Source organism: Plecotus auritus (genome assembly GCF_963455305.1).
Source record: "Plecotus auritus genome assembly, chromosome: 5".
Classification (NCBI taxonomy): Eukaryota; Metazoa; Chordata; class Mammalia; order Chiroptera; family Vespertilionidae; genus Plecotus; species Plecotus auritus.
Window position 1 is genome coordinate 7,518,552 of NC_137776.1, and position 244,358 is coordinate 7,762,909.

Here is a 244,358-nt window from a genome sequence, read left to right on the forward strand (position 1 = left end):
ACTGAGCTACCAGCCACACACTTCTTGATTACACATAGTTAACAAAGTCCAAGAAAAAACCCCACCGAAACACGTGTCACTGTGTACCACCACCCATCTTTTTAACCAGGGCTATTTATGTAACAAAAAAATTAATCACCTGCTGTCCTTCCTGTCTTCAAAGATTCCAGGAGGAAGAAAGAAGGTAAACAGTACGGGACGGGGAAGGATGGTGAGAGAGGAGAAAACACAGCAGCAGAAACTGGCACCAGATCATTCATTCATCCATTCACCAGGTACTACTAACCTACCAGCAGGTTAGCCAGAGGCCTGCATGCTAACACTGGGGGCGCCCGGGAGCTCAGTTGGTTAGAGAGTCCTCTCGACACACCAAGGTTTGGGGTTCAATCTCCGGTCAGGGCACACACAAGAATCAACCGATGATGCCCAGCTGGCATGGCTCAGGGGTTGCGGGTTGACCTATGAACCAGGAGGTCAGGGTTCAATTCCCGGTCAGGGCACATGCTCAGGTTGCAGGCTTGATCCCAAGTAGGGAGCATACAGGAAGCAGCCCATCATTGAAGTTTCCATCTCTCCCTCTTCCTTTCTCTCTGAAGTCAATAAAAATATATATTTTTAAAAAGAATCAACCAGTGAACGCATGAGTAAGTGGAACAACAAATCAATGTTTCTTTCTCTCTCTCTCTCAAATCATTTTTTTTTAATTTTTACATTAAAAAGCAGGAGTGCTGCCCTAACCAGTTTGGTTCAGTGGGTAGAGCGTCTGCCCACCTCCTGAAGGGTCCCAGGTTTGATTCCAGTCAAGGGCACGTACTTTGGTTGCAGGCTGGATCCGGGGACCTCATTGGGAGCACGTGCAGAGGCAACCAATGGATGTCTCTCTCTCACATCGATGCTTCTCTCTCTGTGTCTCTCCCTCCCCTTCCACTCTCTCTAAAAATTAATGGGAAAATATCCTCCAGTGAGGATTAACAAAAGAAAGAAAAAGTAGCGGTACAAACATTTTCCCCTTGAAGGGAAGAGCAAATAAATGGCTCAGCTCCAACCTTTCTAAGTTACCCACTCATCAGGGGGCTGAAAACGGATTAAAGCCAGACGTGAGAGGCTCAGCGAACACGCTCACCCCCTCCATGAAAAGAAAAGTGAACGTGCTCCCTAAATCCACCTGCAACAGACACGTCTAGTGATTAGGCGGTTCTGTGACCACGCTCCCTTCAGACGGTAATTGCAGCGACTTCTCACGGAGTTCTAAGACAGAAAACAGAGCTCTCTGTGGAGGCATGTGGGGGTGAGGGTGTGGGAAAGCCTTCGTTATCGCAGCGCTATAACCAGTTGCAAGTGTTTGCAAACCAGAAGGAAGGGCCACGGCCTTCTGCACATGTATCCCGACTGCCTCACCTGCAGGGGATCCGTGAGGCAACACCCTTGGGGCCTGAACACAACCGGCTCCCTCTTCTAGACCAACTCAGAAGTGGGTGATAGCGAGATGACATGATGCTAGGTCCACGTAGTTACCCAGGCGGCAGACCAGTATTCCGTCACCCGGTGTTCACACAGTGCCTCTGCTGTACCCTAAATATAACCGGAGGAATGACACGTGATTCTGCACGTGCTCGGGAGGTTAGAGCGTTGTCGTCATCCCGACACGCCAAGGTTGCAGGTTCGATCCCTGGTCAGGGCACATACAAGAATCAACCAACGAATGCATAAATAAGAGGAACAACAAATTTCTCTCTCTCTCTAAAAATCAGTCAATAGCCCTAACCGGTTTGGCTCAGTGGGTAGAGAGTCGGCCTGCGGACTGAAGGGTCCCGGGTTCGATTCCGGTCAAGGGCATGTACCTTGGTTGCGGGCGCATCCCCAGTAGGAGGTGTGCAGGAGGCAGCTGATCGATGTTTCTCTCTCATCGATGTTTCTAACTCTCTGTCCCTCTCCCTTCCTCTCTGTAAAATATCAATAAAATATATTAAAAATAAAAATCAGTCAATAAATTAAAAAAAAACACACACACACACACACAGGGCAGGCAAATGAAAAACAAGAGCTCTGTCCCCACTAAGAGCCAGCAAGCTAGTTAACCACTGGCCTTGGTTTTCCCCTCGGACAAATGGGGATTCCGGTGTTCGCCTCCTGTCTCCCCCAGGTCATAGGTGATATTGCTCAGGAAATGGGGAAGGTTTCCAGACAGCGGAGGTCCTGAGGCATTGTCAGTGTTTTCTGAAGTGACATCCTACGTGAGTCCCTTTACAAGTCTTCTTTATCAACAAGTGTCTTCAGTCTTGACTCTTTCTCTCGTGAAGGTCAGAAGAGAAAAAGGAAGCTACCCTTTCAGATGAAGGCTGACATATGCTGCCTGCCCTCCCTTCTGCCCCTCACTAACCAGTTCAAGATGCCCATCTTCTTCCAAGATCAAAAGGAACTCCAGGCCGGGAAGGAGTTTAGAATAACTCAGAGGGCTCTGGACCAGCAAGAGGGGGAGGCTGATTTTCTTCATAGTTACAGTGACGTGAATACTGGAAACCACATACACAAAACCCCCTCTCTCTCTCTCCCTTTTTCTCCCTCTCCCCGCCTCCCCAAACGTATAACTCACACAGAAATTACCACACTTAGCTTCAGAACTTTCCAGAATAATGAGAAACATCAGATGAATAGATACTCTTGATATTTACTTTTAACTTTATCATTTCCATCTGTATAATTAAGTGTATCTTTAAAAATATATTTGTTTAAATTGACTCCCCATAAACTTAAAGCCACTTCCATCCCCATGACAATCTAGAGTCGCAACTCAAAAAAAACTAAAAGTATTTTTAGCACACAATGGGAAATCTGGAGACTACGTTCCACCCTCAGACAGAAGAGGAAAAGGCCCCCTCCCCCAGCGTGGCTCGCTGAGAGCGGTGAAGGTGCGTTTTCATTGTCCGGAGTCCACATCTGGAGTTCACAAATCCCGTCTAAAAGGCAACTGATTTAAAACATGAGCACGTGGCTTCCTTCTCTGCAGTGATGCCTAGAGGGATCGAAAAAACCTGAATACAAACAAACTATTGTTTTAAAGAGGATTTTTTTTAAAAAAGTAAAAGCAGACCCTGAAAGCTAACTAAGCTTCTACTTTCTCCTGAGAAAACAATAAAAGCAAGAATTCCCCTCTCAACCCAATCAGCACTAGATCGAGTGCAGCTCAGGTAACACGCAGGCTATCAGAGCGCGTACCTCGGTCTCTGAGCCCGTGGTCCCGTGTGGGCTGGGTTACAGCAGCGGCTGACAGACGTTTTCTGCAAACGGCCAGGAGTAAGTATTTTCAGCTTTGAGGGACATGCAGGAGGGCAGCCACCGACATTATGTACGTAAGTGATGGACACTGTGTACTGATACGCTTTTATTTATCCACACTGAAACTGGAATTTCATATAATTTTCATCAGTCCCAAAGGATTATTCTTCTGATCTCTTTCAACCACTTAAAAATGTAAAAACTGCTTTTAGGCCATAGAAACCCCCTCCACTGGTTGTGAGGCTTCTGTCTCAGCAGGGGGTCCCTGAAGGCTGGACCTGGCGCCCCTCCCCCCCCCAACCTCCCCGAGGCCTGAGTCCTTCCAGCCTCCTGGATACAGCTCTAGTCATTTCTCTTCCACTTACCTACAACCTCCACTCTGGCTCCTCCAATCCCGGAACTCAAAGAAATAGAATCAGGGTGGCTCAAGAGCAGTGCTCAACATTATTAAAAATTATTTTAGCCGAAACCGGTTTGGCTCAATGGATAGAGCGTCAGCCTGCAGACTGAAAGGTCCCAGGTTCGATTCCGGTCAAGGGCATGTACCTTTGTTGCGGGCACGTCCCCAGTAGGGGGTGTGCAGGAGGCAGCTGATCGATGTTTCTCTCTCATCGATGTTTCTAACTCTTTATCCCTCTCCCTTCCTCTCTGTAAAAAATCAATAAAAATGTATTTTAAAAAAAAAATTTATTTTAGCCCAGCCAGTGTATCTCAGTGGTTGAGCATCAACCTATGAACCAGGAGGTCACAGGTTCAATTCCTGGCCAAGGGCATAGGCCCAGGCTGCAGGCTCGATCCCCTGTGGGGTGTGCAGGAGGCAGCCGATCAATGATTCTCTCTCATCACTGATGTTTCTGTCTCTCCCTCTCCCTACCTCTCTCTGAAATCAGTAAAAACATATTTTTAAAAGTAAATTATTTTACCCTGGTTGACAGGAGGCAACCAATCCACATTTCTTTCTCACGTAGATGTTTCTCTCTCTCTCTCCCTCTCCTTCTTCTCTCTCTAGAAATCAATAAAAACGTATCTTTTTTAAAAAGAAAAAAAAAGTAAATTATTTTAAAGAACAGTCTAGTAGGGAATACCAATTCAGCTTAAGGTTCAAGAGCATCTGTACATGCACCTCAGGACGTGATACGGTCAACCTCCCTCCCACTCCCAGCTCCTTCTCCCTTTTTTAAAAAATTTGTCTGTTTCTCTCCTCCTGTTTTTCTTTCTTTATTCCACTCAGGTTTTTCCTGTCCCTGTGACCCTTTTTCTTTTGCCCTACACCTTAACTGGGTATAACCTCAGCCTGAAATACATTCTAGAATTCAAGTACACATACGTATCCAGTCATGTTTAACTTGCCTCCTCTTTCAATAGCACGCTATAATTTTAAGAAAAAAAAAAAGACTCCAAATTTAAATGGCTTTTTACAAAGGATCTTTCCTCTGACTTTTTTAATCACTTTTTTTTTCCAGAGAAATTTATGATTTTCTACATTCGTTCACAGACTCACTCAAGGCTTGAAATGTTATACCAATGTTTTTCAGAAATTCTGCCCTGATGATTTTGTTGTGAAAATTGCTCTAGCAACTATCTTGCTCTTAAGACACTTCCTCAAAAAAACGTGGTTTTATACTTCTGCGAAGAGGAAGTGGCCTTCTTACAACTCATTTTCAGTTCTTTCTGACAACCTAAATCAAGAATGACTGCAAACTCCTCAGAATTTTTTCCACACACATTTTTTCTTCAGTCAAATTAACTGAGTCAATTGGTTTGTTAAAATCGAAATGAAAGAGAAATGCACCTCTTCAAACTGTAGGAAGCAAAATGCTATACTTATTTTTTTTTAATGCTACAATTCAAACCAAAGTACAGAGATTTCACACAAAAATAAAACAAACAGGGACGCCTCTTACCAATGTTGTCTAAGTTAGAGAGAAAGAAGGCCAGACAAATGGGCATAAATTGAAAACCAAAAAATAATAATCAAAAACCATATCCTCAAAGAGCTGAAATTGACCCTAGATAACTAGCCTCTTTTTTTTAAATATATTTTATTGAGTTTTTACAGAGAGGAAGGGAGAGGGATAGAGAGTTAGAAACATCGATGAGAGAGAAACATCGATCAGCTGCCTCCTGCACACCCCCTACTGGGGATGTGCCCGCAACCAAGGCACATGCCCTTGACCGGAATCGAACCCGGGACCTTTCAGTCCACGGCGCTCTATCTCCTGAGCCAAACCGGTCAGGGCAATAACTAGCCTCTTTAATTTGACAAGTGAGGAACCAACTAGAGATTCAAGGACTATTGAACACGTGCCTGCCATGGGCCACTTGCTGTACAAAGACTTCTTCCCACGTGATTGTCACAACTTCCCCATAAAGCAATTATTATGATACCCATTTTACAGTCGAGGCAAGTTGCGTCTCGGGAAGACTGACATAGCCAGTGAGAGCACAGATGTGACTATAGTCCAGATCTCCAAACATCACTCAGTATTCTCGTAAACATGCCACTCCCATGTAATACTTTGGGAAATTGCTCAGTAAGATGCCACAATATTTTAAAATATTAAATGTACAGTGATAGAGTAACCGGGAACCTTGATATAAGACTGCTTGCTAGTCCTAGCTGGTTTGGCTCAGTGGATGGAAATGGGCCTGCGAACTGAAGGGTCCTGGGTTCGATTCTGGTCAAGGGCACATGCCTGGGTTGTGTCTTGATCCCCGGGGGGGGGGGGGGGGGGGAGGGGCGTGCAGGAGGCAGCCGATCAATGATTCTCTCTCATCATTGATGTTTCTATCTCTTTCTCTCCCTCTCCCTTTCTCTCTGAAATCAATAAAAATACATATATTAAAAAAGATTTAAAAAAAAAAAAAAAAAGACGGCTTGCTAATAAGCAGAGCTCCTCAAAACAAGATTACGTCTCCTTGGCTGCTAAGAAGAGGAGCATCAGCAACTAAACGTCACACTTGCCTCAGGGACCCCGAGGAATATTTACACTGTGTCGCCAAAGTACCTAAAATCCCGTCGCTTGGTTCTGCATTAGCCGTGACAATATCATGGACTCCCGTAGCAGCTGGCCACTTCCCAAGCTTACAGTCTACTCTGAGTCCGGATTCCGTTAAAAAGGACATGGAAGGGTCTCACACTTGTAGGAATAAAGGGCGGTGTTTCAGCATGCCTAACCCAGCACTGAAATCTGAGGGTGCAGCCACCAACACCCCCTTCCTGTCAGGTACAAAGAGAGGCGTGGCAGCCGGGCCCTTAAAACTGAGACCTTCTACCTGCTCGCTGTCTTTAGAAACGACCCCGTGTAAATAGAAACACGGTTAAGAAGTTAACATAACGGTGATGTCTGGCAACTCTAACATGCGAACTCCCCCGGAGACAGCTTACAGTGAAACGGGGTACAAGGGGAGCCAATCTAGGTTTTCCTAGCGGCAGACAAGATGCCATTTTCAGGCAAGATGCTCCAATATCGGACTTGAGTTATGAGAGTCCCTTAAACTACATCAACAGATGGGTGAACCTCACGACTAACTCAGAAACATTCTTTAGGCAACAAAACTAGCAGAATTGTGTGCTTTGCCGACCAAAAGGATCCTAATGTTTCCGGAAAGAGGACCTGGCCCTGAGCGGGCCGAGGCCAGCGGGGCAGAGTGTGGGTTCCTGACGTTGTGTAGGGAAGATTTCACAGCACGAGTCCAGGTGGGCGTTTATTAAAGCTGGGGAGAGTGAAACCGGGGGAAGTGGGGGGGGGGGGGGAGGGCCTGAGATGGGGGGCGTTAGAAGGGCCACAGAGAAAGCAGGAAGAGGTAAAGAGGAAGAGAAATCCCTTCCAGAAACAGTGAGTCACTGGTGTTTAGGTGCCCTGGGCAAATGCTAAGGTTTTGTGGTTTTGTTTTTTTGTTTATAAGATAAGAACTCTTTTCAAACATAATCACTATTCCATATTCATCAACCATCCAATCAGCATTCACATTCCTCCAATTCGCTCATAGAAGTATCTTTCAAGTTTGTTTGAATCAGAATCCAAATCTACTCACTGCAATTAGTTTATGTCATCTCATTTAATCTATATTTTCTCCTCCATCTTTTTTTTTCTTGTAATTGACTTTTTTAAAAAATGAGATCATTTTTTCTGTAGATTCCCGATAGTCTGGATTTTTTTAAGTAATTTTTTATTTAGAAAGACTTAGCACTAGCCAGTTTGGCTCAGTGGCTAGAATGTCGGCCTGTGAACTGAAAGGTCTCAGGTTTGATTCCAGTTAAGGGCATGTACCTTGGTTGCAGGCTTGATCCCTGGCCCTGGTGTGGGCATGTGTGGGAGGCAACCAATCGATGTGTCTCTCTCACATCAATGTTTCTTTTCTTTTTTTTAATATAATTTTTATTGATTTCAGAGAGAAAGGGAGAGGGAGAGAGATACATCAATGATGACAGAGAATCATTGATGGGCTGCCTCCTGCACACCCCCTACTGGGGATGGAGCCAGAACCTGGGCATGTGCCCTGACCAGGAATTGAACCACGACCTCCTGGTTCATAGGTCAACGTTCAACCATTGAGCCACACCGGCCAGGCTCTGAAGACTGTCTTAATAACTACCCATCTCTGGACTCCTGTAGTCCCTATCAGTACCCAAATGCTGTCTAACCTGCACCCTGTTTGCAAGCTGTTTCGTATGTCACGTGTATTCAGTAAAGATGTGATGGGTCCTTCCAGGCATGGACACTCAATAGATCTCTAACAAGACCATGGGCTCGAGGAGGGAAGGGCCTCCTGTGATAATAGCTGAGGGGCCAGAAGCGCCACAGGTAAGAATGCACACCTTGGAGTCGAACTTGCCCACAGGTGAATCCCAGAGACCTGTGACCCTGAGTGGATTACTGCATCTCTCAATTCTCATTGTCCTGTAAATGGAATGACAGCCACTCTCCCACAGAGATGCTGTGTGAGTATTGTCTTGTCTCCTCATTCGTCATCCTCTGTGTGGTTTCTGACTATTTTAGTTGTCCCTGTTCTTACCTGTCCTTATCCGTTTTTGGAAAGAGGGGGAGCAGAGGACTCCAGCAGGGTCGTTGCCATGGAGATGGAGTTCGTTCAACACTCCTTGAATGCCTGAATAGCTAGGAGATCCACCTTGCCATGGGTGTGAGTATCCCTTCCCATAATGTTTAGGATTAACACCTCCCTTTCCCTAGTGTCACCCCAATATTTCCTCTGTGAAGAAATGCAACTTGCTCAGAACTAACTACAGTGCTAACCCATCCCCACCACCAAAAGCTCAATTTCCAAAGTGGGGGAATATAACCAGAAAAGAAGACAGGATGTGATCTTCTATCTTTTGATGGGGCAGAAGTTTTCCTCTGAATTTTCCCTAATTGGAAATGCAGTACAGACGGTCCTCGGGTTACATCAGACTCCACGTACGTCATTTCGTGGTTACGTCGCCATCTCCCATTTATTTATAATAAAAATAAAAAAAAGTTTCGTCATTTCGACGTCTGTACATAGGTGCTTTATGTTTTAGTTATTTATTTACCACAAGTAAAGGTCAGGGATTGTTCTCTTTCTTTTAAATTTTTTCACTGTGTCACTTCATTACTGCTGTGTGTGTGCTCCACGTGAGTGACGTGGGTGCTCAGGTAGGTGGGTTCCGACTTACGGCGAAAATCACGTTACGTCGCCATAGGAACGGATCTCCGACGGAACCGGGGACCTGCTGTGTTCCAGTATACAGATGAAAGCTCTGTTTACAGACGTGTCTCCCTTTTTTTTGGTCTGAGCACCTCATGAGTAAAAAGCATTTGAACATGTACAGACACACATACACACGAATATATTTACTTGTCACTTAACAAATATTGAGCATTTCCTATGTGCCTCTTACTGTTCTGAGTGCTGAAGATACAGAGGGACTGAACCAAGGCTAACAACAACAATAATAAAGACCTTCACCCGGTGATTTGTATTTCTCCTACCCATGAGTTTTTATTTTTCTCTTAAAAGGATTAAAAATATGGTGTAAGGGATATGTACTATGGAGAAAAATTAAAGAAAAGGGAACAGAGACTGTAGCGTGGGCCTTTTAAATAGAGTGGCCAGGAAAGCACTCACTGAGAAGGTCACATTCGAGTGAAGATCTGAGAGGGGAGAGTGGACCACGCGTGTGTCTGGGGAAGCTTCACAGGCAGCAGGAACAGAGGGGAGGTACACCTGGCTGGCTCAGTGAGGAGGCCGTGTGCTGCGCCAAGGAGCCGGGGGAGAGTGGAGGTGAGCGGAGGAGCTCTACGACCGGTTTTTCTCAGTGTGAGATGGGAGGGTTTGGGATCAAGAAGCAGCATGAGTCCTGGTCGGTGTGGCTCAGCTGGTTGGGCATCCATCCCGTGCACTAAAAGGCTGCAGGTTCGGTTCCCAGTCAGGGCGCATGCCAGGCCTGTGGGCTCGATCCCCCGTAGAGGGGTGCAGCATGGATATCTTGCTTTCACATCCATGTTTCTCTCTCCCTCTCCCTCTCTCTCTAAAAATAAAAATATTTTTTTAAGTGGTATGACCTGAGATCCATCACTCTAAGTAGAGTGGAGGGGCCAACACTGGATGGGAAGGACTAGTCAAAAGGCCATTGCAATATCCCAAGTAGCAATTCAGCCAGGTGGTAAAAAGTGGGGAGTAGAGCTAAGAGAAGTTTACAGTACTGGTACCCTATATAATAAAAGGCTAATATGCAAATTGTCCCCTCTACCAGGAGTTCGACCAGCAGGCAGGCCAGCCGACCGCCCATGTCCCCTCCCCCTGGCCAGGCTGGCCAGACCCCAACCATGCACGAATTCATGCACCAGGCCTCTAATATATATATATATATATATATATATACACACACACACACACACACACACACACACACACACTGAGTGGCCAGATTATTATGCCTTCAGAGATCATAATAATCTGGCCACTCAGTGTGTGTGTGTATGTGTGTGTGTGTGTGCATATATATATATATATATATATATATATATATATATAATTTTTTATTTTAACTTAAAATAAAAAAGTTAAAGGGGTTTTTAAAAGAAATCTGAATCCTACATTTTCTTTCCCAAACTCGGTAAGCCATCTTTCTCACCCCTGGGACGGAAGCGACCCTCTCTTTTAGAGACCGCTGTTTAACAATGATTGGTTGGTTGATTGGTCCCAGCTGACCTGAATCTCTGCCTGGCTTTTTGTCTTGACACTTCTGCGCTCACTTCCTCTTTCTCTTCGTCTTGCCGGTCTCAGATACAGAACAGGTTTCCTCCACAGGCTGAGCCCGAATGCCCACGCAGAGGCTGTTGACTGCATGTAGGAATTCCCTCCTTGAGAACGTTTGTGGTCTCTGTGTCGACTGCACCCAACCTCGGGGGCCCACAGTGGGAAACAGACTTGCTAGACCCGGATGTGATTGCGGAGTTCAATAGAACATGAGCCTGAGGAGGACCCAGGCCATTTGCTAAAGGAGCACCGCTAAGGGGGGTTGAAGGGGGCTAAGGGGGGCTAAGGGGGAGCTAAGGGGGGCTCCAGCGCACCACGGAGCAGAACAGACAAGCACGGGATCTGCACGGTGTGCTCTCCTTGCTCCAAAACAGGCTCAGGGGATTGTAAAAGGGCCACACGGAGAAAAACCAGAGGGGCTCTGTGTGCCTGACATGCAGTTCGTGGAGATCCTAGAAGATGAAACCTTGGGGAAAGTACCCTTGACCCCTAGGCAGACCAACCAGATGTGTTTCTGGTCAACTCTAAAGCTACCACCACCGCGCTGGGTAGGAAACCAAGAGTTGGTGGAAGGCAGATACTTTTTGAAACCAGATTCCATGGGTCAAGAAGGATTAACACGGAGATACCTGGGGCGCTCGCTTAGAATGTCAGAGCTTGAAAGAATTTAGAGACATTTTACAGACAAAGAAACTAAGGCCAGGACTTTCCCAAAGCCAAGCATACGACTATTAGAGAAAGAACCATGAGTAGACTCCAAGTCTTCTGATTCCCAATCCAGTGCTATCTATATATATAAAAGAGTAACATGCAAATGGAACGAACGGCAGAACGACCAGAGTGACCGCTCGACCAGTCTCTATGAGGCGCACTGACCACCTTTCGGTCCCTCCCCACAGCTGGCAGGCTCCGATCGCCTGATGGTGAATGGGGAACCGGGGGTGGGTGGCAGTGGGGGGCAGGGCCAGCTTCTGGCAGCCAGGGAAGATGGCCCTGATCACAGGCCAGGCCTAGTGACTGTACCCGTGCATGAATTTTGTGCACCAGGCCTCTAGTTTTAAAATAAACAACACCAATGTCACACTGAAACCTTTAGAGGCCTCAGCTGCTCCCACCAACCTCTCTAATTATACTAGGAGCTCTGAAGGGCAAAATGATCTCCTGGTATTAAGATATCTTAGAAAGTTACACTGGGATTCTTATGACCCACAAGAGAGAGAAGTACAAAAACCAAGACTCATGAAAACCAAGAAATTCAAGAAAGCACTGGCTTAGTAAAGCCTGAAACAGCCCAAAGATGGACTACATACTTCTCATTCACTTGGTCCAATTAAGAGAGTACTAGACAAATTTTCTCTTTTCAAAGGGGGGGACAAATAAAAGGATCCTTAAAAATTATGCATATGATCATTTAAAAACTAGTCATGAATTATTCATTTCAAACTCTGGGGCTACCAACTTTTTTACAAGCAAAAACACTGATAAGAGAATGTACCTGCTCTCCCAACCTCTGGTGACAGACAGAAGGCAAATACGATGTTGGTTAAAAAGTAGTAAGGGAATAATCAACCAAACTTGACTTTGGGTGGTGGGCGCACAATGCAATATACAGATCATGTATCAGAGATATGTACACCTGAAACCTACATAGCCTTATTAACCAATGTCACCCCAATAAATTTAATTTAAAAATAATAATAAAATTAAAACATTAGGTTATTTATATTATATTATTACTAGAGGCCCGTTACATGAAGATTCGTGCAATAGGCCTTCCTTCCCCTGGCTGCCAGCACCGTTTTCCTCCAGCACCTGGGACCCAGGCCTTCGTTTTGGCCGCCACCTTCTGTCTTCACTCCAACTGGAGCCTTCACTCCAGCCAGAGCCTTCAGTGTTTGCCCTGGCCGGAGCCTTCAGTCTTCTCTGCTCCGGCCGGAGACTTCAGTCTTCTCTGCTCCGGCCAGAGCGCCGCTCCTGTAGCTCCCTCCGCCCCGTGCCCTCCCCCTCATAGCAGGTGTCCTGTCCCGCCCGGCCGCTCCGCGCCTGCATATGCAAATCAACCCACCATCTGTGTTGGGTTAATTTGCATACTCACTCCTGACTGGCTGATGGGCATCACGGAGGTACAGTCAATTTGCATATTTCTCTTTTATTAGTGTAGATTATATAATTTTTGTTACTAGTATATAAAACTAATCTGTAACATAAAAAATCTTGGATTGCCTATAAAATTAAGGGATATGATTACTCAGGGCAGGAATCGTTTCCCGAATCACGGACACTGGTTCAAACCCTCTTCTGGAACCTGAGGTTAACTGGCTGTTACCTGGAGAGGCAAATTAGAGCGCATCTGCAAACACGCCCTCTGTAACCACATCCGTGCGGAGCACTCCCGCACACACCACGGGGAGAGCCGGCCCCTCTGCTGCTCCGGCCGGGTCAGAGGGAGAGGGCGGGGCCAGGCACCCAAGGCATCCCGTCCCACCTCTTCATTTCACACCGAGCACCCTGTGGCCAGAGGGTCCTGTGATGTGCGAAGGGTTGGCTGATGCACGACATCTGCCAGTCTGCCTGTGCCCATGGCAAGCACCAGTTACCAGTCATCACACTCCCCCTTCTCAGCTGCAAGGCCCCCGACACCACGCTCCTGCAGGCCCCCCGCCAGCTGCTCAGAACCGAGTGCCAGACGGGAGCCACCCTCCCACTCTGGGCTTGCCCGTGGTCCTAACACAACCTCTGCGATCCCTGCTCCGTGGAAACCTGACGCAGCAGAGAGTGGCCAGCCTGCCCGTCACACTAGCTCGCTGCTACGGTCAGGCCTGCAGAGCCCTGCGTGGTGCGGCCACCTGTCCAGGGTTGCCTGGGACGGCCTGGCTCACACCTGCTCCCCAGCTCACACCCCTCATCCTTCTCCAAAGTTGCCCCCGTTTGGATAAACATGATATGGCCAACCAAATTCTGTGTAACGCCTAATCACCTACAAAACACCTATATGTTTCCTTGTTTGTTTCTGGAGTAGCGGACGTGTCAGGAAAAAGAAACACTGCGCCAGTCACCAGCAGTTTTCTCATCCAAAGGGACTTTCAGGTAATACTGACACACGTGGACTTGGAAAGGGCGGGGGGCGGGGGGGGGGAGGGGCCACCGCTCCTGCCAAGCTCTCCTACAGGCTGAGCTTCGATGGGAGGAGCTTTGGGGGAGACAAATGGGAGCCATCGCTGACACGAGTTGGAAACCAGAGGATGATCTTGACTGCATGTCAATTGTTTCATGTTATACCTCAGCCCGTACAAATTCGCATTACGTTGTTGAAAACGAAATCTCTGTAAAGAATGCTTCAGTCCTGTTTCTGGCACAAACAACTGGGCCTTTCTGGGTTTATATTTACTCTCTGTTTAGAGGAAAAGAGGAAGTTAAAAACTTTTTTTTTAAGTTTCAATCAATCCAGGGCTAGACCTTGTGCGCTGCTGCAGCCAACTGTTTATTTCAGAGAAGCATAAATCCCGTTTATGTGGGAAAACCACTGGTCTAGACAGCACAGATACTGGCTCTGTGTTCAAGAGAAAAATACTGATGCTGTCGTGCAGAAAGGGAGAGCTGTACCTGGCAACCGACACTGGAGACTAGAAGGAAATATATCACAACGTCAAGAGGCGTTCTGTCTGAGTATAGAGACGTCAGAGGGTTTGAACGGTTTGTCTAGCTTTCTGATTTTCTATAATGATCCTAGTTTATATGCTAATCACCAAGGGGGGGAAAAATCACCAAGTTACCCACCAACACCCCACTCCCCGGGGGTTGAGGGGGGAAAGGCTAACAGGTAAGCCAGGCCCAGGTCAGGCAGGAAGAGAGGCTCAGAGCAGCTCCTGGCCTTGCAGGCCTGGGGCCGGCCCAGGGCTCTGAGGAGTGCAGGCTGCAGCTCACCCCGTGGCTCCCGGGAGTGAGACAGACACCCGGGGTCCAGTGGCCGCACTGCCCTGTCAGCTATTAAAAGTATAGCCTTGTGGTCAGAGCCCCACCTATGCCATCAAGGCTGCCAGGATCGGTGGACACCACACTGGGTGTGTGCCCTGGGACACGTCAATTCGCCTCTCTAGTCCTGTTTTCTCATCTGCAAAATAGGAATCACAGTACAGCGGCTGTGGGTATTAAGAGGGATGACTCAGAGCGAGGGCCGGCGTACAGTAAGATCAAGATAAATGTAAGCCATTATTAGGTCTCTGCCACGAAACACCAGCCCTCAAGTGCACTCCCCAAACCATGTGACTGGGTCCCCAAACAACTGTCAGAGAATAAAGCCTTTCTCTCCCCTCTTCTCCGCTGAAGGCAGGCCTGGGGAGAGCGAGGGGGGTGGGGCAGCCCAAGGAGGTGGCCAACAGGCCCCAGGGCCCCACCCCAGGGGCCAGAAACCCTGCCTTCCGAGTGACAGGGATTCTCAATTCCTGCCACCGCCAGGGCTGCCAGCCACTGCCTTTGACAAGGAGATGAGTAACTCAAGTGTGAGGCCGGACTTGGCAAGGGGACAGACACCAAGCCAGAAGCCTCCGGGCAGGAGCGCCAAGCAGGCCACCTGCTGACACGGTTTGCCTGCAGGCAGCCGGCACGTGGAGGTGGCATCCCGCTGTCACTGGCAAGTTCGGGTGAGAACAGTCGTGAGCATTTCCCAGGTGAACATTTCCGAGGCCCGACGAACTTCCCATCTGACTTCAAAACTTTAAAACCGTTTTAGGGGCCCAAGCTGAAGAGATGGCCTCACGCTTAAAACCACAGCAGTGCTGCCGACCAGCGTGGCTCAGTGATTGAACCTCGACCTATGAACCGGGAGGTCACGATTCGATTCCCTTTCAGGGCACTTGCCCGGGTGGCGGCTCGATCCCCCGTGTGGGACGTGCAGGAGGCAGCCCATCAGTGATTCTCTCTCATCATTGGTGTTTCTATGTCTCTCTCCCTCTCCCTTTCTCTCAGGAATCAATACATATATGTGTGTGTTTTTAAATCACTGCAGTGCCTTAACTATGTGGCATAAAGGGCAGCCCCCAAAAGTTCAACAGCAAATCACGTTGCAGAGCTAGATGGCTCTCTTGAGCCAAAAATGCATTACATTCGTAGGTTAACAGAATTCTCTTTCCCAAACTTAAAATGACCTCGTTTTTTTCATCAAAGGTATAAGTAAACCGCCTGACGTCCACTTGGGAGACAATAATGACATGGCTGTATTCATTACAGAGGTGCGGGTGGCTCCATGCTCCTTACCGGGACCGCCCGCCCTGGCTTGCTTTAGCCCCAGAAGCCCCACGTCCTACGAAAGCCCTCAGTCCCTGCAGGCAGGATGGCGATCCCCCTGTCGCTGGGACATGATGAGTGTTGTGTGCAAAGGAAAGCAGAGCAGACAGTGACAAATGCAGAACGGCCAAATGCCAAGTTTGTTTGCAGCAACAGCTTCCAGTTCCTTCAGGTGTAAAAAAAAAACACACACACACACAAAAAAAATGAAAACCACACGTGCTCCCCCTCCCCCCTTTCTTTTCACTCTTCCAAAACAGAGCTAGGAAGGGAGACCTCCTGGGGTACCCCTGGATGAGGTGCAGGCCTGACTGCCGAAGCCGTGACTGCACAGCCCAGAGAGTTCCGGACCCAGCTTGGGCCAGACAGGAAATGTCAGCTTCTATCACTGCCACTTCAGGCACGTTCAAAACAAACCCAGACCACGTGTGATCTGGGCCATCCAGCGCAAGAATGTGTCCTCAGCTCCAAATCCAAGAGCCTTGGCCAAAATCAAGATTCACCACACACACACACACACACACACACACACACACACACACACACACACCCCACAGGGGCATTAAACAGATGAGGGACGAGTTAGAAAAGTCTGTGTTACAGATCGCAGAATGGAGAGCGAGGCCCTCACTCTTCTACACACGGTCCAGCAGGGACTCCAAGCGGGCTCCCCACACACAATGGTGGAGCCCAGCGCCGTGGGAGGAGTTTAAACCAAGGGCGTTTCAGCCTCTGGTGAGGTTAGGAACCCGCTTCTGAGAATCTCGAGTTTCAAACCGAAAGGTAAGGCTATATAAGGCAAGGAAGGTCACACACTTCCTGGACCCAAAGCCACACGAAACCATGGCTGCCCACCACCCCACCCCACCCCACCCCACCCCACCCTGAACACCTCCTCGGCCAGCCTTCCTCTGGCTTTGCCCAGAAATGGGCCGGCAAGTTATAGGTGCCCTCAAGTCGCAGAACTCCTGGTCCGTTTCCGCATCAGGCATCAGTGGAACCACAGGAAGGCTGTTCAGCCCTTTCTTTCTCTCCATAGTAACACCACTTCGTTGGGGGAAGGGAGGTATGTATTCAGAAACATTTTAAAAGGGAAACATTTTTGAATGTCCCCGTCTGATTAAGTCCTGACGAACAAGTAACTTTCTTTCTTGTAAGACCAAGTCACACACTTTTCACTAGTGTTGATATCGACTTAGAAGACGATGCTTCTGGTAACCCTTTCAACACATCCAATGACAAGACAGGGGTGTCTTAACCTCCGCAGAAAGCTCAGAGCCTGGGAGGCGAGCGACAGATGTACTTCCCTTCTTCAAACTGTTTCTTCATTTTAAACATGAATGATTTGGGCTAAGATGCTCTCTCTCTCTTTTTTTTTTTTTTTTTTTAATAATTTTTATTGATTTCCGAGAGGAAGGGAGAGAGAGAGAGAGAAACATCATTGATGAGAATCATTGATCGGCTGCCTCCTGCACATCCCCTACTGGGAATGGAGCCAGCAACCCGGGCATGAGGCCCTGACCAGGAATCGAACCAGCCACCTCTTGGTTCCTAGGTCCATGCTCAACCGCTGAGCCACACCGTCCAGAAGAAGACGGTCTTTGGGGTCCCTTACTACTCTAAAATTCTATGTAAAGTTTTGTGAATGTCATAATAACAATAATGAGTATTAGAAGCATTTTTGGTACTTTAAAGATTTAGGAGTAACAGACAAGTACAGTGAGTAGCATGTACTGGCAAAGATGACAAGACCATGTCAGGCTACAACTGGAAGATTTAAAACAAGCAAATGTCAAACAGTTGTCCAAGTTTGTAACCAAAAGGTGGGGGGAATCCTAATATCAACTTACACACACTTTTAACTGCCCTGGGACCCACGGGGACAAGTCGATTCATCACAATGACCAGCTGCTCCTCCTGCTAAATTTAACGTGCATTTTGATTCAGTGATCTCTTCCCTCCAAGGGGTGGGGGGTGAATCCTTAGGGGAAGCAAACCAAAGCTCTGACTCTGAAAGGGAGGCAGGAGAGCAAATCATTGCGGTGACATTGCATTTAAGTCTCAGGATGTTCTTAGGGCCGGACACCAGCTGGGGAGGAGGCACCAGGTGCAACCCACGCGGGAAGGAGGAGATGTTTAAAGCCGAGCACGGGGACTGTCCTACCGGGTGTCAGGACTGCCAGGCCCCAAAAACAATGTTCCTGCACCACCCGCGAACAGACAGCAGGAGGGGGGAGCGGGCTGTGACTTTCTTGCGTGGAAGGGGCTGCAAGGAGTTCGGTCGCGCAACTTCGGTTGGGGCCGAAGAGTGTCCATGCGCTGAGAGCAGCCGGGCCCGCCGAGGCGAGACGCTTCCCTTCCACAGACGGACCCACAGCGAGGACTGCCCACGACTCCGCAAACAGCCCCGCCTCTGCACGCCAGGCTCCGCGCTGCCCTGCGAGGCTCAGCCAGGAAAGCAGCGAGGCCGATGGACCCAGGCAGGGCAGGCGGCCCGCCCCCTGTGCGCGGGGCCCTGGCTGGACTCCACTCGCCCTCGGAGAGATGGGTCAGAGCCCATGGGCCGCGTCCAGGTCCCCACCGCGCACCGCGCACCCAGCCGCGGGGCTGCTCAAGGGGAAGTCAGGCTGTCATGTCAAACGGCTGGAGACAGCTGACACCCGGGAGCGCGGCTGAGGCTGGGGCTGGGTTTAGGGCAGGGTCCCGGCTGCGATCCTTCTCCCTCTCCATCCCCCGTCCTCCTCCCCGCGGCGCGGACCCGCCAGCCCTCGGCGCCCCGGCCGGCGGAGCCCTCGCTGCGCAGCAGGCGACGACCGGAGCCGCGCCGCGAGCCTCCCATCCCCCTGCCCAGCGGGTCCGGGGACCACACACCCGCGCACCCCAGCACTCCAGCTCCCGGGTGCGCCGGGCGCCCCCAGCCCCTTCCCCGAGCCGAGGCGCAGTTCCGACGGCCCAGGCGCCGGAGCCGCGGCTGGAGCAGGGCGGCCGCACACCCCTCCCCGCGCCGGAGTAAACAGCTCGCGGGCGCCTCCGCCCCGCGCCGCCGCGCCCCCTCCCGCCGGGCCCGCGCCCCGCGCCCCGCGCCCCTTCCCCCGGGCCCCTACCTGGTCGCTGAGTTTGAGCACTGCCATCTTCCCTCCGCGCGCCGCAGGTCCCGGCCCGCGGATGGCACGCCGGGGCCGGGGAAGCGGAAGGGATCGCCGGGGGCAGGGAAAAATCCGGCTCCCGAATTTGACAGCCCTCCCCCGGCTCCTCCTCCGCCGCCGCCTCCGCCGCCGAGAGGCCGACACTGGCGAGTGGGGCCCGCGGCGGAGCCCGCCCGCCCGCCTTCGCACAGGAAGTACCGGCCGCCGCCGGCCCGGCCGCCACTGACATCACCGCGGCCTCCCGCCCGCCGCCGGGCCGACGCTGCCTCCTGCCGCCCGCACCGCGCCTCGCACCCGCGGTCCGCCGACCCGCACCGCGCCCGCACCCGCGCCCGCATCCGCACCGGCGCCGCGGGGTAGACTGCCGCCTGCTCCCCGCACCTGCTCACTGCGCCCGGGCCCCAGAGCCGGGAGAGGCGCCCCCGAGGCTGCTCCTGATCCACCCAGGGTCACATCCCAAGGGGGCGAGAGAGGCTGCCTGCTTTACCTGGGAGATGGGGCCCCAGCCTCTCCCCTCCGCCTCCCCCCTAATCTGAAACCGAGCTGCCCAGCGCTCCGCGGGGGGGAGGGGGTCCCCGGGTCAGAGCCGTCGCTCCGATGCTCTTTGTTTCCCGCGGGGAGGCCCTGGACACACTGTCATTCCTTAGCAGGTGTCTGCCAGACCCCCTTGAGGAGTGGGGGACAGGGGCTCGGCCCTTCCACCTCGGTCTCCATCTACCTCCCCGCTAGACGCACGCCCTCCAGCGTCAGTTGCCTCTGGGTTTAGTTTGAGGGAAGGAGGGGGTGGCCCAGATGTCCTGCAGAAGCAAGGAGGACCTGAATGACCGCATGGATGGGGCTTTTGAGGGGTTCTACCTGTTCCGACTCACCCGTTCGTACAAAATCCAGTTACCATGCTCTTCAACCGGCAGACGGCTCAGCTGTCAAACTCTAGGGCTACAGATGCAATGGTACATTACAGCCATAGAAGGTGTTGGCGCTGCTGGGATTTGGAGCAAACGTTTACTTTCACCAACTGTCTCCTCCGTGCCTACCTCGTACCAGATCCTGGGGTGACGGGGGAGCATAAGCAGACAGGAGCACCAGTCCTAGGAGGTGGCCCACATAACCCACATAGTCACCGCTCACGACAGCAATCCCACACGGAGACCAGAAATCACAGGTGAGAAATGCTTCTGAAGGAATCTGTGACCAGGGAACCAGACCAGGCTGGGGGTGAGGGAAGGCTGCCCTGAGAGAGGTGAGATCCTGGAGGAGGAGTTGAGTAACAAGGGGGTCGGATACTGCTCCCAGGCAGCCCTATGTGCCCCGGAAGGCCTTAGAGCAATGCAGGCCGGTGGCATTGAGCAGCAACCCAGAGCTAGAGTTCCTGGGTCAAGGCCAAACTTCTACCTTCATTCACAAACCAAATGTGGACTCTTTCTCCCTACTTCGTCCCCAGATATTCCACATTGAAAGGAATTGGGATTCGGATCCTGCAGACCAGGGAGCGAAGAAAGCACACTCCTGCCCTCCACTCCCCGCGCCTCAGGCATGCACAAAAGATTGCCTCTCCAAGGCTTTTTCAAGCACAAAACAGCGTGCTCTTGTGGCATTGAGTAGGTAGTTCTTGGTTGCTGCTGCTGATAGGTCTCCTTATTACTATCTTCCTGCGTGGCTCTGTAAGTGAATTGAGTAGGACACTGACTTCTCTACGTAACCATAACCACCCTTCAGAAGACTGATAACAAGTGATTTCATTTGGCGCCTGTGTTCCAGGCCCACTTGGGTTCATCGTGAACATGCCTATTACAGACATGACTGCGGCCTGAAAGGTGGGGGGAGCCATTCTCAACCCTATCAGGCCCATCATCCCCTTTTGTAACTAGTGTTTTAAATACTCCCCTGACTATTGTGAAATGCAATTCATAAATAATATTACCTACCTATGCAAATTTCCAAAAAAAATCAATATACTGTCCTAATTGTATAATAAAGGAAAAATAAAGGAAAGTGATTTATAATTAACTAGAGGCCCAATGCATGAAGATTCATGCAAGAATGGGCCTTCCTTCCCCTGGCTGCCAGCGCCTTTCCGCTCTGGCCGGGAGCTGCCTTTCCACCTTCCCACGCTGCCCAGAGGCCGGAGCAGCTGGGGTGGTGCGAAACGCCTGCGTTGTCCCCACGTCCCGCCCCACCCCCAGCTGCTAAGCGCTTGTGTATGCAAATTAACCAGCCATCTTTGTTGGGTTAATTTGCATACTCACTCCTGATTGGCTGTTGGGTGTCACGAAGGTACGGTCAATTAGCATGTTACTCTTTTATTAAGGAGATATGTATTTCCGTAAGTAACTGCTATCACACAACCCTATTAGAAGACCAAATAAAAGTCAGATGCTTGCACCTGTACATGGAACCACTGTGAATGAGAGAACTACAAATGCAGACCAATATCAACGTGCTGTATTAGCGCCTCAAATATCAGCATCGGTGTCCAAGGTGGCATGACCTGTGAAAGGCGGAAAGGCTCTTGGTCAAGTTCCAAACAAAACAAAGGGCGAAGGATTGGGCTAAATGTATTGATGTGGATGCATTTACCAGGAAGGCTGGATGTAACGGGTTAGCTCAAGCACTGAAAGTGGCTCCGGAGGCTTCCTTAGTCAGTTAAATGGAACTCTGCCTCAGTGGTTGTCTATATTCAATGAGATGACAGAACATCCCTGGTATGAGGTAGAGAAAGAAACCCGAAATGCTATGGAGAGGGGACTGTTGGAGTTATGTTATCGCAATGTATATCCATGCAGTCTATATACCCAGCCCCAATCCCCAAGTCCCTAGAGGCCCAGATGATGGTCTCTACACGTGGGCATTGGAAAATCATTCATTAGTAAGGGGAGCAACAGAAAAGCTCCATAGTGGCCGGATATGGGGGAGATGCTTTCATAGAGATGGCTCCCTGATTTCCATGATAATTGGGTCCTGGGATGGCAGTGACCAAGGGGCAGCATTTAACTGGCAGGGACAAGGAGGACACGTTGGATGGGCAGCACAAAATAGTACTCCAAGGTCTTGACCTGCAGGGATATTCGGTAACATCCTAAGTGGCCCTGGGCAGACTTGTGAAATATCCCTGGATCTTTAAAACTGTAGTTGGCTGTCTGAAACCTGACTGGGGCCATCAAAATGAAAAGTCATTCTTCACAGACACAGCCCCTTTTTTAAAGGACAGGTTGGGCCCAGCCAGCGTGGCTCAGTGGTAGAGCGTTGACCTATGAACCAGGAGGTTACGGTTCAATTCCCGGCCAGGGCACATGTCCGGGTTGCGGGCTCAATCCCCAGTGGGGAGAGTGCAGGAGGCAACCGATCAATGATTCTCTCTCATCATTGATGTTTGTCTCTCTCTCCCTCTCCCTTCCTTTCTAAATCAATAAAAGTATATTTAAAAAACAAAAAACAAAAACAAGACAGACTGGTCCCCCTGAGGAAAAACCTTGCAGCATCACCATAAACATACACTACCAATCTACATCCAAGCCTTTCCCAAAGGAAGCAAATGATGTCATTACTAGGGTGAGCATGCCCTGGGAAAAAGGAAGTACCTGCCCAGATGTTTCAGGGATGACTAGACACTACTCCACAATTAATGGGCCAAAGCTCTTATCCCCCCAACTGCTGGGAATGTTGCCTGCTGACAGCTTGACATTGAATCATCCCCCAGGGATTGCCCTCAGTCAAAAGTCACTGCCTCCTCTAAGGGTACAGCCCGTCCCTGGGCGCTATTCCTATCCAACCAGTGCAAGGGTGCGATGGCAAGCACCCCTGGTCTCAGGACAGGACACCTCTAACGGGCATCTTAGCTCCAGGGCGCCCCCTAGGATGAGCCGAGTCCTTGCTGCAACTGCATCGCAGACCACCCCTGCCCAGCCTGCCTGCCCCCTGACTTCCCACAGGTGGTGGTCCTAGAGCCACACTCCAATAACCTGGCCCCAGTCTCCATCTCAGAGCCTGTTCCCATGGAGCCCAACACAACATAGTCATGTCCTTCGACTTCACGCTGGTAGTTAGAGAGTTTGTAAATAAATCAGAAGCACCTTCCTGGCCAAGGTGAAAACCTCTGCAGGGCTGTGCAAACTGATGGCTGGATGAGGTAAACGTTGAATGGGTCACCTCACTGCCTCAGCTCAGCATGGGAACTCTGCTATTTTGAAGCCGTTGTGGCCTCTGACTGAACGGTCAAGCAACAGGAGGCCCAAGGGTGTCGGGGCTACGGGTGACCCTCACAAACCAGGACACCAAGGGCCAGCAGTCTAGGCTGAGGAGACTAGAAAACGTGGACAATGTAATTTTATTTTTTTTTTAGAAATTTTAGTTTATTTTTTAAATATATTTTTATTGATTTCAGAGAGAGAAGGAGAAGGAGAGATAGAAACATCAATGATGAGAGAGAATCATTGACCAGCTGCCTCCTACATGCCCCCTACTGGGTATCGAGCCCGCAACCTGGGCATGTGCCCTTGACCAGAATCGAACCCGGGACCCTTCAGTCCGCAGGCCGAAGCTCTATCCACTGAGCCAAACCAGCTAGGGCGGACAATGTAATTTTTATAAAGTCTCGTCTCTGAGCACTATTTCTTTCTGCACACACCATGCCTCCTGAATTCTAGACAGCCATGGAGTTCCAGTCGGTACCAATCCAGGGGGAGAAGATGAGCTATTTCCACCCATTAAAGAATCCATGCTAACCAAGTCCACACGTATAAAGCCTTACAACAGTGCCTGGTACCAGTCAGTGCAAGATGACTATTGCATCCATTGTATTAAATGGGAAAAGATGACATCTTAACATTGAAGAAATAGGGTAGTTTTTTCCAAATAAATATCATAAAGTTCATTGTTTGTGTTGGTTGGTTGAAGGTTATGTTCTTTCGAACAGGGAATGCCTTTCTCGGCTCCTGACCTTTTATGTCCTTGACCTTCTAACATATATAATCAGTAGTATTCAGTTAAGTACTTCATTGTTTGTTTGCTTTTATTTGCCCATTGTATTTAATTGTTTTATGAGTATCCGTCTCCTATAATTTCTTATATTTTGTTTGTGTCGTTTTCCTCATTATAGTAGAAACTTCTAGTGGGCATTAGCCATGTCTTATACTTCTTTGGTATCCCTATAATGCTGGCTATTCAGTACAAATTCAATAAATAAAGCAAAGCTGTCTGATGTTTAAAAGCATGCACGTGGAGGGACTATCAGCTGGGAACGTAGTAATTCTACTCAATATAACTATGACCTTTTTTTTAAGTACTTACTCAAAATTCCACTTGCCTACCTACAGTGTAAAATTCAGCAACACACACACACACAAAAATTCAAAAGTAGGAAGAGCTAAGTTATTACAACGACTTAGAAATAAAGTATTTAAAGTTTTCCCGTGAGGGATTGCTAAAATGAATATTGCATTTCCTCCATTGTTTATTGTGGTTTTTAAACTTCTATCCCATTCATTTTCAACTTCTTTAGACAGCTGTCTTGGAAAAGCAAATCAGAAACATTAGAAGGTGAGAAGGGAGGATTCATCTTAGAAGACAAAGGGGTGGGGGACGAAGGAGAGAAGAGAAGCCACTGTGGGAGTTCAGAACAAGTGCACCCCAAGATTTGCCTCTGGTGTGTGGATTTTTTTTTTTAATATATTTTATTGATTTTTTACAAAGAGGAAGGGAGAGGGATAGAGAGTTAGAAACATCGATGAGAGAGAAACATCGATCAGCTGCCTCCTGCACTCCTCCCACTGAGGATGTGCCCACAACCAAGGTACGTGCCCTTGACCGGAATCGAACCTGGGACCTTTCAGTCCGCAGGCCGACGCTCTATCCACTGAGCCAAACCGGTTTCGGCTGGTGTGTGGATTATTTTGAGCTACAGGCAACCAAGACCCTGGGGGCTAAAGAGGAACTTCTGCCCACCCCCCTGAACTACCTAGAAGAATTTAAAATAGGGGTCTTGCCTGTAATAAGAGTTATCACCAGAAATAATTCATTTGGCCTATCTATAGGGCAGGGCAAACTCCTGATTACTGAACACCTGCTCTTCTTATCACTTGCAGCTCTTAGCTCACTCTAACTTTCTGTCCCTGAAGCTCTCATGCATGTGGGGTTTCCAGTGGCTCGTATGTGATTCAATTTGGTTATTTTCTTTTGTTAATTTGTCTCATGTAGATTTTTTAAATATATCTTTTTTTATTGATTTTTTGTTGTATACGTACATTTTTTTAAATTTCTTGATTGATTTTAGAGAGAGGGGAAGGGAGAGAAAGAGAGAGAAGCATCCATTGGTTGTTCTACTTGTTTGTGCATTCGTTGGATGGGTCTTGTATGTACCCTGACCAGGGATCAAACCCACAACCTCCGGATGACGCACTCAACACCTGAGCCACCTCGCCAGGGCTTGTCTCACGTAGATTCCATTATGAGACCAGCTGAAAGAGCCTTCCTCTCCCACACCACTAAGAAATGCCCAAGAGGGGAAGTTGGTGAAAGCAGCAAGCTCTATTAAAAGAGAAAAAAACCTGATGGGCCATTGAAATGTACAACGGTGGTCTTTCAACTGAACTGGAGCGCTGAAGCATCCGAGGCACCCTTCTCAACCTTCCTCCAGAAAAATTATCACACAACTTCATATTTGTAACCATTACTCCTTCACAGCAAACTTCTCAAAAGAGGTGGCTCTTCGATTTTCTTCTCTCCACTTCCCCATCTCCTCAACCCTCCCCCACTCCCCTGAGCCACTCTCCTGAAAACACGGCAGCTTTGACCAGCTCCACGTGGGCACATCCTGACAATCCTTTTTGCCTTTGGTCTAAAAGGCTTACCTGCCCCGGCCGGTGTGGCTCGGTGGTTGAGCATCGGCCCATGAACCAAGAGGTCACTGGTCCTATTCCTGGTCAGAGCACATGCCCAGGTTGCAAGCTCGGTCCCCAGAAGGGGGCCTGCAGGAGGCAGCAGATTGATGTTTCTCTCTCATCGATGTTTCTATCTATCTCTCTCTCCCTCTCCCTTTCTCACTTTCTAAAATCAATAAACACTTATTTTTTTTAATATAAATAAATAAATAAAATGCATATCTGTGTCTTGGGCCAACCATATTTCTCCTGATCGCCAGACTGCCTACTCTCTCTTGATGTCTCAAAATCATCTCTGTGAAAATTGACCAACAGAAAGCATATTTAAAATGGAGTCAGGAGGCTAGAAGAGAAAACTCTCAAACACGATACACACTACCGACCCCAACAGGAAGAGACACACCTTGCACCTCCCGCAGGCAGGCCGTGACACTACCCCACTGCCTCGGCAGGAGGAAGGAAAGATCCCTCCTAACAGCTCAGCCAATGGGAGCCTGCCACAACTCAGCCCGTGAGAAGTCACCATACTTCAACGGTTCAGTTTCCTCCAGTGGATGCTTCCTTTACAACAGCCCCTCCCAAGGCCATAAAAGAATGTTCTTTGTTTCTCGGAACTGGCAAGTGGTTTGTGATTAGACCACATGAACCAAATTGCAATTTTTTATTGTTTCCAAATAAACTCATTTGCCAGAGAAAGAGCTGGCTGTCTGTGTGTAAAAGGTGACCACCTCACACTTAGCATGTGAAAAAAAGGGATTAATGCTCTTCCCCTAACTGACACCTCCTGTGCTCCCCATCTCAGCAGATGACCCAATTTGGTAGAAGAACAAACCTGAGGCTCTTTCAAGTCTGATCAGCTCTGTGTTTTGTTGTTGTTGTTGTTGTTTTTAAATATATTTTATTTATTTTATTTTTAAAATATATTTTATTGATTTTCACAGAGAGGAAGGGAGAGGGATAGAGAGTTAGAAACATCGATGAGAGAGAAACATTGACCAGCTGCCTCCTGCACACCTCCTACTGGGGATGTGCCCGCAACCAAGGTACATGCCCTTGACCGGAATCGAACCGGGACCTCTCGGTCCGCAGGCTGACGCTCTATCCACTGAGCCAAACCGGTCAGGGCTGATCAACTCTGTCTTCATCGTATCTCTTCAATCTATGCATGCCACTCCTGATGTCCAGGACCTCACTCCAGCCCAGGCTGCCTGCCTTGTTGGCACAGCCCCCCGCCCGGTTTCCCGGGGCCACTCTCCACCCCCTGGCAGTACAATCTTTCTGAACTTCAAGCCTGTTCAGGTCACTCTCCTTTGGTGGCTGTCCATCGCCTTCCGTCTACTGACAAACATCTGAATTTGCTCGGTTTTCACGGTCCTCCACTTTCCCCACCCATCGTTCTCCTTGCAGGGAAGCCAGACTGCTCACCTCTGACCGCACATCCTGGTGTGTGTGAGGCAGGGGTCCTCACACTTTTTAAACAGGGGGCCAGTTCACTGTCCCTCAGACCATTGGAGGGCCGGACTATAGTTTAAAAAAAAACTATGAACAAATTCCTATGCGCACTGCGGGCCCGGGACGAGTCGGCTGCTAAGCAGGACAGGCAGCGGCACCTGGCAGGCCGGATCAATGTCCTCGGCGGGCGGCATGTGGCCCGTGGGCCGTAGTTTGAGGACCCCTGGGAGTGATTGCCGCTGGTGTGGAGCCGTACACAACCCGGGAGACCAATGCCTCGTTATCACGCTTTCCACACCGCGCCCGAAGCAGCTTCCCCCGTGCCTCACCTGCCTCTCTCTGAGCCTGTGACCATTGCTCTTTTCTGTCTGTTATTTCATCTTCTAGGTAATCCTGCTTGTCCTTCGGATCTCAGTGTCGGTGGAACTCAGCCCATGAAGCTCTCCCGGACTCACACCACCTCCCGAGTGTGGATGAGGACTTTCCTCTGAGGCTTCTGTTCGGTGCCCTCTGCTTAACCCCTCTTACTGCACGTCACCCTCGATCCTGTAATTGCCGTTTACTTTCCTGACCCCTCTTCCAGGACGGGAACTGTGTTTTATTCACCTTTCTGTCTCCAGGTCATTGTATAGTGTCTGACGCAAGGTAGATACAGAACAGGTACTTCTGAAGGAATGCAACTTGGAGTTTAACCTGGACAAACCTCCGTTTATTCCTGGTCAAATAAGGCTGAGGTTGTCTGTCCTCAATGCCACAGAGAGTGATATGGCAGGGGTGGGGTGGGCTGGAGGTGCAAGAGGGTATGGGCCTATGGGGGAATAGTAAATGGTGATGGACGTTTGTAAGTCAAATTAAAATGTAAAAGAAGATATAAAAGCCCTAACCGGTTTGGCTCAGTGGATAGAGCGTCGGCCTGCGGACTCAAAGGTCCCAGGTTTGATTCCGGTCAAGGGCATGTACCTTGGTTGCGGGCACATTCCCAGTAGGGGGTGTGCAGGAGGCAGCTGATTGATGTTTCTCTCTCATCGATGTTTCTAACTCTCTATCCCTCTCCCTTCCTCTCTGTAAAAAATCAATAAAAAATATATTTTAAAAAAAGATATAAAAAACGTGTGTGAAAATGCTTTGGAAAGTGGAAAGAAAGAATGAGAGAGAGAACAGTTGGCATGGCGCTATCGGGAAGAGAAAGTGGCGAGGGAAGGCGTGAGAGACTTGCCACGCTATGGTGTGCAAGCCCCACGCCTGTGCCACTGAAGTGAGCAGGCTCTGTGTCTGGTCTTGAACTAGAACGAGCAGCCAGAATGCTTCAAATGAAGGGCAAGAGGGAAATGCAGAGTGTAGTATTGAAGCCATGATGTAAGTCCACTAACTGGTCCAACAGTCTGTGAGTTACACATGACTATTTCTTCTTTTAAGACAAAATTGTTCAAAATGGTGTAGCAAGGGCTCAGGTAGTCACAGGCTAAACACACTTCTTCCTGGAGTGTCAGTTTCACTTGGTGACTCAGGGAGGTAAGTGGTTTCACTTGGTAAGTAACTGGAAGCAGTATTTGCATGTTCACACACGCAAATGGGTATCTTATCGTCTTATCTGGGACTATAGCACGCGCACACATCTTTTAAGTAAGCCTGAGACGTCAAACATTTTGTGTTTGCGATAGAAAACCCACAGTCTGCCTGTACTCCCCTACCGACCTCTCACTCGCCCACACCCTAGGAGTAAGTCATCACCCACTTTGCTCTTGGGGCGCCCAAGAGAAGTTTAATAAGCACCGCTTGTGGAAGTTTGATAGGCTTCCGTGCTGCTGAAATGGAAGGACAGAAGGACCTTCAGCAAACGTGGCTGGTACCCTTACATCAGGGGCCAAGTTTATCACTGAGCATTGACTTGGAGATCGGTTGTCTGCTCCCAGCTTGCCCGTTGCATGGGGAAGCAATTTCGTAAATATTGGTCCCTAGTCCCAGAAGGAGAATGAAAAAAAAAAAAAAATGTAATGCAGAGGAATCAGGACTAACTTACTCCCCACAGAAAGAATTCTAACTCCATATCCCCTTGATGTTTGGCAAGTGGCATCATGGTCTTTGCACATAAAGGTCAGCCCACTGTGTCTATAGGAAGGGGAGAAAGGAGCCAACGTACTGAGCCTCTACTGTGTGCCAGGCACTGTGCTAGGTGCTGTACGTGCCACCCTCCTCCTCGCCACTCCAGAAACAGTAATCCTGCCCTCCTTGGTACGAAATCTACATTTTACACAAGCTTTTACTCCTGGACATAGCACTTTAAATATTGATGATTTGTTTGCCTGTTACCCTACTGTGAACTCCTTGAGGGCAGGGCCCATTTCAAATTCATCTTTAGATCCCAAGTAATTCAGTACCTGGTCACATAAGATGCCCTCAGTTAAATTTTTATTAACTGAACTAAAAAGTACCTCTTCTCATGTATAGGACATTGTTAAGAAGTCATTGACTTCCTACTCCAAAAAAATGTCTTCTTCTAAATCATCTTGCATCATCCACCAAAGAATTATGGAACACAGCAATTATGTCATGTTTTTGCTTTGTTTTTAGGTCCTGGAACAGTTTCAAGTCTCCCTCCTGACCCCCAATCAAAAAAGGATAAGATTAGTCTATAACATACACCATACACACTTTTTAATTGTCTTTGCAAAGCACTCTTTTCCATAAAATGTTGTCATCTATGAAATACATCTTTAAAACGAATCACTAAGTGTAAATGTCCCCCATTTCAGTGGCCTTAACAAGTGGCAAAGAACAGGACCAAAACAAAAAAACAAACAACAGAACAAGACCAGAGTCACTGGATTCAATGTGCATTCTCAGTTTCCAAGTAGGCAACCTCAAGATCGCTTTTCTTTCCTCCCCAAATCCAATGTAATCAAAACACAGAAATTTCTTCTTCTCATCACTGCACTTTAGAGTGCATACAAAGTAGGTACTGTACACACACACACCACACACACACACACACACACACACACAACACACACACACACACACACACACACAACACACACACATACACACACACACACACAACACACACGCAAGAGGAAGGACAATCAACGTCCTGGTTTAGATCCTGCTCATATTTACAAATTCAAACGTTTTGAGCCTAATCCAACTCCTCTCAAGTTCACATTCACTTAACTTCTGATATATTGGGACTTCCTGTTTTTGTAGAAAGCAATTTCAGAAACGGTTCAGTAAGCTTTTTTTGGACAGTGTCTCGCTCCTGCAACGCAAGATTTGGAGCACTTAATGGCAAATGAATGAGGAGCATACGCAGGACATTTCTTAAGAGCTGCAATGTTTTCAAAGTCTCAGGGGAAATGCTTGACCAAGTCTACCTGTGGTTTCGCTGGATACTTGGAAATCGGTTCATGACATTCAGAGACACAAAGACACAGCTGGGTTTCCCGTCCGGTCTGCAGAACACGGCTAGCCAGCAGCGATGGGGGAGCCCTTAGGAAAGGACCCTCAGCTCTTTGTAGAAACAGGAAGGAATTAAGATTTCGTGTCTGGTCCTTGGGGAGTCGGATGCATCATTAATCAGAAAACCCAGAACAAAGCCAAAGGACCTAGAGACTTGCGTGCATGTTTTACATTGACTGTTTCTCTGCTGTGTAATTGCCAGCACATGTCCATGGTGAAAAATATGGTGGCAAACAGCAAATCCACTGAAGAGCTCTCTGGCCAGTCTTTGGTGAAAACCTACAATAGCTCCTATTGTCAGTACATACCCCACATTGAAGATAAAATGTTTGTTTCCATTAGATCTATATGTGTGTCTGCATGTGAACACAATATAAAATAGAGTTCTTACAATGGGTAACACCTTTAAACACAGTAGAAAATTAATAAATTACTTAGGATGTACAACAGTGCGAATATGCTTAATGCCACTGAACTGTACACTTTAACAATGGTAACAGTTTTTGACTATAGAGATAGAATCATAATTTTTTTAATATATTTTATTGATTTTTTACAGAGAGGAAGGGAGAGGGATAGAGAGTTAGAAACATCGATGAGAGAGAAACATCAATCAGCTGCCTCCTGCACACCTCCTACTGGGGATGTGCCCGCAACCAAGGTACATGCCCTTGACCGGAATCAAACCTGGGACCTTTCAGTCCGCAGGCTGACACTCTATCCACTGAGCCAAACCAGTTAGGGCAGAGATAGAATCATAATTAACAAAAGAAGAAACCTTGAATAGCCAATACACACATAAAAAAGATGCTTGATATCAGTAGTCATCAGAAAAATACAATTTAAAGTCCTAATAAGTTACTTACTCTTCACACTCATCAGATGCCCAAATACTCTTAAGAGTCTAACAATGCCAAATGTGGCTAAGAATGTGAGGCATCGGGAACTGGCCTGCTTACACCTGGGATTATGCACACCAGGTAATGTGTGGGAAAGTCACCTAGCAATCCCACTCCCACATGTGAATAAAAAATGCTCATTGCAAGGAATTATTACCATTTGTAGGCACCTGGATGGAATTAGAGAACATTATGCTAAGTGAAATAAGCCAGTCAATGAAAGAAAAATACCACATGATCTCACTCATTTGGGGATAATGAAAAACAGTATAAACTGATGAACAAAAAGATAGATACAGAGGCAGTAAAGCATCAAACAGACTGTCAAATTACAGCGGGAAGGTTAGGGAGAGGTGGGGGAAATAAGAGATCAACTGAAGGACTTATATGCATGCATATAAGAGTAACCAACGGATGCAAAACATTGGGGGGTGAGGGCATGTATGGGAGTGGGGTGGGGGGGGCAATGGTAAGATATGTACACATATAATACCTTAATAAAAAAATTTTTAAAAAAATGCTCATTGCAGTACTGTTTATAGTAGTAAAAAAAAAAAAAAAAGGATACAACCTAGATCCTCATTAACAAGAGAATAAACACAATTAAATACTGAACAACAGTGACAATGAATAAACTAGTCTCAGGTAGCAACATGGATAAACTCCCAAAACATAACATTAGGCCAACAGAGCCATAAAAATATATAACAGTATAATATATTTTATATGAAGTTTGAGATATTCAAAGGACTACTCCATAATATTAAAAATCTAAATATACTCATTGGAATGACAACTATAAAATGGAAGGCGATGACTGTGTTTGGGGAAGGAGAGGTAGAGATGGGAGCGTGCAGGGTACTCTGAGGCTTAAATTGTATCTCTAAATTTCACTTCTTACGCTGGGTGGCTGGCATACAGATCATTATTTATATTTCTGCAATGCTTTTTTCTTGCATGCTTGAAATGTTTCATCAATGGAAAAGAAGAACCTGCTAACAGGAGATCTTTGATAGTTAATTTTATGCCAAGCACTGGGCTAAGCAATCAGACATGTAACTCCAGGCTAATAGAATGAATGCCCAGTGACAGGCACTCAATAAACAGTCGGTTCATCCATGAAATGAATAACTCTAAGATAAGACACAGTCAATTCCTAATTGTGGAAACTAGAGTAACAGACATGAAACAAACAGGGAAACGCCGGTGGCTCTCAGCAGTCGCTGAGAGAGGGATTTGGGACAAGGAATAGGTTTGGGGAAGCAGACATTGAGCTCAGCTGAGTAGCAGGTGCCCCGGGACATCCACGTTGAGAAATATGGAGATGGAGTTGGAAAATAGGAGGCTATTCACCTTGGAGGTTTGTCAGCAGGTGGTGGGTAATGAAAGCCATGGCAGCAAGTGAGGTAATGAGGGGACAGGAAAAGGATGAAAAGCAAGGAGGCCCTGAGGAGGACCGTCAGTGAAGCATGGAGAACCAGCTGGAAAAGAGACTCACTCCCATGGTCAACTCCTTGAAAAATAATTCGAAGGTGAAGCTCATCCTACATGCTGCCAAAGCACAGAAACAGTATTTTCAGCTTTGTTTTCATCGTCAATTTTAAACAAGTGCTAAAACAGAACAGCAAAGTGAACTCATTTACCCATCACCTGGGGTCAACAGCTCTCCACCCAGGGATAACTGTTCTTGTGTATAGCCCCATCCACTACATCACCCCTTATTGTTCTGAAGCAATCCCAGATAGCCCATTATTCCATCCACAAGCGCTTCAGCATGGCTCCCGAAAAGGTAACGACTCTCTTTTCTAAGCACAACCACAATACTATTGCCTTTTAAAAAATCAACAGGAATTCTTTAGTATCATCAAATATTCAGCCGTTGTTAAAATTTCACAAGGATCATAAATGTATTTTACAATTTGTTTGTTTGATTAAGGTCTACATATTGCTATTGGGTGATAATGTCATTCATAACCGCAAGTCCCTCCTTCCCCCACCCCATCATCTCTTCTTCTTCTTTTTTTAATACAGTTTATTGATTTCAGAGAGGGAGAGAGCAAGAGAGATAGAAACATCAATGATGAGAGAGAGCCGAAACCGGTTTGGTTCAGTGGATAGAGCGTCGGCCTGCGGACTGAAGGATCCCGGGTTCGATTCCGGTCAAGGGCATGTACCTTGGTTGCGGGCACATCCCCAGTAGGGGGTGTGCAGGAGGCGGCTGATCGATGTTTCTCTCTCATCGATGTTTCTAACTCTCTATCCCTCTCCCTTCCTCTCTGTAAAAAATCAATAAAACATATTAAAAAAAAATGATGAGAGAGAATCATTGATTGGCTGCCTCCTGCACGCCCCCCATTGGGGATCGAGCCCGCAACCTGGGCATATGCCCTGACCTGGAATCGAACCGGTGACCTCTTGGTTCCTGGGTCGACGCTCAACTGCTGAGCTACACCTGGCTGGGCTAGGTGATAAATTATGAATGTTTTTCCTTGGGGCTCTGCGGGATTTCCACGGTGGGACTCACCGCGCCGTTTTGCTGTGTTTGCACGCTGGACGGCAGAGTTCTCGGGATTGGTCCCTTTCTCTGTTGCATTTCTCTGAACCGCCTCAGAGTTTGCTAATAACATCATGTGTGCTCGCCAGGAAGCAGATGTCAACATGAAGCTAAAGGTGACCGACCGAGATTCGCTGGGAGTGCGGCCTGTGAAAAATAAAGGGGAGAAGAACCTGGACGTCAGCCTGGTGGCTATGGAAAAGGAGGGGACGGGAAGATGGGGAGAAGCACGCAGCACAGTCCGTGGCACATGTCCCGGGGCCACCGCACACACTGCTCACGGAGGAGTCCTGTGTTGGCAGGAGTGGGGGGGCCTCGTCCCCGGCTGTGCTCAGGGGCAGGCTGCTGGGAAGAGACTGGTCTGGGTCCGATGCTGGGGGTGCAGCTCCAGAGCCAGCTGGGCCGTGAGCTCCTTCTTGAAGGGAGGGCCAGGCCGAGAGGGCCTGCATGGCCGCCACACCACCTCTGTGGGATTCCTACTTTTAAAAGTCACTGCCTTTCAACAATAAAGATTTAAAATAAAATGAAAAAGTCATTTCCTGCCCTAACCGGTGTGGCTCAGTGGATAGAGCGTCGGCCTGAGGACTGAAGGGTCCCAGGTTCAATTCTGGTCAAGGGCATGTACCTTGGTTGCGGGCACATCCCCAGTAGGAGGTGTGCAGGAGGCAGCTGATCGATGTTTCTCTCTCATCGATGTTTCTAGCTCTCTATCCCTCTCTCTTCCTCTCTGTAAAAAATCAATAAAATAAAAACAAATATATATATATATATATATATATATATATATATATATATATATATTTTTTAAGTCATTTCCTGACCTGGCAGAAGTGGCTTAGTTGGTTGAGCATCGTCCTGGGCATGGAAAGGTTGCTGGTTTGATTCCTGGTCAGGGCTCATGCCTGGGTTGAGGGCTGAACCCCCAGTAGGAGGAGTATAAGAGGTAGCTGATGAATGTTTCCCTCTCACATCGATGTTTCTCTCTCCCTTCCCCTTCTTCGCTCTCTAAAAATAAATAAATAAGTCATTTCTTCTGTGTGGGATTGAATTTTCATTAGAACCAAATTATCCCTAGTAGAGTGGAAAATAATTCTGTATGTAGAGTTTTTTTAAGTGTTTTTTAATGTTTTTTAGCTAAAAATAGGTCTGCTTTGTTTTCTACCAAATTTCAGAGCTAGGAAAGAAAGCACAAATTGACCTATATAACATTTTATAATTTCTATATCTCTAAAAGAACAGTAAACAGAATTCAAAGCAAGTAACTAAGCTGGGGAAATAAATATGACAGGCAAGTTAACAGTCTTTTAGCTGGAAAGAAATCATACAACTTGATTTAAAAAAAAAAAAAAAGACATTTGGACCCCAACAAATAGGTAAAAGATATAATTAGACAAGTCCCCAAAAAGAAAGTCCAAAACAAATAGATTGGAATATTTTCAGCCTCACCAGTAATTAAAAATAAGTAATGTTAAATAAGATTATTTTTAACCTAAGAAAGTTACAGAGGTTTAAACATTTATATTACTCAATACTTGTAAAAGTATGATGAAGTAAGTTATTCTTATACATTTCTGGAGATGTGTAAATTGGTGATAATTATGGAGCTCTTATTTTCCCTTAAGAATACATGCTAAGGAAATAATTTAAAATAGAAAAAGGCCTTTAGGCACAAAAATGTTATTTCAGTCAGGACTCTTGATTAGGAGAAACTCTGCTCAAGCGGCTTAAGCCAAAAAGGGTAAATTACATGTTCACATAAATAAACCATCAAACCCTAGAAGGCAGGGTTTAGAGCAGGGCTGGGCAGATTGGATTCAAGAACTCACAGCCTCTCTCTCTCTCTCTCTCACACATACACACACACACACTCACACACCATACCCCTCAGCATATGATGTGTGTTGGCCTTGTTCTTGTAGCTCTGGGAGAAAACAAAACAAAAACAATGGTATATAAATAAATTCTTTTTTAATATATATATATATATATATATTTTTTTTTTTATTGATTTCAGAGAGAGAAAGGGAGAAGGAGAGAGAGAAACATCAATGATGAGAGGGAATCATGGATCGGCTGCTTCCTGCACGCCCCACACTGGGGATCGAGCCCACAACCCAGGCATGTGCCCTGACCGGGAATGGAACCATGACCTCCTGGTTCATAGGTTGATACTCAACCACTGAGCCATGCCGGCCGGGCTACACATGAATTCTTAAGTGTTGAAGGACTGTGTATCCCAACAATAGCCAGTGTTTAGAAGGAGCTCAGGGAACTGTCTCTCCACATGGTGACATGGTGGAGAGCGAGGCAGCAATTGTCTTTGGGGTCACATCCTTACAGCTGTGCTCCCAAGGGAATGGACCCTGCTCTCCTCCGCCTGGGTCCTAAGCCCATCACAGAGCCAACCCATGGCCAGCCTCTCCCTGTCCCATCTCTCAGCAAACCGCTACCTGCAGTCTTATTTCAGGTCCTCATAGTCCCGCACCCGGACAGCCTGTATTGGCTCCTAACAGGCCTCACAAATGCCATGATAACCCCCACCCACCCCCACAGGCCACCCCCCTCATTAATCCACCCTGCACACTGTCATCCGTGTTGCCAGCATTCTTTTCTAAAACACAAATCTGAGGGGGTCCCTCTTGCATCAGCTTTTCGCATTGCTTCCTTTCGAGATGAAGTCCGCATCCTTGGGCTCGGCCCACGAGCTTGAGGCTGGTTCACCATTCCCTCTCCCTCCGCTCTGCCGCAGTCAGCAGACACGGCCTGTCCGAGACTCTGTCCTTGCACTTGCTGCTCTCCACGCCTCAGCTGGGCAACCCGATCCTGGCAAGTCCCGCCAGGCTCCTCATTGGGGTTCCACCAAGGCCTTTGCTTCTGCCTGGGGGCGTCTCTAACCTCCAAAAGTAGATGCCCAGGGAGCCTGCTCTGAGGGAGTCACACAGGACGCCTCCGACAGGCAGGTGGCTCTAAGGGCACGCGGCCTACTCAGCAAACCAAAGTCTAAGCCTGTACGCGCTCAAGGTTACAAAACCAACACCACAGTCCATCTCAGTCAACGAGGCTCTAAATCAGCCGTGAGCAAACTACGGCCCGCGGGCCAGATCCGGCTGTTCTATCCAGTTCTCTTGCTCTCCCCTCCGCTCCTTTACTTTGAATTTATATTAGTTCACACAAACACTCCATCCATGCTTTTGTTCCGGCCCTCCGATCCAGTTTAAGAACCCATTGTGGCCCTCAAGTCAAAAAGTTTGCCCACCCCTGCTAAATGATGGCCAATCAAATAATTTCCCTGCTTTGCTTCTGCATCTCCTCTATAAATCTCTCTCCCAGCTCCTGCTGGCAAAGGGCTCCTAACCACTTCCGGTTTGGCACTGCCAGATTCCAATCAGTCTTCGCGCAAATAAATTCACCATGTTTAACGTGCCTCAGTTTATCTTTTCACACGGCTCAGCTCTCATGCAGGCACCCACCAGCCAAAAGCCCAGGACCACGGGAGTCTCTGAGGCCGCCCGGACCAGGAGATCAGAGGGAACGAGCTTTCAGGAACATTCCCTAAGGCTCCTAGAAGGTCCCCCAGGATCAGCAGCCACCAGCCACCACCCACACCAGGGCCACAGCCGGGCTGTGGTTGCCTCGCCCCTGTTTCACTTCCCCTGGCAGGGCACCCACAAAGAATCTGCCTGAACTCCAATCTCTGCCTCGGGATCTGCTTGGGGAAAACGCAGGCTAAGACCCCCAGCTGTGTTCAGGCTGACAATTTCCTGGAAGGTCATAATCTGACCAAAGCAGGTCGGGAGACCCAAAGTCTGAGGAAGGATGAGCGGCTGTTCAGGGAGCAAATAGCCTGTTCCAATACCCCCTCCCACCCCCAGGTCTTCACTATTGTCCAATATCTAATTCTGTTAGGGGCAAAAATAGAATATTGGGGACTAGCTATGGTTACAGGAAATATTAATCATGCTCTGTTAACCGTGATTGCCTTGTTCTGGTTAAAGAAAGGACATTCTAACCTGGTGGGGAGTTGTACACCCCCCAGCCCACTCCCCCTACCCCTCATCCCCCCACACCCCCCACACCCTGGGACCTGGGAGTCAACCTTGGAATGTGGTCCATTCTCATACAAGAACTGCCTATTATCATGGAAAGATTAACAAACAATGGAGTCCCACCCCAACCTGCATAGCCTGCTTCCCCATGTAATCTTAGTCCTACCCTATATAAGCAGCTGGCTATGGGGGGGGGGGGGGGTGTGCAGAGCAGATTTTTATGGATGACCTGCTGCTCTCCCATACTCCCCGCAGGATTGGAATAAACTCCCATATAATTCAACCTTGTCTCTGCTGAATTGGCTCAGGTAGTGACAGGCAGCCCAGAGCCCTTGGTTGTCTGGTTACATATTCTAACTCAACTAGAATTCTAACTTAACTAGAACCGGCTTCTCAGGAAGCTGGACCTCAGTGCAGTTTGGCAGACAGAGTAACACTCAGTTCAGTGTGGACAAGGACGGGGCCACCTGCTAACCTGGCAAGCTCAGGGGACGCCTGGGTGGCAGCCTTACAAGCTCAGAGACCTAGGTAACCGCATAGGAGGGTCACTTCCTAACTCAAAGAGGTCATGGCAGGTGGTCATGTCCTAGGCCAGTATCTTTCCTGACAAAGGTCAATCTTTATGTTAACTGTCTATTGTCTTTTTGCATCTAAGGTTACATATATTTGGAATGCCAAGGTAATTTTTTTTTTTTTTACTGTTAAGTACCCTATACCCACCTAAGTAAAAGAGGTATGTGGCTTTTCCTTTTCCTTTTTATCCCGTCCCAGAGATTTCCCCGTTTTGCTTTCTCCCACCAATGGATTTCATGTAACCACTTCCTCCTTTGACTGTAATGTATAAAATAAGGTGCAAGCCCAGCCGGTGTGGCTCACTGGTTGAGGTTCAACCCATAAACCAAGAGGTTGAGGTTCAATTCCTGGTCAGGGAACACGCAGGAGGCAGCCTGTCGATGATTCTTTCTCATCACTGATGTTTCTCTCCCTTCCTCTCTGAGATCAATAAAAACCTATTCTTTAAAATAAAATAAAATAAAATAAAATAAAAATAAGGTGCAGAACTGCCATTCCTGGGAGCATCTTCCCAATCCATTGAGATTTTGCTTCCTGGTAATTGTCAACAGTTTGGCTGAAATTCATAAAAATTCCCTCAGGTTTGGACATTTCTTATGTTGACATCAGCAACTAAACTAATACAGATGAAATCATTACTGTCGTTTCTCTCCATTAGTGTGGGAATTGTTAACACTCAGGAAATCACTGCAGCCACCCTGGTGTTGACAAGTTGAATACTAGCCCTGGGACAACTCTTCGTTCTGTCTCCTGTTCTCTGTATAAAGCAGAGACCATGCAACGTGGGAAGTAAGAGCCAGGCTGTGGGGTCTGCCATCGGCCTGCGTCCCTGCTGGGTGACCTTGAGTAAGCCACTAACTTCTCACAGTCTCAACTTTTTCACGTATAGAATGGAGAGCACTCGATTCTATAGGTGTCTTTTTTGTTTTAAATATATTTTTATTGATTTCAGAGAGGAAGGGAGAGGGGGAGAGAGAGACAGAAACATCAATGATGAGAGAGAACCATTGATTAGCTGCTTCCAGCACTGCTCCCCCTCCCCCCGCAAGGGGAGCCCGCAACCTGGGCATGTGCCCTGATGGAGAATCCAACCATGACCTCCTGGGTTCATAGGTGGGCACCCAACCACTGAGCCACGCAGACCGGGCAGTTTCTTAGGGTTAAGTGAGAGAAGGTGGAGAGAGTGCATAAGCATGGGCCCAACGCATAGCACGTTCTCTCCAGACCGAAGCGACTAGTATGGGATAGTGACCTCTTTCTCCTGCACAAAGGCACCAGGTGCAGTCCACTCTCCAACAGGAGTGGATGCTTTGCTGTAGCCCGGCCCTGTTGAAGACGCGGGCTTTAGGATTTGACTGCCCATAGCCATTAAAATACAACCGACCACATGAGAACATCTGGTTTCAATTAAAATGATCGTCCCTACTTTCTTCGAATCAGTGTAGGGTGTGTTATTTTTCCTCCTCTCTAAAACGAGTGAGAGCTTTGTGCTAAATTTACCATCGCTAAGTGGGTTGAAAACGGTCTTTGTTAAAAAGCCAGTCGGCCCAGGACGGCCTGGAGGAGAGCGGTCTACCTTGGCAGGTTGCCTTCACGTTAAGTGCGTATTTCACAGTCAACTCACCGTGGTAGAGCAACTGGACATTTCTCCTGGCCCTTCCGGCCCCAATGATCTAATGCCGAGCCACGCTTCTATGGAAAATATCGCCGTTTACCATTGATGAGTGGGCCGAGCACTGTCTTTAAAATGAGCCGCCTCGTCCTAACTGGTTTGGCTCAGTGGATAGAGCATTGGCCTGCGGACTCAAGGGTCCCAGGTTCGATTCCGGTCAAGGGCATGTACCTTGGTTGCAGGCACATCCCCAGTAGGAGGGGTGCAGGAGGCAGCTGATCGATGTTTCTCTCTCATCGATGTTTCTGGCTCTCTATCCCTCTCCCTTCCTTTCTGTAAAAAATCAATAAAATATTAAAAAAAATAAAAATAGCCGAAACCAGTTTGGCTCAGTGGATAGAGCGTCGGCCTGTGGACTGAAGGGTCCCGGGTTCGATTCCGGTCAAGGGCATGTACCTTGGTTGCGGCACATCCCCAGTGGGAGGTGTGCAGGAGGCAGCTGATCGATGTTTCTCTCTCATCGATGTTTCTAGCTCTCTATCCCTCTCCCTTCCTCTCTGTAAAATATCAATAAAAATATATTTAAAAAATAAAAATAAAAATAAAAATAAAATAAAATGAGCCGCCTCTCCCTATCAACGCTCACTGAGTCCTATTTGTTGCTATCAGACGTGCTGTTACAGTAAACACGCTGCAGCTACATCTTTGCACCTTGTCTAATTATTGCCTTAATAATTCTTAGAAATAGGACGCCTAGGCTATATGGTATACATACTTCTTAAGTGAACATATATTGCCCTCCAGAAAATTCTTCCCGCCTATACTTTCAGCAACAGGGTACAGAAGTATCTTTCCTCCTACTTTCATCAACATGTACATCTTGACCAGTTTGGTAGGTGCAAATGTCATCTTACTGTTTTACTAGAGGACCAGTGCACGGATTCGTGCACCAGTGGGGTCCCTTGGCCTGGCCTGCGCCCTCTCGCAATCTGGGACCCCACCGGTGCACAATCGAGGCCAGGGAAGGACCGAGGGAGACTGGCCAGCTGGGGAGGGACCTCTGGAGGGCTCCAGGGCGTGTCCAGCCCATCTCACCCAGTCCCAATCGGATGGACCCCAGCAGCAAGCTAACCTACCTGTTGAAGCATCTGCCCCCTGGTGGTCAGTGTGCATCATAGCTACCAGTCAATGATTGAATGTTTGCTTAGGCTTTTATATATAAAGATTTGCATTTCTTTAGTTACTCATTAGTTAAGTATCTTTATGTTTGCTTATGAACCACATAGATCCATTAGTCTATTTGAATATTTTGCTCATTTTTCTATAGACTGCTGGCATTGTTATTGACTTATATGCATCCTTTTGTTGTTGTTGTTAATCCTACCCCACTAATGGGATTTATGCTCATTCTAAATCAATGAAGGCCCAAATAATGGGATTCTACTTTATTTCAGAATTGGAGAGTCCTACAATAGGAAGGGAACTTCAGCCCAGCTGGTGTGGCTTAGTAGTTGAGCACTGACTTATGAACCAGGAGGTCATGGTTCGATTCCTGGTCAGGGCACATACCCAGATTGAGGGCTTAATCCCCAGTGTGGGGTGTGCAGGAGGCAGCCAATCAATGATTCTCTCTCATCATTGATGTTTCTATCTCTCTTTCCCTCTCCCTTCCTTTCTGAAATCAATACAAAAATATTTTTAAAAAAAGAACTATTTAATTCAACAGCCAGATCCCCTCCAGCAGCTCCACCACAGAGCCTGGAACTTCACAGTAAACATACAGTGAGAAGAAAGGAAGAACGAAAGAAATAAGGAAAGGAAGGAAGGAAGGAAGGAAGGAAGGAAGGAAGGAAGGAAGGAAGGAAGGAAGGAAGGGAGGAAGGGAGGAAGGAAGGAAGGAAGGAAAGAAGGACCATACAGTGACAGGGGAGCCGCGCCTGAAGGCAGCTCTGACCGAAAGGCTTCCTTGTGCTGATATAAAACCCACTGCCCCGCGGCTGGCTCCCAGGCGTCCTAGCACTGCCCTGGGGACGAAGCAGAACGTCTCCTCTTCCACTTGGCAGCACCCTGGTATTTGGAGACAGCTATGAGGACCTCTCCCATCCTGCCCCAGCCCCACCTTCTCCACACCAAACCTCCAAATTCCTCATCTGGTGGCCATTGTTCCTGTTCCCTTGGGTGTTTGTTTTTTTCCATGTTCAAGAATGTTTATTCATTGTCTGCAACAGCAAAAAAGTGGAAGCAACACAAATTTCTCTCAATAGAGAACTAGTTAAATAACAGAATATTCATAAATAAAACTCAATTGCTGTGTTGTCTTTTCCTAATATCCAGTTTTCCACACTCCTCAAAGGGTGAGCCCACAGATTCAGATTCTTCCCCGGACCAGACCTTCTAAAGGTAAGCGTGAGGCTATGGCCCAGTGCGAGCGCGTAAGGAGCGGTGGAGGCTGGACGTAAGCCCTGACTTACGGCTTTTACATTAAAAACTTCCAACCTACAAGCAATGGCGAACTAACATTGGGGTGTGTGAGCCAGATTTGCCCTCTGAGCCACCAGTTATCTGACTGAGGGAAAGCTAACTGTCACCTCCCTGATACTAAAGGGACATTCTATTATACTAGTTATTATATGTCTGTGTCTATAAAATCTGCATAATATTTATGTTATATATTATATATGGTCTATATAATACATATTTATAAATAATATATTTATATTATAATACATTCATACATATGTATTATATAATATGTTATATAAATGTTGAATTTTACTTATGATCCTAGAAAAACAATGAAGGTTAAGAAACCTACCTCCTGACAGACAGATGGCCAAGACATATGAAAAGATGCTCAAGGTCACTAATCATCAGATAAATTCAAATTACAATTACACTGAGATATCACCTCACGCCTGTCAGGATGGCTATCATCAATAATCAGCAAACAACAAGTGTTGGAGAGGATGCAGAAAAAAGGGAACCCTCGTGCACTGCTGGTGGGAATGCAGACTGGTGCAGCCACTATGGAAAACAGTATGGAGTTTCCTCAAAAAATTAAATGTGGACTGCCTTTTGACCCAGCAATTCCACTTCTAGGAATATAACCAAAGAAACTCAAAACACTAATTCTAAAGAATATATGCACCCCTATGTTCATCGCAGCATTATTTACAATAGCCAAGATCTGGCAACAGCCCAAGTGCCCATCAGTAGATGAGTGGATAAAAAAGCTGTGGTACATCTACACAATGGAATACTACTTTGCCGTAAAGAAGAAGAAAATCTTACCTTTTACAATAGCATGGATGAACCTGGAGAATAGTATGCTAAGTGAAATAAGCCAGTCAGAGAAAGACAAATATCATATGACCTCACTTACATGTGGAATTTAATGAACAATGTAAGTTAACAAAATAGAAACAGAAGCATAGATACAGAGAACAGACGGACAGTTGTCAGGGGGGAGAGGGGGCTGGGTGAAAAAGGTAAGGGGATTAAGCAAAAATATATATATATATACACATATATACACACAGACAAGTGTGGTGATAGCCAGAGAGAAAGAGGGGTGAGGGGAGGGGGAGGTGGGCAAAGGGGGAAATGGCGATGGAACAAGATTTTGCTTGGTCCCGTGGGCGCACAATGCACTGTGTGGATGATGTTTTATTGAGTTGTACACTTGAAACCCGTGTGGTTTTGTTAACCAATGTCACCCAGTGAGTCAATTGTTTTAAAAAAGAAAGACAGAAACCTTCCCTCTTGGTGTTCTGGAGAATGTTTACTGCAAAGAACCACCTTTCCCCTATGACTTCGATGACTCACAGGGGTCCCCCCGTTTACAAGCAGGGCCCGGAAAGCCGTTGTAAGGACGTTGGATTCTGTCACAGTGTGAGCAGTAGGGCTGGGACCCGGCCCGACACAATCTACATTGTGTTTGGAAGGATCGCTTTGGCTGTGGAGCAGAGAACCGACTGCCTGTCCGGAGGGGCCGGAGGAGGCATGGTTTCCTGTGTGTGCCTTTCTTGTCTCTCTTTTACAACTCGGGAAAGAACCTTTGGAGAGTTTTTAAAAATTTCAGCACCGGTGAAATGGATGGGATTAGTCAAGTGTCCAGTCAAAGATGCATGAGCTTTAGAATAGTTGCTTCAAAAGTTATTGTAAAGTTCACTCACCCATGAAATGTGAAACGCGTAGGTTGAAAATGACTTCCAGCTGCTCGTGAAGATATATATACACCAGGAGACGAACGGAGTTCTGCGCATGTCGGAGCCCCGGAGGCCAGCAGCTGGGTTCGTCTTCACCACGCTGCCTAAGAAAGTAGGAGTCAATGACCTTTCCCAAGAAAACTGTGTGGAAGCTACAAGGCTATCACGACAGAGGTAAAGAAGCAAGGGTACCGACAGTGATGAGAATGTCTGCCTTTCAGGAATACGTGGTGTGCTCTCAGCAGTAAAAATTACACTTGCAAATGTATTACATTGGAACGCCACCGTATGATACATACTGCGGGCGATTACACAAAATCCACCACTTCCTGCCTCATTGGTTCCGAGAAGCACTATACCCCGTCTCAGTTGGACCAAGATTGGTCTAAAGTAATCATAATCATCCTTCGCACTTTTCCGCCCTCTACCCAAACGGAGGTGGCCATGTGACCCACTCTGGCCAGTGAGGCCTCAGGAGGCATCTGCTTGAGAAAAGCTCAGCTTTCCTGAATGAAAGGGTTGCACACAGCTGGGCTCCCCTTCCCACCTCTGCTTTCTGCTTTGTACTTGGGCGCGCTGGTACTCCATGTACTACAGCTACGTACTCCATGTACTACAGCTATGTTCTCCATGTTCTCCATGTACTCCATGTACTCCATGCACTACAGCTATGTTCTCCATGTACTCCATGTACGCCATGTACTCCAACTATGTACTCCATGTACTACAGCTATGTTCTCCATGTACTCCATGTACTCCATGTACTCCATGCACTACAGCTATGTTCTCCATGTACTCCATGTACTCCATGTACTCCAACTATGTACTCCATGTACTCCATGTACTACAACTACGTACTCCATGTACTCCATGTACTACAACTATGTACTCCATGCACTACAGCTATGTTCTCCATGTACTCCATGTACTCCAACTATGTACTCCATGTACTCCATGTACTACAACTACGTACTCCATGTACTCCATGTACTACAACTATGTACTCCATGTACTACAGCTATGTTCTCCATGTACTCCATGTACTCCATGTACTCCAACTATGTACTCCATGTACTCCATGTACTACAACTATGTACTCCATGTACTCCATGTACTACAACTATGTACTCCATGTACTACAGCTATGTTCTCCATGTACTCCATGTACTCCATGTACTCCATGTACTACAGCTATGTTCTCCATGTACTACAACTACGTACTCCATGTACTACAGCTATGTTCTCCATGTACTCCATGTACTACAACTATGTACTCCATGTACTACAACTATGTACTCCATGTACTACAGCTATGTTCTCCATGTTCTCCATGTACTCCATGTACTCCAACTATGTACTCCATGTACTCCATGTACTACAACTACGTACTCCATGTACTCCATGTACTACAACTATGTACTCCATGTACTACAGCTATGTTCTCCATGTTCTCCATGTACTCCATGTACTCCAACTATGTACTCCATGTACTACAGCTATGTTCTCCATGTACTACAACTACGTACTCCATGTACTACAGCTATGTTCTCCATGTACTACAACTACGTACTCCATGTACTACAGCTATGTTCTCCATGTACTCCATGTACTACAACTATGTACTCCATGTACTACAGCTATGTTCTCCATGTTCTCCATGTACTCCATGTACTCCAACTATGTACTCCATGTACTCCATGTACTACAACTACGTACTCCATGTACTCCATGTACTACAACTATGTACTCCATGTACTACAGCTATGTTCTCCATGTACTACAACTACGTACTCCATGTACTACAGCTATGTTCTCCATGTACTACAACTACGTACTCCATGTACTACAGCTATGTTCTCCATGTACTCCATGTACTCCAACTATGTACTCCATGTACTACAGCTATGTTCTCCATGTACTCCATGTACTCCAACTATGTACTCCATGTACTCCATGTACTACAACTACGTACTCCATGTACTCCATGTACTACAACTATGTACTCCATGTACTACAGCTATGTTCTCCATGTACTCCAACTATGTACTCCATGTACTCCAACTATGTACTCCATGTACTCCAACTATGTACTCCATGTACTCCATGTACTACAACTATGTACTCCATGCACTACAGCTATGTTCTCCATGTTCTCCATGTACTCCATGTACTCCAACTATGTACTCCATGTACTACAGCTATGTTCTCCATGTACTCCATGTACTCCAACAATGGAAAGGCTGGGCTTACCAGGAGGCTGGCCATCCTCGTTAGCCACCAAACCAACATCATCAGACTCCTACCTCCAGACTTTTTAAGTTAAGAAATTGAAACTCATATGTTTAAGTCTCTGCAAACTGAGTTTTCTATTACTTGCAGTCAAACACATTTTTTAAGAATATATATTTTTCTTGATTTCAGAGAGGAAAGGAGAGGGAGAGGGAGAGAGAGAGAAAAACATCAGTGATGAGAGAGAATCATTGATCCTGCATGCCTCCTACTGGGGATAAAGCCGGCAACATAGACATGTGCTCTGACCAGTAATCGAACAGGTGACCTGGTTCGTAGGTCGATGCTCAACCACTGAGCCATACGGGCCAGGTGTCAAATACTTTTTTTTTTAAATAAATCTTTATTGTTCAGATTATTACAGGTGTTCCTCTATTTTTCCTCCTAGCTCCCTCCACCTGATTCCCCACCCCACCCCATGCCCTTACCCCCCGCCACTGTCTTCATCCATAGGTGTAAGATTTTTGTCCAGTCTCTTCCCACACCCCTCACACCCCCTCCCCCCTGAGAATTGTCAGTCCACTCCCTTTCTATGTCCCTGATTCTATTATATTCACCAGTCCATTCTGTTCTTCAGATTTTTTATTCACTTGATTTTTAGATTCACTTGTTGGTAGGTATATATTTGATGTCATTTTGTTGTTCATAATTTTTATCTTTACCTTTTTCTTCTTCTTCCTCTTCTTAAAGAACACCCTTCAGCATTTCATGTAATCCTGGTTTGGTGGTGATGAACTCCTTTAGCTTTTTCTTGTCTGTGAAGCTCTTTATCTGACCTTCAACTCTGAATGATAGCTTTGCTGGGTAGAGTAATCTTGGTTGTAGGTTCTTGCTGTTCATCACTTTGAATATTTCTTGCCACTCCCTTCTGGCCTGCATAGTTTCTGTTGAGAAATCAGCTGACAGTCGTATGGGTGCTCCCTTGTAGGTAACTAACTTTTTCTCTTGCTGCTTTCAAGATTCTCTCTTTGTCTTTTGCCCTTGGCATTTTAATTATGATGTGTCTTGGTGTGGTCCTCTTTGGATTCCTCTAGTATGGGGTTCTGTGTGCTTCTTGAACTTGTAAGTCTATTTCTTTCACCAGGTAGGGAAAGTTTTCTGTCATTATTTCTTCTAATAGGTTTTCAATATTTTGCTCTTTCTCTTCTTCTGGCACCCCAAAAATTCGGATGTTGGTACGCTTAAAGTTGTCCCAGAGGCTCCTTACACTATCTTCATATTTTTGGATTTTTCCTTTTTGTTTTTCTGGTTGGGTGTTTTTTGTTTCCTCATATTTCAGATCTTTGGTTTGATTATTGGGGTACGTTGATCTACAGCTGAGTTTCTGTATATTCTTTATTTCAGACAGTGTATGCTTAATTTCTGACTGGTCCTTTTCCATTTTTTTGGCATTCTCATTAAGGTCCTTGAAGGTCTCACTAAGCTCCTCGGAGGTCTCATCAAGTTTCTCGGTGGTTTTTAGAAGATTCTTGAGTAACCTTATAAATGTGGTTCTGAACTCTATGTCGTCCATTAATTTGCTTTCCTCCATTTCTCTCATTCGTGACATGTTTCTTTGTCTCCGCATTTTGTTGCTTCCTTATGTTGATGGAGTGGCTTTGTGTGGTAGGTGACCTATAGGGGCCAGTAGCTGAGCCTCCCCAATCACCTGAGGTGGACGCCTTTGGTACACCCCTTTGTGGGCTGAGTGCAAAGTCTTGGTGTAGTTAAGCCTTGATTGCTGTTGGTACACTGGGAGGAATTGACCTCCAGGCCAATTGGCTGTGAGGACCCGCTGTGTCTATAATGGAAGAACTGCTGCGCTGGAGACACGCTATGGGGCAGGACTTGTTTCAGTGAGGCTTTGGTGCTCACTGAGTCTGCCTCTTGAATGTATCACTTATGGATGTGAGGATTTGAAATCTGGTGTCTCACACTGACCACTAGGTACACTGGCTTCTGGATCTCCAATGGGGTGCAGGTCAGCTACTGTCTGAAGCCACCCAGCAGGAGCTACAGCAAGAACTACAGTTTTCTCCTCTTTGCTTGGAATTTGGAGGTTTTGGAGCTGTCTGACCAGGGCTGCAAGTTTGCTAGGTTAAGCTGCGATAGGGTAGGCCATTCATATGCTAAAGCCGCTGCTTGGAGCTTGGGTGGGTTCGCAGATTGTGCAGGGCGGGGTCTCAGGGCGTCACTAGGCTAGGGCGTGGCTAACAGCGATGGCTGCCAGTAAGCCGGCTCTGCGGCTCTGCGTCTCCGACCGTGTCCCCGCGTCCTGCGCCCCAGCACAATAAACAATTGTTCCTGCGCGCAGCCCTGCAAGCAAGCCTCCCTCACTTTCCGACCCCACGGCAGACAGTCCAGCTTCTCCCCGTAGGAGTTTGGGTCCCCCGCGTCTCCCCAGAAACGAGTTCGGAGTAATCGGGAGCTTATCTCCCTTCGGGCTGAAAACAGCAGCGCTCCCAGTCACCCGTCGCCAGCCCGATTGGCGCGTCTCCGTACCTCAGATTTTCAGCACTTGTGCACCCCTCAATGCTGTTTGCTCTTTCCTTCTAGTTGTAGAACTTCCACTCAGCCAGCTTTCCCGTGGTTCTGGGTGATAGACGTTCTGTCTTTTAGTTGTAGTTTTGAAATTGTTGTGCGAGGCAGCAGTTTAGGTGCTTACCTACGCCGCCATCTTGGTTTCTCCTCAAATACTTTTTAATTGAGACCCTTTCAATGACCAACATTCTAGGTAAACAAAATACCCAGCATTAAAACTTACAGTCTAAAGTGAATGAAATGTACCTGCCCATGTTCAGCAGCAACTGGAAAGGCTCACTCCTAACTAAATCCCTTCAGATTATTATCAAGGAGCATCCCTGCTGACCCTCCAGGCTTCTCTGAGACTGGCCCTGGCTTTCTGTTTTTGTTTTTGTTTAATGTCTATGGGAAAGGTAGCTGGCCATCGTGGGAGTTCATGGCCAGGCTGAATAGGGAGTGAGAACCTAGAGCAACGGGATGGACAAACCCAAGAGTAAATCTCGTCGGCTCTCTCCAGGTCGGCAAGTTCAAGGGCTAGCACTCTGCCAGCAGCCAGGCACGTGCCAGCCCCTCCCTGTGCGTGGATTCCAAGTCTGATTCTGCGTTTGTGAAGAGAGAGCCTGCAGGACGAGAGCGTCCACCTTGATTAGCTCAGCACTAGGGTGAAGCAGCACAGAAAACTTGTGAATACAAGCATGTGTTCCATGTGCTCCACGGTCTCCGTGCCACGTGACTAACACTGAAGGGGGATTCAGGGACACGGTACCTATTAGCCTCCGATTTCTCTTACCTGGTTGGTGTGGAAGGTAAAGAGGTACACCTGGCTCAAGGCTGTCTTTTCCTCTGTATTTTCTTTTCCTTCCCTCCCTCCTTCCCTCCCTCCCTCCCTCCTTCCCTCCTTCCCTCCTTTCCTCCCTCCCTCCCTCCCTCCTTCCCTCCTTCCCCTCTCCCTCCCTCCTTCCCTCCTTCCCCTCCCTCCCTCCCTCCTTCCCCTCCTTCCCTCCCTCCCTCCTTCCCTCCTTCCCTCCTTCCCCTCCCTCCCTCCCTCCTTCCCCTCTCCCTCCTTCCCCTCTCCCTCCCTCCTTCCCCTCTCCCTCCTTCCCCTCTCCCTCCCTCCCTCCCTCCCTTCCTCTTTCCCTCCCTCCCTCCTTCCCTCCCTCCCTCCCTCCCTCCCCCCTCCCCACTCCCTCCTCTGGCGGCATCTGCAAAGCATTTCGCTCTCTAATTGTGGATCACACAAGGCTTTCATGGCTCATGTTACTGCCTTTCCACTCCCAGCCCCTCTCCCCACCCCCACTCTTCAGTGAACAGTAAAACAAAGGGGAAAGGGGGCCAGTTGGAATTTATTTTCCTCTCTCTGTAGCAGATGTTACATTTAAACTTTTTCAATGAGGGAATATTAAAAGAGCTTCTCTTTATCACAGAGCAAGAACTCCTGCATCTGAAGTACCAGCCTGGGGGTGGGGGGGACCTCCTGATTTTTTTACTCCGGGTGTGGACAGAGGACTGTGGAACGGGGGTCTGTGGGATGTGGGACTGTGGGATGGAGGACTGTGGGACAAGGGACTATGGGACGGGGGACTGTGGGACAAGGGACTGTGGGACACGGGACTATGGGACGGGGGACTGTGGGACAAGGGACTGTGGGTCAGGGGACTGTGGGTCAGGGGACTGTGGGACGGGGGACTGTGGGACAAGGGACTATGGGACACGGGACTATGGGACGGGGGACTGTGGGACAAGGGACTATGGGACACGGGACTATGGGACGGGGGACTGTGGGACAAGGGACTGTGGGATGGGGGACTGTGGGATGGAGGACTGTGGGACAAGGAACTGTGGGTCAGGGGACTGTGGGATGGGGGACTGTGGGACAAGGAACTGTGGGTCAGGGGACTGTGGGATGGGGGACTGGTGGACAGGGGGCTGTGGGACGTGGGACTATGGGACAGGGGACTGTGGGACAAGGGACTGTGGGATACGGGACTATGGGACACGGGACTATGGGACGGGGGTCTGTGGGACAAGGGACTGTGGGATACGGGACTATGGGACGGGGGACTGTGGGACAAGGGACTGTGGGACGTGGGACTATGGGACAGGGGACTGGTGGACAGGGGGCTGTGGGACGTGGGACTATGGGACGGGGGACTGTGGGACAAGGGACTGTGGGACGTGGGACTATGGGACAGGGGACTGGTGGACAGGGGGCTGTGGGACGTGGGACTATGGGACAGGGGACTGGTGGACAGGGGGCTGTGGGACGTGGGACTATGGGACGGGGGACTGGTGGACAGGGGACTGTGGGACGTGGGACTATGGGACGGGGGACTGTGGGACGTGGGACTATGGGATGTGGGACTATGGGATGGGGGGCTGTGGGACGTGGGACTATGGGATGTGGGACTATGGGATGGGGGGCTGTGGGACGTGGGACTATGGGATGGGAGGCTGTGGGACTATGGGACGTGGGACTATGGGATGGGGGACTGTGGGACGTGGGACTATGGGATGGGGGGCTGTGGGACTATGGGACGTGGGACTATGGGATGGGGGGCTGTGGGACGTGGGACTATGGGATGGGGGACTGTGGGACTATGGGACGTGGGACTATGGGATGGGGGGCTGTGGGACGTGGGACTATGGGATGGGGGACTGGTGGACAGGGGGCTGTGGAACGTGGGACTATGGGATGGGGGACTGTGGGACATGGGACTATGGGACGGGGGACTATGGGATGGGGGACTGGTGGACAGGGGGCTGTGGGACGTGGGACTATGGGACGGGGGACTGTGGGACGTGGCTGGCTCAGCCCTTTCCCCATCTCCGGCCTCGGGCAACACTGGACCTCTCGGGGCCTCGGCTTACTCACCTGAGGGGGCTCAGAGAAAGAATCCTTGAAGTTGTCCCATCTCCTAAGAGTCAGTGAACTGCCTCAAAAATTCAAATGTGGAACCACTGACCATTTTTATGGGAAAAGTCACTTCCCCTCTTTTTTCAGTTCCTTTTCTCAATAATCAAGGATTAGCTCATTCATCTGGTTTTACGAGGGGTTTATTGCCAATCTCAGTCAGTTGGGTGAAAGCTGTTAAAGTAGATGATTGAAAGCTGCCCCTTTAACTCAGATGTGGCTTTAATCTGCTTAGAGACCTGCACGTGACAGTGCTATCTGCTTCTCTGCGTTCTCCCCTGGCCCACCTTTCTCCCTCCCTCCGCCTTCCCTCCCTCCTCCCTCTCTCCCCTTCCCTCCCTCCCATGTACACCCACACATTGATGATCCTTTTAACTAATTCAGTTTTCCAAACTGAAGTCAAGAATCCTTAGACTCGCCTCCTGCCCAGCAGTTCCTCCGATTCACAAATGTCCCCCCCACATCCCGTCACACTCTGACGAATGGCATTACCCCACCCCTCAGGCTTGTGGCCGGAACTTGAGTTCCAAGCAGGTGCCTTTCTGGACAACCCAGCTAGACCCTTCCTGCAACCAAGAGGGAAGGCTCTGGGAGAGCAAGTGAAGGGTTAAAAGAATTTCTTTGCGCTTTCTCCTTAAAGATGAGCAAGAGCCCTGTGCACCTTGGCCCCCCTGGTGGAGATCCAGGGTCACACCCTCCTCTTTTTAACTCCAGAAAATGCCTGGGGCCAATCTATTGAAGACTTCTTTACATTTTACAGCGTCCTGAGCCTCTGATCCACCCAATCCTGTCATATTTCAACAAGTGACCGGCGACTTGGCTGCTGAGCTGTCTAACGCACAGAAACACGTGCCAGGAGAAACCCAAGCAGCCCAGGCAGCTACGCGTGGTTCCCAGTTCTCATCGTCAGCTCCCAAACATGGAGCACACTTTCCCCTCCTTCCTTGTGGGGCAGCTCGAAGCTTTCAGGAGCCACCTGGTTCTCATTTCCGGGCCTCTCCCCTCGCCCCCCAGACACCCCCCACGCACAGGCCTCTCCGCTGTGTGCAGACACAGGCCGTCCCTGGCACATTCTTTCACGGAGCCCATGAGGCATCGGGAGCCAGGACTGTCAGCTCACATAACACGCCGCCTGCTGCCGGCTCCCTGCGCGCACTCGCCTTTCCCTTTGCTCGCTCTGCACACCCCACGGAGCTTCCACCCGGGAACTTGGGAGGCCTCACCCGAGGCCAGGAGGGCACACCTCTCTCCACCTTACACACAGCCCACAGGCCAGGAGGGCACACCTCTCTCCACCTTACACACAGCCCACAGGCCAGGAGGGCACACCTCTCTCCACCTTACACGCAGCCCACAGGCCAGGAGGGCACACCTCTCTCCACCTTACACACAGCCATCGAGGCCAGGAGGGCACACCTCTCTCCACCTTACACGCAGCCCACAGGCCAGGAGGGCACACCTCTCTCCACCTTACACACAGCCAATGGCTACGGGGCGGACCCAGGACTCAAACCCAGTTCTCGAAGTCTAGTTTATTTTCTCTCCACAACTAGAACTGGTGCCAGGCGTGCACACTTTCTCTCTCTCTTTTATGTCTTTATTGATTTTTGAGAGAGAGGGAGGGAGAGATAGAAACATCGATGAGAGAGAAACATTTGCATGGATTGGCTGCCTCCCGCACGCCCCCCACCAGGGATCAAGCCCACAACTTGGGCATGTGGCCTGTCCGGGAATCGAACTGGTGACCTCTTGGTGCATGGTCCACACTCAACCACTGAACAAGGCTCTCTTGCTAGATTGGAGACAGGCATGAATCCGGGCCTGGCTAGGCGATGCCGATTCCAGCGAAGGCTGTCTTGGAAGCTGCAATGTGACGGGCGCTAAGACCCAGGCTGTGGAGCCAGGCAGCCCATGTCAGAGTCTGGACCCTGCCTCTAACGCCTGTGTGCTATTGCATTATTACTGGGGGTTCCCCTCACACGGTGCTTCACATGAATCACGCCCCTGTGTAAATGTCCCTCAAGGTCTTTAGTGCAGCTGCCCTGGGAATTACTTGGCCGCATTGTGACTCAGTAGTTCCATCTGAGAAATGGGCATAATGGCACCTACTTCCAAGGCTGTTGTGGCACCTGGATAAAACCAAGTCTATCAAGAGCATAGAAAGCCTGGCCAAGACCCCAAACTGCTGTCCCTTTTGAAGCATATCCCCCTCATCCCCATCTCCTTGGCTCCGTCTCCACCCACTTCTCCTTCTGTGGAAATGTTTGCCTCTAATGAAAGTCTTCCCCTCATCTCCTCCCCATTACCTGCCACTCACATGGCCAAGCCCCCCGTGATCTGCACTATGGCAGTCTGCCATTAACAATGCAGGTGACCAGCAGGCCCAGGGCACCCCTTCTCTGAGCCTCATCTAACTCATCTGCTAGGAAAGGTTTCCTATCTGTCTGTCCCTTAGGACAGTGGTCGGCCAACTCATTAGTCAACAGAGCGGCAAACGGCAGTTTGCCAACAGTTTGCCGACCACTGCCTTAGGCGAATTGCGATCTCTACCCGCAGGTGAATCATATAAAGCGGCCATTATGCAAGTGAGCAAAAAAAGGTGAAGTCGACGTAAGAGGCCCCAAGTTATTATTAAAAGAAATGGCCAGGCTCTGATTAATGCCAAGAACCCATGGGGTTTTTTGTTGTTTTTAAATCCTCACCTGAGGATATTTTTCCATGGATTTTTAGAGAGTGGAAGGAGGGAGGAGGGGGGAGAGAGAGAGAGAGAGAGACATGGATGTGAGAGAGATACATCGATTGGTTGCCTCCCACATGCACCCTGATTGGGGTTGGGGATCGAGCCTGCAACCGAGGTACATGCCCTTGACTGGAATCGAGCCCACAACCCTTTGGTCCGAAGGCTGACACTCTCATGGTCCAGGGGTCCTCAAACTATGGCCCGCGGGCCACATGAGGCCCGCTGAGGACATTTATCCAGCCCGCCGGGTGCCGCTGCCTGTCCTGCTTAGCAGCGGACTCGTCCCGGGCCCGCAGTGCGCATAGGAATTTGTTCATAGTTTTTTTTAAACTATAGTCCGGCCCTCCAACGGTCTGAGGGACAGTGAACTGGCCCCCTGTTTAAAAAGTTTGAGGACCCCTGCACCACTGAGAAAAACCAGCCAGGGTAAGAACCCAGTTTTAAATCTGCCTCTGAGAAGTGCAAACCAAATCTAGCCGACAGGGATGGGGAAGAGACCTACCCACCGACACAATGAAAACACGGACAGCCGCGTGTCAGGAAGGCATGGCAGCCACGCTGGCGCTGACCCACCCTAGGACTTCAAGGTGAAGAGGGAGAAGGACATCGAGAGCCTTAGGAGTCCCTGCTGACGCCCTTTGTATTCCGGGTTTCACATTGACCTTGAGCTGAACCGGGACCCAGCCCACTCACAAGTCTCTAACTTATGCAAACCCAGGGGGCAACCACTTGGAATCTTATCTATGTTCTGGCCCCTGCTCTTCTTCGTACAATTTCAAATGAAGAACAGGAACAGGGTCCTGAAGTTAGACGCGGTGTAGCATATGCCTGGGGTGATGATGTTTCTGTCCAAATGTCTCACCCCTGTGTGTTTACAAGTAGACGCAACATACGCCCCGGAAATTGCCCTGGAGAACCTCCATGGGATCAGGCCAGAGACGTCCGTTCAATTCCCAACACATAGGCAGGCACCTGCCTGCCACACGCCAGGCCCTGCACTGGGCACTGGCCTGAGGAAGATACGTGGGGCCTGAGACTGGCCCCCAAGACTCACGCCATGATGGGTGGGGGAGGGGCGTGCAGGCTCTGGCTCTTTGCTTTCGTTTCCATCTCAGTTGCTCTCTTTGCTGTTGCTGTTTCCTTATTTACTTTGTCTTTTCTCCCCGCAAGGTGGGTGAGTGGAAGATGCGAAGATCCAGCATCTGGTAGTAATTTGTAACTCTTGACACTCTCCCTACACCAGCGGGGATATCTAATGATCTAGCATTATTTTACAAATTGCTGGCAACAAAGAAAGTACCCACCTCTTTTAAGACTCAGTAATTGTGAAATAACAGAAATAGCCTCTGCCCTCAGATCCTGGCTCAGAGCTCTGAATCCCTTGGGATGTTCTGGCTGCTAGGAGCGTCTTCTGTTCCAATGAGACAAGGCTTGGTGGCTCCTGGGTGGGGGCTGGTTCAGAAAGCAGCTTGGGACTTTCAGCCCCATCCGCTATCCTTCAGGAAGAGAAAGGAACTGGAAATAATGGAGCTAATGATCGATCACACCATGTGAGGAAGTCTCCACGAAAGTCCCAGATGCATGGGCTTGGAGCTCCCCAGGTGGTGACGGGGGCAGGGGGCTGGGGCGGGGGGGGGGGGGCGTGCTGAGTGGTGCGCCACACCCCTGCCCGCATTCCTCGCCTCTGCTCCTCTCCCATGTGGCTGGTCATCTATGTCCTTCATCGCGTCCTTCCATAATAAACTGGTGAGTGTTTCCCTGAGTTCTCTGAGCTCGTCTAGCAAACTGTCAACCCCAACGAGGGGGCTGCGGGAATCTCAGTTTATAGCCAGTTGGTCAAAAGCACAGATAACACCATGAGACTTGAATTATATGCAGCTGGTGTCGCAGAGAATTGCTTGGCGGGGGAACAGCCCACACATTTGGTGACCAGAAGTGTCACCAGTGAAGAATAGTAAAAGAGAAACACAGCAGAGGGAAAGGGCGTTCTTCCTACTCAGGAATGAAGTGAGGGAGAGGACTCTTTGCATTTAAAAATATTGTTGTGGTGCCTTCAAAGAGTATTACATTAATAAAAGCCGGCCTTTACATTACAGCCTTTAGTCCGTGGTGAGTTTGCCAGACATCAAGGGCTGGTTTCTGCCGAAAAGTCAGTCTGGATCCAAAGGCTTGCCAGCCACCAGCTCCGGGCCGGCCGTTGTTTTCATGGGCTCTGCTGCCCCCTGGAAGAAGCTAAGCCCGTTACAGAAATGGAATTTTTTTTTATCAAGGCAGCAGTTTGTGTGATTTCCTCAATCACAGGATGAACTGGGGTATTCTTACACCTTGTGAAAAAGAGCAAAGAATTACTTGCTTTAAAATGTGCCTGCTTGCTGTGCTGCCTAGAGGCTCCTGACCACAGTCGTCCGAGTGACAGCGGTAATAATCTGTCTGAAATAATTCAGGGCGGCGGCCCCTCACCGAGTCCCTCCAGCTGAGCGGCAGGCGAGTGCTGGGCCCTGGGCTGCCGCCTCCCGCAGCCCACGGGGCCAATGGCGACTTCACACGGAGCAAGGTGGGGCATGTGGGCCAGGTGCTGGGCAGCACACCACTGCCAGGAGGCTCCAAATGACGTAAAAGGAGCTCCTTCTTTTTCTTTTTTTAAAATATATTTTTATTGATTTCAGAGAGAGAGAGAGATAGAAACATCAATGATGAGAATCATTGATCGGCTGCCTCCTGCACGCCCCCAACTGGGGATGGAGCCCACAACCCGGACATGTGCCCTTGACCGGAATCGAACCTGGGACCCTTCAGTCCGCAGGCTGACACTCTATCCACTGAGCCAAACCGGTTTCGGCAGGAGCTCATTCTTGAAGAAAGAGCAGGCGCCAGCCAAGTGAAGAAGGAAGCAAAAGGCTTTTTTTTTTTTTTTAAACCAATCTTCATTCCCTCTAATTTCAGCAGTGACGACAGAGGACTTTCTCCCTCATAATAATAACAACAACAAGCTATATCAATAGCAACAGCTATTACATTTACTAGGCACTATGCCTGGACCTTTTACGTTATAAGCATGATCTCAGTTAATCTTTGCAAGGACCACCACTTATGAAAGGAGATACAATTGTTATCCAAATTCTGTAAGTGAGGAAACAAGCACAGAAAGGTCAGGTAGCTTGCTCAAGGTCACAAAGCCTCTAAGTGGCACATCCAGGTTATAATCCAGAACTTGAACTTACAGCCAACCTGGTTTTGACAAACTCCAGAACCAGCTGGTAAGCCCATACTATATTGACCCCTGTTCTCTCCCCTCAGCACAGTAAAAGCAGGGAGAGGATTCTCAACAGGCGTCTGGCTCCAGCTCCCATCCATAGCACACTGGCCTCAGAAGAGTGAGCCTCCCTCTCTTAGTCCAAGGTTCTACAACCAATGTCAGGTAAGTAGAAGGAGAAGCAATATGGATATATGCCTATGAGGTTTATGAATCGCATTGACCTAACCAGCCTGTTCAGTTCAGGCTCCTAGAACAGAATACCAGACTGGGTGGCTTCAACAACAAAATTATTCCTCAATTCTGGAGGCTGGAAAGTCCAAGATCAAGGTGCCAGCAAGATCCATTGTCTGGTGAGGGCCTGCTGCTTCCTGGTTTACAGATGACCATCTTCTCATTGTATCCTGACAAGGTAGAGAGCAGAGAGAGACGACCAGTTCTCACACCTCTTCTTCAGAAGGGCACTAATTCCATTCATAAGGGCTCCATCCTCATGACCTCATGACCTCCCAAAGGCCTCATCTCCTCATAGCCATCACATAAGGGATTGGTTTCAACATATGAATTTTAGAGGACACATTCAGTCTATTCCATAGGCTTATTGGAAAAATCAATTGATTTTCTGCAGTAAATTTCATCCTTCTCTTGTTTCCTCCCTTTTGATCTCACCCAGGTTTCAGCAAAGTACCATTCTAGGAGTACTGACCACTTCTTGGCTATCTGTATCTATGCTTAAATAGGTACCTCCATGTGAAGATATGTTATTATTGATTTGAGAAAAAGAGGGAAGGGAGAAGGGAGGGAGGGAGGGAGCGAGGGAGGGAGGGAAGGGAGAAGGGAGGGAAGGAGGGAGGGAGGGAGGGAGGGAGGGAGGGAGGAAAACATCAATTGGTTGCCTCCTATACATGCCTCGATTGGGGATCGAACCCATAACCTTTTTGGTGTAGAGGACGACACTCCAACAGAGCCACCCAGCTGGAGTGGTACTTCTGTACCTTATATTATTATTTTCAATATGTTTTTATTGATTTTAGAGAGAAAGGGAGAGGGAAGAAACATCAATATGAGAAACACTAATCGGTTGCCACCACATGTGCCTCAACTGGGGATCGAACCTGCAGCCTAGGTATGTGCCCTGACTGGGAATCGAACTGGTGACCTTCCTGTGCGTGGGACAACACTCAACCAGGCACACCAGCAGGGCTCCATGCCTTTTATTGCTGTGTCACTGCCAAACTGCAATGGATGGAGTTGCACCCTAGACTATCACTTCTCAAACTTCCATGTACTTATGAACCTGAGCATTTACTGAAAGGCAGATCCTTCTTCAGTAGGCCTGAAATGCTACCCAAGAGTCTATTCTAAAAAGCTCCAAGGACTTTGCTGCTGCCGATGGCCAGACCACCTTTGAGTAGCAATGACCTAGACACTGGCAGGTGAGCAGTTCTTCCTTGATCATGCTGTGCTGGGAGATTATCTTCCCAAATGGGCAGAGTATATTCTGCGCTTTGTGACAAAACTGTACAAAGCATCCAGCCGCACATTACACATTAAACACATTACATCCTATAGACACCAGCTGTCACACTCTACCAGATTTTCACTGTTTGAATTTTCTGTACATGTCTGATTCATTTAGGTCCACTTGTTTCTAAAGGAGCAGTAAAACTATTTTATATTTTTATATTCTTTTGACATATTCATAGGCAAAATTTTCATGCCTACATTCCACATTATCTTCTTTACGGACTCAGAAAATATTTCTCTGTCAAAAAAAAAAATCCCTCCATGTAAATATTTCTCTCTTTTCCGCGTCCAGCGCAGCTAGAGGGCGGTCCAGTTCCTGAGTAGGGGCGGCTGGGGATTGAGAAAATGAAAGAGACAGCCAGAGATAGAAGTAAAAAGCTGGGACTGGGTGGGACCACTGCCCTCTTCTGAAGGAGACAGTGACCCAGAGCTGATGCAGCCAGTGTGTTTATTTTATACCCCAAATACCAGGAAGTTTTCCTATTCGTTCCTGATGCTTGGCTGGATTTACATAATAAAACCCACCCCCTGGCACCTGGGCTGAAATGAAGGTCAAGCTGATAACATTTCTGCCTTTTGGCAGAAAGTGTTTCCAGGGCGTGGCTTTACCTACCACCCTGGATTCAGCTGACAATTTAAAGAAATGCCCATGTGCCTTCCCAGGCGCTCTCTACACCTCCATATATGTCCTGACTCCTACCTCTACCTCATCAAAAACTCACTCAAGCTGCTATCTACTTTTGCTTATCAACCTCCTTCTGTCTAATCCCAAATTCCTAGTCTATTGTAATAGTGATAAATTGTTTCATAAAATTACACTATTTAAAAATAGCAAATTTAGCCAAATTGGAGGGGGAGTTAGACATAGAAATAATTAACACTTAACCTATTTATATATTCCTAGCACAAATTTCAGGGTAACATTTCAGACCAAATCCCCTCCAAAGCCTCACTCACTAACGTTAAAAATCTCCTAAAGAATTGTAATACTAGGCTATTAAAAAGTCTATTTGGCCCTGATCGGTTTGGCTCAGTGGATAGAGCGTCAGCCTGCGGACTCAAGGGTCCCAGGTTCAATTCCAGTCAAGGGCATGTACCTTGGTTGCAGGTATATACCCAGTGGGGAGTATGCAGGAGGCAGCTGATGATTGTTTCTCTCTCACTGATGTTTCTAACTCTCTATCCCTCTCCCTTCCACTCTGTAAAAAAATCAATAAAATATATATATTTTTAAAAAGTCTTATTTGTCCATATGACATGAAAGCATGTCCTTTATAATCTTTTTAGATCGTAAAATAACTACTAAAGATAAACGTTTAGCCCTAGCTGGTTTGTCTCAATGGATAGAGCATTGGCCTTCAGACTGAAGGGTCCCGGGTTCAATTCCAGTCAAGGGCACATGCCTGGGTTGCGGGTCGATCCCCAGTAAGGAGCATGCAGGAGGCAGCCAATCAATGATTGTCTCTCATCATTGATGTTTCTATCTTTCCCTTCCTCTCTCAAATCAATAAATTTAAAAATAATTTTTAAAACTTAAGTTTTTCCAGCATGAACACTAGAAATGTCCCTGGCCTATGCCAGAAGCTAATTCCAGCATGTCATAAATGCAAGAAGTTTCATCAAAAGGTTGGTAAAACCTTGAGGGTTGCCTGCTGGAAATGGCTAAGGGCATTTCCCCACACCTAAAGATTTGCATAGATGATTGCTTGCTGCCAGAGCCTGAGGACATTTCAATCTACATGTTATTGCCTTCTACTGGCCAAACACCTGAACAGCCATAGGCAGTTCCCCCAATCTGACAATGGATTCTGTATACTAAACCTTGGCCTTTGATGTGTAGATCTACTTTCCTTTAGGACAATTTGTGTTAATAAAAAGGGGTCCAGAGGACTTGGTTTCTTTAGCTAAGTCTTCTCTGGCTCCCCAAAACGCCTTCCAAAATTATGTTTCGTCTCTGGACTCTTAAGAATTTACAGCAGCCCCTTCTCCAGATTCCTGAACCCTTTCTAGATGCTGGAACAAGACCCTCGGCAAGCCTACACTTGTTACTTACTCCCTCCTGCCTATAAATCCCCTTGACTGCCCTGCAAATCATTACACTTTGTGGCTTCCTATCCACACCCTTTTAAGGAGAAAGGGTCTCTGCCCTGCCTGTCCTCCTCCAGCCATACCACACCCCCTCCCAGAGAACCCAGCCACCCTCTGCTGCCGCCCCCGCGCTGGCTCCTGCAGAGGCAGCGATGAACACATTTTCAACTTGCTTTCCCTGGGACTGATGCAGAGCTTTACCCAAGGTGTGTGTCTTCAGTGTTTGTGAAATCGTATTTCTAGTTACTTCCTAGGCAGCACCGTCTAAATGATATGCTCTAATTTTACCCATCCTGAGTCCTGCTTCAGCAATCCTCTCCCTTAAGGCAGTTATCTGGAGCCATGCTTGGCAGTCACAGCTGGTGTGGGGATGCTACTGGCATCTAGTGGGTAAAGACCAGCGATGCTGCTCCACACCCTGCAATGCCCAAGACGGCACTCCCCAGTGAAGATTTATCTGGCCCAAATGTCGATAATGCCAAGGTTGAAAAACCCTGCGCTGTCGTTTCTGCTTCTTTTAACCTTTTGGGATTTAAAAGGCATTAGAAACCTATATGGCTGCAATTTTTTCAGTTTCTTATTTGGTTTTTCAACTTTTAAGTTCCCTTGTTTGGAAAAACAACCCGAAGAGGTATTATTAAAACGGCACAACCACAACAGAGTGTAGTTCGACAGTAACAGAGTCCACTACAATAAAAAACTGGTCTAAAGACTTTAGATATAATAAGTTTATTCATTTGGTGGTACGTGATGCTCACATGGCACCATACAACAAATTTTAAAAATACAATATGAAAAAAATTGAACAGCCGAAGAGACCAATTCCATTCGAGGGCCTACAGAAAAACCAACAAAAGCCCACAGAAAGACCCACCCACGGTTCCCTTAAGAACATTAATTTCTTCCTGTTTAAGTTTGGCTTTAAGACACACCAAAAGAAAGTGCAAAAGGAAGTTTCTGAAAGATAAACTTCACATAGCGTCTTTCACGTATCACAAAATGCTTTCGTTATTCAACAAGCATGTAAAATAATGCAGTATCTGTGAGCCTCTATTTGGTCCCAACTATGAAGGTCGTAGCCTTCAGTATTTCCTTCATCTCTGTCCTCAAACTATTTGCATCAGTAAAAAGTCACTTAAGGTGGCTAGTAGTCTCTTTTGCTCCACAGTGCCTCTGTCCACAAAGCATTGATATTTTCCATAAAAACGTGGGTCCAAGCAAACTGAAGTTATAGAAGTACTTGACGTGAAAATACAACTAAATTCCCCCAAGACTTATTTAAAATCAAATTTTGGCTTGGAAATCTAATTGTGTTCTTTCATTTTCATGATTACTAATTACCGAAAGCCATCTGTCAGAAACTATAGAGAACAGCAAGATTTCAAGTTGCAAAAACTTCTTAGAAAAAATGATTTTGGAAATTGTGGTTTAGTACATACTGACCTGTTGTCACAAAGTTATTTTCTACAAGGAACATAAGAAGTTACAAATTCTTCCTGGAGAGTCAACTAACGCTCAGTATTGATTTTGTAAGTCAGCCAATTACCAGCTGTTTCTCGTGGAAGCCTTCAAAGCAGGGGTCCTGGGCGTTAGCAGGTCAAGGAACAAACCTCCTAGTCCCGGTGCGATTCTACTTACAGTGGCAGTCTCCTACGCATGTGCTGCTGCTGCAGAGTCTTAGTTCCCCTTAAGAGTTCACAGAAGGGCTAGCATAGGGAGACAAAACAGAACAGCCATGGGTAGAAAAGGACTAAAGCCAGGAAATTAGGAAAAGCTAAAAATATACTTAAAATACTTGCCAAAAAACACTAATTATTGCCTAAATGCTTGGTTCCTCTAGACCTTCATGGCATTTCAGTTTATGCTTGACCTCTATACACCAATTTATCTAAATTACTAAATGCAAAACTAAGCAGACATTTCAGCTGCTGCAATTGTGTATCACAGCACGGAATACGTAACATGTACCTAGATGTCTCTCCCCTTCCCCATTAAACTGCATCCAGGGCCAGGGGCAGGTAAAGGCACCTTTGCATCCCCTACACTAAGCACAGTGGCTGGTACACAGCAGGTGCTCAGCAGGTGCTTACTGAACACATGGTTGAGCAGTGGCTTATGACATGGAAAAGAGCCCAGACTGGCTTGTTCCAGTAGCATTCCTTAGGGAGCCTCACTCCGAACAGGTAGAAAGCGGTTTTAAAAAGACACCTCCTCCCCTTCCTAAACACAGACTCATCAACAGCTGGACATGACTTGAATCACTTTCCTTAAACGTGTTCATAAAGCATTTTGAGAATTCAAGAGATGAAAGGCGCTATGTAAGTGCAAAATAATAATATTCAAGACAGTTCAGCAAAGGTGATATATTTTCTATGGTGATGGAACAATTGTGCTAATTTGAGATGAACACCCCAATAGCTACTTTCCTCATTGTCATTATCAACAGAACAATAACATTTGACAAAGACACCATATCACTTTATATAGTTTATATTCTGCTACTTTCTATAAATCAGGTGACAGGAAATGAAATTAAGCCATTTATGCTACACAAACCAATACTTTATCAAAGTTCCCGCATTTTACAAGTCATGTTCAAAAAACACACACAAGTTAGCATTTTGTACACAAATGTTTTATTTCTCAAACATTCCCTTTAAACACAAGGAATGAATTCTAAATCTTCATAAAGATGAATTAAAAATGAAATCCCTCCAGAATAGTGTGTGTAGTCCCTGTGTTCTTGGTCACTACTGGCATTTACTGTTTAACATCAACAACAAAGACAGGTTATTTAAAAATCATGCTACTGGATGTCTAGCTCTTCCTCTAGGACCAGTTTTATGCTCATCTGCAATGTTTACAAGTGTACATCACCAAGTCAAAGCAAGTATAAGGTGTGAAATAGCTGTGCATTAAACACAAAATAAACAAAATTATAAGATATAGTCAAGTTCATAACGAATATAGGTGTTCTTATCGTCATTGTAGATTCTTGGGTAATGTGCTATGAGAGCATCCTGTGAACCAATGTAGATGGAGTTGTAAATTTTCCAATACACATCTCTGACCTTCCGAGCTGGGTGAAACAAACCCTAGAATAATTAAAAGATTCATTATTTCAATTTTCAAAGAACATACACAACCTTAACACAACAAACCATAAATACATGATTCCAAACATTTCCCTTTAAGACAGAACTGCACAAAACTGCAGTGAGCAAAGACTAAAATCTAATTCCCCCTTCCCCACAACTGTTGTCCCATTTGGCACAATGTACCCTATTAAAAATTAGGAACAGTGACTTAAATCAACTAAATTACTTTTTTCATTTGAGTAATCTTTTTAAAATCTTTAACCTACCTGTAAACAATACTGCAACATTCTACATGGTCCAATAGCAACTCTCAAGCCCTCCAGGGCTCCCATAACTGCCTGAATCACATGGGGAGATGTCTCAAACACATTGGGCCATACATAGTTCAACAAGTGATTCAGCGAATCCTCACAACCAAATCCATAAACCCCCAGGGACATGTGTTGCACCACCGCACTAGCCGTCTGTCTGTGTACAAGGTCTCTGCAATGGAAAAAAGCTCTTTGTTAGATACAGTCGTTTTACTGCAAGTATTCACCAGCCCATTAGAAACTAACTGAAGTTCAGTGCATGGAAGAGAGTGCTCCTCACACCTGACATCTGATATGGAAAGCTTTTAGAGTGACCAATGGTTCTACTTGAGAACTTCTAACAACTCAAATCTCACCAAGGCTTAAAAATAAGCCATTATTTTCTAACAGACCTTTGAAAAGAGTAAGACTGTGAGAGCCTTGTGCAGTGTACATTTTAGTATGCTACTAAATGAATAACAGTAATATCTCATCTTAAACTCTACAAATAGAAAATCTTTAAAAGTAATTCAATACTGGGATAAAATAGGTAACAAAATTAAAATCAAATTCCTGACACCTCATATGTTTTAAGTTTCATTCAAGAACGCAATTTGGTGCCCTAGCAGTTTGGCCCAGTGAATAAAGTGTGGGCTTGCAGACTGAAGGGTCCCGGGTTCAATTCCAGCCAAGGGCACATACCTCACTTGCAGACTCCTCCCCAGACTGGGCCCTGGTCAGTGTGCATGCAGGAGGCAACCAATCAATGTTTCTCTCACATCGATATTTCTCCTGTCTTTCCCTCTCTCTCAAAATCAATGGGAAAAATAACTTCAGGTAAAGATTTAAAATCCTATATAATAAAAGCCTAATATGCAAATCGACCGAACAGCAGAATGACTGGGACATAAAAATGAGTTCATGCTCTTTGCCCTCAAAGGTAGCAAGAAAGAGTATCTTAAAGATAGGAAAAAAAAAAAAAAATACTTGAACTTTGCTAGTATCCTTATTTCTTTTATCTATAATAATAAAAACATAATATGCTAATTAGACCAGATGTCCTTCTGGACAACCTTCCAGATGAAGCTAGAGCTGTGAGGGCTGAGGCAGGCCTCTGTGGCTGGAACTGACTGGCAGGCTGTGGCAGGTGAGCGGGGCCTCCCTCTGGGAGGGAAACCCGGGTCCTGAGTGCCAGAAGGAAGCTGGTGCTGGCAGCCAGGGAAAGGAAGGCCTACTCTTGCACAAATTTTGTGCAATTGGGCCTCTAGTCTACTATAATAATCTTACTAATAAAAGCCTAGGCCCTAACCGGTTTGGCTCGGTGGATAGAGCATCGGCCTGCGGACTGAAAAGTCCCAGGTTCAATTCTGGTCAAGGGCATGTACCTTCCTTGCAGGCACATCCCCAGTAGGGGGTATGCAGGAGGCAGCTGATTGATGTTTCTCTCATCGATGTTTCTAACTCTCTATGCCTCTCACTTCCTCTCTGTAAAAAAAAATGAAGAAAATATATTTTTTTAAAAAGCCTACGTGGTCCTCATGCCATGATGCCCTCACACCATCACAAGATGGCTGCACACACAGCAGAGGCGGGGCCTGGCAGCCACTCCGCACAGCCTCCGCCGGGGTTCCCTTGGCCCCGCTGAGACAGGACCCCGGCTCCGGCCTACCTCTTTGGGGCAATCCATCAAGGAGCTCCGGATGGGTCAGCGGGGCCTTACCTCTCTGGGCGATCCATCGCGGGGCTCCCGCACTGTGAGAGGGCACAAGCCAGGCTGGAGACCACTGCCCCCCACCAGTGTATGAATTTCATGCACTGGGCCTCTCGTGTTTAATATATTAAGCTTCATACATAGCAAGGCAGTATTCCTCATTAATAGATTTCCCAACTATTTTTCCTTTTCACTTAGTAATTTTCTACAACTTTGTCACCCCTCCACATGATTTTTAACTGCAGTCACATATCAGTGAATAGTGAATGCACTCTGACGCGCAGACACATCTCACTGAAGAATATGGAGTTAAGTATGATTTACTCCTACTTTACTAGCTCCAGCTGGGCAGGCTTACAAAGAACATGATTCTTATTCTGTCCCCAGGCCTTGCAAGTTACTTGTGGTAACTTATTGAGTCTGTTAAGTCTCCCTTTCGTAAGATCATTAACAAGTAACTTGAATTTGTAAACAAGTAACTAAATGAATGAGCTCTAATTTGAGTAACTTATTTTTCCTGAAAAATACTGGCAGTGAAACAGTCCCTTACTACTTAGACCTTAAACTTTTCCTTACATGTCATTTTTGTGTTTAAAAACTATGTTAGTCCTAGATGGTTAAAGGTACCAGGAATCTACTGTCAAATAACTCAAGCAGTAGTGTATCAGTGGTCACCATCTGAATAATTTGGGGCATACAATGGGAACAGTGTGGCTCTGGCCAGCTATGTTCAGTAGTTCAAAAGACTAACAGAAATCTTTGCTTCATCTGCAATAACAAAAGCTAAAAAGATCGGGTCTCTGCCACACCAATAAGGCCATGCTCCTTCTCCTCTAATTATTACGACCAGTTAATTTTTGAAACAAAAGTTGATCAATTGCTGGTTTTCAAAATGTTTTCAGTCTAACATATGAAAGGGAAGGGGGTCCTTGCAGCATTTATATTACTTGAAGATAACAATAGTCATATTTACAGTTTCATTCAGGGGAGCATTCCCCTTTAACACATCATGACAAACAGGTCACATATTTTCTTGCACTTCATTCAAGTCACTTACCTATCCATTAAAGCATCTTCAAGTAATGGTGTTACAGCGTAAATGTAGTCCTTTCCCATTTCACCGATATATTCGAACAAGAAGGAGAGTGACTTTAACACTCCGTTTTGAACATTGAGTTCAGGAACTCTGTATTCATTCATTAAGGCAGGGAGCACTGTGAAGGGTGAACACGTTTCAGCGACAATAGCTATTGCTACAGTGGTACAAACTCTGTTCTGCCTTTCCTGAACTTTGAGGTTGTTTAAAAGTGTAGCCAACACATCATGAGGGCTGAAAAAAATAAATGTCAGCAAATGTTAGATTACAGGTCAAAACTTTTTTTTAGAGGGAGAAGAAAAATGCAAAGAAATGAAACTGTGGTAAGTAATCACTGGGAACTCAGTAATTTTATAATAAAACATAATACTTTAAAGTCACTGGCACTGTTTCTACTTAAGAACTTCATTTAAATTAAAATGTCCCGTTTTCAAGAAAAATTCAAATGTATTCACTTTCAAATGTAATTTTGAGTCTTTAGTAAATTTCTTGAAATATAAAAAAATTCCATTCCACGTTCAGATTGATTATTTGAGTGTTCAAACCACGGACACTGGAGTAAGGCAACCTTACAGTAAGAGCCACACTGAGGCCTCCCATGGCACAACACACAGCATCTTCCCTTTCTATCTTCCCCCCAAACACATTCACTGTAAGCATCCTCCTCCTTTAAGCGTTATTCTACCTCAAGCTTAACACGTTGAGCGCCCAGCCTCTTTAGTCTTCTGGACAGAAAGTGTAATGTGTTAAAGGGACATAGGGGCTAAACATTAGCACAACAGGTATTCATTGCAAATTTCTTGACTACATTAACGCTAAGTAAATATAGTGTTGCCAAAAGGGGGGTGGTGGAAGACTTCATCTGATTAATATGACTTTAGCTATGTTTTATTGCTTGAAAATATTTTGTTACTAACAAGCCACATGGTACATGTAGTACCTCATTTTTCTCCAGTGACTGTAGTTTGGTTCTGACAAAAATGGAAGCAAATAACCTTAGATTTATTAATAAAATAGCTATAATTCAGTTGTCTGTGGATTAATTTTTAAAGATATTTTAAAAACACTAACATGAGCCCTGAATTATGCTGATTTTTAAATTAAGAATGGGCCCTTAATATTTCAAGCAAAAAAGCACCAACAAAAATTTGAAATTATTTTGAGAGTTGTAGTTTCCCTCTCTGAAAATAACTGATTAAATTAAAACCTCCCACCTGTTTTAACTCAATTTAAAATTTCAATAACTGAAGGTTAGTGGTTAAATGAAGTACTTTCACAACTGCATTACTCACATTATGCCTTAAAAGAAATTTCTACAGAAATAGAAGCATTTTTTCAACATCACCAAAATACATACATACATACATACATACATGGATGCCCTGGCTGGTTTTGCTCAACGGTTAGAGCGTTGGCCCACAGACCGAAGGGTCAAGGGTTCGATTCTGGGCCCTGAGTCAGGGGTGTGAGGGAGGCAACCAATTGATGTGTCCCTCTCACATTGATGTTTCTCTTTCTCTATCTCCCCACTCCTCCTTCCCTTTCACTCTCTCTAAAAACAAACAGAAAAATATCCTTGGGTGAGGATTAAGAATATATATATACACACATATATGGAAGTAAATAGTACTCACCCGATGGCCTTTGCAATATAACCAAATGTGTTGACTGTGGCTCTACGAATAGCTTTTTTGTGAGCTTTTAAGAGCTCCAAAAGCTCAAAGCAAATCCTCATCCACTCCCTTGCTGACACATATTCAGCTCCCCTAAAAAAAAAAAAAAAAAAGTTAAATTTTTGTGACAGTAAGCCTTAAAAGGTAAATTTACAAATCCAGTTCTCAAAACACAATTACCAACTCACTTTAAGCATTAAATAAAAAATTATTACTCTTCAGAGAGGATTATTGTCTTAAAACTATATTGCTAACCCCGCAGTACCATCTAAATTGAAATTTCACTGAAAATATTAATACTGATAACCTAACCATATATACTTACATTAGCAATGTTACGCAAACTTGCAAAGTAAATAACGTGTTTAACTATGAAAACCAATAATGCCTATAAAAATGTTTAATCTCTCACCTGTCAGCAATACGCCCAACAAGATCAATGCAATTCTCCTGTACTTTTTCATGCCTGTTCTTTAAGATGGGAGTGAGTCTAGGCAGCAGATCTTTAATTGGTGGAGTCATCTTATGCATGCCTATTCAATAGAGCCAACACACTGTCAATTAACATCTGAAACGCAATCTCTGTTCTTTTTACCTTTTACTTGGCAATATAATGTATGTGACCAGGAATAAATATAAACTTACAGCTGCCTATGAAAAGAAAAAGGCCCAGATTCTGACCAGACTTAGAATTGTCATTAACTCTTTATTAACAATTTCTGATTATGCATAGAAATGAAAGAAATTAGTGGTGATTTAAAGAATGATGGATATTCAACAACAAAAAAAGTTTTATTTGGTTCTGAAATGTATTTTGTGCACTGACATTTAAATATGGGGACGGCTTATGTTCTGGCCATACACAATGTAAGCCAGAAGTAGACATGTAAATTAAAGCAAAATTTTCCAGAAAGGGCCCCCTTACCCTTTAACTGCAAAACAAACAGATCTCCAGTCTCCCTGCAATGCAGGGCACACCTGGATGGTATTTACACCTACGAAGAGAAAAAAAAGGAGGCAGCTGGCAGGGGCTCCTGCTTTAACTAAAATTGCTTGCTCTGATTCTCTCTCCATGGCCTTTCCCATATTTCCCTTACCCACAATGTGGTTAACAACTCCCTGCAAACTAGAGCCCCACAAGTGGCCAAGTATACCTTTAAGTATAGGACAAGACTGAACTGGGGATTGTATGGAAGTGCAATAGTTGAAAGATGTCCTATATTGCATAAAAACCCTTTCCTAAAAGGAAACAGTGGCTGTCACAGCCAGCAATCTTAACTTCCTGCTAGGTTATTTATGCCCTACAGAAGTTACTTTTGCAATAGTCATATTCAATTACAATGAAGGATTAAACACAAAAGACCATTTATTTCATCATACTGAACTTAAAAAATAAAATACCCAAAAGTAAATGTAATATACTAGGTTTTAGTTTGGGTTAGAAAACTGAATGGTTTTAAAGAGTTGGATATAAATAAAAATAAGATAAACAACTTGAACAATTCACTTTTCTCCCTGGTTATGCATATCTATTTAATACCTCACACTTGAAAGAAAGCAGAAAAAACTGCCATCAGCACTTATTAATTTAAGGTTGAATAGATATATACTTCATCCAAAAATTAAATTAAAACTTCAGCGTTGTCCTCCTGCTCCCAAATATATTTCAGGCAAGACACTTTTTGAGCTGTGACTACCCCCACCTCTCCTGCAGTTCCTAAACTTGCCTGCTTTTCTAAGTAAAATATAAATGGGTTTGGGAGATAAGACTATTGTGACATCACCCCCTGACTTAACTATCATTTTGAAGTGCTTTAAAAAAAGGTACCTGAAATCATTACTCAACTCCCAAGTATGATTCAGTAATTTACTTAAAAAATAAAAGAAAGTTAAAAACCAAAACAAGAAAATTCTTACATGATCAGCAAATTCCATACCTATTACATTTACAATGGCCTTCAGGGCTCCAAGAATGCTGCCCAATACTTCAGGGTACTCTTCACCCAAATACTCATACAAAACAACACCCAAGTGCCCCATCAGTTTTTCCTGTAATAAAGAAAATAATGTTAAAAGGTTACTATTCACATTAAACTACATGGTGAAGAAATAAGAATCTGACATAAAAGTTTACCTCTTGGCAAGTCTTCATAACAACAGCAGTTCGAGAGATCAAGTCAGCTGCCTGTTGCCTAACTTTTGCAGATTTGTTATTTAAACGCCACAAAACTGTACCACAGATCTGAGGCAAGTAAGGTTTCACCCGTTTGCCAAGAGCATTGACCACTGTGCCAAACCCGTTCAACATTACCGAGTCCTAAAAAAAAAAAAATAAACAAAATGAAATCTAAAAATTTGAGGTAGAATGTTTCCACATAGCTAACTGAAAGAGAACATGAACACTTAAAAATTATTTCAAATTCAATTACTCTTTAGTTATGTGCTGGTAAATAACATGCTTTTTTTATAGTATGAAAGTCAGTGGCAACTTGTCCTAATTAGTATCATTACCTCTGTAGTCTGTTCTTGAAAAGCATAAAGAATGCCATCAATCAGTTGTTCTTCAAGTTTGTGATCAATATCTGCTGCTCCCAAGTTGCCCATAATCTTCTCAATTGTTTCCATTACCATTTTTCTGTACTGTTCAGCTTCATCTTTCAGATCATCCACGATCCTGGATATAATTTCTGCTGCTCCTACTTTGTTAGCCAACTCCACAGTAGTATCAACTAACTAAAGGGGGGGGCGGGGGGAGAGACATTGAATTTATTGTTCTTCAAAGGAAATAGACAACATGAAAAGCAAAAATTCTAAAAATACTATTCAGCTAGTGAGCATGCTGAGAACCATCAACTTCTATTTCTAAACCTTTAAGAGAAAGATAACCACAGTAATTTACACTTGAGTCTAAGTCAAGGCGATTTAAGGTAAGATTACGTTAATGTTCCCCCAGCCAGACCAAGCATTTCGTTAACCAGACAAAGACATCAATTCATAGTTGGCTTATGTACACTAGAATGCACCATCAATATGGAAGTTAACCGGACTAAAACCCATCTCCTTTCACAATCAAGCACATACAAACTATGAGGTAATCAGGGCAAAAAAATAATATGTAACATGCATTCAAACAAAATATTAAGTCAGTTGAAAGGATTTTATTTTTTTTTTAATAATCAAAGCTTACCTGTCGATAATTTCTTCTATCTAAAGCCATTCTGTGTTGCCAGAAGTGTTTAAAAAAGGGAGGAAGAATCTCTGTTTTAATGTAGTTTGCTTCTACACCATCTGTTCCACAGCACTGCTTTACCACCTAAAAGGTTAAAAAACAATTAACTGTAAACACAGTCCTGGTTTAATTTGTAAGTTTTTAAAAAATGCTTTAAAACTCTCTAACAACAACAATTTGGGACAATTACCTTCAGCACAATTTTCTTCATTTCTTCATCAGGAGACTGGAATTCTCGGATAAGGATTAACATCACTTCTCTAGTATAGTAGTTGGCATATTCTGCATCCATGAGAGGAATAAGATACCCAATAGCCTTTAAGAAGGCAGCCAGACCCTATTTTAAAATAAACATGTACTTAGTAAATCGGATTTACGTTGCCTTAGCTTCAATGAGTAGGAAGAAGAAATCTAATTGGTGGATCTACCTTTCCTCTGTGCTGGCGGATACCCTTCCATAGAGGCTTTAACACAGAATCAAAAGATTCGATACCGTAAGGAGTTGCTGCTTCAGCCAAGGCAGCAATGGCCAAAGCACTGATGGTCCGAACTTTCTGCTGCTCATCCACAAGACCTATAAAACCAAATACATGTTTTAACTAAGCAACAACGTTACTTAATTTCCACATAACCTAGCAATAAACCTAACTGCAGAATCTGTTCACTTTAGATAAAATTAGGCAAAAGCCATAATAACCTGCAGCCTATTAGCAGATAAATATTATAAATCCCATTATAAACTTTATGGTGTTGGTGCAGTTAAAGCCCTTCCATTTATCAATCCAAATCAGGAATCCCAAATTTAGGACACCTGTCTTATAAAGATAGACAAATTTATATAACCACTTACCGTGTTCAATGATTTCAACTAAACTTCTGAGATGTGGTAAGATGGCACAGCCCATAAGAATAGCTATCTGCTGTACAATCTTAATACCAGTGTGTCTTGCTTGCCAGGACTTCTTGCTTTTGCACACAGCTTTTAAGAAGGGCAACAGTGAAGGAATGCCCAGGGCAGAAGCTACAACAGCAAAAGCTCTAGCTGTTGTGTTACGAACATATTCATCCATATTATCTATATCGGGTCTCATGGTAGAGATCATAGTAGCCAGACCAGCAGCCTAAAAGGTAAAAAAAAAAAAAAAAAAAGATAGTCATGAGTAGATAACATTAACCCTCAACACTTCTTTGCAAATCAAATAATCCCATCAACAGATACAAAACTTTCTTCTCTAGAAATATAATGCAAATACCTTTGCCAAATTAGAGATAATCTCTCGGCCTTCCACTCTAGCATAGTAATCTTCATCAATCAGCAATGGTTCAATGACCACAAGGATCTGAAAAAGAGAAGGAGCTGAATTTCTACACCAATTACCAATGCCACCCTTGTAATAGAATTAAATACATTTAGGAAAATTTATTAAAGCATGTAATTTATGTAATCTAAAATCACAAGTATATAAAACTCATTTTACTAGAAAATTTATTTTGTTTTTTTAAAAAATCATACATCTGCACGTTTTAATTCTACTGGTTTCAGAGAGAGGAAGGGAGGAGGAGAGAGAGAAACATCAATGATGAGAGAATCACTGATCGGCTGCCTGCCCCCTACTGGGGGAGATGATCGTGACCTCCTGGTTCACGGGTCAGTGCTCAATCACTGAGCACATGGGCTGGGCTGCAATTTAGAATTCTAATCCATAACTGCCACAAGCAAAAACAAATGGTTAACACTAAAAGCCATGCTATAGAAACCAATTTTCTCACCCTAATCTAATAGCAATCAAGCAAATGAAAAAAGTGAGTAGTAGTATGAATCCATGTTAGTAAAGAGGGCAAAATGTTACGTCTTATCTATACACATATTTTTATATGTGTGATGCATGCTTGTGAAAAGAAAAATGTCGGGAAGACATGTAAATTGGACATTGATAACTCTGTCTTGCAAGCCAGTAAAATTTCCCTTTTTATTGTGAATGTATAGCATTAGCTATTGCTTTTTAAAGAAATTTTAAATTGCACAAATACATGTAAGTTAGTAAAAGAAAAAATTCATTAATTCCTTTCATATTAAAAAAATCAAACCACTAGAAACACTACTTGAGAATAACAAACCTTATGCACATATGGTCGAACTAAGTCATCAAGTTTGTATAATATTCTATCAATAACTTTGACAAGTAAATGACGTTCTTGATCCTCAAGTGTAGGAGACATCAGTAGAGGAAGAATCTGATTAAACAAAGGACCAGCTCCAAATTCACGAGCTTTATCAGTAATCTGACGCAATGCAGCCTGGGGGAGAAAAAGAATAAAAGGTGTTTCAAGTGTGAATTCCTATGACAGAAGTTCAATGTTTCAGTTAATAAAGGGTAACAGAACAATGGAGCCACTGGAGTTATAAAATTCCTTAATCTCCCTGTAAAAGATTGCCAATCTTCAAGCCATATAGGATACTATTACAATTCCTCACATAATCCCACTAATTTCCTTGAGTCTTCAGCATGTTTTAAATGCCTTGATAAAAAGAAAGAATCTAATTTTTCAGTATCTCTATTAGCATAAAATTCCTTGATTAAAAAGCAAGGTCCTTCTTATTACATACCTTTATTTCACTCATACTATGCCCATTGTAAAGCTGAAGAGAGAAATACATTTCTAAACATAAACTTGTAAGATGATGACTTAATGAACTGGCACTTACCTTTCTCATTGGAGGTGTACCATTCTTAATTTTTAAAAGCAGTTTCATTATTTTTCTCTCTTTTTGCTCTTCTGGACTAAGTGTTGATTCATCAACATCAACCTAATACAGTAAAAAGAAAGTAATTTAAAGATGGACTGAGATATTATGACTTGAAATCCCTAAATAAAGGTATTATTTTATTTCTACTATTATCACTTACCAAAAGTTTATCAAAGTACTGAATATCGTCAGGTTTTAAAAAGGGAAGATTTCCAGATGGCTGGTCGTTGACACTTTTCATAGTTCTATCTTCAGTTTGCATGTGGAAACCAGTCATGCCACCCAAAGGTGTTGGAGTGGCCGTGAGCTTTCGAGCTGGAGTTCGAATAGGAACATAACCAGCTGGAGGAGGAAGTACCTAAGATAGTTAAAAAGACAGTTTAGGATTTTCTTGACAAACCAAAGATGAATTAACAACATTTGCACTTAAAAAATATTTTACAGTTTATTAGCTAGGAAGCTTTTTGCTTGGAGATAGGAATTACTACTATCGATCCCATTTCTCTATCTTGACTGTAAGTTTAAAATATATATGACAAATATTCATATTTCTCATCTGTTAATAAGATTTAAGTATATTAGGACTGTGGGAAATTTAGGAAAATGAAGCATATTATAAAATTCTGACCACTCTCAAACATTAACATATATAAACATGTTGGTTTTAAAATAAAAATCATCACACCAAAAATCAAGTCTTAAATATTTAAGTCGCTTTACAGAAATCAATGCATGCAAACTAAAAACATTTACCAAAGCCTTGTAAAATACACACCATTTGAATAAGTCAAAGAAATTTCACTGAAGATTCACTAAAGAGGATTTTCCCCCCTCCTGTTTCTATAAAGGAAATCAATGACTGCAACTGACAACATAGGTAGTCAACACAGGTGCAGAATATGTCTACACCTACTTTATGTGGAGACTACAAAACGTTATAAAGCAGAAATTCGTAATACTTAAACACCTTAAAACAAACCTAATAAGGGGAAAAATACATTATAAACTGTTAAAAAGCAATGGGCATTGGCAGAAAAGGCTCCGAAAAGGCCATAAATGATGTAGGTTCCAGCCCTGGTTATGACACCATCTACATGCACAGACTGTCTTCAGACTAGCAAATGGTGATCCTTGAGCCCCAGGGACCTAGAACTTCAAATTGCTATGGTAAAGAGAGAATATTCTGTGTTCACTGGCAATCCATGAACTTGTTAAATACACAAAATCTTGTGAGGCACTAAGTTAAATAATGCTAACCAATGTGAGCTTAATCCTGGGCTCACTAATAAACTGAAGCAGCAAGCTATCCCATATCCCCAAAGCAGCACTTCTCAAAGTATATGGTCCTAGAAGTCCATGAGATTTCTCACCTTCCAAAAGTAATAAAAAGTTCCATGTAATTTATTTTCACTCCTATTACTTTTTGGAACTGAAATATACTTGGAAACAGCTGAAAGAATATAATGGTATTAAGAGGTTTAGACAAGGCCAGTGCAAACTTGACCTGTAAATTTCTTGAAAAAAATACTTAAAATAAAATTCCTATTTTATATCCTAAAAACCATCACATTCATATTCCATGTTATTTACCTTATATCCTTCTGGAAACATAGCATCTAATTCTTCATCAGAAAGTGGGCGATTTCTCTCATCAATTTCTCTCTCCCAACGCCAAGCCTGAAGCTGTTCAGGAGTCATACTCATTATGTGACCTACCAGAAAAGCAAACTTCTGTAACAATCCGTAGTATAAATAGAACAATCCATAGTATAAATACTTACCACTCCGTGGGTCCTTGGATATGAGACAGCTACGAGTTTTTACCTGGAGTAGGGGTAGCCATGTTCATGGCTGGTGTGCCAATGGGTGTTTTCCCAGGGGTCAGAACAGGAGTGCTTCCACCCATCTGACTAGCTGGTGTTTCATCCCAACGGGATTTTCTTTTACTGGCTCCAGGAGTGGGTGTTTCACCAATTGAATCTCCACCTCGATCTGTTCGTGGCGTCTCAGCCCATCCACTTCCATGCCCAGGAGTATCTTTAAAAAAAAAAAAAAGCGTTTATGTCTAAAGTTTTAACCACTGTCAAAAATTTACTTTTTATTCTCAAACAGCTAACATACTCAAACTGATCAATTTCAAAAGCAGGATATTCCTAAAATGCAGGCCCATTTTAGGTTTAAATGTTTCATATTTATCCTCCCCCTTCACTATTTTTTGTTCCTTTTCCACTGACTACAGAAACAATACCTAGCAAACATTAAGGAATGGGAAAACAAAGTATTTCTTTAACCACCCTTAATAGAACAACCAGAGACAGCCACTCTGTCTCAAGTCACTTTTCATTTCCCCATACAGCTGAGATATACAGCTGAGCTTGTTCTCTATGTACAATTCTATACTTCTTTCATCCATTACATGGCAAGTTCTCTCCCGTATCATTAAATATTCTGCAAATAAATTTTTTAAAAATATTTTTATTGATTTCAGAGAGGAAAATAGAGGGAGAGAGTGATAGAAACATCAACGATGAGAATCATTGACTGGCTGCCTTCTGCACACCCCCCACTGGGGATCGAGCCTGCAACCTGGGCATGTGCCCCTGACCGGAATCAAACCCAGGACCTTTCAGTCCGCAGGCCAACGCACTATCTATTGAGCCAAACCGGCCAGGGCTGTAAATAAATTTTAATACAGCACATGTACTACAAAATATTAACTTGCCACAGCTCTCATAAACAGCTTTAAATGGTTAATATAAAAAAATAAGATTTGGGCAAATTTATAAAGACAGAAAGTAGAATAGAGTTTGAGACAAAAATGGGGAGTTATTATTTCATGGATATAGAATTTGTTTGGGATGATGAAAAAGTTCTAGAAATGAATACTGGTGATGGTTGCACAATACTGTGAATGTACTTAATGCCACTTAATTGTACACTTAAAATGTTACATATACTTTACCACAATAAAAAAAAAGGTTATGATCTACAAACTTTACTTCTTCCTAATGTTTTTCTTAAACTTTAATATCCTCAAGAAAGGAAAAGAATTAGACATGTGAGATCTGCTCAGTTCTTTTTCTAAATATTTATTGTTGAAAGTATTACATATGTCCCTTTATCCCTCCACTGACCCCCTTCTAGCCTACCCCTGCCACCCGCCCCACTGCTCAGTTATTCATCTCTCCCTAAAGCAGCAGGTTATTTGCTTGTCTAACCAGAATTAGAAAGAACAGATTTGGAGCTATAAATATACCACTCATCAAGTCAATATTTCACCCCAGCAATGCCCAGACTCCAGTAGAAGTACCTCTTTCTGTCTTGGGGGTCTCATCCCATCTGTTTTTACGAGCACTGGAAGTTGCGCCTCCATGGCCTGGTGTCGCATGGCCTGGTGTATCACCTCGTCCAGGAGTAGCAGCTCCCGCTGGTGTGTGACTTGGTGTAGGATCCCATATTTTTGAGCCCGGGGTTGCTCCAGGAGTCTCACTTCCCTTTGCACGACCTGGTGTCTCATCCCATCTTAAGGAAGGGGTATGTCCAGGGGTCTTAACAGAGCAAAAACATTTTATTTCACACACCTACACACCCTCATAAAAGTAACTAAAAAATTCCTGTTAAATTTTAAATGTGATCTCACTTATATGTGGAATCTAATGAACAAAATAAACAAAAATAGAAACAGACTCATAGATACTGAGAACAGACTGACAGCTGTCAGGGGAAGGAAGGGGGGGGCTGGGTCAACGGTATGATGATTAACAGAGGGAACGGGGGCTAAGGAAGGTAAGAAGAGGGTAAAGAGGAGATAAATGATGATAATGAAAGGAGACTGGATTTGGGGTGGTAAACACAATACAATATATAAGATGTTGTATTATAGAATTATACACTTGAAACCTATGTAACTTTAACCAATGTAACCCCAATACACACTTAAAAAATTTAACAAATGCTCTAGTTCCATTCTCTGTAATTTTTTAAATTTATTTATTTTTATTTATTTTGTTAATCCTCACCAGAGGGTATTTTTCCACTGATCTTTTATTTATGTATTTTATTATTTTTGTTAAGCCTCACCTGAGGACACTTTTCCATTGATTTTTAGGGAGTGTGGAAGACAAAGAGAAAGACATAGAGAGAAACATTGATGTGAAACTCATCGATTGGCTGCCTCTGACCAGGACCAGGGCCTGAGGAGCCTGCAACCAAGGTACATGCTGACCAGGATCGAACCCGGGACACTATGGGCCACAGGCCGACGCTCTATCCACTGAGCCAAACTGGCCAGGGGTCCACCATCTTTTAGAGAGTAAAAGAGAAACATCAATGTGAGAGAAACACATCAATTGGTTGCCTCCTGCATGGGCCCAAAATAAGGCCCGGGGCCAGGGAGAATCCTGCAACCAAGGTATGTGTCCCTGACCGGAATTAAACCCGGGACCCTTTGGTCCGCAGGCCAACGCTCTATCCCAAGTATGTCAAACATGTGGCCCACGATGAATATTTTTGTGGCTCAGCCAATATAATGGTATGTAAGAAACGTTTTAATAAAAATTTCATAACTTAATTTTTTACAATATCCTGTTATGCATAATTATTACCATGTTCGCTAATGACTGATTACTATAATCATGTTGCATTCATTTCCCTTATGCACAGGCGCACCATTTCTCTCCCCTAATACTAGCAGCGAATATTTTAACAGCCACGTCATTAGTCTTGGCCTGACTTGTTTGGTGTGCACAAAAGAAAATATTTCACTTTCGGAAAACAAGAAAAATAGGTTTTTATTTGTGTTACGCTTATTAATTTGTGCAGTTATTCAATGCCTGATAATGTTCAAGAAAAAATATTAATTTTTATTAAAATGTCCTATTACTTCATGTTAACCATGACTAATTTATTTCAGCCCCTTGTATTCAGCATGTCTCTATCGAAATAAACCTATGTTCCTACGAAAATTGAAGCTTTTGGGTTTTTTTGCAGCCCACATAAACTTAAACCTTTTTTATTTGGCCCATGTTAGCCTTTGAGCTTGACATGCTTGCTCTATCCACTGAACCAAACTAGCTAGGGTTATTCTCCATAATTAAACGTTCAAGTAGATTATCCTTCTGTTTAAAAGATACATACTTTCAAAACAGAAAAATAAATAGTACGTACTTTCTAGCAAATATGTTTATGGCTAAACACAATTTAAAGTTTTAATTTGGAGCAGTGAAGAAAGCCCTCGTTTTAAAAACACTGCATTCTAAGTATGAATCTTAGTTTTGCCATTACTAGCTCCGTGACTTTGGGAAAGGCACGAAGGTTTCTCTGTCTAGATCTGCAACCAAAGAATTTCAGTATTATATAAATAGTTCTCAAACCCATTGAATTCTCACTAAGAAATACTACTTTTGTGTTTTCCTTCATTCTGTTTACATATTTAATTAATATAAGACATTTTGGATCACGTGGGTAATTATAACTAAATATTACCACACGATTTCAATCCTTAAGATTAATTTATAGCCCTAGCTGGTTTGGTCACTGGATAGAGCATTGGTCTGCAGACTGACGGGTCCCGGGTTCAATTCCAGTCAAGGGCACATGCCTGGGTTGCGGGCTCAATCCTCAGTAGAGGACGTGCACAAGGCAGCCAATGATTCTCTCTCATCATTGATGTTTCTCTCTCTCCCTCTCCCTTCCTCTCTGAAATCAATAAAAATATATATATAAATAGATTAATTTATATTTACAATCACATTTGCATTACTCCTCTGATGCTGGCAAGATCAGTGAAAAAAAATTAGAAGTGGGTTTAAGTAATCGAAGGTTCCACGGCAACTTACATAGAGACTAAGTAGTAGGTAAGGGAGGAGAGAAGATAAGCAAGTGATAGCAAAAGAGCCTGCAGAGTACAGATAATACCATATGTAGCAACACATTAGGTGATTCAGTGTGATTTGTATTTAAATAATGATATAAATATTCTATGTTTTGTACTATACTTTTTATGTATTTGTTTTAAAATTGGATGCTCTATCCAACATTAAGAGTTCTAGCTAGCTTTGTTTGCAAACTTGCATAAATACCATAATAAATTTAAAACTCATTATTTTTCCCTTTAAAAAGATTCTATATATTACTTAGAGTTGGGAAATTTTCCATTAGGTGAGTAAAGCACATAATTTGTTCAAAATCTCAGTTGGCACCTTGATCTTTCAGAACTATAAGGAAATATATGTCTGTTTTTTAAGCCACACAGTCTTTTATGTCATGAGAGCAGACAATACATTTCATGTGAGAGAAAAAAATTACAATAGCATTAAAAAATACAATGTAACCACCTCTGCTTGATCCCAACTTGACAGCTTTTTGGGAGTGGCACCAGGAGTCTGATCAGCTGTTTGATCCCAACGCCGTTTTCGTTTCGAGGGAGGCTGGGACGCTGCTGCTCCATTGACGACTTTCAGTTCTCCAGCTTTAGCTTTTTCTGCTAGTTGTTGCCTAATTTCTCTCTGAAAATAATTGAATAATCACTGAGTATCTTTAAAATGTTTTCAATATGGTTTTGTATCATTAGTACAAACATTTCTATTTAAGGTCATGTTATTCTTCACTCACTCTCCTTCCTATGCTAGTGGTAGTCCTGCTCCTTATTTTCCCTCTCTTCTCTGTATTTCCAGTTTTATACAATGTCTTTCTGCACAATAGGTGAGCACGTACAGAATTTATAACAGAGCACCCTACTCTGTATATAGTGAAATAAATCTTCAGCCAATGGTAGAGAACTAAAATGCTTCCATTGAAAAATAGTTTTATTTGAAACTCATAAACAGCAATTCAGAATATGTAAACAAAATAGAAAAGTGGTAAAAAGTGAAAATTTTTAATTATGTTATGATTACAATTATGTAAATATTATCTATAACATCCCAACAAATGCATTTAATTTATCCTATGATTTTCAAGTGAAGTTCCATCACCTCCACTTAATTTAGACAATTTATTATATATTCATAATAAAGTTATGAAGGCTAACTACTGAAACAAAATGAAGCGATTTCTGTAAGCTAGCAGGAATTCTTCAGAATTCTCCAACCATATCCAAACTAAATTTTATGGGAGAATTACAGGTTTTTCAATGAATGATTTAACTACTTGACTTTTTCCTTACACGCTGGCTTCAGGTACACACTATCAATCCTCCCCACGGACCTATTTACTAGAAGGAACATATGTATGTATATGGCCAAGAGGCCAGGGACTAGGAAAAAAAGCTTATTAACATGGGAGGTGGTAGAATTTTGGGTAAGGTTCTTTCTCAACTTTACTTTTATTAATACTACTGAATTACTTGTTCAGCAAATAAGTCTCTCAATCTCAGATTTATTTCTAGTCTCTCACAACCATTAAAATAAAGAGCAGGTTCATACCTCTTCTTTAGTCAAATGCTGCTCTCGCATTACATCCATATAAGTTCTAGCATTCATTTTAGGATCAGGGGTCTTCCCTCCTGCAGAAAAGAACAGCAACAGGACAAGAGTACAATAAATAAACGATAATTAGGTTCAACTGATTTATCTGCCCTGCTCTAATATTACGTTATTCCATATCATTTAATTTATTTTTTTGATGGAAAACTTTAATAATTATACATCTTACTTTTTATTGAGTTTGCTGATCAATTTAACCTGTTTGAACACAAACATCTACAGCAGTTTAAAACAAGTATTTTAATGCATATAAAAGCAAAATGACAGCACAGTTTAGTCTTCAGAAGTGATGGGTTCCTGGGTTGCTAATCCGGAATACGTACACTTTCGTGCCTTTGTCTCCATCAGCAGTTCTGACTTCAAGCAGCAGAATAGAAGCCTAGAAAATTATCTCTTTACCATTAGTAACACTTTGGAAAGATATTTATATTCAAAACATTACCTGTTGCAAGCTGTTAAAATCCTATCTACAAATAACTATAACTAGATAAGTTCTCCATACAACGTTCTAAAACAGTCATAGTTTAGAAAATCTGATTTTTAAAAATATACCTATAATCTTATTCTCATGTCAGGTTACTAAAAAGGGCTTCAAGCTTTTTCTGTTGACCCAGAAACATTTTTGTCTTCTTAGAAAGTATAGATTACAAATGAAAATATATTACTTGTATATATTACTTTCTACCAGTTATTACGATGCACATAGAAGAGAAGTGGCATACAAAGAGATGTGTTAGTCTCTTGGTTCAAGTTTCAATATTTGCTTTTCAAACTTCAAAATATCTTAAAGAAGCCCAAAGAGTATATAACAAGATTCACAGAGGAACACTATGTTTTAGAAATGTGATAATTAGCTATACAGTAGTATAGCATCACAATTTAAGAAAAATAAAATAATAAAATTCTAAGACATTTCCTATGCTGAAGATCATGCCCAATTGGTAGTGTCATTCTTTCTGACACTAGCTCTGATAAGACTTCCTTTGGAATACTTTTTCACCATAATCTAGAGAGGATGTGTTGAACTGCACCCTTAAGAATGCAGACAGGACTGGCATATAGCAGTACTGCTGTAGGAAAGAAATTAAGGACAGTTAGTATGGGCCTGTGAATTCTGACATACATGTTTAAATCAATTACAATTATGCAAGTAAAAAAAGAATATCCCTACTAATTCATGCAGGCTGAAAGTCTAATTTGTAAACCTGCAGCAGAATCTCATTTTAAGAAACAGGCACCTAATGTCGATTTTGAAACTCACCTGAGGAAAGCTTCCATCAGGCTCACTATGCCCCTTGTGCTGACCTGCACACTAAAATTAGCAAAACAGACTCCAACTATTAAAAATATCAAAGCCTTTGTATACATACTTTTGTTTTCATTTTAAGTATGCTTAAAGCAAAGGAGGTGCACTTACTAAACTATATTTAGAGAAATATGAGGGGAGCTCTAATGTGAGAAAGTTTCTCAAAAGTAACAATCCTAAAATCTAGGATTTGGAATGAAAACTTTCAAGAATTTGGAAGTATTTTGACCAGAAAAACACATTTGTTCCAAGTATAGAAAGCGTACCCAAAACAAAAGAAAAAGAAAAACCTTTAACCCTTTGCGTTTCTATGGCATTGGCTCATTATTTTCTTGTCCTTCTACCTGGAAAGAAAACTTGTATTATAAAGATGAAGAATATGGCATCTTTGACTTCAACCAAATCTATACACATCTATAATAAGGGGGATTTTAAAAAAGAAAAGCAAATTCATAAGCATGCCAAAAAAAATCAAAGGGCTAAAGATAGCTTAATACAAGCAAATTCGTGAATACTAAAGAAAAGTGGGAAAGAATTACCATCTGCAAAAGGATCAAGACGCTCTGGGGAAATTATCATGGTCCGCCTGTGCTTTTTGTATTCATCTTCCCGGTCAGCGATCTTTGGAGGTCGGTGCTCAGCAAATGGATCATACTGAAAAGAGGGATGTCCAACTTAATACCCACTTTACTAAATAACCAAACAGAGTATCTTAAAACAAAAATCAAAATATTATAAAACATGTAAATGTTTAATAAATGCCTATTAATAAAAGAAGTATTCTGTTTAATTTTAGGGGTGTTAACATGAAAAAATAATATAGAAATGAAAAAAATACCCATCCATAGTTCAAGTCTTCATAAAATGATTACCTTTATAAAATTTACTAAGTATTGCCCTAGCTGGTTTGGCTCAATGGATAAAGCGTCGGCCTGCAGACTAAACGGTCCCAGGTTCGATTCCGGTCAAGGGCACATGCCCAGTTGCAGGCTTGATTCCTAGCCCTAGTCAGGGCACAGGCAGGAGGCAACCAATCGATGTGTCTCTCTGTCTCTCGTCCTCCCTTCCACTCTCTCTAAAATCAATGGAAAAATATCCTTGGGTCAGGATTTAAAAGGAAATTAGTAAGTATTATTTCTAATTTTCCCAAAATCAACTCTCCTCAAAACATTCTAATAACTTGACTCTTAAAATATATGGGCTTCCATGGGAATTGAGACAGTTTTCTTTAGCTGAGTAAACTCTGGTTTTAACAAAAACGAAAAAAAAGTCACCTGTTCTGTTGACTGTGGTATATCATTAAGCAATGCCACAGGGGCATGATATCCTGGCTTCTTCTGACCGAGCAAACTTGTAGATGATGAGTAGTCATCGTCATCCTGCAATAAAATACCACCAAAAAGCCATAAACAAAACATCAGAATTTAAAAAATTAGAAAAATTATACTAAGAGATTCAACATGAAATCAAAAGACTTACTGACAGTGTGAGGTCTAAACCCTTGTTCACAAAACTTACAAACGTGAGCTTTCAACTCAAAAAAAGTTATTAAAGAAGTTAACCTTAGTTTTTACTCATTCAAAAATATTAAATTAGGAATACTTTCTGTGGAAGCCAATTAAAATAAAGTAAGTCTGAACTAGAAAAACCTGAGCATTTTGTTTTCTGAGAAGACATGATGAAATTTGTTTTTCAAATCTGGAAACTACAGTTTATTTAAAAATCTCCACTTCCCTTGTTTGTTTTTTAACATGATTTAGCCACAGAAACAAGTAAAAGATGTTTTAAATGCACTTGTTTCCCTTGTAATAATATTTAAGCAGGAAAGTGTTGTATTATTTTCTAGTGTAATAAGTACAACAGTGGGTAGCTCTCAAGATCTTACCACTGATTTAAAAATGAAACAACAATTTCTCCTTCAGTTTCTGGAACATATACACCACTATCTCTTACCAGAAGGTATGATAGGCTTCTAGAAATTTTACCTTTGTGACTAATTTACTTTTAAGTGCCAACTACAAAAAATGTGGCTTGAGTGTCATAAATATGACAAGTTTGATTACCTATATCCATAAAATGTCTGTTACTGAATCATACAAAAAGGGATAGCTATTTCACCAAATTTGATGTTTGAGATGATGTGACCAAATTTAAGCTATGGGAATATATAAAAACACTCAGATGTATTTCAAAATGAAAGTGGTCATCCTCCAGAATAACTGACACAGGCACGAAGAAGCCATTAATGATACCAGTAACAAAACAGCACTGAGCACCGTCAGATTCAGGTCACAAGGACAGATGGCTGCTCACCATGAAGTCACTTCCCATGTGGGTTACTCTAACTAGAGCTCTCAGTAAGGATTTACTTTATAACAATTAATGATTTGTAGGTGCTTTGCTAGATAAACAAACATAATGGTTCAGAACTAAGAGGAAGGATTCTTTCAACAGTTTTATCCTCCAAAAGGAAGATCTCCCAATTTCCAAAATGTCTGCATTATTAAGCCAGATGACTCAAACAGAAAATGCCTTTTTATTTCTTGCTCTCCACCAAAAAATACATATATATTAAAAATGCTTGACTCTTGTATACTTTGTACTTACATCTTCAAGTTCAGTTGCAGCAATTGATGTCACATACCCAGCAAATCTGCTATCACTTCCACCATATATTTCCTGGTCATAATAACCTGTAGAATCAAGGCCCACTCCTTGAGCTTCATCAAGAGCTGCCTTCTTGCCTTGAATTTCTCGAATCTGTGCTTCGATATCTGTAAGAAAGTTAACACAGACTTTAATTTCATTTTCCAAAGAGCATGCAACACAATGCATTTACCTACTAGGTATTTTTTAGGATATTCTTCTAAATATGGAAAATAAAATAATTATACCATATAAGGGATTATAACTATATAAAGCACTGATTTTTAATACATTTAATGTATCTCCAAATCAATAGACAATACTCCCATACAGAACAACAAATTACTCTTACATTAAGAATGGATTACCAAAGTTTATTAAATTACTGTTGAATTCTAAACCTTTCTCCAACTTAAAAAATAATACTGTCAGTATTGACTAGGGACCAAGAATTAACACTCAAGATTATTTTAAACTCAACACTATCAGAAATATAAAAACAGCACTATGGAAAGTGGTCCTCAAACTTGAACGTAAAACAAATTGTCTACAGATTTTGTTAAAATGCAGTAGGCCTGGATCAGACTCAAGTTTCTGCATTCCTAATGCGCTCCAAAGTAATGTCCTAAACAGCTAGGCTCACATTGTGAACAGTAAATCAATAAAGGGCAGTCTAAATTCTTAAGCATGGAATTCAGAACTCTGCATAATTTGGCTGCAACCATCATTACACTTATTAGTTCATGATGATTACAGTCTGAGATCTGGCCCTGGCCGGGTAGAACTCGGTTGATTGGAGCACCGTCCTGATGCACTCAAGTTGCCTGATACGCTGAAGTTGCAGGGTTCAATCCGCAGTCAGGGCACAAAGAAGAATCAACGAACGAATGCAGAAATAAGTGAAGCAACAAATCAATGTTTCTCTTTCTCTTCCTCTCTTTTAAATCAATGCACAAGAAATAAACAAACCTGGGGAAAAAGTGTGTATAACTATGATTTTTAAAAAAGAGTCTGAGATCTGTAATCAAAACATCTGCCTTCAAAGAAAGGTTCTTTCTCTTCCTCTCTGTAAAAAATCAATAAAATATATTTTAAAAAAAAGAGTAGGAAAAATTAAAATACAGTGAATACCCACGTACGCTTCACCTGTATTCATCAACTGTGTATATATGAGATAAAGCAAATGTATGTACATATAACTTTTCTAAACCATTTAAAACTCCTAACATTTCTGCATCTATTTCCAGATCCAGGACATTCTCTTATATAAATAACCACAACAGATTTAACATGCTCAAGAAATGAGCATGTTAAACCTTAGTAACATTTTCATCTAATATATTATCTAGCTTCCTATCTCCCCAATTGTCCTAGTAACATCCTTTTCCACAACTGATCCACAATTCAAGCAAGAACCAGGCATTGCACTTAGTTGTCATTGTCTTTAGTGTCCTTCAAATACAGACTAGTCCTCCCAATTTTTTTAGTCTTTCCTGACACCAGGTAACTTTAAATTGTAAATTTAAATGTTTAGATGTTTCATTTTAATTATCTGGATAACACAGGGTGTGGAAAAAAACGAAGTTTCTACTGCCAGTGATTTCTGCAGCCTAACAGATGCTTTCATTTTTGCCAGATCATTACCTTCAATTGAATTACACCAGGTACTTTAAAAAGCTAATTTATTAGTTTGCAATAATCCAAAAGGGAAAAGATTCAAATGCTCATCCCGACCCCAAGCTAAGGGAGAAAACCCTCTGTAGTTCCACAGATGGGTGCGGAAAAAATGGAGTGACAGTACCTAGCCTAAGGCACAGCTGGGGCACATTTCGCTACAAGAGCGAGAGCAAGTCTCAGAAACTCAAAGTAATGGAACAGGTTTACTACTGGACTAGCAGCCCCAGTTTGTACCCAAATCTCAAAATTCTTAGATCTTTCATAAAAATATCTTTAACCTACAAAGTTCCAACTCTTCGTCATATTTTTTCTTTTCTGGCTTTACTGATCTTGCTAATTGATAGGTAATGTAAAATCTTCTACATGTTAAGATATAGACATGCTTTTTAAAAACTAAACTTGCTCCAATTATCCACAGAAATGTCATTATTCAACTGAAACTCCCCCCTTTTTGGAGAATTCTGATCTTAGAAACATTTTCAACTACCAGAGAACAAATCCTTCCCTAGAAGGTTGATATTAATTGTGAATTAATTAATAAATTTGTGAGCTAGCCCATTTGAAATCTCAATTCATTCAAAAAATTATTTCCAGCCCTGACTGGTTTGGCTCAGTGGATATGGCGTCGGCCTGCGGACTGAAGGGTCCCAGGTTCGATTCCGGTCAAGGGCATATACCTTGGTTGTGGGCACATCCCCAGTAGGGGGTGTTCAGGAGGCAACTGATCGATGTTTCTCTCTCATCGATTTCTCTCTGTCCTTCTCCTTTCCTCTCTAGAATCAATGAAAAGCATATCCTCAGTGAGGATAATAGTGTTTCCTTTAAAAAAATTACATTACTTGAAAAAATATTTTTTTTAACCCTCACCCAAATTTTCCTTTGAGTTTTAGAGAGAGGGAAAGACAGAGAGAAACATTGATGTGAGAGACACATCGATTGGTTGCCTCCTGCATATGGCCTGACAGGGCCCAGGCCCGGGAGGAGCCTACAACCGAGGTACGTGCCCTTGACCAGAATCAAACCCAGGATCCTTTGTTCCACAGGCTGATGCTCTATTCACTGAAAGAACCAGCGAAGGCTACTATATTACTTTTAAGTCAGAAAAATGTAATGCTAAAATTACAATTTTCTAACAAATACATCAAATGTTTTATCTGGCGGTTCAGTTTGACATCAAAAAATAGTACCTCAGAACTGGGAGGTCTTTAAAAAATCAGTAACATCTTATCTATTACTAGAGGCCCGGTGCATGAATTCATGCACCAGTGGGGTTCCTTGGCCTGGCCTGAGGGATCCGGCTGAAACCAGCTCTCCGACATCCCCTGAGGGATCCTGGGTTGCAAGTGGGTGCAGGCCAGGCCGAGGGAGCCCACCAGTGCACAATCGGGGCCGGGGAGGGACTGCAGGAGGACTCCAGGGCATGTCCAGCCCGTCTCACTCAGTCCTGATCTGCTGGACCCCAACAGCAAGCTAACCTACCAGTTGGAGCATCTGCCCCCTGGTGGTCAGTGCATGTCATTCAGATGGTTGAGCAGCCTTAGCAAACCATTAGCATATTATGCTTTGATTGGTTGAATGGATGACTGGAAGACTGGACATTTAGCATATTAGGCTTTTATTATAGGATTTGCATTTTAAACTAAGATCTAAATAAACTGAGATTAACCATCAGTGGTCACACCTCATACAACCAAATTCTGTCCCTCTACTCATTTATCCTTCTGTGCCTTTTATTTCTATGCCTCAAGATACTGCTAACTCCAGCTTGTAGCATTTCCTCCTCCTTGATGTGTTTTTATTCTTAATTTTAAATTTATATTGTTTGCAATCTTTTAATCACTGTTCGTAACATTTTACAGAGCATAGCCTTTGGATGTTAACCATTCACTGACACTTTTTAGTCAGGTCCATAACTGTCATCTATTCTGCACAGCCAGAGGCAAGCGATGAGCAAGGATTTTTCAAATGAGACTTCTAAAAGACATCCAGAAAAATATCTCAACTCTCAGTCTTTTCCTTAAAATTCCAATAAGACAGCTAACTACAATGGTAAATTATTTTACTAAACATTACAGATATCAATTCCTAAAAGATGAACTCCTGATTAAATTAATTCAATAAATTCCTAAATAATTCTAAAGAATCCTTCTCAAAATCCTCAAGCAACTTTCCCCCTTTTTATTATACTAGCAATATTCATACCGAAGTCCATAAAAGTATACAAAGCAATAACTATCTGAACATAGGAAAATAAAAATCTCAGAATATGCAGAAAAAATAAGTATCCCAAACATTCTGCAAGCAAAAAATTAGAGAAACTTTTCAGCTTTGTGAAGCCAAAAAATACCTACTCAAGGGACAGCGGCAAAACAAGCCACGGGAATTTTTGGATAATCCATTTTCCCTTTCCAAAACATAAAAGTGTTCACTCACTTGCCAAAGTCAGCAATATCTGAAGAAATGCTGGATAGCAAGATTATGCACACTATTAATTGTCTACATTTGACACATGCAAAAAGGTCCAAAAATTTTTATTTCATTTTAATATTTCAATACTGAAAAGCGTAAGCCACACAGATCAGGTAAGAAATAATCAAGTTGGTTAAAGAGGATGTTAAGGGCCCTGGCCGGTTTGGCTCAGAGAATAGGAGAGAGAGATAGAAACATCAATGATGAGAGAGAATCATTGATTGGCTGCCTCCTGCACGTCCCCTACTGGGGATGGAGCCCACAACCCTGGGCATGTACCCTGACCGGGAATCAAACCATAACCTCCTGGTTTATAGCTCGACACTCAACCACTGAGCCACGCTGACCTGGTAATAAAAATATTTTTTTAAAAAAAAATTTTATATGGCCAGAACCGGTTTGGCTCAGTGGATAGAGCGTCAGCCTGTGGACTGGGGGGTCCCGGGTTCGATTCCGGTCAAGGGCATGTAGCTTGGTTGCGGGCACATCCCCAGTAGGAGGTGTGCAGGAGGCAGCTGGTCGATGTTTCTCTCTCATCGATGTTTCTGACTATCCTTCTTCCTTCCTCTCTGTAAAAAATCAATAAAATATATTTTAAAAAAAAAATTTTTTTTATATGACAAGGTACAACAAAGAAATGTCTTTACCAGCAGCATTATTTAGAATAAAAAGATTATATGGTCTTCTTAAACAACATGATGATGAACAACTCTAAATCAAAAATTGCCAGTTTGGCTCAGTGGATAGAGCTTCAGCTTGTGGACTGAAGGGTACCAAGGTTCGATTTCGGTCAAGGGCACGTACCTTGGTTGCAGGCTCCTCCCTGGCCCCTGGCCCCTGGCCCCAGGCCCTGGTCGGGGCTAGGGCAGGAGGCAACCAACCAATCTATGTGTTTCTCTCACATTGATATTTCTCTATCTTTCCCTCTCTCTTCCACTCTGAAAATCAATGGAAAAACATCCTCAGGCGAGGATTAACAAAAACCAAAAACATCTCTTCAACAAATGGTGTTGGGAAGACAGATACATGCAAAAAAATGAAACTAGACCACCAACTTACACCATACACAAAAATAAACTCAAAATGGATAAAGGACTTAAACATAAGACAAGAAACCATAAAAATACTAGAGAAATCCACAGGCAGCGAAATCTCAGACATATGCCAAAGCAATTTCTTCACTAGGGCAATGGAAACTAAAGAGAAAATAAACAAATGGGACTACATCAAAATAAAAAGCTCTTGCACAGCAAAAGAAACCATCAACAAAACAAGAAAGCCCACTTCATGGGAGAACATATTTGCCAATGTCATTACCGATAAGGGTTTAATCTCCAACATTTACAGGGAACTCATACAACTTACCAAAAGGAATATAAACAATCCAATCAAAAAATGGGCAACAGACCTAAATAGATACTTTTCTAAAGAAGACAGAAGGAAGGCCAAGAGACATATGAAAACATGCTCAAAGTCACTAATCATCAGAGAGATGCAAATCAAAAAGACAATGCGGTATCATCTCACATCTGTCAGATGGCTATCATCAACAAATGACAAGTGTTGGCGAGGATGCGGAGAAAAAGAAACCCTAGTGCACTGCTGGTGGGAATGCAGACTGGTGCAGCCACTGTGGAGACCAGTATGGAGTTTCCTCAAAAAACTGAAAATGGAACTCCCATGTGACCCAGTGATCCCACTTCTAGGAATATATCCCAAGAAACTAGAAAAACCGATCAGAAAGGATATATACACCCCTATGTTCATAGCAGCACAATTCACCATAGCTAAGATTTGGAAACAGCCTAAGTGCCCATCAGCAGATGAATGGATTAGAAAACTATGGTACATCTACACAATGGAATACTACGCTGTAGTAAAAAAGAAGGAATTCTTACCATTTGCAACAGCATGGATAGAACTGGAGAGCATTATGCTAAGCGAAATAAGCCAGTCAGAGAAAGATAAATATCACGATCTCACTCATTTGTGGAATATAATGAACAACATAAACTGATGAACAGGGACAAATCCAGAGACAGAGAGGCATCGATCAGACTGTCAAACCTCAGAGGGAAGGTAGGGGAGGGTGGGGGTAAGGAGGAGAGGTCAACCAAAGGACTTGTATGCATGCATATAAGCCTAACCAATGGACACGAACACCAGGGGGGTGAGGGCATGAGTGTGGGGGGGATTGGGGGGTTAATGGAGGGATGAGGACACATATGTAATATCTTAATAAAGAAATTTTTAAAAAAACACCAATAACAAAAAAAAAAATTCAAGTCGTCCTCTGAACTACCTCAATTGCATTCCCGTTATATCCTGGACTTACCACAACCATGACTTTCCTAAAACAGAGTAATCTGTTACCTGGGAGAAGGAGGAGGGCACTTTATTCAGTATTCAGTGGAAAGCCAAAGTCAAACCTAGTTCAGCATGCAAAGCCTTCCCTAATTTGATGTTAATCTTAAATTTCTTCTTCTCAGCTCAGGAGATATCTAATATATGAAAAAGTCCCACTTCCCACTTATCTCAGCCAAATAGATGTATACAAACCTACCCAATTGTTCAAAGGTCATTTCTGTAAAACTACTTTAATACTTCCAGTACAAATTAATCTCTCAGTGAATGTTGATAAATATTAAGCACCCACATTTACCAGGTATTGGGGATACCAAGGTACAGTTCCTGCACTCAACAATCTCAAAGTGGAAGAGAAAACCTTGACACGATAGAATATTCTAGGTAATATAATAGACTTATAGAGGACTATAACAGCCAGCATTTTAAAAAACAAACAAAACTAGACCTAACCGGTTTGGCTCAGTGGATAGAGCGTCCACCTGCAAAGTCAAGCGTCCCAGGTTCGATTCCGGTCAAGGGCATGTACCTTGGTTGTGGGCACATCCCCAGTGGGGGGAGTGCAGGAGGCAGCTGATTGATGTTTCTCTCTCATTGATGTTTCTAACTCTCTCTCCCTCTCCCTTCCTCTCTGTAAAAAAATCAATAAAATATATTTTAAAAATAAATAAATAAAATAAATAAAAAAACAAACAAAACTAATTCCATTCCAGGTTATCAAAGATGACTTAAAAAGGGAAAACAGAAATGGGCCATGAAGGACTAGAAGTTCTAGCAAGAAACTATGTAACTACTATGTGTATTTCTACTAAACATTTACCACCACCCCATTTAAACCCCATAGCGATAAACTGTCTTTTACACAGTGCTCAGGTTTTGTTAAACTGAATGTTCCAACAATTACTTTATGGCATCAGTTAATTCACACTGATAAAGCCTAATCCCAAATATAGCAATTTTGGCCAATAAATTTCCAATCTTGTATAGCCCAAAGCTTTTAACTAGGTTTCTAAAATGCAGGAAAACTGACCAGAACTTTGATCTCCTGTCCAAAAGTACCTTCTGATGAAGATACCAAAAAACAAGTACTCAAAGCCATAAAATAGCCCAAATGAATACTCTTACTCCTGGATAAACAAAAATACAACATCTTTACATTTTCTAATTATTTTGCAAAAGGCACGATTGAGATAGTCTAAAGACAGAAAAATAAATGCCTAATAAACACGTCTCGACTAAAGCCGTGTTTAAATCTTAAATACCCAACAAGAGGACTAGTCAAGTCTCTGCCACCCATGGGCATGTTTCATAAACCGCGGAGTTGGACTTCCGTTCCCAGCTCTTCAAGGCCATACACATTTTGGTCCTAATCAACCTCTCCAGATCCATCACTTTTTTCTGACCACAGCCCACTCCTCCAACACCTTCCACGACCCCCTGCCTAGTTACCGGACACCATCTCCGGCTCCAATGTGCACCCCTAATCTCACACAGATGACCCTGGTAGACCGGGGACAAGTCATCTCCTCGGTGAAACAGCCCCAAGCATAAATTAACCACTCCGCTACCCAGGTTCCCAGCACTTGCTGGAAGCATGCATTTGTCTCGTAAAAGAATGACAAGGCTTCCCCATCGGACTGTAAAACTCTCGGTGGCCTTAGTCTTCATTACCGCTCACGACTACCCAGCCAGAAACGACGTGTGAAACGAAAGTGACTCTGCTGGAAACCTTGTGTTTTGATGAAAATTTCAGATTACAAGTCAGAACACCAGGAATGCAGCTCCATTTGCCATGCCTCGTCTTTTCTAAAAGGCATGGCAAATGGAGCTGCATTTCCTGTCCTTTCTGGATGCTCCCTGCTGAACTCCAGCCCACTCCCAACATTGCCCTAAGTTTGTGTACTCCGTATTCCATAAAACGATCAACCACCTCAAACGCTTTGTTCATCATTAATAAACGGTGTCTTTCCCTCTCCCAACAGCGAGTCTCGAGAGAAAAAAAATGTTTACTAAAAGCAATCAAGAGAGGGGAAAAAAAAACATTTTATTCCCAAATCATTTCATACCAAAAGTAAAAATAAAAAATGAAGACACAGATGAGTCCAGGTTAGGAGTCACGGGCCCCGGCTTGACTAAACACGACTCGGGGCTGCGGAAAGCGGCCGCCGGGCTCGGTGTTTTCCTGCCTCCTGGGGCACAAACTGAGCCGACAGTGGCCGGAGACCAGCCAGCTCTGCTCCCACGCCCTCCCCCGATCCCGCGCCCCGAAACCCTCCTCAGCGAGCCGGGTGAACAAGGCCCTCCGGTCCGAGAGGAGAAGCCAGCCCGAAGCCGTAGCCCCCAGACACGGAACAAAGAGCCTGTCGGGTGCAAAGGCAGGACGCCATTACGTGGGCCGTGGCCTGCGCCGCCCGCGCCGACGAGACGAGCTGGGCGGCGAGCGCGGGCTCGGCCTCCACACTGGAAACCCCAGGGAGAGGCAGAAACCCAGGGAGGCACAACTCCAGCAGGCTCCGCGGCGGGGAAGGCGTGGGACTGGCGGGAGGCCGCTTACCTTCGTGAGTCTTGGCAATCTTCGCCATTTTGTCCACTCGAACACACAGGCGGAACTGGCGCTCCCAAGCCCTTCCGCTCGCCGCCGCTGCCACGGAGGAAAATAGCTTGGGGGGGGGGGGGCTGATCTCTGCGCATGCGCCCAGCGGGAGCGCGCGCCGCCGAATGCCACGTGACAGAGCAGCTACCTGGATGGAATGAAGCGGTGCATTGTGGGCGGGGGAGGAGCCAGGGTTGGGCCGCGCGGCGGTGTTCGTGGGAGATCCCGGACCGGACTGACCGGAAGGGCCATCGTGCCTCTGAGTAACTGCGGTGGAGGAGGGTTCCACGAGGGCAGTTAAGAACGGCCACTGGAAAAAACCAGGCTTCCGGGGCTAGAGGGAAGCGCAGGCCTCCTCCCCTCCCCCCAAGTTCCCGGGGAGGCTGGCGGCGGGGGATCAGACCAAGGCTTTCCCTAGCATCTGTCTCAGCTGTTGCAGTGCTGAGCTGTGGAAACATTCATTCTTGGCACTGTGATTCAGGGTCTTTTTTGTTTTAAATAAGTGCTTACCATTTGGGTAGGAGTTTTGTTTCCAACATGTTCCCAAACACTATTAAAGTGGGCAAGTGTTGCTAAGCCCATTTAAAATGAGAGGATAACTAGGGCGGGGGGGGGAGGGGGAAGAGGTGTACATAAAATGTGCAAGGTCACACAGTTACTAAATGACACAGCTGGAACTTTGCCACCCTTTTAAATTGTAAAGCCTTTTAACGATATAGGTTCTTAGAAAACCACTGGTCGTCAGCATTAACGCTGATGAAATGCCTCTCAATCCTACCTAAGAAAAATAAATCAGCCCTGACGGTTTGGCTCAGTGGATAGAGAGTCGGCCTTTGGACTGAAGGGTCCTGGGTTGGATTCCAGTCAAGGGCATGTACCTTGGTTGCAGGCACATCCCTAGTGGGGGATGTGCAGGAGGCAGCTGACCCATGTTTCTAACTCTCTATCCCTCTGCCTTCCCCTCTGTAAAAAATCAATAAAATATATTTTAAAAATAAATAAATAAATCAGGAGTTTCTGGGTTGGGGAAGACGGGACACTGGGGAGATGGGACACTCCGAGAACCTGGAAGCTCCAAGCCCTTTCCACACACCTTGCCCTACACACTTGTGTCGGGCTGTTCCTGAGTTGTATCCTTTTATAATAAACTGGTAACTAAGGACGCACCCATGATGCTGGGGAACGTGTACTAGGCCTTGACTGCACAAGGGAGATACTGTTGCATGACTCTGGTCTATACATATAAAGATTGCATTGATAAATAGTTGCAATAGATCTTGCCCTGACCACCCTTCAGATTAAGCATCAGATTTCTGTTTTACAGGTTTTCTTAGCTTTTGAAGATGCTATAACTGAGAGGGTACGGACCTATCGTTAGAAAAAGAAAAAAATGAAGGCATACTCAGCCAGAAATTTGAGTTCTCTGAGACTCAGTAATATAGAGATTGGCAATCATATAGGGGAAAAAATATCCTGATGAGAGGGCACTTACCTCAAAACTCAGTGTGCCAATGTGCACATAACGACATGCAGAGGTTTTGAAAATGCTGCACATCCCTTCATAGTACTCATCTGCATAGATAACACTGATAAATATTTTGTATTCAGACACCAGAGTTGACAGACTTAAAAGTTGATTTACTATTTATTAACTTCTCTGAAGGGGTACAACTAGTTGTGTTTTCATTTGTTTTTTAGTTTGGGATCTCTTTATTTTCCCCAACATGTTTCAGTATTCATCCATTCTTAAATTGAAGGCATAATTTACTTTTTATAAAGTAGTCTTAAATGTGAAACCAAGAAATGTAATCAGGCAGTAAAACATTCTCTGAATGTAGATCATGTTCTTCTATTTTCCTTCCCCAACAGTAGAAAATAGACTTTTACCTAAGAAAGCTAAAATATGTTAATATGTTTAAAGGTCTACCAATATCAGAATGCAGCCCAAGAGTAAACCAAGTCACATAATTACATTTTAATTAAGTAAATCTAGGGTAGTCTACCAAATTACAGTTTATTAAATATTGTTTCCTCTTAACTAAAACTGCTGAACAATTAATCAGCAATGAATTATCTTGTAGTTATGCAACTTTTTAAAAAATATGAATTATCAATTGTAAGCACTTTTAAAGACATTGCAACAAAATGTACTACTGTATACTACAGGATCCGAAACCCACCTTATATACAAGCTGATCAATGATTGTCTTTCATCGTTGATGTTTCTCTCTCTCCCTCTCTCTTTCTCTCTGAAAACAATAAAATAAAATGAAGGACGCCAAAACCGGTTTGGCTCAGTGGATAGAGCGTCGGCCTGCGGACTGAGGGGTCCCGGGTTCGATTCCGGTCAAGGGCATGTACCTTGGTTGCAGGCACATCCCCAGTGGGAGGTGTGCAGGAGGCAGCTGATCGATGTTTCTCTCTCATCGATGTTTCTAGCTCTCTATCCCTCTCCCTTCCTCTCTGTAAAATATCAATAAAATATATTTTAAAAATTTAAAAAAAAAAATAAAATGAAGGAGGTCCCTACAGGCAGAGGACAATGTAGGCAATGAACACCACAGTGTCTGTAGCAAACAATTCAAACTCGAGGCCGGAGGGCCGCATGCCTCATTTAGAGTTAGGCATCCTTGAGGAAAAGCAGTTCTGTGTGGCTGGATGCCACTGTGTGAGGCAGGGAGCAGCAAAAGGGGATTTAATAAGAGGCTGGTCATATAACCAGGAAGAATCCATTTTTAAAAATAAACTGAGTGCTCTAAACTAATAACTTCTGGATCCGGAAAGCTGAGAAGAGCCCTATATGATGTCAAACTTTGTAGCCCTCCCTGGATAGCCAATTATCCTCTTTTGTTCAAATTTCTGGTTTTCATCACTTGCTCCAATTTCTAGTTTGACTCACTCTAATTGAGCTGTTTTTAAAATCAGCTCATATTTTAGCATAAACAAGATTGCTGCTACTCCTTCAAGAAGTCATATACTGCTCTGGCTGGTGCGGCTCAGTTGGTTGAGGGTCATCTCATGCACCACGAAGTCGCTGGTTGGATCCCCAGCCCAGATTGTGAGCTCAATCCCCAGTAGGGGATGTGCAGGAGGCAGCTGATGGATGTTTCTCTCTTCCTCTCTCTCCCCACACATACAGGAGTGTCTGTATGTCTTTAAAAAATCAGCAAAAACACCTTTTTTAAAAACTGAATCAAAAAGGTCCCATTGAACGACTGCAGAGGCTAAAACCAATAGTAGTTAGCATATTAATGCAAAAAGACCCGTTGGAAGACTAATGGACTTTAATATTCAGCAGGGCTGAAAATCAGCAAAATATTGCCCTGCTGTGGGCTCAATGGCTCAAGGCAATTCCCTAACCCAGTGGTGGGCAAACTGTGGCTCACGAGCCACATGCGGCTCTTTGGCCCCTTGAGTGTGGCTCTTCCACAAAATACCACATGCAGGCCTGCACGTACAGTGTGATTGAAACTTTGTGGCCCATGCGCAGAAGTCGGTTTTCCGCTCTCCAAAGAAATTTCAGTCGTCGTACTGTTGATATTTTTTGGCTCTGTTGACTAATGAGTTTGCCGACCACTGCCCTAACCTGATAATCCTTTTACTGTTTACCAAACTTTACCTTTGATATGCCTGTATGTATTGCTAAAGGGCAAATGTATATTCAAGTGAACAAAAGCAGATGGGACCCAGTTTCAGTATGCTCTTCACGAAAGAGACACCCCTGGCCCCCAATGCCTCCTAAATTCATATTTCTTGTATAGCATTTTCATTTGTGGGTCGGCCCCTCCTTCAGATCCTGAACCCTCACCACAAAAGGTTGCGGCAAACCACCTCAGATGAACCAATACCAATCACTGCTGCTTCTTTGGGTATCTTAAGCCCTAGCTCGGTGGGGTTTGGAAGTAGTGTCTCCTCCACACTTCTCAGGCACTACTACCAGCCAAGCAGTGCCCTCCTCCCTTCAGAGACCTAGGTTCCAGCATTTCGGGACCCCTCCACCAAGTCTGTTAGTTCTAATAATTCCAACTTCTTGTTACCCCAGTGCTAGGGGAGTGTGCCGAAGAGTCAGGCCTACCTGTTCTCTTTTGAAAGACTTGCTTACAAGGTTGGCTGTTGGCTAGCATTTGGGAACTTGGGTTTCAGGAGGGTACCCCCCATCCCCAGAACCAATAAGACTGTCTCACTAGGCCTAAACTGTGCAAGCAATACGGTTTATGTTGAACATCAGCTTTCCTTGTGGAGCCTGAAATTTGGGTACATGCCAGGTAGAGGGTGCCTATGTGATCAGCTCCAAACAAAAACCCTGGGCAGAGCGTCTCGAATGTTGGCAACAATCTCTGGTTGGCAACATGTCAGAACTTGTCAGGAGAATTAAGCATGTCCTTTGTGATTCTAGGGACTTCACTGGGAAAAGACTTGTGAAGCTTGCACCTGGCTCCCCAGACATCCCACATGCTCCTTTTCCCTGGACTGATTTTCCTTTGTATCTTCTCACTGTAAAAGGTCCTAGCTGAGTACAACCAGAGGTTGGGTCCTGTGAACCCCCTTAGCAATGACTGAACCTACCAGTGGGCCTGGGAGTGTGAGGTGTGTACCTACTTCTTGCAGTTACTATTACTTTCTTATCTCAGTATCCTATTTTTGTCACTGTAGTTCTCCAATCCCTGTTTAACAATGTCCTTATATTAAATTCTCTTTTACAATAACCTGTGTAATTTTCCTGACTGGTCCCTGACTGACAAAGCCAGCCAGTAAGGGCAAGCTATCTAGTTAATCTCCTTTGATAGTCGATTTTTATCAGAAATTAACATCTGTAACAGCAGTAATCTATATGTAACTCAGTTCCAGATTCAGTCAAGGAATGTGCTTTTTTTAAAATATATTTTATTGATTTTTTACAGAGAGGAAGGGAGAGAGATAGTTAGAAACATCAATGAGAGAGAAACATCAATCAGCTGCCTCCTGCACACCCCCTACTGGGGATGTGCCCTTGACCTGGATCGAACCTGGGACCCTTCAGTCCGCAGGCTGACGCTCTATCCACTGAGCCAAACCGGTTAGGGTTAGTAAGGTGTTTTTTCTTTTTTCAACCAAACATTTCACAAATATAGTCACTGTGTGAAATCATTGAGCATGCTAGGAAGGTTATTCTATTGAGCTAAACAGTGAAAGGTAGAAAAAAATACATATGGTTTTTATTACAAAAGATTTCAAGCATCCATAAAAATTAGATATAATACTATTATAAACTCTTCATGTACCCATCATCCAGTTCAATTATTATCAACAAATGATGGATTTTATTTCATTTACTTTATTCCTCCACCCACACTGTATTACTTTAAAGCAAATTGCAGATATATCTCACCTGTAAGATCCTCAGTTGACTTTCTACTAAAGTAGAAATTTCAGTCGAATTTCCGTCTTGTATACTTCTTTTTATAGTCTGTTCAAAATAAGATCCAAATAATGCCCCTTCAATATTTTAAATCTACAACAGTGTACTCTTCCTCCTCTTCACTTGGCATTTATTTGAGGAAATTGGATCACTGGTCTTACAGAACTTCCCATGTTCTGTATTTGGCAGATTGTATCCCATTGATGACATTTAACCTGTTCTTCTATTCCCTATGTAAACTAGCACATCTGAAAACTTGACCAGATTCAGGTTCAATTATTTTAGCAAGAATACTTAATATGTACTATTGTGTCAAATATATTTGACAGCATAGTTGGTTTGGACTCTAAGATGCTGCTTCTCATAGGTCTGGGTTGTTTTAATTTACTACCAGTCTTTTCAGATTGTATAGAGACCTTTTAACCCACAGTTCATGGAAGCACTGAAACTGAACCAGAGTTTACTAACACCTTGAAGCTTATGAAATATTATTCTTTCCTTTGCTGAGAAGTCAAGTGAGTACCACACACTGCCATCTATTATAAAGATTCCTTTGTTTGCCTCTTACTTTTTTTTTAAATTGGGAAACTATTCAATTGGGTGGCCTAATTCAGTAGGTATTTTCCTATGTCTGGGTAGAGGTGAATGAGAAAATGTTTGGTTAATTTAATAAAAGGAGGCCTTATACTAAGTACATAGCACATCATGTTCTAAAAACTGTTTAACAGGCCTTCTAGTTAACAATCGTTTGAAATAGAATTTAGGAGGAGGTAGCAGTGTAATGCCTATATTTTGTAGGCACTGGTAACCACTGTGGTTTTTGAGCAGGGAAGTTATATGATGAAAATGTGTTTTAATGGAAGACATTACTGGAAATATTTAGGATTTAAGGCAAGAAGAGCAGGAATTGTGAATTTGAGGGTAATCTAATCTAGAATTGTTTGGATACAGCTACAGAACCACCTGAATCAACAAGTACATTTGTTTTGTATTGAAAAATGTTTGACAAAGTTTGTAGCTGGGGATTTCAACTCACTCCACAAAGCATCTAGTGACTGCAATGAACAAAGCAAGAATAGAAAATAACAATCACACATACACACAGCAGCGAATATTTCTGTAAACATAAATAAAACCAAGCCACCATTCTACCGTCAAACTCAAATGACTTCCCTTTACACGTGGGCTAAAACCCAGAGTTGGTCCCATGACCTTGCAGGCACTCTGAGAAAGCCCTCACTGCCTGACCTCATTTGCTACCACTCTCCTCACTCGCTGTGATCCAAAGCCCTTGCTCTTCAACAAACAGGGCGAGGTTGTTCCTGCCTGGGCCCTTTGCGCTTGCTCTTGCCTCCACCTGGAGTAACTTTCCCCCAAATGTTCACATAATTCACTTCCTCGCTTCATTTAGGCCTTTGTTCTGTATGGCCTCCTCAGAGGCCCACCTGCCCACCCTACAGAAAATAGCACCCTGCCTGACACCTCCCCACCTCCTTGCCCTGCTTTTTCCTACAGCGCATGATTATCTGACATTGTGTTACATACTAGTTCATGGATTTCCCCCTCTAAAATTCACTTCTATGATAGTCTGGCTGGCTTGGCTTAGTGGTTGATCGTCAACCTATGAACCAGGAGGTCACAGTTAGATTCCTGGTCGGGGCACGTGCTGGGTTGCGGGGGTGTGTAAGAAGCAGCTGATCAATGATTCTCTCTCATCATTGATGGTTCTCTCTCTCTACCTCTCCCTTCCTCTCTGAAATCAATAAAAATATGTATTAACAACATAAAAGGGCCCTGACCGGTTTGGCTCAGTGGATAGGCAGGGGTCCTCAAACTTTTTCAACAGGGGGCCAGTTCACTGTCCCTCAGACCATTGGAGGGCCGGACTATAGTTTAAAAAAAAAAACTATGAACAAATTCCTATGCGCACTGCTGGCCCGGGATGAGGCGGCTGCTAAACAGGACAGGCAGCGGCACCTGGCGGGCCGGATAAATGTCCTCGGCGGGCCGCATGTGGCCCACGGGCCGTAGTTTGAGGACCCCTGGCCAATAGAGCATCAGCCTGCGGACTGAAGGGTCCCAGGTTCGATTCCAGTCAGGGGCATGTACCTTGGTTGCAGGCATATCCCAATAGGGGGTGTGCAGAAGGCAGCTGATCCGTGTTTCTCTCTCATCGATGTTTCTAACTCTCAGCATTCTCCCTGCCTCTCTGTAAAAAATCAATAAAATATATATTTTTTTTAAAAAAAAAAGGGACAGAAATTCTCTGTGGATACACCCATGTTTAAAAAAATAGACTTCTGTTCATTTATCCTGCACCTAAAGTTGCAAAGAGTAAGCGCCCCCCCCCCCAACTATTTGTTGATACATTTAATCAACTATTTCATTTACCAGGTGTACCGGTTAATAAAGCGGATTTTGTAATCAAAGAAAACACGATAATTTCAAGAGAAACATCAAAAGTGCTTTATTCGCCCTAGCTGGTTTGGCTCAGTGGATGGAGCATCGGCCTGCGGACTGAAGGGTCTTGGGTTCAATTCCGGTCAAGGGCACATGCCCGGGTTCCAGGCTTGATCCCCAGTGCAGGGCTTGCATGAGGCAGCCAATCAATGCTTCTCCCTCACCATTGATGTTTCTATCTCCCTGCCTCTCTGAAATCAATAAAAATACATATTAAAAAAAAGTGCTTTATTCACAGTAATGTCTATCGCCAGCTACACATTTCCCCCATCTTTCAGGTAATTTGTGGATATTGTCCCAATAGAACTTTTCTTGTTTTGAGGCAAACCATTCAGAGACCTAATTTTCCACTTCTTCATATGTTTTGAAGTGCTGCTCAGAAAGTGAGTGTGCCATCGATCGGAAAAAGTGGTAATCTGAAGGAACAAGATCTGGTGAATACGGCAGGTGGGTTAATACTTCCCAGGCAAGATCTTTTAACGTGTCTTTAACTGGTTTTGAAATGTGTGATGGTGTGTTATCATGAAGCAAAATTACTTTGCCGTGTCTTCTGGCCCCTTCTGGTCGTTTTACGATCAAAGCGTGGTTCAAATTGATTATTTGTTGTCAGTAGCGATCAGTATTAACGGTTTCACCTGGTTTTAGAAGCTCATAATACACCACACCTTCCTGATCCCACCAAACACAGAGCATTGTCTTCTTTCCAAAGTGATTTGGCCTTGCAGTCGATGTTGATGGCTGACCTGGATCAATCCATGATTTGTGCGTTTGGGATTCTCAAAATAAATCCATTTTTCACCACCAGTCACAATTCGATGCAAAAAAGACTTTCTTTCATGCCGCTGAAGCAACATTTTACTGATGACTTTTCGGTTTTCCATTTGTCTTTCGTTCAGTTGATGTGGCACCCATTTTCCTTCCTTTAAAATCTTTCCCATTGCTTGTAAATGATCGGAAATTGTTTGCTGAGCAACGTTTAATCCTTCTGCAAGTTGTTTTTGAGTTTGACATGCATCTTCATACAATAATGCTTGTAATTGTTGGTCTTCAAACTTTCTCGGTTGACCTGGACGTTCTTTGTCTTTCACATCCCGAAATCATCCCTTTTAAAGCGTTTAAACCAGCGTTCACAAGTATCTTGAGATGGAGCGCGTTCACCAAAAGCTTCCCGAAGTATACGATAACTTTCAGCAGCACGTTTCTTCAAAATAATGAATTAAAACTTCCCGTAAATGCTCTTTTTTTGGCATGAAATTCAACATTTTTAAGCGTAAAAATATCTATGATGTTAACACCTTCAGCAAATTTTACATATGAAGTTTTTGAAGCTTGTTGTCAATACAACAAAATAGCATACATATCAAATCACATATATATCCACATATGTGTAACTCCATCTATTGAAAAAAATCCGCATTAGGCAGGAGGTCGCGGTGCTATCCTCAGTTTACAGGAAACTATGGTGTAGGAAGGTTAAATAAGGACCTGGGAACAAAAGGAGGGGGAAATGTCAGGGCTTGGTAACTGATTCCCCGAAATGAGTGAATGGAAGCAATGGTTGTCCGGTTTGTACACCACAAGGGAAACCCCAACCACCCAGCATCACCAACTAAATAAGCTGCTGGCCACGCAGGAAGAAAGCACAAAGAACCAACGTCCCTTCCCTAAGGACGTGGCTTTAGGTTGCCCTCCCGCCACCCCCTGGGGCTGGCACGGCAGGTACTGTACAGAGTACAGACAATCATTAACAGCAAGCCTGCCCGCCAGACCTGGCACCGGGAGCGAGGGCGGGGCCGGCTCGGCACTCCCCGGTTTGGACAGTTACACAATTCACACTGGGAACATCCGGCTTCCTCCCACCCCCGGGCGGCGCTCACGTGCCCGGCCTCGCGACCCACAGCGGTGCCCAGGAGAAGCGCGGCGGCCAGTGGGTCTCGGGCGGAAGCAGGGTAAACAGTCCGCGAGCGGGAAGCGCGGCGACCCCGGGGGCCGGCCAGGGGGTGGGTGTGTCCGCAGCCCGGCGCTTCCTCTGATTGGCCGGCGGGATGACGTGCACGCTGACTCTCGGCCCTGAGGCGGTGGGAACGTGCGTCAGCTTTACGCAATCGGAGATGAAGAAGGGGCGGGTCTGGAGGCTCAGGAGGGCCTCCCATTGGCTGGGAGGCGCCGGAGCCGGGCGGGACCTGGCCTCGCCGGAGATGGGCGGCGCCGCGAGTTTGGTCCAGGAGGTAGGTACCGGCTTCAGTGAGACGATCATGGCAGCTCGAACCGGTCACAGTATCCTGAGAAAGGTGGGCTCGGTCTCCGGATGTCGTCCAAGGTCGCCGGTAGCAGCTGGACCCCCGGTTTCGGCGCAGGGGCCTACGCGGAACGTCAGGTAATAAACAACAGGGGCGCCGCGACCAGGGAAGTTTTCCGCCCGGACCAACGGAGTTGGGGGGGGCCGGGGGTCTATGAGTTGATGCGGACCCGGACCCGGAGAGAAAGGTTTCTTGGGTTCTCCATTGGAGAGACTTGGGCGCCGCGTTTATCCGCGGGGGGCCGGACGCTCGCCAGCCTATCCCGCAGCCCCGTCTGCCTCTGTGGCTCCCTGGCCTCGCGAGAGGCGGTGAATCATCGGGCGCAGCCACTCTGGGAGCAGCTGATAAAACCAGGCGGCCCCGCTTGCCTGGGGCTTTTCCGCTCTCCTTCCCTTCGCGGGGCTTTGCGCCTGGAGCGAACCCCTCCTCCTGCTGCTCCTGCTCCTCCTGCCCTGCGTGCGGGAGGACCGGGCGTGCTTTCCCAGGTTCTGGTAGAGGTCTTTGCCCCCGCCCTTTGGTTCTTGCAAAACTAAATGCAGCCGACGTAAGGGACTTGGAATTTTTTTCCGCTCCACTGTAACTTGCAGGTTCTGTAACCTTGAACCAGAGTCTGTCTTCGATTTTCCCGGTTGGTTCCTTTTTTTTTGGGGGGGGGGGGAATGGAGATGGGGGGAGGGGGGGGAGAAGGACGTGAAACGTGAAAAAATTCCATGCTTCCACACCTTAGTTTCTTCTTACTTACGACAGTGCCATTAATGATGCTCGAAAATGGAAATCGGTTGTAAACAATACGGAACGGCGGGAGAAATCACACATCTAGTTGAGCTCCAGGGCATTTAGATTCTGTGAAGAATTTTTTATAAAGGCCAGCTCATCCTTTTCAGACAAATATTGGTTGAAATGGAAATAAAATCATCTTAACGTTTACTCCTGCTTCAGAAAATAACCTGAAAAAGTAGTTCCAAACAAAACACACCCTATGGTGCTTTAGATCTGCTTGTATTCCTCTTATAAAATGTTTGGATTGCAAATAAAACGGTCCCTTTTAGGAAGACAAGTACAATAGCTTTAGTGTCATAATTAAGGCTTACATTTCAAGATAAATATCTACTGTTGATGATAATGAAGATGGAGGGAGTTTATGAGTTCTTTGCCAGTCAGAAGCATTAACATAGATTCTGGCCTATGAATCAGCATAGATTGTTATAATTATATTAGTAGATAACATACAGTTATGATACTATTGTACTTACCTAGTTATTAATAATAGTAAAGGAGCAGAAGGAAGGCCAGACATTATAGCCATGTTCCTTGCAAAACACTGGGGGAAGGGGACAGTTCAAAGGGAAGATAGACCTGCCGGGGAAGTTGGGGTGGCAGGGAAGGTGTTGCCTTTCTATCGCACCTGGGAACAGGTCTTTGGCCAGAATGGGGGTAGCCACTGCCAGCATGCAGAACTCTGGGGAAATGTAATCCCCTAAACAAAGAAGCTTGCTCTCTCATGTTCTTGTCCTCTTGGAACTCATGTAACTCCGGGCTTATGCGCCTGCTTCCCTGCATTTACCCCTACACAATGGACTAATGGACTACAGCTGACCTGATGCTGAACTGGACCCAGCTCCAACCTGGAAAGGAAACTCTGGACACTGGCTTTGCTTCTAGCTTTACTGAATCCCCAGCTACACTTCTACAACTGGACTAAGGGACATGGGGCTTTAGAAACCCAGGAGTGTAATTCCACGGAGATAAAGCTTTCTACCATATCTCAGCTTCCCGTGGGGGCCTCCGGAAATTCTTCCAGTGGCACCCCAAGAACCTCACTCCCACTAACAATGGGGGAAGACGAGGTACATTTTTCTCCAGTAACAGTTATATGTAATTACAATAAATATATATTTAATAATTATATTATTATAGAGTATTACACATACTCTAACATTTGAGATGTAATATTGGAAGATGAATGACCAAAAAAGCTGTCCTTCATCTGGTCCAGTTTTTATTTCATGGTTTAACCATATATATGATTGTATGTCTCCTAATATTGCAGTTGAAGACACGTTATTCTTGATAGTGTATGAAAATAGATGTGCTGTCCAGGGCATTGTTACCATAGTCTGAAAACTGAGCAGGTAAACTCCTGTAAACACAGGTGTTTCGCTTATGATTATAATTGGATTGTGTACGGGTTTCTTTGAGGGACTGAAGGGATGGTAGTACATGAACCTACTACCAAACTCAAAACCGTATTTAGTTAGAAGTAAGCATCCTATTAACCAGACCCTCAGTTCACCTTTCAGAGCAATGATCTCTTTTTTTAATAAAAGTTTATCTCATAGAAGCTTTTTTTTCTGATATTGATTTATCAGAAAATTAGTATAATTGTGCACAGTATCTTTACATAATTGGTTTTTATAAATAGATAACAAGGTATCTAACAAAAAGTGGGGAAAGTAGGTAAAACTGTTACAGCAGTTAAAGACATCTAAGAATGTCTTAGAAGGGAAACAGATAATTAGGCATTTTGTACATCAAATTTGGATTTGTAATCAGTGTGGCTAACAGATTCTAAATTATTTTTGTGGCTTCTTTTTAAAAGAGGGAGCTAAATTAACTTCCTAATTATTATTTTTTTATTTTTTAGAGAGAGAGTGGAAGGGGAGGGGGAGAGACAGATAGTGAGAGAGAGAGAGAGAGAGAGAGAGAGAGAGAGAGAGAGAGAGAGAACATGAGAGTGAAAGAAACACATCAATTGGCTGTGTCTTGCATGCGCCCTGACCAGGGCCAGGGATTGAGCCTGCAATCAGGTATGTGCCCTTGACCGGAATCAAACCTTGGACTCTAGTCTGCAGGCTGACACGCTGTCCATTGAGCCATACTGGCTAGGGTCTAATTATTTTATTTCCACTGCTCTACTTTATTTAGCAGAATATGTGCCATTCACTTTTATTGGTATAATCCCACTTTAAATTAAACTATAGGTTTACTAAAAAAAAAAAAAAATCACTTCTTCTAATATTATCTTCACCTTTAAAATAAGATTTGCATAACACCCTTATCCCTCTCTAGGAGAGGATTCTATCTAAAATATCTTACTAAAAAAGAACATCATGGATATCTTTGAAATATGTTGTTCTTACCATGTATTATAAAATCATCTCCTACTTGTGATGTCTTAGAAAACTTGGAATTCACAAAGCAATCTTGTTTTACCATGTTTTCCCCATTATTTAACTTCTTGAAATGTTCCATCCTTTTGTGCCAGGACAGTGGTCTGCAAACTCATTAGTCAACAGAGTGGCAAACTGCGGCTCGTGAGCTGCAGTTTGCCGACCACTGTGCCAGGATGATGGAACAACTGTTCGGATAGGGTCACCCGGTCTCCAATCTGAGAGTGAGACCTAATTTCAAATCTAATAGAGTAGATAAAAAATTAAGGAACCCTGCCCTGGCTGGTGGAGCCTCATCCTATACAGCAAAAGGTGGCAGGTTTGATTCCTGGTCAAGGCACATATCCAGGTTGTAGGTTCAATCCCCAGTCGGAGGCAACTGATCACATCGATGTTTCTCTCTCTCCCCTCTCTTAAAAAAAAAAAAGAGAATAATTAAGGAGCCTCTATGGTTCCAGTTGGGAAAACAACCTCGGTAGATAAGATGAGTTGAAAAACATACCATGAATATTGTAGCAAGTGTGTGGCAAGATTTTGTTGTAATGTGACCACTGACTGAATGCCAGCGTTTTGGGGTTTGGGGAGATTCCCTTTGTGCCAGGAGCTTCTAAGCCTAACTGTAAGCTGTTATTTTAGTTATGGTGCCTAAGAAGCTTGTGTGTGTATGTGTGTGTGCGTGTGCGTGTGCGTGTGCGTGTGCGCGCACTTCAGGAATATTGTAAAGTGGCAGAGCCTTCTAAAGTGTGATAGTCATTTTACAATCTCTATCATTTGTTTCCTCTTAATTTTTAATATAATCTAAATCACATACTGTTTGTCTTTTTAGATACTTAGCTTCCTGTGGTATACTGATGAGCAGAAATCTTCTACTACATACCTCAGTTTTGCCCAAGGAGATATATGCAAGAACTTTCTTCAAAATTGCTGCACCATTAATAAACAAGAGAAAAGAGTATTCAGAGAGGAGAATTATAGGGTTTGTATATAGTAATAGTTCTACTAAAGAGCACGTTCTTTTCTATCGAGTATTGTGCCTCTTTTTTCTGGATTCTCTGCTTGTAGGCTAAGTGCTGTCTCTTCTAGAGTGGCCTTTCTATAGCCGTTGCTTTTTATAAATATATTTTAAGTGGATATAATTATATGGTAATTTTATAGGATACATTTCAACCTTGACATGTAAAGAAAATAATTAAGCTGTTAGGACCTGCATTATTATTGTACATTATTCTTTTCTACAGTGCCAGCATTACTAATATCTAGGCCCCAAATATGTTTAACTAGCTCCCTCACATACACACATACAGAGATAAGTACATACAGACATACTAAGAGGCCCCTACCATCTAGAACCTTTTCTATAAAGGGCCAGATAGTAAATACGTTAGGATTTGTGGGCCATACTGTCTCTGTTGCAATTACTCAACTCTCATTGTAGCCCCAAAGTAGCCATATAATATAATATAATATATAATATAATATATAAAAAATATATAATAAATAAAAGGGCATGGCTATGTTCTAATAGAACTTTATTTACAAAAACGAGCATTGGGGCCCTGATCTAGGGGTATATGTAGCATAGGATAGAGATTCTGCAGTTCTGCTAAACCAGAAATACAGCATCCATCTTATGGGAATTTCTACAAGAGGGTCCTCATTCCATACAGGCCATTAGGCAGTACATGAATTCTTGTAAAAGTGCATTTTATTAATTAATTAATTAATTAATTAATTTTTTAAAATATATTTTATTGATTTTTTACAGAGAGGAAGGGAGAGGGACAGAGAGTTAGAAACATCGATGAGAGAGAAACATTGATCAGCTGCCTTCTGCACACTCCCTACTGGATATGTGCCCGCAACCAAGGTACATGCCCTTGACCGGAATCGAACCTGGGACCCTTGAGTCCGCAGGCCGACGCTCTATCCACTGAGCCAAACCGGTTAGGGCGATTTTATTAATTTATTTAGTTGCTTTTTTTTTTTCTTCTGATTTTTCTGTAGTAAAGGGCATTCTGCTGACATAACTTTTGTCGCTAAGTTATCTTTATTACTGGCTAGTCACTAGTAGTTCAGGTAATGCTAGCAGGTGTATGGATAAAACCCAAAGTTTGTTTCTTTCTCATGTAAAGTTCAAGTGGGTATTCCCAGGCCATGAGCAGCAATCCTCCTAAGTAGTGATTCAGAAACCCAGGCTCCATCCAACTTGTGACTTTGGTAATTTCTTAGTCAACAGAGTCTGTCTCTTTTTTTGATTTATTTTTCAACTACAGTTTACATTCAGTATTATTTTGTATTAGTTTCAGGTGTAGAGCATAGTGGTGTGACAATCATATACTTCACAACGGGGTACCCCCAATATTTCAAGGGCTCAGCTGGTACCATACATAGTTATTACAATATTACTAACTATACTCCCTATCCTGTACGTTACGTCCCTGTGATTATTTTGTGACTACCAATTTGTAGTTCTTAATCCCTTCACCTTTTTTACCCAGCTCCCAAGCCCCCAACCCCCTGGAAACCATCAGTCTCATCTCTGTATCTATGAGTCTGTTTTTATTTGCGTTTTTTAAAAATATATTTTTATGATTTCAGAGAGGAAAGGAGAGGGAAAGAGAGATAGAAAGATCAGTGATGAGAGAGACTCGCTGATTGGCTGCCTCCTGCATGTCTCCTACTGGGTATTGAGCCCATAACCTAGGCATGTGCCCTTACCGGGAATCAAACTGACCTCTTGGTTCATAGGTCGACGCTCAGCCACTGAGCCGTGCTGGCTGGGCATGAAATGTGCTTTTTTAATATAACAATTTATGATAAACCTCTTTGCTCTAAAGCAAGCATGTCAAACTCAAAGGCTAACACGGGCCAAATAAAAATTAATATTTTCTTGAACATTAACTTACTAGACACTGAATAACTGCACAAATTAAAAAGCGTAACACAAATAAATCTATTTTTCTCGTTCTCCGAAAGTGAAATATTTCCTGTTGCGCACACCAAACAAGTCAGTACAAGACTAATGACGTGGCAGTCGGCTGCTAAAATATTCACTGCTAGTATTAGTGGAGAGAAACGGTGTGCCTGTGCGTAAGGGAAATGAATGCAGCATGATTATAGTAATCAGTCATTAGCGAACGTTGTAGTTCGTTATTAATAATTATGTATAGCAGGATGTTATAAAAATTAAGTTACGAAATTTTTATTAAAAAATTTCTTACATACTGTTATATTGGCTGGGCCGCAAAAATATTCGTTGTGGGCGGTGAGTGTGATAAGCTTGAAAGTCTAAATATATATTTGATCTTTTAAATAACTGAGACAGAGTTCCACAATGTGGGTGTACCACAATTTATTAATCATTTATTACTATCATATTAAGCATTTATTAATGTCTAACAACTAGTAAACATTAAGTTTTTTTTCTCACAAACTCAATTTTTAAGTGCTGGCCATTAATTATAAAAAGTACATCTGCAAGCCAGATCCAGTCTGGTGTGCCTAATTATGACCTCTGCTATATATGTATATTTAGCTCCCTTTCATTTTGTGTTGCTTTGAGGTCATTCATTTCAGAGTATGTATGGTTCAATGTGTCCCAAATGATTTATTGCCTCATATGCAATAAGTTTTATTTATATTCAACTTAAAGTATATGTATACCATATAACTAAAGGCAGTTAACAGTTCTTTTTTTTTCTTTAAAGATACTCTATGCAGGAAATGTATGATGTAGTAGCAGGAATGGAAGATTACAAGCATTTTGTTCCATGGTGCAAAAAATCCAATATAATATCGAAGAGATCCGGATACTGCAAAACACAATTAGAAATTGGGTTTCCACCTGTATTGGAGCGCTATACATCTGTAGTAACCATGGTGAAACCACATTTAGTAAAGGTAATTGTTTTATTTATTTTAAATATTCCCAAAATATTGATTATATAAAATGGGTTCAAGTGTAATTGATTTAAAAGATTTTCCTAAACTAAAAGAAGAGGAGGAAAATAACCACTAAAATATGAAAATGAGAAGGTTTTTTTTTTCTTCTTTCTGTTGAAGACTGCTCACTCAGGAAAGACTGGGCCACACAGTGAGAAATGTTTTAAGTTAATCTTTGCACTATTTTTTTTTTAAAGTGAAGGAAGGGAAAGCTGTGGAAGGATGAAGGAAGGTAGAAAAGATAAATGTGGAGGGCATAAATATTACTGTGGTCCTGCCATGTGCCAGGTACAGAAATGCCAGCTGCTGTTACATGTGTTACATTAATCCTCTCGTCCTTGTCAGCAGTGGGAACACGTATAGGAAAGGTGCCGACTGCAACACACAAAAAGGCAGGCTCCATAGGGTAATGCCCATTTCTTTTGGATTCCTAGAGTGCAGTGACACAGACTTACAGCTGAGTTATGTTTTGTGCCCACAGGATTTGGTGGTGATACCATTTTTTGGTAATCGGCCAGAGCTAAGCACCTTTGTCATTTCTTTGTCAGGCATTGAATGAATTGTAACTCAGAGTAGAAAGTGTATGCTTGTTCAGTGGAGCTAAGACCTTCAAGTCCACCCTAGTCTCACTCTCAAAACTTGAGACTGTGTTCCATTCTGGGATTTTGCCATTATTATGAATGTTTTAGAGTTTTTACCTACTATACTTAATTGCCTAACTTATAATAGCTATAATTTAAATAGCTACTGATTGAGCTATTTGTAATACTTTATTTGAATTACTCATTTAATTCAAATACCATGTTACCATCTGATAATTGATTCAAAGGGAATTCAATGAAGAGGAACTGAGGCATAAACTGCAAATCCATTTTTAACTCCTTGGCTTCCAGTTTGAACTATCTGGAGAGATCCAGCTTCCCTAAATGTGCCTGTGACTTTATGTGCCAGTTATAAGGTGTTTATCTACATGAGTCTGTAGTGACCTGAAGCCCTGAGAGTTCTCAGCAGGTTTAATAGAGGCAACAGGTCAGTGACTCTTACTGCCTAGTTCAGAACATAAACATTTTATGTGGCCTAGTTTCTATGGCCGGGGTCTGTTGAGTGAGAACCACCAGCTGAAGGTCATCATCAGAACACCTACTGTGTTCAGCCTCTCGGCTGTTAGGAATGAGGTCTTTGGTAGCGATGTCCCTTTCAACATGTAGCCGTAAACATCTGTCCTTGGGCTAGAATCAGGTGTGGGCAAACTTTTTGACTCGAGGGCCACAATGGGTTCTTAAACTGGACCGGAGGGCCGGAACAAAAGCATGGATGGAGTGTTTGTGTGAACTAATATAAATTCAAAGTAAAGGAGCGGAGGGGAGAGCAAGAGAACGGGATAGAACAGCTGGATCCGGCCCGCGGGCTGTAGTTTGCCCACGGCTGGAGATGATCTGCATGAGTGCACCACCACCACATTTTGTGCCCAAGTAGTCAGAGGATTGTATTGTATTGTATTGTATTGCGTCCTCTCAGCAGCTGGTTCTCCTACATTGTTACATTCCCTGTAAGACTCTTATGTGGTTGTAAGAAAGGTAGAATGTATTATCTTAAAATTGGCTAGCTGAAATAAAGATCTTATTACAGACTTTTTTTTTTTTAATATATTTTATTGATATTTTACAGAGAGGAAGGGAGAGGGATAGAGAGCTAGAAACATCGATGAGAGAGAAACATCGATCAGCTGCCTCCTGCACACCCCCCACTGGGGATGTGCCCGCAACCAAGGTACATGCCCTTGACCGGAATCGAACCCGGGACCCTTCAGTCCGCAGGCCGACGCTCTATCCACTGAGCCAAACCGGTTTCGGCTTATTACAGACTTTTGATGTGCTTAAAAATTAGCTGGTCATTATTGAACTATATATACAAAGCCGAACTTAAAAAAAAAATTTTTTTTTAATGTTTTTATTGATTTCGGAGAGGAAGAGGTAGGGAGAGAGAGAGAGAAACATCAATAATTGATCAGCTGCCTCTTGCACATCCCCTACTGGGGATCGATCCTGAAACCTGGGCATGTGCCCTGACCAGGAATCAAACGATGACCTCCTGGTTCATGGGTTGATGCTCAACCACTGAGCCTCACCAGCTAGACTAAATACAGCTATTAAAGTAGTTAGTATTTCTGAAATCAATAAAAAGTAGTATTTTAATGACTACTATTTTACAATGTCTAAATGAATATTAAGACATTCACTTGTTTCCATTTTAATAATTAAATTATATTTTTGATAAACATGTAAATAGAGCATTTCTTTATAAATACCGTACTTGTTATTATGGATGTAGTTGATCTTTGTAATGATTCTACCATGTTACCATCTGATAATTGATTCAAAGGGAATTCAATGAAGGGGAACTGACGCATAAACTGCAAATCAATTTTTAACTCCTTGGCTTCCAGTTTGAACTATCTGTGGAGAGATCCAGAATGGGCAGAAATTCTGTGCTTGGGGAGGCTATAGCTAGGGAAGAAAAAGTGATTGTTTGCTTTGCGGAAAATAAGTTTACCTATGCAAGTCCTTATTTTGCTAATCTGTAGTGTATAGCATTGGGGAGGGACGTTATAAACTCTTGAGGGAATAAGTTATCAAAGAGAAAAGGGGTAGAGGAGCTTAATCATTTATTGGCTCCAGTAAATGCCAGAAGAGCTGAAAACTTAAGGCTTAATTGAGGAGGGTTTATTGTTTTTTTTAATGGTCTGCTGCTGAGGGAAAGTGATACGTATTCTTGAGGTCAGTTGTCTACTAGTATAATAAGGCCCACATAGCATCTTAGGATAGTCAATAACTTCATCCAAGGTCATAACCCACCCTAACAATGGACCAATGACTGTGGTCTGGCCTCCATTTTTCACACAGCAGAAGGCAAACTCTTCAGTGGGTCTCAGTGAGCATTTTTAGTGCTGTAGAATGGGGGCTCGGATGCTCTGCACAGAATCTCACTAAGTGTTGCATTTCAGTGTGCACACACATACAAAGCAAACCTGTGCACTGGAGAGGTCAGAGGTCAGGCATAAGAGTCAGGGCCAGGCTTCCATGAAAACTGGAGCCATAGAGACCTCTAGAAATAAAGGATAATGAGTGAAGGATGTGATTGATCAGAGAAAAATCTTTGGGTAGGAAAGAAGATAAAATTTTCATAGGGATCTGTGCCAGATACCTTAAAATGTTTTAGCCATTTTAGAGTGATGGTATAAGATAGATATACTCATTTTGCAGATTAAGGAATTAACTTGTTCAGGATAACTTCTAAGTGGCAGAGCTGGAAATAAAACTTCCAGAAAAATCACTCCCGTTTTGTTGCTAGAGGAGAGAACTCCGAATAGCTCAGTGGGTGAGACGGTGGAAGAGAGAATAACGGGCAACCTTGAGGGTCCCAGGGGAAAGAAAATGCTCATATTGGCAAGAGGTCGCTCCCTAGTGCCAAGCTAAACGTGAGACGTTTTCATCACCGGTGGCCTGACTATAAAAATACTTGCCTTTCAAAGAAGTCACCCTCCGTTACAGATTCCGGACAGTCCGAGTGGAATTTCATGGCAGCTGTATTTTTCATTCTCTTCTAGGCATCCTGCACGGATGGGAAGCTTTTCAATCACTTGGAGACTGTTTGGCGTTTCAGCCCAGGTCTGCCTGGCTACCCAAGGACGTGTACCTTGGATTTTTCAGTAAGTCCCTCATATCACAAAGCCCTTCATTTGTTCCGAGTATCAGGTGAAGTTGGTAAAAAAAGGAATAATCCACTTATTAGAGCCCATTAATATGCCATTGTTAATAATCTTTTTTTTTTTTTTAAATATATTTTATTGATATTTTACAAAGAGGAAGGGAGAGGGATAGAGAGCCAGAAACATCGATGAGAGAGAAACATCGATCAGCTGCCTCCTGCACACCTCCCACTGGGGATGTGCCCGCAACCACGGCACATGCCCCTGACTGGAATCGAACCCGGGACCCTTCAGTCCGCAGGCCGACGCTCCATCCACTGAGCCAAACCGGCTTCGGCCATTGTTAATAATCTTACAGCAATTACTGAAAACGGCTTTTTTACAATCTCAAATTTTTGAGTATTGAATTTCTTCTCTAATTTTATAAGAATATTAATGAATCTTTCTATTGTATTTCTTGAGACCTTGAATAACAATTCCTTCTCTACTTCCTAATTTTTACAAGTCCATAGGTTATAAGACATATGCTGACTTTACTGCCAGTTTAATAACTTATTAACACCAAATGAAATTTACACATTGATCTGCATCTTATGACGCAGAAATAAAGTGCAAAAGGAACAAATGTTTTTAGAATCTAGGGACTGAGGTATTTTCTTGTTCACATCACCTTAGCTATAGCACTGTGGCTTTTTCTTTGCCAACAGAATATATTTGCTGTTTATATTTGCAACTCAGGCATTACATTTTTTTTTAAGTTGTTGTTTTTTTAAAAATATATTTTATTGATATTTTACAGAGAGGAAGGGAGAGGGATAGAGAGCTAGAAACATCGATGAGAGAGAAACATCGATCAGCTGCCTCCTGCACACCCCCCACTGGGGATGTGCCCGCAACCAAGGCACATGCCCTTGACTGGAATCAAACCCGGGACCCTTCAGTCCACAGGCCGACGCTCTATCCACTGAGCCAAACCGGTTTCGGCCTCAGGCATTACATTTTAAGAAATGGTCATAATATTAATGGTCATAAATTTCTACATGCTACTCCCAGCTCTTGAATTGCTTTCATTAAAATATTAGTGGACATTAATGGGACAGTTGGGGACATTTGAATTAGACCTGTGTAGATTAAATAATAGCATTATTAAGTATTAACTCCCTGTGTTAATTTCTTGGTTTTAATAATTGCACTGTGGTTATAGAATACATTAAAACAGGAATCTGGTTGATGGGTTTATGAGAAATCTTTGTACTGTTTTTGCAACTTTTTTGTAAATCTTAAATTACTTCAAAATGAAAAATTAAAAGTTTTAAAACTTAGTAGATACTTGCTCCTTAAAATACTACTTCTCAAAGCTTGCCTGAGTTCTATCTTGAGAGGATGTAAGTTCATTGTCTACTTTGACATTGAGCCACCTACCCCATCTGTTTTGTGGATCAGTCTTACCTCCTTGCTGCTACTTCCCAGATGAGGAAGATTGCTTCTCTTCCTTATTTCCTACTGGGAGGTAGGTAGATCTAAAAGGGACCCCTTAGGAAGCCAGAGTAATAAACATGGTATTCAGCAGACTTTTTCCATTTTTTAAACTTAATAAAAGCTGGCTCTGTCTTGAAATGAGTCATTGGTCTTGTTCACTTAAGTTTGTTTTGCCCACAGTTGTGCTTTTTGCAGTAAATATGACTCCCTCTTCCGAGAGGTGTTCAAAGTCTCATCCAGATAGGCTCTGCCTTCCACACTGGGCCAGAGCCCATGTCCCAGCGTGAACACTGGGCCTAAGTAGAGATTTCATGAGAGAAAGGTCTTCCCGAGTTAATTGTGAACATTTTCCCACAGGTTTCTTTTGAATTCCGCTCACTTCTACATTCTCAGCTTGCCACATTGTTTTTCGATGAAGTCGTAAAGCAGATGGTAGCGGCCTTCGAAAGAAGAGCGTGTAAGCTGTATGGTCCAGAAACAAATATACCTCGGGAGCTAATGTTTCATGAAGTTCATCACACGTAAAAGAGGAAAGGACTGGAACTGGTCACCTACTTGTGATTTCAGTGTATTCACTTTTAGAGCGTGCTTTTATCATTTGCTTTCAGAAGCCAGAAAGCATTTGTTCAGCCCAGCTTTGATTATAAACCTGCACCATCGAAAATTTGCACTTGGAATATGGAAGCACATATACATAGAATTCAATCACGTATGATTCAAAGTAATGTGTACATCCGCATATTTACCGTCAATGGGATGTCATCACTATTGCTAGAATACTGACGTCACTCTTCTGAGAGAAATTGAAACTAAATTTAAACCTTTTAGTTATCACTTTATCCGAAAGAGGCTAGTTGAGATACTCATGTAGTATGTATTACAATGACCATATCATGTTTAAGTTATTAAATTCAGACTTTATAACTTACTGTCATAGGGCCTGTGTCATGGGTTAGGATATTTGTGTAATCATCAGATACTTACAGTAAAAACGCTGACGTAACAATACTGTTAATGAAGGTTCCTTGGCACCTTTTTAAAATTGTTCTCATGGTAGTAGGAGATAATTCAGTGCTATAGTGAGGTTAGCTCCCTGCTAAACTCCTGGCTTTTTTTGGTGAGTGGTCCAGAGCTTTAAGCTACATTTTTTATAGTTTGCAACCCTCTCCCAGGTACTTTGCTTTTTCAACAATGCTGATTGTGTATCAAATTGTGTCTACAACAGTGGGCAACATGAAGAGAAGTTGGCTGCTGTCTCCAGCACCATGCATCCCTATTTTCTATTTATTGTGTATACTACTTTCAATAATGTATTTCAAACTGATATTTTTGTATACAAATCAATGTCAGGACTGAAGTGGTAACTTAATAAAGTTAATTTGTTTATTTTTTGTAGTTATTCGGTTATTGAAGTTTTCCTATCTCAATGTGTATTTACATAGACATGGTAAAGTTTAGTTATAGCATTTATATCTTTAAAATACTTTCACAGAAACAAATCTGGACAAAATTCAGACTTTTAATCAATGTTGATCACCTTCCCTCCTTTCACTCAATAGCCCCCTTGCATTACCTTTCCAGTTATAGCGCTATTAACTTTGTTTCCTCAGATCAATTAGGGGCCTCGATACTTAGTTCCCTGCATAAATGCATCTTTATATCACTTTATTGAATACGTTGGAGTACCTCATGTATACAGCGGTGAAGGACTCCTATGCCACTCACATGGAACATGGTGTGCCCTCACACAGGTGAAGCAGTATCTTCCCACTTACAGGTGAGTTATCTCCCAGAGCTTCAGTAGTTTATATGTAATTATGTCTTTGATAACAAAGTTTTTTAAAATGGCAAAGACCCAGGTTATCTTTTTTCTCTGTACTTCTCTTTTGATGGAAATAGAATTTGTACTTGACCATACTCTTCCAAACACCATAGTTACCTTAGTAATTCTTAGGTTTAGAATCTAACTTAGTGCTTAGGCTGGTATTCTAGCATGTAGCTGGGGTTTTGGTGAGGGAACCCTGGAATATATAAATATTGCCTTGAACTAGCTATCCCTTTTGACCCATGAGGTTCAAGTTATGTCCAGAACCCAGGTCACAGGAAGTGTAGAGACAGGATATAAACCCGAGCCTTCTGGCTCCACTATCAGTGCCCCTGGGTTTGCTCCATCTAGTCCAGCAGTCTAGAGGCCATGACTGTGGACCTACAATCGGGCAGCTATGCTTTCTGTATCATAAGGGGGAAGCGACACCCCCTTTCTTAACTTGGTGAAGTGGCACCTGGTGAGTGGAATCAGGGTGGGGAGGGAATGCTACTGAGATGAAACCGGTAAGACTTCTCTGTGGAAACGTCCTTGGTTTTTGCCTGGTTGAGTGAGGACATGAAGTTTGCAGCTACATCTGCCATCCTCACAAAGAGGGAAAAGGTAATTTTTCCAGAAAAGCCAACTCAGAATTCTCTAAACCAACCTTGTAGTTGTTAACCTGGCTTGTACCTAATTGTAGCAAAAGTTTAACAAGTATTCCCTAATCCAAGATTGTTCACAGGGCTAAAACAATCCAAGCATTCAGTCCTAGCACTTCATTTTTCCTCCTGTTAATCTCTTTAGGCTCCAGTCATTCTGACAGCAACTAGAAACCTCAAGTCCAGGTGTTTCCCATTCTGTTTCTTCTAATCAACTAGCTGCAACATTATTTTTAGGTGCAGGATTTTAAGTGACTTAGGCTTTTGACCTGTGGTGGATTGTATTTTTCCATTTCTGCCCAAGCTATGTATACAAGATAAGGACAGCGGAAACATTTGCCTCAATGCCTAGCTTACACCAGACTACGCAGGAGGCCCAGGGCCTTACTGAGGAGTTCCCACCCAGAGATCAGGTGCTACAGCTCCAAGACAGACTAGGCTAGTCCCTGGCCTGGATGAAAATAAAAATTCAATTAACTTTAAACAAATTTTTATTACACAAAGGTCACATAATTGGATATTTCTCTACTTTGTACACAATTATTCTTACTCTCCACAGAAAGGCTGCTTCTTCACTTCTCATCGGGTGATGGCAAGCACTAAAATCCTGATTGTAACAGAATAGTAGTAAACATGCCTCAGTGATTTACGTTGAAAGCAGTACATTGGTACATGGCTCTTGCACTTATCAGGAATGTACAAATGTATTTTTATTCAAAAATACAAAATAAATTATCTGTAGGCATGGACAATGACAGCAGTAAACCATTGTGTGTTGTCAACTGAAACCAGTAACTGATGGTTAGAGTGATTTTCTTGAACATCAGCCAGCCTTTTCTTCAGTCATTTCCTTCAACTGACTTCTCTGAAGTTATAGGTGAGGAGATGCCCTGAGCTTCCTCTCAGTTCCCAGCCAGACGGTAAAGCACTATTCCAGGGCTAGAACATGCCGCCTCCCATCCCTCCTCCCATTCCACCCATCCCACCCATCCCGGGGTCCTTCTCCTCTTTAGGAATTTCTGTGACCACAACTTCTGCTGTTGTTAACAGAGAGGCCACGCCAGCAGCATCCAGTAAAGCAGTTCTTACAACCTAGGAAAAGAGTTTAATAAAATACCACCTTTTACTTAGTAAAAAATTAAAACTGAGGACTTATTAAAAGAATTTTTAGAAAGTGATCAACTACTTACCTTAGTTGGATCAATGATTCCTTTTTCCACCATATTCACAAAGTCTCCAAGCATGGCGTCATAACCAATTTCTGAGGAACTTCGCATAATTTTCTCAACTATCAATGATCCCTCAACACCTGCATTCTTAGCAATGGTCATTGCAGGAATTTTTAGTGCTTTCTTAATAATTTCTATACCTATAAAAAAAAACCAAATTTTAGCCACCTTAATTCTTTCTTTTATAAATATTATAACACAATTCGACTTGTGAGAGTACTGACATAGGCCAAATCATTTCCCCTGAAAATGATGATGCATCTTCATCTCTCGATATCAGTGCTATTGTACTTTTGTTATTCTGAAAGTTGCTGTGTGATTTATTGTCCCATTTAGTGGGCAACATCATTCTAACAGGAAGACTAACAACAGGCTGCAAATAAACTCATTTGTAAGTTAACTTTTTACCAATTTTTTGATCTTCGTTAGTTGGAGTTAATGAGTCCAAGGCTGGAATGCACCGAAGCAGGGCACAGCCCCCTCCCAGGACAATGCCTTCCTCCACAGCAGCTCGGGTGGCGTTGAGGGCATCTGTGACTCGGTCTTTCTTCTCATTCACTTCAACATCACTTGTCCCACCAATCTGAAGATTACAATCAGCCCAGTTAGTATGGCTTCTCTGATTCAAGATGCTGACAGCCAAGAGTCATTAGCACCTCGTTTACTTAAAAGCTTAAATAATAAGTATCTCCATGAAGAAGCTAATCCCCTGAACAAGAGCCCAAGAAGTCAAGCATGACCTCTTACCTTCAGCACAGCTACCCCATCTGAGAGTTTGGCCAGGCGTTCATTTAGTTTTTCCTTTTCATATTCACTAGTTGTGCTATCTAACTGCTCGATGATTTCTTGAATACGTTTTTCAATCTGAGCCTTGTCACCTTTTCCTTTCAAGAGCATGGCATCATCTTTGGTCACAATGACCTCTCCAACTTTTCCTAGGTCATGAGGCTGAACGTCTTCTACGTTGAGAGTCAATCCTTCTTCTCCAAATACCTACAAAAACATCGAAAAAGGAGCAGGTCTCAGTGATGGTTTTTCTATTATACTAAACATTTATTAATAACACAGCATGCAGTGTCTTAATGAAGAAAAAAATCTTGTTTTACTGTTATTTCTTTGAAATGTGAGATTCTAAGACCACTGAATATAGTCTTTTATTGCATTTCCAACTTCTCACTTAACCCTCAATATTTGAGCTTTATGTAAGAAAAGCATAAACTCAGGAAATTCATCCAAGGTCACACTTTTGGTGGAACCAGAACTAACTCTTAAGTCCCCTGTCTTTTTACTATATTCCTAAAAATAGATTAGTCAATAAGGTCTGGAAGGGACTGTGGCACAGCTTAACCCAGCCTCCACCTCCCAGACATGCAACAGAAACAGAGATTAAGCAAGTTCATTTGGCAGTTCTGTGATTGTAAAAAGTGTGAATTCGCCCTAACCGGTTTGGCTCAGTGGATAGAGTGTCGGCCTGCGGACTCAAGGGTCCCAGGTTCGATTCCAGTCAAGGGCATGTACCTTGGTTGCAGGCACATACCCAGTAGGGAGTGTGCAGGAGGCAGCTGATTGATGTTTCTAATTCTCTATCCCTCTCCCTTCCCCTCTGTAAAAAATCAATAAAATATATATATTTTTAAAAAGTGTAAATTCTACATATTAACTTTAGACCTGGAAGTATAAGTAACATTCAGTAAACCACACCACATTGATGTTACTTACGGCACCACCAGTAGCAATAGCCATGTCTTTAAGCTGGTTCTTCCTATTGTCCCCAAAACCTGGAGCTTTGACTGCTACAACCTGAAGACCAACTTTTAGCCTGTTAAGAACAGTAATAACAGTTAAGTTAAAAAACAAAGGTAACTATTTCACAGGCTGAAAAATGAGAATAATCATTAAATTTGAGGGTCATCTAATCAGCACTTACCCCATGGCTTCCATATAGCAGTGGTCGGCAAACTGCTGCTTGCGAGCCATATGCGGCTCGTGAGCCGCAGTTTGCCCACCACTGCCACATAGTATTAGATTAAGTTGCTATTTAAGTTTGAGCAAGCAGTGTTCTTAATTTAGTGCCTTTTTAAATGTCAATATTGCTAATAGCAATTTGAGCAGGTAATGAATACTTAGAATAGAATACACAATCAAAGAGATGCCCCCTTTAGACCAGATTGAGAAACAAAAGGAATACACAAACGTTAAGACAGCTGGTCTATTCTATTAAAAAGTCAAATAAAAATCAGAGTGGATGCCCTAACCAGTTTGGCTCAGTGGATAGAGCGTTGGCCTGCGAACTGAAGGGTCCCAGGTTCGATTCCAGTCAAGGGCATGTACCTTGGTTGTAGGCACATCCCCAGTGGGGGGTGTGCAGGAGGCAGCTTATCAATGTTTCTCTCTCATAGATGTTTCTAACTCCCTATCCCTCTCCCTTCCTCTCTGTAAAAAAATCAATAAAATACATATTTTAAAAATAAATTTAAAAAATCAGAGTGGATAAGCTCTAATGATAATGGCAAGTAAATCAGACATCCAACTTTTCAGCTACCAATAAAATGGCCCAATGAAAACTCTGTAAGCCTATTGTTTTTGTTACGTTAACTTCAAATTCCACAATCTCTAAGGCTTTTTTAAAAAATACAAAAAGCAAATCCAAGCTAACTATCATTCCAGGATAAGTAAACTCAGAGCTTCTGGATCAGGTCAGGGTGTGCAATCTCTAATGCATACATACCTATTTCATGTGTGCATTTCCATTAAAATAAAATTGGAAAATCTTATGTCTGATATACCTCAATTCTTACATTAAGAGTATATAATTTAGTAATGCCCTAAGATTCTACTTACAGCATTAACATTACCTGTCTTAAAGTCAAAAGTAATGCATTAAACTATAGATTTTAAAAATTAAGTGAATAGACCTCATTTTATTTTGAGTGCCTATTTCTGGTTCAGACTATTCACTCTTTAAAATTTTCTTTTGCCATGGCCAATGTGGCTTAGTTGCTTGAGCATCGTCCCATGCACCAAGAGGCTGCTGATTCGATTCCCAGTCAGGGCACATGGCCAGGCTGCAGGCTCCATCCCAAGTAGGGAGCATGCAGGAGGTAGCCTCTCATCAATGTTTCTCTTTCCCTCTCTCTAAAAATCAACCAAAAAACATATTACATATATATACACACACACACATACACACACATAAATTTTAACAGATTATGTAAACACTGCTGAATACACTTAGATCTGAAACTTTTGATACGGCAGTCGTTTACTGATCTTTTCCCATGCAAAATTGTAATTGTGAACATAGTTTTCCAGAAAAATGTTTCTTTAAAAAATGAAAACAAAATTTAATCATTTACCCACAAAATAACTGTAAACACATAAAAATAGATACCGCATACAAAATTAGGCTATGAGAAAGCTGCACAAAATATCAAGGGCTTTAAGGCCCAATAAAAAAATACACCACCATTATAACTGGACTAAGGGTTCATGAAGCACACCCGTATTACACAGAACTCTAGATACAAACACAAGTGGGTGGAGGCACATAATGGAGATTCCTAACATCAATATAAATTATTCATCTAGAAATGTAAACCAAATATCACTGCTATTACCTATTCAAAACGAGTGTACTGAGAGCTTCTCCATCAACATCTTCAGCAATTATGACCAGGGGCTTGCGGTGAGCATTGGCAATTTCAAGAGCAGGTACAATGGACTGAACACTAGAAATTTTCTTTTCACTCAAGAGAACGTATGCATCTTGGAATTCACATTTCTGACCTGCAAAACAATGAATGTTTCAAACCAACTTTAGAACTTAAATATTCTGAAAACGACTGAAATTTATGTAATAGAAAAAGCTATAAATCAAAGTTCTGTACACTTCACTAGTAAAAGTCACGGATAAGTTCACGTTTTTCCTCTATTTCTTATACTTTTTAACTTTAGTAACATAGGAATTTATGTTTTCAGAAATATGACACCATCTAATGCTAACAGTCTGACACATAGCAAATAACATATTCTTAAAATATGTCATTCATTGACTTGCTCTTACCTTTTGCTGTATTAATAAAGTATGGAGAAATATAACCTCGATCAAACTTCATGCCTTCAATAATTTCTAATTCATCATTCAGTGTTTTTCCATCCTATGAAAATGATCAGAGTTAGCTGTATGAATTTCATTAAAGAAACACAAAAACTACAGACCAGGCTAACAAGTTGACCCACTTGTCTTACTTAAGGGACCCAGGTAGGAGTATGTAAATGCCCCATGGCATCCTACTCTACTTCTGAAAAAATTCTCAGAATGCATATCTGAATTAACTTTTACAGCTGGAAGACGGTATCACTTATATTAGGATGGATTCATTCCTGACAGCGAAGGCTAATAATTCACACAAAGCAGAGTTAAGTACTCTATTCTATATAGGTGCTGACCGTACACATGAAGGAGTAAAATAGAATACACTTTTAGAAACATGAAACATATAGATAGAATTTTTGTGCTGACACCTCATTTCAGGCTATCATGGAAAACACTTGCCTTTACAGTGATGACGCCTTTCCTTCCAACCTTTTTCATTGCATCAGAAATTATGTTGCCAATTTCTTTGTCTCCATTTGCAGAAATTGTAGCAACCTGAAACAATCAAGTTACCTTTCCACATTACAAGGTAAGGCTAGTGTTCTCCATCAACCCCCCTCCTTTTCCTAGTAATTTCCAAATGGATACATCCATGGGGGGAGGGGGGGCAGAGGAAGGGGACTTTGCTTTCAATTTACTATTTGACTACATTATTTTCAAAAGACATGAAACAAACATGCAATTATTCTTTTAAACAAAAACAGTGAATGAAACAGGCTGACCCCATTATTTTGTTTTCCTTTGGCAAACGTGGCAATACTACAACACACACACACACAAATGAGTCTTACAGCATGCAGAAATAACATAGTGGCCCATTAAGACTCATATCATGATCACTGAATTATTTTAAAATGTTTTAGCAAGCATTTAGTAAGAAAAATGCTTCCAATGTAGGTGATTGAGTAGTATTGTTATTCTGAAATTGGTCTATGATTTCCATGAAATGTTATTAAATTTTTACTTTACCACAAAATATTATGAAAAATCCCTACCTGAGCTATTTCTTCAGGGGTTGTCACAGGTTTGGACTGCTTCTTAAGTTCAGAAATTACAGCATCAACAGCTAACATCACACCTGGGTCAAGAATAAACATCATTACAATGCTTTTCTCTTATGTCTACATGTCACATAAAAATGTTGATTTATATAAATGTTTTCATGCCTTAACAGCCCACACACTGCTTCTGTGCCAGAATTTTTCCACATCACATGGAGCTGATGGCATGCACTGACACAGGAACTTTAATCAAGGCCCACAATGCCAAAATATTTTGAAAATTATAGACTAAAAAAAAATTGAGGTGTACAATTTGCAGAAATCTAACCATTCAGCTCATTCTGTATAAATCATTCCCAACCCAATGTGCCTCTGGAAGGAGCACGTGTGGGAGGCAATCAATTGATGTGTCTGTCACATGGATCTTCTATCTCTCCCCATCCCGTCCACTCTCTCTTAAAAAAAAAAAAAAAAAAAAATCAATGGGAAAAATATCCTCACTCCTTTGGTGAGGACTCAAATTAAATAAATAACAAATAGTGGTCTAGCTTCCTGAAACAAGCAATAATAAACGAAATGCAGACCAATAACAAAGTATGTGTTGTTAAGAGGTAAGAAAAGGCCCTGATCAGGTATCTCAGCTGCTTAAGAGTGTAGGCCAAGGTTACTGGTTCATTTCCTGATCAGGGCTCATACAAGCAGCCAATGAATGCATACATAAGTGGAACAACAAAATCAGTTTCCTCTCTCTCTCAAATCAATTAAAAAAAAAGGAGAAGTAAAAATCTGCTTTAAAAAATCCTGTGATATCCTGGGTGACTTAGCTGCTTATTAGGCCCTCCTGACTAAGGGAAAGCATCAGAACTGTATAATCTCCCTCTGCGCTAATCCCCAGAAGTTTACTGTTTTCAAGGTACACAGTACATACTGTATCTTCCATTACAATCACTGGCTTTCAGGGTGGTGGGGGAGGTGTAACGAAGACTGACAACAGGAAACATCTTAGTCACATTTTCCTCCTAACTCCCTGTACAGTGCCCACCACACGGCCAGGCATTCAATCACTATTGGCAGAAGGAATATTCAGCATGAGAACTTTTAGGAAGGGAAGGAAGAATCAACTTTCTAATTTAATGGGCAGTTCGAAACAATGTCTGACAAGGCAGAGCATTCCTACCTCTCCTGATTTCCACTGGATTAGCACCTTTACTGATCTTCTCAAAGCCTTCCTTGGCAATGGAGCGTGCCAGCACAGTGGCAGTGGTGGTGCCATCCCCAGCCTCTTCATTTGTATTATTGGCAACATCTTGAACAAGTCTCGCGCCAATATTTTTATATTTATCTTTTAAGTCAATGGACTTTGCAACGGTCACACCGTCTTTTGTTACTTTGGGACTTCCCCAGCTCTGTTCAATAATCACCGTTCTTCCCTGTAATTGCAGAGGGAAAAAGTTACAGAACCACACACTTGAAAGCTTCAACATATTACCAGATCTGCAGCACAAATCTCAAGGGCAAGTTCATCAATGATCTTAGTTTACAGAGATCTTCCTGGCAATTATAACCAGTTATGCTCAAATAAACTCATAAAAACTCAAAATATAAAATTCTTCACGTTATTTACACTTAAAAAGTTTTCCCAGTGCCTGCTTCCTTGAAAGCCATGTGAAAACTTACTTTTAGCTTGCTTTAAAATGTAGTTACTAAAATATTAACTGCAAGGCAAGCACAGTGCACTCCTGCAGGGCCACTGAACATTAAATCTCAAGTATGGTGCAGAGTATTGGCAGCTTTTGGTTTGAACCAAAGCTGCCATTTGGGAGGCATGATAATGCCTTATTATTTTTTTTTTTTTTGACTCTCTATTGTTTAAAGTATGTCTCCTTTCCAGTGCCTTATTTATACAGTTTGGTTAACTTTGATATTTGAATTGTTTTCAAACTAAAATGAACCATCACTCCACTGGGCACCTTCAAAGGCCTCTTCAATTCATTACCACTCACTCAGCAGTCTCATGTTAAGCGAGACAAAATTTTCAATGTGCTTTGGAACAGAAGGGACAGCAGGAAAAAGTAGGTAAAACTGGACCTTCACAAACATATTTAGATATTACAGGAGATAAGTACCATCCTTCCCTCTATGCTTGGTATTTACTGGGCAACAATCCCAAATTTAACAAAAGCTGGCAAGCAAGATTAACCCTACCTTGAGTTTAAGAATCCATCTTAAACTCTGAGTTATCAATGGATTACATCACACATTATACAAAATGAAGTGTCCCAAATTTAAGTTTTAAGACTCACATATAAGGAAAAAAAAAAAAAAAAAGATTAACCATTAATGTGGAACTTACATGTAAATTGGGTTCTCTCAAAAATGGATACCCACCTACTGATCAAGTTCAGTGTGACTATTTGCCATCAGTAAAATATTAATTAACTCATAGAACTATAAGTGACAATAAAATAAGAATACTGATACCTTTGGCCCCATAGTAACGGCTACAGCATCGGCTAAAAGGTCTACACCTTGAAGCATTAAGGCTCGAGCCTCTGCACCAAATTTTACATCTTTGGCATAAGCCCGAGTGAGATGAGGAGCCAGTGCCCGGGACACGGGCCTCATCTGGCGAAGGACTGTGTGTAATCGAAGCATTTCTGGGGAGAGGAGGAAACAGGCAGGTCAGCAGTACATCAATACCCGCATCCCCCGGGGTGACACCCGAGCCACAGAACAAATGTTAGATGTGAACCGGGCTGACCTGTGCCAGCCACGATGCCTGGGCCACGGGACGCGCCACGGCTCCAGAACGTACCTGGCGCAAGGGCCGCCCCCGCGGCTGCCCTACAGCACTAGCGCACAGCACCCAGCTCCCAACCCATGGCCCTACCCCTGCGGCTACTAGTAAAAACGTGTTCATCTTCCCCTGCTAAAACGGCCTTCAGAGCCAACCCACTCCACACGTGCCCCTGATAAACCAAGTCCGCGGGAAAGGAGCAGGTTACAAAGCCGGCGGTCAGCGGCTAAAAATATTCCTGACTCTGCAAAAACCTTAGCAAAATGTGTCTAGAGCACCGGCTAGGCCGCTGCGGCCCGGCCCACTCCGCGCGGCCCCACGTGTCTTCCCATCCGAACGCCCCGAGCAAGGTCAAGGGTGCAGGCGCCGTCCCCCACCCAGTCCGCGGGGCCCAAGGAAGTCCCCACGCGGCTGCGACCACTCTCCCCGCAGCCCTGCAGTCGGCCTGCCGTGGGTTGCATCGGAAGGCCCTGGTGGGTGCACTCCCCCGACCCCACACGCACTCTGGGCAAGCCCTCCCTCCCGCGCCTGCCCGGCGAGCGATCCACGCCGCACGTGACGGGCACCGCATGGACCCGACCCGCGAGGCCTGAGCCAGCCGATCCGGGCCTGCGGCGCCGGTGGGAATCCCAGGCTCTCCCGGGCCGACTTGCCCAGGCCCCATTGCAGGAGGGGGAGGGCCGGGCCGGGGCCCAGGGCGCCCGGGAGAGGCGGCGCGGGCGGCCGCATACCTGCGGGGCAGCGGCAGGGCGAGCAGGCGGCGAGGCAGGCCGTCGGCGGCGAGTGAGGGACAGAGTGCAGGGCGCAAACGGCAATGAGCTGTGCCCCTCCCTCCAGGCTCCCCGCCCCGCGGCCACGCGTGCGCGGGCGCCGCCCCCGCCTCCCGTCGGCCCAGGCCCGGCAATCGGCACCGCGGCGCGCAGGCCCCGCCCCTCCCTACCCGCGCGGGGCCCGGCCCGCGGCCCCAGCCTTCTCGGCCGACTTAGGCTAGTTCCGGGGCGGCGCTCGGTTCTAGAACTTTCCGGAAAGGGCCGCGCTCCCTGTGGGTCAAGGGTTAAATGGCGTCACTTCCGGGAGGGGGCGCGGGGAGAGTACTTTCACCCGGGCAGGCGGCCTAGAAAAGCCTAGAAAGAGCTCCCCTTTTCTTCCGCCTCCCGGTCGCCGCGGAAGTGGGCTGCGCCGAGGCCTCGGGGCGAATCGCGGCGCGCGGCGCGGCTGCCGCCCTCTGGGGGGCGGGACGGCGGGGCGGGCGCCTGCGCGCTGGGCGGCCTCGGGTTCACGTGGCCAGCGGCGACTGCGGCTCTCTCCTTGCGGCCGCGGCGCGACAGCGGAGCACAGGCGGCGGCGATCGGAGTCATGGTGAGACCCGCGTGGGCACCAGTCTGCCCGGGGCGTGGGCAGCCCGGACGGTTCTCGTTGGCAGGGGGAAGGAGTCACTCAGGGACCCGCACCTGCCCGAAACGTGGGGACGCCGGGCCCCCCGACCTTTCCCTCCGCCGAGGGCTCTTTGCACGCGCGTGTGCAGCGGGCGTGGAGCCTGGGGGGCGGGAGCCGGGACGCACGCGCGGCCGCCCACCCGCTCTCCCCTGCAGGGCCTTCGTAGGTGGGCAGTGTCGGGAAGAAAGCATGGCCTTGGGCGGAGAGGTGGACTTCAGGGTTTGCTGAAGATGTCCTAAGCCGGGAAGGGAAATATTTGACCTTGGAAGGAGCGAAGGTTGCCTTTTGGAGCTCGTCTGGCTGATGACCCTGCAGAGGGAGTGGGGCATGAGCGGGGAATGCAGAGCGGGACAGTCTCTAGGTTTCCTGCGTTCTCTCCGGGACCACGCGTTGCGTTTGACCGGTCACGTTTGCCGTGGCATTGCCTGTGCACAACATCGGCGCGTACTGTTGTTTCAGATCGGGCCTTTCTCTCCCTCCAGGCAGGACAGGCCTTTAGGAAGTTCCTCCCCCTCTTCGACCGAGTCCTGGTTGAAAGGAGCGCCGCGGAAACCGTCACCAAAGGAGGCATCATGCTTCCAGAAAAAGCTCAAGGAAAAGTATTGCACGCCACAGTAGTCGCTGTTGGATCGGGCTCCAAAGGAAAGGTAAACGGGAGCCACATTGGAACTATTTTTTATGTGAAGTGGAAGGAAAAGCAAATTCTTGGTGGTTATTAAAAGTAGCCTTTTAAGTAGCTTGTATTGTTTTCGGGTCGTTTCCTTAGTTCAGTCACGTCTGATCTGGCTCTTTAATGAAAATGATTGTAAAATGAAATGGCTCGTTGTATGTGGAGAGTTCGAGAATATGAAAGTAAAATTATGCTTTAATATTGCTGAAGGAGGGCTTTTAAGAATCGGTCTAATCTCTTAACTCTGAAATTGCCCTGCCTAACCCACTAACCACCTTTTACCTTCCTTGGCTCACCTGTGAAACGAACAGGTTGGACTGTTCCTTCCCGGTATCCTCCAGTTAACTGGTTAGATCTCAGACCTCCCCAAGGGTCACCCAGAATACACAGATAATGCCCTTGGGGTCAAATACGTGAACTGCATTGTTGCAAGTTGCCTCCAAGAAAGTTCTAGCAAGGAGCCAGGAATAGGAAGCCTTTAGGAAGTGAGCCCTGTGCTTCAGTCCCTCTCTCCAGATCTCTTTTTGAGAAAAGGAAATTGAATCCCAAAAGCAGTATGTTCCAACTCAGGACATTTTTTCTTACATTTTTGAACGCTGACTTAAACATGACCGTGTATACATGGTTTTAAAAACTGGCTTATTTCAAACGGTCCATAGGTTATGTTAATATTTAACCATTAAAAAATGAGCTCAAGTTAGCTTTTTCCCTGTATAACTTCTTGAACTTTTACACTGAAATCAGGTTTTAGTTTAAGCTACCGTGTGGGCATTGTTTCAAAATGTAACTAACTCTCCAGTGATACTTGGAGTGGAGAACTACAGTTGTAGATACCATATTACTTCACTACCGAGTCCTTTTTCAACAGTTGGTTTGAGTGAGCACATTTGATTAACCACAGTTAGGTGTGAATGTTCGGTGAGCTACATGTCTTTGCTAATGCATATCCTTATTTCCTTAAGGGTGGAGAGATTCAGCCTGTTAGCGTGAAGGTTGGAGATAAAGTTCTCCTCCCAGAATATGGAGGCACCAAAGTAGTGATAGACGACAAGGTGTGTAAACTATTTCTTAAAAACTTAGTAATATAAAAAAGTTCCATGTTTGCTATTTTTTTCTTAACTAATGGTTTCTCTATTTGCAGGACTATTTCTTATTTAGAGATGGTGACATTCTTGGAAAGTATGTAGACTGAAGTAAATCACTGTTGAAATGGCATCATGTGAAGCTGCCCATTCCATTGAAGTTCTGAAATCTTTCATCATGTAAATAATTTCCGTGTCTCTTTTATAATAAACTAATGATATCCAAACTGATGACATCCAGTGTCTCTTAAAATTTAGTTCCACTGTACTGATATAAACATTTCCAAATAAAAATATATAAATAAATGGTTTTAGGGTTCTCCAGTTTATGCTTTTTTTTCTTAAGTAACCTGCAGAGAATTATGGGAAACAAGGCTTTCAATTTTCACATTGCATTGAGCCTTACTGCATAAATATTTGCTGGATAAAAAGCCATGGATTTACAGTTACATTTTCTTTGAGAGGCAGTAGGCATTGATTTGAGATGCAAAAGAACAGAATCTATTGACATAAAAAACATCCAAACCTATAAGAGTTTATACTCCCAGAATGGTAGTTTGCAGGGTTTTTTTTAATGTGTTGGAGAGTAAGGAATATTACATGCAGGTGGGAGAAGGCAAGATGGTGATTGGATTACAGAATAGTGAAGACTGGCCCTGAGGTTGAGGGTGGTTGGCTTTAGAAGGGAGTTTGAAAAGAAGCATTTCAAAGGTGTGTTTATCTATTTAGATGCACAGAAACAAGACAGCGCTTGCTTAAGCCTTTTTCCTACTATATGCCTGTGGTGTGACTACCCACCATGACCTGCCCAGTTAGGAATTTATGGTCAGACCACCCTGTGAGATTTGCCATAGAACCACTGTTCTGTCCACAAAGCTGCTGTGCCCCCGTTCAGACAGAAGCCCCGATGGTGTTCCAAAAGAAGGTGAATAATTGGACAGAAGGAAGGGATTTCTGCCGTGCAGGTAAGCTGTGCTGCTAATTAATTCTAAAGAATGTTAGTGGGGTATGATGTCTGCTTTTTGGTAGCTTTGCCAACAGTTTGGAATAAAAACTGCTTTGGGACCAGTACAAAGATTAATTTGCCCACTTGGAACATTCTAAAGGGTTGAAGAGTAAGACTTCCAAGGCAGTTCCGCTGGGATGGCAGCTTCAACTTCTAAAAGGACCTCCGCTTACATTTTCACACTGTTACAGTCTGAGGGGAGCTGGGGAGGACACTGCTGCACACAGTCATTTGGGGTCCCAGACTACCCAGGAGCCCAGTTGTCCTGGGGCGGTAGGAGCCGCTGCATAGAGAAGCATATAGGAGGCGTTCATGGGCCAGGTCGACAACTTCATCCCTCACTAGTGTTGGTTAGGACAGTGGTCGGCAAACTGCGGCTCGCGAGCCACATGTGGCTCTTTGGCCCCTTGAGTGTGGCTCTTCCACAGAATACCACGGCCTGGGCGAGTCGTTTGAAGAAGTGGCGTTAGAAGTTTAGGTTTAAAAAAATTGGCTCTCCAAAGAAATTTCAATCGTTGTACTGTTGCTATTTGGCTCTGTTGACGAATGAGTTTGCCGACCACTGGGTTAGGAGATTCCAGACTGAGTGGTGTAAAATTTCACTCCTGGGAGAGGCTGAACCATGAAAATGTCTGAGAAACATTTTAAAAAAGTAAAGTCAACAGGTTCTGGCCAGATAGCACACTTGGTTAGAGCCTGGTCCTTCTATGCCAAGGTTGCTGGTTCAATCCTGGTCAGGGCACATACCAGAAGTAACCAATGAATATACAAATAAGTGGAATAACAAATCAATGTTTCCCTCTGTAAAACAAAAAATTTTTAAGTCAACTAGCAACCTAACTTTATAACAAGCTTATATTGAACTATAATTCATTTGTGGAATCTAGTGTCATATTTTTAAGTTTTATGTTTAGAAAAATTTAATGAACATTTCCAGTTTTTTTGTTTTTTTTTACCTGAATGTTCATAGTTGCTTTATTTGTCTTATCCAAACACTGGAAACAACCCAAATGGTCATCAGCAGGTGAATGAATAAACAATTGTGCAATATTCATACCACACACCACAATAAAAAAAGAAACTATTGATACCTGAACTAATGTGGATAGGTCTCAAAATAATCATGCTGAGTGAAAGAAATAAGACCCCCAATAATAACATACTCTATACGGTTCGCTTACATAAATTATTGAAAATGAAAACGAATCTACAGAGACGGCAGATCACCGGTTGCCTGTGGAGATGCCCCTCTGGAACCCACTGCAGATGCTTTCAAACAGTCCCAGTGATAGACAGGACCCACAGTCACTGGGCCACGTCTGGGGAATCAGGGAGGTAAACTCTCGGGTCAGAAACCTGGGATGAATATAAAGTGCTCAGAGGAGGGGCAGGCTCACACAGCCTCTGCCAGCACCTGTGAGAGGAGCCCCGGAGAGCCAGCGCTCCGCACTGCAAAGGGCCCAGCAGCATGTCAGCCAGTCCTGGCTCCCACGGGCAGGGGAGCAGAGGGTCCAGGCCCTGGAGCTGGGGCCGGCCTCCTGGTTGGGAGGAAACGTGTACTGCGTGAAATGACCACCTACTAGATTCCAGCGTGCCTTCTAGAGTCCTGTCTCACCAGGCATTCGACTGCATCCATTTCCTGAGCACCTACTGTGGGCCAACACGCTACAAGAGAGACGTGGCCCCGGCCATCAGGGAGTTGTTTACCTTCCTGTGAGAATCCCGGAAGGAGACACAGGCAGGGCAGGTGAACAGAACCTGGTGACCCATTAGCCCTAGGGGTCAGGGGACACAGGAGTCCGTGACGACTGTCACACTCTCAGGGCTGGTTGCCTGGAAAAGCCAGGGAACCAGGACCAGGAAGAGGTGATCTACGGGAGACGTGGGCAGGAGTGTGACGTTCAGTTCGGGTCACGTTGAGACGGATGTCATTTCTTTAGGTGGCCCCTTCTCGGGGAGAACCAACAGAATTTGTGGGAGGAAAACAAAACCAGAGCCAGAGAGTGGGGTGCTGGCTAGGCCCGAGGCTGGCAAGGAGCCACGGGACTTTGTGCTGTACCCCTTTGTGGCAGAGGGGACCTGGTCGGGAGTCGGGCAGCCGCCGTGGGCTATCTGAGCACTGGCACTGACTACCCTCTGACCCGAGAAGCTGGTTCCCTTTCTGAGTTACCGGCATCTGCCGCCTGCAGATGAAAACGCTCTCCTTGCCCGCGTCACAGGCTGGCTTTGAAGAATCGAAACGACGCTTACAAACTGTACGAGGCTGTCTAAATACAGGGGGCCGTCCACGGCCTCCGCGGAACAGCTGGGGCTCGCAGTGATGCTCCTGCCCAGAGCCGCCCAGGGCTTCCAGGAGCCACGGCTCTCTGTGCCCCTCGGTGATGCCCTGTCCCTCAGGGTCCCTGCTGCAGGCGCCTCTTTGGGGCCATCCCAGAAGATGAGACCCTAAGACCCCAACACTGTCTGTGACACAAACAGCCCTCTTGCCTGCCTGGCCCAGGCCAAGGTCAGCCTCTGAGGACAAGTTCCAGCCCAGGTGCAAGGCAGAGCAGGAGCCCGCCGCCGCCGGGACAAGCCGAGCCCTGGCGCCCACACAGGCCGGCTGGCACCGGGGAAGGGAGAGATGTCCAGTCGCAGCATGTGCTCCAAGGAGGTTTGTTCGTGTCCACAGTCTTGCCCAGAACAAGGGGCCGAAAGCATCCTGATGGGGAAGCAAGGCAACCACAGGCTGCCGGCCAGGCGCCCACGGAGACGGTGATGTTCCTGCTTCAGCACCGCCCTTGGCCCTTTAAGTCTCCTCCTAAGAGGCAGGGCAGCCCAATCCATAACAAAATGAGGTCCTGGCCCCACTGGTGTGGCTCAGTGGATAGAGCGTCAGCCTGCGGACTGAAAGATCCCTGGTTCGATTCCGGTCATGGGCACATGCCTGGGTTGTGGGCTCCATCCCCAGTAGAGGGCGTGCAGGAGGCAGCCGATCAATGATTCTCATCATTGATGTTTCTTTCTCTCTCCCTCTCCCTTCCTCTCTGTAATCAATAAAAATATATTTTAAAAAAATAATAAAGAAAGAAATGAGGTCCTGGCCCCACTGGTGTGGCTCAGTGGTTGAGCACCAACCTATGAACCAGGTCACGGTTCAATTACTGGTCAGGACACATGCCTAGGGTTGCCGGCTCGATCCCTGGTGTGGGGCATGCAGGCGGCAGCCGATCAATGATTCTCTCTCCACACTGGTGTTTCTGTCTCTCTCTCCCTCTCCCTTCCTCTCTGAAATAAATAAAAATGTATTAAAGAAGAGTTAGAGTTCCTGGAGGCTCCTTGTCTTGTCTGACACCTGCTGGGCCCATACCCTCCGTGTGCTCCCGGCTTGGCCAGCATTAGCAACCACGCCTGGCAGAGTCAGCCCCACCCTCCCCGCCGCAGCTTCTGTGCTCCTACCTAGAACATAACTAAAGTCTGGAGCGGACAAATTCTACCGGTTCCCCAACTGCTCCTCCAGGCGCTGCTCATCTCCGTGGTTCTCGATGACCCAATCGAAGTCCCCAAAGTTGTCCAGGCCACATTCGGACTCCCCATCGTCCACTCCTGGTGTGGACACCCAGCCCCGCTGCTGTCGGCTCTGCTCCGAGGCCACCACGCGGACTGTCAGATCACAGCCTCATCGGCCTCCCGGAACCACTGGCTATCAGACACCCTCCGTGTGTCACTCACCAGCCAGAGCGGCTGGGAGACGCCCTCCACGACCTTCCTGCAGAAGCAGCCTGGGTCAGCCTGGCGCTGCGCCTCTCCCCAGAGGATCATGTCCCGCCCATAGGCCTCCTTGTAGGCGCTGGCATCCAGGAGTCTCTGGAAGTTCAGGCCGTGCTCCTGAGCACACTGCTCCTTGAGTGGACCGGAGAGCCGGGGGACAGCACAGAGGTCCGCTCCGAGTCTGCTCTGCAGCGCCTGGGTCACGAAGTCCTTCCCGGATTTCCTCTTCCCGCTGAGCAGCAGCACCAGCCGGGGGGCTCCTCCCAGCGGGGCCATGGGGCCCCCACACTTTGGCGATGCCTCGAACATTTCCAGTTTTGTTTTTTTTTAATATATTTTATTGATTTTTTACAGAGAGGGAGAGGGAGAGAGAGTTAGAAACATTGATGGGAGAGAAACATCGATCAGCTGCCTCCTGCACACCTCCTACTGGGGATGTGCCCGCAACCAAGGTACGTGCCCTTGACCGGAATCGAACCTGGGACCCTTCAGTCCGCAGGCCGACGCTCTATCCACTGAGCCAAACGGGTCAGGGCCATTTCCAGTTTTTAAACGTTAATACAGGAGGGGGCGGGGAGGATGGGAGCGGGCTAGAAGAGGTTAATGGAGGGGGGGAGGACCTATGTAATTCTTTTTTTTTTTTTAAATATATTTTATTGAGTTTTTACAGAGAGGAAGGGAGAGGGATAGAGAGTTAGAAACATCGATGAGAGAGAAACATCCATCAGTTGCCTCCTACGCACCCCCCACTGGGGATGTGCCTGCAACCAAGGTACATGCCCTTGACCGGAATCGAACCTGGGACCCTTGAGTCCACAGGCTGACGCTCTATCCACTGAGCCAAACCGGTTTCGGCTAATACTTTCAACAATAAAGATTAAAAGGGAAAAAAAGGTTAATACTACCACATAATTTACTGGGCCAAAAAAATCCAAGGCAAGGTGTATAATAGCAACCAGTGCCTTCTATGCCGGCATGGGCACTGTGTGATAAAAACTACAGTAACAGTTCAGGAGCATTTTCTAGGTTCTGGCTACTGTGGCAGGTACTGCACATGTATCAATTGGTTTAATCTCTCAGCAACCCTATGAGCTAGGCTACCATCACTCTCATCTTGTCCATGAGGAAGGTGAGGCACGGAGGGCTTAAGTGATAGCCAAGATCACCTAGTAGGAAGTGGCAAAGCCAGGATTTGGATTTAGGCGGTCAACCTCCAGCTGCTACTGTGTAAAACTTCATCTTCTATGGACTCTGCTCCTTTTGTCAGCTAAATCTAAGCACTTCAATCCTGGTGGTAACCACTGTGGCATGGGAAGGGTGTGTGTGTGTGTGTAAATGTCTGGCAATTAGTAGGTATCCACTACATAGTTTGTTGAATTTAACAAATAGGAAACGGAGTCACAGAACGGATAAATAGCTTGATTTAGCTATAGCAGCTAGGGAGGATTAAGATGTGAACCCAGACAATCCTACTCGAGTTGATTACCACCCCCTAAAATCAGCTACGAGCTATTTCTGTGTTGGTGATCAAAAATTTTTTTAATATATTTTATCGATTTTTTTACAGAGAGGAAGGGAGAGGGAGAGGAATAGAGAGTTAGAAACATCGATGAAAGAGAAACTGATATCAATCAGCTGCCTCCTGCACAACCCCTACTGGGGATGTGCCCGCAACCAAGGTACATGCCCTTGACCAGAATCGAACCTGGGACCTTTCAGTCCGCAGGTCGACGCTCTCTCTACTGGGCCAAACCGGTTAGGGCTTGGTGATCAAATTTATTTAAGTTTCTTATAAACTAGTCTGATCACGTCTTAAAAGTTGTGTCCCAAAAAATAAAAAATAAATAAAAAGTTGTGTCCCATATTTTCCTTGTAAAATTGAAATCTAAAGGAACTTGTAAATGGCCTGGAATATGGTCTCAACTTTTTTTTTTAAAATATATATTTTATTGATTTTTTTACAGAGAGGAAGGGAGAGAGATAGAAAGTTAGAAACATGGATGAGAGAGAAACATTGATCAGCTGCTTCCTGCACACACCCTACCGGGGATGTGCCTGCAATCAAGGAACGTGCCCTTGACCATAATCAAACCTGGGACCCTTCAGTCCACAGGCTGACGCTCTATCCAGTGAGCCAAACCGGCTAGGGCATGGTCTCAACTTTTGATAATGCTCCTATCAGTAAAGAAGTAATTGTAGGTATTTGCGTTTATGTGCAAGGCGTTTTGTGGCGTTTGTTATACTGAGGGTTAACTTTGTTTTATTTAGGTACAAGAATTATGATTAAAAGCTCTATTTTTACAGCACCCAAGTGGGTCATCAGTTTCCTACCGTTCGAAGCTAGCTAAAGGGCTTTGCAGATCCTAACCTTGTAAGCTCCGGTTTCCCTCCGTTATCAGTGAGAAGATTGAGTGGGAAGAGATGAAGAAACTTGTTCAAGGCCATGGGGCTGTTAACTTGCAGAGTTAGGAATCTAGGCCAAAGGCCCTGGCTTTCCCATTATTCCCCCAATGTTGTTTTCTGAAGACCCAAGTAAATAAAAGAGTTGACAATTTCCAAACCTTGCTTCATCCAAACCTGCCTGGTGCACTTAAAATTTCAGAGCTCTATTCATAACCTAAATCAGAAGGATGAGAGAATTTAAATATATATATATATATATATATATATATATATATATATATACATATATATATATATATATATATATATATATATATATATTTGCACTACAGAAGTAGTCCTGTGATGCTTGTTTAGCAGAATTGGTAAAGAAAGAATTTTATGCTGAGATTATATTGGGAATAGGCAAAAAAAACTGTGACACGAAAAAGGCCAAAAATAAGGGCATTGGGGGCATGGGGCCAGGTTTCAGAACGATATGTACTGTTTGTTCAACAGAAAAATAGTGATGATGGTAAAAGGCAAACAAACTAGGGATAATTCTAACTGGAATTTTCATAATATAATTTTTGAGCGCTTGCCAGGCCCTTGGGCTTGCACTTAACATGTCATCTTGCTCAATTGTAGTCACAGCAACCCTGTGAGGCAGACACCCTTTGCCTCATGGGTGAAAGATGTGCAGAGAATAGAGGAACTTGTCCAAGGTGACAGAAATTTTAAGTTAAGGTGCGAATTGAACTCAGGTTTGTCTGACTTCAAAGTCTGCCTTCCACTATTCTACACAAAAAAAAAAATTGGGAAACTGAAAATAAAATTACCCAGGGAACTATTCTATTGTACAAGTATTATCATTATTAAGGTTATGGTTTTTTTCTTCTATTGTTTCAGAAAGCATATGTTACAAAAATAACTTATTTTAAAAACTGGGAAATAGGATTTTTTTTTCATTTTTTTATGTCATTGTGGCAAGAACACTTAATATGAGATCTACCCTCAATAGATTTTTTTTAAAAATCCTCACCAGAGGATATTTTTCCATTGCTTTTCAGAGAGAGCAGAAGGGAGAGAGGGAGGAACAGAGAGAGAGAAGCATAGATGTGAGAGTGATGCGTCGACTGGTTGCCTCCCGGACATGCCCCTGACCAGGGGATAGGGAGCAGACCAGAAACCCAGGCACCTGTCCTGGACCAGGAATTGAATTCGAGACTCTTCAGTGCAAGGGCTGGCACTCTAACCATTGTGCAAAACTGGCCAGGGCTACCCTCAATAGATTTTTAACTGTAATATTGTTGATTATAGGCACATTGTTGTACAACAGATATCTAGAACCTTTTCATCTTGCTTAACTGAAACATTATGTCAGTTAATTAACTTTCTGTTTCCTCTCCCCCTTCCCTGGCAACCGCCATTCTACTATTTGCTTCTAAGAGTTTGACTACTTTATTTTCTTTTTTAAATACATTTTTTATTGATTTCAGAGAGGAAGGGAGAGGGAGAGAGAGATAGAAATATCAATGATGAGAGAGAATCATTGGCCCTAGCTGGTTTGGCTCAATGGATAGAGCGTCTGCCTGTGGACTGAAAGGTCCCAGGTTTGATTCCAGTTAAGGGCACATGCCTGGGTTGCAGGCTTGATCCCCAGTAGGGGGCGTGCAGGAGGCAGCCAGTCAATGATTATCTCTCACCATTGATGTTTCTATCTCTCTCTCCCTCACCCTTCCTCTCTGAAATCAATAAAAAAAAATAAAAAAAAAAACAGTAAAAAAAAAAAAAGAGACAGAATCATGGGTTGGCTGCTTCCTGCACACCCCACCTGGGGACTGAGCCCACAACCCAGGCATGTGCCCTGACCAGGAATGGAACGGTGACCTCCTGGTACATAGGTTGACACTCAACCACTGAGCCACACCAGTCAGGCAAGAGTTTGACTATTTTAGATACTGACCTCATGTAAGTGGAATCATGCAGTATTTGACTTATGATTGGCTTTTTTCACTTAGCACAGTGTGCTCAAGGTTCATCCATGTTTTCACATGGCAGGGTTTCACATATATCCCCCTAAAATGTATACACACTTTAACAGCTGATAGCTCGATTTGAAAATGAAATGTATTTTAATAGATACTGCCATTATAATTATTCAGTGTGTATACATTATTTGGGACACCATATATATATATTGGTTTTACTGTCGACTTATCTATATATATAAAAAGCCAGCGACCATAACGCAGTAACAACAATAACGACCGGTCGCTATGATGCCCTGGGCTCGATATGACGCCCGGGCTCGATATGACGTCCACTGTGGCCAGCGAACCGGCCCCATCAGATACATATGTCTCCTTTTTTCCCCATTGACCCAAGAGCTCTCTATGTGGTTAGCTGAGGCTGATCCCTGGCCAGCATTGCAGCTTTACTTATTCCTCTGCTCAAACCTGCTCTTTTCCCATTCTTCCCAGTTTCTATTCTCAAAAGTATCCTTTAATAAGTACTGCCCACTACTGGACTCTCCCACCTGGATCAAGGGCACTGCCGGTTGGCCAAATGCCCCACTCCCTTCCCCCCAGCCAGCCCCACCCCCCATTGGCCTGCCCCTGATCACCCCCCCACCCCAATAGGGGGTGGGGCCAGCCAGCCAACCTCCTGCAGCCCCTCCCCCTGGCCAGCCCCACCCCTGATCACCCCCCCCACCCCAATAGGGAGTGGGCCAGCCGGCCAACCTCCTGCAGCCCCTCCCCCTGCCTGGCCCCACCCCAGATAGGCCCCCCCCCACCCCGATCATGGGTAGGGCCAGCCAGCCAACTACCTATGGTCCCTCCCCAGACCACTGGCCCCCAATCGGCACCCCCCCACCACATTCGGGGGCAGGGCCAGCTGGCCCACCACCCACAGCCCCTCCCCATGGCCATCCCCGCCCCAAATCACCCCCCCAACCCCAATTGGGGGCGGGGCCCGCCAGCCAATCACCTGCAGCCAATTCCCCCAGCCGGCTCTGCCCTGATCGGCCCCTATTGGGGCAGGCCGGCCGGCCAACCTCCTGCCATCTCCTCCTTCCGACAGGCCCAGCCCCAATCCACCCTGATTGGGGCCAGGCTGGCCAGACCCACCCATGCATGAATTCATGCACTGGGACTCTAGTCTATATAATAAAAGCCTAAGCGACCAATATGGCGGAACAACCAAAACGATCGGTTGCTATGATGTGCACTGACCACCAGGGGGCAGATGCTGTGCATTGACCACCAGGGGTCAGACACTCAATGCAGGAGCTGCCCCCTGGTGGTCAGTGCACTTCCACAGGGGGAGCGCCGCTCCACCAGAAGCCAGCCTCATGGCTGGCGAGCGCAGCGGTGGTGGCGGGAGCCTCTCCTGGCTCTGTGACAGCACTAAGGAAGGAGCAGCGAGCGGGAAGGAGCGAGGGGTCCCAGACTGCGAGAGGGATGTCTGACTGCCAGCGTAGGGATCGGGCCTAAGCTGGCAGTCGGACATCCCTCAAGGGGTCCTGGACTGCAAGAGGACGCAGGCTGGGCAAAGGACCCACCCCCAGTGCATGAAATTCGTGCACTGGGCCTCTAGTTTTAAATATATTAGTATTACTATGTGATAGGCAGTTAGACATAAGCAGAACAAGGAGCATGGGCCAATAAGGTCACCAGGTGGAAAGCCCCGGTGCCAAGGGGCAACATGGGAAAACAAGACCTTGTCTCCAGGAAAACCTTTCTTTCCCAGCATATTGGTTTAGATCCCCTGACCTTTCATGTCACTGGTCATTCAGTTCAGACCCTCCCCTGACCTTTCCTCCCTGCCATGTTGCTAGTCATGTGGGTTAGACCCTTGGAGGGGGAACCAACAAGGAGGCCAGAAAATAGCCCCTAAGCATTAAGCCCCCAAGACAACGAGATTTGGACCCACATCAAATACATCTAGACCAGGGGTGGGCAAACTTTTTGACTCGAGGGCCACAATGGGTTCTTAAACTGGACCGGAGGGCCAGAACAAAAGCATGGATGGAGTGTTTGTGTGAACTAATATAAATTCAAAGTAAAGGAGCGGAGGGGAGAGCAAGAGAACTGGATAGAACAGCCGGATCCGGCCCGCGGGCGGTAGTTTGCCCACAGCTGATCTAGACTCAGTTGGAGTTTCAGCTCCAGGCCCAGAAAAGCAGCAAAACCAAATAAGCCACGCCATGGCTGCCGTCAGGACCGGCTGCATTGACTAATGACCCCCTGTCCTGGTGTTGATCAATCCGTGATCAACAGTGATCCTGAAAGAGCACACCTGGAAAGCTGGTACCTATTCTCTTGGGATCCTCCCCTGAGGCCTCCTAATACCCTCAAGGAGAACCCAATGTGGCCATCTTTAAGGAACACTCGAGGGCCTTTCTCCAGCCGCTTCATCCAGGTGCCATTTGCTCGCCTCTCTCTTTTTCCTAAGCTCCAAGGGCCCTCCTTTTGCCTGTGTAACTTGTTTCTGAAGCCCATTTCTTCCACCTCTGTGACTTTCTACAGAGAAACTGGTAGAGTTTTGAGTCTTGCCTCTGAATTCTTTCTTAGCCGGAACTCAGGTAGGGAGGTTGCTGAACCAAGGTCTGGTCTGACTCCCCCATCGAACGCTCACTGGGTGCTGTTAGCGCCGCCATAATAACTACATGCAACCGTCTCCTGTATTTAACAGCCTTTCCTTTTATTTACCTACATGCGACTAGTCCACCTGCCAAAAGTGTCAGGTGGGCAGGCAGAAGAGTCCCTATTCTCTGTGAAATCGAATGCAACGGTTTTAAACACTGGCCAGAAAATGTTGCATCGCCATCTCACCGCATGGAAATAGTTACACGGATGCCTAGATTGCCGTTTTCTGCAAAAAGATGTGCGATTCTGGTGTCAAAGATCAGACAGTCACTGCTTAGAATGGCTGATGCAATTCCCTCATGAATCGATCGGGGAGTGTCTTCCCAAGTCATTCGCCGCCTGTGACCATTTAGCTCGAGTCGATACGCAAACTTCTCCGCTTGCTTGCGCGTTCCCATCAGCTGCACAATCGCAAAGAACTGCTGGTGCCCGTCACACTTCTCCTGCTTCTTCAGGACTAACATGAAGTGGAAGCCGAAGCAGGACTGCATCATCACCCAGTCCACAGTCCCGGGGAGGTGGATGTCCGTGGCGAGGAAGACGATGTCCTCCCCCTGCAGGGTGGTGATGGACTTGTGCTGGTGCATCAGATGGGGCATCACGGCGTCCAGCGAGCCTTGCCACCGGCAGCACGCGCTGGGGCACGGGCAGGCGTACAGCCGGAACGCGCAGAGCTCTTCGTGGTCCGCCTTCTGGGTGTGCGGCAGAGTTCTTTCGCACCCCGAAATGGCGTGTTTGCAAGGGAAGAGGACTGAGTTGGCCACTTTCTCCATGGCCAAGTTGCGGATGGATCCCAAGGGGCCCCGGCAGGTCGGACAGCAGGTGAGCTTTGGGCGACAGTTGCTACAGATCAGATGGCCGCTCTGACACTGCAGAGTGGGCGGCAACGCGTAGTCAAAGCACACGGGACACTCAAAGAGACTGGCCAGGTCGCTGTGGGACGCGGTGGTGCCTGGCAGGGTGGGCACCTTCGGGGAAGGGGTGCACTTGGAGGTCCCCGTAGGTAACGCGGTGGAGGTCCGGCGGCTCATCTGCAAGAGCGTGGCCCAGGTGTTCCACATGCTCAAGGTGTAAGTCTGGGGGAGTCGAGAAAGGACCCCAAAGTACCGGAGACACGAAGCCCGGGGAAACCGAGGCTTATAATCAAAGGCCCGAGCCTCCCGGTCAAGCCACTGGCGCAGCCTCCTCCCCAACGACATAAACAGGGGAGGAGGCTGCATTCTTGCCAGCGCACAATGCAGGCGCGGGCCGGGGCGGGAGAACGCGGGCGGGCACCCGGAGCCGAACGGAACGGCCCGCCCGGCGTGCGGGGAGGGGCTGCGGAAACGGCCGGCGGGCCCCCGCCCAGCTGAGCTCCGCCACGTGGGCCAGGTACCGGGTCCCTGCCTCCCCGGCCTCCAGAGCGCGTCCCCGCCCGCGCCCGTGGTTTCCTTTCTTCGTTTGTTTGTTTGTTTAATTAATCGGAATAATATATACTATATAATAGAGCAGAATAATGTAAACTACAGTATTGTAAGTTTCTACCACATTTAAAATTTTATTTTAGTATATTTTTATTGAGTTCAGAGAGAGGGAGAGAGGGATAGAAACATCAATGTTGAGAGACAGGGGGATGGGAGAGGGTTATGGGCGGGGGGAAGGGGACATATGTAATACTTTCAGCAATAAAGATTTATTTAAAAAATGATGAGAGAGAAAGAATCATTGATTGGCTGCCTCCTGTGCGCCCTACACCAGGGATCCAGCTTGCAACTCGGGGAATCGCACCTCTTGCTTCATAGGTTGATGCTCAACCACTGAGCCAAGCCAGGGCCCGCATTTTTCTTTATCCATTCATCTGGTAGATGGACATTTAGGTTGTTTCCACATCTTGGTCACTGTGAATTGGACATTCGGTTATTTCCACGTCTTTGCCACTGTGGATGATGCTGCAGGTTAATAGGGAAGTGCTAATCTCTCTTTGAGATTCAATTTTTGTAGGATAAAATATCCAGAGTAGGATTGCTAGATAGAATGACAGCTCTATAACTGGTTTTGAGAAATCTCCATATTGTTTTCCATAGTGGCCCCACCATTTTGCATTCCCACCAACATGGATCATAAGGTTTTATATATTAGAGGTACTAACTTGTCACATTTGTTTCCTAGTTCAATGTGCAGTTTTATGACTTAATGTCAGAAGTCACACGTCATTTGCACAGTATCCTATTGGTTATACAAGTCAGCCCAGTTCAGTGTGAGGGAGAACCACACAAATGTGTAAATACCAGAAGATAATAATCATTGAGGGACATCTTGGTGGCTGGCTACCACAATCACCAATTTGATCAAATATTCTAGAATTCTAGAGAAAAAGTGCCATGAAAGTTTAATATTTCATTCATCTGTCGTCAAAGTTGTCTAAGTTTGAACTCTTTATAAATCCCAATAATTTTGTCTATGACAATTTTCTTTTTTTTTTTTTTAAATATATATTTTATTGATTTTTCACAGAGAGGAAGGGAGAGGGATAGAGAGTTAGAAACATCGATGAGAGAGAAACATCAATCAGCCGCCTCCTGCACACCCCCTACTGGAGATGTGCCCGCAACCAAAGTACATGCCCTTGATCGGAATCGAACCTGGGACCATTTAGTCCACAGGCCGACGCTCTATCCACTGAGCCAAACCGGTCAGGGCTATGACAATTTTCATAGCAAATAATTTTCAAATATGTTGAAATATATGTATAAAATCATATATAGGCACTAATTTGTTCAACTATGAAATACATCCCCATGCTTTCCTCCTGCTTCAACTTTGCTTGTCCTGGAATGAAATCTCCTGCATCTCTGTGATGGTTGATGGGGTCCCAGACTTGGAAATGTTCAGTGGCAGAAAAAGGGACCACCACTTTTGGTATTTCCTCCAGAGCAAGAAAAGTCTTTCCCCAAAGTGCTCCATCAGATATCCTTTCATATCTCTTTAGGCTAAATTGGAGTCACATGTTTATTCTTTAAAAAACAAACTGATTTTAGAGGGAGGAAGAGAGAGAGAGAGAGAGAAACATCAATTTATTGTTCCACTTATTTAAGCATTTGATGGTTGATTCTTGTATATGCCCTGACCAGGCTTTGGACCCACATCTTTGGTATATGGGGACGACACTCTAACCAATTGAGCTATCTGGCCAGGGACATGTTTATTCTTTAAACATTGGCGTACACCAGCAATTTTCAACCAGTGTGCCATGGCAAGAATTTGTAAAACCTGAAATACCTGACTATTTAGTCAGGGTCACTGACCTCTTTTCCCGATAGTTGTCACATCCAAAATGACAATAACCAACACAGCAATAGCTGTCCCATATGAATGAATCAAAATTATACCTATAGAAATCTAAAAAATCCCTAAGTCTGCCTATGTTCCCCCTAAAATTCCTGCTTCACTAGGAACCCACACTCTCAGGCTTGTTCACAGTCTGCCTGCAGCAATTTATCAAAACTTCTGTCAAATTTCCGGTGCCCCCTGCAGGCTTGTTTGGCTTTTTCTGCTTTTACACAGAGCCATCAATCCTGGTACAAGTGGACATTGAGACGAAACATCCAGACAAGCGTGGAAAATGCTACCTTGTCCCTGTCTTAGCTGCAGTGAGTGAACAGCCCTGGGAAAGCTTGGAGTCATAGGTTATCCCCCTGAGCACAAGTATCCTACATCAGCTGCAGACCGAGCTGCAGTGCTGTCTAGAATCAGAAAGATCAGTATTACAGATCCGAGGGAATAATGGCGGCGGAATAGACAGACGTGTTCCGAGCCTTGTCCCGGAGCAGAAAGAAAGAACAGCTGAGGGACGCACAAGGAGTGTTTGTTGGCTGGTTGGGAGACAGCTGAATTCCAGAAGGAGGTGGGGGACTGCTGAACGGGGTTCCCCTGACCTGGCAGCACCAACTGCGGCTGGGTCCCCTCCCGGAGCTGCGGGCTTGGACGTGGAGTCTGCGCCATCTTGATCCGGAAAGTGGAGCTTATCTGAAGCCTGAGAATCCACAACTGCGGCACCCCAGGAACAGCTGCGAGCCCCAGAACAACGCTCCCCAACTGGCGCAAGCACACGGGTTCAGAGGAGCTCTACACTCCACCACGGAAAGGTCAGATTTCGCCTGGGATAAGGTGAGGTCTCTGGTCCCGGCGGGAGAGAGGAACGCGCGTTTTGCGGGAGCTGGAGGACCAGGGAAGTCTGTGCCTAGAAAAGTCCGTGGCTGTAGGGGCTGGCGTGATCTGTGATTGTGGAAAGGGGTCCTCAGAGCTGCTAAGAGAAGGGCACTCTAAAAAGCAACCCATTTTGATCTGAAGTGCAGGGACACCCTAAGAATTTCAGGCTGTCCAGACTTACGCGCAGCCCGTGCGCTCCCTTTGTGCCTGGGTTTACTCGCAGTCCTGGAGTTCGCACACTTGGGCTTTTTCCTCTTCAAATCCTTGCTTCTGATTACTAAGCCCAATACATAGGATCACCCAGTTGGGGACACCCTGGGAGACTGCAGGGGAAAGTTGTTTTTCTGGAACCTGGGGATCGGAGCGGGGAGTGACCATCAGAGAGTCAGCTCTGAGGCAGACCACGCCCACAGGCCGGTGGCAGTGCCACAGGGAAAGAAGGCTCTAACACTGCCTAGAGAGGCCATAGATAGACCCGGAAGTCAATCCAGAAACACTGCCACCCAGGGGCTGAATCACAAATTGACTCTTGCGTAATCAAAAATAAAGGACTACGAGAAATTAAGACACACCGCCTGCTTAAAATCAGGACTGGCTTACAACACCGAAGAGCAGTGGATCGCAGGGAACTGCAATACTGTCTGGACTGAGAAACAGGCGTGCCAAACAGAAAAACAGAGGAAGTGAATGACCTTCACTACTTCACATTTTATTTTTACCTTTTATTTTTTTATTTTTTTATTTTTTTTTTATTTTCATTTTTTGCATCTTTTAATCAAGAAACTTTTTTTTCTTTTTTCATCACTTGATTTTACCTTTTTAATGATTACATTTTTATTTTCAATCCGTATTATTACTACTGCTATTTTATCTTTTTTTTTTTTTAAAGTGTCATTTTATTTTCTCTTCATTTTATTTTGGGATTAGGGTTCTACATTCTATTTTTTATCTTTCCTTTAGCATCGTTTTACTCTATCTCAACTCTACCTTTAGGCCATCACTCTCTTCCCAACCTCCCCCTTTTCAGTGTCCTGTTTGTCTTACCCTTTTACTGCTTTAGATTTTCCCTATTCTTTCTGTTTACCCCTTGTTAAAATTTCACCCTACTTACATATCTAATCTCTAATCCCCTGCTCCAAGTCCACATACACCTCTCCCTTCGCTGTCTGAGCTATCCATAAACTTGTCCTTCTCTCTGTCCTTTTGTTGTTGTTTGCTTGAATGTAGATTATATCCAATTTTTATGCTGTTTTTGTGAGATTGTTTTGCTTATTCTTCTTTTGTTTATTTTTTTGTTTGTTTTGTGCTTCAGCTTTCCCTTGCCTCAATCCATATTAGTTGGTGTTGTAGTTTGTATTAATCCCCAGGCACTTGTTGCTGGCATTTGCTGGGATTAGTGATTGTTCTATTGGAGTTTTATCCCCAATATATATAGTCTGTTCCCCTTTCTCTCTTAGTCACTTTCTTGTCTCTCTTACTTTTTTTTTCTCTCTTTACTTTCCCTTTTCCCAATTTCATTTTCACACTCCTTTTTTCTTTTTTTCTTTCTTTCTTTCTTTTTTCCTCTTCTTCTTTCTCTCCTATCACCTAATTTGCCTTTCTCTGGTGGTCACCTTTATTGGAGGTTATTAATATCGTGAATACATTCCTGTTCAGTGCCTTGTGAGTTGTACCTGGTAGTGTTGTATTTTGTGCCTTTAAATCAACCCAGGAGAGAGAGAACTACATAACCAGACACCCAGAGAAGAGAGACCATGGGGAGACAAAGAAGCAGCCCGCATATGAAAGAAAAGCAGGCATCACCAGAAAAGGAAGTAAACGAAATGGAGGCAAGCAACCTTCCAGAAAAAGAATTCAGAGAAATGGTCATAAGGTGGCTGAAAAGAATGGAAGACAAATTCGACAATATGAGCAAGAACCAAGAGGAAATGAAGAAGAACCAAGAAGAAATGAAAAATGACATCGCTGCTGTAAAGAACTCAATAGAAAGCATCAAGAGTAGACTAGAAGAAGCAGAGGACCGCATCAGTGAGCTAGAAGACAAGATGGAAAAAAATACCCAAGAAAAGCAACTTCTAGAAAAAAAAATTAAAAGGCAGGAGGAGAGTCTAAGGGAACTTTGGGACAACACGAAACAAAACAACATCCGCATAATAGGGGTTCCAGAAGGAAAGGAAGCTGAGCAAGGAATAGAAAACCTCTTTGAAGAAATAATGACAGAAAATTTCCCAGATATAGGGAAGAAAAAACCCACACAAATCCAAGAAGCTCACAGAGTCCCAAGTAAAATGAACCCCAAAAGACCGACGCCAAGGCACATTATAATTAAATTGGCAAACACCAACGACAAAGTAAGAATCTTAAAAGCAGCAAGAGAGAGACAGAAAGTTACATACAAAGGAACCCCCATCAGACTAGCAACTGATTTCTCAACAGAAACTCATCAGGCCAGAAGGGAATGGAATGAAATATACAAAGTCATGCAAAGGAAGGGGCTGAATCCAAGAATACTGTACCCAGCAAGGCTGTCAATCAAAATTGAAGGTGAAATCAGGAGCTTCACAGACAAAAAAGGACTAAGGGAATTTATTACCACCAAACCAGCAATGCAAGAAATGCTAAAGGGTCTACTGTAAAAAAAAAAAAAAAAGAAAGAAAGAAACAGGAAGCGAAGAAGTAACACAGGGGTAAAGAATAGGAATGGCGACAAATAAGTACCTATCAATAATAACTTTAAATGTAAATGGATTAAATGCCCCAATCAAAAGACATAGGGTAACAGATTGGATAAGAAAACACGACCCATATATCTGCTGTCTACAAGAAACCCACCTCAGAAAAAAAGACGCACACAGACTGAGGGTGAAGGGATGGAAAAAGGTTTTCCAGGCAAATGGAACTGAAAAAAAAGCTGGGGTAGCAATACTTATTTCTGACAAATTAGATCTCAAACTGAAGGACATAACAAGAGATAAGGAAGGCCATTTCATAATACTAAAGGGAGCAATCCAACAAGAAGAAATAACTCTGGTAAACATATATGCACCCAATACAGGAGCACCCAAATACATAAAAAAACTCCTGGAGGATATTAAGGGAGACATTGACAGCAATACAATCATAGTAGGAGACTTTAATACCCCACTATCACCATTGGACAAATCCTCTAAACAAAACATCAGCAAAGAAACATCAATCCTAAATGACTCACTAGACCAGATGGAATTAATTGACATCTTCAGAACATTTCACCCCAAAGCCACAGAATATACATTCTTCTCAAGCGCACATGGGTCATTTTCAAAGATAGACCATATGTTGGGACATAGGCAAAGTCTCTTCAAATTCAAGAAGATAGAAATCATATCAAGCATCTTCTCAGACCACAGTGGCATAAAACTGGAAATCAACTACAATAAAAACAACCCAAAGAAATCAAACACATGGAGACTAAACAGCATGCTATTAAACCATGACTGGGTTACCAGAGAGATCAAAGAAGAAATAAAAAACATCATGACAACAAATGACAATGAAAACACTACAATCCAAAATCTATGGGACACAGCGAAAGCAGTCTTGAGAGGGAAGTTCATAGCTCTACAAGCCTACTGCAAAAAACAAGAAACAGGGGTAATAAATTACCTAACCCAACAACTCAAAGAGTTAGAAAAAGAGCAACAAGAAAAGCCCAGTGTAAGCAGAAGGAAGGAAATAATAAAGATCAGAGCACAGATAAACGACATAGAGACCAAAGAAACAATACAAAAGATCAACAAAACCAAGAGCTGGTTCTTTGAAAGGATAAACAAGATTGATGAACCTCTAGCCAGGCTCACCAAGAAGCAAAGGGAGAGGACCCAAATAAACAAGATCAGAAATGAAAGAGGTGAAATAACAACAGATCCCGCCGAAATACAAAGGATTGTTAAAAAATACTATGAACAACTCTATTCCAACAAACTGGACAACCTGGAGGAAATGGACATATTCCTAGAAAAATATAACCTTCCAAAACTCAATCAGGAAGAATCTAAACAGCTCAACATGCCAGTAACTATGGAAGAAATTGAAGCAGTCATCAAAGAGCTTCCGGCAAACAAAAGCCCGGGGCCAGACGGCTTCACAGGAGAGTTCTACCAAACATTCAAGGAAGAACTAAAACCTATCCTCCTCAGACTATTCCAAAAAATTCAAGAGGAAGGAACACTTCCCAGCTCCTTCTATGAAGCCAGCATCACCCTCATACCAAAACCAGATAAAGACAACACAATGAAGGAGAATTACAGGCCAATATCCCTCATGAATGTAGATGCCAAAATCCTCAATAAAATTCTAGCAAATAGGATCCAGCAGTACATCAGAAAGATCATACACCATGACCAAGTAGGATTTATCCCAGGAATGCAAGGATGGTTCAATATCCGCAAATCAATAAATGTGATACATCACATAAACAAATTGAGAGATAAAAATCACATAGTCATATCAATTGATGCAGAAAAAGCATTTGACAAAATCCAACACCCTTTCTTGATAAAAACTCTCAACAAGGTGGGAATAGAAGGATCATACCTCAACATAATAAAAGCTATATATGATAAACCCACAGCTAACATCATACTCAATGGGCAAAAACTAAAACCATTTCCCCTAAGAACAGGAACAAGACAGGGATGCCCACTCTCACCACTCCTGTTTGACATAGTACTGGAAGTATTAGCCACTGCAATTAGACAAGAAGAAGAAATAAAAGGCATCCAAATTGGAAAAGAAGAAGTAAAGCTGTCCTTATTTGCAGATGACATGATATTGTACATAAAAAACCCGAAAGACTCCATCAAAAAACTAACAGACTTAATAAATGAATTCGGCAATGTAGCAGGATACAAAATTAACACCAAGAAATCTATGGCATTTCTATACACCAACAATGAACTTACAGAAAGAGAGACTAAAAAAGCAATCCCATTTTCCATCGCACCAAAAAAATTAAGATACTTAGGAATAAACCTAACCAAGGAGGTAAAAGACCTATATGCGGAAAACTACAGGACACTGAAAAAAGAGATAGAGGAAGATGTAAACAGATGGAAGAACATACCATGTTCATGGATTGGTAGAATCAACATCATTAAAATGTCCATACTACCCAAAGCAATCTATAGATTCAATGCACTCCCCATTAAAATACCAACGGCGTATTTCACAGACCTAGAAAGAACTCTCCAAAAATTCATCTGGAATAAAAAAAGACCCCGAATAGCCACAGCAATCCTGAGAAAGAAGAATAAAGTAGGAGGGATCTCAATACCAGATTTCAAGCTGTATTACAAAGCCACTGTCATCAAAACAGCCTGGTACTGGCACAAGAACAGACATATAGATCAATGGAACAGAATAGAGAATCCAGATATCGACCCAAACCAATATGCGCATTTAATATTTGACAAAGGAGGCATGAGCATACAATGGAGTCAAGACAGTCTCTTTAATAAATGGTGTTGGGAAAATTGGACAGATACATGCAAAAAAATGAAACTAGATCACCAACTTACACCATACACAAAAATAAACTCAAAATGGGTACAGGACTTAAATATAAGACGGGAAACCATAAAAATACTGGAGGAATCCACAGGCAGCAAAATCTCAGACATATGCCAAAAGAACTTTTTCAGTGATACTGCCCCTAGGGTAATGGAAGCCAAACAGAAAATAAACAAATGGGACTACATCAAAATAAAAAGCTTTTGCACAGCAAAAGAAACCATCAACAAAACAACAAGAAACCCCACTGTATGGGAGAACATATTTGCAAATGGTATCACTGATAAAGGTTTAATTTCCAACATCTACAGGCAGCTTATACAACTTAATAAAAGGAAGATAAATGATCCAATAAAAAAATGGGCAACGGACCTAAATAGAAGCTTTTCGAAAGAAGACAGAAGGAAGGCCAAGAGACACATGAAAACATGCTCAAAGTCACTAATTATCCGAGAGATGCAAATCAAAACAACAATGCGATACCATCTCACACCTGTCAGAATGGCTATCATCAACAAATCAACAAACGACAAGTGTTGGCGAGGATGCGGAGAAAAAGGAACCCTCGTGCACTGCTGGTGGGAATGCAGACTGGTGCAGCCACTGTGGAGAACAGTATGGAGTTTCCTCAAAAAACTGAAAATGGAACTCCCATTTGACCCAGTAATCCCACTCCTAGGAATATATCCTAAGAAACCAGAAACACCAATCAGAAAGGATATATGCACCCCTATGTTCATAGCAGCACAATTTACAATAGCTAAGATTTGGAAACAGCCTAAATGCCCATCAGCAGATGACTGGATCAGAAAACTATGGTACATCTACACAATGGAATACTATGCTGCCGTAAAAAAGAAGGAATTACTACCATTTGTAGGCACTTGGATGGAATTAGAGAACATTATGCTAAGTGAAATAAGCCAGTCAATGAAAGAAAAATACCACATGATCCCACTCATTTGGGGATAATGAAAAACATTATAAACTGATGAACAAAAAGATAGTTACAGAGGCAGTAAAGCATCAAACAGACTGTCAAATTACAGTGGTAAGGTTAGGGAGAGGTGGGGGAAATAAGAGATCAACTGAAGGACTTATATGCATGTATATAAGAGTAACCAACGGATGCAAAACATTGGGGGGTGAGGGCATATATGGGAGTGGGGTGGGGGTCGGGGGCAATGATAAGATATGTACACATATAATACCTTAATAAAAATTTGAAAAAAGAAAAAATAAATAAATAAATAAAGTATTACATAAAAAAAAAAAAAAAATTATACCTATATTTTTTCAGATCAGCAAAAAATGTATATTTTGGTGTGCTGCAGAATTTTAGTAACTAGTTTATGTGTGCCATGAGGTGAAAAGGTTGAACATCACTGGCTTAGACCAATGGGGATTCATAATTCAGCTGGAGATGGGTATACCTATCCCAGGTCCTATAGGGGAAAATGGATACTGAGCAAGATCAAAGGGGAGGATAGAAAGCAGGCAACCAACAGGGGCTGCTTCAATACTTAAGACATTCTGCTTTGTCTTAAATGTCTCCCCCTTTCCCATTCATTTTTATTTTTTGAGGAAAGGAGCTTATACTTCCTATTCATGTTTCTCAGCTCCTGCTCAGTGCCTTACTACACATAACAGGCATTCACTATTTTATTTGATTTTAAAATTCGCCCAAAGAATTTCATACTGATATTTAAAATATATATATTTTATTGATTTTTTACAGAGAGGAAGGGAGAGAGATAGAGTGTTAGAAACATTGATGAGAGAGAAACATTGATCAGCGGCCTCCTACATACCTCCCACTGGGGATGTGCCCGCAACATGCCCTTGACCGGAATCAAACTTGGGACCTTGCAGTCGGCAGGCCAACACTCTATCCACTGAGCCAAACCGGTTAGGGCAGTGGTCGGCAAACTCATTAGTCAACAGAGCCGCAGTTTGCCGACCACTGGGTTAGGGCATGACAGATATTTTTTAAAATACATTTTTTTTAAATGTATTTTATTGATATTTTACAGAGAGGAAGGGAGAGGGATAGAGAGCTAGAAACATCAATGAGAGAGAAACATCAATCAGCTGCCTCCTGCACACCTCCCACTGGGAATGTGCCCGCAACCAAGGTACATGCCCTTGACCGGAATCGAACCTGGGACCTTTCAGTACGCAGGCCGATGCTCTATCCACTGAGCCAAACCGGTTTCGGCTAAAATACATTTTTATTGATTTCAGAGAGAGGAAGGGAGAGGGAGAGAGAGATAAAAACATCAGTGATGAGTCCCGGCTGGCATAGCTCAGTGGTTGAGCTTCGACCTATGAATCAGGAGGTCACAGTTCAATTCCTGGTCAAGCCACGTGCCCGGGTTGCAGGGCAGCCGATCAATGATTCTCTCTCATCATTGATGTTTCTATCTCTCTCTCCCTCTCCCTTCCTCTCTAAAATCAATAAAAATATATTTAAAAACACACACAAAAACATCAAGAGTGAGAGAGAGTCATCAGTGGGCTGCCTCCCGTACTCCCCACACCGGGGAATTGATCCAAAAACCCTGGCATGTGCCCTGACCCGGAATTGAACCTTGACCTTCTGGTTCATGGGTCAACACTCAACCCCTGAACCACACTGGCCAGGCTGGATAGATATTTTTGAAATTCCTTATGATACTTTGGATTTATAAAATATTTTCTTCTAAAACTCTACAAGACTTCCAGGAATATTTACTTTTATATTTGCTTTCCTACTCTAAGAGGTAGAGAGAAAGAACTGCTGTGCACTATTTTCATTAAAAAAAAAAAAAAGAAAGAAAAACTTTTATCCCTGACCAGGTAGCTCAGTTGGTTAGAGCATCGTCCCAAAACACCAAGGTTGTGGGTTCTATCTCTGGTTAGGGCACGTGCAAGAATCAATCAAGTGGGTGCGTCAGTGAACCCTGGGTGCGCGAGGGTTTACCGAAATGGTCGCCATTGTGCAAGCTGGGTCAGCCCAAGCGGAACAGTACATTGATGCTCCTTCTCTCCCCCCCCCCCTCTCTAAAACCAATTAAAATTTTTTAATAAAAAGGCAAACTTTTATTTGATAGCTTGTTCAAAGTCTTTGGTCAACAGGCAAGATCATCCAGATTCTCTAGTCCCAGCCCGGAGTTATTTTAAATTTTCCATATTGCCTTTGAGAAGACTACTCCTCCTTTAACCAAAATGTTCCAGTTTTTACTTTATTACATGTCACTTATTATTGAGCATGCTCTGTTTTTCTTTTTCTTCTTCCCTCCAAATTAACCCTGGTTATACAAAGATTTTTGTTTAAAGGTCATAGTCTGCAGACACAGAGGAAGTAAAATGTGAAGGTTATGGGCTAGAGATATTTCAACCCTAAAGAACAAGGTTTTTCCTCTGAACGAGGCCAGAGTCGACATCACATGCAACTTTTTGGACTTTTCAAAGAGATGAATGTGTACTTTGTTCCTGAATTAAAAACCTACTTACTCCTTTTTTCTCTTGTTCTTATCAGATGCACTGAAACAGTATAACAAATATGGGCGTAAGCAAATATTTTTTTTTTTTGATATATTTTATTGATTTTTTACAGAGAGGAAGGAAGAGGGATAGAGAGTTAGAAACATCGATGAGAGAGAAACATCGATCAGCTGCCTCCTGCACACCTCCTACTGGGGATGTGCCCGCAACCAAGTTACGTGCCCTTGACTGGAATCGAACCTGGGACCTTTCAGTCCGCAGGCTGACGCTCTATCCACTGAGCCAAACCGGTTTTGGCCGTAAGCAAATATTAAGGTGAGCCCCTCAACCATAGGTACCTGATATTTACTGCTCAGGAGCACAGAACATGAGAAATTTTAACTTAATCCTTGGAGATGGGTTGTCCACAGACCTACTTAGGACTCTGCTCCTCACACCCACCCCATGTCTCTTAGGGAGACAACATTTGGGTGCGACTTGTCTCAGATTCTCACCGTATCTAGTAAGAGAACTGGTGATTTGCACATGTCCCACTGCTAGACACTAAGCAATTTCTGATTATGGACTGGGTCTTTGCATTCTCGTACGTCAGTGCTGAACACATAGTGGGGATTAACAAATATTTGTTGAATGAATAAACCTTTTGTATCTAGAAGATGGTGATGAAATTAAGAATTAAATCTTTGCTCTTGAAAAGTTACCAGTCTATACATCTTCAATAAAACAGGAATCTTACTTAAGGCAAACCAGCTTCCTATTGTTAAAACTCTCTGAGCCCAAGTTCCAAGTATCTGACGGTTACTCAGTTTTGCACACACTCAGTTTAACCCACCTCTCCTCCGGTCCTCACCCCTTCGGATGATGTCTGTGACATGGTTCTCTCCGCATTCTCAATATACCTTTTCGTGTATGTGATGGGGTATCTGATGTTTTCTTCTCTTGGAAATCACCCTACTGCATGCACTCTTCACCCACTGTATTCCCATTAGGCATCTCTCCTAAGGCCTCCCTCAACTCAGATCAAAGACTTAAGGTTTCTAAGCAGGGAACAAAAAAAGTTTGCCAAAACGGCCATGATTTCATGACGAAAGAGAACACTTAAAACTTGCAACAAAGAAAATCTGAAATCCTGTAAGATGTACAACTTCCACCAAGAGGCATTCAGTTGCTCCTCCAGCTTTCTGGTTTGCAACACGAGCTGGTTTTGTCTACCGCCCAATGCCAGACGTCCACGGGGTCTCGGATCATTGGCATCTGGGGCCTTGACGCAAACGAACTCGTCATTGAAAAAGTCCTTGGCTTTGAAGACGGCGGGTGGTGGAAATACCCTTTGACACCCTAAGCCCCAGCCTAGTCTGATCTGAGATTGGGTCGATTTCATGCAGGGTCCTTGGAGCTCCTACAGGGTGTTGGCCCGTTTTCCACTTCGCATGCCTACGTGGATTTCGGGACAGAGGTATGCTTCTGTAGGTATGTGTTTGCGCAAGGTTTACTGAGACGGTCGCCATTGTGCAAGCTCGGTCCGACTAATGGAACTAACGTAAGCCCGAGGAGATGCGCGCAGAGCCGGCACACGTCCGCAGCGGCCCGCAGCGCCGGCCTCCCCACCGCTCCGGTCCCCGCCGTCGGGTCTCTCCCTCCCTCGCCGCCGCCGGGCAGCCACCGGCTGTTCCTTCTCTAACCCCCTCCCGCCGCTAGCCGGCCCTTTCCAGGGCTCCTCCCCGCCCTCCCGCCCTGCCCCGCGCGGATCGCGCTGTTCCACCAGGCACCGCCCCTCCCCGGCTCCCGTACTCTGGGCGCCGCTCGGCCCCGCCCCCCGCGCAGGCAGCGTCCCCACATCCGGGTACCGACTCCAGCCGCCCAGACTCTGGCACTATGGTCATGGCGGAGGGGACGGCAGTGCTGAGGCGGAACAGGCCGGGCACCAAGGCGCAGGTACCGTCTTTGCACCTTTCCTGCGGGGGGGACTCTCCGCGCCGAGCAGCGCCGCAGCTGGAAGTCGGCGGCCCCGAGAGGAGGTGGGGCCGGGGCGCGGGCGGGGGCACTGGTGCCCGGCCTGCTCTTCCGGAGCCGCAGCCCCTTGGTCTGGCTGAGCCGCGGCGGCCCGCGAGGCCTGCGGAGCCCCTTTAGGAGGGTGGGCGTGAGCGGCGGGTGGGGGTCGCCGAGGCTGGGGGCTGGGGACCTGTCAGGAGGTTCCGCTCGTGCTTGCCTCTCCCCTGAACCCCAGTTGACCTGTGTCGGAGGGGCGCAGCCGGCCGCGGGGACACCTCTGGGCTTTCGGGAGGATCGGGGCTGCCAGGGAGGGAGGGCGTGTGAACGCAGCCGGCCTCGTCCTGGCGTCTAGGTCCCACCTGGTGAATAGTCCTACCTGGCGACTAGGTCCTACCTGGCGACTAGGTTCTACCTGGCGTATTAGGGACCTGCCCGGCTTTCCGCGTCCGGCTAGTGTAGCCGGATCCGGGTGGCGATCCTTGACTTTGCGCCTCTTCCTGCTGTTTGCCTTTGGCTACTTCTCTCTGCAGCTGTTCTCTGGTCCAGCAAGTTCGCATCCTCCGCTTGCGACTCGTTAGAGATCATTCCTTGTGAATTTCCTTGTTATGTGTGAAGCTCAGGGAATGAACTGATGATCATTTTATTCGCTTTCAGTAGGGCAATATAGTTGGGTGAGTTGGTGCTTATTTAGGTATTGGTTCTTGGGATTTGCAAAAGAGGGATGCCTCACCTGCTTTAAAAAATCAAATAGGCATTTAGACTTAATCTGACGAATCTGCCAGCTGAAGTGGCTTGCTCCTGAGTAGATGCTCTAAAATTAGAAGAGGTGTGTTAAAATGTAATTTTAAAGAAAAAGTGATACAAGGGACAACAACAAAACAAAACAGAAACCCATAGAGCTGTGACCGTATGGCGGAGAATAGCTTTTAATATCTTGCACAGAATTTTGGAAAGGGAGTCCTTTCAAAAGAATCTTTGAGATCCAGACACCTTCCCAGATGCATGTTACAGATATGAAAACCGAAGCCCTGAGAATCCACTGCATTTGCTCAAGGTTCCATAGCTTTGCATTCTTAGTTCACTGGTAACGTTTTCAGCAAGTCGCTTCTAGGATTGAGTTTTAGAGAATTTGCTTTGAAAGTCCTTATTAGAGTCCCATTAAGCTGTCAGTTGTTCTGGCAGTTTCGTTGTCATACTACTGGACATTTTTTATTTAGGCTTTTTACCCTTTCCAAACTTTCTTTACCTACAAATACTCTCTTGGATATCTTTACTTCTTATTCTGTGGAATATTGTTTTTTCTTTCATTCTGATCATTGTCATCCATTTTTATTTACTCAAAAGTTACGAAGTTTGAAAGGAAAGAAAATAATATATTTTAAATTAATATTGTAATATATCTGTCTGCTTGAGTAAGTCACATATAAGAAAGCTTCTTTGCTTTTTCCACGTTGTCATAGATCAAGGGTGTTAAATAAAATGTGGCAGAAAAGATTAGGGTTAAAAAAAAAAAGACTGCTTACACAGCATGCTGGCTTGTCACACTAATTTCCTTCAGTGAAATGAGTCTATTCCAAGATGACTTATTTACTTATTTATTTATTTATTTTTAAAAATATATTTTATTGATTTCTTACAGAGAGGAAAGGGAGAGGATAGATAGTTAGAAACATCGATGAGAGAGAAACATCGATCAGCTGCCTCCTGCAAACCTCCCACTGGGGATGTGCCTGCATCCCAGGTACATGCCCTTGACCGGAATCGAACCTGGGACCCTTCAGTCTGCAGGCCGATGTTCTATCCACTGAGCCAAACCGGTCAGGGCCCAAGGTGACTTATTTAGAGCTATCAGAGTAGTGGAGTATCTTCCTACTTTTTAAAAGATTGGTTAGATTGGGAATTGACACATAGTTGGTTTTCAATAAATGTTTATTGACTGAGATGAGAACATTCATTAATCTGGATTTTTGGTTCCTTCTTTCAGTGTTTAAAATATATCACAGGTGTGATGAGGGAGAATATTTAATTCCCAATAATTTTTTTTACATCTTTTCTGTATATTACTATGTGTTTTCTAACATTTTAATAACAAATATTATACAAAGTAAAAATTTTAAAGGCCAGTATATGCAGAGTGATTTGATAGAAACATTTTTTGAATATAAATCATATAGGAAGAATTTTAAAATTAATCTTCAATACTATTTAGATGATGTCTAGGAAAAGACATCTTGGAATAATTTCCAGAAAGTTTTCTAAAATTTCATAACATTTAAAAATAAAGTTAGTTCATTTTCATTAATATAGGGAAACTATTTTAAAAAGTGAACAGTCTAAGATACTTACAAAGGTATACCCATCACCTACCTTCAGAACAAAAACATTACTAATAGAGTTGAATACCTATGTATTACATTTTCTGTCTTCTACCTACTCCTCCCAACCAATAATGGTGATCCTCCTTTTTCTTTATACTTGTACTGGACGCCTAAGATTCGTGCAGAATGGGCCTTCCTTACACTGGCTGCCGGCACAGCTTTTGCTCCATTCTGGAGCTGCCTTTCCGCCTTCCCATGCTGCCCAGAGGCCCAGAGCGGCTGGGACTGCGCGAAATGCCTGTGTCGTCACCATGGCGACGATGCAAGTGTCCTGGCCGCTGGGTGCCTGTGTATGCAAATTAACCTGCCATCTTTGTTGGGTTAATTTGCATACTTCTGATTGGCTGGTGGGCGTCGTGAAGGTATGGTCAATTTGCATCTTTCTCTTTTATTAGTGTAGATTATATATGCACTAGAGGCCTGGTGCACGAAATTCATGCACTCGGGGGCATCCCTCAGCCCGGTCTGCACCCTCTCACAGTCCGGGAGCTGCCACTGCGCTCACCAGCCGTGAGCCTGGCGCTGCCTGCATCCCCCGTCACCCACCCCCGGGTCCCTGTTGGGAGCGCACTGACCACCAGGGGGCAGCTCCTGCATTGAGCGTCTGCCCCCTGGTGGTCGCATGTCAGTGACCAGTTGCTCTGCTGTCAGGCTGAAACCAGCTCTCCGACATCCCCCGAGGGGTCCCAGATTGCGAGAGGGCAGAGGCCAGGCTGAGGGACCCCACTGGTGCACAATCAGGGCGGGGGAGAGACCATGGGAGGGCTCCAGGGCATGTCTGGCCTGTCTCACTCAGTCCTGATCAGCGGGACCCCAGCAGCAAGCTAACCTACCAGTTGGAGCGTCTGCCCCCTGGTGGCCAGTGTATGTCATCCTTTTTCTTTCTTTTTTTTTTTTTTAATATATTTTATTGATTTCTTACAGAAAGGAAAGGGAGAGGACAGATAGTTAGAAACATCGATGAGAGAGAAACATCGATCAGCTGCCTCCTGCACACCTCCCACTGGGGATGTGCCTGCAACCCAGGTACATGCCCTTGACCGGAATCGAACCCGGGACCCTTCAGTCCGCAGGCCGACGCTCTATCCACTGAGCCAAACCGGTCAGGGCAATCCTTTTTCTTTATACTTGTACTAGACGCCTGATGCAAGGGACCAAGAGGTGGTCAGTGCACCTCATAGTGACTGGTCGAGCGACTGGTTGACCAGTCGACTGTCTGCCCCCTGGTGGTCAGTGCACGTCATAGCGAACAGTTGAGCAGCCTTAGCATATCATTAGCATATTACACTTTGATTGGTTGAATGGGCAACTGGACGACCGGACACTTAGCATATTAGGCTTTTATTATATAGGACTAGAGGCCCGGCGCACGAAAGTCGTGCGTGGGTATGGTCCCTAGGCCTAGCCCGCGATTAGGGCCATCTTCCCTGGCTGCCGGCAGCCAGCCCCGCCTCCTGCCGCCACCCACCCGGGTTCCCAGTTTGCCATCTGGCAATCGGAACCTGACAGCCGGGGGGCGAGGGACTGAGAGGTCAGCTGGTCCCACCCGCTCGTGACCCTGTCTCCGCTGCGGGTTGCCCTCTGTGTGTGGGGCGACCGGCGGGGCAGGGGCCTTGGCCTGGCGCTGCCTGCATCCCCTGTCACCCACCCCCGGGTCCCTGTTCGCCATCAGGTGATTAGAGCCTGCCGGCCGGGGGAAGGGACCAAGAGGTCGGCCGTTCCCACCCGCTTGCTGGCCCCAACCCCGCCACGGGTTGCCCTCTGTGTATAGGGTGACCGGCGGGGGAGGGGTCTTGGCCTGGCGCATCCCCTGCCACCCACCCCTGCGTCCCCGTTCGCCATCGGGCATTAGGAGCCTGTGGGCCTGGGGGAGGGACCAAGAGGTGGTCAGTGCACCTCATAGTGACTGGTCGAGCGGTCATTCTGATCGTTCTGCCAGTATGGTCTCTGGGCTTTTATTATATAGGATAACCACAATGCTTACAATATGAGCGCTTTTCCTCTCCTCTAGTGTAACTTTGGATTTTTATTAAGAATTGAAGTTAATCACAGTGGTATTGCATCTTGTGTTTTAACCATGAATTTTTTTATAGGATTTCTATAATTGGCCTGATGAGTCCTTTGATGAAATGGACAGTACACTAGCTGTGCAGCAGGTAATAACAGTAGTTTCTTTTGCAACACCAATAAACTAGGCATTTGACCTTCCTTGGGATAGTTAAGTATTCCTATGTCTTTTAGCACAAACCAGAATCCATGGAATTAATGGATGGCCATTTAAAACTTTTGTCAACCTTCATTTTGTTTTAAGATGGCATATTAAACTATAATCAAATTTAAATATATTTTAATATCTTAAAATATGTTAATCTGTACTATATTAGTGTACCAAATTTGATTTTACAGTGAACTTAATTCAAAATTAATTGAATACTAAATTAGAATAACATTAAATAGAAATAGCATATTGATTTAGTGACTGAACACCTGTGAACATGTACCTAAGCTTTACTTTTTTTTAACCATTTTTTAAAATCCTCACCTGAGGATATGTTTATTTTAGAGAGAGAAGTGGGGGGGCGGGGGAGAAACATCAATTGGTTGCCTCCTGTATATGCCCCTGCTGGGAATCGAACTCTCAACCTTTTGGTGTACAGGATTACACTCCAACCAACTGAGCCACACCAGCCAGGGCAGGATATTCTTTTTTATTTTATTTATTTATTATTTGTTTTGGGGGGCAGGATATTACTAAATATTCTTATTGAGAATCACATTGTGTACTAGTTGGGTTAAAAAAAACACACACCAGCTGGTCATTTTTTCAAAATGAATAAAATCTGGAATCTGGGAAAAAAATAATTTCCATAGCTAATTATTAAAAAACTAGAGATCTGGTGCACGAATTTGTGCACAGGTCAAGTCCAACTGGCCCGCCCCCAATTGGGGTTGGGGAGGGGCGACCAGGGGCTTGGCCGGCTGGGGGGAGGGGCTGTGGGCGGTTGGCCAGCAGGCCTCGCCCCCTAGTCGAACTCCCGGTCGAGGGGACAATTTGTATATTAGCCTTTTATTCTATAGGATCACATTTAAGGATTAATAAAAGGATGCTTAAAATTGTGTGTTCTAGTAAATTGGACGAGGCATTGGTTAACTAACATCTTTGAAGAGAAAATGTGCAATAACAATAGGCTGTTTGGCTTTGTCTGATGGCCAGATAATAAAAGTAGATAGCTATTTGGATTTATTGTTATTTGGAGATCTTAAGGAATAAAATACAAATACAGTTGAGTTCTTTGAGCTTTAAAAACAATTCATAATTATTATAAAAATCTTTAAAGTGGATTTAGTATATTAGGTATTTAGCACAGGAAATGGAATAGCATTCATGAATGAATGGTTTTGTGCATTGCCTTTTTGTGTGTGTGTGACGTTATCTTTTTAAAAATATTTTTTAAATTGCTTTCAAAGAGAGCCAGAGAGAATGATAGAAACATCAGTGATGAGAGTGAATCATTGATTGGCTGCCTCCTGCATGCCCCCTACAGAAGATCGAACCTGCAACCCGGGCATGTCTCCTGACCGGGAATTGAACCGAGATCTCCTGGTTCATAGGTCAACGCTCAACCACTGAGCCACGCTGGCCGGACTCTTTGGATTTTCCTGTTTGGCATTCACTCTGCTTTTTTTATTGTGACAAAAAATATATATAAATTTTACCACTTTTTCCCATTTTAAGCGTACAGTTTTGTGGTGTTAAGTACATTCACATTATTATGCAGCCATTACCACCTCCATCTGTCTTGAGAATTTTTCATCTTCTCCAACTGAAACTCTGTACCCATTAAACAATAACTCCCCACTAGCCTATTCACCTTCTTGAATTTGTAGGTTTATGTATTTTTCTAACTTGGAAACTTTTTAGCCGTTATTTATTCAGATATATTTTTTTAGCACCACATTCTTTTGTGTGTGTGTGTGGGGTGATGGTGACATGACCATTAAATCTTTTGTTATTGTCTGACAAGTTCCTGAGGCTCTGTTTATTATTATTTTTATTCCTTTTAATTTCTGTTGTTCAGCTTGGATAATACCTATTTATCTATCTACAAGTTTATTGATTCTTTACTGTGTCATCTCCATTCTGCTATTGAGTCCAGTGAGTGTTTTACTTTGGTGGTTGTGTTTTCCAGTTCTAAAATTTTCATTTGGCACCCAGTTGGTGTTGCTCAGTGGTTGAGCCTTAAACTGTGAACCAGGAGGTCACGGTTTGATTCCCGGTCAGGGCATATGCCTGGTTGCGGGCTCAGTCCCAGTATGGGGCGTGCAGGAGGCGGCCAATCAGTGATTTTCTCACATCATTGATGTTTCTATCTATCTCTCCCTCTCCCTTCTCTGAAATAAATAAAAATATATTTAAAAAAATAAAAATCGCCCTAACCGGTTTGGTTTAGTGGATGGAGCGTCGGCCTGCGGACTCAAGGGTCCCAGGTTCGATTCCGGTCAAGAGCATGTACCTTGGTTGCGGGCACATCCCCAGTGGGGGGTGTGCAGGAGGCAGCTGATCGATGTTTCTCTCTCGTCGATGTTTCTAACTCTTCTATCCCTCTCCCTTCCTCTGTGTAAAAAATCAATAAAATATATTAAAAAATAAAAATAAAAATCACTGTAGCAATAGAAAATTAAAGAAAAAAAATAAAATTTCCATTTGGCTCTTTTTATCTTTCTTTGTTGATACTTTTGTTTCAAGTGTTCGTAATTTTATATTCAAGCAGTTTTTAAGTAGCTGCTTTAAAGTCTTTGTCAGGTAATTTCCAATATCTGTGTCATCTTGTCATTGGTGTCTTGTGCTTGTTTTTTCCCCATGATAATTGAGATTTTCATGTATTATTTGTATGCCAACTAATTCTGGATTATACCCTGGATATTTTGAATATTATGTTTACACTCTGGTCTTATTTAACCCAATGGAGAATGTGATGTTTTTGTTATAGCAGGCATTTGACTTTGTTAGATACAGGTTGCAAGTTCCAGCTGAACTGAGGTTCCAATGTCAGTTTAGTTTTCAAAACCTTTTGCATCTGTTGTGTGTGTGCGTGCACCAACTTGTTGTCAGCCTAGGTGGAGGTATATCCATTAGCTCAGTTCTCAAAGTCTGTCAGCTATTAATTAGGATAAGATCCATGCATGCACCGTGCACACATCAGGATTGCACCAGGAGTTCATAACCAGCTTTATGGGATTATTTAGTTTAAAAAAAATGTTTTCATTGATTTTTAGAGAGAGAGAGAGAGTAAGAAAAAGAGAGAGAGAAAACCATGCCTTCTGCACACCCTTTACTGGGGTTCGAGCCCAAAACCTGGGTATGTGCCCTGACCGGGAATTGAACCATGACCTCCTGGTTCATAGGTCGATGCTCAACCACTGAGACATGCTGGCCAGGCAAGAGTAGTTTTTATATTAAAAAATTACATATGTTTAATATAAGATTTACCATGTAGTGTAATATTTTAATTAACTGTAAGAACTTTGTTTATAGTATATTCAACAGAACATAAGAGCAGATTGTTCCAATATTGACAAAATTCTTGAACCACCTGAAGGCCAAGATGAAGGTGTATGGAAGTATGAACATTTAAGGTAAGTCCTTATGGTATATCAAAATAGTAATAGTACTTATTAGTAAAAAATAATCTTTAATATTATTATGAATTATAAACAAAATAATTAACTGCAGATCAAAAAGCAAATTCTAAAGCTTTCATATTTTCAGTGTTATAAAGTTTTCAACTTTGATATTTACTGATTATTTCTTACATTTATGGATTTGGGCCTTACGTTTTTACAGTTTTTCTTAATCATATCTGTTAACCACAAATGCATTTTTTCCATTTATCTACTCATGAATAGCTATCTCTCTTTAGAGCAGTGGTTCTCAACCTTTCTAATGCCACGACCCTTTAATACAGTTCCTCATATAAATATCTGTGTTTTCCGATGGTCTTAGGCTCTACAGCAGCGGTTCTCAACCTGTGGGTCACGACCCACAGGTTGAGAACCGCTAGCAGGGTCGCCTAAGACCATCGGAAAACACAGATATTTACATTACGATTCATAACAGTAGCAAAATTACAGTTATGAAGTAGCAACGAAAATAATTTTATGGTTGGGAGTCACCACAACACGAGGAACTGCATTAAAGGGTCGCGGCATTAGAAAGGTTGAGAACCACTGCTCTAGAGGATCATGTCAAGCTCCTGGTATAGGCTTGGTATCTGATGAGGTACCTATTAACTACTGTGAACTTTCAGTCTTCCCTTTGGAAAATACAGATTAATTGTAACCCTGCAATAAGGAGTTTTGGAGCTTTTCATAATATCCTTTGAATGAGAAAATTGATGATGAGTGAAGGACTAGTTAACTAGAGTTAACTTTAGAAGCAGCTATATCCTGAAGTTACTAGATGGTTTCTTGAATTTATCAACTTTCTAGTATAAATGGGAGTTGGGATGAGTCGATAGGTTAAATATGGAGAATGCAGAATGGATATATGTTCATCGGTGTTTGTTACTTTTGAGTTGATTTTAAAATAATAAATGTAGTATGGCTTTTCCCCAATAAATTAGACCACATTTTCTATGATGAGTGCCTCAATTTGTAGATAAGGTACTTTTTAAAATCGGTGTTGCAGGCATGTTGTCTAGATTTTGTTTGATGGAGAAACACAGTAGTGAGTAACTAATTTGATAGAATTTTTAGAGGGAACATTTAGTGTTTTGACAGTTATGAAGTAAGTTATCTCTGTGTCATGGAAATATTTTTTGAGCACTTAACAATGTTCCAAGAATTGTCCTAGGCTTGTAATTCTCAATTTGGAAATTTTAGAAGGAAAAGATGTAATGAAAAAAATGCCCATGATCTGTTCAGTGACAAAAAAGCAAGTTACAAAATTGTGTATATTATCCCAATATATTTAAAATCATTATATATAAAATCAAATTTGCTATAAACAATAATTATCTTTTCGGAAGAGGTGGTGGAATTATGCAAGACGTTCTTCTATGTTATGATTGAAGGTTTTACAAAGACATGTTTGAGGTCATAACAAAACTTGTGAAATATGTAGGAGTATAAAAAGTATAGTCCAGGCGTCCTCAAACTATGGCCCGCGGGCCACATGCGGCCCGCCAAGGACATTTATCCGGCCCACCGGGTGCCGCTGCCTGTCCTGCTTAGCAGCTGACTCGTCCCAGGCTCGCAGTGCGCATAGGAATTTGTTCATAGTTTTTTTTTTAAACTATAGTCCGGCCCTCCAACGGTCTGAGGGACAGTGAACTGGCCCCCTGTTTAAAAAGTTTGAGGACCCCTGGCTGTGGTCTTTTTTGTAAGTCTCTTTTTATATGGGTATATAAACGCATATAATTTTATACGTAACTGGAATCTTACTGTGAGTATAAACATATATCCTTTGCCAACATTTTATTACTCTTAAGTTGCTAATCATTTAGAATGTTAAAAAAAGTTTTTTATGTATATGGTTTCTGTGAACATCTTTGTACATATATCTGCATATTATTCTGATTATTTAATTAGAATTGGTTCTTAGGAGAATGACTTAATAAAAAAATATACATTTTCTAAGTGTCCTGGTAAATTTTTCTAAAATACTTCTCAGTAAAATTGTATCAATTTCCAGTGTTAAGAGTGATCAGGTTCTTGAACTCTGATATTGAACTTTTTTATGATCATTTGTTTTTAATTTTGTTAATTAATCTGTATGTCTTTGTAGGAAATGTGCCATGTAAATTCCTATGGTGTTGATAATGTTGATGAGGGAGGGTGGATGGTACTGGTAGGGTTCTGTATTTTAAATTAATATTCTAAATATAATGTGGAAAATACATAAGACTTTTCATTTATGTATTTGAATTTTTAGGCAATTCTGTCTTGAGCTCAATGGACTTGCTGTCAAACTTCAGGTAATAATTTTCAAGTTAAAGTTATAATAGAAAGTTCTCATTTTTTCCCCTAGTTTTATAACTTACTGTGCTTACAAGACTTATCTAAAAATTTCTAATTAGAATTGTACATGGAAATGTAGTAACCCCAATGATGAACTTTTTAATTGCTTTACATATTAAGAAATGTAACATTTTAACAGAGTGAATGCCATCCAGACACATGTACTCAGATGACAGCAACTGAGCAGTGGATTTTTCTTTGTGCAGCTCATAAAACTCCAAAAGAGGTGAGAATTTATAAAGTAGATGACTAATAAAATGGCCATAACCTAACTTTGTACAAGACTGTGGTAGACAAGTTTTTAGGGGTTTTAATTCACTTTTTATTTTGCCAGTTGGTTTTGTGTTCTTTGCTGCAAAGTTATTGCCACAGTGCTGTTTTGTAATTTTTTAAAATATTTTTTTATTGATTGCAGAGAGGAAGGGAGAAGGAGAGAGAAAGAGAGAGAAACATCAGTGATGAGAGAGAATCATTGATTGGCTGCCTCCTTCATGCCCCCTACTAGGGATCGAGCCCGTAACCTGGGCATGTGCCCTTGACTGGAATTAAACCCGGGTCCTTCAGTCCGCAGGCTGACGCTCTATCCTCTGAGCCAAATGAGCTAGGGCAGGATTCCTTATAATTAGTATCATTTTTCATAATTGGGCAGTTACATGGAGAATGGATAAACAGAATGTGGTATATACATACAAGGGAATATTTTTCAGCCATGAAAAGGAATGAAGTGTGGATATATGCTACAGCATGGATGAATCTTGAGGACATTATACTGAGCCAAATAAGCCAGACACAAAGGGACAGCTATTTTATGATTCTACTTATTGAAATATCTTGAAAGGGCAAATTTATAGAGACAAAAAGTAGATTAGAGAGGTTACCAGGGACTGGGGGGTGAGGAGCATGGGAAGGTATTGATTGATGGTATAGAGTTTCTGTTTGGGATGATGGAAAACCTTTGGTTAGAAACAGTGGTGTTGGTTGCATGACACCGGATGTAATTAATGCCACCGACTATACATTTAAAAATAGTTACAATGGCAAATGTTGTGTTCTATGTATTTTACCACAATTTTTTAATGATCACCGGGGGATATTTTTTCCATTGTTTTTTAGAGAGAGTGGAAGTTAGGGAGGGATGAGGGGAAAGAGAGAAACATCTCACCTGAACCTGGGCAGGGATTGAAACTGGGACCCAGGTATCTGCCCTTGACCGGAAATCAAACCTAAGACCCTTTGGTATACCCTCTGCCCAGGCCTTCCCCACGCTATTGTCGGTGTCCATGGGTTATGCATACAAGTTCTTTGGTTGATCTCTTCCCACCTACTCACCCACCCCTTCCCTCTGAGATTCCACATTCTGTTCAATGCTTCTGTGTCTGGATTTATTTTGTTCATTAGAGTCCACATATGAGTGAGGCCATGTGATACTTGTTTCTTTTGTTTGTTTAGATAATCTTTAAGTATTTACCATCACACTGTAATAAGCTATATTTAATAGTTACTAATTTACATTTCTAAATACCAGTTCATTTTTTCCTTCAAGTGGATCCCGGGTTCATTCTCACTGCTCCTTTCCTCTGATCCTTCTCCCTGTCTGCCTTCAAAAGAACTGAGTGAGGAGATTACCCTGCAGTTTTACTTTTCCTTTAGTGGGTTTGCTGATTTGCCATGAGACAATAGGTTTCGTTGTTTCTGATAAATGGAATAGGATAAGACAGGTTTATTAAAATGTAAAGATACAAATTTCAAAGGAGGTTAAGGAGAAAATTCTTTAGAAAGTTGCTAGGATAATAGGGTGCCAGACGCATAATAAAGGGTGCTTCTAGGATGTTAGAAGGCAGTGATCCCTCGAGGTGTTTGTGAAGAGAAGGAGGCTTCTGGGCCCTTGGTAAAGTATACGTCAGTGGATGGAGGGCCCAGTATATTCCTGCTATAAACATGTTTTTGAGTCCTGCCTAACTGTATGATCTTGCCTGAGTCATTGGCCATCAGTCATTGACAGTCCCTGCTGCTGTGCACCATTCTCCAGGGCTCTCCGTCTTGGGCTATAGAGCTGGGATATTTACATGCTTGCTTACTTACTAGTAAATCTCTGTGATCTTTCCTGAACTGGCTGCTTGTTTTGAAAGATTCCTTATCTTTGCCCACAGATAATTTTAAGACCTGGAAGAAGCCTGTGCAGACTCTGCAAACTGACCAGCTTCAGTCTCCTCATTTGTAAAGTCAGAGGGTTAATGAGCTAATCAGATGTTCTTTCCAGTGTTGGGAGTGAGAAATTAGGAGATTGATTCATGTATCTTCTAGAGCAGCCGTGGGCAAACTACGGCCCGCGGGCCGGATCCGGCTGTTCTATCCGGTTCTCTTGCTCTTCCCTCCGCTCCTTTACTTTGAATTTATATTAGTTCACACAAACACTCCATCCATGCTTTTGTTCCGGCCCTCCGGTCCAGGTTAAGAACCCATTGTGGCCCTCGAGTCAAAAAGTTTGCCCACCCCTGTTCTAGAGTCTGATATAGTTCATGGTGATAGTAAAGTCTTATTGATGTAACACTGAATTTTAGTCATTCTGATATTATAAGGCAATTCTTTTTTAGGATGTATTAGGTTTTCAGAATAAGACACACATATAATAAATACACCTAAACTAAGAGGCAGAGCTCTTTGTTGATGCATTTTTATGTCTTTTCTTTTGTAGTGTCCTGCTATAGACTATACTAGACACACACTTGATGGTGCTGCATGTCTTCTGAATAGCAATAAATATTTTCCCAGCAGGTAAACAAACTTTTAAACATGGCATTAAACTTTTTGGATTTAATTTAAAAGATTGTTGTTTTTAAAATTAAAACTAGGTTCTTGGTTAATGCATTGTATTCTTTAACCTTTATCTTTTATTCAAGTTTTAAATTAGGGTTATAGTTAAACTAAAGGTAGCAGGACTTAGTTCCCAAAGCTCACAGGCCAGTTCAGGCAAGGGTAGTCCCGGCTGCTGTGTCCTTGCCCAGGGTCGCTCTCTGACGCTTTAGAGTTGGGATATGTGCACACTTACTTCCTGGAATCACTGTGACAGTCAGCCTCTTAGACAGCATGCCTCAGGAGCAGACTTTTCTGAGCTGGACTGCTTGTGTCTGAAGGATTCCTTGTCCTTGCCCATCACAGTCCTCATCAAATAAGATCTGGGAAGAAGCCTGTGTACACTGTCTTATATTATTGGTGAGGTTTGTGACTGGTCTTTTAATTTGTTACCAGGTGGATCGATTTGGAAATTTTATTTCCCCCAAATATCATTAACTCTAAAGAGCTCAGATAAAATATGTAAAAAATACTGGGTTTTGCCTCAGTATCCAAATACATTAAAAAAAAAAATATCTAAAATATGCAGGCAGTTTTTATTTCTCAAAAAAAAAAAAAATCAAGTTCTATGGAATAAAACAATAATTCCTTTTAGCAGTTTTAATCATCTCTAGAGAAACTGTTAATGTCATATGTGTGTTTTAGTAAGTTTTGATTTGTCGGGTTTGTTTTAATCGCATTGAACTACAACGTTTCAAAGCCATGATACTGAATTCCTTAGGCACTTGGCTGCATAGAAGGAGCCCTGGCTCAGGAGCGAACAGGGCTCTAGTCCTGCTCTTGCCACTCACTAGCACTGTGACCTTTCCCCTCGGTGTCTGTTTTCACGCTTGTGAAGTTAGGAGGTTGGAATACTGTGTATTTTCATAAGATCTGTCAGGCTCTATGATCTATGATTTCTGTTTCTAGGGTTAGCATAAAGGAATCATCTGTAGCAAAACTAGGATCAGTATGCCGTAGGATTTACAGAATATTTTCACATGCTTATTTTCATCATCGGCAGATATTTGATGAATATGAAGTAAGTATGTTTTACTAATTATCCTGATGCAATCTTATCAGAATGATGACAATAATATATGCTGATATTATGTCTCATTTTTTTGGTTTGGGTAGTAAATTAAAATAACATTTTTTCTTCTTCTCTACAGAATGAAACATTTTTGTGTCATCGGTTTACTAAATTTGTGATGAAATATAATTTGATGTCCAAGGATAACCTGATTGTACCAATTTTAGAAGAGGAAGTTCAGAATTCAGTTTCTGGGGAAAGTGAAGCATGAAGGGAATCATATAGAAAAAAAATGTACTGATCACATAATTAACATTAATTATGTACTGTATATATATCATTTTAGACACATCAATCATGTATCCATATTATAGCCTCTTAGTTTAGTATAGGTTTTTGTATGCTGAGTGTTGCCTTTTAAAATGGGAAATACTTTTTAAGTTATTCATGAGCTGTATATTCACCGGTGTGGCACTCATGGTTTTTAAGTAAGATGAGTATTATCTGTTTATAATGCCTGTTAATAAAAGAATTTACAGTTTGGTAAAATTGCTGCTAAACAATCATTGGATCACAATCCTCATCAAATAAACCCATCTATAAAAAGATGAGTGAGCTTGAGGTTTCGCACAAGCCATTTACTAAAGAAATAGTAATGTTTTCCTTTGGTTTTACCCCTGAGTTTAGTTAGTCTAGAAAATTCTGTAGCACATAGTTGAGTCTTAACTATTAACTTTTCAAAAATGAGATAAAAGTGTTTTAAAATTCTGTTTATAGTTTTTGATATACATACATGATTATGTGTATGTCCAAATATAAATCAAATGAAGCATTAGTAATACTGAAATAATCTTAATACTACATAAAGTAAATTCTAGACCCATATACTTGGAGAGGATTTACTTTCTGCGACAGTGGACTGTTACATACAAGATGGTGATAGTAGTAAGTGCGTAAATGATGTTCCCCCTGCAAACCTACCCTGTCCTTCCCTTCCATTTCCCTTCACTCCCTCCCCAACTACATTGGCTGAGAAGCTTTTCGCCAGACTGAGCTAGTGGTAGCTTACACCTATTTATATTGTATTAATTGCTTACAGACTGTACCTCATAGCAGCAGTTACACTACAGGAGACATGTATCTGCATAGGCTCTTGCTTATCTTTGTTTTGCTACATTGCTCTAACTACTTGGAAAAGTTTTAAAACTAGTTTGACTCTCTCTGTTAGTAATATTATTCTTTTTATCTAACCATCAAGGCAGCATTTAAATTGAGTTGAAAAATATTGTAGTATTTATTTTATGACCCCTCCCTACAAAGTTTATGTTGGAATTATATGCACATGTGATGTTTTTTTGCAAGAATTTACAGGTTCTGGGGTGCTGATGAATGGTATTACATGTTTTAGACTTTGTAATAATTCAGTGTCTTAAGGATTCGACTGCAAATTTTACAGTCTTATACTGAATGCAGTTTTTAATAAGGCACTGGAGTTCTGATTGCTAAACTGGTTGTAATGGGGCACTGTGATAGGCTAAAAAAATTGTACATGTAGTGAAGAAAATGTATAAATCCATCTCTTGAACAGAGTTAAGCACGGGGAACTTTTTATTTAAAATGGTTATTTTGAAATGAAAATGCATTCATCTTGGTTTGTTTATTTTCTTCAAATTTGAGGACATACTTTATATTATATAATGAGACAAGTGTGTTCCGCAGACACGGGCGTAGCAGCATTCTGAGGGGGTGTGTGTATCGATGCCTTTCTGAGCTGCCAGGGTGTTTGGTTTTGGTGCAGCTCCATCCTCACAGCCAGCCATTCTTTCACCCCAGTCCACAGCTGTCCTTGAAGAACTTTACGTCACAGTGAAAGGAATGTTGACTTTGAAATTACACATTTATATTAATGTCACTATAAACCTGTAGGGATATTAATTTTTACACGAACTTGCTAAATATTGAGAGATTAAACTACTAAGTTAATAAATTATATACAGCAATGTAGCTGTTCTCTCTAGATGGTGTCTCAGTGGATTTCTGTTGCAGTGGCTGGGGTTGGCAATCTGGCTAAGTATTTTGAAACACATTTTGAATAAAATGGCTTAGTGCTAATGGGGAAATAAAATACGCTTTTTTAAATTACTCATTCCATCTTCCCTGTGCTGTGTTTGGAACCAATCACAAAAAAGGGGTTGGGTGGTTAACATCAGTTTGTAGTCTTGCTTCTGTGCTCATTGACATCTTTATACTCAGACTCACTGCATGTGAAGTTGACTCACTGTACTGGGCAGATCTGAATGGAGCAGTCACTGTTTTTCCTTAATACTGTTTACAGATTTTGGAAAATATACATGTAGGTACCTAAGTGGTAGTGAAAAAATTACTGGCCCTGGCGAACCATTCATTTATAAAGTCAATGTGCTAAAAAGAGGGCAATAGAAAACTCAGTTTCGTGTAATGAGGAAGTTAAGCTCCACTTTTTGTTTGGATTATCCAATGTAGAGCCAAAAGTTAAATTTTTCTTTGTATAAAGTTACTTTGACTTGTCAATTCAGTCTTCTCCTATCATATTTGGGAAGGTAGCTAACTTAATTATGTTCCTGAAAGTATCATAGTTCTTTTGTGTGTATATATTTTCTCTGATTTGAGGTCAATTTTGCATTTCTAGAACAATTAAATTCTTAATAAGTTAACACTTTTTAAAAATCAAAATAAGCCCTAGCTGGTTTGGCTCAGTGGATAGAGCATCAGCCTGCGGACTGAAGGGTCCCGGGTTCGATTCCAGTCAAGGGCACATGCCCCGGTTGCAGGGCTCAATCCCCAGTAAGGAGCGTGCAGGAGACAGCCAATCAATGATTCTCTCTCATCACTGATGTTTCTATCTCTCCCTCCCCTTCCTCTCTGAAATCAATAAAAATATATTAAAAAAAAATCAGAATAACATTAAAAATCCATGATTACATTGTTAGTAAGGACTGTGCTATGGTTTAAACACATTTACTGACTGATGCCAAATTTATTGTAATAGAACTAATTATCTGTTCCCTGTGTACTTTGCTCACACTAATCACTAAACAATGACACCCTTTTGTCTGAAGGCTTCCTATAATTTGCATAGTTAAATTCTACATTTTATATGCTTTGTTTTTGCATACTCTTTGGATATGCTAATGGTTTCTTTGTGTAGTTCTTCCATGCTATGCAAATGTTTTAGTAAAAGTAGTTGATTTTCACTTCTTAAATGCAGCATATTGTTAACTACAGACACTACAGAGGTATTAATACAACACATTTAGCAGCTTGAGATAGTCAAAATATCAAATTTGTTTTCTGAAAAAATATGTATTTGTAGAGTACACTGTACAACCAGATAATACCAAGCGAATCTGTCAGCAGTGATTTTCAACTGGCGTGCCATAAGAGGTACACTGGTGTGCTGCAGAATTGTTAAAACACACAATACCTGACTGTTTAGTCAGGGGCACTGACTTCTTTTCCCTTAGATTGTCGAAGGAAAATATGACAACAGCCAACACAACAAGAGCTGTCTGGTGTGAATGAATCAAAACTGGCCTGGCTAGGGTTCAAGGTCTGGAGAAGAGGCTGCGCACAAATGGGTATACTAGACAATAAATAGGAATTTAGAAGGCCTGGGGGAGCCAGGCGGAGGCCTTACTCTCCAGTGGAGGGGCTCCTGAATGCCCGGACCCATTCGCTTTTTATTTACCAGAATACACATTTGCCCTTTAACAAAGCAAACAGACATATCAATGGTAAGGTTTGGGAAACAGCAAAGGGTTATTAGGGGATTGCCTTCAGCCAGCAGCCAGCTGCAGGGTAATACAATGCTGATTGATTTTCAGCTCTTACTGAATATTAGCCTTCTAATGGACTTCTCGAATAATTATGCTAACTACTTGTTGGTCTTAGCCTCCGGCACAAAATTATACCAGTTTTTTTGTAGGCGGCAAAATGATTTTTTTTGGTGAGCCACAGAATTTTAATTTCTTTGTGCCGTGAGATGAACAAGGCTGACAATCGCTGTACCAGAGGGTTGTGTTACCTAAAGATTAAACCAGGAGCCTCCCTCTGAACACTTGGGTGCATATTTTACAGGACATTTTATGTGGGCGGGGAACCTAGTGTTTGATGCTGTATTTATGTGCAGTTATTTTGAACATCTAAACATAGTTAAATGTACTAATACAGCAAGATAAAATAACGTGATGATTTGAGGGAATTGGGCTTTCCAAGCATTGCTTGGAGCAGGGGAAATGTATGTATGATGAATGCAAACGAGCTTGTGAGCTATTAGTGAGGATCATGGGGGAAATGAACGGGCTGCACTAATTCTGAATAAGATGCCAACTTTTAGAGCAAGGCTAGAGACTAAGTCCTTGTTTTGTTTTTGTTTTTTTTTTGTTTTTATATTGATTTTTACAGAGGAAGGGAGAGGGATAGAGAGAAACACCGATCAGCTGCCTCCTGCACACTCCCTACTGGGGATGTGCCCACAACCAAGGTACATGCCCTTGACCGGAATTGAACCTGGGACCCTTCAGTCCGCAGGCCAACGCGCTATCCACTGAGCCAAACCGGTTAGGGCAGTCCTTGTTATTTTAATTAAATACCAGTGCCCAGATATAGTGCAGTCACTGTGGGAAGAACCCATCAGTAGAGAGTGAAAAGCTCAGGTTTAACAGGATAATAATAAATGGAATATGACCCTACAGGTTGGTGTCACATTTCTGAGGTGAAGGGAGAGGCCACAGTCTGTGAAGTGTCAGAGGCGGGGCCTCTTGAGTGGATCTTTCTGGCTGGCAACCTTCTCCAAAGCCAAGGTCTCAGGTCCTCAGCCACTCCTCAGACTCCACTTGTTTGCAAGATTCCAGGGCTCACCAGAACCTTAGAGCTCGTTACTCAGAAGTGAAAATCATTGCTCAGACGTGGGATGGGGTGTGGAAAGGGGCCAACGTGGTGGCCTGGAAATGTGATGGTGGAGGGGGGCCGGGTGGAGGGCGACACACAGGAATAGATTTCTCTTGATGCAAATGTTCTCGACCTGCAGGAGAAGACTTTCATCTTGTGAGTTCTCTACTCTCCCAATGCCTGTGACACCCAATAAGAACCCATCTGCCCCTCATCTCAGCCCTGACAGCCATTGCTCCTCTGCAGGACCTGAGACCCTCTGCTCTGATTGCCCTCAGATCTTTTTCCCCCAATAATTTATTGTTGAAAGTGTTACATATGTCCCCCTTGTTCCCTCATTTACCCCCTCCAGGCGTCCTGAGATCTTAAAATCAGACAATTTTAAGGTCTTTGTAGGCCCCAGATTCCACCCACATAAGATTAAAATGTAGCCCCATTTCATATTAAATATAAAACAAAAATTTTTAAAAATATTTTTTTATTGATTTCAGAGAGGAATGAAAGAAACATCAATGATGAGAGAATCATTGATCAGCTTCCTCCTGCACACTCCCGGCTGGGGGTCAAGCCTGCAATCTGGGCATGTGTCCTGGCGGTGACCTGGCTCACAGGTCGACACTCAAGCAGCGAGCCACTGGGCTCTTTTGTTTTGCAGTTTTCTTATTGAGTCGAACTCTTGTGTTTATTGGATTGTTTATGTTTTTTTAAAAAATAAACTATCTGTGTCACTTGCAGTTTTTTCTCCTTGGCTGTATATTGCTTTCTGTTAACATCTCTGAGTACTTAGAATATTGGCCCGTTGTCATGTGATCGTTTCTTTTCTTTTTTTAAATATTTATTGTTCAGATTATTACAGGTGTTCCTCTTTTTTTCCCCCCCATAGCTCCCCTCCACCTGATTCCCCACCCCAACCCACCCCACCCCATGCCCTTACCCCCCGTCACTGTCTTCATCCATAGGTGTAAGATTTTTGTCCAATCTCTTCCCGCACCCCTCGCACCTCCTTCCCCCTGAGAATTGTCAGTCCACTCCCTTTCTCTGTCCCTGATTCTATTATATTCACCAGTCTGTTCTGTTCATCAGATTTTTTATTCACTTGATTTTTAGATTCACTTGTTGGTAGGTATGTATTTGTTGTCACTTTGTTGTTCATAATTTTTATCTTTACCTTTTTCTTCTTCTTCCTCTTCTTAAAGAATACCCTTCAGCATTTCATGTAATCCTGGTTTGGTGGTGATGAACTCCTTTAGCTTTTTCTTGTCTGTGAAGCTCTTTATATGACCTTCAATTCTGAATGTTAGCTTTGCTGGGTAGAGTAATCTTGGTTGTAGGTTCTTGCTGTTCATCACTTTGAATATTTCTTGCCACTCCCTTCTGGCCTGCATAGTTTCTGTTGAGAAATCAGCTGACAGTCGTATGGGTGCTCCCTTGTAGGTAACTAACCGTTTTTCTCTTGCTGCTTTCAAGATTCTCTCTTTGTCTTTTGCCCTTGGCATTTTAATTATAATGTGTCTTGGTGTGGTCCTCTTTGGATTCCTCTTGTTTGGGTTTCTCTGCGCTTCCTGGACTTGTAAGTCTATTTCTTTCACCAGGTAGGGAAAGTTTTCTGTCATTATTTCTTCTAATAGGTTTTCAATATTTTGCTCTCTGTCTTCTTCTGGCACCCCAAAAATTCGGATGTTGGTATGCTTGAAGTTGTCTTAGAGGCTCCTTACACTATCTTCATATTTTTGGATTCTTTTTTCTTCTTGTTTTTCTGGTTGGGTGTTTTTTGTTTCCTCATATTTCAGATCTTTGGTTTGATTCTTGGGGTCCTTTAATCTACAGTTGAATTTCTGTATATTCTTTATTTCAGACAGTGTATGCTAATTTCTGACTGGTCCTTTTCCATTTTTTTGGCATTCTCATTAAGGTCCTTGAAGGTCTCACTAAGCTCCTCGGAGGTGTCATCAAGTTTCTTGGCGGTTTTTAGAAGATTCTTGAGTAACCTTATAAATGTGGTTTTGAACTCTATGTCCAGTAGTTTGCTTTCCTCCATTTCTTTCTTTCGTGACATGTTTCTTTGTCTCCACATTTTGCTGCTTCCCTGTGTTGATGGAGTGGTTTTCTGTGGTAGGTGACCAGTGGTTCAGCCTATCACCTGAGGTGGACACTCTTGGTGCACCCCTTTGTAGGCTGAGTGCAAAGTCTTGGTGTAGTTAAGCCTTGATTGCTGTTGGTACACTGGGAGGAATTGACCACCAGGCCAATTGGCTGTGAGGACCCGCTGTGTCTATAATGGAAGAACTGTGCTGGAGACACGCTTATGGGGCAGGACTTGCTTCAGTGGGGCTTTGGTGCTCACTGAGTCTGCCTCTTGAATGTGTCACTTATGGATGTGAGTAGTTGAAATCTGGTGTCGTCTCACACTGACCACTAGGTACACTGGCTTCTGGATCTCCAATGGGGTGCAGGTCAGCTACTGTCTGAGGCCACCCAGCAGGCGCTACAGTGAGAACTACAGTTTTCTCCTCTTTGCTTGGGGTTTGGAGGTTTTGGAGCTGTCTGACCCGGGCTGCAAGTTTGCTAGGTTAAGCTGCAATAGGGCAGGCCATTCATATGCTAAAGCCGCTGCCTGGAGCTTGGGTGGGTTTGTAGATTGTGTAGGGCGGAGTCTCAGGGAGTCACTAGGCTAAGGCGTGGCAAACAGGGATGGCTGCCAGTCAGCCGTCTCTGTGTCTCCGCGTTTCCAAGTCCCTGCGTCCTGCGCCCCAGTGCAGTAAACAATGATTGCTGCATGCACCTCTGCAAGAAAGCCACCCTCACTTTCCGACCCGATGGCAGACAGTCCAGCTTCTCCCCATAGGAGTTTGGGTCCCTAGCATCTCCCCAGAGACTGGAGTTCAGAGTAATCGGGAGCTTGTCTCCCTTCGGGTTGAAAAAAGCAGCGCACCCAGTCGCCCACCGCCAGCCCAATTCGCATGCCTCCGTACCTCAGCTTTTCAGCGCTTGTGCACCTCTCAATGCTGTTTTCTCTTTCCTTTTTAGTTGTAGAACTTCCACTCAGCCAGCTTTCCCGTGGTTCTGGGTGATAGACGTTTTGTTTTTTAGTTGTAGTTTTGAAATTGTTGTGCGAAGCAGCAGTTTAGGTGTTTACCTATGCCGCCATCTTGGTTCGTGATTGTTTCTTGATTTCAGTTTTTGTGTACCTTTTGAGGTTGTTTATGGAGAGTTTTTCTGTGTAGAAGTTTTAAGTACTTAGCCTTAGTATTTAGGCAGTCTGTTGTGGCTTCTGTGGTTTGAATTATCTAAATATTTGCTCATACATTACTTGACTATTTTATAGTTTTGTTGTTTACATTTAAATATTTCATCTGGGCCCTAGCTGGTTTGGCTCAGTGGATAGAGCGTCAGCCTGCGGACTGAAGGGTCCCAGGTTCGATTCCAGTCAAGGGCACATGCCTGGGTTGTGGGCTTGATCCCCAGTGAGGGGTGTGCAGGAGGCAGCCAATCGATGATTCTTTCACATCATTCATGTTTCTATCCCTCTCTCTTTCTCTCTGAAATAAAAAATATATTTAAAAAATATTTCATCTGGAATGTATTTTGGAATGAGGAATGAATCGCATTCATTTTAATTTGGGTCAGGGTAATTCTACATGACGAGGTGGGAAGGAAGGGAGAAACATAGGATGTCAGACTGCAACTGTCTGGGAAGCTGGAAGTGTTAAAAAATGGAATTCTGACATACTTTTGGAAGGGGTTACAAAAGGAGGAAAATCTCGAGACACATGGTTTCCCAGAAGAACAAATTCAAAAGAATGACATGGTTAAGGATCGAATGTTCACAGAAAAACGACGGAAATGTTAAAACCCACTTTTTGTATGTGTGGCATAAACATTGAACTGTATGCCTCTAGTCTGGGAAAGAAAAAGGAAATGTAAGTAAAATATCCAGATCGGGTCTTTCAGTTTTATACAAGTCACTGAAGTTAAAGACTTTAATTTCTCGCTTTGAGAAATTAAAGCCATTTTACTTAACACATCTGTGACAGTGGCCATTGATGCGTTGGTCCCTGAGGATTAGTGTGCCCAGGAAGACACAAAGAAGATTACATGTATTTAGTTTTTGTGTGTGTTTTTTTTCATGACCAACAAAAGAAATGCTCACATTAGATGTCAGCTTCCCAGCTGTCCATTTGGGTAGCTCTCGGCCAGCCCACTCCCGGGCCAGGACTCCTCCTGGCTCAGGGCAGCACCCAGTCCAGCACCCAGTGGAACGCGTGCTCGGTTCACGCTGCCTTCCATGCAGGCACGTTTTCTAATTCCCCTCGCTGCTTATTTAGTGATTTCATTTTTGACGAGAAAATAAGAATAACTTGATTTTCATGTCTTACTGGTTGGCTTCATGGACCGTCTAGGCCTTAGTGCTCCCTTTGAAACATTTTTTTGTAGCAGTGGAGTTCATGGTTTTCAGGGAAGTGGCTCTAGGTGAAGGGACTTCACGTTGCTCTCAGGTTATTGGACTCAGAATTTTCCTTTGAAGCGTCTCTGTAGGAATGCAACCACAAAACGTGGCAGGCGCTGTGTTTGTGCCATCCTCAGTGGGGCCCGGGCCATCAGTACCCTTCCCACCCCCGTTTGACAGGGGACGTGAATCTCAGAGAGGTTACGCAACTTGTTCAAGATCACACAGCTGGCAAAGATGGATGCACCTCCGACCCGTTCCCAGCGGGGGATCTCCTGTGGCTTTTTTTTTCTTTTTTCATGTCTAAATGTAGCCTACCCTTCATTCTTTTCCTTTTACTGCTAGGGAATGACCAATCACCTTGTCCTCGAGTTTCTTCCTCACAGTCACAAGCATTGACTACTGTGGCATGAGCGTCTGGCTCTCCCGCAGTCTCGCTGTGGCCTGACGGGCCCGGGGGAGCGGGGAGGATCCGAGAGGAGCTTCCTGAGGTCAGGTTTGTTAACGGTGATGTGCAGATGGTGGTGGCGGCGAGGGAAGACCTGGCAGGCGAGTCAGGGCTCTGGATCACCGCTGTAGCTGGAGCGTTGGGAGCAGAGGGGGCAGAGGAAACGTTCGATAGGAGAGACGCTGTTTTTGTTTTTTTGTTGTTTTTTTAAAAAAATATATTTTATTGATGTTTTACAGAGAGGAAGGGAGAGGGATAGAGAGTTAGAAACATGGATGAGAGAGAAACATCAATCAGCTGCCTCCTGCACACCTCCTGCTGGGGATGTGCCCGCAACCAAGGTACATGCCCTTGACCGGAATCGAACCTGGGACCCTTGAGTCCGCAGGCCGAGGCTCTATCCACTGAGCCAAACCGGTTAGGGCAGGAGAGACGCTGTTTTGACTGGGAGGATCTAATCTTCTCAGTGAGCAGCGAGCTTGGGACCAAGCCGAGGCCTGACTCCGTTTCCCCACGTGGAAGCCGCGCACGATTAGAATGAATGGTTCGGGCTCTGTGTCCCATGAGCCGCTCAGTGGCTTCAGCCTCCTGCCATCTGCAAGCTGTAGGGTTTACGACGACACGTGATCGCGTTTGTCACGTCCGTCCGTGCCCTTCTCGCCGCTCCAAGAACGGGGGTGGAAGAAGCAGGACCCTCAGCTGAGCTGGGGGAGGAGAAGCCACGCCAGGCACATCAGCCCAGCAGCCACGCGATGTGGGCCTTCTCCACAACGGGACGTGGGCTCTGATCATGGGCGAAGGCCCAATCGAGGAGTGGCTGGCGGCACAAAGGAACACGCGTGCTCCGCTGGGGCAGCTTGAGCCCAGCCAGGCTGCCTGTGGGGCCCTCATGCCCGTCCCATGCGGCAGCACCGGGTGCACCTGCCCCAGCGGGAGGCGAGCTGGCCCATGGGAGGCCGAGTCACAGGTAAGTGGTGAGGGGAAGCAGGCTGAGTGAGTGAGGGCGCCTGTTTTGCTGAAAAGGTGGCAGCAGACACAGTTGGGTCGTGGAGGGGGCAGGTCCTGCGAAAAGTCGCCGCTGTGCCCTGGAAAGGGGGGTTCCTGGCAGCCGGCTGGGGACTGGCCACAGCGGGCTTTTCCCTTGTGTAGGTTTGTGCATTGCTCCTGTCAGCTTAGCACTGAGCTAGGTTCTCCCCCCGATTCTGTGAACTCTCCAATAAATGTCTCTTCTATTAAAATACAAGTTAGCCTTGGCTGGTGGGGCTCAGCTGATTGGAGGTTGGCCCGTGCACCAATGGTTTGATTCTGGTCAGGGCATAGGGGGCTTGCAGGAGGAGCTGCTGGATGTTTTGCTCTCACATGGATGTTTCTCTCCCTCTCCCTCTCCCTTCCTCTCTCTCTAAAAATATATACATTTAAAATACAGTGTACATTGCCGAAACCGGTTTGGCTCAGTGGATAGAGCATTGGCCTGTGGACTGAAGGGTCCCGGGTTCGATTCCGGTCAAGGGCATGTACCTTGGTTGCGGGCACATCCCCAGTGGGGGGTGTGCAGGAGGCAGCTGATCGATGTTTCTCTCTCATCGATGTTTCTAGCTCTCTATCCCTCTCCCTTCCTCTCTGTAAAAAATCAATAAAATATATTTAAAAAATAAAATAAAATACAGTGTACACATAGTAAAATGTCCCTATCGTAAGTGTACAGTTCAATGAGTTTTGACAATTGTATACACTTGTGTTATTTTCAACCAAATAAAGATAGAGGAGGTTTCTGTCACCCCAGAAGGTTCCGCAGGCACCTGTACAATTGCTGTACACTGAATGTGTCCCTCAGAAACGCCTGTGTCGACATCCTGGTCCCCAGTGCGATGGTGCCCAGGAGGTGGGGCCTCTTGCAGGTTTTTGGGTCATGAGGGTGGAGGCCCCACGAGTGGGATTCATGTCCATGTGAAGAGCCCCTGAGGGCTCCCTTGCCCGTCCACCAGGTGAAGTTTTATTGAGAAGATGCTGGAGAAAAGCAATCATTTGGAGACTGTTGTAATTCGGATTGACTACAGCTCTGCCCCCTGCCTGTGCGGGTGTCTGAGGACCCCTGGAAGCCTGGGGCTCGCACAAAGAGCCACCTTCTTGTTTCTCTCTCCTGCAGAGAACTGCAGTGACATGGACAGACTGGTCCTTAGCTCAGTGGTGAATCCCGGGTGACTAGGTGTTAATGTCCATGAGAGAGGATAGGGTGACATTCAATCCAAATGGGATGGAACTAGCAAGGAGTTACTGAACCCTAAGGCAGCAGTGCCACAGCTGCTGTACCCAGGGAAACGGCTGAACTTCACCCCCTCCACCTCTAGGATCTGAGTCTTTTTCATCCTAACTTACAGGTATTAAAGGCTCAGGTAATGATAAGGTTAGTCACATTCAACTCCTTAGGCATACAGAGTCCAACCTTTGTTACCTTTTCTTAAAAGAATAGACTAAAGCCATATGTACTCTAGAACCACTTGGTCATTATTCACTGTAATACAAATGTGCCATGTAACTTAAGGATAATTGTTAGAATAAATGCTTATGAAATAGATTTTAAGGATATGACTGCTAAGTTTATTCTAATAAAACGTTTTTTATTTTATTTATTTTAATATATTTTTATTGATTTCAGAGAGGAAGGGAGAGGGAGAGATAGAAACATCAATGATGAGAGAGAATCATTGATCAGCTGCCTCTTGCATGCCCCCTACTGGGATGGAGCCTGCAATCCGGGCATGTGCCCTTGACCGGAATTGAACCTGGGACCCTTCAGTCCGCAGGCCAATGCTCTATCCACTGAGCCAAACCAGCTAGGGCAAAATGTTTTTTAATAAACGTTAAAAGCAAACTGTACAAAGAAAGTACACAAATCGAATAAAAGGAAAAGTGACTGGTGTGTGCCTCAGTGTCCTTCAGTCGAGTATAAATGTCTAGCCCTGCCTTTGCTGCTGCGAGTCCCCTCTGCAGGCAGCGTGGCACAGGCGTCTGCCTCGGGCACCTGGCCCTGGCAAGAGCTGTCTGACGGTTCTGAGTCCCTCTGGTGTGTCTCAGAACCAGCTCATGGTGTGCTGTGGCTGCGGAAGTCATGCTTGTCTTTACCAAAAAGTCAGCTCTTGGGTATGGAGCTTAGGTTCATCTAAAAACCGAACAAAAGTATTTCTGCCAAGACTGTTGCTAGCTATTTCCACAGAGTAATTCTGAGCAGAATATTCTGAAGTGCCTTTATACCTACACAGGCGAGGCTTCAGCATACGGTACAGGTGGAATAACACTGTGCCAATCCTCTCCACAGTTCACGGAGAAGGGGCTAGTTAGTCACACTAGATGTGTGATAACACATAATACAGAAATGTATAAAATACATTGTAAACACTTGTATTCAATAAAATGATAGCCCAGTAACAAATGACATTTTATTATTCAAGTGATCTTCTAATGTCAACACCAACGCTAATAAAAATATAGAATACTAGAGGCCTGGTGCACAAAATTCGTGCATGGGGGGGGGGTGTCCCTCAGCCCAGCCTGCACCCTCTCCAATCTGGGACCCCTCGAGGGATGTCTGACTGCCCGTTTAGGCCCGATCCTACCGGGCAGTTGGACATCCCTCTCACAATCCAGGACTGCTGGCTCCCAACTGCTCGCCTGCCTGCCTTCCTGATTGCCCCTAACCGCTTCTGCCTCCTAGCCTGATCACCCCCTAACCACTCCCCTGACAGCCTGATTGATGCCTAACTGCTCTCCTGCCAGCCTGTTTGTCCCTAACTGCCCTGCCCTGCAGGCCTGGTCACCCCCAACTGCCCTCCCTTGCAGGCCTGGTCCCTCCCAGCTGCCCTCCCCTGCTGGCCATCTTGTGTCCACATGTGGGCAGGATCTTTGACCACATGAGGGCAGCCATCTTGTGTGTTGGAGTGACAGTCAAATTGCATATTACTCTTTTATTAGATAGGATGTTGAATCCGTCAATGGCAAAGCCAGCGGTCCTTCCCTTGAAGGTGCCCACATTTCGAAGCCAGCCTTCCATGGAGAAAAGCAGAGCCGCTGTTCTGTAGACTTTCCATCTTTTCCTGCTGAAGTCTGGGCGAGGCGCAGGCACCCCCCCCCCTCCCCCAGCAGAGCACGGAGGGCAGAGAGGGAACCGCTGGGCCACCAGACCCACCCCGTGCTCTGGGCGCGCTCACTCCTGCAGGATGCCAGGCTCCAGGCTCCCAGATGCTTCCTGACGCAGCAACCGGCGAAATGAAAGCGCAGTTCCCGTCTCGGCAGGTGTGAAGGAGCGTTTCCACTCAAAGGTGAGGTCTCCCTTTTCCTACTGTTCACAGCGTAAAGGAAACAAAATCCACTCTGCCTGCCAGCTAGGTTTTTAAAGGCTGAGGTTGGGCTCTTTCCACACTGAGCGGTGAGGGACGCTGCTCTCCCTCTCTCTCTCTCTCTCTCTCTCTCTCTCTCTCTCTCTCTCTCTCTCTCTGTAGTCTGTTAGGAAGCACAGCGTTGACGCTCAGTGGGTTAGCACAGGGCAGGAACATGGCGACCCTTTGAAAGCAACGACAACAAAAAGGACTTTTTTCAAAAAACGTCTTAACCAGTCAGGGTTTGCTCTGCAGATACACCCAGGGCTGGATCAAGGCTCAGTCCAGGAGAGCGGCGTCCCATTCCTCAGCCCTGTGTGTGTGCCTGCGTGCGGGGGGCGTGGCTGTGAATTTCCTTCGGACTCTGACTTTCCGAGACCATTCCACTGGGGCACCGTGCTGGCTGACCGCCAGTCTTCTTGCTGGGTGATCACGAAAGGTCACCTGTCCATTCGTGAGAAAATGATGGGGGGTCTCAGTTAGTAACCTAAGGCGGCGTCTGTTCACACGGGTGCCTTTATTTGAGAGAAGTGTCAACGTGCGTCTAGACCAGCCGTGGGCAAACTACGGCCCGCGGGCCGGATCCGGCTGTTCTATCCGGTTCTCTTGCTCTCCCCTCCACTCCTTTACTTTGAATTTGTATTAGTTCACACAAACACTCCATCCATGCTTTTGTTCCGGCCCTCCGGTCCAGTTTAAGAACCCATGGTGGCCCTCGAGTCAAACAGTTTGCCCACCCCTGGTCTAGATGTACAAATATGTTGATTATTCCTCCTTGTCTGGGAGGCTGAGCCCAGGTGTACGCGGTTAGGAGGATCCTGAGCCTGGGAAGATCCAAGGAGTCACATCCACGCAGACAGAGGCACCAGAGAGCGTGGCCGTTGTGTGAATGACCGTGTGCGGGGCCCTGGGCCCGGCTCCGTCACATACACGTGACCTGCGTTACTCCGTCCTCCTGGTCCAGCGGCCCGTCGTCCAGGTCCCGCAGGAGGCCCAGGCCCGAGAGGGCGGGCCCCTGCATCCAGGGCTCCCTGGAAGGAGGGGGGATGCCCCCGGCCGGGGCGCCGTGCTCTGTGGGCTGGGACGTGGCGGTGTCCAGGCCGATGTTCCTGCTGCTGACTTTGTGCCTGTCTTCACCCTTTACGTGCCGGCTGGCCTTCCTCTGGAACAGAGACAGGCAGCGGGAGTTAGAAAGGGGGTGCTTCCTGTCCCTCTGCCCGCGCCCGCCCTCCGCCCCAACGTCCTTTCCCTGCTTCTCCTCAAGGCCCTGCTCATCCCAGGACCAGCTCAGCCCGTCACGTCCCCCGGCCCCGCCCCTGCTCTCTGTCTCACACCCCCGGGTAGCTTCCAGGCACATATTCTCATCACTGGCACCTCGGTGGTCGACACGTCTGGGCCCCTAACGACACTTCAGAAGAGAGAAACCTGTTGAGATCACACCTCGGGGAGCAAAGAAGGGTAAGATACAGGAAAGGTTCCATTTTTCTTCTTGGTGTTAGTTGGGGTCTAACAATGGAAAAAGTGTTCTAGTTGCTCAGCCAGCGTGGCTCAGTGGTTGAGCGCTGACCTATGAACCAGGAGGTCATGGTTCGATTCCCGGTCAGGGCACATGCCTGGGTTGTGGACTGGATCCCCAGTGGGGGACATGCAAGAGGCAGCCGATCAGTGATTCTCTCTCCTCATTGATGTTTCTCTCTCTCCCTCTCCTTCCTCTCTGAAATCAATAAAAATATATTTAAAAAAAAGAAAAAGAAAAGGTGTTCCAGGGGCCACCTCACACCCATTTCACTTAGGAATGGGCTGCACAGGAGAGTCACGGAGACTTCAGGCCGAGTGGTGCTGCTCAGAATGTTCACTGCGAACTGGCGATGCTCTTGGCGCCGTTCAGAGTATTTCCGGAGGGCTGGGATGCTCATCAGAGTATTTCCAGAGGGCTGGGATGCTCATCAGAGTGCTTGCTGAGGGCTGGGGATGTTCTTGGTGCCGTCAGAACAGAGAACGTGGTCTCCGCCCAGGAGACGCAGGTCATAAGGGGTCTAAGTAAGAGGAGAGCTCAGAGAGAGCTGGTAGCCGTGCAGTGTGTGGCTGTTCAGGCTCCTCTTGGGATTCCCACCCAGGGCTTCCTTAGTACCGATACCATGACATGGACTAGAATGTGATCAGGTACTCTTAGGCACAAAAAACGAAACAAAGGGAAGTAAAAAAAAAGATAAAGAAAAGTTAAAAAGAAAACAAAGGCCTGGCCAGCATGGCTCAGTGGTTGAGTGTTGTTGACCTATGAACCAGGGGGTCACAGTTTGATTCCCGGTCAGGCCACATGCCCGGGCTGCGGGCTTGATCCATAGCTGGGGGCGTGCAGGAGGCAGCTGATCAATGTTCTCTCTCATCATTGATGTTTCTATCTCTCTCTCCCTTCCTCTCTGAAATCAATAAAATAAAAACTAAAAGGGGTACATTTAAAAAATATTTACTTTTTTAGAGAGAGAGAGGAAGGGAGAGGGCGCGAGAGAGAAACATTGATGTGAGAGAGAAACGTCCATCAGTTGCCTCCTGTGTGTGTCCTGCCCAGCAATCAATCCAGGACTGGAACCGAGCCCACACCCGCCAGGGAAAGGGACACGTTTAAAAAGCACAGCAATTCCCCAGTTTACAAACAAGGTATTTGCTGAAAGTCCATTTGCATGTTATTTGGGAACTGGGACTACGTTTCCTTAAATGTAAGAGCTAAAATCATAAAATTCTTAGGAAAAAAACCCAAACCCTGCAAGTCCGATGCCCTGGCTAGTCTTGCAAAAGTTGGCTAACCCATAGGTCTTAACCCATAGGTCCGTTGAACTGTAGTGTGTAAACTACACGAGTATTTTCTACTGGTTTTCAAGGGAAATCCATAAAGCAAACAGCTTTATTAAAGCGGACTTTGTGGGCTCCCGTGGAAGGTAACCGCTCTCTAGGGGACGGTTTGTGCAGGAAGCCGAGCCAGGGCGTGTCCCTGGAGCCCTCGGGCAAGTTCAAGGGAACGAGCCCACACTGGGCCCCTTCCTCATAGAAAGGCCGGCTTCCGGGTCCCTGATCAGACGCAGTTGGGAGGTGCTGGCATTTCCCAGTGCCCCCCTCGACTTCATCCGGTGCCAACACTGGATGGCAAATCCTCCTCCTTTCCTTCTCATTCACCGAATGTATTGAGTTTAATGCACGGAGTGGAGCTGGCAGATTTACTCCTCCCCGGCACAGGGTTTGAGAATGGCCTGTTCTCCTGGCACGGGGACACCCGCTGGCGAGGAGCCAGCCTTTGGGCTGCAGGCAGCGCCCGCCCCGATGGGCCCTGCCAGACGGGGCTCCTTTCTCAGGCCTGGCTGCCGGCGCCCTTTCCCACGTGCATAAAGCACCCATTCATCTCGGATGCCCTCCCAACACTGCATGAATGACTACAAACGGGAGGGCGGAGGGCCTGGAGCCCTTGGCTGCCGGGCCTTTCCTGCCTCCTCAGCACAGAGCCAGAGGTAACTTCTGCAATAAATTCCTGATTGTGTCCGCGCCAACAGAGGCCAGCTCTCACACATCAATGCGAACTTTCTTAGTGAGAACGGGTACTATTCAGAGCAATGCGATATTCCTAGCGATTCACTTTCAGGTAAGTATTAAGGAAACGGCCACCACATGTAAATGTCAAGTATCAGAAGATGACGAACCCTTCCCGTGGGAACTCTAAAAATGATTTCAGAACACTTCCCTTTTCCCCGTGACTCTTTTTTTTAAAAAATATTTTTTGTTGATTTCAGAGAGGAAGGGAGGTGGAGAGAGACATAGAAACATTAATGATGAGATAGAATCACTGATTGGCTGCCTCCTGCACACCCCCAACTGGGGAATGAGCCCACAACCTGGGCATGTGCACTTGACCGGAATCGAACCCGGGACCCTTCAGTCTGCAGGCCGACGCTCTATCCACTGAGCCAAACCGGTTAGGGCCCCCTGTGACTCTTTTAATAAGTACATCTTCAGCAGAGACAGTGCGTCCCCCACCCCACCCTCACTCCTTGGGAAATAATAGCTTTTCCAGTCAATCCAACTGCAGGGCCTGAGGACTGAGCGCGCAGGAGTCTGCAGCCCGGCCGGCCTTGGGGAGCGCCTCCTCGAACCCCTCACTCGACAGAGGAAGGACCCAGGCCCAGAAAGAAGGTGGGGTTTGTCCAAGGTCGGGGAAGGCTGGCCTCGAACTGGAGTCCCAGCGTTTCACCTTACTCTTCCCACACTCATCTCACCCACACCTACCCAACATACGAGGCTGTGAACAGTCTGTGTGTTCCCAAATAAAACTTCCAGGTGTTTTACAAAAACACGTTCGGTGTGGAAAACCGGGCAGAGCCAGAGGGAAAGCAAAGCCCACCCACAACCCCGTCCTGCAGAGGAGCCGCTGTTAAAATGTGGTGTCACTGTTTTCTTCTCTAAAGAGCTATGTATCTGCGTTTGCACACGGGTGTGCAGCTCGCCTTCCACTGAGCACAATACTTTTTTTATAACTTCTTTTCTAATATATATGTATGTATGTATGTATGTATTTATTATTGATTTCAGAGAGGAAGGGAGAGGGAAAGAGAAACATCAATGATGAGAGAGAATCATTGATTGGCTGCCTCCTTCATGCCCCTACTGGGGATTGAGCCCACAACGGGAATTGAACCCGGGACCCTTCAGTCTGCGCTCTATCCACTGAGCCCCCCAGCCAGGGCGCACGTGTAGGTCTATTACTGTCTTGGAAACATCTCTAAGACATGGCGTGGAGGGAGAGGGTTACCGAAGGAGCTTGTTTATGCAGACTCATCAGTGCGGTCCCCAGGGATGGGTCACCTCTGGCGACTGTCTCCTCCCGGTCCTGGTGCAGGAGAGGGAGCCGCCCTCACAGGGACACGCTGCCGCCTGCCCGAGGACGTGCACACCTGCTCCTTGTCAGGGAGGAGGCGGTAGCGGTTCCTCCTCCGTCTGCTGCTGCTTGGTCACCTTCAGCCCAAAGTGATCCTGCTGTCACCGTGGCCCGTTCTGAGTGGCCATCCCCGTCCCCTGGGGAACCGGCTCAGGGCGGGCCGCCTGCACTCGCATGCCTGGGGCGAGGAGACTATTTCCATACCAACACCACGCTTCCCACCTGTGCTCCCATTTGGCATGAAGTGAACGCCAGGATGACATGCTCAGTGTAACAGCCAGCCGATACAGCACCATATTACTCACTTCTGGGGTCTGAGCCGCTGAGTTCCACATAGCGGGTCTCTGAAGAAACACAACCTGCTTTGTAGCCAAATTCCCTTCGCTGCAAATTAAAACAACAGCATTAGTCTTTGTGGATTAGTAATTCCTTTTTTTTTTTTTTTTTTTAACTGTAAGAGAACGTTTATTTGGTTAATCACAGAGGTATAAAAAGTAATTCCTGGAAGATGAGTTTAGGAAACAAGTTATAGAGGTGAAGGAAGGGCCTAGTATAGGCGTCCTCAAACTACGGCCCGCGGGCCACATGCGGCCCGCCGAGGACATGGATCCGGCCCGCCGGGTGCCGCTGCCTGTCCTGCTTAGCAGCTGACTCGGCCCGGGCCCGCAGTGCGCATAGGAATTTGTTCATAGTTGTTTTTTTAAACTATAGTCCGGCCCTCCAGCGGTCTGAGGGACAGTGAACTGACCCCCTGTTTAAAAAGTTTGAGGACCGCCGAAACCGGTTTGGCTCAGTGGATAGAGCATCGGCCTGCGGACTGAAGGGTCCCGGGTTCGATTCCGGTCAAGGGCATGTACCTTGGTTGCGGGCACATCCCCAGTGGGGGGTGTGCAGGAGGCAGCTGATCGATGTTTCTCTCTCATCGATGTTTCTAGCTCTCTATCCCTCTCCCTTCCTCTCTTTAAAATATCAATAAAATATATTAAAAAAAAAAAGTTCCATCATCTGATCTGATGGTTATAAAAAAAAAAAAGAAAAGTTTGAGGACCCCTGGGGCCCTAGGAGCTTGGGAGTGAGGAAGCTCATGTAACCTGCCTGGGGCGGGGAGGGGGAGGGGAGAGGGAAGAGAGAGGCAGGGGCAGGCGTGCTTCCGGAGCTTGTGCACTGGGTCCTCCATCCGAGGGGTGTAGGTGGAGCTATTAGGAAGTCCCAGGAGAGCTCAATAGAACATTCAGCAGTTTTGCAGGTGTGTCCTCTCAGGGTTGTGGTCTCCACTGATGGCTTGGCCGGCACCGGGGCAGGGGGTCTTTATTCACGCAGCTGGTCCTGAGGTCAGTTGGGGTCACAGGTCTGGTTTTGCTGCTTTTCTGGGCCTGGAGCTGAAATGCAGCTTCCCATCCTGACTGGCAAAGCAGGGCGGTGGGCGCAGCTGGATGCTGGGGACGGCTGCCAGTCCTCCCCGTCGGCTGCCAGTCCTCCCCGTCGGCTGCCAGTCCTCCCCGTCGGCTGCCAGTCATCCCCGTCGGCTGCCAGTCCTCCCCGTCGGCTGCCAGTCATCCCTGTCGGCTGCCAGTCATCCCCGTCGGCGGTGCTGCAGCATCTCAAGGCCTCGGGCCTGCTGGTCGGAGTCCCCACTCCCCAGGCTCCCGATCCCGAGGCACGGCCACTGGGTGGTCCCACACAGTGACACGCGTCTGGCCTGTGGCTCTGCACCACTGTTCCCACGGGGAGAGGGGGAGGCTGTGCACCTCCGTGATGAAGGTGTGCGTCGCGATGCGCTCCTCCGGCTCCTCTTCCACGTAGCACGCCCACGGAAGGTAAACATTTCAGCACAGTCCCCCTGGCTGCTCGCTGCAAGCCCTGGTTCCCACGTTCTGAACTGCTCCTTCTGATCCAGAATCGGGGCGAGCTCAAGAAACCTGTCAAAAAAGGACTTGGGCCCCAGCGGGTTTGGCTCGGTGGATAGAGCGTCGGCCTGTGGACTGAAGGGTCCCGGGTTCGATTCTGGTCAAGGGCACATGCCTGGGTTGTCGGCTCCAACCCCAGTGCAGGGCGTGCAGGAGGCAGACGATTCATCAGTAATTCTCTATATTTCACACGTGGCTGGAATGTTCCTTTGTAAAACAGTCCTTTGTAAAATAACCTCCAAGTCCAAAATAATTAAGAAATCTATATTTATAAAAGGCTAATAGGCAAATTGCCCGCTCGGGAGTTCGTCCAGGAGAGCGGGAGTTCTGCCGCTCATTATGACGTGTGCTGACCACCAGGGGCGGCGCGGAACATGGTGGGTGACCAGTGGTGGCAGCGGGGAGCTGAGCGAGTGAGGGAAGGAGGAGGCGGGGAGGTGGGGAGGCCAGGCCTAGGGACCCGACCCTGCACAAATTTTGTGCACCAGGCCTCTAGCAGTTTTATATAAGTTGCAGCTGGAACAAAGAAAAAAAATTCCTTAAAACTGAATATGGGTCCAGCTGGTGTGGCTCAGTGGTTGATTGTCAATCCAGGAACCAAGAGGTTGACGGTTCGATTCCTGGTCAGGGCACATGCCTGGGTTGTGGGCTTGATCCCCAATAGGGGGTGTGCAGGAAGCAGCTGATGGATGATGTTTCTCTCTCATCGATGTTTCTATCTCTCTATACCTCTCCCTTCCTCTCTTTTTTTTTTTTTTAAAAAAATATATTTCTTTATTGATTTCAGAGAGGAAGGGAGAAGGAGAGAGAGATAGAAACATCAATGATGAGAGAGAATCATTGGTTAGTTGCCTCCTACACGCCCCCTACTGGGGATCGAGCCCACAACCCAGGCATGTGCCCTTGGCCGGAATCGAACTTGGGACCCTTCCGTCCGCAGGCCGACGCTCTATCCACTGAGCCAAGCCGGCTAGGGCTCTTCCTCTCTTTCTAAAAATCCATGGGAAAATATCCTGGGGTGAGGATTAAAAAAACAAAACGGAATATGGTCATTACAAAAGAAAACGTGAATGTTGAGAACTTGTAACCTCACATGCTAACATCACTACTTTCACCTCCATGTCCCCTTCTAGTCCTTATCGCATATGTGCTTCTGCGGGTCTGTGACCGCCGCATGTTTGCATTTCTGTGTTCTATGCTCTTCACGTAACACCCTTTCCTTGTTTGTGCACTTGATCAGATTCTCAGCAGCTGCACAGCGACTCAAAGACCTCAGATACTGAAATGTATTGTTTGTTTCCAGCTTCCTGCTAATTATAAAGAATGCTGCCGTAGAAATATGTCTCGTCTTCCCAGTCTTATGACTCAAGGAAATCTTGAAGTAAATTCTCAGAAGTGGGGTTATTAGGTCAAGAATGTTTAATTGGAATTTTTGTTGGCATCGTCAGATCTGCCTTGTAAGAAGAAGAGGCGAACTTGGGCCGCGCGTGAGGAACTTGACGTGGATTTCCAGTCGAGGGACTGGAGCCGGAGCCAGTTTTCTTTCCAGATGCTCCTTTGTGGGAGCTACTCTGTACCCCCTTAGTCAGCTGCCCTCCTGGTGAAGTGCCCTTGGCCAAAGACTGCGTGGGGTTTGGGTTTCTCTTCAGTGTTTTCTGAGTCTCCATGGATTTAGGGGAAGGAGTCTGCCGCTAATGTTGCTCAGTTACGACTTTTATTATGCAAAAAACCAAAACCAAAACCAAAACCTCGCTATTAGCTCTTTTTTTTCTGGAAAACAAATGCAACATTGAAACTCTGGCCCCACACCACTGAGTGCCCCACACTTAGTGATTCTGTTGAATTTTGAGAAACAAGCAAATCTTCCACCAAAGTGGGCTTGGGAGACTTCCTTCTCCTCTTCCTCCTCCTCCTCCTCCTCTTCCTCCTCCTCCTCCTCCTCCTTCCTCTTCCCCTTGTCCTCCTCCTCCTCCTCCTCCTTCCTCTTCCCCTTGTCCTCCTCCTCCTCCTCCTCCTCCTCCTTCCTCTTCCCCTTGTCCTCCTCCTCCTTCTCCTTTAAAATCCTCACTTGAGGAGGTTATTTTTCATACACACACACACACATACACACACACACACACATATCCAGTCTTGAATTTTTTGCGTTTTAAGTTAGGAGAGGTCTTCAAGAATTTAATTTTTTTTTTTTTATTGCTTTGAGAGAGAGAGGAAGGTGGCGGGGGGGAGAGATGGACTTGTTCCACTCATTTATGCATTCATGGGTCTACTCTTGTATGTGCCCTGATGGGGATCAAACCCACAACCTTGCGTTGCGTCTGGGACGATGCTCTACCCACTGAGGAACCCGGCCAGGGCTGTGCTCACTGTTCCTCGACTCACCCTCCAGGCTGCGTGTTGCTTCGGGTTGTCAGAGGGAGGAAGTGTCCGTGGCGTTCATACTTCCACTTCCCACCTCTGCGTGCCTCGCGGGCATCACCGACACGGCCTGCTGGTCTCAGAGCCTTGGCTGCGGAGTCGGCCCCTGTAGGACCAGCGCAGCCTGCGATGGAGGCCACTGCCCGCCAGCCCCGCCCGCCGCCAGGAGCCTCTCTCTAAACCTGCCGGGAAGCTCTGCTCTCTTACAACACACCGCAGCCTTCACAGACCCACCCCTCCTCACCCACGGCCTTTACCATGTTCCCTGCCTTACTCTCAGCTCTGCTTCCTCTGGGAGCCTTTTCAGATCTTCCCCTTCCTCCCCTCCTCTCCCCTCCCCCCCGCCCCCCATTAAGTGTTAACACCTGAGATATGCTGCGTTATCTGTTGTGCAACTGTGACCTTGTGAAGGACCACAAGCCGCTATAATGTCCAAGATTTTCTCGCCCCAGCGTAGCTGACGCTCAGCCCTCGGGGCCCGGTCCCCTGTTGTGTGGACCCCATTGCAGGACTCATGGTCTGCCTGTTCTGCATTAGTTATTTGTGACTGTGTTTTCTCTCCAAGCAGATGAGTTCCCGGAAGCCCGAGTCTGTCCCTAGAGTGGGTAAAACATTGCCTGTGCACACCAGGCACTCGGTAAACATTTGAGTCGAAGTGAAAAAGCATGCTGTTTCCTAGTAAATAAGATGCAAGAGTGAGAATCAGGTTGAACCTAAGTGAGCTTGTTTCAGACGAGGGGCTCGTCGGCAGCTGCGTAGCCACGTGGGACATAAAACGGCTCTCCCAGGAAGCTTCAGCGAGGCTTCAGCATCCATCGACCAGAGGGAGCGGTGCACTGTATTTCTGATTAGTTTAGCGTCACCGTGTACATTCATGAATTGCTGTGGTTTAATGATTGCCACTTGGAAATGAGATATGAAACCAACGTTAACTTGTTAAAAGCAAAATCATAAAGTTAAACTTTAGCTTGCCCCTTTGTAGTTGGCGCTGTGTGAGGTCCTGAAGTCCTGTGCCCTGTGACCCTACCCTGGTTCTCAGGTGCGTGTGTGGGAAAGCCACAAAGGGCACCGCCACGCTCGGCTCCTCCAGCCCTTCCCCCTGGGACAACGTTCGAGTTCAAGCTCAGATGCGGAGGAGTGATTGCTGCAAGTACACACCGTAGACAAAGGGGCTATTTTAAAAAGCGCGGCCTTATCGGAATGCTGCTCACTGCAAGGTGACGCTGAGTGTAGGTCACAGTGATTACACAACACTGCACAGGACTTCAATCAGAGAGGGAGGAGGGGCGTCAGAGGGGGCCAGCATGAACCCCAGCCTCCCCTCCCCGTGCACACGGCTGGCAGTCAGGGTTAGGAGAGGGTCTCAGACATGCCAGGGCCTTCGCTGCTTCTGGGCTCGGGGGTCATGAGGCTGTGAGCCTTTCTTATAGGGGAGTGGAGTCTGACCTCATTTTCTCTCTTGTCCTTAAGGAGCAGAATTTTATATTCTCAGTGAAGTGTCACTGGATTCTAGCATTCTTTCTTTTTAAAAAAAATTTTTTTTAAATTGATTCCAGAGAGGAAGAGGGAGAGAGAGAGATGTCAATGATGAGAGAGAATCATTGATCAGCTGCCTCCTGCACGCCCCACACCAGGACCGAGTCCACCACCCGGGCATGTGCTCTGACCGGGAATCGAACCGTGACCTCCTGGTTTATAGGTCGCTGCTCCACCACGGAGCCCCCCTGGCCGGGCTCTCTGTCTCTCTACTGTAAGGTTATAACTCAGTGCTTATGAAAGTGCATTCTAATCACCTTGGATTCTTGTTTAAGTGCACGACCCTGCCCCCTCCCCCACTGGTATTTGGGGAGAGGAGAGTGACTGTCGTTTTGAGGTAGCCACACAGCAGGTACCCTGGCTCAACTTCCATTGTCCTCCTGGGGTTATGTTCAGATCAGCAATATTAGCTCCTAGTTCGGCTAATTTGATCCTCTACCAGATTTACTCTAAAGAGATTGTCAATTTTCATCTTGTTTTTTGTTTTGTTTTTTTGGAAAAGAAAAGAATCGTGCCCAGTTGTATAATTGCTCAGCGATATCGATTAAGAAGGGATTCTGGTAAGTTCTCCGGGTGGACAACAATCATCTTGGAACAATGTAGTGATAGCAGATGACCACACTGAGGTTTCCATGGTAACCAGCTTTGACCTTCGGTGGTGTGATATTGCCGAGGATAGTGAAGTAACACCCTTCACCTGGAAACCCGCTGAGACAATGCCTTCATGCAAACTGGTAACGGGATATACGTGAGTAATTAAAGAAAGAAGGAGAAAACAACACCTTATGAATAGACCATTCAGGTAGGGCTTAGGTAATAGACGAGAAGGGGAAGGTGAAATTGTTTAAGACAACGATTGCACATGAGACAAAGGTACTTGAGGAAGAGCCTTTCACTGGTGTTTGCACGGACAGGTGGGCCCCCAGGAAAGATGGTGACAGGTGTGGGTGTGAGCATGCGTCTAAGTGTACATTTTCAAAGTGCCGTTAATTACCGCTGTTTCTTCTTCTGGCTTGTAAGCCTCAGTGCTGATTTCGTATAGCGTGAGCTACGCTATTGACGTTTGCTGAAATATCATGATGTAGGACAAGCTGGGTTATCATCCTTGCCCAGGGTTGCAACTTCATAGGGACTTTGGTTCTGCTAAAGAATTAGGTCCCGCCCTAACTGGTTTGGCTCAGTGGGTAGAACGTCAGCCTGTGGACTGAAGGTCCTGGGTTTGATTCTGGTCAAGGGCACATGCCCGGGTGGTGGGCTCAATCCCCAGTAGGGGGCGTGCAGAAGGCAGCCGATCCATGATTCTTCCTCATCATTAATGTTTCTATCTCTCTCTCCCTCTCCCTTCCTCCCTGAGATCAATAAGAAAAATAAAAAATAAATAAAAAGAATTAGTGTCATAGAGCTCGCTCCTGGTGATACTGTGATTACAATGAGATATGTTTAGTTCTGGCCCGAGAGATCAGTTGGATAGAGAGTCATCCCCTTACGACAAGGTTGTGGGTTTGATCCCCGGTCAGGGCACCAAAAAAAGAGAGATTCATTAAGCTCAAAGCCTGGACCACTCTTCTAGTTTCACAGACTAAACTCTTTCAGGCTCTATCGTCCACCCCGACCAGGTTGAACTGTATGTAGCATTTTTCTTTATGTAAAGATGACATGGCCAACAGTCAGCACTGTCTGTGTGCCCCGAGGCAGCGAAGACCAGCACGTGACAGTCACAGGGCCAGCGCGAGTGAACAAGAATCAAAAGGCAGAGGACAAACAGGTTTCAGCAGTAATCTCCTCGTGAACCTTTACCTTCATCTTATATTGTCTACCTTGCAGCCCCTTACACAACACCAAGGAACAAAGTAGGATTGTATTGCAAAATGTTCCCGGCATACGAAAGAACAGTTGACCCTGGGGGTTCTAGTGTACCTTGTTGCATAAGGGCGATTATGGTTACAATACATTTTTCTATCCGGGGTCAACGGCGGATTCCTCACTGGGGCTCTGCCACCTGGGGACACTGCCTTTTAACCTCAGTCCTACTTACGGGTTCCATCTAACTGTGGCAGTCTATACGCTCTCTTATTTGTTTATTTTTTATAAACTAATTTTGTTTTTTTACTGGATTTATTGGGGTGACTTTGGTTAATAAAACCATACCGATTCAAGTGTACAATTCAATAAAACGTCATCTGCACACTGCATCGTGCACTCGGCACCCCAAATCAAGTCTCTTTCCTTCCCATTTATCCCTCCCCTTGACTACTTCCGCCTCCCCCACCCCATGCACCTCTATCGCCATACTGTTACCTGTCACTGTATTTTTGTTGTTGAATCCCGTTACCTTTTTGCACCCTGCTCTGCAACCCCCTCCCCGCTACGCTCTCTTATTTTAATACGACTATGGAACTTACAGACGAAAGTACGCCATAGCCCTTGACTAGTGACTGAATTATTCTACACAACACATAACCCTGACCTGGCCCAACCCGAATGCAAGCCTCTGGTTACGCACGGAATGGACGCTGCCCCAGCTACGAGCTCCTTCAGGGCAGACTCTACATGTAGCTTTCACATCTTTTCATTCACTGACTGATGCTTTGCTTTTTATTGTTGTTGAATTTACTGGGGTGACATTGGTTAATGAGATGATATAGATTTCAGGTGTACAATTCTACAACTCATCATCTGAACACTGTATTGTGCGTTCACCACCCCAAGTCAAGTCCCCTTCCGTCACCATTATCCCCCCTTTTCGTCCCCTTCCGTCACCATTATCCCCCCTTTTCAGCCTCTTCTACCCGCCACCACCCCCTCCCTCTGGCATCACCATACTGCTGTCTGTGTCCATGAGTCTTTTTTTTTCTTTGCTTAATCCCTCACTCTGCTCATACCCTCCCCTCTGACAGCTGGCAGTGTGTTCCCTGAATCCCCGAGTCTGTCCCCACGTGGTCAGTTTATTTGTGCACTAGATGCCACACAGAAGTGCACCCTATAACCCTGGTCCCGCTCTGCTAGTCTAAGTCGCCCAGGATCTGGTCCTGTGAGGGATGTGAGCGTAACCAGCTCCTGTCTGTCCACTGGGCGCGCGCCCAGTGACTCAGGTTGCTTGGTTTGAAGACAGAATCCTGAGAATTACCGCCGTACTGTGATCTGACAGGTATGTCACAGCGTTTGAAAAGACGGGAAATAACGCTCCGGGGAGCTGTCACTCACAATTTGAGACGTTACCAACCACAGATCTCTGAGAAGAAAAGCGGGTGAATTGCTCTGATTCCTTCTAATTCCCCTTTCAAAGCTTGAGCTGGTTCACTCTGTATCCGCCTCCATCCCTCTCCTCACCTGAGCAAGGGGTGGCTGTGTTGTAAAGCCACGTCAATCAAACGTCTTTCAAAAGTGGGGGACCTGGGACCCGGGTAAGCTGCTAAGCTGGGAGCAGCAGAGACGCAGGAGGCTGGGTGAGACGGGAGGGTGTGCCTCCCTCAGGCACACAAGCCGGTGGCAGCGCAGGACGGCCCAGCCCAGGGGCAGTGCTGCCCCTGCAGGTAGCCACTGGCCACGCAGGACAGCCCGCCGTGATGTCAGTCACGTTCTGGACGCCAAATAGGGCAGAGGGCACGCCTCTGAGTCCAGGACAGGAAAGCACTTTACACAGAGGACTTAACAGGTCTCTCTCTCTCCCCCCCCTCGCTCTAAAAAAAAAAAAAAAAAAAAAAGACTACCATTCATTTTTTCCTTCCCAGGAAAGGAAATAGGGAAAAGTAGTAAAAGGAGGAAAGGACAAGTTGGTATCAGTGAAGGGATGGCATTTGGGTCCTAACATTCTAACGCCGGCACGTGTTTCAGCGGGAACAGCCAACAAGCCCCTGCTCCAGGGAAAAATGAACCCATCGCGCTGCAGGATGAATGGAGGCAGAACGCCGCCTCCTCCATGCCGGCCTCCGGGTGCTGCAGTGTGCTGGGAGAGGGCAGAGCAGAAGGGCAGCACCAGGGGCCCCACCGCGTGGCGTGGGCTGTGCTTCGCTGTCTGCAGATTTATGTCGACTCAGTGTTCACTCTGGGGGAGAACCAGCCAGCACCCCGAGTAGGAGAAGGGGAGTGCGGCCTTCCTGTGGGGTGCCGAGGCCGAGTGGGGCTGGGAGGCCGGCCTGAACTCGCCTGCCGTGGGGGAGGAGGCGGAGCCGCTGGCACAGACCGGAGGGGATTAGGTCTGCCCATCTCCAAGGCCCTGAGATGAGATGGGAGTCCAGGGAAATGCCTTTGGAGGCATCACACGGGATTTCCTCCGTGGAGTTAGCTGCCACGTGAACTCTGACTTAGAGCGAGACGCGTGCGGGAGGAGGCGGGGCGTTACCTGTCATGTCTCAGGATGGGCGTGGGCAGCACGCTCGTCAGGAGCCACCCGAACTCCGCCAGCGTGTGCAGCAGGGGCGCGTAGTCCGTCTTGATCTCGAAGCCCTGCGCGACAACAAGAGCTCAGGTCCGCGGCGGGACAGCCACCGAGAGGTCAGGCAAGGGCGTGGGGCTTCGGATGGGCGCCCCCTCCAGCAAGGTCACTGGTGCCGGCTTCCTGGCTGCAGGCTCTGCTTCCTGCTGACTCGAACCCTGGCCCAGTGGAGACACTGGGGTGGGGGTGAGGGGTGTCAGGGCCTCCGGCTGCTCCCCAGAATCTGGGCTTTCCTGGGGCCATTCCCTGGGCCTGGTCTGGCCTCAAACGCTAATGGGGGGGGGGGGGGGCGGTGGGAACCTGCGTTTTCAATAAGCTCCAGGTGATTTGGATCCCAGTGATGTGCAGACCTGCGTTCAGAAACACGTGCCTAGGGCTCGGGACCGAGGAGCAGAGCCGAGAGCGTGAACCCGGAGCGAAAGGTGAGAGGGGCTTGCACTGGGTTTTGATTTATTTTGAGCTTAAAGCTGGAATGGATTTTACTTGGCGCTTTACCTCTTCCCCCCAATCCTGTCCCCTCCTCTCACCGGGATTTCTGGCTTCCTTGAAACAGGGGCTGTGTCTCCGCCCTTGGTGAGGCCTCAAAGACAAATGCCTCCACATAAGAGCCTGCCAGAGAGGGCCGAGGGCCAGGGGCTGCACACAGTGTACCTGAATCCGCCTGTCCCCTCGGGCGGCCTGTCCCCTCGGGCGGCCTGTCCCCCTCGGGCGGCCTGTCCCCTCGGGCGGCCTGTCCCCCTCGGGTGGCCTGTCCCCTCGGGCGGCCTGTCCCCTCGGGCGGCCTTTCCCCCTCGGGCGGGCGGCCTCTGAATCAAGGGCACCCGGCAGCCACACCTCTCCGGTTGGGAGGGCAGCGATGGAGGTTTGGCCGCGGAGAGGGAACACCCTTCGGACACCTTTGCCTTTGAGAGCTCACAAGGACAGACACCAGGTCCATTGGTTGCTGGAGACAAACGCCAGTTATGGTGGGAATTTGTTCCCGTTCAACCAGGTGCGTGCATGGCGTAGAGAGCCTCAGGGCTAGGGGACTCTGTCTGGGTTCGAGGCCAGCCTTTGGGGTACACTGGCATTCCTGCACGGATCCTGGTTTTGCTATCAGATGGCAGCTATCTTATCACAAGTTGGGTGGAGGGTGAAGCGCTGCTCCCCCAGCGGAGAGAGGTTTGCTCCCGCGTTGAAGGCTGCTCGGACAGCGGGAGGGGCTCACCGTTCCGGCCGGTGAAGGTCATTAATATAAAGCTAGCCCGGCCGGCGTGGCTCCGTGGTGGAGCGTCGACCTATGAACCAGGGGGTCACGGTTCGATTCCCGGTCAGGGCACATGCCCATGGTGTGGGCTCGATCCCCAGGGTGGGGTGTGCAGGAGGCGGCCGATCCATGATTCTCTCTCATCATTGATGTTTCTATCTCTCTCCCCCTCTCCCTTCCTCTCTGAAATCAATAAAAATATAGTTAAGAAATAATAGGAAACTAAATATAAAAGGAAAGCCGAATTGTCAGCCAACGGCCGTTTACCTCGATAACAGTCCACTGCTCCACCACGATGGCGTCATTTCCTGTGCGGCTGGACCCTGGCACCCCCGAGCCTTCTTCTTCGTAGATGAAGAACCCGTCCAGCGTTTTAGGCACGTGGTCCCCTGCGAGGAAGAGGGTGCAGGTGAGAAGAGTTGCAAATATGAAGTGTTTCTTTTTAATATTTTTTATTGGTTTTTTACAGAGAGGAAGGGAGAGGGACAGAGAGTTAGAAACATCGATGAGAGAGAAACATCGATCAGCTGCCTCCTGCACACCCCCTACTGGGGATGTGCCCGCAACCAAGGTACATGCCCTTGACTGGAATCGAACCTGGGACCCTTGAGTCCGCAGGCTGACGCTCTATCCACTGAGCCAACCCGGTTAGGGCCGAAGTGTTTCTTAAGAGCATCCCAATCCTTTACCCTCGCAGGAAGCAGAAAGGCCAACAGGTCCCTTAATAAACACTTGTTATGGCTCCATCAGCAACACCCTCCTCCTCTCTGAAGGTTACATTTTTGTTGCCAAGGTCAAGACAGTGTTATACGTCAGCGAGTTAAAATCACACTGTAAACACGAAAACGACAATAACCAAAACAAGATAAAATAATAGCCTCCACGGAGGGTCCATTTCCTAAGCCGCCGGAGCACCTGGAGAGAAACCGCACCTCGCGTTGTGGTCTCTGATCTGTATGCTGTCTGCATGTTAGCTCTGCCCTTGAGAGAAACGTCATCAACACCATTAATCCTGGACAGGTACAGGTGGGATGGGAACCGAGTGTGAGGCAAGATTACTTCAAAAACACAAACGTGGAACAATGCTTTACTGCAATGATGCTTAAAAAAAAAAGAATGGTGACAGGAAGATCCTGAACAGAAGTCATTGTCGAAAGGATGCCTGCTGGCAGGAAGTTTCCAGGGAGGGCCCCTCGGACCTTTTCTTGAATGGCTCCCCGTGACCATCTGGCCAAAGCTGAACTGATTTTATGGGTGTTCTTTTGTCTCCAGTTTTGCAATCAGACACAGTTTTCCCACGGTCACATGTGGGTTGAACATTCTGGTTTTCATGTGGCGCAATGTCACATCCACGCTGGCCTGGCTGACCGTTGTCATCCCAGGAACACAGGCCTGCGAAGGTTTCAGTGCTCCGCTAAGCTTAAATACAAGCGAGGCAAGGGTACTTTCCATGTAATCTGTAGTTTTAGCTTTTATGAACAGGCTTATCCACCTCAAGAGGAAATCATTATGCCATCATCTGCACATCACTGACAGAGAAGACAGGCCATCACGAAGAGTTTATGCTGTACTAGTTGGAAATGGTTTTCTGAGGACAGTAGATGCCCTATTTCCTTTTAAATGGACCTGACCATTGCCACACCAAAGTGACCAGAAGAATCAAGTCTCTTTCTTTTTTTTAAAAAAAAAAAATATTTTTATTGATTTCTGAGAGGAAGGGAGGAAAGAGAGATAGAAACATCAATGATGAGAATCACTGATTGGCTGCCTCCTGCACACCCCCTACTGGAGATCAAGCCCACAACCCAGGCATGTGCCCTTGACCAGAATCGAACCCAGGATCCTTTAGTCCCCAGGCCAATGCTCTATCCACTGAGCCAAACCGGCTAAGTCTCTTTTTGATTGTAAGGGCATCACTAACCTCCATAAAAAAATGGCTATGGCTGAAACCGGTTTGGCTCAGTGGATAGAGCGTCGGCCTGCGGACTGAAAGGTCCCGGGTTCGATTCTGGTCAAGGGCATGTACCTTGGTTGCGGGCACATCCCCAGTGGGGGGTGTGCAGGAGGCAGCTGATCGATGTTTCTCTCTCATCGATGTTTCTAGCTCTCTATCCCTCTCCCTTCCTCTCTGTGAAATATCAATAAAATATATTTAAAAAAAATGATTATGTCCTAAGTCCTTCAGTTAGAATGGGCGTATGAATTTTAAAAATAATGATACACTTCGATAACACTGTAGTTATTTATGACCTGTCTCCTTGGGGATTCTGTGACATGGAACCACAGGTTTTTGTGGCTCTGCCTCTGTTTTCGGGTTCTGAGCACCAGGGTTCCCCAGGACTTGTACATTTCTTTCAGCTGGAGAGCGAGAACGGGGTCCAGCTGTGCCAAGACCCAGGGCGCTGCCTCCACTTGGGCCGCGCGCCCTGCAATATTACATTCCCTCTGTGTGCCTGATACGAAAAAGGTACAAAGCACGGACCCACCACTTCTCAAAAAAACCACAAAAAACCTTTCAAAAGTCAAATGCCACCCGTGGCAAAGGAAAGTGATTCGATGAAGGATGGTCTCCAGGCGCAGTCCTAAGTGAGTGCAAAGCTGGCATCCTTTCCAGGATGTCCGTGTGAGGTAAGGAAACGGGTCCCCCTCTGCCCTCCCGAGGTGAGCGTCACCCTTGGGGGCGGTTCATCCGTGAACTCTGTACGCCCTGGCACAGGCCGCACCCCGCGGGGCCCCGGGCCCGGGATGGAGAAGCACAGGCTCGAAGGGTTCCCGGGGAAGCGTTGACGTGTCTGGACAGGTGGGCTGACACGTTCACTTTGGCTAGGGGTCGATGTCACCTCTAGCTGGACGGGGAACATGCCATGGCAGTCTCCGAAAGCTCCACGTGTCACTGTTGGCATTGACCTGAGGGAGGGGGCCTGGACGGGAGAGGGGCGGGCAAGCCCGTGGGGACTGTGCTTCCTCAGGAGCTCTGTCTCCAGAGGAATGTCAGCCTGTCTCTGCCCTCCCTGCACCGCCATCTCGGCCCCCCCCCCAACCCCGCCCCGGGACCCACTTTGCTGGATGAGGCCAGAGCGGTTCTCTCGGGTCAGACTCCTCCTTTACATGTTTAAGGAATAACTGGAACAGACGTCCTGACCGGACGGCAAACGGCCTGAGAGCATCCTCTCCGCTCCGGCACCCCCTTCTAGCCGCGTGAGGGGCATGCGCATAGCTCTGCGCCCCAGTTTCCTCATCGGAAAAGGGGAGCAAGCAGGCTAGCTCAGTGGTCGGCAAACTGCGGCTCGCGAGCCACATGCGGCTCTCTGGCCCCTTGAGTGTGGCTCTTCCACAAAATACCACGGCCTGGGCGAGTTTATGTTGAAGAAGTGGCGTTAGAAGAGGTTTAAGTTTAAAAATGTGGCTCTCCAAAGACATTTCCATCGTTGTACTGTTGCTATTTGGCTCTGTGGACGAATGAGTTTGCCGACCACTGGCCTAGCTCATAGCGCTGCTGTGGGAATGACCTGCGCTGGTAAGTGGGAACTGCTGAGGACAGTGCCGGCACACAGTAGGGACGCGCGTCAGCCCTCGTGGCATTGGTTGTGTGGTGAGACGCTGCCCCGTTGTGAGGGGCCGTGCTCACCTCTCCCACCCCACGGGCACCGTTCTCTCCAGCGACAGGCCCCCCCAGCTCCTCCCCCCGCCCCAGGGCTCGTCCACGTCGGGCTCCCGGGCCCCCTCCCAGCCTTCCGGCTCCGTGGGTGGTTACAGACCCTGACACCCTGCCCGCCGCTCTGCCCGTCCCCTCATCACCGCACCCTGCGGGTCCCGTGGGTGGTTACAGATCCTGACACCCTGCCCGCCGCTCTGCCCGTCCCCTCATCACCGCACCCTGCGGGTCCCGTGGGTGGTTACAGACCCTGACACCCTGCCCGCCGCTCTGCCCGTGCGCTCATCACCGCACCCTGCGGGTCCCGTGGGTGGTTACAGATCCTGACACCCTGCCCGCCGCTCTGCCCGTCCCCTCATCACCGCACCCTGCGGGTCCCGTGGGTGGTTACAGATCCTGACACCCTGCCCGCCGCTCTGCCCGTCCCCTCATCACCGCACCCTGCGGGTCCCGTGGGTGGTTACAGATCCTGACACCCTGCCCGCCGCTCTGCCCGTCCCCTCATCACCGCACCCTGCGGGTCCCGTGGGTGGTTACAGACCCTGACACCCTGCCCGCCGCTCTGCCCGTCCCCTCATCACCGCACCCTGCGGGTCCCGTGGGTGGTTACAGACCCTGACACCCTGCCCGCCGCTCTGCCCGTCCGCTCATCACCGCACCCTGCGGGTCCCGTGGGTGGTTACAGACCCTGACACCCTGCCCGCCGCTCTGCCCGTCCCCTCATCACCGCACCCTGCGGGTCCCGTGGGTGGTTACAGACCCTGACACCCTGCCCGCCGCTCTGCCCGTCCGCTCATCACCGCACCCTGCGGGTCCCGTGGGTGGTTACAGACCCTGACACCCTGCCCGCCGCTCTGCCCGTCCCCTCATCACCGCACCCTGCGGGTCCCGAGGGTGGTTACAGATCCTGACACCCTGCCCGCCGCTCTGCCCATCCGCTCATCACCGCACCCTGCGGGTCCCGTGGGTGGTTACAGACCCTGACACCCTGCCCGCCGCTCTGCCCGTCCGCTCATCACCGCACCCTGCGGGTCCCGTGGGTGGTTACAGATCCTGACACCCTGCCCGCCGCTCTGCCCGTCCGCTCATCACCGCACCCTGCGGGTCCCGTGGGTGGTTACAGATCCTGACACCCTGCCCGCCGCTCTGCCCGTCCGCTCATCACCGCACCCTGCGGGTCCCGAGGGTGGTTACAGATCCTGACACCCTGCCCGCCGCTCTGCCCATCCGCTCATCACCGCACCCTGCGGGTCCCGTGGGTGTTTACAGACCCTGACACCCTGCCCGCCGCTCTGCCCGTCCGCTCATCACCGCACCCTGCGGGTCCCGTGGGTGTTTACAGACCCTGACACCCTGCCCGCCGCTCTGCCCGTCCCCTCATCACCGCACCCTGCGGGTCCCGAGGGTGGTTACAGATCCTGACACCCTGCCCGCCGCTCTGCCCATCCGCTCATCACCGCACCCTGCGGGTCCCGTGGGTGGTTACAGACCCTGACACCCTGCCCGCCGCTCTGCCCGTCCGCTCATCACCGCACCCTGCGGGTCCCGTGGGTGGTTACAGACCCTGACACCCTGCCCGCCGCTCTGCCCGTCCGCTCATCACCGCACCCTGCGGGTCCCGTGGGTGGTTACAGACCCTGACACCCTGCCCGCCGCTCTGCCCGTCCGCTCATCACCGCACCCTGCGGGTCCCGTGGGTGGTTACAGACCCTGACACCCTGCCCGCCGCTCTGCCCGTCCACTCATCAGCGCACCCTGCGGGTCCCATCGCCACACTTCGCTCCATTAGGAAAGTAAGTCTGTTTGTTTGGACACCGGTCCCTGCCGGATGCCCCGTGGCCGGCTCCGCGTGTCCTCAACATCGTGAGCCCGGCCGGGGCCTGGCACACACCTATATGTGAAGTGAGTAAATGCACGTGTCAGCGTCTTTGCCCCACCCCTCGTTCTGACACATCCCCCAATTCCACGCGAGCATTTCCACAGGGCGAAGGTGGCACTGGCTACCAAGTGAGGGCCAACAGAATCCTTCCAGGAGCTGGAGCCGGCAGGTGCGGGTGGTGCTAAAGCTGGGAGGAGGCTGTGCTCTGAGGACTCTGGGGCTGGTGAAGTGAGAGTGAGAGTGTGAGTGTGAGTGTGTGTGAGCGTGTGTGTGTGTGTGTGTGAATGTGTGTGTGTGTGTGTGAGTGTGTGAGTGTGTGAGTGTGTGTGAATGTGTGTGTGCGTGAATGTATGTGTGTGTGTGTGTGTGTGAGTGTGTGAGTGTGTGAGTGTGTGTGAATGTGTATGAGTGTGTGTGTGTGTGAATGTGTATGAGTGTGTGTGAATGTGTATGAGTGTGTGTGAGTGTGTGTGTGTGTGTGTGTGTGGCACCAGCGGGCAAAGCTGCCCAAAGCTGCCGTCTCATCCAGGGCGGCTGCCCGCGGAGCCTCTGCTCCAGAGGACCAAGCGTCTGTTTGCACAGTGGTTGGCGCTCCTGGGTCCATCTGGGGGTGGTACCCCACCGGGGCACCCCACGTGAGTGTGGGGTGGCCCAGCTGAGGATGCTGGCAGAGGCCCGCAGTGCTGGGCCGGGGTGCAGGGCCCGGGCAGTGGGAACCCTGGGCCCAGGGATGGCAGAGGAGGGAGGGGGCTCTCCGAGAAGAGGCTTGGAGGTTGGAGAGGGCTCGGAAGGGGACCGGCACACACCCGCCAGCCTCCCACCGGCCTGTCCCCGGGGGGACCGTGGGAAGTTCCTGGTCCTCTCTGACCGGAGGAAGGGCTTATGAGATGCCAGCTGTGGGGTGCCATTTCCACTCCTGAGCAATGTCTGCTTTGCTCCTCATTCCTGTGTGGGCTGGCTCCTGACAGTGTCTTGGAAGAGGGTGGAAGGGACGGAGGAAAGGTGCCTTGTCCCGGGGCTTCCCTGTCGCCCCAACAGAGCCACCAGCCCAGCCCTGCTCCCTCCTGCCAGAGCCACACAGGCCTGGTCCTTGGTCACCACCCCCTGCGGCTCCTGGCAAGTCAGGGTGACAACCCAGGGGCTGGCAAGGGGGGTGGGGGTGGGGGCGGGGGCTGTGGGGGAAAATGTCCTGAGACATTCCAGCTGCCAAGGAGAGAGCCCCCCACCCCCTTCCTCCCCCACCCCACCCCCGGGATCCAGGATCTCTAAATAGCCTCGGAGCTCTCGGAACAAAAGCCCTCCCAGCCTTTCACTGGCAACTGCTGTGGCTAATTTTGTTTTCATGGGCAAGTGCCTGAAGGAGACGTGAAAGGAGTCTTTTTCGTTTTTCCTGCGGCAGTTAGTCACCAGCCCAAATCTGAAACGGCTCCAACTTAGACTCTTTGGAGGGAAAGAGAAGGGAGAGGCAGGGGGAGAGGCAGGGGGCCGGGGGAGGGAGGGAAATGTGAAGCATGACCGCCCCCCAAACAGGAGGTTTGCGCTAAGAGCACTGTGCCTGCCCAGAACCAGCGCCGGGAAGGAAATTAGCCTCAGACCGTGAACTCCGAGGGCGGGTGGATGGGCGCTGGGGGCGGAGGGGTGGGGGTGGGTCCCTGTGCACATACTGTAGCTTATGGAATTCTCACAGCGATCAAGTGGGGGCATTTGTTAAGTTTTAATGAGTTGATTTAAGTTCAGTTGATATACAATCTTATACAGGTTATATTGGTTCCGGGTATGCAATATAGCGATTGGACATGTTTATGTCTTACAGTGTGATCGCCCCCCCAATTCCAGTGACCATCTGTCCCCGGCAAACTCATCCCAGTGATACTGACCATTTCCCCCTCCCCCTCCCACCTCCTTCCCGTTGGTCTCTGTTTCTACGAGTTAAAAAAGGACTGTTTTTATCCCCCTTTGAGGAAAGGGGACTCTGTGAGCTCAACTAACTTCTTCAGATACCGCAGCTAATACGGAGTGAGCATGGCACAGCTTCCAAGGAGAGAAGATGGATTTACACCTGGCCTGTCTGATCTGAAAGCCCATGCTCTTCCTGTTAGATCAACTCGGAAGAAGTTTCCAAGAACCAAAAAACACCAAAACATCTTCCCTGAGCAGCCGCTGTGCCCAGCGCTCTGCAAGCGGCCGCATTTCTGGGCGCCGCCGCCGTGGGCTCGGGCCTTCATCTTGGTTGCTGGTTAGAAGGCTCCACAGGAACATGCGACTCTTGCTAATTCAAAATATTCCGCCAAAACCTTTAGTTGTATTAGCGAAGTTATCACTACACTGATTTAATGATAATAAGGTATATCGAGATCTCATCTTATTTACTTCTTCATTCTTTTCTCTAACCTCATTGAGTTAGGGCCCCCAATTATTCTGTTTTTCATTTTAAAAAATATGTTTTGCCAAAACAGGTTTGGCTCAGTGGATAGAGCATCTGCCTGCGGACTGAAGGGTCCCGGGTTCGATTCCAGTCAAGGGCATGTACCTTGGTTGCGGGCACATCCCCAGTGGGGGGTGTGCAGGAGGCAGCTGATCGATGTTTCTCTCTCATCGATGTTTCTAACTCTCTATCCCTCTCTGTAAAAAATCAATAAAATATATTTAAAAAAATATGTTTTTATTGATTTTAGAGAGAGAGGAAGAAAGAGGGAGAGAGAGAGAGAAAGAAACATTGATGAGAGAGAAACATCAACATGGATCGGCTGCCTCCTGCACACCTTCCTGCTGGGGATCGAGTTCACTACCCGGGCATGTGCTCTGACCAGGAATCGAACCGTGACCTCCTGGTGCAGGGTCCACACTCAACCACTGAGCCACATGGGTCGGGCCTATTCTGGTTTTCTGGCCTCCATCCTTCCATGTTTCCAGCTTCCTTCATATCTATTTTTCTTTTCTTTTAGCTCTAATCTCTTTAAAAACACTTTGCCTAGAAAGCCATTTTTGGAGTTTTGTTTGTTTCTTGTTGTTTTTGTGATGTGGATGGATGATTACAGATTCCTTTGTAACTGAAAGAGGAAGGCTAGAGACAGATGAAAGATGGGGGAAGGCAGAAATGAACATAAGATCAATATCATTTTCTGAAGCAAAAGTTACTTTTCGAGACAAAGTATAGAAAGAATCAGGTAGGTAGTGTCCAACATTGGGATAGTGTCATCATTTGGATAGCAATTCTCAAATGCCATCGTAAGCCCCGATTGGGTGGTTGGAGTACATTGCATTTGGAAAGTCCTACTAGTCCATCCCACAATGGTCTGTCTCGTCCTGACAGTTACAACCCGACAGCAAACATCACGTTAAATTCTACCACCAGGATGGTAAAGCTTTTACGTGGAAGCTACAGAGCTGTGTGAGGACTGGAATCTGTTTCCTCAGGAACAGTATCTGTCCTTTCAGCCACAGAACTTGAGAGGCAAACACATTTCCAGCCACTCGAACGTCAGGTCAATTTTTAAAGATACTAACATATCATAATTGAAAACTTACCTTTAGGTGTTTCCCAGCACACGAAGGAGTCAATTAAAGACAAGCCCTGCTTATAATAGAATGTCGTTAACTCCAGCCAATCGGCATCAAGTGTGCTAATGACGGGTCCTTTCCTCGTGACTTTCATGGACAGGACGCCCTCCTGGTAGGTCCAGCCGGTGGATTCATCATCAAACACGTTGAAGACTATATACAACTTGTTATCTGAGGATAGGCATTCAGAAGGAAGAAAGGGGGAAGAGCTGTAATTTCATTGAAAAGATTCTTAAAATGTTTTTTATGAATCACGAGCTATTTCAAGCACAGAACAAGCATAGGGAATAACCAAGTTACCTACCACTCACCTTTTTCAAATCTTAACCATGTTTCCAATGAAGCCATGTTTGCTTCAGACTTTTTTTTAAGGGGCTGAGAAACGGATGTAGTGGAGGCTCACCATGTAATCTTCTCTTATCCTATTCTCCAGAAATAGCTACTATAATGAACTTGGTGTTTATCACTCTTATGCAAGCTTCTATTCTTTTAATATGGGTTTATAAACCCACAGATGATATACAATGTTTTACAGTTAAAAAACTTCAAAAATGGCATCATACTATACATGCCAATCTTTAAATGGATTGTCTTGTTCAATATTATGCTTTTGAAGTATAGTTAACACTTCATAGATCTTAGTCATTTAGTTTACGTAGTATTCCAGTCTACTACTCTCTATTGATGGGTATATACACTGCCTCCAAATTTTTGTTACTACAATGATTACTCATGTCTCCTTGGACACGTGTGAGAGCCACCCCAGAACACATACTTAGACATGGAATTGCTGGGTCACGTCTTATTCTTTACTGTAAGCTGGCAAATTCTTAATTTGGGGGGCTGAGGGACCCACATCCGTGACTGTGTTTTAGAAAGTCTAACACCACTTGCGGTATAGACACAAGTACTTGGTATGTGTGTTGTGTGCATTTTTCTGGGTTGAGTCTCATGAATTTCAGCAGATTCTCTAAGAGGTCTTTTGTAGGTACCTGCTCCCCACCCTGACCCCGCTCAGTGGTTCTAAGAAAGTTATTAGGAACGATATGATTTAAAAACAAGCTGTTCAGAAAGTGGCATCTGAAGACGGACACACATTAAGTAGGTAGCCTGTTGGGTTGAGAACTTGAACTGGAAACAGACTCTAATCAAGGTGGTTGGGCACCAGCAGCTGAAAGGCAGCAGTGGGGGAAGCGAGCAGCATTCTGACACAGCCCTACCCTCCGCACGTTCCCTCTCGCACTCCTAAGTGTTTTACAGGCAGGAAGGGAGGAAGCCAGCGTGGTGCTGAGCTGGGGGCCCGTGGGAAGGGAGGAAGCCAGCGTGGTGCTGAGCTGGGGGCCCCTGGGAAAGGGCAGGGTGGTGGTGGGGGATGGGCTAGAGGGTGAGTTGGGAAATGCTCCTGGTTTTTTAAAGGAGATTGTGCTGACCGGGGTCCAACGGGTCTTGGTCAGGTACAGGATTTCAGCACGTCTCAGACACCCCCCCGGGCGCTCCCGTCACCACCCTGAGCAGCTGCAGCACCAGCACTGATGAGGGTCACGTCACAGCAGCAACCGCAGTGCAGCGCTTGGACAGCCAGGCCCTGGGCTCAGCGCTGGGCAGACTTCTCCTGTTTACTTCTCCCAGCCCCCGTTCCAGAGGGGGGCACGCCTCTTCTTATTCCAGAAGGTAAGCACATCCCTCACTCTGAAGTTATACACAGTCTTTGACTTTCTTTCATAGAGCTTTTTTTTGTTGTTACATATTTTTCCATTGATCTTTTAGAGAGAGTGGAAGGGAGAGGGAAAGACAGAGAGAAAAATCGACCTGAGAGAAACACATCGATTGGCTGCCTTCTGCACGCGCCGACCAGGGCCCAGGCCGGGTAGGAGCCCGCAACCAAGGACCATGCCCTTGACCGGAATCGAACCTGGGACCCTTCGGTCCGCAGGCCGACACTCTATCCGCTGAGCCACACCGGCCAGGGCTCTAATAGTGCTTTTTAAAACATGCCCGGCAAAGTCTCAGAAAACGCCAAACAGGCCAAAAACATGAGTAAAATACTCTCAGTTTCTCCAAAAGACTTGCCAGTTGGCTGAGAACCATAAAAGGACCGTTTACAGATATTTCAGGGTGCGGGCACGGTTGTTACATTAATTGTTTCACCATGACGTGCCATTTTCATATTCTCCGGGATGATCAAAGGAGGGAATGAACTTCAAGGGTGAACACCACCCGCTCAGTGGGAGAGGCCCGAACGAAAATTCTGACACGCGGCTCACAAGGGCACACACCGGTCAGAGCAGCTTTCTTTAGAGAATCACTCTCTCCACTCACAGGCACAGCTCGTGTCACAGGGCAGCTGGCGAGGGACGGACTGGAAAGCAGTTTTCAACATACAGTGTCCTTCTGTGGGTGGCTCTGTCAGACCACGCCAGGGACGGCTGTTTGAAACACTGTCCTACCTTCTGACTACAATAATTTTAAAGAATAGGACGAGTTTATCTTTGTTTCTTTAGTCCCCACAACCTTTAGAAACTTACTTTGCCTAAAAGACGTACTTTGGCCGAAACCGGTTTGGCTCAGTGGATAGAGCGTCGGCCTGCGGACGCAAGGGTCCCGGGTTCGGTTCCGGTTGGGGGCATGTACCTTGGTTGCGGGCACATCCCCAGCAGGGGGTGTGCAGGAGGCAGCTGATCGATGTTTCTCTCTCATCAATGTTTCTGGCTCTCTATCCTTCTCCCTTCCTCTCTGTAAAATACCAATAAAATATATTAAAAAAAAAAAAAAGACGTACTTTGTTAGCGCTGGACAGCATGGCTCAGTGGTTGGAGCACTGGCCCTCGCACTGGAGGGTTGCGGGTTCGGTCTCTGGCCCCGGGTGGGGCCCATGCGAGAGGCAACCGATCGAGGGGTCTCTCTCACATCAATGTTTCCCTCTCTCTCATAAAAAAAAATCAATGGAAAAAATACCCTTAGTGAGGAGTAACAACAAAAACCAACAACTTGTTTTGCTGGGTTTGACCCAACCGAGGTGGCTCCTGCTCATCTTGTCTGTTACCTTCTCCCTTGGCCGCGGTGCAGGCCCTGGGGCTGCCGGGCGGCTCCCGTTGGCATGGCCCGCTGTCCTGGTGGGGCTCTCCCTCCGCCCCGCTCTCCCAGGGCGGCCCGCCGGGGGGGCCTTCGCTCCAGCTCCTCCCGCTCTCCTCGGAGGAGTGGCGCCCCGGCAGTGCGGGCTCTCCGTCTCCGTGGAGCTCGGTCCCGTTGCAGAACGGCGCGGAATGCTGGGCTAGGAGTCCCACAAACCGCCTTCCTCGCGTAGAAGCTTCGTTGATCTGAGGTTTCAAAAGAGACGGTGGGACAACATAGGAGTTTCATGTCAATTGATCGCCCATTAACCTTTAGGCCCGTTAAGGAGATCCATGAGAACAAGGAATCTGTCTGCTGGTGACTGAAGACTTGCTCATTAACAAACCAGCAACCTGTGATCGAGCACTGCTGACTGTGCCACACTGTTAACGTGACCTCCTCAAACAGTGCAGACAATTTAGAAAGAACCAAAGCAGGAGTCCTGTTTTTCTTTAAACGGTTACTATTGGGGAAGAACTAATAATTCTATTGCATGATTAGACCTGTTAACCCCTCAGTAGGGGGTGTGCAGGAGGCAGCCAACCAATGATTCCCTCTCATCATTGATGTTTCTGTCTCTGTCTCCCTCTCCCTTTCTCTCTGAAATCAATAAATCCTATCTAATAAAAGGGTAATATGCAAATTAACCATCACTCCATCACAAAGATGGTGGCGCCCATAGCCACAAGATGGTGGTGCCCAGTCCTCTCAGCCCCGCCGGAGTCCCCCAGTCCCTGGGGGGCGGCTGCTGAGAGCAGGCAGCATGAGCGGCCTGGTGGGATGCGGCAAAATTAAAAACTATTCCAAGAAATCCTCAAAAATAACATCGCCAAACACATCTTAATGAATACAAAAGACATTAATTAAAAAGCAAAAAGATATGCAGTCGTTCAAAAATAACATTTGACAATTCATTGTTTGATGTGGGTAAAGAAAAATGCCAACGGGCAGGTCCCTGACCGATGTGTGTGCATAATGCATAAACCCAACCCACTCGCCCTGTCTGAGGAAGCCTTCGGACTGCTCGTACCCTGACGCCACGGTCGCCCGCCTGGGCCAAGTAACACGATTAGCTTCCTCTGTCAGGGAAAGAACGGGCCAGACGCCCGTGGCATGACCCCAGGGGCACATTCCAGACGCCGAGTGGCCTTTTCCAAGCACTTCTCCTTCCTCTGCCTGTGCTTCATCTCTCTGTGCCTTCTGTGCCCATGTCGCCCCGAGCCCCCAGGGTGTGAAACGGGCAGTTATGTGGAGGACAGGATGAGTCTGATCATCTCTGCATTGGAATGTTCTGTACCTATAGAGGCCCTATAAGTACTTGTTAGGGAAGATAAAGAAAGAGCACCGTCTTTGATGTGGTCACTGGTTTAAACATTTACATTAACAGTTTTATTTTTTATGTATATGCTAGTAGCCCTGCACACGAATCTGTGCACCAGTAGCTCTCTGCAGGGCCTGGCTGCTCCGTGCCCGCTGCTCAGAGGCTCTCCGCGGCCCAGAGGCCCATCTGCGGCCCAGAGGCCCATCTGCGGCCCAGAGGCCCATCTGCGGCCAGGTGCGGAACGCTTGCCTTGTCGCCGCAGCGATGAAGCAAGCATCCCGCCAGGCCGCTCATGCTGCCTGCTCTCAGCAGCCACCCCCCAGGGAACTGGGGGACTCCAGTGGGGCTGAGAGGACTGGGCGCCGCCATCTTGTGGCTATGGGTGCTACCATCTTTGTGATGGAGTGATGGTTAATTTGCATATTACCCTTTTATTAGATAGGATTTATTGATTTCAGAGAGAAAGGGAGAGGGAGACAGAGACAGAAACATCAATGATGAGAGGGAATCATTGGTTGGCTGCCTCCTGCACACCCCCTACTGAGGCTTGCGGGCATGTGCCCTTGACTGGAATCCAACTGGGGACCCTTCAGTCTGCAGGCTGACGCTCAATGCACTGAGCCAAACCAGGTAGGGCTACATGAACAGTTTTACATGTTACCTGGGAGGGGAATGGTAAGTCATGATGTCATGATGGAGGTTGCAACTGTGAACGTCTAGAGCAGCCGTGGGCAAACTATGGCCCGCGGGCCAGATCTGGCTGTTCTATCCAGTTCTCTTGCTCTCCCCTCCGCTCCTTTACTTTGAATTTATATTAGTTCACACAAACACTCCATCCATGCTTTTGTTCCGGCCCTCCGGTCCAGTTTAAGAACCCATTGTGGCCCTCGAGTCAAAAAGTTTGCCCACCCCTGGTCTAGAGTCAGAAACGAAATGGCAGGAAGGGGGCTGACCCAGAGGGCAGTGTCCATTAGAGGGGGCGCCTGTCCTGTCGCTCCGCTGAAGAGGAGAAGACGGCGGAACAGGACGTGTGGGTGTGTGAGCGGGGACAAAGGACTATTTAGACACAACGCCATTGACTTAGTCCTGTAAGTTAGCACCGACGGGTAACAGTGCTCGAAGCCTAAACATAATCACAAGCTGTCTTTACATCAGGTGCCGGGAGAGGAGAGCGAGGGTCCTGCGGGGAAACGGTCCTTCACCGCCAGTGCTTTCTCTAGTCTTACACGTGGATTTGGGTGGAAAAGTGAAGAAACCTTTTTTAAAAAAATATATATTTCATTGATTTTTTTACAGAGAGGAAAGGAGAGGGAGAGAGAGTTAGAAACATCGATGAGAGAGAAACATCGATCAGCTGCCTCCTGCACACTCCCTACTGGGGATGTGCCCGCAACCAAGGTACATGCCCTTGACCGGAATCGAACCTGGGACCCTTCAGTCTGCAGACTGACGCTCTATCCACTGAGCCAAACCGGTTAGGGCAAGAAACCTTTTTTTTTATTAGAAAGTTTCATCTGGAAAAGTCTGGTAACAGATAGACTCTGTTAATTGTTTTGTTTTTTTCCATTTTTTAAGTTGGAAGATTGATATTTTCCAATGTTATTTTTATTTAAAAATCCTTGGCAAAAACACTTGTGAACCTACTTTTAAAAACAGAGCAAACATTGACATAGTGTTAAAATGATTTAAAATCTAGCTGTTCAACAACTAACTCTTTATACAGCTCTTCATACGCCTGGCGTTCATCCATTGCTCCTCTGCGTACACGGGCGATGCTCGATGTCCCCTGCGTGTTTCCTGAAGCGTGTCTCTCTTTCTGAAATGACCCGTTACTCTAATTGCTGGAATAACAGTACTTTCCTGTTTAAGTGGGTCTCAAACTGTCTCCAGGAAGTCAGATGCAAAACAAGAGCTCTGACGGTGATCCATTAAGACTAAATTAGTCGTTACATTTTTGTTTTCAAAAGAAATGTTCTGGAGTGGATTTATCCCCAGAAAAAGAAAGTTCCCAGAATAGTAGTCGTAAACAGTATGTGTACGTGGTTTATAAAAGCCCAGTCTCCACGCCTGTTTCCGAAGAGCCTTACTGATTGCTGGTGACTTTACACACAAGTGGGGACATCAGCGGTGGCTGTTACCGGCTGTGCGCGGGCCACAGCTGGTCGTGCACACACCGTCACTCGCAGCCTAGGAACAGTCCGGGGGACTGTGAGCAAGTCCCACCGTTTCTTCCTTGAAAGGAAATGTCTTAGTTTCTTGATTCTATCCATTTAAATAAAAGCTAAAATCTTCCAAGTATGCCATTGCAACACAAAAGAAAACTTCAGAGTAAAACCCCATCAGTTTAGAATACTTGTAAGTGTAAGTTTTTTTCTTGATTTTAGGCAACTTACACAGTGTTTCATTTTAAAGTTTCAATTAGGTTACACTGTATAGATGACGGTCAATATAGTTGCCATGCTCAGTAACCATAAATATTCCATTGTATGGATGGGCCACTGCCTCCTTCTCAGTTTGCCAGTTATTGAGAATTTGGCCTCTTATTCGCTATTTGTTAAAATGTTTTTGTATGGAAATCTCTTGGAATAGATTCCTACAGAGGAAATTATTGAGTCACATGAATCTCTTGGAATAGATTCCTACAGAGGAAATTATTGAGTCACAACATAAAACAGGATTTATAATTTTTATTACCAAACTAATATTCAGGAACACCGTACTAAATTATTACAATGCCAGTTGCAATATATGGATTTTTCTTAAAGCTCACCCAACACTGGAGTTTATACTTTCAGTGTAACTCCTCAGTGAGTCCTGGTGCGGATGTTATTCTCAGCTTTTACATTTACACTAAAAATGATGGGTCAGGCTCATGGATAGAGCGTCGGCCTGCGGACTGAAGGGTCCCGGGTTCGATTCCGGTCAAGGGCACGTAACTTGGTTGCGGGCACATCCCCAGTAGGGGGTGTGCAGGAGGCAGCTGATCGATGTTTCTCTCTCATTGATGTTTCTAACTCTCTCTCCTTCTCCCTTCCTCTCTGTAAAAAATCAATAAAATATATTTTTTAAAAAAAGATCGGTCAGGCTGACCCTTTGGCCACGTGCCTCTTTGTGACTGTTTACTTCTGTAGCCACTGTTGATGGATTCTGTGTGTCCATTCAAGACTGGACATCGCTCGGATGCATTTTATTCCCTTCATATCGATTCTGAAACCAGGTTCCCAGAGGACACTTGTTGCAGAGTTCATCTGGATTCTTTAGTTTTAAGCTTAGTTTTCCTAGCATTCGCTATATACGAAACTCAAAGTCCTCAATCCTATCTAATAAAAGAGTAATATGCAGATTGACCATCACTCCAACACACAAGATGGCTGCCCCCATGTGGTCAAAAATCCTGACCCCCATGTGGACACAAGACGGCCACCACAAGATGGTCAGCAGGGGAGGGCAGTTGGGAGAGACCAGGCCTGCAAGGGAGGGCAGTTGGGGGCGATCAAGCCTACAGGGGAGGGCAGTTAGGGGTGACCAAGCCGGCAGAGGAGGGAAGTTGGGGCGACCAGGCCTGCAGGGAAAGGCAGTTGGGAGGGACCCAGGCCTGCAGGGGAGAGCAGTTGGGGGGACCCAGGCCTGCAGGGGAGAGCAGTTAGGGGTGACCAGGCCTGCAGGGGAGGGCAGTTGGGGGGGACCCAGGCCTGCAGGGGAGAGCAGTTGTGGGGGGACCAGGCCTGCAGGGAAGGGCAGTTAGGCGTGACCAGACCTGCAGGGGAGGGCAGTTAGGGGTGACCAGGCCTTCAGGGGTGGGCAGTTAGGGGCAAACAGGCTGGCAGGGGAGCAGTTAGGCATCTATCAGGCTGGCAGGGGAGTGGTTAGGGGGTGATCAGGCTGGCAGGCAGAAGCGGTTAGGGGCAATCAGGAAGGCAGGCAGGCGAGCAGTTGGGAGCCAGCAGTCCTGGATTGTGAGAGGGATGTCCCACTGGGACGGGCCTAAACGGGCAGTCGGACATCCCTCGAGGGGTCCCAGATTGGAGAGGGTGCAGGCTGGGCTGAGGGACACCCGCCTCCCCTGTGCACGAATTTCGTGCACCAGGCCTCTAGTCTATTTATAATTGACTACGTCTACTCTTTCATTTCCTTTCAGATTTTTTATACTTAAAAATGACCTCTATCTCATTGGAAACATGTGACATGTGTTGCCTACAGAACAGTTGCCCACGTTCCCTGTGGCACTTACTAAGTAATGGTTGCTCCCCCTTTTACTTCTTCAGGTTTGTTATGAAACTTCTATGTGTATAAGTTTATTTCTGGCATTTCCATTCTGTTTCACTGGCCTCTATGTCTGTTTTTATACAGAAAAAAGTATAATATGTTTTTTAACTCTGCACAATTTGGTATAGGTGCTTCAATATGTTTTAAATTCTGGTAGAATAAGTCACCTATTATTCCCCTGTTCTTTTTCAGACAAGAAAGGAAATTGATGGAGAAGAAATGCCAATGATTTCTCAATATCCCATGAAAACAATGTATACATTTAGTACCTTTTCTATCAGTTCTTTCGCTACGCCGTTTGCTTGCGTCTCGTACGTTAGAGGACATTCCTCAATCACCAGCCGTGGGCGTCTCTGTCCGCTGGGTGCTGCCGAGAGCTTCGGGCTGCAACAGAGAATAGTTCAGGGTCGGACGGCGGAAGCCGACGGCTGAGTTTAAGCTGATTTGCTCACGTGAAAGTGCATGAGCGACAAGTAAGGTCAAAGCAATCATGTCTTTGTTTTGTCATTTCAAGCCTAACGGTTGTCCTCTTGGGCAAAAATACCAGAAAAGCACCATCACTTTTATTCATTCAAATTTCAGTTTAAATCTCTATTAAATTAATGTCCAAAAACACAGTCACTGTATTCATTTAAATGTCCTTAATTTAAATCTCTGTTACAGTAATTTCCAATTTAATACAGCAGAAAAATTTCACGTCTGTGGTTTTAACCAACGTTCTGAGAAGTGATTTTGGGTGAGTAGTATATATACCTCGTTATCGTACAAAAGCACAAGTGAAAACCTTATGCAAATGCAGATAATATTATCTGTTTTTTTTTTTCTGTTTTTTTTTTTCTTCTTCTCTGAGTTTTACCCTTTACTTAGTCCTCGCCTTGTCAGGGCACTACCGAGTCTATTTTAAGTGATGCTAAACGAGAAAAAATACTGTATACGTGCTTAGTAAGGTTTGTAAGTAGGAATGTGCTCCTACGGTGTGACAAGGGGCGTGTTCATTTGGGAATGCCCGACGAGGCCGCTGCCTATCTGCACCCCCGCGGACACGGATCAGTGGGCAGTTACTCGGGAAGACAGTCCCTTAAAAGCACACCCAGAACATCTTTAAAATGTTAACTTTCTTCCATTTTCCTGTTTTCCCTCTTCTTATTTCCTTTTTTCCTCTCTGCTTAGCCCTTTCATAGTTAAGGTGGTTGAGTATTAGTCTGTTACTAGAAAGAGAAAACACAGGTTTTACCTTGGTTGTTGAGATGGGTTTGACATAGTTGAAGAGCGGCTTAAAAAAATGAAATGGGAGTCAAAGCAATTGGGTGGTTATTTTCATCACCGGAAGGAGCAACAGTCTGAAAACTTTCAGACTTACAAGCTAGTCTGGCAAAAAATGGTTGCAGTATTGTTTGGGAAAGTAACTATTTCAAAAAGTTCAAAAAATAAACGGCTTTTACCTCCTATTTAAAAAAAAAGCTGACAAGCCCAGCTGGTGTGGCTCAGTGCTTGAGTGTTGACCTATGAACCAGAATTCCTGGTCAGGACACAGGCCTGGGTCTTGGGCTGGATCCCCAGTGCGGGGCGTGTAGGAGGCAGCTGATCAATGACTCTCTCCCATCACTGATGTTTTCTCTCTCTCCCCCTCCCTACCTTTCTGAAATCAATACTATATATACAGATCTGATGAGAGCTCTGTCCCGTTTGTGAGAACGAGGCATGCCGGCCTTTGGGAAGTAACGGTTTTAGAAGGCAGAGACGGTGCCTGTGCCCCTGTAATAGACACCCCAGGGCAGTTAGAAACGCTCTGAGAGAGCGACCCCGGTCCAGGCGGTGCTCTCAGCCCCGAGGACTTGGAGCTGGCTGCGCCGTGAGCTTCCACGTGCTCTGCAGGCTGCTTCCCTTCCCTTTGTCTGGGCTTCCTCGCCGGGGACTGTTTGTCTGCGGGCTCTAACCCAGGGAGGCCTTGGAAGGGAGGAAATGTAAGCTTCCTCCCCACCCAGGTTACCACTGGAAATGTGCCTGAACCCAAGCCCCGTGCTGATCCTCCATTTCCATCACGCTGCTCGAACTTTCTGTCCTTTTAGCCAAAGAAAACTGCCCGTTAGCAGCTTCCAGTGCGACCGCTTCCTGGGGCCGCAGGCTCACCTTAATTTCAGGCGCGACAGCACCACCCGGTACAGGTGGCTGGCGGGCAGGTGTCCCCGCTGGCGCACAGGCTGCAGGACAGGGTGAATCGCCCCGACAACGTAGCCTTTAAGATAGTACTCTTCCACTTTCGTTACTATATCTGGAATGGAATTGATCTTGATGACTTCCGGGTTTGGTGACGCTGAAATATCAAATGCAAAGAGAAATTTGCACACACATAAAATTGAATCGTATATTATTTCTATCTATGTGTGATAATACTAATGAGTAGGAAACATATATTTTCTAAATTTATTTCAGGAAAAAGCAACAGTAACTTTATGAGCTGGTAGACATAGAATTATTACCACTATGTCTTTTTTTGTTGTGAGTCCTCACCGGAGGATATTTTTTCCATTGATTTTTAGGGATTGGAGGGAGAGAGAGAGAAACACCAATGTGAGAGAGACACCGTGATTGGTTGCCTCCCGCATGCACCCCAACCTGGGGGCCAGGGATGGAGCCTGCAACCAAGGTACATGCCCTTGACTAGGAATCAAACCTGAGACCCTTCGGTCCAAAGGCTGATGCTCTAACCACTGAGAAACAGGGATCAGTATGTCTTCAAGTAAAATTATAATGCCTTAGCTGTTGTTGTTTTTTTTTTTTTTTTTCCAATTAAGCAACTTTATTTCTTAGGATTTCATTTGACTATATTTCCATTAATAGATATTAAAGGCATATACACAAGAGAAACAATACTAAGTTGAAGAGCCAACTGTTTTTACGATTCTGAACAAGATGAGATGCATAATTCTTAAGAATAAAATTCACACAAATCTAAAATTAAGAATGGGAGAAATAGTATTTGTTAAGCAAGAACTGTCATTTCCAATTACACTTCTAAAGCACCGTGTTCGCTTTATTTTTTAATCTTCATCTGAGGATATGTTTTTATTGATTTTACAGAGAGGAGACAGAGAGAGAGAGAGAGAGAGAGAGATTAGTTGCCCCCCATATGTGCCCTGACCAGGAATCTAGGCACGTGCCCTGACCAGGAATCGAACCCGCAACCTTTCAGTGTATGATGCTCCCACCGACGGGGCCCCCTGACCAGGGCTAAACCGCCGTGTTTTGTTTTTCTGGGAAGCTAAAAATAGGGTTTCTTATGGCACTTACATAAATGGTTGAGTAAAGGAATTGAAAAAGTCAAGGAATCCAGAAGTTCTTTTCAAAAAGTAAGAATTCGAAACGCACAGGAAATCCACATGTAACGCTGAAATGCCGCCAAGCCCCCCTCGGAAGCAGGGCAGACCTGGAGGCGCTGCACCACAGCACCGTCCGACTCCGCACAGCAGTTAGTCCAAGGAAAGGGGCGTCACCTGGGACAACGTTCTTGTGTTGCAGCAGTCTGAACCTACAAACAGCTCTCTGGAACCCATTTCCCACTTTCTGGAGAGCAATCGGGAACTAGTATCTAGAAGTAGACCTGAGGTTGAACGTCTCTTGAGTGAGAGGACATCTGAAACTAACTCCAGGCGTGGCGTGGGCAGTGCTGGTGGCTGGCCTCCCTCAGCGTGGTCGGCGGCATCCAGCAAAAGCTGCTGCTGCTGCTGCTGGCCTGAGGACAGGAAGGAGGCCGAGAGGAAATCCCCTCCTCGCACATTAACATCCAGGCCACGGGACAGAAATCCTCTCGTGTGAGAAGTTGGCATGGACACCCTCGGTGGGTGTCCATGCCAACTTCTCACACGAGAGGACGGCGCTCAATAGAACAGCCATGTGAACCAGGATGGACCCATTTCCTCAAATGTCCATCCTCTCTGGGATGGGAACGGATCTATTCATAATACTTTTCTCATCATCGTGAATAGGAAGAACGCCGCCACGGCCCTGGGCTTGGAAGAAACAGCTGGGTTTCATTGTGGAATGACCCAGTTCTGCCTGCCGTGTGGCAATCGCTCTGTGAGTCACTGGGTTTTACCATTTTCCAGTATTTGTATTCCCAACCCCGATCTCCAAACAAAGGAACTGGAAAACGAGGAAACAGAACAAACTGTTAAGACGAGGAAGCACACATTAACCTAAGCTGCTTTTTCGAACTGTATACGAAGTTTTAAAGAAAAGTTCAGTCTTTAGGGAATCTCATGGCTTATGGTAGAAAGTGGAAATGCATCCGCATGACACGAAAGGACTCCCCATCGTCTGGCCTCCGCCTATGCTCAGCTCCACGCCTGCCCCCCTTCCTGCATGTCTGGCTTCGCAGGCCTGAGCCTCAGCCGCCGCTGCTCTGCGCTGTGCGCCCCGCTTCCCTTCAGCTGCGCTGCTGGTGTGTGTGTCCCGAGGACTCCTTAAGGACGAGGAACCCCCCTTCTCCCTCTCCCTGTGCCCCCTGTTCTCCTAGGTCACAGCGCAGGTTGGAAATACTATTCCGAAGGGGACGAAGAGGTGAAGTGATTGCAGAACAGCGGGAAAGCCATCAAGGTTAGCTAGTGGGAATAAGAAAAGCTAGGTCAGGGACAATTGTACAGGTTATCTAGGCCTTCAAGGAGAGAGACAATGGAAAGAACACACAGGCAGGGCTGTGGAACGGTTCTCTTCTGATCATAAAAGTGAGAAAGCGGGTTGGGGGGGGGGGGATAAATGGTGATGGAAGGAGATGACTCTGGGTGGAGAACACACAATACGATATACAGGTGATGTGTCATAGAACTGTGCACCTGGAACCTGTATGGTGGATTTCTGTATAATTTTATTTACCAATGTCACCCCGATAAATTCAGTTAAAAATAATTTTTTTGTTGTTGAATGCCAACTGTAATTTAAAAAATAATTTTAAAAAAGTGAAGTGGTCAAGAACCTAGTGAGAGTGCAGCTAGGGAGAGTTCAAGGTCATGCTCACTTCAGAAGGCTCTAGCTTCAGGCCGCACTTGACATGTCCCAGTTAATGATACTACAAGGAAAATCCCCATTTGCAAATGAGGTGAAAAGGAATGAGGGGGAGCTCCGCTGGGTGGAATCAGCTCCATCTTGGAGTGAAATCTGGATGGATTTGGGAGAGGACGCAGCACAGACAGAGAACGGCCTGGGGGGCTGGGGGTGGGAGACCCTGCTCGCCTGGCTTCTGGTCAGACTCGTGTGGAGTCGCTGTTGGGTCCTGTACCGTCTCAGCCAGTCTCCTCTGGGGGCACTGCTTAGAAGGAAACCCCAGAAACCGAGAACTCAGGGCTGGGGGACGTGACTGCTCCGGAGCCCTGGGTTAGAGTCAGAGCACTTGGCAGCCCCGTGCTCTGCCTGGTCTCTGGACCTGGTCACTGTCCCAGAGGAGGGGGCAGTGCAGCGGCCAACATGCACAGGCATTTAGTGAGTTCAGCAGGCACTCGAGACGTATCTTAACACACTTCTGTGAAGATCACGTCTGCTTGGGGCCTGTGTCATTGGATAAATGGCACTCAGCATAGATATGACAATTATGGTAAGTGCTTAGGAAATCCATAATAAAAAAAGCATAACATGCTAATTAGACTGGACAGCTGAATGACCTTCTGGACGTCCTTCCAGACATCCTTCCAGACGACCTTCCAGATGAAGCCACAGTGGCGGGGGCCGAGGTAGAGGCAGTTAGGGGCAATCAGGCAGGCAGGCAGGCAGAGGCAGGGGCGATGAGGCAGGCAGGTTAGTAATTGGGGGCAATGAGGCAGGCAGGCGAGTGGTTAGGAGCCAGGTTAGGAGCGAGTGGTTAGGTCCAGGATTATGAGAGGGATGTCCGACTGCTGGTTTAGGCCCTATCCCTGAGGCAGTCGGACATCCCCCGAGGGGTCCCAGATTGCGAGAGGGTGCAGGATGGGCTGAGGGACCCCCCACCCATGCACAAATTTTGTGCACTGGGCCTCTAGTACTTAATAAAAGACTAACTGAATAAAAAATTGGACATGACACTTACATATTCAATGAGCAGAGCTCCAGGGTTGCTAAGAGGGCTGAATAAGTTAATGTTTGTTCCTAGAAGATACCTGGCAGGTAGTGAGTGCTTTGTCCGATGAGGCCCTCCCCTGTGTAGAGAGGGAACCGTTATTCTCACTAACAGCATTAGGCTCCAGGAGCAAAGCGCCTGGGTTCCAGTCCTGCTATGCCATTTCCCAGGCAGTGATCTGAAACAAGGTCTGTCCCTCTGAGACACGGATAAATAACGGGATTAACTTCATAGAGGTGCTTTGATAGTAACTGTAAAACGTGAGCCCAGTGCCTGGCACGCAGCACACACTCAAACGTCAGAGATGTCCCTGTCTGTTGGTGGCCCAGCTCTGAAAACGATCATTTCAAACAAAGCTGCCCTCAGAGATAAGTCACTGCTGCTTTAAAAACTCTCCAGGAAGAAGATCTTTGCAGGGATTTGGATTTGTTCCAAAAACATGGCCTGGCTCCCAACCTGTAGAACTCTAATCAAGGCCCCTAGCTCACACTCCAGGTCAGAGGTCAGGTCCCTAGCTCACACTCCAGGTTAGAGGTCAGGTCCCTAACTCACACTCCAGGTCAGAGGTCAGGTCCCTAGCTCACACTCCAGGTCAGAGGTCAGGTCCCTAGCTCACACTCCAGGTCAGAGGTCAGGTCCCTAACTCACACTCCAGGTCAGAGGTCAGGTCCCTAACACTCTGGATCAGAGGTCAGGTTCCTAACTCTCACTCTGGATCAGAGGTCAGGTCCCTAACACAGGCCCTGAACCTCAGGTCCCTAACGCACACTGTAGATCACAGGTCAGGCCCCTAACTCACACTAATGCACCATGTTGAGTGTCACAGACTCAAAGGCCCAAAGGTACCAACCAGGCCAATAAAACAAAGCTGGGAGCTGTGCTGAATGAGGCCGTGGGACCCGAGCTCTCCAAACCTCATCAGAGAGTGCAGCAGCCCAGCCACGTGCTGCCGTGCGGGCAGGTGGGCCGGTGTTTTTAGATCTTACCCAAATCCCCATTCTTTTGTAATATCTTTCCATTTTTTAAAGTGACAGTTAATTCAAATATCTTAACACTACACACCAGTGAGACCTGTCCGACGGCTAAAATATGGCCCAGGTCTCGCTGGTTTGTGACTTCTGCCCTGGGTCACCTCAGAGCCTTCCTAGGCCTCGGCCCGGCCTCCCAGACCATCTTAGCTCGGCATCCTAGACACAGGGAAAGGGGTCCAGGGCCTCCTCGTTGGTGGGTGGGAGGGAGACGGTCACAGGAGGGCTGCGGGTCACTCCATTCCTTATCCTACATCGGGAATTGCTTTAGACATGCCAGCATCGGTCAGGAAATCTAACCCAGGAGCCAGAAGAGGGGACATACACTGGGAACTGTGTGTAGAACTGTCCTCCAGGTAATTCCCTCGATTCTTACTGCTGTTTTAAGTAGATGAGACAGGAGCTGCGAGGCGGGAAGAGCTGGTGCAGACAGGGGCCCTCCGTGCCCACCAGAGGGAATAACCCCAGCTCTGCGAGAGGCTCAAAGTGGGGCCGGCCTTCGATGTGATGTCTGAGACTTGGGCAGTGATATCAGAGGCTCTGCTACTTTTAGAACAGAGGACACCAGCGGGGAGGTGGCTAGAATTTGAGCGGCACCGGCGGGTCCGGCAGCTGCAGCCATCCTGCCCTCAGCTCCCCACCATCGTCCTCAGTTCTTTGGGAGAAGGAACAAGTGTGGTGCCCTTACGGCATGAACGGTGTGGCTGGGGCTGTTCAGTGAGAGCTGTAGGATTTGGAAAAGCTTTACTGCACTGTACCAGGCTCTTGTGAAGAGCCGATGGAGAGAAAGCATTTTGTAATTTGCGTTGAAAACGATAGAGTGGAGTTTTACGATTAAAATCAAAACATGCTGAAGGTTACGCAATAACCTATGTTTATCCTTATAGTTTCTAAAATAAAATAAACAATGGACTTTCACATGCTCCTTTGCTTGAAGTCTGCATAGACGAAGGCCACCTTTTAAAAACAGAGAAGTCACCTTCCAGTGTAAAGCCCAGAGCGTGCTCGGATGATGTGACGCCATGAAGACAGCCCATGACATACACTTGCTTTCCCCCCCAACTTACTTCTGAACATGAGTATGCAGTTTTGAAATATTTGTGAAACATCGTTTCCTCGGATAAAATTCAATGTGCAAACACTGGCAAGTAATCTATCTATATAAAAGGCTAAGTGACTGACCATCCGTCCGCCTGACCATCCAACTGACCGGCCCGTACATATGATGCACACTGGCAATTTAAAAATAAACGTTGACTCGTGCATGCACGATATTTGTCCCCATCTGACACTGGCCTCCCATTTAGATTAATTCGAAGACAGTTTCCCGTGATGCCAGCATTTGCGATGACTATTAATAAATCACAAGGACAAACTCTAGACAGAGTAGGAATATTCCTACCTGAACCCGTTTTCGGACATGGTCAGTTATATGTTGCTTTCTCTCGAGTTCGAAGAGCATGTGACGTTAAAGTTAAAGTTGTAAATACTTCATCACAAGGGAAATTAGTCAAGCACTCTGAAAGTGTTTTTACTCTTAATGTGGTCTACAGGGAGATATTAGAATAAGTTTAATCACTTTATCAGTCATTGTTTTTATCAATGTTGTTTTTATCTCATGTTTTTGTTGTTTTTATATCATTTATTGTTATATCAGGTTGTTACTGTTTATTAATCAATTTATATATTATTCTCATATACATTTTTAAATTTTCTTTCATCTCTTGACACTTCTATTATAGAGAAAGGGCAAATAGCAATATTAAAATATTTCTTCTAATTATTTCCTTTCAATGTGCCTGAATCCGTGCACCGGGCCATTAGTTTTACCATATTTTCAAAAAGGAACAGACTGTCAATGTCCTATGTCCTGTCTAGGAATCATAGTAAAAAATACTAAGTAACATAGACCAAGTGCGCAGTTTGTGCCAGGCGCTATGCAAAATGCTCCACATGCCTGATCTTTGTGTTTTTTTTCTTTTTGTTGTTGTTGTTTTTTTGTTTGTTTGTTTGTTTTCAAAGGTTTACTGCTGACTGTGCAATACAATAAATATGGCTTTACATGTCTAATATTTTTTTAAAAAAATATATTTTATTTATTTTCTTCACAGAGAGGAAGGGAGAGGGATAGAGAGAAACATCGAAGAGAGAGAAACATCCATCAGCTGCCTCCTGCACGCCCCCTACTGGGGATGTGCCCGCAACCAAGGTACATGCCCTTGACCGGAATCGAACCTGGGACCTTTCAGTCCGCAGGCAGACGCTCTATCCACTGAGCCAAACCGGTCAGGGCTACATGTCTAATCTTAACGAATCCTTACAACACTCCATAAGGTAGATATCATTATTCTCAGATGAGGAAACGCAGGAAGAGAGAGATTTGATAAATTACCCACATTGCCACTAAGTGGTCAGACTGTCATTGAACTGACAGAAACACTGCAGGACACAGGGACCTACAGGAGAGTAGAACGTCATTGATTCGGACTGTGCTAACTCAGAATTTGTGAAAATTCAGACATGACCGGGCTAAAGCTTTTGGACCACAATAAATTGTTAAACAGATGGTGTATGGGTATTAAAAGGAGCATCTGGTTAACTTATCAAAATGTTTTACGTTATTTAGAAATACGAACTGCTGTATAAACAACATCCAAATGTGTAATCCTTTACGGTTTCTTAAATATGTTTTTATTGATCCCAGAGGGGAAGGGAAAAGGAGAGAGAGAGAAACATCAATGATGAGAGAGAATCATGGATCAGCTGCCTCCTGCACGCCCCACACTGGGGATGTGCCCGCAACCCTGGCATGTGCCCTGACCGGGAATCTAAGGTGACTTCCTGGTTCATAGGTCGATGCTCAACCACTGAGCCATGCCCGCCTTTTATGTTTTCAATGCAAGCTGCTATTTTTGTAGTCGCTCATTAATATATTTAATTGAAGCAATATAACTGCAGTTCTGAAATACACTAAATCTCTATTGAGCTCTGTGGTTCACTATTACAGGCAGACACAAGATCAAATTCTGACCATTTGTACCTCCTGCTGCCTCCGCTGTGTGCTGCGCCCATCCACCTGCTTCATCAGGGCTTCCCAGACAGAACCTAACATTTTCTCTGATTGCTGAGTCTGTGCATCCTGTCTTTCAGCCTTGCTTGCTTGCCTTAACCGCACTTCCTACTTAGTCTTTTTTAAAAAATATGTTTTTATTGATTTTTTTTTTTAGAGGGGGGCAGAGGGAAAGAAAGAAACTTCGATATAACAGCAAAGCATCCATCAGCTGCCTTCTGCACGGCCCCTACCGGGGATCAAGCCTGCAGCTCCGGCATGTGGCCTGACCAGGAATCGAACCAGCAACCTTCCGGTGCACAGGGTAACACCCAACCAACTGAGCCACACCAGCCAGAGCTACTCAGTCATTTTTATAACCTTTAAAAAAAATTTGGGAGGGGGGTAGATATGTACCATACCAAAAAAATGCACAAAACATACTTAAAACTGCCACTGCCTGGGCCACCACCATCCACTCAAAAACCAGAAAACGGGGGCACTCCAGACGCTCCCCGTTTCACCCTTCCCAACAACCACCCCCCTCCCTGCCTGTGCTCCTTGAGCGTGGATGGTCGTCCTTCCTCGCTCTTCTGTCTAGGTGCCTATCCAAGTATGCAGCCTGGAACACAATGGCTCAGTTCTGCTAATTTCCTGAGCTTTATAGACATGGAATCACACGGTGTGCACTTCTGTGTCTGTCTTCTTCCGATCAGCGTGATGTTTCTGAGATGCACCCGGTGCACAGCAGCCTGTGTAACTGTGGTTCGCGCCTTGCCACGGCGGCATAGCGGAGGTCGGCCGAGGACTGCCCGTGGCCTGCTTGGTCGCATGCACTACAGTTGCACACGAGGCCCGAGAGGAGCGGCTTGCAAAGCCCACAAGACGTGCTGTCGGGCCCTTTGCAGATAAAGCTCGCCGGCTCCTGCCGGGTGGCATTCCGTCGTGTGAGTCTCCTACGGTGCACGTGTCCTGTCTCTTGTTCTTGGATTTCTGAGCTGCTCACACGTGGGCTGTTACGAACGGCGCTTCCATGAACATTCCTGGCGGTGCCTTGGGGTGCGCACGTGCCCGTGTTTCCGTTGGGTATGTGCTCAGCTAACGAGGTAATGCTACAGCATTTCCCACCGTGGCCGCGCTCGTGCACCAGCACCTGCGGTTCGCCGTCTTCACAGTGCAGTCTTTTTGAATGATGCGTAGCGCTGTCTCCCTGGGGTTTTCACATGCATTTTTCTGGTTATTAACAAGGCCGAGCACAGTTTCGTGTATCCGTTGACCATTCGGACTTTCTGTTTTATGAACCACCTGCCCACGTTCCTTGGCCATTTTCTTTTTCTTTTCTTTTTTTTTTTTTTAAATATATTTTATTGTTTTTTTACAGAGAGGAAGGGAGAGGGATAGAGAGTTAGAAACATCGATGAGAGAGAAACATCAATCAGCTGCCTCCTGCACACTCCCTAATGGGGATGTGCCCGCAACCAAGGTACATGCCCTTGACCAGAATCGAACCTGGGACCTTTCAGTCTGCAGGTCAACGCCCTATCCACTGGGCCAAACCGGTTAGGGCCCTTGGCCCTTTGCTATGGGTTGTTTATCTTGCCTTACTGGTAATGTTTGTAGTTCTATTTATATATTCTGGACACAAAGCCTTGCCTACACCCCACTCATCCTTTAAATCTCTGACGAGGTGGCACTTCTTTAAAGGGTCCTCCAATCAGGGGGGTGCTCTCCTTTCTGCTTCTGTGGCCCTCACGCCTCTAGCACATTCCTCGGCCTCCCCCATGCAACATGCCTGTAATGGAAGGGCCCTTTCGCCGCCCGCGACTCCTTGGGACGCCCCTCCTACTGTAAGAGGCACCGTATTCCCACAGTTACTCAGGCTCAGAACCGGGAAGTCATCCTGGATTCCTCATTCTCTCTGTCCCTTCACATCCGCCAGCCACAGGCTGAGCTCCTCCTTCCCAATGTCAGTGACATTTGCCCCTGGCATCCCACCCTATTGCCGCCCCTCACATGCAGGTCCGTGTTGATTAGCCTTGACCACTGCAAGCAGTCCCCTAACTGTTCTCCCCCCCTCCCACCTCTCCCCCTCGCAATCCCATAAGGGTCTTCTAAAAACACTCCTCTGTATCTATCCATTACTTGTTCAAAGCTTAACCGCCATTGCTTCCCCATAGCACCAAGGAATCGCACCTGAGGCAAGTCAGGACGTCTTCCCAGAAGACATACATCGTATGTATTTACTGCTGTCACCAGGTTTGATAAGACAAGGCAGGTTCTTGTTCTAATAAAAAGGAAGCAAGCTAGAGGCCAGCAACGTTTTAATATGTTTTCCGTAAACCTACCGATTTACATCTCACGTAATTCAGACGAGGAACCTGCCACCTGTCCTGGGGGCTTTTAGTACTGCAGAACTCTTTTTAGCTATAAAGCTACACGTGCTCTAAACATCCTTCAGGCTTTATTACTTAGACTAGAGGCCCGGTGCACGAAATTTATGCACGGGGGTGTGTGTCCCTCAGCCCAGCCTGACCCTCTCCAATCTGGGACCCCTCGAGGGATGTCCGACTGCCTGTCTAACTGCTTCTGCCTGCCAGCCTGATCACCCCCTAACCACTCCACTGCCAGCCTGATTGATGCCTAACTGCTCCCCTGCCAGCATGTTTGCCCCTAACTGCCCTCCCCTGCAGGCCTGGTCACCCCTAACTGCCTTCCCCTGTAGGCCTGGTCACCCCTAACTGCCCTCCCCTGCAGGCCTGGTCACCCCTAACTACCCTCCCCTGCAGGCCTGGTCACCCCTAACTGCCCTCCGCTGCAGGCCTTGTCCCCCCCAACTACTCTCCCCTGCAGGCCTGGGTCCCCCCCAACTGCCCTCCCCTGCAGGCCTGGTCACCCCTAACTGCCCTCCCCTGCAGGCCTGGGTCCCCCCCAACTGCCTTTCCCTGCAGGCCTGGTCGCCCCCAACTTCCCTCCTCTGCTGGCTTGGTTACCCCTAACTGCCCTCCCCTGCAGGCTTGATCGCCCCCCAACTGCCCTCCCTTGCTGGCCATCTTGTGGTGACCATCTTGTGTCCACATGGGGGCAGGATCTTTGATCAATGGGGGCAGCCATCTTGTGTGTTGGAATGATGGTCAGTTTGCATATTACTCTTTTATTAGATAAGATAGAGGCCTGGTGCATGGGTGGGGGCCAGCTGGTTTGCCGTGAAAGGTGTCCCGGATCAGGGTGGGGGTTCCCTTGGGGCGTGGGGCGGCCTGGGTGAGGGGCCTGTGGTGGTTTGCAGGCTGGCCACATCCCCTGGCGACCCAAGCGGAGGCCCTGGTATCTGGGGTTTATTTATCTTCTACAATTGAAACTTTGTAGCCTGGAGCGGAGCCAAGCCTTCAGCTTGCTCTGTGGCGGCAGCCATTTCTATTGGGATTTATGTATCTTCTGTAATTGAAACTTTGTAGCCTTGAGTGGAAGCCTAGGCCGGCAAGGGCAGCGGAAAGCTTGGCTTCCTCCAGCGCCAGGGGCAACCCTAGCCTCCTGCTCTTTCCAGCTCCGTGGCTGCCGCCATTTCTGTTTGGGTTTATGTATCTTCTATCATTGAAACTTTGTAGCCTTGAGTGGAAGCCTAGGCCGGCAAGGGCAGCGGAAAGCTTGGCTTCCTCCATTGCCGGGGAAACCCAAGCCTCCCTCCTGCTCTCTGTGGCGTAGCCATCTTTGTTGGGTTTATTTGCATATTCGCTCTTGATTGGCTGGTGGGTGTGGCTTGTGGGCGTGGCTGGTGGGTATAGCGGAGTGGTGGTTAATTTGCATATTACTCTTATTAGATAGGATTGTTTTCTAGGATTGTACAGGGAGGGAAACTAACCTTTTGGATAATTTGCAGAGTTAATTTAACTTTTCATTAATAAGTTATATTTAACACACTCATATATACATCCTCACACATGCTGATACACAATCACATACAGATTAGACAGTAAATCAGAAAATTTATCGCCAAAGTGCACTGAAACCTCCCCAGTGCAGCTGGCGGGCCTGGCATAACAGGAGGTAGACCAGTTAGACCAGTTACCTTTGCAGCGCCAGGTGCCCGTTCAAGTAGATGATCTCCTTTAACCCTTAGCATATCTGTCACGTCAGCACCATTAGTCCCCGTTTTACAGACGAGGAAACTGAGGCAGAGCGACGTTTACGGACTTGCCACAGCCAGTGAGTGACAGCGCGCCTGCATTCGGAACCTGGGAGCTGGGACTTCAGAGCCTTACATGCTTAACTCCGACGACTTATTTCTCCCATAGAGATGTAAATAATGGTTCAAAAAAAAAAAAAAAAAAAAAGACCAAGTGTGTGGGGGGAGAGAGAGAGAAACAGAGAGAGAGGGAGGAGAATGTACTTGAATGGAAAAGAAATAGGTTGTTCAAGAACTCACAGCCCCATAACAGGGCCCTGGACAGTTCTCCTCTCGCCCCCCTGGGACTTCACTGTCTGGGGCCTGCGTTTGGAAAAACAGAGGAAGACAAGGTAGGAGGCAGGCTGACCAGGAGCGCACAGCCGTCAGCAGACCATGGTGCTTCCTGAAAGATGCTCCCTGCGCAGGGGCCTGGGAGCGGTCCTCCTGACGGGAACCCCAGTTGCAGGGCCAGATGCAGGGCGAAGGCTCCCACCTCCCTGACTCAGGTCTCTGAACGCGGCAGTGGCAGGTGGAGGTCGGAGAAGAGAGAGGAAGGTGGTGTGTGGAGCTGGGCTGATGTCGTTCTGGCTTCTGAGTCGAAGTCAAAAACAAGACGTGTGGGATCCTTGGAGAGAACAGGGACCCCAGGACCAGGCAGGAGCCAGGGGCCGCCGGCAGACGCGTGCCTGCGTTGTGTGTGAACAATGGCGAACTCTGCCCGTGCCTACCCTCTGTGTGCAGCTCGCAACTGTTCCTCCTGCAACCCCCGGTGTGGAAGTGCGAATCACATTCCTTTCCCAGAGAGGACTTCCTGATCCAACAAAACCAAGTGGCTTCTCCGAGCGGGCGCTGCAGAGCTTTCTGACTTAGGGGTGACTGCTGCACACAGGTCTGCTGAGACGTGTCACCTTGCGGGGAGGAAATCAGGAAAGAACTCCCAGTTACCCTAAGCCAGGATTCCTCAAACTACGGCCCGCGGGCCACATGCGGCCCGCTGAGGACATTGATCCGGCCCGCCGGGTGCCGCTGCCTGTCCTGCTTAGCAGCCGACTCGTCCCGGGCCCGCAGTGCGCATAGGAATTTGTTCATAGTTGTTTTTTTTTGTAAACTATAGTCCAACGGTCTGAGGGACAGTGAACTGGCCCCCTGTTTAAAAAGTTTGAGCCCTGCGACCCCATGGGGGATCCTACAGCCAACCTTCAAGCACGGCCCCAAATGGCTCTGGCCTGAAGTCTCTGAACAGACAAGGGCTGAAGGGTAAGGGGAGGGAGTACATGTTTGTGTCCCGGATTTACAGAAACGAGTCCTAAGAAATCATCCACAGGCACGATCTAGGGAGGAAACAGCACTGCATCACGGAGATTTTCTCCAATGAGGTCTTTGGGAAACTATAGGCAAAGTTCATCTGATTGGTAACTTCTTTGATCACCATTATCTTAAGCGACTGGTAACTTTCCTAATCAAAAGGGAAATGAAGAATGCGGGGATTCCTTCCTCCGGCGGCCTTAAGCCTCGGGTGGGCATGGACAGGCGCCCGTGGAAAAGCAGACGTGGGTGCTGCGTGCGCCCCTGGCAGGCGCTTGCTGGCTGCCGGCTCAGTTTTTGACAAAGAAAAATGGGCTGCCCCTGCGTCTCGCACAAAGATGCACTGTTCGGGGCACGCCAAGAAGCGCAGAGCCCGCGGTTAGGTGGAAAAGACACGAAGGAAATTCCCATCGGGACCGTATGCTGAGCACAAACCTCCCACCCACTGGTACAATGCGTGGCTTTTTAAAATCCAAAGTCTAGCTTTGTAATAGGAGCTTAAAGCACGGGCATCTGGAAATCCCAGCAGCGAGCGGGACGCGCTGACGTCCACGGCTGGCATCCCGTCGTTAGAGAGACGGTCCCGTTCGAAGCCTCAGGTTTGCAGAGGCAGCTGCACGACCCCTGTGTTCCAGAAAGGAGCGGGGCCAAGTGTCTGTGAGGTCCGGCCGCCTCGCTCCTCCCTCGGGGCTGCCAGCTGGGCTTGTTTATTTGCGTTCCCAACTTTCTGGAACAGGGAGGTGCTCTGTTCGGGATGGGGCAGCAAGCCTTACAGAAAAGGCTGTCTTTTCTCCCTTTTTACTCTATGTTCAAGCTCCAAGTTTAGTTTGGTCAAAAGACCCAATAACTAGCCCCATCACAACACGGAACTCAACTGGGCAGCTCCGAGCTGGCTCAGCAACACTCTCCCGCAAGATGCCAGTAACATCCCCACCCCTGCCTTCTCGTGCCTTTCGGATCTCTTTCAAAACACACTGTCATTAAGGCCCGTTATTTGGCCTGGAAATCAAACCCGTTTCACGGATCCTTCTACATATAAGCACTGGATTTAAAAATGAGAAAAACAGTTCTAAGCAGTTTTCCTAATTTTATAAAGCACCTATGAGCCATGTTACAAAAAAACAGAGCCAACAACAAAAAAAAACCTTCCCATATGTAATTAAGAGACAAAGCCTTCTTGTCAGAGTGCTTATACAATCTGAGGGTGAACGCTTCACACATTACAAACCGACACTTGGGACAACCCAGGAGTCCCTTATCTCTGAAACATTTCTTGTAACCCATACAATGGAAGGAAGAAGTACCTTGTAAAGTAAAATCCAGCAGCACATACTCGTAAGCAACTTCTGTCTTTGTCTCCACTTGCGGTCTCTTCAGGGTGGAGAATATTTTCCCGGGGCTGCTGTCCTCGGGGTCGTCCAGCTTCCTGAGCCCGCACCCCATGGCAAAATCTGCGCGGGACTGAAGTGCGGGGCGGGGCGGGCAGAGCAGCAAGTTCTATCCTTCAAGCTGCAGAAAGGCAGCTACGGACTTGGCTGCGGTGCCTTTCCCAGCCAACCCAGAGATGCTCCAGAGGAAAACATCGGAGCCCAGAGAAAGGAGCCCAAGACTCCCCTATCCATGTTTCTGTGCAGGCGCTGAGCCCGTCATGATGAGCTGCGGCTCGGAGGCCGGGCTGGGTGTTGGGGAGCACGCAGCTGCCCAGCCTAGCGGAGACTTTCCATGCCACGTCAATTACAGCCGCCCCCTGCCCGCCGGCCGGCGCAGCACCCACGGGCTTTGTCTCCTCCAGTTGGCTGGGTGAGGGAAGAGGTGTCCCAGGCGGAAATAGAGGCGAGGGTGCAAATCAGATGGGAACACTTACAAGCAGAGGGTACATGCAGCCTCAGGGGCGAGCGGTTCTTTCTCTTTCTTTTTTTCTCTTTTCCCCTCTTTCCTGTGCCCACCCCCTCCTTCCTCCCCGCTACTACCAAGAAGGCAGAGGGGGGTGGGGGAGAGAGAGAGAGAGAGAGAGGGAGGGAGAGAAGGGATGAAAGAAATGGATTCTCAACATGTTTGGAAACAAAAATCTTTTCCAGAACGGAAGTCAGCTTTATGAGGAAACTTTCTGGAGTCTAAAAGCAGAAAAGTAAAGTGTTGTTGTTGTTTTTTTTTTTTAAACACACACAAACACTTGAGCACTTTTGAGGATTTCTTTCGATATGAAGGTTCTTTTTATGCTGGAAAAATTATATTCTAATTAAAACTGCCAAATAGAAAATAGAACAATATTGAAATATTTTCATAATAAGACTATTGAATTGCAAAGGGAGACAGATATGTGGATAATTAGTTTTCCCAACATCCTTAAAGTTTAAAATACTCTACTATGAGACAGCCTATGATGGCAACTAGCAACACTCTGCAGGTCCCCAAGTATCTGTAATAAGAAAACCCCTCACACAAGACTGACAACTTACTCGTTCAGTCTTACAAACTACCATTTACCTCAAGGCAAGCACCATCTGTGACGGACCAATTGTAATGAGTGTTTATTGCATTTTCCCATTGACGGGTCAGGGGCATGAAGCATCCAAGACCAAGAGCCCTGGAGTCAGACGGCATGGGTTCGGTCCCGCTTCTGAGGCCTCCTCGAGACACGATCTTGGGCAAGTTACTTGACCTCTTCAAGTTTCAACTTCCGTCCTATAAAAATGCAGTTATTAATAGTACTTACTTCATAGGCTTGTTATGAACGTTGAATGAGATAATCTTATCTCACATCCTAGCACTATGCCTGCCTAATAGCACAAAATAAATTTGTTAATGTGCTTACATTATGAAATAGGGTTGAGAGTAGTAATAGGAAGGAAGTGATTCTGCCACCACTCCCATTATTTACAAAATAAACCCCCATCCCATTTCAGATGCTAGAGAACACAATCCTGAAAAGATTGTTTCAATCACATGGGAGAGTGAAGTGAAAACTCTCACTTTGAGGGGTGGGGCGTGGAGGGTGGGGGGTGGGGGGATGGCTGACAGAGTTTGTAGATCACTATGACCTCTTTTTTTTTTTTTTAAATATATTTTATTGCTTTTTTTTTTACAGAGAGGAAGGAAGAGGGATAGAGAGTTAGAAACATCGATGAGAGAGAAACATCAATCAGCTGCCTCCTGCACACCTCCTACTGGGGATGTGCCCACAACCAAGGTACATGCCCTTGACTGGAATCGAACCTGGGACCTTTCAGTCCGCAGGCAGATGCTCTATCCACTGAGCCAAACCAGTTAGGGCTCACTATGACCTCTTGTCTTTAAATAGTTTACTTCTCAGAAGTGGTTTTACCAGAGGAAAATTCCACAGTCCTTCATTCTCAAAGATGAGCATAGTTCATGGTCAGCAATTTCTGGGTAAATCTGGCTAGAAAGACAGCAGACTCTGATCCAGTATGACTTGTTTGACTATTCGCAGTGCTTTCGTGCCTGTCATTTTTCATGCTTTCTTTTGTACGCTGGGCTGTGAGCTCCTGGATGGTGAAAAATGAAATATTTGAAGTTCACTAGTTTTTACTGCAGTGTCTAAAGATTATTTATTACGTACTCACTGTATTAAGTGCCTGCTACCTTCCAGGCACTGAACTGGATGTGGGCTGGGTATACAAGATGGCTAAACATGCCCTAGAGAAACTTATGGTTTAATGGGGATGGTAGACTTACAATTTCATTTTGATTTGGTAGCTGCTCAGATAAAGCATGGATGGGACACTGTAGAACCCAAGAAGAGGCCTCCAACTCAGCTTGGCGGATGATGTATGATCTGTACTGCAGGACGAATATGCACAAGATAGATAAGGGAAGGTGGGAAGCTCCCTGGCCAGGTAAGCTCAATTGGTTAGAGCGTCATCCCGATTTGTCAAGATTGCAGGTTCGATCTCCAGTCAGGGCACATACAAGAAGCAAACGATGGATGCGTAAATGAGTGGAACAACAAATCGATGTTTCTTTCTCTCTTTCTCAAATAAAAAAGAAGGTGGGAAGCATGTGTCAGGAAAAGAGAAAAGCATGAGCAATATGGCAGAATCATGGAACAGTGTGGCATACACTTGAAAACCACGAAGCAGTAAAAAGGACGAAAATGTAAATTTTGAAAGAAGACCAAGCTGTAAGGGAGGCCAGAGCTAAGCTCTAATGGGTCATAAGCCATTCAAAGGGAACTTGGACTATTTTGTAGGCAGGCAGCAAAGGAGAATCAAATAATCAAATGAAAAAAAAAAAACCCAAAGGAGTTTGAGGTAGTCAAGTCACGTCAGTCTGCATTTTCTATGAGTCACGTGGGCTGCTTTGAAGAAGGTGGTCATCATGGGAGCAGGAATGGAGGGAGGCCAGTCAGTCAGGAGAGTATTGCAGAAGTCTGCTTGATAGTTGATGACTCATTAAGCCTCTTCAATGTGAAGAGACTAGACATTAGATTAGTACAGTGGTTGGCAAACCGCGGTTCGCGAGCCACATGTGGCTCTTTGGCCCCTTCCACAAAATACCATGGCATGGGCGAGTCTATTTTGAAGAAGTGGCGTTAGAAGAAGTTTAAGTTTAAAAAATTTGGCTCTCAAAAGAAATTTCAATCGTTGTACTGTTGATATTTGGCTCTGTTGACTAATGAGTTTGCCGACCACTGGTCTAGTAGATGACATTTGTGAACTATCAACCAGTAAAGGAACAGTGCCAAGAATACATAAAGGCCTCCTGCAAATAAAGAAAAAGACGAGCCAATAGGAAAGTATATATGTATAGGCACTTCAAAGAAATATATATAGTTAATAAATATATGAAGAGATGGCTCAATTTCACTTCTACTTCAGGAAATGCAAATCAAGACCACAGTGAGATAACATTTTATTGTTACAAAATATACATAAAATTTACCATTTTAACCACTTTAAAGTGTACAATTCAGGCATTCAGTACATTCACTATATTATACAATGATCGTCACTATCTAGCTCCAGAACTTTCTCATCACCTTAAGAGGAAAACCCGTATCTTTAAGCATTCACTCTCCATCCCAATGCTCTCCCACGTCATGGCGACAACTAGTCTCTTCTGTCTCTATGCATTTGTCTATTCTGGATATTTCATACAAATGGAATCTACAATATGTGGTCTTTTGTGTCTGGTTTCCTTCATTTAGCACAGTGGTCGGCAAACTCATTAGTCAACAGAGCCAAATATCAACAGTACAACGATTGAAATTTCTTTGGAGAGCCAAATTTTTTAAACTTAAACTTCTTCTAACGCCACTTCTTCAAAATAGACTCGCCCAGGTCGTGGTATTTTGTGGAAGAGCCACACTCAAGGGGCCAAAGAGCCGCATGTGGCTCGCGAGCTGCAGTTTGCCGACCACGGATTTAACATAATG

At 45.5% G+C, this 244,358-nt stretch overlaps 7 protein-coding genes and 1 pseudogene across 14 annotated transcripts in view; 2 read left to right on the forward strand and 6 right to left on the reverse strand.

Annotated features, from left to right (window-relative positions):
* The window catches only part of ANKRD44 (ankyrin repeat domain 44), a 259,546-nt gene extending 240,421 nt beyond the window's left edge, over positions 1–19,125 (reverse strand). The window contains exon 1 of the mRNA XM_080669556.1: positions 18,909–19,125. Within this exon, the coding sequence (XP_080525682.1) occupies positions 18,909–18,935 (27 nt within the window). The 5' untranslated portion in view covers positions 18,936–19,125. The remainder of the gene's footprint in view (positions 1–18,908) is intronic.
* A 43,523-nt stretch (positions 19,126–62,648) lies between these two features.
* SF3B1 (splicing factor 3b subunit 1) lies at positions 62,649–96,414 on the reverse strand. Of its 5 annotated transcripts, XM_080670817.1 has the most exons (25): positions 96,282–96,414; positions 87,179–87,345; positions 85,846–85,950; positions 85,111–85,225; positions 83,206–83,285; positions 82,117–82,287; positions 79,092–79,329; positions 77,606–77,818; positions 77,372–77,493; positions 75,942–76,139; positions 75,740–75,841; positions 75,151–75,330; positions 74,286–74,372; positions 73,883–74,153; positions 73,461–73,606; positions 73,223–73,369; positions 72,991–73,116; positions 72,315–72,536; positions 71,938–72,120; positions 71,741–71,852; positions 70,216–70,336; positions 69,765–69,896; positions 68,092–68,364; positions 65,300–65,516; positions 62,649–65,030 (listed from the first exon to the last, which is right to left on the reverse strand). In XM_080670817.1, exons 1-25 carry the CDS (start codon positions 96,307–96,309, stop codon positions 64,872–64,874), a joined length of 3,915 nt encoding a protein of 1,304 aa, XP_080526943.1. In that variant the 5' UTR covers positions 96,310–96,414; the 3' UTR covers positions 62,649–64,871. The 5 variants fall into 5 exon arrangements, 2 of the variants coding, with proteins under 2 accessions (XP_080526943.1, XP_080526942.1); XM_080670816.1 differs by lacking the exons at positions 85,111–85,225; positions 85,846–85,950; positions 87,179–87,345; positions 96,282–96,414 and adding an exon at positions 83,589–84,915; XR_013960719.1 differs by lacking the exons at positions 62,649–65,030; positions 65,300–65,516; positions 68,092–68,364; ... (9 more) ...; positions 74,286–74,372; positions 75,151–75,330 and adding exons at positions 83,589–83,644; positions 84,838–84,915 and having other exon boundaries at positions 75,805–75,841.
* Positions 96,415–106,223: 9,809 nt separating this feature from the next.
* Positions 106,224–120,164, forward strand: COQ10B (coenzyme Q10B; the record flags this gene model as incomplete). The annotated part of the gene is made up of 5 exons (XM_080667651.1): positions 106,224–106,555; positions 110,475–110,624; positions 113,356–113,548; positions 117,198–117,299; positions 119,136–120,164. The coding sequence occupies 5 exons, from the start codon at positions 106,224–106,226 to the stop codon at positions 119,301–119,303; spliced, it is 945 nt and encodes a 314-aa protein (XP_080523777.1). The 3' UTR covers positions 119,304–120,164.
* Positions 120,165–121,717: 1,553 nt separating this feature from the next.
* HSPD1 (heat shock protein family D (Hsp60) member 1) lies at positions 121,718–131,320 on the reverse strand. The gene is made up of 12 exons (XM_080667650.1): positions 131,159–131,320; positions 130,112–130,287; positions 128,808–129,060; positions 127,625–127,707; positions 127,029–127,124; positions 126,537–126,630; positions 126,091–126,259; positions 124,193–124,292; positions 123,221–123,466; positions 122,882–123,056; positions 122,435–122,613; positions 121,718–122,336 (listed from the first exon to the last, which is right to left on the reverse strand). The coding sequence occupies exons 2-12, from the start codon at positions 130,283–130,285 to the stop codon at positions 122,184–122,186; spliced, it is 1,722 nt and encodes a 573-aa protein (XP_080523776.1). The 5' UTR covers positions 130,286–130,287; positions 131,159–131,320; the 3' UTR covers positions 121,718–122,183.
* A 45-nt stretch (positions 131,321–131,365) lies between these two features.
* Positions 131,366–176,901, forward strand: LOC308247880 (MOB-like protein phocein). 3 transcript variants are annotated; one of them, XM_080667654.1, is made up of 9 exons: positions 131,654–131,786; positions 132,347–132,511; positions 165,094–165,156; positions 168,537–168,637; positions 170,934–170,976; positions 171,159–171,245; positions 173,715–173,794; positions 174,782–174,893; positions 175,024–176,901. In XM_080667654.1, the coding sequence occupies exons 1-9, from the start codon at positions 131,784–131,786 to the stop codon at positions 175,153–175,155; spliced, it is 786 nt and encodes a 261-aa protein (XP_080523780.1). In that variant the 5' UTR covers positions 131,654–131,783; the 3' UTR covers positions 175,156–176,901. The 3 variants fall into 3 exon arrangements, with proteins under 3 accessions (XP_080523779.1, XP_080523780.1, XP_080523778.1); XM_080667652.1 differs by lacking the exons at positions 131,654–131,786; positions 132,347–132,511 and adding an exon at positions 160,199–160,565; XM_080667653.1 differs by lacking the exons at positions 165,094–165,156; positions 168,537–168,637; positions 170,934–170,976; ... (2 more) ...; positions 174,782–174,893; positions 175,024–176,901 and adding exons at positions 133,497–133,586; positions 133,676–133,927 and having other exon boundaries at positions 131,366–131,786.
* On the reverse strand, positions 138,072–138,648 carry LOC308248809 (phosphomevalonate kinase-like; annotated as a pseudogene). The gene has a single exon. The product of its transcript is annotated as a phosphomevalonate kinase-like (transcript).
* On the reverse strand, positions 145,589–146,626 carry LOC308248192 (E3 ubiquitin-protein ligase Siah1-like; the record flags this gene model as incomplete). Its single annotated transcript, XM_080668237.1, has 1 exon — positions 145,589–146,626. One exon carries the CDS (start codon positions 146,624–146,626, stop codon positions 145,589–145,591), a length of 1,038 nt encoding a protein of 345 aa, XP_080524363.1.
* Positions 176,902–188,124: 11,223 nt separating the features above from the next.
* Positions 188,125–240,906, reverse strand: RFTN2 (raftlin family member 2). Its single transcript, XM_080670384.1, has 9 exons — positions 240,268–240,906; positions 225,465–225,648; positions 223,604–223,718; positions 217,680–217,953; positions 214,604–214,807; positions 205,809–205,930; positions 204,203–204,306; positions 194,308–194,386; positions 188,125–190,243 (listed from the first exon to the last, which is right to left on the reverse strand). Exons 1-9 carry the CDS (start codon positions 240,404–240,406, stop codon positions 190,004–190,006), a joined length of 1,461 nt encoding a protein of 486 aa, XP_080526510.1. The 5' UTR covers positions 240,407–240,906; the 3' UTR covers positions 188,125–190,003.
* Between the last annotated feature and the right edge of the window lie 3,452 nt (positions 240,907–244,358).

What these genes read in the sequence shown, in the direction of transcription:
- SF3B1 (XM_080670817.1), bottom strand. Translation starts at nt 96,309, where the DNA reads ATGGCGAAGATTGCCAAGACTCACGAAG. An exon ending in AGTACTTTGATAAACTTTTG is followed by an intron (nt 75,842 to 75,941) that starts GTAAGTGATAAT and finishes TTACTGTATTAG; the next exon opens with GTTGATGTTGATGAATCAAC. An exon ending in TGTTGCAGTATTGTTTACAG is followed by an intron (nt 65,031 to 65,299) that starts GTAGGTTAAAGA and finishes TAATTATTCTAG; the next exon opens with GGTTTGTTTCACCCAGCTCG.
- HSPD1 (XM_080667650.1), bottom strand. Translation starts at nt 130,285, where the DNA reads ATGCTTCGATTACACACAGTCCTTCGCCAGATGAGGCCCGTGTCCCGG. An exon ending in CCGTTACTATGGGGCCAAAG is followed by an intron (nt 129,061 to 130,111) that starts GTATCAGTATTC and finishes CTGCAATTACAG; the next exon opens with GGAAGAACGGTGATTATTGA. An exon ending in TCCAGTGGAAATCAGGAGAG is followed by an intron (nt 127,708 to 128,807) that starts GTAGGAATGCTC and finishes TTCTTGACCCAG; the next exon opens with GTGTGATGTTAGCTGTTGAT.
- LOC308247880 (XM_080667654.1), top strand. An exon ending in GATCGGGCTCCAAAGGAAAG is followed by an intron (nt 132,512 to 165,093) that starts GTAAACGGGAGC and finishes ATTTTTTTATAG; the next exon opens with GATTTCTATAATTGGCCTGA. An exon ending in AGATATTTGATGAATATGAA is followed by an intron (nt 174,894 to 175,023) that starts GTAAGTATGTTT and finishes TCTTCTCTACAG; the next exon opens with AATGAAACATTTTTGTGTCA.
- RFTN2 (XM_080670384.1), bottom strand. Translation starts at nt 240,406, where the DNA reads ATGGGGTGCGGGCTCAGGAAGCTGGACGACCCCGAGGACAGCAGCCCC. An exon ending in CACCGCGGCCAAGGGAGAAG is followed by an intron (nt 214,808 to 217,679) that starts GTAACAGACAAG and finishes GCCTATCCTCAG; the next exon opens with ATAACAAGTTGTATATAGTC. An exon ending in AGCAGTGGACTGTTATCGAG is followed by an intron (nt 204,307 to 205,808) that starts GTAAACGGCCGT and finishes GTTGTCGCGCAG; the next exon opens with GGCTTCGAGATCAAGACGGA.